Source organism: Rhinoderma darwinii, chromosome 10 (assembly GCF_050947455.1).
Source record: "Rhinoderma darwinii isolate aRhiDar2 chromosome 10, aRhiDar2.hap1, whole genome shotgun sequence".
Lineage (NCBI taxonomy): Eukaryota > Metazoa > Chordata > Amphibia > Anura > Rhinodermatidae > Rhinoderma > Rhinoderma darwinii.
In genome coordinates, this window is record NC_134696.1 from 23,335,762 (window position 1) to 23,624,119 (window position 288,358).

At 43.1% G+C, this 288,358-nt stretch overlaps 3 protein-coding genes across 3 annotated transcripts; 2 read left to right on the forward strand and 1 right to left on the reverse strand.

Moving 5' to 3' along the window:
- Positions 1–20,675: 20,675 nt before the first annotated feature.
- On the forward strand, positions 20,676–42,633 carry SLC45A1 (solute carrier family 45 member 1). Its single transcript, XM_075839502.1, has 9 exons — positions 20,676–20,987; positions 23,298–23,711; positions 24,922–25,014; positions 30,224–30,448; positions 33,401–34,134; positions 36,334–36,487; positions 37,970–38,146; positions 39,367–39,572; positions 42,216–42,633. The coding sequence occupies exons 2-9, from the start codon at positions 23,318–23,320 to the stop codon at positions 42,480–42,482; spliced, it is 2,250 nt and encodes a 749-aa protein (XP_075695617.1). The 5' UTR covers positions 20,676–20,987; positions 23,298–23,317; the 3' UTR covers positions 42,483–42,633.
- A 53,153-nt stretch (positions 42,634–95,786) lies between these two features.
- LOC142662543 (putative oxidoreductase YteT) lies at positions 95,787–198,517 on the forward strand. The gene is made up of 15 exons (XM_075840754.1): positions 95,787–95,944; positions 103,352–103,402; positions 106,444–106,554; positions 122,472–122,556; positions 124,475–124,548; positions 128,105–128,164; positions 130,411–130,518; positions 133,717–133,773; positions 135,862–135,992; positions 137,906–137,960; positions 140,044–140,136; positions 153,308–153,442; positions 154,917–155,018; positions 195,202–195,366; positions 197,475–198,517. Exons 1-15 carry the CDS (start codon positions 95,882–95,884, stop codon positions 197,598–197,600), a joined length of 1,416 nt encoding a protein of 471 aa, XP_075696869.1. The 5' UTR covers positions 95,787–95,881; the 3' UTR covers positions 197,601–198,517.
- Positions 198,518–220,433: 21,916 nt separating this feature from the next.
- On the reverse strand, positions 220,434–224,774 carry LOC142662570 (uncharacterized). The gene is made up of 5 exons (XM_075840783.1): positions 224,294–224,774; positions 223,604–223,728; positions 223,179–223,243; positions 221,670–221,860; positions 220,434–220,510 (listed from the first exon to the last, which is right to left on the reverse strand). Exons 1-5 carry the CDS (start codon positions 224,772–224,774, stop codon positions 220,434–220,436), a joined length of 939 nt encoding a protein of 312 aa, XP_075696898.1.
- Between the last annotated feature and the right edge of the window lie 63,584 nt (positions 224,775–288,358).

Sequence of the window (288,358 nt, forward strand, 5' to 3'; positions counted from 1 at the left end):
AAAATTGCTACTATTCCAAAGGGCCAGTATGGGGTAAAAAAAAAGATGCACGGCGCCAAATAGTGCAGGTAAATCCAAGGTAGTAGGACATATAGGTAGAGACAGTTGTATGCTCATCTATAGTGGTTGTGCTCAAAAACAGGCACAACTCTGATGTAAATCAAATTAATGGTAAGTCAAAGGTGTGCTGCTGCCAAGATCCAGACCGGTAGACAAGGAGGTCACCGCGACATATAGAGCAATAAACATGGAAAAATGGACCATACACGGCGCTGCTACAACAAAGATCAAAGGAGTATGGAGACTAAGCAAAGTGGAAATGAAGTACTTAATTAAATAAAAATAATAATAAAGGGCTACGCGTTTCTACGATGGACAAGCGTCTTCCTCAGGCCGTACTCAGTATGGGGCAAAGGGACCTAGCAGTACTGTGACCACACTATCTCTTATTGCAATATTACAGTAAAATTCCTTCATTTTGGCATTCATTGGACTTGACAGATTATTAAATATTCTGGCCAGATTGCCCTCCTCGTCCATTCAATTTTCTTTATATATAAGTAATTTTTTTAAAAATTTTTAAAAATTTTATAAATTTTCTCTGTTGCTAAGTGAATGAGGTTTATGTGATATTCCTAGAACATGAGTCCTTTGTTATGGAAAAACCTGTCAAAATATATTTTATGAGGTTGGATGTAAAAACTGGACACATGTTTACACAAGTGCAGACAGTAAAATCCATCTGGACACTTATGGACGGCTTTCTTATCACTTTCTGTTAATTTGTGTATCGGCAAATTGACTTGAAAAATAAACAAGTGAACATTTCTGCTTCTTTTTATACAGACAGTACAGGGATTATTCCCAGATGGGAATGTGTAGGAGCGGCCCAGTAACTCTATCACAGCTGCATTCTTATTAGCCTTTAAAGTTCCTTGAACTGTATTACAAAAAGTTTCAAAGAATTAGAAAAAATATATATTTTATTTTTACCAAAAATTAAATTTCACAATTTTAGGATTTCAGTGTACAGAGGGTGTATTTATTTATTTCCCATTTTTACGGAGCACCTGCATACTCCTCAGCAATGTACACCATCTGTGATCAGTCCCTGCCCTCAGTCGGGCTCACAAACCATAACTCCCAGCATGCTACGAGTTGTCGTTTTTCAACAGCTGGAGACCACTGCATTAGCCCAATAGTTGCTTCCCGACCCAATGTGTTTTTTTGAGAGTGGGGGAGAACCCCAGAGGACACCTATTCAAGCATTAAAAGAAGATATAAACCAATACGTGCCATAGACGCAATAAATAAGAGTAGATAGTTAGGTGGTATAGACAGCTTTGAGTAGGCTTGTCCCCCATGGAGGGAATGAAATATAATCCAACACATGAAAGGGACCGCATTGTAATTTTTGCTATAGGGCCCATTTTTTTCTTTGTTCATCACTGATCCAAACTTCATGGAGATGTTGCCACTTAGACACTTAGGCCACATTCACACGAACGTGTTTTTGTGGCCGCAATTCCCCCAAAAATCCACGGGAGAATTGCGGCCCCATTCATTTCTATGGGGCAATCACACGACCGTAGTTTTTGCGGTCTTTGCACGGCCCGGGAACCCGCACCGCAGAAAGAACGGGCATGTCCTATTACGGCCGTCTTCTGCGGTCCGGGCTCATTGAAAACAATGACGGCGGCCATGTGCATGTCCTACGATTTGCGGGCGGCCCGCGGCTGACAGTCCGCAGCCGGCCGACCCGAAAATCACGGCCGTGCACACGGCTACGGTCGTGTGCATGAGGCCTTAGACTTAAACTACGGACCCCAGTGCTGCGAGGCGTCAGTGCTAACCACTAATCCACCCTGTTCAATCAATGTGATGCCTTATATAACAGTTATAGGGTTTCTCCCATATGGACAATCCCTTTTTATATGCCCTAAAATGGCATAGGGTCTTCATACAGGTTCACCTGCTCAGAATCCCCAACTATTAGCTAGAGATGAGACTCGCTGACAAAACTCAAATGTGTGGGTACCCACGGCAGTAGGGGGGATGTTCTTTAAGAAAGGGATATCCTGATGGGACAACCCCTTTAAAATATGCCATCATTTCAGTCCATGAGTCCATGATTCCCGGTCTTGCACAGATTTTGGCGATTTCTGTATAAATACATTTGTTTCCATCACTGAAAATGATCCTTTTGCCACTACTGCTCTACTTAAATATTTGGAGCTCCAGCAGAAAAAGTAAAAGTCAATGGAGCAATAGCAAAAGGAATATTTTGTCATTTTACAACCTTCTTTAGGGGTAAAAGCTCATAGACCACCACTGTTGGCATCTTCTGACAGGTCAATCTTCTTTTTTTAGAAGCTACATTAAAAATGGAGTTCCCCTTTAATGACAAGAACTTATGCGTTTTAATGGTGGTGTCTTTAAGTGCAAAATGAATCAGAAATTCACCTTAATCTCATTGTTTGTAAATTGACAAGTTTCTTGGCTGTGACTAGTCTGTTAATTCCTGATCATGGCTGTCAATGTGGGATAAAAGAGATGAATAACCATCACAGCGTCCTGTCGTCCTGTCGTTCTGCACGTATAGCAGGAATCTTCTATTGCAACGTGTACCTTGCCTCGTATAAACACCTTTAACCTTGAAAATGAATTTCTTGTCATGTGGTTTCCTCTAGCCTGGAGACGTAAAGTGTTCAGTAATAATTAACCGTCTGACAGGGTTTAACACAATGCAAAATAATAAAATAGAAGCTATTTAACATAAAAATGTGTCCTCTTTTGATCTGAAATAGGCGGGTAGATTAGTTATGTCTATTGTCAAATTGCATTATTTAGTTTGTCTAGATGATATCTTACTATACGTCATAAACGCGAGGGCACCAGCACCGGCCTCACAAGTCATGTGATGTATACAAACAATGTTGGCACGTGGTATTGTCTGTGATAAAACGAGTGCAGTAAATAACATAGGCAAATCACAACATACAATACTGGTATGGGTGTAAATATTGTATTAAATATTAACTCATTATTATAGGAACTGTCTCATCAAGACAATCCCTTCTCTAAAAACATCCACTCCAGCGATCAGCTGATCGCTGTAGGTTCGGCTCCTGGAGCCCTCTTTGCCAGGGAAGTTTCATTCAGCCATACATTTCTCCTGCAGCGGCCACTGGTGGAGAAATGTAGTATTATATGCAGACATCCTCACTCTGTGATCTAGCTCATGGGGGAAGGTTCCAAGTGTCCCTAATTTATTAAATTTGTTATTTAGGCAACTGTATAGCTCTGTTATATGTAGACTGTATGATTTAAGTATTATTTGGGCACTATATGGTACACTAAATGGGTGTAACTATTATAAGAACCTATAAAAGATCACCACCCGCTACCCTACATAATGATTATATTTATGCATGCTTGCATTCATATACAATTTGAATTTGAGTGGACAGTTGTAGTCTAAAGTTGTAGGCCTCGTTCACAGGAGCGTATCAGATTCACGCGCGTGAAAAAAGCGTGTGAATCTGGACCGTGTGTGTTGCGTTATGCATCAGTGTGCTTTGTGAGTGGCATGCGTTAGTCACGCACTCGCAAAGCACATCTTTTTTTTTGTTTTTATATTTTCAATTAAATTGATGCGCAAATCAATTGACTTCAATGGGCGCGTAGGTAACGCACCAATATAGGACATGCAGTGAGTTTCACGGACTCTCGCTGCGTGAAAAATCACGCATGTGTGAATGGCCCCATTGAAATCAATGGGTCCGTGTGCTGTGCATTGTTTCAACGCACAGCACACTGACGTGATTCACACTCGTGTGAATGAGGCCTTAAGGTGGAAATCCATCACATGTAGGCATATCAGAAGACAACATTGTTATTTGTCCCTAATGGTCCATTTCCTATACCAACATTTATCTAAGGCTAAGTTCATATCTACGTTTGAGCCTCCATCACAGATTCGGTCAAATTTGACCAAAAAATTGTGCTGCATACACAAAACGACAAACACATCAGCAGAACCTGACGGGCGATATCGTAAGTCAGTAGGGTCCGTCATGCGCTGCTGGTATCCATATGATAGATTCGGCACTGCATTGTGACTTCCGTTGTAACCAGAGGTCACGACGCATATGTGAACAGAGCCTAATGTGTGTGACCTCCTATAGACTGCTGACCACCTATAGACTGCTGACCACCTATAGCATGCAGACCACCTATAGACTGCAGACCACCTATAGACTGCAGACCACCTATAGAATGCACATGCGCTCATCAGCGCCAGTCACATTCAAAAAATAAATTAAATCACAGCTTCCATGTGTAGGAAGTTATTATTTACTGTATATTAACGCAACATCTAGATTTGCCAAAGGTTTGTGAAAGGTAGTCCAAGTCCATGAGCCTTCTACAATGTTATCTGCTAACGTGTCCATATTAGATATTTCATAAAAGATCATAAAAGGCTGTAAAAGATTACAAACAGAAAATTATTTGCAGATGATAAACACCTTATTAGAATCTAAAAAAAATATTTCTCTAAAATGAATACCAATTTAGAAAAATTTGTCACAATCTTCACAACAATCTTTTTTAGGGACCAGTAGTTAGGGGACAGAGAAAAATAGGGATACCAATCCTCTGTAACGCTAGCAGCCGGCAATCGCTGCTGTCCGGCTTTTCCTGGCTGCCGCCAGCATCTATTATCTCTGTGCCGGCGTCCTCCTACCACGATGGGACGCCGGCATGTACTGCTTCAGCTGCTCACTTCCGTAAGGCGCGAGCGCGCCCTGGTACCTCTTAAAGGGCCAGCGCGTGCACTACTATAACCTTCCCTAGCCTATCCCTGTGCACCCTATCCTCCTTAAATCCGTCCTGCCCTCCTGCCTGTGCCTGAGCGTTGTTGGGTCTACCCATGTTCATTTAGCAAATGGTCCCTCAGTTGTATCCTGCACCCAGTGTTCCCGTATCCTGTTTCCTGTATCCCGTATCCAGTAATTGTGTTAGTTCCAATGCGAAGTCTAGTTACGGATTGGAGTTCACCGTCTCTGCACGTGCACGCCCGTGGGTCCCGGTCGTCCAAGTGTCATCTGCGCCAAGTGTCATCTGTGCCAAGTGTCATCTGTGCCAAGTGTCATCTGCGCCAAGTGTCATCTGTACCAAGTGTCATCTGTGCCAAGTGTCTGCCACGCCTCCTATCCAGGTTGTCTAGTCCTAAAGACTTTCATTGACTGTAGTTTGGCCAGCTGCTACTTCGCTATGGTGGAGAGGCCTAGTGGGCCCACATAACCCGCAGCCGTGACAACCTTAATGAAATAAATTAAACATATAAAGATTAAAATTAAAACAAATGACCTCCAAGAAATCAATCTTTTCTCAGTAAATAAAAGATTCTTTCATCCCCAAAACTGAATCTAGATAAATTTCTGTGGATTAGGGACATACATTTATTTGCTAGAACTGTGTAAACAAAAAAGCGCAAAAATATACCACCAAATATATCAAAATATATCATTTTAGGTGGAATCTTGCTTTAAAAACTAAATCAGATCCATTTCAATGAGGATTAGTGGAAGTTTCAAGTGGATGAAAGATATTGGAGTCTCCGTTTAACAAGAAAAAGCATCATTATTCTAGTCAGGCTCTAATATGAGGTTCTGCCGAGCCAAATTCTGTACCCAAAACGACACCGCAACTAGAGAAAAGGGACGTCAAAGGGATTTTTAGACAAAGATATTTAATTAATGCTGCCGACTGTGGAGCCCATAGAAAGTCTTTTAGTCTTTCTCTATTATCTGGAAGTCTAAAGGAGGTTTACAAACAGTGGACAAAATTGAAGAGGCAGCTAAATAAGGCTTAGTACTCTCTATGAGAGAGAGGATTCCAAGGAAAATAACTAAGAAACACTTAATCAGATGCTTAGAGTGAATATCCACCCTTGAAAACCAACAATATTCTCTTATGATTAATTGCTTCATTTATCTTTATAGTGGTTTAGGCTCAATTTAAATGATTACATTCAATCTGCCTACAGCCACCACTAGAGGGAGCTTGCTGCATACGGATTATACATTGAACCCAATATTAAAACAGTATGCAGTAAGCTCATAAGCTCCCCCTGGTGGCAGCTACAGGCAGCCCGGACTGTATCTTTGAACTGTTTGCAGAGGATTTGAAACTCTGTATTAGAAACTCCTCCCAAATCACTAGGTGTAGTGATAAAAAAAAAAGTGGCTACCTGCTTGCAGAAAGCCTCACTCACGATGCCCTCTCAGTACACAGATAGCACATTTTCTACTAAAGCTGTAGAACTTTTTTTATGTGCAATCTTCCCAGGCTTTGTGTTGCTTAAAGAGGCTCTGTCACCAGATTTTGCAACCCCTATCTCGTATTGCAGCAGATCGGCGCTGCAATGTAGATAAGAGTAACGCTTTTTTTTTTTTTTTTTTTTAAACGAGCATTTTTGGCCAAGTTATGACCATTTTTATATTTATGCAAATGAGGCTTTCTAAAGTACAACTGGGCGTGTTTAAAGTTATGTACAACTGGGCGTGTATTATGTGCGTACATCGGGGCGTTTTTACTACTTTTACTAGCTGGGCGTTGTGAATAGAAGTGTCATCCACTTCTCTTCGTTACCACCCAGCTTCTGGCAGTGCAGACGCACAGCGTGTTCTCCAGAGATCACGCTGTGACGTCACTCACTTCCTGCCCCAGGTCCTGCATCGTGTCGGACGAGCGAGGACACATCGGCACCAGAGGCTACATTTGATTCTGCAGCAGCATCGGCGTTTGCAGGTAAGTAGCTACATCGATTTACCTGCAAACGCCGATGCTGCTGCAGAATCAACTGTAGCCTCTGGTGCCGATGTGTCCTCGCTCGTCCGACACGATGCAGGACCTGTGAGTGACGTCACAGCGTGATCTCTTGAGAACACGCTGTGTGTCTGTGCACTGCCAGAAGCTGGGTGGTAACGAAGAGAAGTGGATGATGCTGATTCGTCAGCATCATACACTTCTATTCACAACGCCCAGCTAGTAAAAGAAGTAAAAACGCCCAGATGTACATACACAATACACGCCCAGTTGTACTTTAGAAAGCCTCATTTGCATAAATATAAAAATGGTCATAACTTGGCCAAAAATGCTCGTTTAAAAAAAAAAAAAAAAGTTACTCTTATCTACATTGCAGCGCCTATCTGCTGCAATACGAGATAGGGGTTGCAAAATCTGGTGACAGAGCCTCTTTAAGTGGGAGGAATCTCAAACAAGTCTGTGTAGAATAGAGAGGCAATCTATTATACAGCAGATGGCTACATTCTGTGACCACTTCAATAAAAGTAGCACCATGTACTCAAATGGTGGTCCACCGAACAGTAAATTTGCTCCTAGGCAATCTGAAGTACTAAAGTCCGCAGAAGGAGAAACTAAGGGGGCAACCAACTGTTCAAAGGTATCCACAGGAAACCATCTAGATGCAGTTACTGTATTGGTTTTCACATGAACTCTTTTATTAGATCATCTATGTTGCACCACCAAGATATCCTTGTATTTTATACTGATAAAGGTGAGTGTTTCATCATATTTTTATATGTGCCAGGGTGGCCTAAAGTTGCGCAACAAAGTCTACTCATGTCAATCATGCAGGGTGACTCCGTGTCACAATTATTGGTCTTTATGAGATAAGCAGCTGTATATGTTAATTATATAACAGGTAGGCAAAGTCCAGCAGGTATTTTAAGACTGTTTTTTGTTATACAGTTTTCCATAGCAACTGTTGTGATAATACAATCTTAGAAACACCTGAAGAACTCTTCATTATTATGCAACAACTGGTTCTCCTGCCAACGTATCACAGGTGCCAACTCCAGTTGCTGGCATGTATGTTTTGTTCATGTATAGTCCATGAAAAATAAAGTAATCTAAAGCCAGTCCTGGGGGTTGTCAGATCTTAAAAAAAATATAGGGGAGTAGTTTTAAGGGAAAAGCATCCTTTAATGTATCATTTAGCCACGCCCTTGATCTATAGGCCACACCCCCAATAGTAAATTGAGATCAAACACAAAAACACCCAAGCCCTCCTTATTCCTTTAAGAAAATGTATCCTGACTTTTTTTTATTACTATTAAGTTTTAGTATGCACCCAAAAATGAATACCACACAGTACCCAAATAGCACTGCCATATTGCCCATAAAACAGGACCTTAAACAAAGCCATACAATGATTTGGTAATGAAAAGTGTTGGTGATGTCCAGAGCAAGATTACTGCTTACGTATTTGAAATCGTAATACAGTGAACAAATAGAAGTACCATATATAAAGGCCATATATACTGTGATTATCGAGACCCATATGAACGCTTGTTCCCGGTCATTGCCCTGTGTACAGGGGCGTAGCTAAAGGCTCATGGGCCCGGGTGCAAGAATTCAGCGAGCGCCTATGCCCAGACGCCTTGCCCAACAGCCCCCATAGTATAATGCCCCCACACAGTATAATGCTCCCATAGCTGCCCCCACACAGTATAATGCCCCATAACGTATAATGCCCCCCCATAACAGCCCCATACCGTATAATGCTCCCCATATCAGCCCCCACAGTATAATGCCCCACATAGCTGCCCCCATACATTATAGTGCCCCCCCCCCATATCAGCCCCCATACAGTATAATGCCCCCATATGTGCATAATAGAAAAATAGCATAATTACTTACCTATCCCCGTTCCCACGTCGGGTGGAGGATCCTTCGCCTCCTCCAGTGTGTGCTATGAGTGACTCAGCGCAGACATCCCACCTGCCTGCGTCGAGCTGCTCAGGGCACAGTGAATGCTGGATCAAGGAGACGTCAGCTCCTTGCTCCAGCATTGAATGGAACCGGGACCTTGGTGAGTGACTCGCGAACCCCCGGAGGTCTTCACACTAATCCCCAGGGGGACGCGACCCACAGTGTGTAATGTATTGTGTTGTATTGTGCAGTTTGCTGTGGAGAGAGGAGGGGGGGATGTAATTTAACGGCCCCCCCTCTCCACCGCAAACAGCACAATTCAACACAATACATTACAAGGCAACACAATACATTAAAATACATTACAAGCCAACACAATACAACACAACACAATACATTACAATACTTTGCAAGCCAACACAATACATTACAAGGCAACACAATACAGCACAACACAATACATTACATTACAAGACAACACAACACAATACATTACAATACAGACTTGGCAGCTCACCTGGAGTCCTCCGCACCGACTCTTCCACTGCACTGGCTGGAAAACGTGTCACGTGACAACACGGTCACATGGTACACTAAGTGTAACCAGGAAGTGCCGGCTTCACGGCACAGAAAATAAATTTTTAACAAACATGCTGTATGGCAACGGGGGCCCGTGGGTCCACCAGCCTTAGGGGCCCGGTCACAACTGCGACCGCTGCGACCCCTATAGCTATGCCACTGCCTGTGTAACAGGTCAACGATAAGTCGATGAACGTGCAAACACTAGCTCATCGGCTGATTTTATCGTTTATGCTGCAATAAATATTATCGTTGTCGGCAGCGCATCTATCTGTGTAAACAGGGAGACGTGCTGCCGACATGATGGAAATGTATGGGGACGAATAATCATAGTAACGATCGCTCGTCCCCATACATTGCTGATCATTGCTCCTTGTAAAAGGAGCAAACATGCATCGATCAATGAGCTGTCATGTTGATTGGCGCTAGTTTTCACAGCCCATATTGGGCCGTGTAATAGGACTCGTAGTGTGCCATTACCAGTACCACACATGTCAACAGTGCCAGTGTAGAAATAGCAGTGTCATATAAAGTGCAAATAATAAAGGCACACACTACACAAATAACAGTGCCATACCGTACACAAATAACAGCATTAAACGTGCAAATAGTAGTGTCAAACATTGTCCAAGCAGGAGTGCCCTACAATGTACAAATGACAGTGCTCTCACACCTGGATGCCCGCACAGGGCCGCACATAGTTCACTCTTCAGGACATAAGCTCAGAAACACACAACACACACAACACATCGTACACACTCAAAGGGGTTGTGCCACAAAACACATGTAGCCCCTATCCACAGGATAGGGGCTACATGTGTGATCGCTGGGGGTCCGACCGCTGGGACCCCCAGTGATAAGGAGAATGCGGAATTTAAAGTCCCCCATGAGAAGCTTGTGACTTTGGTGTTCTGTGCTTGTGTGTCCGGCAGCGCCATAGAAATGAATAGAGCGCCGATCAAGAATGCGAACAAGCGCGACCGGTGCTCCATTTGTTTCTATGGAGCTGCCGGACACAGAGCCTGGAAGTCCCAAGCTTCTCATGGAGCACTTCGGGGGACTTTTGGTTCCCCCTTCTCCTTATCGCTGGGGGTCCCAGCGGTCGGACCCCCAGCGATCACACTTGTATCCCCTGTCCTGTGGATAGGGGATACATGTTTTCTGTGGCACAACCTCTTTGAGTGAATGCTTCTTCTTCTCTGCACTAACCTAATCTCCCAGCTGCGGACCTGTATTTTTGGTATAGTGTTGTCACTAAGGTCCTTTATCTCTTCTACAGGATGACTTTCCTCTAGAAGGGATCAACAGCTGGAACAGTCTGCATGACTATAAGTGGGGTGATGGGTTATATATACGGTTGATTCTTTATAGGATGTCTTTATTAGATGTGATGGCATGCATAGTCATTGATAGTTAGGTGGTAAGCCCCAGTATAGCTTTGCACCGTGGCCCAGGGCACCCGAGCTACATCTTTGGGCTCCTCTGTAATGTTCATGATGGAACCGATGGGTCTTCTGCCCTACCGGTGTCCTCTACCACATTGGTTTGCCATGGGCTGTCGATCATGATTTAGATACTCTGGTCAGACGCCTAGTAAATTGGACAGAAGGGCCCCTAATGCCCTGATTTCAGAATGTCCATGAAGGATCGGATGGGTCCAGCTTATTCTGCCACCTGTTTGATATGGACTGTCCATCATGGCATAGACATGGTGGCCAGACCCCTACTAAACTAACCAGACAGGCCCCTAATGACCTAATTTTAGACTGTCCGTGAAGGAATAGATGGGTTTTCGACAATGCCAGTGTGCTCCGCTCATCTCTGTTGGCCATGGTCTGTTGGGTGTTGTACTTCCTCAGCTCCTGATTGTTCCAGATCTTAAATCGATCCAATTAAAACCGAATCCGACTAATCTGAATGACTAAGTTCTTTTTCTTACAGTAAAGTTTGATGAGAACTGATGTCTTCCCAGTATGTTTAAGATATTAAATCTGAATTTCCAGGACTTCACAGGTCTCAGGTTGCATTAATGATAATGATCACATTTCCTTTCAGAAGTCCTTGGCTGACTTTCCAGTGATTGATTCTACACAGATATCCAGGTTTGGAAGTCCCGGCCGCAGTTTGCTCTACTTATTTATTTAACTTTTTTTTTTCTTGGCTTCATAATACCAAGCACATGAGCTAATATATTTGCTTTGCCAGCTTCTGTTTGTAGGACTTAATTCCCAATCCCAAGACAGTGTTTGCTGAGCAGGGCACATTCTTAGATGATTAGAAGGGGTAGGGGTGCTGAATGAATGAAATGTAGGCCGGGTCCTCTGTCTGATAAAAGCATTAATGTGTACATGTGCAATCGCAGACTTGGATTATATAACAATTATATGGATTTAAAGGGGAACTGCATAATTAGAATTAAAAGAGTCATGACGGGAATAAACATCTAAATTCTACTGGTCGATCCTTTTTGACATTCCGGTTAAACCCCATCACTGTGACTGAATTAGGATGACAAGTACAGTACATCCATATAGGTAGATTGCTTGGGGTCGGTGGTGGGAGGGGCTTGGCATTGAACTGCTTCTGCTTTCCAACATACAGTTCTAGCATTTTCCGCAGACACCACTAGAGGGAGCTCACTGTATAAAAATGTTTACAGCTTCCCCTGAGATCAATAGTAGATGTATAAATTCATATGCAGTTAGCTCCCCCTAATGGTGGGTGCCTGCATTTTTCAAAGTGTCTCAAAATGCTTTCCCTTTAAATATGTCATGTAAAATTCATAGTCTTGTAGCATTAATAATAAATAGGGATGGCCTTATATGGCAGTTGTTCCTATGTTTAATGGATTATTATACAACTTGCTATTAGTTGTAATGATTATAAAGATGAAAAGCAACAAAATGTAATACATTTAAATCCAATTGTCCAGAAATGATATCAGTCACTAGTCACTAGTTTGCAGCAGAGCTGTAAAATTACATGAAATGCACAAGACCAGAAAAGAATAGACTGGGCAGAAATTTAAGGGTTTTTTCCACTTTGGACAATGCCTTAGAAGGGTCCCCCGATAAGCTGGGACTGACAGCAATCAGCTGAAACCTATTGGCAGTAAGTGTTCAATTTCCCTACAGCGCCACCACAGGGAAAATAAAGCATTACACAGTTCTCATTGACATCTTGTGTAATATACCAATGTGCCGGGTCCTCCAGAGCAAGTGACACTCTTTTCAGCCGCTCTACAGTTAAAAGATGAGGGTCCTGAATGAGGTACCTACTCGATTAATTTAGAACACAGGTTTTGTAAACCAGACAACCCCTTTAATGCTGGATTATAGGAATTTTAACAGTATAAGCAGAAATATCTGACTGGCTTCGGAAAAGACCATCAGCCATCATTAGGCTGATTTGTTTAGGAACAACCACATCAACCATGGCTGCCGAGCGTGTCTAATATTCAGTATGGAGAGGTTACATGGAAGGAGAACATGGGGGTAAGAAGCCATGTGTTGAGATATTTAAGGAGGCCTCCTCAGGGATCGCTGTCATGGAGTCCATTAAGATGTTGCTGGTAGAATTCATGTTTTTCCATTTATACCAGACTGTAAGACAGATGTGTAATGGGTAAAACAGAAGGATTACTCAGGAGATATGAAGTGCAAGGAAAATATCAATACGGGGGACGGGGACAATTCAGGACCTTGTGTACGGACAGCTTGCCCTGGGATGGCCTAAGTAAAGGAGGTCAAATTAATACAATTGCAATACAGTTACAATTGTGATATAAATGACTTACGGCTTGACAATAGAAGTAGGTCCTGTGATAATATTGTGACAATTTTCTCAGTGTCGAGGAAGGAGCTTGGCTTACAAGTCGCAGGGAGAGCAGCTGATTTACTAAAGTTCTGCCCCGCTCTTCTCGTTAGGAAAGTGGCGGTAAACAATATCGGGTACAATGTGCGTCATGTTGGGAAAAAAATAGCGCTATTATCCCAGTATAAGGCTGTGTTCAAACAGGGCAGACACGCAGCGTATTTCACCCTGGTCGCCACAGGGAATTTCGTCTGAAAAACCGCACCAAATTGTGGTGCAGTTTTTCGCCCGGAATGCCCGCTGCGGAAAACTGAGAATAAGAATTGTTTTTTTTTTCTGAGATGCGCTTTTTGCAATGGTGTCGCTGTGATTTTGCCACAAAAAAACGCAACATCTGCTGTTTGTTGCGGGTTGTACCTCCCTGTTGAATTCAATGGGGAAAACCCGCAACAAATAAGCAGCGTTTACGCAAATGCAATTGACATGCTGAGGAATAAAATTCTGCACCGCAGGTCAATTTCCGATTGTTTTTTCTACTCATCATTTACGCAGCGTTTGGATGAGATTTGTTTAAATCTCATCCAATTTGCTGCGACCCTATTATGCTGATGATTTTCCGCAACAAAATCTGTTGCGGAAAATCTGCAGTATTTACGCAACGTGTGAACTGAGCCTAATTGTGGATTGAAACGGTATTTCCATCCCAGACATTTTACAGTATACGGATATAGGTAGGGGGAAAAGAACCACTGGGATAAGGTTGTTTGGCTGTGTGTATGCGAAACTTGTATAGACATGAAGAGTCACATCCGCTCTTCATTCAGTCTGTGGTCCCCTCACCAGGTGGAACAGAGGACAAGGGACCTCCATTATCCCAGTACGTGGGGGTCCCAGAGGTTAAACTTTCACATATCAGACATTTATGGCACCTTTGTGGTTAGCGCAGACCAAGTTGTTAACCCCTTATTCTCAGAAACCTGTCAGAATCACTGTAGGTTTCGGGTCCATCCAGTCATTAACAAAAAAAAAAAAACTAAAACAGTCTTTCATGATATTTTTCTAATGCAAAAATGTCAGTAATTCAGCAGAAAAACACTTAATGTGCAGTACACCTCATAGCCCCTGGGTGGCACTGTTGTCATTACTTTCTAAAATGTGTCTTAATCACCATCAACCAAAACAACTTTTTTATATACTATAAATTGCAACGCTATTTAATGAAATGCCTCACATCTGGCTCTCTATAACTATGGGGAGAATGCAGTAACACGTAACCGGAGCGAATACAAAATCAGGACACGCTATTGATGCAAACAATCTAAACATAACACATTTTTGAATTATTTTATCATTGGCGTGGACTATGCTACACATGTTTACAAGGAAGGATTGCTATAGATTCACATTTCTGGGGTCAAGTCCTTAGTCCTATCTCTGCTCTATTTATATACCTGACCTTGCTCTAGGAGAGCTTGTCTAGATTTGCTGTATAATACAAGTGACTCTGCTGCCATCTAGTGAGCAGAATGTAGATAGCATGGCTCCACTGTGCATCACAGTGCAAATCTAGAAACATCTTGCATAAATCGATATTCTGACAACACATATATAATGATCGCTCTAAGACACAACCAAAAAGAACTTCAGTTGCAATTTAGAGAAAAACGATTTAATTGTAAGGATCTCTGCGCCATCACATCTTACCATGACCTATAGCCTATGCATTCTGTTTTAGTGAAACCCCTAACAATGGCCAGCACTAATTAAGGACTGTGGGAACGCCTGGGCAAAACAGATGTGGAAAGGGGCACTTTCATTTATTAGATGGAGAGAAATAGAGAGTGACTTTACCATAATTTGACCTAAATAACAGTGCCATATAGTGCTAAATAATAGTGCCATATAGTGCTGAATAATGATGCGATACAGTGTTAAATAACAGTAACATACAACAATAAATAGTGCGATATAGTGCTGAATAATAGTGCCATACAGTGCTCAATAATGGTGTCATACAGTGCTCAATAATGGTGTCATGCAGTGTTAAACAGTGCAATATAGTGCTAAATAATAGTGCCATATAGTGCTGAATAATGGTGCGATACAGTGTTAAATAACAGTAACATACAACAATAAATAGTGCGATATAGTGCTGAATAATAGTGCCATAAAGTGCTCAATAATGGTGTCATGCAGTGCTCAATAATGGTGTCATGCAGTGCTCAATAATGGTGTCATGCAGTGTTAAACAGTGCAATATAGTGCTAAATAATAGTGCCATACAATATTACATAATAGTGCCATACAGTATTACATAATAGTGCCATACAGTATTACATAATAGTGCCATACAGTGCTGAATAATGGTGCCATACAGTGCTATATAACAGTGCTATACAATGCTAAAAAACAAATACTACCATACAGTTCTTACATAATAGTACTATAAAGTAAATGCATAACACTGCCATACCGCACTCATTTAAGGAGGCTCTGTCACCAGATTTTGCAACCCCTATCTGCTATTACAGCAGATCGGCGCTGCAATGTAGATTACAGTAACGTTTTTATTTTTTAAAAACGAGGATTTTTGGCCAAGTTATGACCATTTTTGTATTTATGCAAATGAGGCTTGCAAAAGTCCAAGTGGGCGTGTTTAAAGTAAAAGTCCAAGTGGGCGTGTATTATGTGTGTACATCGGGGCGTTTTTACTACTTTTACTAGCTGGGCGTTCTGACGAGAAGTATCATCCACTTCTCCTCAGAACGCCCAGCTTCTGGCAGTGCAGATCTGTGACGTCACTCACAGGTCCTGCATCGTGTCGGCACCAGAGGCTACAGTTGATTCTGCAGCAGCATCAGCGTTTGCAGGTAAGTAGCTACATCGACTTACCTGCAAACGCCGAAGCTGCTGCAGAATCATCTGTAGCCTCTGGTGCCGATGTGTCCTCGCTCGTCTGACACGATGCAGGACCTGTGAGTGACGTCACAGCGTGATCTCTCGAGAACACGGCTGTGTCTGCACTGCCAGAAGCTGGGCGTTCTGAAGAGAAGTGGATGATACTTCTCGTCAGAACGCCCAGCTAGTAAAAGAAGTAAAAACGCCCCGATGTACGCACATAATACACGCCCACTTGGACTTTTACTTTAAACACGCCCACTTGGACTTTTGCAAGCCTCATTTGCATAAATACAAAAATGGTCATAACTTGGCCAAAAATGCTCGTTTTTTAAAAATAAAAACGTTACTGTAATCTACATTGCAGCGCCGATCTGCTGCAATAGCAGATAGGGGTTGCAAAATCTGGTGACAGAGCCTCTTTAAGTAGGGTGTTTACAACTGGCCTTGTGTTTGGCCACCAGTAGTGGAGGTCTTGGTGGCAATAACAGCTTTTTCCCATACTATAAACTGCCTAGCAATGGCAAATTGTTTTACAACTGTAAGGGTCAGTTCACACGTTGAGTAAATACTTTTCCGGAACGGGATTTGTTGCCTAAAATCAGCAGCAAATACAGTAGCAGCAGAGTGGATGATATAAAACAAATCTCATCTACACGAGTGGAAAAAACGCTCAGAAATTGACCTGCAGTGCGGAATTTTATTCCGCAGCCTGTCAATTGTATTTGCGCAAATGCTGCTTATTTGTTGCAGGTTTTCCCCATAATTATTTAATTTGTCTTCAACAGGGAGGTAAAACCTGCAACAAATAGCAGTTGTTGTTGCGCTGTTTTTGCGGCAGGTTCGAAGCGATTCCACCACAAAACGCAACAAAACGCAACTCAAAAAAAATCTTATACTTACCCAGGAGTCTGTGTTCCTCCGTCCAGTGGGGCCACATGGTATGACGCTTCATCCAATATGACCACTGCAGCCAATCACAGGCTGTAGCGCCAGTCACACGGGATGAAACATCATTCCAGGAGGCCGGCCTGGATGACGTCATAGGGCCGACCTCCTGGTTTACACGTTTCATCCCATGTGACCACCGCTGCAGCCAATCACAGGCTACAGCAGTCTCCAGGGAGAAAACGTCATCCCAGGAGGACGGCCTTCTAGCAGGCTGGCTAAGTGCTGCAGTTTTTCGCAGCGGACCATCCGGGCGAAAAACTGCACCACGGAATTGTGGCCACCAGATACGCCCCATGTGAACTCAGCCTAAGGAATATGGAGTCTCCTCAAAAAGATAATTTTCTTTTTAGAAGATTTCTTTAGTTGTCAAAATCTACACCATGTCCAGTCTGCAGCCATAGCATAACCAGCAATCAGGTGGGAAACACAGCAGCCTGTGTTCTATTTCCCTGCAGCGCCACCACAGGGGAAATGGAGCATTGCACAGTTTTCATTGAAAGCAATAGGCTGTCCATGTAATGCATGGACGTGCCAGGTCCTCCAGAACTAAAGGCACTCCGCTCTGGATAATGGATGAGGACAGCACTCAGAATTAGTTAAAAGGAGAGCAATGGAGCGGGGATGGTAAAGTGCACGAAAATGGGCTGTGCATCTGATTGGTGTAAAATGCACCAGGTGGAATTCCTGTGGGGATGGAGTCCCCAGGAGCAGTTTACAAATTGTATACAGTGCCTTTGGGTCAGGTGTGGCATTACAGGTCGGCACAAGAGTAGGACGTCTTTGCACCCACCACTACATTGCTGGTCCGTTTGTTGGGACAACACAATCTTAAAGGTGTTATTCGGGATTCTTAGGATAGTCCATCAATATTAGATCCATGGGGTCCTACTCTTGGCACCCCCGCAAACCATCTGTTTGAAGGGGCCATACAAGCGCCACAGCCTCTTCATTGTTCACATCGTTTTGGTACCTGTTCATACTTGCACGAGTTGTTACTTTTGTAGCGGTTGTGCAAGGATTTACAGCGCTGTCCCATTCAAGCCCGATCCTTGGCGGTGTAAAGTAGTTATTACAGATGAATGCAATATCTGCCAAGTTCCACCCCGTTATCCGCTCAGTAGATGATGCACCCCTAACTACTGTAACTACATTCAAAATAATTATTTCATTTGTCCTCAAGTTACTGCCTGATTATCAATATGATCTGAATGTCGGAGATGTAATTCTACGGGGAAAGCTCTGACCAAAAATAGAGTCTCATCGGGGAATCTCTCGCTTCACGTGTAATTACCATATTACTGAGGCGTTTATGACGGAGCCAGACCGCTCTGCAGGAGATCAAATGAACATGGACATAGAAAAAGCAACGCACACATTAAATTAGTCAGACTTTACAACTTCATTTTCATATTAGATGTATGGAAATTCTTAACCCTTGCAGAATTGGTCTAATGGAAGGATCTACCAGTCTTTGGACACTTCAAATATATTTCCAACAAGGAAGCAACACGTAATCACAGGGCTCCATATTAACATTGAGAACAGGGTCCCCGCTGTGGCCACCAACAACCAATTGAGTTTAAACAGGCTTTCTGACTTTTAACATTAACGGCGTATCCATAGGAAATTCTCAATGTGTCATCAGTGCCACCGAGCATGAGAGGGTCACATTTTTTCCATGCACAAAATTATTCTCGTCCTCTAACTCGTAACCATTCAAGTGAATTATTTGAAAGCCACATCATTTGCTTAGCAGCGGTCTAACATGATTGGGCCATTGGTAGCAGCCAGGTGGCACCAGTATGGATCTTTGTGCATTAGAGAAGATTTGTGGCACAAACACTTCGGTTCCAAGTTGCCAGGTAGAGGAACATGGTGCCTGGGTTCCACCACTGGTTCATTGATTCCTCAACTCTCAATGAATATTTGTATCATGCTTTTTGCTTGGTAACTCTTGAATATATTTGGGCAGTTACATAGATTTAGGCGCTGAAGGAAGTTGGTGACATGGTTGGTGACATGGTTGGTGACTTCGACCTGTGGTACACTGGCATGGCCACCTACCAGTCTACAGAAGAACTAGTAGAACATCTTGATGAAGTTCCACCAGCACTTCCACACCTAAGATTTTAGAGCAGAAGACCACTGGTCAGTGTTGGAGTCAGAAATGTTATATTGGTGGTCAAGTGAAGTGGGCACGGGGGTGGAGAAGAAGACAGTATGTTTATTTGTTTCTTGTTTCTTTTTCTTTAAAAGCAAAATAAGAAAACGTGTGTGGTTGCAATTTATAACTGAAAGGAAAGGGAACTTTGAGAGAGAATGAGGAAGGTAAAGGGACAAGTCAGTGCAAGGTTCCTTTTTCTTCATGTGTCCCATATATAAATAGGAAGGAGAAAAGAGTTCATTAAAGTTTATGTAACCAGCCTAGAAATCCAAATTCATCAAATTACTATAAGACATGTTGGTGAATATGGTTGGAAGATGTAACGGAAACCATGGAGGCGGTGCCGGATCCGTCATACGATGAACACCAACAGTGCCTGACGGACTCCATTGACTATAACAGGGTCTGTTGGAGTTCCATTGTGGTGTTCGTCGTTTTGACGGGAGGAATAGAAATGCATGGTGCACTATTCTTATGATTCTTAGACTATAACTCAGGTTCAGTACAGGATAAGTAATGTAATGTATGTACACAGTGACTCCACCAGCAGAATAGTGAGTGCAGCTCTGGCGTATAATACAGGATGTAACTCAGGATCAGTACAGGATAAGTAATGCAGCAGAATAGTGAGTGCAGCTCTGGAGTATAATACAGGATGTAACTCAGGATCAGTACAGGATAAGTAATGTAATGTATGTACACAGTGACTCCACCAGCAGAATAGTGAGTGCTGCTCTGGAGTATAATACAGGATGTAACTCAGGATCAGTACAGGATAAGTAATGTAATGTATGTACACAGTGACTCCACCAGCAGAATAGTGAGTGCAGCTCTGGCGTATAATACAGGATGTAACTCAGGATCAGTACAGGATAAGTAATGCAGCAGAATAGTGAGTGCAGCTCTGGAGTATAATACAGGATGTAACTCAGGATCAGTACAGGATGAGTAATGTAATGTTCATACACAATGACTCCACCAGCAGAATAGTCAGTGCAGCTCTGGAGTATAATACAGGATGTAACTCAGGATCAGTACAGAATAAGTAATGTAATGTATGTACACAGTGACTCCACCAGCAGAATAGTGAGTGCAGCTCTGGAGTATAACACAGGATGTATCTCAGGATCAGTACAGGATAAGTAATGTAATGTATGTACACAGTGACTCCACCAGCAGAATAGTGAGTGCAGCTCTGAAGTATAATACAGAATGCAACTCAGGATCAGTACAGGATAAGTGATGTCATATATTTCCAATGACTAAACTATTTCGGAAGATTATGGCTATACACTATATAAACTTTAAAATGATGTGTACATGCCCTTTAATATATCTCAGTATTTATATCTCTTTCTTTAATATTTTCTTCCACATGAATTACCCTTTCGCAGATGTTCCTGTGGTAGCGCTCAGTCCAGTATCAGCGAATCATTATATTCAGTGCTTGTTGTCAGCATTATAATCACTGCAGCATTTTCCTTTACTTGCCTGCTTACAATGCAGACTGAGCGCATGTTTCTTCCCAATTCACCTGCCCTATTTTCATATTACCAGCTTCCCTGCCCATGATGTCCCCACTATAATGTGTGCACTGTTGTGGTTGACTATCTCCAGCATCGGTGCAGAACAATATAAGACACCAGGAGACAGGCATCAGACAGGAGAGAGGACCAGGGTAGTGATGTCAGAACGCACACACCTCCCCCCACCTCCACACAGCCAGAAGGAAGAATCCTTGGGTGTAGGGAGGGAGGATGCTGCAGACTCAGCCTGGGTAGCCCTGTGCATTATCCATGCTGCAATCGGGCCCCTGAGAAGAATGTCCTCAATATTACAGGTAACATTGCATGCGACTATCCCGAATTTCTGCAGACCTTGCAATATAGATATAGATAATGTATTGTTATTTATATTGTTTGTGGTTATCGGTATTTGCTGCATGCTTTTTGTCCCCATTTTAATAGTAAATTTCCTTTTGCTGCATCCCCATGTGAACCATATATATCTACGGACATGCGTCTAGCAGGAGATTCCGGCTAATCGTATGCATTGATAGACAGAGATACATGTGATCTGTAGCCGTAGAGTAGGATAGTCCAGTCGGACGCTGCTTCTACTACAATCTGTATTTTATTCATCACGTGACCCTTATCGGCCAATATATTGTGTATATTGCATTTTTCTGAATATTTCACTTACCCGTTACATTATTATTATGTTTATGTTGTCATTGTTGATCTTGTCTTCTTGCCTGCGGTGGTTTTAAGTTATTATATTCTCTTTGGTCCCTAAGCTCAATGTCCCGTGTGTCCGATGTTGTGTCTGCTTACGGTCTTTGCTGCTTTTTCTATTGTTTTAATTGGCTTTTTATGTTTATTATTACATGATCTTAGTATTACATTATTGTTACATTTATCTAGCTTGTTGCGATACATTAAAAATATTGGTAATAGGTTAAGTAGATACAGAATATTGTATATTGGAAAGGGGTAGATGTAACTTATACTGAAGCATCACATTTGATGTCAATAGTAAAAGGCCTTTTTATTGCCACCGATTCAATCATCTCTTGAAAAGTCAAATATTCCAATGACTAACAATGCTTCAGACAACTGGTATTGACATGGACTATTTGTATGATAACAGGCCGGTGGGATTTCCTAATACTTACGCCTCATAGACCAGCAAGGCCTATGTTCCTGTAATGCAGCTCAGAGCTTGGCCACCCCCTCCTGGCTCTGTGCTGACTCAGCTTGGGGCTAATTGTGATTCTATCTTCATGTTGTGCTCCCACATCAGAAATAACTATCGTATTCAGCTTCCGTTTGCAGTATTCATCACTTAGCCTTCTGCCAATGGGATGCCACCAGAGAAATAAAAATATACATATAATTCCGTATTAGATATAAAATAACATAGAAAGTGTCACCCAGATGTAGTCCGTGGTGGATTTGGACATGGATATATGGGCAGCTGTAATTCTTTGTAAAAAAATATTCTAAGGTATTAGTTGACTGGTTAGTCTGGCAACACAAAGATGGCAAGCACTGTGACCTAGAATACCCTGAGTTTCAAGCATCTGCTCCCTAGTGACCAACTGAGGGAGAATCCACTACATGGTAACCCTGTGGGATAGCGCCAACTTTCTAATTGAGTTGGAAAGCATCTGTCCCGTGGTGACCCCATGGATGAATGTGTAGCTTAATTCCTATGGAGCACCTTTCAAGAAGAAGTTCACTTGGCATCTCACACAGCCAACCAGAAGCCTACTGTCTACTGATGAGGAGCAACAACTCCGAAATAGTGCTGTCTAAAGAAGAGTTATGTTTCCAGGCTCTATAAAGGATTGGACATTGACTTACCAGGTGTTCGAGGCTCAGTTCACAATAAGTTTTTGGCGCTGATTTTGAAGCAGAAACCGCATCGGAATCAGCCCCTATTTATTTTAATAAAAGGAAAAGGCGAGTTGGTGTTTTTCGGGCAGCTTTTGGCCGCTCGTGGAAAAAAAAAATCGGCATGCCGTGGTTTACACCTCTGACCTCCCATTGAAATCAATGAGAGGCAGAAAAATCCTGCGGCCCTCGTTTCTGAGTATTTTTCGCAGCGTTTTATGACCGCGGTCAATGGCCACGTGTGACAAACGCGAAAAAAGGTGGAAAAATAAGTGCAGGTAGTTCAAAATCTGCTTCAAAATTCCTGAAGGAATTCTGAGGCAGATTTTTTCTGCCTGCCATAAACTCTGTGTGAACAAGGCCTAAAGGTGGCACTATAGAGACAGTTTTTTTTCCTGCTGTATAAGAACTACTTTGCATACTTTTTCCCAGGGAGCATTGCTCTCTACCAGCTAGATCTCCGCACGAAGATTCCGTACCTTCCGAGATAGAGAACAGATGGGGAATTGATGCTGGGTGCCTTCTGGGCCACCTCTCTGTGGGGCTTGGGACAAATGAATCGGGCAAAGAAATGAATCAGGCAAACATAGCTGATCAAGTTTCTCTCCCTAAATAGTGATGATATTAAACAATGTACAGTAAATGATATAATTGGCAAGCATTGATATAGGCCACACCACAATAATGTAAAGCCATCCTTTAAATCCTTCCAAATACAATGCAATGTTATCCATAACCACATTTTTCTTTTGCAGAAATAACAAACCAGTCCATAATGTCTACATCCGTAGCGTCGCCGCCAACTGACCCCACGCTTCCAAACATGGTTACCCAAGAATTCTGGAGGTCGCAGGTGTGTGGCTACACTTCATCCGTAACGGGTCATATCAGCCATCGAGCCAACAATTTCAAAAGACATCCAAAGAGAAGAAAACTAATCCGGCCTTCACCACCTCCTCCCCCCAACACCCCATGTCCTCTTGATTTGATTGATTTTGTGGACCTTCATCCTCGGAGATCTTTTATGGAACTTTTATTTAATGGGTGCATTTTGTTTGGAATCGAGTTCTGTTATGCAATGGAAACGGCGTATGTCACACCGGTTCTCCTTCAGATGGGTCTTCCAGATGAGTTCTATAGTATGGTGTGGTTTATCAGCCCCATCTTGGGTAATACAAATTTTTACATGGTGTTTCGGTAGAAATCTGGGCCTCATTTTTAGTGCGCACCTATCATGATTTTGATCATCTTGTGGCCTATACCAATTCATATGAAATGCAGCCTATCATTGCTTAATATATTTTGTATATGACCTTCAATTGTGGAGATATAACTGTATATGTTAGTGGTAGGGAAAAACGTATCTGTGGCCATGTAACGTGGACATAACACATATACATCTCTTTACCATGGCAATATGCTGAAACTTTTTCACTATAAGGCCTTATTCACACGAACTTTGAATACATCCGTGTGACGTCCGTTAAAACAACGGCTGTCTCACGGACGCATGTTTTTTAATGGGGCCGTTCACACGGCCGTGTGAAGGGTCTGTTGAAAAATATAACCTGTCCTATTTTGTTCATTTTTCATGGATCCCTCCATAGACTCAAGTCTATGGGGATCCGTGAAAACGGAACCTGCACGGGGGCACCTCGGACGTGAAAAACGTCACGTTTTTCACGTCCGAGTTTCACACGCTCGTGTGAATCTAGCCTAAGGTTTAATGCACATGGCTAATTATATCACCATACAACATTCGAGTTGTACGGAGCGCTAATAGGGCACCAATAGACTTCTAGGGGGGCCAACTGCATACCTTCCATGTCAGAATTGTCTCAAAACAGACCTGAAAAGGACGCGGCTCATGAAAATGTTCCTAAAGTGCCTTAAAATGTCTTAAAAGGGGCTTAAAATGTCCCGGGAGTGTGGATGTAAATGTTGTGGAAGTGGAGGCTACTGTACCCCCGTCTAAGGGCTTAGATGCTTTTTTTTCGGTTGGTTGCTCTGGAGCAATTAAAAAATAGTTGCAAAAGTTTTTCTGCCCTTTAAAGCGAAAACGTTTATAACGATTATTAATAGAGACATATTCATATACAAAAGCAAACTGAGGCTGGATTTACTAGTCGAGATCTTCATTATGATTTGACTGAGAATTCACAGAATGTAAATGGAACTTAAAATCTTTTTGTGTAAATTTGGCCTAGCAAATATAACATGAGCAACCGCAGGAAATGGATCGCCCTGTATAAAGGGTCAATAGATAATAAAACACACAGTGCTGGTTATAAATACCCACAGATCGCATACAATCTCCCTCATGTGGCAGCACGTTTACCTGCAATGTTTGTAACATGTTGAATGTTTTTTCCCCTTAAGGATTTCTGCTCCAACCATTGCTGGGAGCGTGGAGCGACACCTGCACCTCCAGATTTGGCAGGAGGCGACCATTTATACTTGTCCTTGCAATAGGTAGGTGTTCAGATCACCCGGTACACAAAGGTGTATACAACAGGGTATATAACATGATATACAACACGGAGCATAAAGAAATAAACTATAGGGAATAGTAAAGTGTTAGATGAAATACCACAGAAATGGAGAGATCTATCTATCTATCTATCTATCTATCTCATATCTATCTATCTATCTATCTATCTATCTATCTATCTATCTATCTATCTATCTATCTATCTATCTATCTATCTATCTATCTCATATCTATCTATCTCATATCTATCTATCTCATATCTATCTATCTATCTATCTCATATCTATCTATCTATCTATCTATCTATCTATCTATCTATCTATCTATCTATCTATCTATCTATCTATCTCATATCTATCTATCTCATATCTATCTATCTCATATCTATCTATCTATCTATCTATCTATCATCTATCTATCTATCTATCTATCTATCTATCTATCTATCTATCTATCTATCTATCTATCTATCTCATATCTATCTATCTATCTATCTATCTATCTATCTATCTATCTATCTATCTATCTATCTATCTATCTATCTATCTATCTATCTCATATCTATCTATCTATCTATCTATCTATCTATCTATCTATCTATCTATCTATCTATCTATCTATCTATCTATCTCATATCTATCTATCTCATATCTATCTATCTCATATCTATCTATCTATCTATCTCATATCTATCTATCTATCTATCTATCTATCTATCTATCTATCTATCTATCTATCTATCTATCTATCTATCTATCTATCTCATATCTATCTATCTCATATCTATCTATCTCATATCTATCTATCTATCTATCTATCTATCATCTATCTATCTATCTATCTATCTATCTATCTATCTATCTATCTATCTATCTATCTATCTATCTATCTATCTATCTATCTATCTATCTATCTATCTCATATCTATCTATCTATCTATCTCATATCTATCTATCTATCTATCTATCTATCTATCTATCTATCTATCTATCTATCTATCTATCTATCTATCTATCTATCTATCTATCTATCTATCTATCTATCATTATCTATCTATCTATCTATCTATCTATCTATCTATCTATCTATCTATCTATCTATCTATCTATCTATCTATCTATCTATCTATCTATCTATCTATCTATCTATCATTATCTATCTATCTATCTATCTATCTATCTATCTATCTATCTATCTATCTATCTATCTATCTATCTATCTATCTATCTATCTATCTATCTATCTATCTATCTATCTATCTATCTATCTATCATTATCTATCTATCTATCTATCTATCTATCTATCTATCTATCTATCTATCTATCTATCTATCTATCTATCTATCTATCTATCTATCTATCTATCATTATCTATCTATCTATCTATCTATCTATCTATCTATCTATCTATCTATCTATCTATCTATCTATCTATCTATCTATCTATCATTATCTATCTATCTATCTATCTATCTATCTATCTATCTATCTATCTATCTATCTATCTATCTATCTATCTATCTATCTATCTATCTATCTATCTATCTATCATTATCCATCTATCTATCTATCTATCTATCTAAATTATTTTAAATATATTACAAATTATATGACAGGTCCACTTTAAAGAACATCTGCACCCAAAAATCAAAATTAGGGTATGTTCACACAGAGATTTTCACGCTGTTTTTGACTCAGAACCGCATAAAAAAAATGCCCGAAAACGCATCCCATTGATTTCAATGGGAGGCACTCAATAGCCGTGGCCGAAAAACGGCGCAAGAAAAAAACAGGCAGGGCAAAATCTAATGCTGCCTGCAAAAAAACTCTGTGTGAACTAGGCTTTAAGCTGCACTGAGAAGTCTGTGTGTTGTGTTTTCCTCCTATGTCAGGCATTTGGGGTGCAGTCACACGCAACAGATTTTGTTGAAGAAATTTCTGCGACTGAAAACCAGTTCCATTTATCTGATTGTGGTTATTTCTGCATGGATTTCTGCAATTTCCATTCAGACGAATGGAACTTATTTTTAGTCACAACATTTTTTGCAAGAAAATCTGCTGCATGTGACTGCACCCTTAGGAATTACTGCAGGTTTTTCAGTACATCTACATGTAGAAACAAAAAAATGCTCCAGAGCGTGGAGCCGAATTCCAGAAGTGGCCGCTTACATCAGCCAGTTTTAGTAGATTTAGAACATCACTTATTCACAGAGTCACCCAGGCTTCACAAAAATGCTGGCCCCTTCCCCTCGTTTTCGCTACACGCACAGGCCATTCTTTTCGTCACAGTTTTATCAGTTTTTTCTAACGGATAGCACACGGACCCATTCATTTATATGGCCCCATGCACACTACCGTGTTTTTCACGGATCCATGTGGGGGCCGTGGGGTGGTTCCGCAAGACTCAGAGCAGGTCTTGTTCCTGTCTGTTTATTAAACAAGAGTCTCACAGGACAAATGCATATAGAGGTGGGAAAAACACTCAACCACCCATATGAAAAATTAGAGATAAGGACTCTAACAATATATGATAAACCGGAGAAACAGAGTCCATATATATCAATGTATGAAACAACTAAATATCTTTATTAAGAAACAAGAATAAAATACATAAAATAACATAGACAGAGAATCCAAAAATAATCCTTGAATGGATCACAAAAGTGTACATTGAGTCACTGTATATATTGGAAAACACAGATAGTATGCACAGTTACTATGACTCAATGTAACTCCAACATGGGGTGCATTGACATAGTATGATTTGTATAAAAAACAGGCAAAGTGCCTAACTCTGAAAGGGTCTATAATGACCGAGAAGTAGATATTTATTGCCTAAAAAATGGCAAAAAAGAAAATCCAGAGTGTGCACTTACCCATGTATGGGAGGTGGAGTGTGACCCAGCGGTATAGGATAGCGCCCCGACGCGCGTTTCGCCCGTAGCTTTCTCAAGGGGTGCAGATGTTATACTGGTGCCCTGTTTATATGTACATCGATAGAGTCATCTGATCTCCCCTCTGCCAATCAGGAGCCAATCTCAGCGGCGCCTGACTGTGACGGAACTTGGATATCGCCGCCGGACCTCAGTGACCCACTGCGCATGCGCGAATCCCGGGACGCGTCACCAGGGAAACAGCGCAGGCGCAGAGAGCCATATTGAAAGCCCGGCCGACGAACACCAAGTCCTACCTCTTTCTTATAGGTCCCATCCAAAAGGCCAAGAAATGTAAGTGTATATTAACAAAGTTTTAATTCTGTAGGATGCTCGACCTACTCTCTATGAGAGTAGTCATTTAATCTCCATGATGAAGTATAAAAATTATTAACAGGTTAAATCCCTGTATATTAGCACCATCTAGTGGTTATATTTTGAAATGGGCAGTTTATGTAAAGGGAAATTAATAACTAACATATAAGTGTGTGATGTATTGAGAACGTGATGTAAATGTGAACAAAAAGGTTCAAATAAAATAAAGTGCAAGTATGAGCAATGGTAAATCGTTAGAGATACAATTACATAACATTTATACATAACAGTGAGTATAAAGGGTTATAATCCTCAGATAAATTAATATATACATAAAACACTGTAATCAGAGGAATACACGTGAAATAATAAATAAATAAATAAATAAATAAAACAAAAGTGATTAGGGTTGAAAGTAAGAAACAAGCAACACCACAAAATAGACAAATATTGAATGTTAGAGTGCATATTATATCACAAAAAAGTATATATTTAATAAGTAATAAGGAGACAAATAATCCAATATATAAAATACAGATCACATGTATTCACAAAAGGACAAAACATCCCATATAAATGTAAAAGCAGTGATAGAGCATAAATAATAAAATCGAGCATTCTTTTTTCTTTTCCACGGCAAATCTTGGGATCCATATTAGTTGCAGAGATGAAAATGTCAGATTTAAATGGAAGTACAGATCTGAGTACTATCGAAGAAACAACAAAAAAGCACTTTAATATCATTATAAAACATCAAAAGATTATAAAATTAAAAACCTAGGTAGAGATATCACAGAAAGGCTGCAAAACTCAAACTTTCATTTAAACCTAAAGGGGTCATGGTGTCAAGAACTGCAATCCATCTGCATTCTTTTTGGGCCAACATGGTCTTCGCATCTCCACCTCTGACACCACAGTGTACCCGGTCAATCCCCCTAACCTTAAAGCTTTTAGGGTCTCCTCCATGACAGAGCTTAAAATGTTTAGGGATGGTTTTAAGTATGGTTAGATCCTCAATTTCTTTTGCCGCCACTATGTCCCTAACATGCTCTCTAACTCGAATTTTAAGTTGTCTAGTAGTGAGGCCCACATAGATTTTAGGACAACCACACGTGGCATAATAAACCACATGATTAGTGTTGCAGGATATGTACTCAAGAATTTTAAAAGTACGTTCACCACTTGTGGATGTGAATGTGGTTGATCGTACCACATTCGCACAGGCCACACAGTCACCACATGGGTAGCACCCCTGAATAGGGCCTCTGGTCGAGAAGGGCTGTAATTGTTTGGGCACATAGTGGCTTTTAATAAGGATATCCTTGAGGTTCTTAGACCTCCTTGCCGTCATCTGAGGATTTTTTGGTAAAGAAGACACCAAGGCCTGTTCAGTCTGCAGTACAGGCCAGTGTTTCTTTAAAATTGATCGCATCAGTTCCCATTGGTTGTTGAAGGTTGAGATAAACCTGACCACATAATCATCCTTCAACCTGGCCTTAGCAGGATGTAATAATGTCCGTCTGTCGGTATTTTTTTGTTCCTGTCTGTGTTTGCGGCTTGGTCTCGCCCATTCAAGTCAAACCTATGGAACATACGGAACGGATGTGGAGGACACACTGATGACACGGCCCGCAAATGACGGACAACGGATCCGTTGTTTGCAAGCCTCAAAATACAAATGGTAGTGTGCCTGTAGCCTTACTCTTAGGTGTTACGCTAAATTTAATACAGCGCCTCCTGTCTGGAAGTGAAAGACTGGCGTAAATTACAGCATAAATCTACTCCAGCTCATAGGTGGAGTACATACAAATTTCTGGTTAATGGACGGCCAGAGATGCGCCTGACTTAAGAGACTATTAATTAATTTCAAACGTGTCGAGTGGCCGCAGTGATTTTTCTTGTTATGGATTGGCACATCACATGATGTTTCCTTTGTTCCCAGGCGCCTTATTTGGCCTAACACTTCTACTTAATGGAAGAGACATAGGATTGTCTGTGGCCGATACGAGCATCGATCATAAGTGGGGCCTCATTCTAACAATCTGTGGAGTGGTCCTCATGGACTTTAGTGCCGATTCTGCAGATAATCCTAGCCATGCCTACATGATGGATGTGTGCAGCCCAGAAGATCAAGACCGGGGACTGAACATTCATGCTCTGCTGGGAGGTAATTGCTTATCTTATAATTAAAGGGGTTTACTGTATTTTTCTTTAGGATAGGTCATCAATATCTTATCAATGGGGGTTCGACTTTTGGCACCCCCGCCACTTAGCTGTTTGAAGGGGCCATGGATTCTCGATGGAGCGCCACGTCCCCTTCACAGTTTATCTAAGCACAGCGCCATACATTTGGTTGTGGCTGTGCCTGGTACTGCAAGCAGAAAGCTGCTCAGTCCTATGCAAGTGAATGGAACTGTGCTGCAAATCTACGGCACTGTGCCTGGGTAAACAATAAAGGGGACTGCTCGGAAACCCCCCTCTATGAGACAAATGGAGAACCTCTCACATAGAGTGTTTCTTGCAGACTAGGCCCGTCCATTTAAATGGCCGTCGTGTAATACTACATTTCCCTACAGTGGCCTGGGCTTCTTAAGCCGTACCCGCGTCGCTCAGATGATTGCTGGGCTCAATTATTTTTAAAAAGGGTTTGATGAAATGTGACACCCTGTTTAACCACATGGCAAAAAAATGGCCGTTTCGTTATAAAATGTATATCACAACTGCGTCATCCATACATGTGATCAACTCCAATCTCTCTTTTATTTTTGTTATAGAGAATGACAATTAGTCATCAGTCTTTGATAAATGTCACCTAAAAGTATTCATTGCTAGGAGAGATTTGGTGGGTAGATAGAAACAGAAACAACCCGGATGGTGGCTGCGGTTGCTGCTGGGGCCGCTGTGTAATGATCGCCGATTCCAGCAGTTATAGACGCAGCATTACTTACAGATGATCATCATTAATCATTTATTCTTCTTGCCATTGAAATTCTATTTTTATCAGTCCTCCCGCAATTCCATGTACTGCAGCACGGTATTAAACACTTTTGTGGGAAATTATTTCATGCGTCAGTCTTCATCTAAAACACATAAAGTGCGCACGCCTCTTAATAAATGAAGCACATATCTGGCTGTCACATTTGCGCCAGCTTAGATTTGCGCTGCCAGAGGAAAAAGCTCCTGCCAAACACCTACGGCGGCGGCGGCTGGGGTGTAACTAGGGAGTGCCGGGACCCTCCCTATGATTAGACCCCTCCCTAGCTTAGCCCCCTTCCAGGCCAGACATATATATTGTATTCTGCTTTGCGTACAATGCCCTACACAGCCCAGCATCAGGACCTTTGTGAGCAACACTGCTCAGATCGCCTGATATGGATCCGCCCCCCCAGCAACTGCGATCGCTATGGCAGTGGGCGGGGTATTATCTCCCAAAAGGACATAGAAAAGGGACACCCCTGTATGTATTAGGCCTCATTTACACGAGCGTGTGCGTTTTGCGCACGCAAAAAAACGCAGCGTTTTGCGTGCGCAAAAGGCACTTGACAGCTCCGTGTGTCATCAGTGTATGATGCGCGGCTGCGTGATTTTCGCGCAGCCGCCATCATAGAGATGAGGCTAGTCGACGTCAGTCACTGTCCAGGGTGCTGAAAGAGTTAACTGATCGGCAGTAACTCTTTCAGCACCCTCGACAGTGAATTCCGATCACAATATACATCAACCTGTGAATAAAAAAAGCCGTTCATACTCAAGAACTTTCTGCTTCCTCCAGTCCGGTCTCCCGGCCGTTGCCTTGGTGACGCGTCCCTCTCTTGACATCCGGCCCCACCTCCCTGGATGACGCGGCAGTCCATGTGACCGCTGCAGCCTGTGATTGGCTGCAGCCTGTGCTTGGCCTGTGATTGGCTGCAGCTGTCACTTGGACTGAATCGTCATCCCGGGAGGTCAGACTGGAGGAAGAAGCCGGGAGTTATCGGTAAGTCAGAACTTATTTTTTTTTTTACACGTTCACGTATATTGGGATCGGAAGTCACTGTCCAGGATGCTGAACCAGTTTAACTCTTTCAGCACCCTGGACAGTGACTGTCTCCTGACGTCGCGTACCGTAACATTTTTTGCCGGGTTCGGTCAAAACGAGTTCGGCCGAACCCGGTGAAGTTCGGTTCGGTTCGGACGGTTCGCTCATCTCTAAGACACTCCGTTTGGATGTTAGTAAACAGAAAAGCACGTGGTGCTTTTCTGTTTACATTCAGAGTTTGACAGCTCTGGCGCGAATCACACAGTTCGCACGGAAGTGCTTCTGTGCGACCTGTGTGGTTTTCACGCACCCATTGACTTCAATGGGTGCGTGATGCGCGAAAAACGCACGATTATAGAACATGTCGTGAGTTTTACGCAACGCACTCGCGCTGCGCAAAATTCACGCATTGTCTGCACTGCCCCATAGAGTAATATAGGTGCGTACGACACGCGTGAAAAGCACGCGCGTCGCACGCGCGTATATTACGCTCGTGTAAATGAGGCCTTAGATAGTCGACCGTCCTGCCAAAATTGGCGTTTTCGGCCGACGTTTATATAATGTGTTTGGGCACCTTTAATAGCCCTGTTCTCCAGGGTGACAACACCAGTGGGAGTAGTAATGTCTGCAGAACTAGTTGTCACTCAGCTTTCCCACAAACAGGAATATGTAGCTAAGAAACGTCTAAATGAAAAATAAAGCAACTTTCCAAATAGTCTTAGTTTAAAATCGCCTATCATTTTGTGTCTACAGCTCCTATGTAGACCTATGTATCTCCATGGTAACAGACTACAAAAAAACTCTTACTCTACAGTTACAATGTCATTCATCTGACCCCTACTTCTTGCTAGCCTAACAAATGGAAGGCAATAAGAATTAGGGGACAGATGGAAGAGTGTGTGGTTGAAAGGATCAGACTACACAGGGTTTGTCTGTAGTCTGTTACTATGGAGACACAGGTATGCATATAAGCTTTATTCACAAAATAAAGATTTTTAATTGAGACTATTTGCAAAGATGCTTAATTTTTCATTTTAGTTGACCAAAAAGAACAAATCATGTATTTATATTGACTGGTTACATAGTTGTGCTTTACTCTTGAAGGTCTTGGCGGCGGTTTTGGATATGTAGTTGGTGGCATTAACTGGAACAAGACTGAGTTTGGAAAAGCAATGGGAGGACAGTTACGAGTCATCTATACCTTCACATCCATAACTTTGGCCATCACCACCATCTTGACCTTGATCAGTATTCCTGAAAGACCTCTTCCGTCCTTCAACAAAAAAAAGAAAGTGATGAAAAGCCCCAGTCTGCCTCTCCCACCATCACCCCCTGTGTTTTTTGAAGAACAAGAGAATCAAACCATGCCCTCACAAAATTCCACCCATTTGTATGCCAGCTTTACCAGTCCGATCTCACCCCTCAGTCCTCTCACACCAAAGTATGGCAGTCTGATCAGCCGAGACAATTCCTTAACAGGGATTAATGAGTTTGCTTCTTCTTTCGGCACCACCAACATTGACAGTGTTCTTATTGATTGCTTTACTGGGGGACATGAGGGCTTCTCCTCAACCTCCGGAAGTTTGCCAAGACAATCCAGTAGTCTTCCCCGAGTACCTGAAAGTCTTTACTGCAGCGGAAACAGAAGCCTGGATTCTGCCGAGAACTTGACAAGTCCTGCCACAGACAGGAGTAGTCTGAGAGTCGGATCCCTTGATGCATCAAAGTCTAGATCATCAGGAATTCTGAAAAGGCCACAGTCATTAGCTATACCAGACATAGTAACCGGGATGTGTCCCGAGAGCAGCCGGAGGCGAAATGTAACGTTCAGTCAACAGGTAAAATGGACAAGATCAGAACTATGTTATTTATTTATCTGCTAAAACTTCTTAATAATTAGTTTTAAATTATCTTGTGTTTTAATTTATCCTTATTTTATGCCATTGACAGAGTTTTGTATAAAGGGAACTTAAGTGGTTGACAAGATACAGTATTGTTAAAGCGGATCTGTCATCATACTTTGGTCTAGTTTTTGGCATATAACAAAAAAATACAGCCAACTTGTAGTTATAAGTACGGTATATTCATGGGGGGAGCACTACCCCACCTCTTGCCCACCTCACTGGTGACTGATGGCTGCTGGGTATTTGCATGTATGCATGATGGCCGTTAGTCACTGGAGAGAGTCCGCTGGCCTAAATTAAGCCAACCAAGAGGTGCCATAATGAAGAGAAAAGTGCCTAACATGTCAAGCAAGATGCATCAAATTTATAATTTAAATTTGATGCAGCTTCTGCCTGCCTGGGTTAGTCTTAAGCTGTCTAAGTAATAATATATCTGCCCCAATATTTTTTGTGCCATTCGGGCTAATCTGCATGTAACATAAAATCGGCTTTTGTAAAATTCCAAACTTACTTAAAAACAGTCCAGTAGTACCTGCCATAGTAACTACTATAGTGTCTCTCTGGAGGAGCCAGTATGTCCCTGTATTATATGGACAGAACATTGATATCAATAGGCAACATGTAATTCTTCATTTCGCCTGTGGTGGAGCTGCAGGGGGGTGAACACTTAATGTATGATTGCCCTGCAGATTACAGTTGATCACTGGGGGTCTGAGAAGTTGGAAACCCTTTGATAAGCTTAATTTTGGGGACACTTCTAGCAATAAGAGATTGTCCGAAGGGATTCTTACTTTACGGGGACTTGATCTTTTAATATCAGCAAAGATCTTTGTAGAGAGTGTAATTATAAGTGATCAGATCTTAATATATGTAACGAGATTTATTATGGCAGGAAGTAGAACAAAAATGAAAGAGACTCAGAGAGTCAGCATGAAGGATCTAGACTCTAGTATTAGGATCGTTGTAGTATACTGTACATAAAAGCTGAATAAACATATAATGAATACCAATATTGAAGCTTCAAAGTGGCCATAAACATTCGACCATTTGTCCGACAGTTATAACCCCGGCTCCCCATTTATAGAAACATTTCGTTTGACAAAACATGTAAGTTACATCTAGAAGGGGGATCAGCAGCAGCCGGACAATTTGACATTACTTTTCTTGGGCAAACCAATAAGACCGGACAGGTAATAACCCGATCCTGGTTTCCATTCATTTCTATTTAGTTGAAATCGACAGGATCCACTGACAAAAATCTAATGGCTATGCTCAGCCTAAAACTGGCCATGCCCATAAGATAAAAGTCAGCCGACTCGCCACTGATGGCAGATATCAGGGAAAAGAGGGATCGACATGTTCAATTACAACATCCGCGATTCTTTGTTTCTTTCGGAAGATAAGACGCTGCCAGGTATCTGACAGCGGCTTCTTCCCCCCTTCCCACTGTAACAAACATGGACACTCGGCCATCTTTATGGTGAAGTTGGGAGAAATAGCTGTTCAGACAACAATTGGAGTTGAGAGAAAATCTGTTATGTCATGTGTGTGGTAGGCTTAAAGAGGACCTGTCACCTCTCAGGACGTGTCTGTTTAGTAAATACTTGTATATATATTGTAAATAATATATGACTGTATTGACAACTGGGTGTTACTAGTTGGGGGTGTGTCTCTACAGAGTCTGATACTACCCAATCAGTGCTGAGAGTCTCAAGACTGTGTAGGGACACGCCCCTTTTGACAAGTGGAATGGTAACGCCCGGTTGTCAACTTACATTTCTAGGAGGAATAATAGAGGAACAGCACAACACAGATTATAAACTAAAGATTCTCCAGAATTGTTATATCATGGGGAATACAAGTATTTACTAAAATACACATGTCAGGAGAGCGGACCGGGCACTTTAATTAACTTCAACCTTCTATAGCCCAGTCCTGGAGGAAATTTTGCCCATTTGGGACACAGGTATTTTGTTTTCGCACTAAGGAAAGGAAAGTTTCTTTCGATTTCTGTTGATTTTTGTTGACTTTGAGGTCCTATCAAGGCTCCTGTGCATGACTTAATGTTACGTGGTTTGATTTCTAGGTGTTTCTCACTGTATTGTATGCTGATATGGAGTTCTTATGGTGCAGGTGGCTAATATATTGCTGAACGGAGCCAAGTATGAAAGTGAACTCAATGGATCAACTGAGATTTCCCATCGACCACTTTCAATGAAACTCCTGTGTTCATCCATCTGCCACATGCCTAAAGCTCTGCGTAACCTGTGCATCAATCACTTCCTAGGTAAATTCTGTGACCTCAGATGCCTACAAGACTCTGGGATTTCTGGTCTTATATAATTAAAGATAAGTTATAGAATGAAAAGTTTTGCAATTTTCTGAATTACTTTGTGTTTCAACCCCTTAACATTTTCAAGATTTCCGCTTGCTGTCAGTGAATTGGAGCACTTTATAATAGTAATTTAAAAAAAAAGCTCTGACACCTATAAAGATATATTCTGAAACGAATCAGCGCCAAATGTTAGACCTAAAAATACCATATGGTGAAAATGTGGGCAATAACTTTAGGGTGTATTTACATGTATCGCTGTTATTGAAATTGTTTTAATTTTTGTATTTTTTTTTTTTTTAAAGGGTGCGTTTTTTCCGCAATTGCAAAAATCCCATCAAAAATTGAAATCGGGCCAAGCAAAAGGGGTAGAGGGGGAAACAAACACCAGAACCTTTTGTCCTGGGTAACAATACATGGCACCATTACAGGGGGGCCAGTTTCCCCTTTGTGACGGGGCCACCTAACTTTTGGGTTCGCCACTGATTCGCACTTGCTGTTTTTGCAGCGATGTTTTTATGCATCTTTTTTTATTTCATTTAAATATTTTATTGTCATTTTTACAAAAAAAACGGCAGAGAAGAAATTGTGGCAGAAACGGCAAGTGTGTATACTGCTCAATAACGGAGGGTAAATACAGTCCTAGAAATCGGTGATATTAGGGCTGAGTTGTCAAGGTGTTTGAGATGGAAGAACGCGTATCTGCTTTAGATATCGGTGCTGCTCTCAGGTAACAGTATGGAAGTCCGCTGGAACAAATGTCAATCTATTTATATAAAACTGAGGGGATTGTAATGACGGGGTTAGGGAAACGGACAAGTGAGCCCTAATCTACCCGCCACTCTGTCCCTGCCTACTTGCAACGACCCGCCCTAGGCGACGGGGTACAACTGGGCAGCGGTCCCTACGCTCAGTAAGTGCATGAGACAAACAGACAAGGGTACACAAAGCAAAGGGAAATTGGGCAGTGGCCCACGGCAACACCGTGAGCAACAAGAGTGGTGAACGAGCCGAGTCAAACCAGGAGGTAACGAGGTACCAAACGCAGAGCAGGAGAGTAGTCAGTAAGCCAGGGTCAGTATGGAGCAGGATCAAATAGTTAGAAGCTGTAGCTGGGCCAGGAAACCACACGAGAAGAATCACAAGCAAAGGAGGAACAGGAAAGGCAGGTATAAATAGACAGAGGGCGGGAGCTAGCTCCGTCTGGCCAGGCTGCGATAGGCTCTCCCGCTCCTCAGCCTCCCAGCCTTAGTGGTGGAAGCTGGAGTCAGTCTCACAGACATAGACTCAGGTGCAGACTGATTACCTATGGGCGTATACACAGAAGTTGTGTCTGGCAGATCCTTTACAGGGATTTTACAGAAAATTAAGTTTTCTTATAATGATATTTATCACATGAACAACAGGAGAAACTTTCTGACATCTTTTCCTCTGCAGGGTGGTTGTCCTTTGAAGGCATGCTGCTGTTTTATACTGACTTCATGGGAGAAGTGATTTTTCAAGGGGATCCGAAGGCTCCTCACAATTCTGAAGATTATCACAAATATAATGCAGGTGTTACAATGGGATGCTGGGGGATGTGCATATACGCATTCAGTGCTGCATTTTACTCAGGTATCTAAACCATCCTTACATATTAGTATTGTGCATGCTTTGTGGGGGAGGGGATTTATATTACAATATGTTAACGTGGTCTATATAGACATAGATAAAAGGTAGACAGACAGACAGACAGACAGACAGATAGATAGATATGAGATAGATAGATAGATAGATAGATAGATAGATAGATAGATAGATAGATAGATAGATAGATAGATAGATAGATAGATAGATAGATAGATAGATAGATATGAGATAGATAGATAGATAGATAGATAGATAGATAGATAGATAGATAGATAGATAGATAGATAGATAGATAGATAGATAGATAGATAGATAGATAGATAGATATGAGATAGATAGATAGATATGAGATAGATAGATAGATAGATAGATAGATAGATAGATAGATAGATAGATAGATAGATAGATAGATAGATAGATAGATAGAGATAGATAGATAGAGATAGATAGATAGATAGATAGATAGATAGATAGATAGATAGATAGATAGATAGATAGATAGATAGATAGATAGATAGATAGATAGATAGATAGATAGATAGATAGATATGAGATAGATAGATAGATATGAGATAGATAGATAGATAGATATGAGATAGATAGATATGAGATAGATAGATAGATAGATAGATATGAGATAGATAGATAGATAGATAGATAGATAGATAGATAGATAGATAGATAGATAGATAGATAGATAGATAGATAGATAGATAGATAGATAGATAGATAGATAGATAGATAGATATGAGATAGATATGAGATAGATAGATAGATAGATAGATAGATAGATAGATAGATAGATAGATAGATAGATAGATAGATAGATAGATAGATAGATAGATAGATAGATAGATAGATAGATAGATAGATATGAGATAGATAGATAGATATGAGATAGATAGATAGATAGATATGAGATAGATAGATAGATAGATAGATAGATAGATAGATAGATAGATAGATAGATAGATAGATAGATAGATAGATAGATAGATAGATAGATAGATAGATAGATAGATAGATAGATAGATATGAGATAGATAGATAGATAGATAGATAGATAGATAGATAGATAGATAGATAGATAGATAGATAGATAGATAGATAGATAGATATGAGATAGATAGATAGATGGATATGATGTGATCAGTTTAGAGATATAATTGCACATTTTAACTATTAATATTTGTATCATTTATCAGCTATACTGGAGAAGCTGGAGGAATATTTCAGTATCCGCACCCTGTACTTTATAGCATATCTCACATTTGGACTGGGAACTGGTCTGGCGACATTGTCTAGTAACCTGTACATAATCCTGTCTCTGTGTATTACACACGGCGTCCTGTTCTCCACGCTCTGCATCCTCCCATATTCTCTGCTGTGTGATTACTACCAGAATAAACAGGTCAGAGATTTATGTTTCATTACATCTTCTTTCTTTCTTTCCATGGCGGGGTGGGGGGGGGCATTTTTTTGTACTCCCCAATAACGCTCTCGATGCCAATTTCCGTCACAATTGATATTCACATTACAGTAATGGTAAAGAAATGTCAAAAAGAGGTTTTGCTTATCACTTCTGAATGTCCCTCCCTTCATGCCTCAGGGTAAGGCCAGATTCAGACGAACGTGGGGAAACACGGACCTGAAAAACGTGACGTGACTTGAGTCTATGGAGGGATCCGTGAAAATGGAACAAAATATGACATGCTCTATTTTTCGACGGACCCGTCACAAGGTCTGTTGAAACAACGGCCGTGTGAACGGCACCATTGAAAAACATGCGTCCGTGTCACGGCCGTCACACGGACTTAATCAACGCTCGTGTGAATCAGGCCTTAGACCCGGATTTCATATTCTCTATAGCTTGCGTGCATAGGAAAAGCGGAGCAGTTGCCCACAGCAACCAATCACTTTGCAAGTCAATTTTGAGAGTTTTTTGTTTTTTTTAATAAAAGCTGCAGCCTGATTGGTTGGTGCTGTACTCGTCTTTTGCACCAGTTTTGAGAACCCTTACCACCACTACCTACTATAATACGGCTACAGATTAGAATATGTGGGAGAATCTCACATGTGACTGGAATTGCTATTTAAAGGGATTGTCTAGTTTAGGGTAAGGCCTTACAGAGCAGCATTGATGCCGCCGACAGCCGCACCTGCACCCTGTCTGCACGGCTGTCAAGTTGCTAGTTAATGGCCCCATTCCGTGCAGCCATTAATGAATACCCCCTTTATGGGGTCACAATGTTGCAAGTAAACAGCCCTTTTCCCCACAACAACGCGTGGCTATTAACTACCAACTTGACAGCTGTGGCTAAAAGGGTGGCGGAGCGGTTGTCGGCCGCACCACGGTCACTTCAATGCCACTCTATGGGGCCTTAGGGTATGTGCACACACACTAATTACGTCCGTAATTTACGGACGTATTTCGGCCGCAAGTACCGGACCGAACACAGTGCAGGGAGCCGGGCTCCAAGCATCATACTTATGTACGATGCTAGGAGTCCCTGCCTTGCTGCAGGACAACTGTCCCGTACTGAAAACATGATTACAGTACGGGACAGTTGTCCGGCAGCGAGGCAGGGACTCCTAGCATCGTACATAAGTATGATGCTAGGAGCCCGGCTCCCTGCACTGTGTTCGGTCCGGGACTTGCGGCCGAAATATGTCCGTTAATTACGGACGTAATTAGTGTGTGTGCACATACCCTTACCCTTAAAAAGTACATTTTCAAATACCCTATAAGGGAGTTGCCCACTCAGGAGCCTTCACCAGAGTGGAGAGAAACTACAAAAAGTGTATTGGGCTCCGGAGGGCCCGGCATGCTCATGCTTTACACGGACAACCATTCATTTCAATGGACACCGTGTAATGCTTCATTTCCGATGGCGCTGCAGGAAAATTTAGCTCTCACTGTCAGGTTCTCTCACAGGTCACGGCTGATTGTGGGGGACGCTCTTTGATCAGCTGATGGCTGGGGGGACCCTTCTAACGAAAAGGGATTGTCCAAATCAGACAACTCTTTTAGGCCAGGATCACACACACGGTTTAGATGCAGTTTTTCGCTCCGTCTCTTTAGCCAAACACAGAAGGGGACACAAAAGAAATGAGATGCATCAGTCTTTCCTTCATACCATTCCTTCCTTTTGGATCCACTTCTGGTTTTGGCTGAAAAAATTGAGTCAAAAACTGCATCAAAACTGTGCGTGTGATCCTGGCCTTAGGCTGGATTCACACATGTCGTTTTTGATGCTGTTTTTTTTAGCCAAACACAGGAGTGGAAACAAAAAAAATTTAAGTCTTTCCTTTATACTTTTACTTCCTTTTGGATTTACTCCTGGTTTGGGCTTAAAAAAATTGCAAGAAAAACTAGATCAAAAACTAAATGTGTGAATCCAGCCTTAGCTTTAGTCAAAAAAGCGGACGTGTCACCTGAATATGCTGCTGTATTTAAGGGCGGCATATTACAGGGACATGTAGGCTCTCTTATTAGCCCATACGGCACTAGAAAAAATTGTACTATTTGGCTAACAGTGCCTAAAAAGGAATACAGCGGACTCCTAGTTATCAGTCCACTGTATTCACCCCCCTCACCAGTGACTCAGAGCGGCCAAATATCTGGATTCAAACAGTGCAGCAGTCAATCACTGGTGAGAGATGTGAGGGGGTCCAGGGAGAATGCTCCCTTCAAGAATACAGCGGACTCCTAGTTATCAGTCCACTGTATTCACCCCCCTCACCAGTGACTCAGAGCGGCCAAATATCTGGATGTAAACCGTGCCGCAGTCAATCACTGGTTAGAGATGTGAGGGGGGTCCGGGGTGAATGCTCCCTTCAAGAATACAGCGGTCTCATAACTTGCCTAAATATGACATGCTTTGTTGGCCCACTTGGTCTGATATGGTTCACGTATCTGTTGTGCCAGGGTTACCTGAGAGGAGTGGTAGAAAACCATATTGCCCATTCTTTCTAGGAATGCCAGTACATAGGGGTATGGCAGCAATGAAAAAGTATTACATAGCTGTTTATGACCCTTATTTTTTCCCTCTAGTTTGTAGGCTCCAGCTCAGATGGAAGCAAGCGTGGCATGGGTGTAGATATCTCCCTGCTCAGCTGCCAGTACTTCCTTGCACAGATGGTTGTGTCCATTGTGATGGGACCTCTGACGTCGATGGTTGGCAGTGCCAGTGGCGTAATGTACTTTTCCAGCCTCATGGCATTTGTTGGCTGTTTCTACTCTTCATTGTTTGTCATCTATGACATCCCGCCAAGCGCAGACCTGGATGATGAAGAACAACCGCTGCTGATTAACATCTAAAGGACATTTTACAACTGAGACTTTGTTTTAAAAGGAAACCCATACCGGATACTGAGCTCCCGTTTATGGGTATTTTTGCCCCATTGCCCTTCAAGACCAACAACTGCTGAACAAAACTGTACAAAATAAAATATTAACCATGTCACAAGAAGTATCTGTATCTAGCTTCTATGTGATATGCCTGCAGGACCGCATGGAGGAAGCGGGGGGGGGGGGGTAACCAATAATCATGGGGTCCCAGCGTTAGCATGGGACCACTTCTGCCATGGCCAAACATATACTGGCTTCTACACGTTTATAACCCTCAATCAATATGGCGTCCTACAGAGGTTGCCACTCAGATTTCCTGAACTCTTAAAGAGGTCCTGTCCAGCCGCCTGGTCTTTCTGTTTTAGTAAATAACGATTCCGGAGCATATTTTGTTAGAGTTATTCAATGTGTTATTCCTCTGTTATTCCTCCTGAAAATGTATACATTGACTAGGTGTTACCATTCCCCTTGTCAACCTACACAGTCTGACACGGTCTTGGACGTTACTTTTGCAATGGGAATGGTACCACCCACTTGTCAATGTATTTATCTATTTATCTATTTCCAGGAGGAATAACAGAGAAATTACACAAATAAGAGTTCTAAGAAAATATACCCAGAACTGTTATTATATAGGGAATATAAGTATTAACTAACACAAATAAGCCAGGAGAGCTCTTTAAATGGCACATCAAGTGATACGTTTTCTTGTATCATTGCCGTTCAAAACTCTAGGAATTCTTGGTGAAATTTTTTTAAGAAATCATTAATATTAGTGGCAGGGGGACTGTAATGCTCAATTATCTGCAGCACTTGTAAAGTTACAAACTAATTTTATTTTTTTTGTATGAAATTTAGACCTGGTTCACTTTGCGTTCCTACCATTGAAGGTGTAGGTGGGGAGGAGTCCCGTCAGCATTATTTCCCACTGTATTAGCTACTTGAAGAGCTGGACCCGGGAAAGTTCCTGACGTCACTGTCCATATATGGACAGTGACGTTAGGAGCTCTAAAATCCCAGAATGCTCGGCCAGTGCGTCGACAACGCTCTGGCCGGGGATTCCACTCCAGGAGAAGCCCCAGATGTCCCTGTCCATATATGGATAGTGATGTCAGGGGCTCCTCCAGTCCCTGGCCAGAGCGCTACAGGTGCTCTGGCCGTGGACTCCGAAAGTTGAGAGCCCCTGACATCACTATCCATACAAGGCATCCGTCACACATAGGCTCCCATGTTAAAAAAACATAAACGGCACTGTATACGTTTTTTTTGCGGGATCCCTGAGGATGGAATAGCGTAGTCTACTACAGTCTACCACCCTTAAAAAAAGGAAGGTAAGCCGGCGTATACCAGCCTGACAGGGGCCGAAAGGACGCTCTTTTGTCTTTCGTCGGGCTAATGGAGCTCTAGGGACAAGTTTAGCGTACCGTACACACTAAATGTAGAGCTAAAATGCAATGTGGATCAGGTCTTAGATGGATTGTTGACATTTTATCTGTGACTCCCATTACTTCCAGGTCTGTAGACAGGGGCACTGTTACTGTAAATCATTTGGAAAACAGACGCTCAGATTCCTCTGCAAACAAAAAGGAGTGAGGAAAGGAACAAAGAAACCACTCACATAGGTTACACACTTAGGATATGTTCACACAGGGCGGATACGCTGCATAAAAGCACAAAGCGTATCCCCCCTGTGTGCCGCAGGAAATTTCGGCCAGAAAGCGGCACCAAATTGTGTACCGTGGCGACGCGTCCCTCCTGACGTCATGACGCTCTGCAGCTCTGGGATGACGTTTCATGCCATGTGACCGCTGTTTCCTGAGATTGGCTGCAGCGGTCACATCGGAAACGTCATCCCAGGAGGTCGGCCTGGAGGAAGAAACACAGACTTCTGGGTAAGTATAAGATTTTTTTTCCTTTTCTGAGTTGCATTTTTCGCGGCGGAATCGCTGCTATTCACGTCTGCTATTTGTTGCGGATTTTACCTCCCCATTGAATTCAATGGGGAAAACCTGCGACAAATAAGAAGCGTTTATGCAAATACAATTGACATGCTGCGGATTAAAAAAAACGCACCGCATGTTACTGCAGCTCTACCAAGAAATGCCATTTTTTTTATAGAGAAGGGAGACTCCAATCTGTGTAGGAACTCCGCCACCAATCATGCTCAATAATTCTATCACACTGGATGAGATTAAAAAACAAAAGTGTTTTTCCCACTGCAGAAATGTATGACCTGCCAACAGGAAATGTCATACTCGTCTGATAGGAGGGAGACCCCCCCCCCCCTCTGGTCCCCTGGCCCTCGTTTGGCAAGATGATCCTGACACATATAGGAAAATATATTAGAAAATTGCCAAAAGTCAAGCAGACATTTATAGAGAAATATGTGCTCAATGGAAAAATACTTCTTGGGTAATGCTCATATTGTACCACCAGGGGGTGCAATTTATCCAATATTATACACAAAAGCTGGAAACTAATAAACATTCCAGGAAACAATTGGGAAGATGAGGAACATGAATGAAATCATGCAGCACCAGACTTTCCTTTGCAGACATTAACCTAAGTAAAAAATAAAAAAAAAACAGCAAAGAAAATATCTTCGCCTCCTTTTACTTGACATATAAAATAAACTTTAAAAAAAAATAATCATAAAATAATAATAATTATAATACAAGATAAGTTTATACATTTGCCAGTTGTGAAAAATGAAAAAGAGAAATCCTGGGTGTGGAAGGGACAGCAGCAGAAGTCAGTGCAGTAACCGGCTGACTGTAGTGCCTGTCGCTCGGTAATTGTGGCTTCACATGGAAAGTTTTTAGGAAAAATTCCAAGTTTCTTGCGAAGTTTTTAGTGGCAAAAAAACACTGCAGACAAATGTTAGCTGAAACTCAATGCAAATATAGAACTCACAACGAACATTGCTTTTTTTAGGTGGCGTTTTTCAAGCATTGTAGGGTTTTTCTCCATAGGTTTTTTTGGTCTCTTTTGCCCGATCATCGGCCTGTGTATTAGGGCCTTTACTATTAACATTTATCACCTATCCACAGAATAGGTGATGTCAGATTAGTGTTGGTATAAACTCTGGGATGCCACAAATTTCAAGAATTGGGGACAGAGGACCCTTATTCTTCCTCCTATGGATGGCCGCAGGGGGGAGTACTTGTATGGTTCGATGGTCGAGCATGCATGTGGGCTGCTCTATACAAGTCTACGGGATGCCTGGAATCAGCAGTGAATGGTCCTCATTAAATCTGTTTATCATTGGTCACAAAGTGAGGCCCCTGAACACGACCGTGCCCGTAATCACTGTCGATTATTATGGGCACGGCCGGCCACTGACTGCTGCGGACTGCCACCCGCATTGCGGGCCGTGCTCCTATATAAAGTATAGGAGCACGGTTCGTAAAAAGCAAGATATACAACATGTGCTATCTTTTGCGGAGCCTTTCTACAGCACGGACACCTTCCCGTAAATATACATAATATAGAAGTAAATGGGTCCATAATTACGGATCATAGCAACGGTCCATCTTTACAGACCAAATCTAGGGTTGTGTGAATCGGCCCTTAAGGAGACATCTTTTCCATAAGAACATACACATTATAGGGCCCATCTATGGATTAGGACTAACACTTTGGTGGGATTCTCCCCAGCGGTCATCTGTGGACTCTCATGTCATGTTGGGATTTATTTCACTGCAGCAGGAAAGTGAAAAACTGCAGAACTCCTCTCTATGGATTAAAGGGGTTTTCCAGGAGGACACTCTCAGGATAGGTCATCAATGTGTGATCGGTGGGGATCCGACCTCTGCGACCACCACTGATCAGCAGAATGAAAGGGCCATGGCACTTGCTGGATTTCTATGGCCCGGTCAATATTTTTCCAGACACAATGGCAGATCTGTAGATGTGACTGTGCCTGGTACTGCAGCTCAGGGCCATTCAAGAGGAAAACCCATTGACTCTGATGAGGAAAAACACCACAATATAAACCGCATATACAAGATTTATCATCACTTTTGATGCAGTAGTGTTGGGCTTCCAGCTGAATGTACCTTAACTATGAGGCCAGATTCACACGAACGTTGGGAAACTCGGACGTGAAAAACGTGACGTTTTTCGCGTTCAAGTTGCCCCCGTGAGGGTTCAGTTTTCACGGATCCCCATAGACTTGAGCCTATGGAGGGATCAGTGAAAATGGATCAAAATAGGACATGTTCTACTTTTCAACGGACCCTTCACAACGGCCCCATTAAAATGCAAGTTTCCGTGTGATGGCTGTTGTTTTAACGGCTGTCTCACAGACGTACTGTACGTTCGTCTGGATTCGGCCGTATACGAGCTGATTCATAGTTTTTACATTCATAGAAAAGTTACTCTCCATGGAAAGTGTTAATAAACTGTCCGCCAACCTACTCAGTAATGAAGCAGGAGCAACAATTTCTGCACCCACCGCATAACACAGTGGCCATTGTTGGAGCCGGGCAGAATATGAACTCCAGTAGGACGGCTTGTCTCATTACCATAATGAATACAACACGGAAAAGTCACTGGAAGGAGCGTAAATATCAAGTCCTCCATTTTTTTCCAGACCGCTGGGACCAGGACACCTTGGGCCAGGGCTAAAAAAAAAGTATAAAAAACATGAGCAGAAACTGTACACAAAGCTATAACATACATCATAAAACACGGCTATAAACAGTGATGTCAATTGACTTGTTACTATACGTACAACCCTGGACGTTATAGACTTGCAATTACCATAATGGTAGTTTCTGCGGATTACAAATGCCGTGTGCGGACCTGGACGGTGGGGCGCGGACCGTACTATGGGCACTATGGGCATGCAATACAGACACAAGGTGCTATTCTACCAAGCAATGCCAGGCTTGAGAAAGACCCTCCACTTGTCACGGGTCGAAACGTTGCCAATTTTTATTGGATGTTTGACCAATAAAAGAATATATTGATTGAAATTTTGGGGACGTGTTCTGCTGTTCAACCAGGCTTTTTCTGAGGATTACATTACGTCAGACTGGGTTTGTCTGATCTTACAGCGTGACACCGCTCCTGATATCGGGATTTGCGCTGCTTCGAATATTTTATTTTTTGTATCCTGTGGATATGTCATAAATGTCTCTGATGGGAAAACACCTTTAAGCTTTATGGGTGCCACGTAATAATACATCTCCCCTATATTGGGGTCAAAGAGGGTTTCCCCGGGCACAATCCGATGTTTTTCGGGGGTGCCAGGAGCCGAATCAGCAGATTGCCACACTTTCTGCAATATAAGAGTGGTTGACTTTGATGAAGGGATGGACGTCAGTGCGGGGTTTATAAACTGCTATTCTATAGAACTTGCATATGGCCACACATTTCTGCAGGGGTAGTATAAAAAAAAAACGCAGCAGCTTCCCAAAATCACAGCGCTTTTGTTGTCATTTTTTTTCGAAAAGGGCTCGAAAACTGCGATAAAACAGCTAAATGTGACCTCAACCAACTACAGGGAGCTTCTGAGCGGGGTTCCCCCTTATCACGTCTAAATGTCATATTAGGGACTATGAACAGGGGTTGTCCAGGTCCCGCACTGACCATCCTCAAATGCCAGGCTCCCAGCTCCAATAGACGGGGGTCCTCACTATACAACCTTTACATGCTCTAGAGAGCCCCTTTAAGCAAGTTTCTCGGCATCCAGTTAGTTGTGGAATTGGATGTAATAGATTACCCAGTACTGGCTCCATTAATACGTCCTGGACTTTAGACATTGGACTGTATGTAAAGTAACAGTGACGGAGAGCAACAAACAAATATTTCTTCTTCTCAGGTCCTTTTATTACCGTCTACTCCCATTTTATGGCGGCAGGTGGGAGTCAGTGGAGTAAAAAAAATAAAGCATAAAACAACAATCCCCAGTATAATAGCACCGGTATATACTTTCCTACAATATCCTCCACTGGATGCTAAAAAGTCCGGACTTTGGGATTCGTTTGCTGGATGCCGGACTTCATATAGAAAAATGGCGAGGTCCCCCCAACAATCTAATGTAGATATAACAATCATTTATATGGGAACAACCTGATGGGCCGTCAATGTCTCATTTTTGGGGGATTCCAACCCATTGGTCCTGGTATCGGTGGAGATAAGCAGTGCCAGGCATGCCACTTATCCCCTATTACGCGCATGCTCAGTTATGCCATCCAGATAAGTTCATGAGGAAGTCATGGATCGTCCGCCAGTTGTGCTATTTGTATGGCCGCTTATACGCTCGTCCTGGTGACAGACTTTACACTATTTCATCTTTTTAACTTCAGACATCAGCAAAGTAAAAGCTGCATTATAAAAGCCGCGCTTCATTTTCCCTGTTGCCGAGTAAATAAATCAGTTGTGGGGGATTTCCATGTGAGCGTTTCCTGTTGGAGTTACTCGTGTCACTTTATTTCCATTGAGAAGCGTTGGTTATACCTAGAACCGACTTCCACAGACTGTTATTTCTGGCATCCCTCTAGTCACAGTGTAAACGACTGGGATTGTGACTGGCAGCATGGATAACATGCACGGGGTTAATGCCGCTGATTACCTCCATTACTGTTTCCTGCCGACAACACAAACACGAAAGCTGCCCAGACACATCCGATGAAGGGAACGACCGTCAATCATCGAGGAAAACGCGGAAGGGGCACGCTGAATTTTAACATGCCTGATCCTTTGTTGTGGGAAAGTCGGGGGAGACTATCTAAGGCTGTGTTCACACCTGCGTCAGGTTTTTCCCTTGTTCTGCTCCATCAAAGAAGCAGAACAAGGAAAAACCTGGAAGAGACGATTCCGTGGCGCCACGGACATCAAATGGCGCAGGACAGGACCCAATGACTTTAATAGGTTTCATTGTGTTTCTCTCACGGTGTCTATGGTTTTACCGGAAATAACTGCGCTATTTTTTCAGGTAATTTTTCCAGCAAAATCAGCCGGATCTGCGACAGAGACTCCAATGCAGGTGTGAATGAGGCCTTATGGGTATGCTATGGGTTAAATAACAAAGATTTATAACTATCCCGTTCAGCGCACATTCATTTTTTTAAAGGGCATGTGTAGTTAAAGGGGTTGTCCAGTTCAGACAAGCCCTTAGCTCAATAAAGGTCCCCCCAACACTGAGCTGATCGTGGGAGTCCTACTGCTGGGAGTTCTTATTGATGAAGTCTTACGGGCTGAATGTACAGTAAATTCACACGTAGCGTAAGTACGACGGCATTTCCGTGCGTAAATTCCACAGCGTATTACAGTAGCAGCAAAGCGGATGAGATTTGAAAAATTCTCAATTACAAGCTGCGGAAAAGGTTTGCAGAAAAAACGTGCAGAAACTGAACTGTGGCGCGGATTCTCAATCTGGAGCGTGTTCATTTCTCTTGTGAAAATGCTGCGGAATTTCCACACGGAACTGCTGCAGCGCTTACGCTATGTGTGAACTTAGTCTTAGGCCAGATTCACACGACAGGGTCCGAGTGTCGGCCGGGAAAATAGGCCGTTTTTGGCCGATTTTCCCGGCCGGTTTGCATCCGTTTCGATTCCGTTTTGGGCCGTGTTGCCGTTTTTACGGGCCGATTTGGACCCGATTTGCATCCGGTTTTTTTCCCTGTCCGTTTTAAAATCGGATGAAATTCATTTAAATTTGTTGCCACACACAGCTCTCTGTAGATAATGCCACACAGCACCCTGCAGGTAATGCCACCCAGACCCCTGCAGGTAATGCGACCCTGCACCTTGTAGGTAATGCCACCCTGCCCCTTGTAGGTAATCCCACCCTGCCCCTTGTAGGTAATGCCACCCTGCCCCTTGTAGGTAATGCCACCCTGCCCCTTGTAGGTAATTCCTTGTAGGTGATGCCACCCAGCCCCCTGTAGGTGATGCCACCCAGCCCTCTGTAAGTGATGCCACCAAGTCCCCTGTTGGGGTTGCCACCAAGTCCCCTGTAGGTGATGCCACCCAGCCCCCTGTAGGTGATGCCACCCAGCCCTCTGTAAGTGATGCCACCAAGTCCCCTGTAGTTAATGCCACCAAGTGCCCTGTAGGTTGCACCCATCCCCCCCCCCCCCCCCACATTCCAGGAGAAGTCACTGACTTCAATGTCCATATATGGACAGTTTAGTCACTGACTTCTCCTGGAGAGGAATTCCCTGCCACAGGTCGGGGATTCCGCTTCAGAAGTGAGTGACGTCACTGTGTCCATATATGGACAGTGTAGTCACACACTTCTCCTGTAACGGAATCCCCAATCCCCGGCCGGGGATTGGGGATTCTGACTCCTACAGGGAGCAAAAAAAGACCCTCCTCCTCCTCACATGCACTCTGCGCTGTGAGGAGAGAGTGCACGAGCGACGGTAGACCCGGCCATCACTCGGGACACATTTCGGTGATGGCCGTGTATTACCCGGCCCCATAGACTTCTATGGGAGCCAGGCGGCCGAGTACCCGGCCGAAAATAGGGCATGTCCCATTTTTTGACGGCCGGTTTTCCCGGCCCGTCAAAAAATCGGTCATGTGAATAGCCCCATTAGGGGTCTATTGTTCCTAATGCAACGTCGGGGCTCCGTTCATGGGTTCAGTCGGAGCTTTCTGTCAGGGGAACCCATGAGCGGAATCCAAATCGAAACAAACGGAAACCATAGGTTTCGGTTTGCATCACCATTGATTTCAATGGTGACAGGTCCGATGCAAATGGTTTCCGTTTATCACCATTGTGTAAGGGTTTTCCGTCGTTTTGACAGAATCAATAGCGTAGCCGACTGCGCCATTCACTCCATCAAAACGATGGAACCCTTAAACAACGGAAACGTACGGAAACCACCGGATCCGTCCTATGGTCTCCATTTGTTTCAGTCAGGATTCTGTTTATGGGTTCCCGTGATGGAGAAGCTCAGACGGAACCCATGAACGGAGCCCTGATGTGAACGAAGCCTAAGATGGTTACACCTCTGGGCAAACGTGGGGAATTCTAATATTTCTTTGCAGGTTATTATTGGAAAGCTCGAGCAGTTAAAGTGAGATTTGTGATATTAATGTTATACTGGGTTATTGCAACTTTAGACATTTCCCGTAGTTGGAGCTTCATTAAAGAGATGTATATTTTCTGTCTTTGTTCCTGTCCATGCAATAATAGATGAAACATCTGCTTCTCTAGTGACCACAGTGATTTTCTAGGGGGGAGTGAGTTCGGAGATGGGCAGATGTGCTTAGGGCTGCCCCAAGCGAAGAAAACAAAAAGCTTTTAAGACGGCAAGTGAAATATTATAAAGCAGTTTAGCAGACCTTAAATGTTTGCCTGTGGGCTATGTGGGGGCAGGGTGTGCGTCTAAGCTCGGACTGACACACAGCAACAACATTTCTCCACCAAGAATACCTTCTAAGTGTATAATGTGCTTTGTTTGAAGGAGGGAAGGCGTCACTGCAGGATTTAAGATTAGGCCTGTGACTATCAGGGGTCTATAGGTGGGAGAAGCAGATTATATAGTCTCCTCGCACCAATCGTCTGTAAACATTAGTGCTAGGCCGCCACTCATGACATGCACGCAACTCGTCACTATGTGCAACTCGCAGTAATGAAGCCAGAACTGCAATGAAAGAGAATGAAGACCACTCCAGTCACATGACTTCTGTTATTAAATGATGACATCACGTGACTGTGGCTGAGTGACGTCACCATCCTACAATGATGGCTCCATATGACGAGGATCTAAATGTACAGGAGAACAAGGCACAGACTGAGTTAGTGAAGGGTGCCAATAGTTATTTATTATTGATGAGAATCGATCGTCCGAACATAAAATGTATCATTATAATTTATTATGTTGTAAAATGTAACTGATTGTCCCTTGACTTGTCCTACTGAAATTATAATGTATAATGAAGAAGTTCGCGCCACAACGGAAAGGTACAGAGGAGCGTCTCATTGCAAATGGCTACTTGTAACTAGAGCCTCGAGGTTATGAAGCCATAAGGAACACTCCCGGACTCCCTCTCATGTAACATTATAAAGATATAAACACCATAAAATCACAATCCAGCACTGGGACCCAGTCGCCCTCTCTCTTTACTTGGCAGCTGTAACAGATAGCGCTGCCAATGTAACGACTAAAGATCATGGCATTCTGGCAGTGTCAGCCTCCGTCTGTGTCCGCTGTGGCCAGATCATATTTGGGCCTTAGCTGCTTAGTCAGAGACTTACAACTACCCTGTTCTTCCAACTACATCCAGAAGGGGGCAGCAGATAACATAATCAATGTATACCCAAAAATATAATAAAGTTATCTAATATATATATTTTTTCCTTCTAGTCAGAACATGTGTCTAGTATCCTCCTTGTAGTTTCCCGACAGCAGCTGGGGAGCCACAGGTTTGGCGTCCAATGGTCTAAATTCTAATGTTGCTGAAGTGGTTGCTGCAGTAAAATACTAGTGTACAAACCACAGAGAAAATGCATCTTGTGAACGCTGTCCAAAGAGGAACTCATTGTAGTTATACTTGTGACCAGGTGGGGGAGACATAGAGCACATTATAACTTATTACAGACCGATTACAAGACTATATACTAGTGAGTTAGGCCCCATGCACACGACCGTAAAAAATCTCCATAATTGCGGATCGTAATATGGTCCGCAATTATGGACTCATTCTGTTCTTTTGGCCGCGGACACCTTTTTGTATCGATATGATTAGGTGTCCGTGCCGTAGAACTGTGCCGGGAATTATGGAGCATGTCCTATTTTTCGTATTTTACGGGCCGTGCTCCCATACTTTCTATGGGAAAACGGCCCAAAAATGCGGCCTGCGGCCGGCCATGCCCGCAATCGCGGACCGTGATTATGGGCACGACCGTGTGCATGAGGCCTTACTTGTGAGGCTACTGTATGTGTATGGGCAAACTGGACCAGGTCACCACATGTGAAGCTGCAATATAGAACATGTGTCCCATACACAGCTAATCATACCAAAACTATTTTGAGTCTTTTCAAAAAGGCCTATGATGGTGGGGGTGGGGAGGAAGTCTTAGGGCATGTTCACACGTGGCAGAATTCTTCCGCTGCAAATATTGGTGCAGATTCGGGGCAGTTATGCAACGAATCTGCACCAACATTTGCATATTTGATCGGGTAATTCAGACGTTGCAGAAATCACAGCGGACTTGAAACAGATTTCAGTTTTTGTATTGCAAAGGCTGAAATCCGCAGTGAAATTCCGCTGCTTCTCCGCAACATAATGTGCTGCTGCGGAGGGAAAATTCTGCACCGCAGCCTGATTTCCGCACAGTTATTTTCCGCAACGTCTGAACTAAGTTTCCTAAAAATGTATAGAAACAAATGTAAAAAACGGCTGCTGCAGAATTCCAGTGGATAGGTCATCAGTTGTCCGGTAGTGGACAACCCCTTTAATTCTGGTGATTATGTGAAGACATAGACACAAGTGACATGTATAAGTGCTCCACATCCTGAACCTTTACTTTTAGTAGGTTTTGTGCATCTCAGGCTCTGGTTGGGTCAGACTTTTAGCCACAAATATAAACTTTTATGCTTTCAATTTTACAAAACATTACGTTTTGACACAAAGTTGCATGAAGGAGTTCATGATTGCAAAGTGCTGGGTGGCATTTTCACAATGTGCCAGGGGGCTATATTAGAAAATATAGGAGTGTGGGGCGTAATATTATTTTTTTAAATATTATAATTCAGGTTTTATTCGTGTTTGCCAAAAGTATGAAAATTGTCCTGGCAGTGAAAGGGTTAAAGGCAATAAGTAGATTTATTAAAACTGGTGCAAACAAAAAGCAGAGAAGTTGTTCATAGCAACCAATCAGATTCCAGATTCTTCATTTTCAGAGCCAGTATTGGATATGAAAGAAACAATCTGATTGGTTGCTATGGGCAGAGGCTCTACTTTTCCTTTGCACCAGTTTTGCTAGATCTGTCCTGTTATTTTTAGCCGAGAGTAATAACTGTTCTGTCCCGTACATCACCTGTTCCAAATTCAAGATTTCAGGGCGAAACTAAACTTAATAAATGTAATTTAAAAAAAATGAATAAAATAAATAAGGGACAGGAAACCTTTAGGCCTCATGTGCAGGGCCGTGATTTTCGGGTCAGCCGACAGCAGAGTGTCACCCGCAAATCGCGGGCCGTTCACATGGCCGTGTCCATTATTTGCTATGAGCCTGGACCATAGAACACGGCCGTAATAAGACATGTCCGTTCTTTCTGCGGTCCGGGCTCCTGGGCCATGAACGGACCGTGGAAACCACTGTTGTGTGCATGGGACCATAGGAATGAATGGGGCCGCAATTCTCCTGTGGATTTTCGGACGAATTGCGGCCGCAAAAGCACGTTCGTGTGCATGGGGCCTTACTGTATTAGAATTAAGACCCTATTACACCCTGCCAATTTTGGCCGGAGCAACGAGTGCCGATGTACAAAACAGCTCGTTGATCGGTGCTAGTTTTCTCCTGTCACACGGAGCTATGGACGGGGACGAGTGGTCGTTTCTCCGATCGCTTGTTCCCATACATTATCATCATGTCGGCAGCGCGTCTCTGTTTACACACCAGGATGTGCTGTCGACAACCACAATATTTCACTTTTTTAAAATGATATGATCAGCAGATGATGGGGCGTTTGCTCGTTCATCTGCTGATCGCTGCCCTGTTTACACAGGGCAATTATCGGCAATGAGCGTTATATGAATGATCATCTGCCCGATAATTGCCCAGTGTAATAGGGCCAATATTGACAGAAGAAATTTGTACTATAAACACCAGTTTTGAAGTCTATTCCTCAGATAAGGAAGAAGCGTATTATACCCCATATAAAAGACGGGTTTTATTGGTGCAATAACATGGATGGTTATATGACTCTTACACCCTGGAGACGTTCCGTGTAATGATCACACTTCTGATTATTGCACTGGTCATGGATACTGGAGAGGAGACTGTGAGCCGGGATCCACACACAATATGCACAGCACTTTGGAGGCTTAAACAAGAGCTGAAGTCTTAGGCTGGATTGACACGAGCGTGTTCGATCCGTAATGGAGGGAACGTATTTCGGCCGCATGTCCCAGACCGAAAACATGATTACAGTACGGGACAGTTGTCCGGCAGCGAGGCAGGGACTCCTAGCGTCGTACATAACTATGATGCTAGGAGCCCGGCTCCCTGCACTGTGTTCGGTCCGGGACTTGCGGCCGAAATACGTTCCGTCCATTACGGACGTAATGACCTCGTGTGAACATACCCTAAATCTATGCAGAGGATTTGGATTGGTGTATCAGAAAAACTGGGCTCCATCCACAGTAAAGATATATTAAGAAATGAATCAGCGCAGAAATCCAGATCTAGATAAAAAGAAAACATTTACTTTAATGCCAAATCTACAAGAAATTTCTTAGCTGATTTTACCCCTCGTTACATCTCATCCGGGGTCTTTAGTCAGAGGATTTTGAGCCCTCATTTCATTCTGACTTGACTCTGCAAACATAAAAAAAGGGTTTAGTTTGCAGGTCTCCTATTTGTCAACCAAAGTGGGTCAGAATTCAGCAGCATCCAACACAAATTGTCACCTATTATGCAGCATAATGAAGCAGTAACCCGTCTAACAAGAAATCATTCTGGCCTATGAATATAAATTCTGGGGCCTTTACATAATTACAGGGCAGAACGGAGGCATGAGGAAATGTAAACGTAACGTAAGCAGAAAAAAAATGCAATTACTTCAAAGCTGCAACATTTTGGAGGCAGTTTCTTAGGCCTGGTTCACACTGGGTTTTTTGACAAGTTTTTTGGCGCGGAAACCACTTCGCAAAACTCGCCAAAAAACAATTGGCGAGGCGGTTTTCTCCCGAGCGGTAAAACCGGCTCGCAGGACAAAAAAGGGACATGCCTTATCTTCGCACGATTACGCCTCTGACCTCCCATTGACATCAATGGGTGGCAGAGAAAGCGCATTTCGCGGCGTTCACACAGAGTTTTTTGCAGGCGGAAATTCTGCCTCAAAATTCCGTTTGGAAGTTTGAGGCAGATTTTCCTCTCCCTGCACGCCGATTTTTGCGTTTTTTCACCCGCGGCCATTGAACGCTGCGGGTATAAAACTCTGCGAAATACGCTTTCTCTGCCTCCCATTGATGTCAATGGGAGTTCAAAGGCGTAAATGCCCAAAGATAGGGCATGTCCCTTCTTTCTCCCGCGAGACGGTTTTACCGCTCGCTGGAAAAAGACGCCTCCGCCTCCCATTGAAATCAATGGGAGGCATTTTCGGCTGTTTTTTTACGGGTTTTCGCGTCAAAGAACTCGTCAAAAAACTCTGTGTGAACATAGCCTTATACGACTTGTTGTTTTATGAAATTCTATATAATGTTTTGGCTTCCACTAATTTATCACTACAGAGGAGGTCACCAGATTTCACGATACAAACTGCAGACATTCTTAAATAGATCTCTTAGGGCCGTCGCACGCAACCGAGTACCACTCGGGCAGTTTATCACGGCATCCGAGTGGCACCGTAGCAGGTGAAGCGGGTCTGTGAAAACAGACCTGACTTTCTGATCCGTGGAAACACAGAACATGTCCTATCTTGCCACGGATCACAGACGTGACCCGGCCGGCGCGTGAGGCATTAGATGTATGTCAGCCAAATTTGTTGATTTCGGCAGGACCAGAAGACCATCTAACGTGCATGGCGGCGTTCTGACTCTTTCCCACGATGGCAGATGTAGGTGGAGAGAGGGATCGGGCTGTTGAATTTCAACATGCCCAATCCTTTTGTTGGTGAGTAGGTAAGCCTTTGCCGGAGGGGTCTGACAGCGGCTTTCTCACTTCTCCCTATTGAAAACACATGCAATGCTTGGCTGGGGGAGTCGGGCAGAAAAGCTGTCGAACGATCGCTCGGCCGACAACTATGTCAAGCGATGACCAGAAATACTTCAAAAATCCATGTCAGAATGCTGTATAATCCTTATTGACAGTTTTCAGGTTTGATATTAAAATCAGCATTTTTCTATCTATTTAGTAATATATGCAATCTATAGTGCGACATCCTCTATCATGTCTAAAAGAAAATTCATTACTGATTACATATATAATATTGGTGTCATGGTGACTCCTGACCTTGCTGCAGCCTATTCATTAAAGCAGGAAATGCCAGAAATGCTTATAAGGGTATGTTCACACGGCTTATTTTCAGCGTAAACGCCCTGAAAAACGGATAAGAAAAACGTAGGCTGAACGCCTCCAAACATCTGCCCATGGATTTCAATGCGAAAAACGGCATTCCTTTCCCACGGGGCATTTTTTTTTACGCGGTTTGTAAAAAAAAAAAGGCCCCGTAAAAAAGAAGTGCATGTCACTTCTTGAGACGTCGTTGGAGCCGTTTTTCATTGTCTCAAAAGAAAAACAGCTCGGAACACGGCCGTAAATAACGCACCAAAAAACGCTTGATGCTTAAAAAACGGCTGAAAATCAGAGGCTGTTTTCCCTTGAAAACAGTTCCGTATTTTAAAGTATTTTCCCGCTACGTGGGAACCCGGCCTAACTGCTCAGCTTTCCGAAAAAAGCCGACCAGAAATGAAGAGGCTCAGCCAAGAGCTTCTGCTGCTTCGTTTTAGCGAGTGGTGTTCTCAGTGCTCTGACCCCCACCGATCAAAACTTCTGACATGTCAGAAGTTTTCTGAAAGTTTATTTACCCTTTAAGAGGAGAAATGCCATAACATAATAAAAGAAGCATTACTAAGGCCCCATGCACACGAAAATGCTTTTGCGGCCGCAATTCCCCCGAAGATCCACGGGAGAATTGCGGCCCGATTCATTCATAAGGGCCCATGCACACGACCATTGTTTTCACGGTTCGTGCATGGCCCAGGAGCCCGGACCGCCGAAAGAACGGGCAAGTCTTATTACGGCCGTGGTCGATCAGGGCTCATAGAAAATAATGGCCGCGGCGGCCATGTGCACGGCCCGCGATTTGCGGGTGGCTCGCGGGTGACACTCCGCTGCCGGCCGACCCGAAAATCGCATGTGCATGAGGCCTTACCTGTTAAACCCCCGGCCGCTTAGATCACGGTGCAGCGGATGACATCACTTCCGGTGACTACTATGGGACAATAAAAAGATTTGGTTTTTTGAACTGCTGTCATCGCTTCTTCTTCCCGTCACTTCAACACACGTGATGTCATCACTGCAGCTCAGTAAACAATGGCTGGTGGGGAGCGGTGTTCTAATGAACCAAACAAATGTGCTCCGGGTATCTAAACCGTAACACGGATTATAAAATGCGCTCCATTGACGCCATCTGAAACCATCCTTAGGCCTCATGTACGCAAACTTCAACTTCTATGGTGCCGTGCTATACTTTCAAATGCCTCGGATTTCATCATATCCTGAAAACCGCACGTTTTTTTCTCTTATGTATGTGAATGGTATTTTTCTTATAAATCCCATTTACTACAAATGCACATCTGGTTGATTCTGTAAATTACCACAGCGTGAAAACACACTATAAATGGTGCATGTGACAGTAGCCTTAAAGGGGTTATCTCAAAATCATTATCACCTATCCTAAATATCTAATCGGCAGGGGTCCGACTGCTGGGACCTCCACTGTTCACAAGCTTACCATACCATTCCTGGGAGCCCCATAGGAATGGAGCGGTAGTGCGCATGCTCAGCCACCGCTCCATTCATATCCAAGGATAGCAGTCAGCAGCTACATAGAAATGAATAGAACGGTAGTCGAGCATGCGCACCACTGCTCTATTTCATGGGGCACGATAAGCCCATTCTCAATATCGGTGGGGGACCCAGCAGTCGGACCCCCACTGATCAGATATTTATCACCTATCCTGTGGCTTATGGGAAAACCCCTTTAGGATATGTGTAGCCTACAAGGTAGCAGTCCCCGTCCAGGGCCCATTTCTTATTAAAAGGTGTCCATCTCACACTTTTTTTTTTTAAGGTTGCATTTTAGTATCCAAGAGGTCTAATTACTTACTCCACCCCATACTATTAACGAGCGTATGAAAGTGAGACAGTATGCCCAAAGCCAGATTTTTATTTGATGGCATTAACCTAGTCAGGCAGGGAGCTTCTGAAAATGCAGAGAATCCCAGCCAGAAGCCGATGGTCCCGCGAGGACTGCGCATGCACGGTCAACTCGCTACAGTAAGTGCAATGCTCATAGCTGTATCTATAGGCAAAGGGGGCCCATTTATAACAGAAAAATGTCACGCGATAGGTTTCAGCTTTTTGATATAGAAATTGGTTTAATCGCAATCAGACTTTTCTCACGTTGTAGTCAAATGTCCAGTAATATTCTAGAAATACGGTTTTGTGTGATGTATAAAGAAAATGCAGAGCCAAAACTTTTTATTTTTTATAAAAGAAAGATTTATTTATAGTACTTAACCTGAATATACAAAGTAGTGGTCAAGCATCAACTAATGAGGTATACAGTTTTATTACCTAGTCATGAATGGTATGAAAGATACTACCTGTTCCTCAAAAATGTCTGCTATACACACTTTGAAAGCACATTAGGATACAGAAAAAAATTTACATATTGAACCTTGCCATTTTCCAAACTTTTGCTTTCACAACTATATACGGAACAGCAACAAAATCGAGTCCAAAGATCTATACAGAATGCCCCAGGGTTACCCTCCGGCTATATAAGACCCATATCTTTGGCCTTCATTGCATATGAACTTTCTATGCTAACACCATTATATTACAGGAAGGCAGCTTCACTCAAGAATACACATGGCTGTACTAGTATGAAGGACATGTGCTTCAAAGGGTATGTGCACACACACTAATTACGTCCGTAATTGACGGACGTATTTCGGCCGCAAGTCCCGGACCGAACACAGTGCAGGGAGCCGGGCTCCTAGCATCAGTTATGTACGATGCTAGGAGTCCCTGCCTCGCTGCAGGACAACTGTCCCATACTGTAATCATGTTTTCAGTACGGGACAGTTGTCCTGCAGCGAGGCAGGGACTCCTAGCATCATACATAACTATGATGCTAGGAGCCCGGCTTCCTGCAGTGTGTTCGGTCCGGGACTTGCGGCCGAAATACGTCCGTCAATTACGGACGTAATTAGTGTGTGTGCACATACCCAAAGATGTACAGAAAAAGCAAAGCTATACCACCACTTTAAACAAAAGATCTTTTTTTTTTTATTGTAGCAGTCAACCAGTACAAACAAGCACCAATAAATAACATTTTACAAAAAAAAAACCTCCGCTATCTGGGCTGTGTGATGTTACAGGTTTCTAGTGCATGTGGGTTTACAGTATATAAAAAAAGTCGTTCTGTAAAATGTACAGATATAAAGCACATTCTCTACTGTTTAAATTCAACCATGTCACTTAAGCTATAAAATGTCTGGGAACAAGGAAAGGGGAGAAGGATTTAAGCAGACTCTTTCACTTCTGTGGAATCTCCGTTTTCTGTCTTCTGTTTTTTAGTTTCAGTTTCCTCCTGAAAAGCAAAGGCCATTAATTGTACCGAACTCGCTGTGTGGAGCATCCAGGACAAGCACACATGGCGGGCCGACCACAATGAAACTATTGTGTGTACTGTAGGTGACAGCTGAACTCTAATCTACAGGTCAATGGTTGTCATAACCTGATAGGACTCGCCGAATTTGTGTCATGATGGAACATGGCCTGGCATTCCTCCCACCTATCTAGCGCGGTTTTTAATAGGTAAAGAATAAAGCTGGTTCCTACCTATCCTGGAAACATTTTGGAGGCCTATGCCCCCAAGAGAGGTAAGTCTCCTGTTGTACAGGTATAATGTTTAGGCTAGAGACCCATCTGAATAAGGTCACCTTGTCGTGGCAGGTGGGCTCCTACAATTTGATCAAACTATGAGCACTAAGAACCTCATTTATAAGTATAGTAAATATAGCAGTAAGGGAATTGAGAATAATAAAAACATTAAATGCATGTATATGTCTTGGCGCCCGCAGGTTGCATCTGTATCGTTGTGTTTGTTTGCATTACAGTCACAGCAGATTAGCCCATATATTTCACTTTGTTAGGAGGTGCTACTAACCTTGGCTTTTGGCTCATCCTCTGCCGGACGTTTTACAGGATGAGCATCTGCCTCGGTCTCTTCTCCTTCACCATCCTCCTCTTCTTCATCTCCTTCTCCCTCACCCTCTGCTAGAAAGGGGGGATTTTTTATACCATGAGAAAACGGCACTATGGAATTACAATTAACCTTTAAAATTGGGGAAATGTATCCTCACAGATCAACTGAAAAATTACCTTCATCCTCTTCCGGATCCTCGGTGTTATCCCCACTGTGATCTGCACCGTTCTCTTCCTGCAGAAAAACATTTCAATTAAATACTAGGAAAGATTTGGGAATAGCAGCATCAGCCACGCTCTGACGTCACAGAAAATAATTAATTCTTACTTCAATAATAAAACTTATACATTAAAAACCTTGTTAAAAGCTTCAATGACAGTTTGACCTATGCAGCTGCCAAACTACAAATCCCAGCATGCCCCTCCAGCCTCTCATAGTCTGAATAATAATAATTAACACTTACAGTGCCATTAGCTGGAGCATCACCGCTGCCATTTTTTTTTTCTGCCTTCTCAGGTTCCACTACAACTTCTTTCTTTTCTTTAAGATCCTACACAACAATACAATAGTAGTAACAATAAAGATAAAACAATAATATTCATAATGACTATTGTTTCTATTAGTACTAATAAACATAAGGCATTACATGTGATTGAATTAGAAGAATAATTTAAATAAATGAATAGTTTTTATTATTCATGGTGATTTATTTCTTGACTATAGAATATATCCTAAATATAATAAATCAATTAAAGCTTACAAGACACTAATAATATTGCACTTCTAAACGTGTAGTAAATTCTGCACCACGAAATACATAAACAGCAAGGAAATAATCGAATCGATATCCGCAGGGGGGGGGGAGGGCATAAAATCGCGTACTGGAAACATCTGCTGTAGGCGCGCCCCCGACGCAAGAACGAGCAGCAAGAAACAAAGACTCCGCCGCGCAAGCGCACAGAGAAAGGAGCGCGCACCATCCCGCCTCCAGTATATAGCCCCGCCCCTTACAATCAAGCCCGCCTCCTTTCCATGAGCCCGCCCCCGCTGCTGCTCTCCCGCATTTTCCAAGGGCTTCTCAGCGCGCCTCCTTCCCGCCGATTCCCCCCCCCCCCCACCCCATTCGTTTGAACTCGACATCTCCCTCACACGGCTGAGGAAAGGAAAAAAAAAGAGGGGGCTGGATCGGAGCCAGCGCAGGTGGCAAAGCTTCTCCGAGGGGAGAGATAGAGAAATAATACGCCATAAATAAGAATGAATCTGGGGAATAAGGACAAGTTTATCGACGACGGAATTCTAGTCAGAATTGTCCAACGCGTAGGCTGGCGCGATATAATAAGACAGTTCTCCAGCAAACGCGCTGCATATCGCGACAGAAGTCAGTCACTACTCACAACATTATCACCACCGGGGATGGGGGGGGGGGCACCAATAGTAAACGATATAGTAATAAAAGGTGAGGTGTAAAAAGCGCGGGAGGTTACGACAGGTGAGCGACATTATATAAAAACATGAGGAAAATCTGAGGTAAATATTGCCCGGGCTCATACGTAAACATTTCTTACCACAAATTCCAACGACTAATCAACATGTACAATATAAAAAAAATAGGAAGGATGCAAATAAATGTCGATATGTGCGGGTAATCTGAGGTAAGTATCCCCCGAGGGGACCGGGATGACACTTCAAGGTTCTTCGCACGACCTCCGAGTAACATCTCAGCCTCTGACAGACATTTTCGGTGAAAAAAAGTCAATAAATAAGAAAAACGTGAGGTAAAAATGGAGCGGATCTTCCCTTAGGACATCCCAGGATGACACTTCTCGGCATCCTCTCCGACCTCGAAGCGACATCTCAGCGTCTGACAGGAAATTTGTCGCCAAACACAAAGGGCGATAAATGAGACAAATCTCAGGTAAAACCCGAGACAGAAGCCGCCAGTCTTTAGCTCCGAGCTGCCAAGTGACATCTCAGATTTCCCGGGAAAAAAAAAAGCCCATAATACAAAGCGAAGGGGGTTACGTTCAATATCCATTTGGGACCCCACGTCGCTAAATAGACGATAAAAGTTGGCAGGATTTACATATGGACCCGCATTTGTCGCTTCTGTCTGGAAACCGCGTGTTGAGAAAAGACAACAAAGAACCCGCCACGAACAATGGAAGACACGATGTGACAGAAGCGAACCGGGAGGAGGTTATTATAATACAATACCTTGGTAACTGGCACCTCGGTGGTTTTGGTGGTGGTATCGACATCGGTATCTGCCATGTTCTTGGAAGTTCGGTGAGCGAATTCAATTTAAAAAAAAATAAAAGGAGGGGGGTAAAGAAGACTTGACTGGAGACAGAAGTGAAGGAGGAGGGAGAAGAGATGATGGAAGACACCAGTACCCACGACGGTGTGGAGAGAGGAATGAAACAAATGTACCACAAAGCGAGAATTAAATACGAACTACGGCTGGGCGGGATTATGGAGATTCGCGGTTTGGTGAATGGCTGGGAGAGTGTTCCAAATCGTTCCTGATTCGCGTTTCGGACTGTCTATTATGAGCCTTATCCCGCCCCGTACAGTTACCAATCTCCTCGCTTCGTGATTTGTTTAGACGGAGGAGTAGCTCCGCCTATTATGCAAATCGCTCTCTGAAGTTGCACGGATGCTCCGTTGCGTCTATTGGTTCCCGGAGAAGAGGCTTGTTGAATGGCGCAGAGTGCTGGCCCCCTCCTTTGTTATACGGATGAATGTTACTGGCTGGTACCACGCTCCGTCCTGCGCTCGTTCTCCAGTTGCCATTGGTTTGTTATAGAGTAGTGTTGTTGAACTAGTAGGAGGGGAGCTAGAAGTGTGCAGCAGGGGGATGGGATCTGTATATATGGGATTTTTTTTTTCTTTCTGGGGAGTACACAAGTTTTAAACTTAATATTTCCGGTGTTGCCATTTGTGGACTTCTAGCTGCTTGGAAAGTCTCCTTATTAGAAACATCTTGATAGGGGATCTGCACGTTGTAAATATAGCTTCCTGATTAGTAGATCTAGGTAAAGGGCGCTTTACTTCTTTGATGTACTAACATCTAGATTTTGCAACACTTTTCTGCTGCAAATTCGCAGCAATTACGCAGCACATCTGCTGCAAGATCCGCACGTTTGATGGCTCATCCAGACGTGGCAGGTTTCCATTTTTTTGCCTGGCAAAGGCTGAAATCCGCAGTGAAAATCCGCTGCTTCTCCGCATCAGACCGAGCGTGCTGCGGAATGTAAACTCTGCCCCGCAAGCTATTTTCTGCATCATTGTTTCCTGCAATGTCTGCACCAAGTAAAGTAAAAAGATACCAAAGAAAGAAAAGTTTGCTACGGATTTCCGCTGCAGCTCCGCCACGTCTGAACATGTCCTTAGGCTTTGTTCACACGGCGAAAGACTCACGTTGAGTCCAACGCAGTAAATCGCTTCCATCGCATGACTATGGACACCGTTTTATCCACTGGATGTAAATAATGAATGTTCCTACTCAATAGCAACAAGCAGAGAACTTAAAAACTATGAGGAATTAATACAGAAAGTATATTGCACAATTGTTTACCTTTTATTTATGCAAAAAGATGACAATAATTTGCTGAAAATTAACTAAATTGATATGTTATTTTAATAGTGCATTTGCCCGACTCATCTGACGTCGCTTATTTCCAGCCGAGCAGTAGGATCGCCTATTAAACCCCAGCCCGTCCAATCCGGGTTTCATAGCTAACAGTCCCATAGACTAAACTCTTGTACGTGGATATAGAAATTGCTTCCTGTTCTACCCATCAGTCAGCAAAATGATAAAACCTTCACAGTTTCCAGCAGCTTTATGTGTGATACATCCCATAGTCATAAGATAATGGCTCAATATCCTCATAGATCCATTCATGTTATTATTAAATCTACAAGTTGTGTTCAAATGCTCCTGCCCAAGTTCAGATTTGTTATTTATATAGTATAATTCAGGATTCCTGTTGGGAAATAGTCATTTTTGTAAATTTTTTTAAAAAAACCACTAGAGGTGTAGAGTAAGGAGAAGTCTGATGTACGGGGTTGTGCGTGATCTTCGTTACTATGTTCTTGTAGTTCTATTTATTTCATCTTGTCATTTGTTTTTAGTGTCTGATCCCTCTGGATACCAGTCTGTGTGTTTGGAGGCAGGAGGTGTTTTCCACGGGGATTCTCTATTGGAAAGCATCTCCAGTACCAGATTATAAAGGCATAGGAAGCTCCCAGGTGAATTTAGCCACGACATTGAGATTATTTAGACATCTTTATTACAGGCAATTAAAGAAATCCGCAGAAGAGAAGGACGCTTTATTCAACATCTGAGCTATGATACATTCATACATCTAAGGGTATGTTCACACCGCCTATTTTCAGACGTAATGGAGGAGTTTTACGCCTGAAAAGACGGCTCCAATACGTCGGCAAACATCTGCCCATTGCTTGCAATGGGTCTTACGATGTTCTGTGCAGACGAGCTGTCATTTTACACGTCGCTGTCAAAATAAGGCACGTAAAATGACGGCCCGTCAAAAGAATTGCAGGACACTTCTTGGGCCTTTTTTTGGAGCCGTTTTCTCATAGACTCTATTAAAAACAGCTCCAAAACGGCCGTGAAAAACACCAGTTGCTCAAAAAACATCTGAAAAGCAGGAGCTGTTTTCCCTTGAAAACAGCTCCCTATTTTCAGACGTATTTTGTTAATCGTGTTAACATACCCTAAGGGTATGTTCACACGGCCTCCAAACAGCCGAAAAATCGGAAGCAGAACGCCTCCAAACATCTGCCCATTGATTGCAATAGGGAAAAACTGCGTTCTGTTCCAACGGCCGTTTTTTTACGCGGCCATTTTGAAAAACGGCCGCGAAAAAGAAGTGCAGGTCACTTCTTGGGACTTTTTGGAGCCGTTTTTCATTGACTCTATAGAAAACAGCTCCAAAAAATGTCGTAGACAGCGCCACTAAAAACGCGAGTGGCTTAAAAAACGTCTGAAAATCGGGAGCTGTTTTCCCTTGATAACAGCTTCGTATTTTCAGTCGTTTTCGAGTTTGCGTGTGAACATACCCTTAAATTATTGAGCATTACGTGAAAGACATAATTCTGCAGTTCGCTGATAGTCTGTGCACTGCCTGCTCGGCTGTTTCCGTAACTCCCATAGACCTCATTTATGTGTGGCCACCTCTCCATTAAACTCTACTGAGTCTGCGGAAGTTGTGAAGAAGCAAACGGGGGTTACATGTCGTCTGCCGGAGCGGAAGTTGCTCTTTCTATCAGCTCTTTGCGCTGGCTGCCAGCGCGGGGGGGGGGGGGGGGTCCGGAGCTGGGAACCCTACTCTACGACGTCTACATGGCATATGAAAAGGAGTTTTACGGATTGGACAATTCCTTTGAAAGGGTCTTTTAGTGGAGGTACCAAGAATGAATGAAAACATGCAATCAGTATATAGCCATACCGTATGTGAAAAGTCATTCATGGTTCATGTATTTTTATCCGTTTTTCGGGGGCGTTTACGGCCCGAAAAACAACTGAAAATAGGTAATGTGAACATACCCTTAGACTGAAACCTAATCTGCCTGGAAACCTTGTTATTCTACCATTATATAACAGAAGTATATGTGTCCTATAGATGAGTGTGATTATTGATCAGAAAAGGTAAAAAACGGTATAAAAATGTGACACTAATGTAAGAAGATGACAATTATACAGAGATGAGTGGCACTGCATAGACAATAGATAGTATTTTGCAGGAAGTTCTTTCGCTGTGCCAACCACTGATTGTCTGATAAGTAACCTCATAATACACACCTGCGATGCTGCAGAACCTCATAATACACTTGAGATGCTGCAGAACTTTATATCACCTGAGATGCTGCAGAACTTCATAATACACACCTGAGATGCTGCAGAACCTTATAATACACCTGAGATGCTGCAGAACTTCATAATACACACCGGAGATACTGCAGAACCTTATAATACACACCTGAGATGCTGCAGAACCTTATAATACACACCTGAGATGCTGCAGAACCTTATAATACACACCTGAGATGCTGCAGAACTTTATATCACCTGAGATGCTGCAGAACTTCATAATACACCTGAGATGCTGCAGAACTTCATAATACACCAGAGATGCTGTAGAACTTTATATCACCTGAGATGCTGCAGAACTTCATAATACACCTGAGATGCTGTAGAACTTTATATCACCTGAGATGCTGCAGAACTTCATAATACACCTGAGATGCTGCAGAACTTCATAATACACCAGAGATGCTGTAGAACTTTATATCACCTGAGATGCTGCAGAACTTCATAATACACCTGAGATGCTGTAGAACTTTATATCACCTGAGATGCTGCAGAACCTTATAATACACCTGAGATGCTGCAGAACTTTATATCACCTGAGATGCTGCAGAACTTCATAATACACCTGAGATGCTACAGAACTTCATAATACACACCTGAGATGCTGCAGAACCTTATAATACACACCTGAGATACTGCAGAACCTTATAATACACACCTGAGATGCTGCAGAACCTTATAATACACCTGAGATGCTGCAGAACTTTATATCACCTGAAATGCTGCAGAACTTTATATCACCTGAGATGCTGCAGAACCTTATAATACACCTGAGATGCTGCAGAACCTTATAATACACCTGAGATGCTGCAGAACTTTATATCACCTGAGATGCTGCAGAACTTCATAATACACCTGAGATGCTGCAGAACTTCATAATACACCAGAGATGCTGTAGAACTTTATATCACCTGAGATGCTGCAGAACTTCATAATACACCTGAGATGCTGTAGAACTTTATATCACCTGAGATGCTGCAGAACTTCATAATACGCACCTGAGATGCTGCAGAACTTCATAATACACACCTGAGATGCTGCAGTACTTTATATCACCTGAGATGCTGCAGAACTTCATAATACACCTGAGATGCTACAGAACTTCATAATACACACCTGAGATGCTGCAGAACCTTATAATACACACCTGAGATACTGCAGAACCTTATAATACACACCTGAGATGCTGCAGAACCTTATAATACACCTGAGATGCTGCAGAACTTTATATCACCTGAAATGCTGCAGAACTTTATATCACCTGAGATGCTGCAGAACCTTATAATACACCTGAGATGCTGCAGAACCTTATAATACACCTGAGATGCTGCAGAACTTTATATCACCTGAGATGCTGCAGAACTTCATAATACACCTGAGATGCTGCAGAACTTCATAATACACCAGAGATGCTGTAGAACTTTATATCACCTGAGATGCTGCAGAACTTCATAATACACCTGAGATGCTGTAGAACTTTATATCACCTGAGATGCTGCAGAACTTCATAATACGCACCTGAGATGCTGCAGAACTTCATAATACACACCTGAGATGCTGCAGTACTTTATATCACCTGAGATGCTGCAGAACTTCATAATACACCTGAGATGCTACAGAACTTCATAATACACACCTGAGATGCTGCAGAACCTTATAATACACACCTGAGATACTGCAGAACCTTATAATACACACCTGAGATGCTGCAGAACCTTATAATACACCTGAGATGCTGCAGAACCTTATAATACACCTCAGATGCTGCAGAACCTCAAAATACACACCTCAGATGCAGCAGAACTTTATAATACACACCTCAGCTTCTGCAGAGCATTATAATACACAGCTGAGATGCTGCAGAACCTTATAATACACACCTGAGATGCTGCAGAACCTTATAATACACCTCAGATGCTGCAGAACCTTATAATACACCTCAGATGCTGCAGAACCTCAAAATACACACCTCAGATGCAGAACTTTATAATACACCTCAGCTTCTGCAGAGCATCATAATACACCTGAGATGCTGCAGAACCTTATAATACACACCTGAGATGCTGCAGAACCTCAAAATACGCCCCGACGCGGGAACGAGCAGCAAGAAACAAAGATGATGCAGAACTTTATAATACACACCTGTGATGCTACAGAACTTCATAATACACCTGAGATGCTGCAGAACTTCATAATACACACCTGAGATGCTGCAGAACCTTATAATACACCTCAGATGCTGCAGAACCTCAAAATACACACCTCAGATGCCGCAGAACTTTATAATACACACCTCAGCTGCTGCAGAACATCATAATACACACCTGAGATGCTGCAGAACCTTATAATACACACCTGAGATACTGCAGAACCTTATAATACACACCTGAGATGCTGCAGAACCTTATAATACACCTGAGATGCTGCAGAACTTTATATCACCTGAAATGCTGCAGAACTTTATATCACCTGAGATGCTGCAGAACCTTATAATACACCTGAGATGCTGCAGAACCTTATAATACACCTGAGATGCTGCAGAACTTTATATCACCTGAGATGCTGCAGAACTTCATAATACACCTGAGATGCTGCAGAACTTCATAATACACCAGAGATGCTGTAGAACTTTATATCACCTGAGATGCTGCAGAACTTCATAATACACCTGAGATGCTGTAGAACTTTATATCACCTGAGATGCTGCAGAACTTCATAATACGCACCTGAGATGCTGCAGAACTTCATAATACACACCTGAGATGCTGCAGTACTTTATATCACCTGAGATGCTGCAGAACTTCATAATACACCTGAGATGCTACAGAACTTCATAATACACACCTGAGATGCTGCAGAACCTTATAATACACACCTGAGATACTGCAGAACCTTATAATACACACCTGAGATGCTGCAGAACCTTATAATACACCTGAGATGCTGCAGAACCTTATAATACACCTCAGATGCTGCAGAACCTCAAAATACACACCTCAGATGCAGCAGAACTTTATAATACACACCTCAGCTTCTGCAGAGCATTATAATACACAGCTGAGATGCTGCAGAACCTTATAATACACACCTGAGATGCTGCAGAACCTTATAATACACACCTGAGATGCTGCAGAACCTTATAATACACCTCAGATGCTGCAGAACCTTATAATACACCTCAGATGCTGCAGAACCTCAAAATACACACCTCAGATGCAGAACTTTATAATACACCTCAGCTTCTGCAGAGCATCATAATACACCTGAGATGCTGCAGAACCTTATAATACACACCTGAGATGCTGCAGAACCTCAAAATACGCCCCGACGCGGGAACGAGCAGCAAGAAACAAAGATGATGCAGAACTTTATAATACACACCTGTGATGCTACAGAACTTCATAATACACCTGAGATGCTGCAGAACTTCATAATACACACCTGAGATGCTGCAGAACCTTATAATACACCTCAGATGCTGCAGAACCTCAAAATACACACCTCAGATGCCGCAGAACTTTATAATACACACCTCAGCTGCTGCAGAACATCATAATACACACCTGAGATGCTGCAGAACCTAATAAGACGTACTTCAGATGCTGCAGAACCTCATAATACACACCTCAGATATTGCAGAACCTCATAATACACCTCAGATGCTGCAGAACCTCATAATACACCTCAGATGCTGCAGAACCTCATAATACACACCTCAGATGCTGCAGAACCTAATACACACCTCAGATGCTGCAGAACCTCATAATACACACCTCAGCTGCTGCAAAACCTCATAATACACCTCAGATGCTGCAGAACCTCATAATACACCTCAGATGCTGCAGAACCTCATAATACACACCTCAGATGCTGCAGAACCTCATAATACACACCTCAGATGCTGCAGAACCTCATAATACACACCTTAGCTTCTGCAGAACATCGCAATACACACCTCTGCCACTGCGGACCTTATTTATGAAGGATTAGGGTGTTTCAAATGATAATAATATGAGAAGTCACCTCAGAGTTCCACAGCCTGTGGCCTTTTATATGGTCAGGAAACTCCTTGGTAACTTCAGATCTTATAATGTACATTAGGGTTGATATTATTCTATATATTAAAACATACACACAGGGAGATTGTCTATGATCAGGACTCTAGTGGTCCGAAGTGCGTCGGCATTTCACCATTTTCGTTTTGATGTATTAAACTTTATGGGAAACGCCGGGCCATGTACCTGTGAGATGCTGAGGATGGAGCTGGGAGTCTCTTTCTTCATTACTAACATAAGGTATGTACTATATTCGGTATAGCAAACTTTCTGTAAGTACCTAAACAGGGGCACATTATAACCACCATGTATCAAAACTGCCTCAGAGAATAAGGGGCCTTAATGCCCCTAACAACCAATCAGAGTCCATGGTTCATTCCTCCAGTGCCATCTAGTAGATGAAACAAGTGATCTGATTGGCTCTAGGGAACTTCTCATAGACAGTTTTCATACATGATTCTTTAGAAGATATTTAGATCTATACATTATTATTAGGCCCTGTTCACAAGGCGTGTAGTTGGCGCGTTTTTCAGCGCTTTAAATACGCATGATTTAAGCTTACGTGTAATAAAACGCCGCGAAAAAAGCTCAGTCGGAACAAAACGCCATTTTCCCATTGAAATCAATGGGCAGATGTTTGGAGGCGTTCTGCTTCCGATTCTTCGGGCCGTTTTTCGGGCGTTTACGGCCGAAAATAGGCCGTGTGAACATACCCTAACATTACACTACTAAAGTGCAACAGGATGTGACAATCCAGCCCAGATGGTATTATGAGCATAGGAGAATGATGACTCCACATATAGTTATACTGAGCAACATCTCACCATATACAACCAGGTAAACGATGAGATTTTCATTAAGTCTCTACATGACGCTGATTATGGATATTATTGATTGATTATTGATATTTGCCACAGTGTTACTCAACATAAACCTACGTTACAGCTCTTGCACACGACCGAGGTCGGTCCATGAAAAACGGTCCGTGTGTCGGCCGGATTTCCCGGGCCGATCGCGGTACCGGTGAACGGGACTCCTGGCATCATAGACATTTTATGTTTATATGATGATATAATATCTCAGATTTTTCTCATTGGATTGATTATCAGACATTTCGGTTTACTCCAAGGCCGGGTTCCCACGGGTCGGATATACTGTGCAAAAATCATGCATGTCAATTATGTCGCAGAATGGTAGCGGTTTTTTTTTCCTGCAGATTTCACTCCTTTAATGTATGGAGTTAAATTGACAGTCAATGTACAGCATAGTCTACTTGTGTTTTGTGATGAAATCCATGGCGGATTTATTCTGCTACGTGTGGACATACGGTATACTTAGGCTGGTTTCCCACGGGGCGGATACGCTGCCTAAAAATTGGCTGCAGCGGTCACATAGGATGAAACATCATCCCAGGGGGCCGGACTGCAGGAAGAAGGAGGGCCTTCTGGGTAAGTATGTTTTTTTCCAGAGTTGCGATTTTTGCAGCGTAATTGCTGCGATTACACCACAAAAGTCTCAACACTTGGCTTTCCGGTGCAGGTTTTCATCCCCATTGAATTCAACGCATCGAAAAACGCACTATTAGGTGCGGTTTTTTTCCTGCGAATTTACTGCGTTTTCCTGCTGGTTTGATGTGTATTTTCCGCAGCAAAATAAGCAACATGTGCATTCAGCCTAAAGCTGCCCATACAGATGAGATTTCTCCCCAGTCATTCTTGGCCCAGCCAAACATGCATGATTATTTCAATGGGGATATGGAATTAAGCTGCCAGACACCAGAATAAATGATCGGCCATATTGAAATCCAACAGGCCCATGAGATTTCACTTGTTGTGCATGGATACCAAGAGGTGCGTTGGCCAAAATATAAATTTACGTCGGTCGAACCTGTCGAATTTGGCAGGACCAAATCATCTAATGTATGGATTTCAACGTGCCGATCCTTGTTCTCACGGGAGATGAGCTGCCACCAGAGGTGTCTGGTAGGGGCTTATTCTCCATTGAGAACACATTCACGCTCGCCTGTATGGTGGGGTTGGAGGAATATCTATTGGCCAGTTATCTAAGGTGTAGGACCACCTTTAGAGGCCGGCGATGTCGCTGCTAAGGAGGAGTGAGAGAGGTTGTACCAAACCATTCTCCTGAGAGCAAATTTCTGATTTTGAAACTGCTTGGAGGAGTGGGTTTCGGTATTTGCCATGTTCTACCGCACCAGAAGCCCGAATTATTAAATTTTTCCATTGCCATCCCAGTCAGATGTCTCACTGCCCATTGGTGTTTGAGAAATCATCACAGATTTACCTTCTGATTATGGAAAGGACAAACTATCCAACGTAAAGATAAATGGCATCAATCTCAGGTCCGAGTCTTGCACCTTTAGTTATCTGTTCCATTTAGGGTTATTGTTACGTATTTCCGTTTATCCCATGATAGTGATGAATACACTTGAGATGTCCATGTTTCCTAAAGCTTGCACTGTATAATGATACATCGTTATAGCCTTTGTTTGCGTGTTAAACATTGGCATTGAAGTGTGATATTTGCATAATCTTATTCCTGCACTTAAGTAAGTAGGTGAATGCCTTGAGCACAGAGCTCACTCCTGAAGCACAGTAGTAAGAAGTCTAATGCCTCATGCACATGACAGTGTGCGCCGGCCGAGTCCCGTCAGTGATCCGTGGAAAGATATGACATGTCCTATCTTTCCTCGGATCAGAGAATCGGGTCAATTTTCACGGACACGATTCACGTGCTAAAGTAGAAGACTATCGGCTGCCACTCGGATGCCGTTAAAAACGTCCCGAGTGGCACATTGGTCGTGTGCAACTGGCATAAGGCTTCGTTCACATCTGCGTCAGGGCTCTGTTCATGAATTTCGTCTGAGCTTTCCGTCAGGGGAACCCACAAACAGAACCCTGACTGAAACCATAGGTTTCCGTTTGCTTCACCATTGATTTCAATGGTGACGGATCCGGTGCAAATGGTTTCCGTTTGTCACCGTTGTGCAAGGGTTCCATCGTTTTGATGGCATCAATAGCGCAGTCGACTACGGTATTGATTTCGAAACGACGAAAACCCTTAAACAACGGTGACAAACGGAAACCATTTGCCCCGGATCCGTCACCATTGATATCAATGGTGATGCAAACGGAAACCCAAGGTTTCCGTTTGTTTCAGTCAAGGTTCCGTTCATGAGTTCCCCTGATGGAAAGCTTAGACGGAACCCATGAACGGAGCCCTGATGCAGATGTGAACGAAGCCTAAGGCTACATGACAATGAGTCTCTAAAGGGTGTTAATAGGGGAGCAGAAATCTAGTGTATTATTTATAGGAGGCTGATTCCATGTTTCTGATGTCCGACCCTGGAAAATGTCTCCTTATGAATCTGCTCATTATCTATTATGGATCATATAGCTTACGTTCATACAACCTACATAAAGTAAGAGGCAGTAATCCACCAAATGTTAACTCTAAAAATAAAAACTTTATTGTCCCTTACCAAAATACCCTGTGTACGAACAGACAATATTTGTGTCGCATACTCCTGCAGCTGTCATGCAATATGAAAGGGGTTTACCCATAATCATTATTTATCACATATACACAGGACAGGTGATAAATATCTGATCAGTGGGGGGTCCCAGCAGTCGGACCCCCACCAGTCAGATATTTATTGCCTGTCCTGTTCTGATTTAGGAATATCCCTTTAAGAGCTGTGTGCAGGAGGCTGTTCGGCAGCACATGGAGTCCCCAACGACTCCGTACTGTGTCGCTGTATGATGCTCTGTAATATGCATACGATGGAGCGTGCCACAATACTTCACTCCGTTTGAATTCAACAGGAAAATCGTATATATGCAATTGGAGGCAGATGGAGGTACAGTAGGGGGGGGGGGATTTCGGATCTGTAAAAAACTGAGCAGTAACAAGGTTGTGTGCATGGAGCTACATGGAGCCTTAAAAGGGTTTTCCCATAATCATTATTTATCACGTATCCTCAGGATAGGTTATAAATATCCGGCTACTGGGACCTCCATGATCACGAGGACGGGCTTACCGTTCCGTTCCTGGGAGCTCTACAGGAATGGAGAAATAGTGCGCATGCTCGACCACCGCTCCATTTATTTCTATGGGGATGCCGAGCGTTACCTTCGACATAGTATTAGATGCCGGAGGTATGAATGGATGTAATACACGGCCGTGTGGAATCCGCCAGATTGGGAGCAGCTCTTTAGCAGCAGTTGTCCACCCTGGCCAATAAAGTGGAGTCCTGAACAGGTAAAGCCCCTCTCTAAAATCAATAAGCCCTAATAGGACATATGGACAGCGGTTGTCTGGAATACTAGAACACTAATGGGAAAATGACTTATTGGCAGCTGTTGCGTTGACACTTGAGAATATTACAGCAGTCACTATGGCTACAGCGTTTTTTTCCAATAAGTTATTAGAATTGTTATTTTCTAGTTAAACAGCACCAATCGACCATGACAGAAAAGTCGAGGACCATTCTTGTTAGAGCTCACAATCTATAGGAGGTTAGTACAGTGATACAATAGACGGGCGTTCAGTGGATCAGCCACATGTGAGTACAAAGGGGATTTTAAATGCTAACTAAACGTCCAATGATATATCAGAATTTTGATTGGTGGGGGTTCGAGCACTGAGACCCCCACAAATCCCTAAAACAAAGCGTCAGAAGTGCTCGGGTATGCGCTGAGCCGCTTCGTTTCTGTTCGGCTTTTACCGGAAATTGGTGTGACGGAGTACGGACTCACACGAGCGCTTCTTCTGCTTCGTTTTAGCAATCGGTGGGGTGTCTCAGTACTCGGACCCCCACCAATCAAAACTTTTGACATGTCACTATGACATGTCAGAAGTTTGTTGGACGTGTAGTTACCCTTTAAATAATGCTGCAAGAGCCTATCACCCAATCAGCATCTGTGCAAACGTAGAGTAAGGGCATGACCACACGTGGCGGATTTCTTCCGCAACTGTCCGCATCAATGCCGCACAGAATCTGCGTCGCAGATTCTGCTGCGGATCTGCACAAAATGTGCAGAAAATTGATGCGGACTAGCTGCTGCGGACTGCGGGAAAAGTGCTTCCCTTCTCCCTATCAGTGCAGGATAGAGAGAAGGGACAGCACTTTCCCTAGTGAAAGTAAAAGAATTTCATACTTACCGCCCGTTGTCTTGGTGACGCGTCCCTCTTTCGGCATCCAGCCCGACCTCCCTGGATGACGCGCCAGTCCATGTGACCGCTGCAGCCTGTGCTTGGCCTGTGATTGGCTGCAGCCGTCACTTACACTGAATCGTCATCCTGGGAGGCCGGACTGGAGACAGAAGCAGGGAGTTCTCGGTAAGTATGAACTTATATGTTTTTTTACAGATACATGTATATTGGGATCGGTAGTCACTGTCCCGGGTGCAGAAACAGTTACTGCCGATCGCTTAACTCTTTCAGCACCCTGGACAGTGACTATTTACTGACGTCTCCTAGCAACGCTCCCGTCATTACGGGAGCCCCATTGACTTCCTCAGTCTGGCTGTAGACCTAGAAATACATAGGTCCAGCCAGAATGAAGAAATGTCATGGTAGTAAAACCAATACGCTCCGCAGCACACATAAGATCTGCGGACTTCATTGCGGAATTTTGACTCTCCATTGAAGTCAATGGAGAAATTCCGCCATGAGTCCGCCACTGCTCCGCAACAGACAGAGCATGCTGCGGACACCAAATTCCGCTCCGCAGCCTATGCTCCGCAGCGGAATTTTACGCCTCGTCTAAACGAACACTGCTAAATTAAAGTGTAAGTCAATGGACAAACGGCACCGCTGCGGATTAACGCTGCGGAGTGTCCGCAGCGGAATTTAAGTGAAATTCCGCCACGTGTGAACCCGCCCTTAAACTGCCCTGAGCTGCTAAGACTGCGGAGGGGACAGGAGAATAGTAGGTAGTATGGCTTATTATTCCTGAACATGGCGTTAAGTCACAGGGTTAAGAGCAAGGGCGGCCATGCCAATGTATTAGAATTAGGAAAGTAGTAAAGCAAAACTAAGAAGATGCATTTTCAGGCATGGACAATAGTGTGAATGTTAGAACTGGAACAATGCGGCTCATCGGATGTGATACAATAAAGTCAGTCAAGTCACCTGTACCCTGATGGCGGCATAACTTCTACATGGAGTGTCATCAGGCAATGCTGTTGTAGCAGGACAGTCTTTCTGCCCACAGTTTGTGAGGACCTACCAGTTAAAGGGGTGTCTAAATTAGAAACCCATTTTCATATACCCTATTAGGGAATTTTAGGTTTTAGAGGGTGTTTCCTGTTCAGGATCCCCATCCTATGGCCGGAGAGGAGAGCAGTTACAAAGAGCGTCTCTGTCTCTGGAAAACCTGTCCTGTCCTGTATTACACAGATAACCCATTGATATGAATGGGCACATCTGTAATACTATATTTCCCCTGCGATGGCGCTGCAGGGAAGTTGAACACTTTCTGCCAAGTTTCCCCAACAGAATGCAGCTGAACGCTTGGGGGCCCAGCAGGGGGGACACTTTGTGATCAGATTATTGCCAAGGGACTCTTAAAAAGTAGGGATTGTCCAAAGTGGACAGCCCTTTAAAGAGAATTTCCATCAGTGGTCTATGAGGTGGGATGTTACTGAGAGATTACTCTCCCAGTGTGATAAGTGGACCACCGCCCCTTCAATCTAGCAGTCAGGGGGGGGGGGGGGGGTCCCAGATCATCAACGCCAATGATGTTATCTTCTGGCAGATCTCAATGGCAACTCAGAAGATGCTGAAGCAGCACATGCCCTGTGGTGTCTGTGACTCTGCACTCAGTGATACCACTGTGGTGGACATGTTGGGAAAGTCTGGTTGTGCTATTCCTTTTGCCCTGTTGTTGGGGTAGTAGTAACACTTGTGATGTATTGGTTCCTAATAGATTAATATAAAGCCTATATTTAGCCTCTATAAGTCAAACTACATTCTCATACTACGTAAGGCTCTGTTCACATTGAGTTTTTTGCAGGCGGAAAATTCTGCCTCGAAATTCCTTCATGAATTTTGTGGCAGATTTTGATCCGCTGGAAGAACATTTCCAACACGCCAAAAACAACCGCGAAAACCGCTTTCTCCACATCCCATTTATGTCAATGGGAGGTCAGAGATGGAAATGCTCGAAGAAAGGTCGCTTCTTTTTCCTGTTTTTTTTACCGCTCACTGGAAAAAATGCCTCCGCCTCCCATTGAAATCAATAGGAGGCGATTTCAGGCATTTTGTGACGCAGTTGCCAGGTAAAAAACGGTACCAAAATACTCTGTGTGAACTAGCCCTAAAGGTATTTCATACACATGGAGCAACGCCACACTTCTCAGATTTCTATTAATGGGACAGTCACAGGAATTTCTGCAACAAATCTGCATGTGAACATTCTCCAAGGGCATGGCCAGATGTGGCAAAATTGCTGTGGAATTCTCCTGCGGCCGTTTTTTATAGTTTTTTCAATACATTTTGAGGCAAGTTAGTTCAGACGTTGCGGAAAACTCCGCTGTGGACCATAGGCTGCGGTGCAGAATTTTCCCTCCGCAGCATGCACTGTCTGTTGCGGAGAAGAAGCTGAATTTCACTGCGTATTTCAGCCTTTGCAATGCAAAAACTGAAATCTGTGCCAAGTCCGCTGTGTTTACTGCAACGTCTGAATTACCTGTCAAATATGCAAATGCTGGTGCAGATTTGTTGCGTAATTGCCCCAAATCTGCACCAACATTTGCAGCGGATAAACCCCACTATGTCTGGCCGTGCCCTAAGGGCTCATGCACACAGCGTTATTACGGCTTTGTTTTGTATGGCGCTATAATAGGGCTGCCATATAGGTGCATGAGGCTACTACTGTACCTCTATATTTTTTCATTAAAGTCACAGTAAAAAAAAATGTTGGTGTGACATTGCAGTCACACAACATAAAAATTTTTGTTTCGGCTACTTGGCCATGTACGGACCCTGTACAGAGTCACGTGTGGTCCCTATGGGCAGGGGCGTAACTACGAAAGACTGGGCCCCATAGCAAACTTTTGACTGGGGCCCCCCCTCCCCTGGGTATCACACAACCCCCCCTTGTAGATAGTGCCTCCCTATAGATTCCACCACACAGCGCCCCCTATAGAGAGCGCCATACACAGCCCCCTGTAGATAGCGCCATACACAGCCCCTTGTAGATAACGCCTTACAGCCCCCCTGTAGATAACGCCATACAGCCCCCTGTAGATAATGCCATACAGCCCCCTGTAGATAACACCATACAGCCCCAAATCCCCCCTGTAGATAACGCCATACAGCCCCCTGTAGATAACACCATACAGCCCCCCTGTAGATAACGTCTTACAGACCCAAATCCCCCCTGTAGATAACGCCATACAGCCCCCTGTAGATAACGCCATACAGCCCCCTGTAGATAACACCATACAGCCCCAAATCCCCCCTGTAGATAACGCCATACAGCCCCCTGTAGATAACGCCATACAGCCCCCCTGTAGATAACGCCATACAGAGTCCCCCCTGTAGATAATGCCATACAGACCCCCCTGTAGATAACGCCATACAGAGTCCCCCCCTGTAGATAACGCCATACAGACCCCCCTGTAGATAACGCCATACAGACCCCCCTGGAAATATCGCCATACAGACCCCCCGTGTAGATAATGCCATACAGACCCCCCCCTGTAGATAACGCCATATAGCCCCCCCTCCAAAAAACGGCCTATAGTTTGTCCTACAAAAGAAATGTATCCCCTATCCACAGGACAGGGGATACATGTGTGATCGCTGGCAGCTCGGACTTCCGGCGTCTGAGCAGTTCAATAAAAATGAAAGGAGCCCTGGTCACGCATGCGCACAAGCACGACCGCTGCGCAAGTCATTTCTATGGAGCTGCAGACAGACCCCGGAGGTCTGAGGTTTGTCATGGAGAACTTCGGGGGACTTTCGGTACCCTGTTCTCCTTTTCGCTGGGCGTCCCAGCAATCACACATGTATCCCCTATCCTGTGGATAGGGGATGCATGTCTTTTGTAGGAACAACCCCTTCAGTGGCGTCGCGCTGTAGCAGCCATAGCAGCTGCTAGCGGAGCCTCCGGCCATTGGGGGGGGGGCTCGTGCCGGCGGGTGGCACGGGCCCCCTCATGCTGCGGGCCCCGTAGCAGCCGCTACGGCTGCTATAGCGGTAGTTACGCCACTGCCTATGGGTCTTTATTATGGATCTGTAGATAATGTGCCGCCTCCTGATGTCGTAGAACAGCACTATATTCTCCCCTACATGCAATGCTTCCAGGTAAGAATATCTCGGTAATATGACATACGATGGAGCATGGCGTGATTTTTTTGGGAGAGATGTGGAGACTATGATAAAAAAAAGCTCCATGTGCTTCTATATAAAATCAGAGGCCCCCTGAGATACATTATGGGCCCATGCGTGCCGTGTTACGGATCTGTAGTACAGCCATATGCGTGAGGCTTGTTGTACTATCAGTATACATGCTCGGGTCTGGAGTATGAGGATATCTGAGCACACAGGACCTATGTAAACGGTAACACAAACAATACAGCGCCACACAGGACCTATGTAAACGGTAACACAAACAATACAGCGCCACACAGGACCTATGTAAACGGTAACACAAAAAATACAGCGCTACACAGGACCTATGTAAACGGTAACACAAACAATACAGCGCCACACAGGACCTATGTAAACGGTAACACAAACAATACAGCGCCACACAGGACCTATGTAAACGGTAACACAAACAATACAGCGCCACACAGGACCTATGTAAACGGTAACACAAACAATACAGCGCTACACAGGACCTATGTAAACGGTAACACAAACAATACAGCGCCACACAGGACCTATGTAAACGGTAACACAAAAAATACAGCGTCACATTAATTTCACTGTTTTAGGCCAAGTACAATGGATCCACCCTGTGGAGTAAATCCGGCGCTCGTGCCTTTCGGCCTTGTTTTGCACACAAGACATTGGTCCATTTGACTTGCCCATGGCTGGTCCCCATTCTTTTTCCTTGGCATTTTCTTTGTTTGCCCCAGACTTTGATGGTATCTTGTATTCTCCGCTCAAATGTCTGTCAATTTCCTTTGCAAAGGTCTTATTGTATCTGCATCCTACCACCTCCTACTGTGGGCTCATCTGCCGTCCCTCCCCCACAAAAGACATGGGATTCTACCTCCCCCACCAAAGCATACCTTTCATGTCAGCCTCTTCATACAAATATCTTCCCCTATATTTATCTGCTCCTTCACCGTCATTATATGAAATTTACTTGTAAGGGTAGAGGGAACGGACAAAAATAAAACGATGATAGGAAATATTCCGCTATCACTTTTATTAGAACATTCTCGTGGTCTTGTGAGATTCAAGATTGTCATGTAGGTCTTTGCTTGGAGCAAGAAGCGGATTAACAGGATTTCTGGATTATCAGTTACAAATTAAAGGAAGATTTTACTACGTAATATTTTATTTGATTTATTTGCTTTCGATGTGCGGGAAAATGACAATTGCCATGTTATGTTAGTTTTCTTATGCTCAAAAAGTGTAGTTTTTTTTTTGTTGTTTTTTTTTTTTTTACAAGTCCAGCATCAGATCAAGAATAGAGAAAGATAAAACCTTCCTTCACACCTCTGCACTGTTGGGGATACAAATATTGGCTAATGCAACAGCAGCGGGACAGGAGCCCGGCCTTATACTATTAAAGGGGGTTATGTGGGGACCCATTAATATTGATTTTGCATTGTCTATAACTGTCATGTTAATATATTAAAAGAGTCTGGTTTAGAAAACGTATTTCCAAATTTTTAGTTACTACAGAGGAGAGCATTACAAAGACAGTCCTTTGATTTCCATTGGCAGCATGTAATACTTATTTTCCTCTGTGGTGGCGCTGTAGGGAATTTGAACACTTGCTCTGGGTTCTCCCACAGATTACAAGTGATCACTGAGAGATCTACTTATTTTCGGGGAGGGTGAGGGGACTCTTCTAACAAAAGGGACTGTCCGAAGCACACTACTTCTCCCTGTCACTAAGTGACTATTGGTCGGATCGCTCCGTGATCAACCAGTAATGGCATCTGCTCATTGTAGCTGCAGGGAGAAAGTAACATTGTACGGTGCCTATTGAAATCAGGCGGGCATCTATGCAGGGCCAGGTTATGGTTGATGGAGCCCCTGGGCAAAAAAATTGGTGGGGGCCTCTATCCCACCTCTGGAACTTGGACCCCACCTGACCCCCTTTTACAGACAGATACAGGAGAGGTGGCCACGCATGCATGCGGTCCCCTCTAATGAAGTCTCTGGGAGTTATGGATACAGATGAGCCAGTGGCTCCCTTACACTTCAAAAGTGACAGTCACACGCATACGTCTCCACCTCTTCTGGCAGCATAGGATTGCCGAACGGCCTTCAAGAGATCCCTGTTTTCTTGATAGGTGAGCTGCACTTACACTACTCGTATAAAAAAAATGACTTCCAGGGACCTCACTAGACAATGCTGGGCCTCATAGAAAACTTTTGAAAGGGTACCCCTCCCCCTTTAAATTTTGGGGCCCAAAACTAAACGTTCAACTAACTTCTGACATGTCCTAGTGACATGTCAGAAGTTTTGATTGGTGGGGGTCCGAGCACTGAGACCCTCACCAATCACAAAAACGAAGCTGCAGAAGAGCTTCATAGACTTTCTATTGAGCCCGTACACCGCTACATTGATTTCCAAAAAAAGCCGAACAGAAACGACAGGGCTCAGCGTTCATACGAGCACTTCTGCCGCTTCGTTTTAGCAATTGGTGGGGGTCTCAGTGTTCGGACCCCCACCAATCAAAACTTCTGGCATGTCAGAAGTTTGTTGAACGTTTAGTTACCCTTTAAATGGTCATTAAATTTGATAGATAAGAGACCCTGGGTGGGTGGAGACCCAGCAGCATGTGCCCCTTGTACCCTCCCTATAATCCTGCTGTTACTCACCTCGCCCGGTTCCAGCGCCGTGTCCCGGTGAGCAGCCACTCCTCCTGTTGTCGGCGGCGTCCTTTGCTGGGCACCCCGGTGCTTCTTCTGCTCTGTCGTCCTGACTCTGTTCTGTGCGGTGTATTGTTATTGACCACTTATCCTTATCCCGCCCTAGGCCTTGTTCCTGACTACGCTCCTGCCATGCCCAGGATACTACGCCTGGTACTTGTGGTTCTTCTCCTGGTCCTGACCTCCACCTATTTCCTGACTATGCTCCAGTCTCATCCATTGGCTTGCCGCATCCTACCTCCTCCTCCTGTCTGCGGGGGGTTAAGGGTGAAAACCAAGGTTTTCCTTAGACTCTGCACCCCTGCGTAGCCTCGCCACTCGAACTGCGACTTCGAGAATCTACTATCCGGTATGTGAGTCGTAACGCCGGCCCCACATCTATATTATACACAGTCACCAGTAGTCCCCCTCAGCAAGATCTGCTCCCCAAACCCCTAAATATACTCAGATATAAAGCAAAACATCAGCACAACCGTGTGCGGATTATTGTTAGGAAATTTAATGGCATCAATTATTACTACAGTATAAGGATAAATAATGTAACGCTATTATAATAGTCTTTGTGATACATTTTAAAATAATAATGTGATATTTATCCCTAATGTTTTTCCCATAATGAATGAGAAAGTTTCTGAGTCAGTTGTGAGAGGTGGATAAGGCTCGCACTGTTTTCAAAGTAAAATCAATGAGAATTGTTCCCTGTAATCACCACCAGATGGCGCTGCTGAATTCACTTCTCTGGTACCTATGCAGCTGTGATAAGAAGCGAATGCAATAAAATGTTATTCTGGCCTGAATTGGAAGAAGTTACACAGGTATGTGCCCGGGATAAGAGGTGAGCACGTAGTTAAGGGTCTATTGGGTGAATCGATTTGCCAGGTTTGAGATTCGCTTTTGGTGATGCGCAAAAAACGCACAAGTATAGGACATGCAGTGAGTCTCACGCAGCGTGAAAAACACTGAATGTCTGAATGGCTCCATTGAATTGCATAGGTCCGTGTGACGTCCGTTGTTTTATCGCGCGTCACACGGACGTGAAATACACTCGTGGGAATAAGGCCTAAACGAGCGCCGATTAACGTTGATCGGCGCTCTTTTGCTGCTGTCACAAGGAGACATGTATGGGGCGAGCGGTCGTTACTCTGATCGCTCGTCCCCATACGTTTCTATCATGTCGGCAGCGCGTCTCCCAGTTTACACAAGGAGAAGTGCTGCCGACAACATTTCATGCTGCATAAACGATATAATCAGCGGATGAACGGCTGATTGTTGCACAGAGCGATGATCGGGAACGAGCATTCATATGACGCCCGTTGCTCGATAATTGGCCCGTGTAAAAGGGCCCTTACCTTTCTGTGCTGCCGTTATCTTCATCTAGACATGACATGAACCTCCCCGAGTGCCGACTCTTTTTGGCAAATCCTTTTTAATCCACTAGTCCTGTGCTAGATATACAGAATAGGGAAAATGAAAACTAGCTGAGGTTGGAAGGGGTTAAAAATATACCAACAAATCCTCACGGATCCAATTGACAGTAGTGTAAATACTGCAGATTTTCTGCAACCTATTTTGCAGCGGATTATACAGTAGCAGCAGAGTGGATGACACTTGAACAAATCTCATCCACACGCTGCGTAAATGATGAGCGGAAAAAACGCTCAGAAATTGCCCCGCAGTGCGTTTGTATTTAATCCGCAGCATGTCAATTGTATTTGTGCTGCTTTTGTGTTGCAGGTTTTCCCCATTTAATTCAATTGGGAGGTAAAACCCGCAACAAATAGCAGATGTTGCGTTTTTTTGCGGCGGAAAAACTGTGATTAAATTAAAATAGCTTATACTTACCCAGAATTCTGTGCTTCTTCGTCCAGGCCGACCTCCTGGGATGATGTTTAATACCGTGTGACCGCTGCAGCCAATCACAAACTGGTATTAAACATCATCCCAGGTGGTCGGTCCGCAGGACATCAGAGGGCAATATGTAAGTAAGTGTTTTTTTTTTTAAACATGCAGTTTTCCGCAGTGAACATTCCGGCTGAAAAACAATTTGGTGCGTTTTTTTGGGGCAGATACGCTGTGTACGTTTACGCAGCACATCCTTGTATGAACGTAGCCTTATAATGTGGTCCATCAGGTTTTCAGCCAGGTTCCAGTATTTTTGATGGAAAGAATAGTGCCACAGATTACATGTGTCTTGCTGACAGACAAAACACTAGTGTGAACAGGGCTTTAACCGGGGTCAAATTCGAATACATAGGCAAATAATTGGATCCTCAGTTGCCCTTGTCTGCCAGACCAGAAGCAACTGATCAGCAAATCTGTAATCTGGCTAATAGAAGAGAATCTCAGGCAGGGGACACCCCTCTCTGATGTCACTGATGATGTCACTGGCGCCTTATACATGCCTTATCTGTGTGCAATTATAATATTGAGGCTGCGGTCACACGTTACAATCAAAATGTGTTTGTTTTTTTTTGCTGTATTTTGACTGCGAGGTGTAAATCCGGCCTGAGCAGCCCCTCCTATGGATGATGGGTGTGAGAGTGGATGCTCATTAGTATTTTGCACCTGTGTGACTTCCTCCCTATAAGGCCGGATTTACACGAGCGTGTGCGTTTTGCGCACGCAAAAAACGAGGCGTTTTGCGCACGCAAAAGGCACTTAACAGCTCCGTGTGTCACCCTCGTATGTTGCGTGGGTGCGTGATTTTCGCGCAGCCGCCATCATTATGACACTCTGTTTGTATGTTTGTAGCACGTGGTGCTTTTCTGTTTTCATTCATACTTTTTACTGCTGTTGCACGAATCGCGCACGTCCCACGGATGTGCTTCCGTGTGCTGCGCGGGATTTTCACGCACCCATTGACTTCAATGGGTGCGTAATGCGCGAAAAACGCACAAATATCGGACATGTCGTGAGTTTTACGCAGCGGACTCACGCTGCGTGAAACTCACGGACAGTCTGAACGTCCCATAGACTAACATAGGTCCGTGCGAGGCGCATGAAAAATCACGCACGTTGCACGGACGTATTACACGTTCGTCTGAATAAGCCCTAACATTGTGGCTTGTCTCCATCCTGATGGGATCTGGTGTGTAACCTGCCCCTGTGCCAGTGAGTATGACCTTGTTGCTGCGGTTTTAAGCACACGTTCTCCATGATTTATTATGTTTATATGCCCTAATGTCCAGGTTGGACACTTTTTTTTTAAAAGATTATATTCAGCCATTTCTTATGTTTATATCTGGAAAAGCTGGGTGAAAATCCATCCGCTTTCTGAAAAGTAGTCATACGCTGATGGCGGAGTGAGAGAGGTATTGCTATATCACCACTGACGAAGGCTTTGGGCTGAAACGCGCATCGGGGTGGGATACCCCTCTTAGGGTATGTTCACACGTAGTGACCAAAAACGTCTGAAAATACGGAGCTGTTTTCAAGGGAAAACAGCTCCTGATTTTCAGACGTTTTTTGAGCAACTCGCGTTTTTCACTGCGTTTTTCCGGCCGTTTGTCCTGCACTTCTTTTGATGAGCTGTAATTTTATGCGCCGTATTTTGACAGCGAAGCGTAAAATGACAGCTCGTCGGCACAGAACATCGTAAGACCCATTGCAGGCAACGGGCAGATGTTTGCCGACGTATTGGAGCCGTCTTTTCAGGTGTAATTCGAGGCGTAAAACGCCTCCATTACGTCTGAAAAGAGGTCGTGTGCACATACCCTAACAATGATGGGTAAGATGTTCTTAGGCATAAAATAAAATAATGTCTTGTTTTGCGTGTTTATTGCTCGATGACAGATAGATACTTACATTGTGACATTAACGTAGATCCCGTGATCATTCCTATCACAGAGGTGGATTTTTCCATTCACGATATTGGGATCCTGCCCTTCATGTTTAAACCATGTTCATGCGAAGTGCTGTATATATTGATACATGTGACGTAGTACCCCAGTCTATAGCTTATTTACTGCCTGGCATCCATTTTTCCATCCATTTTACATTGTATTCAATAAAATTGATATATTTTATATTTCTACTGGTGGATCGTAGACTCTTCTTTCTTGTAGGTTTTTGGTTCCATTTGGTGAGTTTCCTCGTTCACAGCATGTGTAGATTGGGCCATGTAGGCTCATCCCCCAACATACACCATATATTATTAATATGATTCTTTGCTGATGATGGGGTTGGGGATTTTGGTTGTCCTCCATATTGGTTTTATATGTTATGTATTATATTATAGGCACACTGTGGTTGGCACATTGAATGGGCACTGTTGTAGCAGTAACTACTCTGTGGACACTACTTTGTGATTGGAACTACTTTATTTTGCTTACCCCTTTCATGGGCATGTCAGTAAGGTGCAGCTGCAAGGTGGCAGTGGTACCGCTGTGTGGGTATTATGTGGCTCTAGTACGGGGAGAGAGTGTTTTGAGCAGTAATGTTTTGTGCAATTCAGGAGTGTCGCTTGTAGGGGTGGTCAGCATGTTGATGTGTAACGCTATAAAGACAACGCAGGGGCACAGGCAGCCCCGAGACTCGGGAGTTCGGCTCCTGAGTGAGTTGGCATTGGCATGACGACGGCGGGGAGACGACGGTTGTCATGGAGAAACCGTGCATGCTCAGGAGGAGAAGTTCTGGTCGGAGAGAGAAAGGGAGACCCGGATGTGAAGGAGGAGAGCGCGAAGGAGAGCGGAAGCGGGTGCGGGGAAGGAGGTGCGGTGAGCAGCGCGTGGCGGAGGGAAGGAGAGAGAGATCGGAGGAATCCTTGTGTGGAGGAGGCTAAAGAGCGGTAGAGACTGGTGGGGTCGAGAGTGGAGACACTGTGGGACCCAAGGAACACGTGGCACAAGAAGTACCCAGCAGCCGGACCTCAGAGGCAGGACAGACCCGACACCAGAAGCAGCAGGCGGCCAGATCCCAGAGGCAGCACAGGTCCACTAAGCAAGACAGCAGTACCAATAGTCCCAAGCAGCTGGACCCTGGACATCCACAGAGGAGGAATCCAGTCAGAGGAGCACAGGTACTGGACTGCCCCTTCCTTTCCCTCCCCATGGTCACCTCGTGTCAGGATAAGGAAACGGGATCATAGATCCGTTCTACAAGCCCTATTTCGCCAGAGCCTTCCACCATCCTTAGGAAAACAAATGGACTTTGAGCCGCATCCTTGGAACGCCCTAACCTGCCCGCTAGTTATTCCCTTATGCCCGTCTCCCTGCGCTTGTCCATGAAGATGTATGTTATCTGAAGTCAGATGCTTTGTGAAGATTGTTGGACTGTTAACTATATCAAGTATTGGAACCCGGAGCAGACAGTAGAACTAGCCGAGTGACAGAAACCAGTCTCGGACTAACTGGACATTGAACATAGTTCATCTGTCACCTGTGACGGTTCGGTTGCGCCATAGGCAAGCTAAGCAATTTAGCCGTCGACCTGAGGACGAGAGAGGGTTTGTCATGAAAGGTAGTGGACAGCTCCACGTGGACCTGTGACTGTGCCCGAAAGCCGGTTAGTTCACTGACCCCCATGACGCAAACCCGTGGCCGAGAGTATAGCTCTTACCTGGGGTTATGCTGGCAGTAGTGGGTAGCTTCCACAGTGACTGTCACAGGCGTGTAGGTACCAAAGCTTGGTTATGTGGGGGTTAGTCGTGACATCTTTCAGGGGGACTCCCAGTGGTTTCTACGTCCCCAACCTCAGAGTTACTGTCTGCTCTGCAGAAGAATAAAAGTTGCCCTGTTTTGTGGATTTCAGTAAATGGTTGTACTAAGCTGTGTCGTGTCTATATGATTCGCCGCAACGATCATACCCCACCTACACGCTTCTATCATTAGTTCTCGACCTGGGTAATAAGGGGTGGAAGGGTGGCGCTTACATCTAAATTTCTTGTGGCATGTGCCTCTACGCTTCCATGTTTGAGACTTCTGTATGGCATGTAGTTTCCTAAAGTTATTTAGCTGACTACCCATGATATGTAACGGTAAAAGCTGAATATAGTTTTTAAATTAAATTTCCCATTAGGACAACGGACAACCCCTGTACAAATGCCCCATTAGGGCATATGGAAGTCCTAGTTGGGGGGGGGGGGTTCCCTCATTTAGTTGAAGTGGAGAGCCATTTGCTCTGGAGGTGTCTGTACGACCATGTATTACCTAGTGTTCGTTTCTTTTTGGCTGTAGGCAAAATGTGCTGCCACTTTCAGCTTCCCCCGGCAGTGACAGCTGATCACCGGGACATTCAGATGAACTGATCGCCAGCAGGTCTTCATTCAGTGAAAGGTTTGTCCAGATAGTACAACCCCTTTATATCTACTTGAGTAAATACTTGTATTCCCCATGAAAAAACAATTCTGGAACATCTTTTCTCTACGTTGTGCTGTTCCTCTGTTATTCCTCCTAGAAATGTATAAAGTGACAACTGGGCGTTACCATTCCCTTTGTCAAAGGGGCGTGTCCATAGTCTCACCCTGTCAGCACGGACTGTCACTCTGTGTAGGGACACACCCCTAACTGGTAACACCCAGCTGTCAATTTATTCATACATTTCAAGGAAGAATAACAGAAGAACTGCAAAACGCAGAGTTCTAAGAAAACATGTTTCAGAATTGTTGTTTCATGGGGAATACAATTATTTACTAAAAACCAACCTGTCACGAGAGGTGACAGGGTCTACCAAAGACTTGATAGAACAGAATGATTGAAGGACTGGTGATTTAAAAAAAAAATAAATAAAATAAAACTTTTTTTTCTTTTTTCTTTTTTGTCTAAATATGAGAGGGATTCCTGCAGTTCTAGATCAGGGGCATTTTTGAATATAAATGCGTAATGTCTGAATCTGGCTTTAGTGCTGCTGGCCTGGCCTCGGTATAGAAATTACAATGTATGTTTTATGACATTCATGTTCTGGACTAAACAAGTTTGATAGTTACATCTGCTTTTACCAGAAATAATTGTAGTCGTCATCTCAATTACCGGCCATGAGGTTACTGCGAATATAAGTTTCTGTCAGTTATTAAGATCCACGTCTTCTGTTCTCTGCAGGCGGGGAAACGTATTTAGAGCATTCAGTTAATCACAGGATGGACTGGACTACATTGCACATCAGTCAGTCAGGCTGAGGGTCTGGGTTTGGGTATCCTGAGGGCTCGTCCACACGTAGCGGAATTGCTGCGCATTTTCCATCCGGAATAGCGGACGGAAAATACGCAGCAGAATACAGTAGCAGCAAAGTGGGAGAGTTGCAACAAATCTCCTCCACACGTTGCGTAAAATTTACGACCAGAAATTCACCTGCGGTGCGTGTTTTTGGTAGCGCATAATGTCAATCCCCGCTGAGGAAAGTGACTGAATTGCTGCATTTTTCGGAGATGTCACAATCTTCCAACATTGAAAAGAACGCAGCAAAATCTGCACCATTTTCTAAAGTCAAAAACGCAGGAAATGGTGTGGGTTTTTCCGCAGCGAAATGTCTGCTAGTTTTAACGAAAATGCTGCAGCGTTTCCATTTAGTGTGGGCAAGCCCTAAGGTCACGTGCATGGGGATTGCCGGGGTGATAGTGGGAAGAATCAGACAGGCCTCATTCAAATGAATAGAGATGAGCAGCTATACCATACAGAGCCCGTGGCCAAGCGTGGCGCTGTTTTTGGAAGAAATCTGCCTTTTTTTTCTCATCCCACACAACTGTTAATGGAAAAACTCTTTACTACTGGTGCCGTGTTTAGCGCTGCGTGGTATCTTCGAGGATCAGTCTGAAGCCGCCAGCTGTTTTTCTGCATAGAATAGTGCTATGAATATTTTGAGCTTTTACATATCGTGAGTATAGATAAAGGGGATCTCCAGGCATTTTATATTGATAGCCTATGTGTAGGATCGGTCATTAACATCAGATCGGTGGGGGTCCAACTCCTGGCACCCCCGCCGATCAACTGACGGCATTTGTTGCTGTGGGCTTTCTACACTTTCCAGGCGCAGCAACGTACACTTCCGCTGTGCCTGGGACCGCAGTTCTGGACCCATTCAAGGACTGCAATCCCAGGCACAGACGCTACGAATGCGTACAGCGATATGCCTGGTAAACACAGAGGTCGCGGCGACAAACACTGCACCGCTTCAGTCAGCTGTTCGGCAAGCTTGCTGCTGGGATCCGGAGTGATCGGCTATTATCTGTAAGGGAACCTGGTAGCAAGTGTTCAATGTTCCTGCAGCGCCACCGCAGGTGAAGGGTCGCATTGACGGGGGCATGAGAGGATTTTACATTTTGGGACCCAGAAACTTCTGATGGTGGCCTGGTATTAGGGTAAGATGAACCGTGGAGATGTGATGCATGAAAGGGAAGGGACGAATGGCTCTCGCCACATTTTACACTCCCTTCTATTTTAATTCTCTTTGTAGATGACAGAGTTTACATTTACATAGTCGATGTTAATCCTGTGCAGTCTTGAGAAAGATAAGAACTTCAAACAAAATCTTGTTGGCTGAGAAATGACGTCTTTTCATCTGTGAATGGGGAAAGGAGTTTGCCTCCGGCTTTTTAATGCACTGAAAACTTTTACAATGAATTTCAATGTACAAACTATCATATCTTTTTATGGCAAATTTTGGAAATCAAAGAGGAACAGCGGCGCCATCTAAGCAGCAGAATGTTTTGGGTAACTGATATAATTTTCAAAACCCTATCCGCCGGTAGCAGAGAAAAAATCAGCGCAGAATGGGTGAGGATTTCGTTGTGGAAAAATCAGCCACATGGCATAGGACCAAAATGCAGCAGATCTATAAATCTTTCCATCGAGAACCTGGCATTTACTGTTGGAATTGCTGAGCACCAGTACTTTCAAAGCATTAAGCTAAGCCCCTTCAACCTCAGTGTCAGTCTTTACTGAAATTCTGGCATTGTGTTGATGCAGCAGGAGGCCTCCGGATGAACAGAACCCCAACCCGACCCGTATGTGAAAAGAAGCAAAGATTAAAATAGAAAAAAATATGCGAGTGAGTATTTTTTGATTAAAGTAGACGATCTCATCAATAAGCAGACTGTATCCGTGGTAGTAATCTATGGAGGCTCAATGTAGTTATAAATTTACATCGCATAATATTCTGTGAAATTGCGATTTTACTGTAGTGGAAAATGGATTATATGCTGGGATTAAGATGTTTACATACAATAAAACAGGCCGAGTAATCCCACGGTTATACTTCGAAGACAAGCCGGATACTTTTTCTTGGATATCTCAGACTGAGGGATGTGGCGGGGACAACAATTGGCTCTTTCTTTTATAAAACCAGAATGAATAAATGCCTCTAGCGGAGAATACCTCCATAATATGGTATATGATGGAATCGGACAAAAAACAACAACTTTGTATGAGTTTATACACTAAGGCCCTACACACCTCTATGGCAACCCTATTAAAGAGAACCTGTCACTGGGTCATATACTGACCTAAATAGCGCTGTCTCCCTGATTCCAGCGCTGCTTTTGTTTTTTCTGGACCCCCCCCTTCCCTGTCCAGAGATATGGCCCACTGTTTTGTTGGCTCCCTCTATGCTAATTTTCTGCAGTTAGCCAACAGGGAGTGAACTACCCTCAAGCTGCCTCGTGCTGATTGGTCAGCATCAAAGGCAGGAAAGCTAGCTCCACCCTGTTGGCTAACTACAGCAAATTAGCATGGAGGGAGCCAACACAACAGTGGGGGGGGGGGGGAGAAAAGCGCACTGGATTTAGGCAGGCAGCGCTATTTAGGACCGTAAACTAAGTACAACTTTTGTGACCAAACCGAGCATTGTTTTTAACAATCCCACTTTATACCATGTAACATCTGACAAGGTAATTTCAATAAATGTATGTCCAGATTTGGTAGCTCAGGATCTCATTTAGGATTCTTTTAAGGTGCCCACATTGTAAACTGACCCTGCATCCTCAGGGGTCACAACGTTTTTGACCTCCCCCATCCCCCCCCCCCCACCTTGACGCCTGTCTCGAGTCTTCTCCAAGGTTTTTTGATAGACGCCTGTGTAAGACTTTGGTCACATCTGCGTCTTGTTTTCCATTTATAACCTTGCCTGATCAGTCGTGCCTGCAACGCTATTCTTTCTGTGAAATCTGACGGAATCTGCAACAAAGGTTTGCGAGAAAAGAATCTGTATTTGTGGTTTTTATTTGTGTATATATTGTATGTCATGATATTACATAGTATGGTTGAAAAAAGCATTTGTCAGCAATTTCAACTATGGGATTGAAGGAGATGTTAATAAAAGGAAAGGGGGGTGAGAGCTAGCTGTAGAACTTGTTGTCCCCCTATTAATCCAGTGGAATGCATAAAAAACAAAAAACATAAGGCATGAGCCAATCTACGCTAAAAGGAAAAAAATTCCTTTCTGACTCCATGTGGCGATCAGACTGGATCCATTTTCATACAAGAATTCTATACACTTACATAATTATTTATTCTATTTCGTTGTAAGAGATTATCTTACAGTGGCGTTCTGCAGCTTCTATGTAAAGTGGATGCATAGAAGCTGCGATGCTAAAAAGCTACAACATTTTTAAGAAAACTTAGAAAAATGTTTCTTATGCAAAAATACATACATTACATTAACGGCCGTTAAAGCCCCGAAAAACGGCTAAAAATACAGGGTCTGAACACCACTAAACATCTGGCCATTGATTTCAATGGGAGAAAACAGCGTTCCGATCCCACGGGGCTTTTTTACGCAGCCGTTTTTAAAAACGGACTCGTAGAAAAGTGCATGTCACTACTTGAGCCGTTTTTCATTCTCAAACATCAGGAGTGTGCCAAATAACCTGCGTGAATAGTGTTATCATGAATGCATTTAGACCTCATTCACGCAGACGTAGCCGTGTGAACGGTCTGTGATTACGGGCATGGACGGCCGTGGAGCGTCATCTGTGGGCTGTCCGCAATCACGGATCGTGCAAGGAGCCCGGACTGCAAATGCAGCCAGTAAAATGACTTGTCCTATTTCTTTGTGGTTCAGCCTCATTGCGGATAATATGCGGACCATCATACACGGTCGTGTGCATGAGGCCTTAGGGCACGTTCAGACGTGGCAGAATTGCTGTGGAATTCCGCTGCGGACAGTCCGCACTGGAAATCTGCAGCAGACATTCTGTCCATTGGTTTCCACACCTTTTTAGTTATCTTCATGCAGACATTGCGGACAACTCCGCTGAGGACCATAGGCTGCGGTGCAGAATTTGGTGTCCGCAGCATACACTAGCTGTTGCGGACTTGATGCGTACTTGTTGCAGAATTTCTCCATTGACTGCAATGGAGTTGCAAAATTACGCAATGAAATCCGCAGATGTTATGTGTGTTGCGTTGCGGATTGCTTTTGCGAACAGGATATTTCATTATTCTGGCTGGACCTATGTGTTTCGAGGTCTATAGCCAGACTGAGATGGAATGTTTTAAAAGAGAGCAGGGTGTGATCTTCACCTGAATACACAACGACTAATCCGCAGCATTTTACTGCACATTTTAGGCAAAGGCGCAACGGAATCTGCAACGTAGATTATGTGCGGCATTGATGCGGACAGTGTCGGCAGAATTCTGCCACGTCTGGCCATGCCCTAACTCTATCGCTCCCGGAAGCATCTGTCTGGTTTTTAACTGCATATTTATTCCAAACCTGTATGTTCTTTTACGATTTTATGAAACTTCGATTATAAAAATGTCTTTATTCCGATGAATTTTTGTGCTATTGTGAAAATGAAAAATCGATTGATGCGAAAAGATATGAATGAGAGGAAAAATTTTGTTTTACGCAGCGTCATCCATATTGCACTTTATTCACCGTGGATTTTGTTGCAAATTGGTGATAAATTCGGCATGGGTTACACGTGAATTTTGCAGCGGATTTGCTGTGAATTTTAATCTATTCATTGTGTAGGTTGAATCCGCACTGACCATCTGCAACGTGTGAATTCAAGAAAAAAGTTTTTGTCAACATTGGACTTTTCAGGGCAGAGGAGTGAATTTCCTGGATCTTGCAGTAATGGAGCTGAATCAGCGTCTGTAAGTGAATAGTTCAGGATGTGTCGGGGAGGAGGGCGCTGCGCTGTAACCTCCTGCTGTTCTCCACCAGCAGCCAATGTGAGCGATCATCTCTCCCCTCCAGTCTCATTGTGTGACAGTCCTGTCTCCTCCAGGTTACAATCTTCTCCTGCATTGGTGACAGAACAACATGGACTTCTTCAATAAGGTCTTCAAGTCAAGCAACAAAAACAAACCTGCCTCCTCCGATCAGGTAATGTACTGATCCCTGCAGAACATCTCACAACCTGCTATCAGATCCAGCATGACACGGTCCAAAAATAATGTAGAGTAACCAACTTTTGTAATATACTGTACATACTCTCTGTATACACTGTATCTCTCTATCCATCACATATCTATCGCCTTTCTATCTACATATCTTTTTTTTTTTTAATATTCAATTTATGATTACAAAAGTAAAAATAACACTATGCCTTTATATAAACCCACATCTATCTATCTATCTATCTATCTATCTATCTATCTATCTATCTATCTATCTATCTATCTATCTATCTATCTATCTATCTATCTATCTATCTATCTATCTATCTATCTATCTATCTATCTATCTATCTATCTATCTATCATCTATCTCATATCTCTATCTATCTATCTATCTATCTATCTATCTATCTATCTATCTATCTATCTATCTATCTATCTATCTATCTATCTATCTATCTATCTATCTATCTATCTATCTATCTATCTATCTCATATCTATCTATCTTTTTGTATTCAATTTACATGATTACAAAAGTAAAAATAAAATGACACATTTATATAACCCGTACACCCACCCACCACGGAAGGAGAGGAGTACTGAATAGGACGAGGAAGGGAAAAAAATTTGTCTGTCTACCTACATATCTCATATCTATCATCATCTATAGCATTTATCTATCTCCATCTCATATCTATTATTATTATTGCTTGTTTATCGTATTCTGTGGTGCGGTACAATGTAATATAAGGGGGAAGAATACATAAATGCCCAAATACAACATAAAAAACCATCTTCCCCATAGTAGTGACAGTAAGAGGGAGCGATCTCACGTCTCGGCATACCTCTCTATTCATAATCTTGGGTCCATTGTTTAAACGAGACTGAAGTTGGTCATAAACAAGAGATTTACGACGGACAAAAAGGGACGATTTACACAATTTTCTAGCAACAGGTGGCGCCTTTTTGTGACATGAACTTGTGTGACTGGTGATGACCAAAGCAGATCTCTGCCAGGTTGGAATTTTTCGGTCGTTGTTGGGTGCAGCCATTGGCAATACTTAGAAAGTCGTTTGTGCAAAATGGCAGATGTGCACCCCATCGATAGATCCCCAGGTCACAGAGCACGGCAGAGATAGATTGGCGATTTGATGTTTTAACTTCTGACATTGTCTAGAACAACAAGGGGTTCAGAAACGGTCCGTCTGACATCGTGTACGAGCAGCTTTAGTCTGGGATTACATTTTGGCCGAATTCAGAGCAACATTTTGTTAAGTCCTTATCCGGACACTTTGATTTGGGCATTTTGTGATATATTTTGTTGGCCTAGATCTAAATTAACTATAACCCATCATAACAAAATAAAGTCCAACTATTCCTGAGAATCGGGTTTTCCAGTCCGGTTACCGTTTTCACACTTCAGCCATCACTGGGAGAATAGAGATTGGAGCACAATCATCTTGCTAGTCAGAGGATTGTGGGATTTGAGGCACTCGATCACTTTGCCCGGTTATACACAGGTCTAGCAAAGTACATAAAGTGTGATGTTTCCTTCATCTTCATGTATTGTAGTCATCCAGCTCTCCTTCCTCCTCACTCTTTCAACGCCTCCAAACATCTATCCATTGATTTCAATGGTAAAAACTGCGTTCCTTTCCCACGGGGCAATTTTTACGCGGCTGTTTTTAAAAATGGACCCATTTATTTTTATTTTTTTTAAAAAGCGTCTCGTAAAAAGAAGTGCATGTCACTTCTTGAGCCGTTTTTGGAGCCATTTTTCATTGACTCAATAGAAAAACCGCTCCAAAAACGGCCGTAATAAACGCAAGTTGCTTACAATTAGGAGCTGTTTTCCCTTGAAGCCGTTTTTTGCGAAGTATGTGAACATACCCCAAGTTTAAAATCGTTTCGTATTACATAGGTCCTTAACAGTGAAAGGGTTAATATGTCACCGTACGGATCGCAGATGGAGATTATGATGTTTAAGCTGCGTTGCATGGAATGTTAAAATGGTTCTTTGGATTCAGAATAAAAGAGACACTCAAAAGGGACAGACTGTGTAATGTCTTGAGCAGGACCTGAAGGGGCGGAGCATGACACAGGGATCCAAAGAAAACCAGAGAGAATTTCTGTCATGCTCCGCCCACACAGGTCCTGAACTAGGCATAACACAGTGGATCAGTTTTTCCTGGAGTGTTCCCTTAGGCTACGCTCACATGTAGTGTAATTGCTGCAGATTTTTCATTCAGATTTGCAGGTTGAAAATCCGCAGCATATTACAGTCGCAGCAATATGAGACTTTAAAAATCTTGTCCACATACTGCAGAAAAAATCCTGCAGAAATTGAGCTAGTATGTCAATTTATGCTGTAGTGTGTTTGCAAACCAATACCTACTATTGTGATTTTTGTTGCAGATTCGCAGAACTCACGTATTTCGCAGCGTTTTTTACGGACGTTTTTTGGAGCTGTTTTTCTATAGTCAATGAAAAACCGCTCCAAAAAACAGCTCAATGAGTGACATGGGCGTCTTTTTACTTGCCGTTTTTTGAAAAATGAGGCCCCGTCGGAACAGAACACTGTTTTTTTTCCCATTGTAATCAATGGGCAGATGTTTGGAGGCGTTCTGCTTCCAATTTTTCAGCCGTTTTTCGGGTCGTTTATGGCCCGAGAAACGGCCAAAAATAGCCCGTGTGACCATACCCTTAAAGTTCAGCAAAATCCTTGACCTTCGCGTGCTCATGGTCATCCTACACACGTATTCTAGAATATATTGTACATCAACTCCCAAATGATGCCGGTTACCAGTCAAAGCCACCAGATCACAGCGCAGGGAAGCTGAATGGATATCGAATTCCCCACCGTTGCCTGCAAATCTAAGAGCTACTATGACCGGAAATACCATAGAAAGATTTATTTCTCTAAACATCCTTAATTCTTTATCCATTGTCGTATATAGTAGTTTGTATTGCAGGGAATATTGTGCATTTGCATTGCAACAAGTAAGTAAATGCTACGATTTTGAAGCATTTGTGTCCAAACTGATGGAGCATGCGCTCAGAACGTGAAAGTTAATGTCCTGTTTTTAAATAGCATTTTAATTTTTGGAGTTTTTTTTTTTTCCTTTCTGATACAGAGCTCCAAATCTCCTGCATAGAGTAAATGATACAATTCTAACTACCAGCAGCCACCACTAGGGTTAGCTATTTGTATACTGTTCTGAAATCCTATGCAGCGTGTTAGATTTCGGTTTTTGAATATGAGAGAACGCTACAGTTTCCAGGAAGTCTATTGATGTCTATGGGATGTTGTTCGGGAGCACGGGCCGAGAATACAGGTGGCCGTAATCATGGATAGTGATTATGGGCAGGTTCATGTGCAGGGGGCCTTATGCCTAGTTCAGGACCTGAGTGGGCGGAGCATGACACAGGGATTCTCTCTGGTTTTCTTTGGATCTCTGTTGTGCTTCGCCCCCTCAGGTGATTGCGGGCATGGGGCCTAAATAAAGGAAACTACCCAGATATTGTAACTTCAGCAGATCCAGATTCTTCGTTTTTACCCATCCTGTTTATCACACTCAGTTTTGTCTTTTTTTTTCTCTGACGTAATTGCTCTATCTGGATGCATTCATGGCTTCCTATTGAAACACACAATACATGGCGTCTGTGTAAAGTGTCCCTAACGGCTCTATCAGTAATCTTCCGTGATGGAGCAGAGCAACGGAAAGCATGAACGAGATGTAAACATAGCCTTGGCCCTACAGTACCTGTTACGGTTGCTACTAGCACATCGGAGTAATGACCGCTCGTCCCCATCCATAGCTCTGTGTAACAGGCGCAAACGAGCGCCGATCAACGATGTCTTGTTGATCAGCGCTCGCTGCACCGGCCCTTTAGTGTAGGCCATCAATGTGGGAGGCCTGGTCCCGGGACCTCCACGGTCAGAAAAATGCTGTGGCCCCTTCAATGTTTTTCTAGAACACATCAGCACAGCCGTACATGCAGCTTTGTCTGGTACTACAGCTCAGTCCTTTTCAGGTGGGCTAAGGATAGGCGATCAGTGGCTCAGGACCTACATGTGACTATCATACCTCCTGCATGTGGCGCTGCAGTGGTGGTCCTAGTGGCACCAGGGATGTCATAGCATTGCTGAAACTTGGCACTGCCATTGGCAGTTAATACCAGGGTAAAGGCGCTTTTACACGGGCAAACGCTCGTTCATCGGCTAATAGTTTATGCAGCAATAAATATTATTACTGCCAGCAGCACATCTGTGTAAACCGGGAGCTTTGCTGCCGGCATGATGGAAATGTATGGTGACGAGCAATTTAAGTAACGAGCGCTCGTCCTCATACATAACGATCATTGCTCCTTGTGAAACAAGCAATCAAGTGCCGATCAACGAGCTGGCTTGTTGATCGGCGCTCGTTTTTACGGCCTATATCGGGCTGTGTAATAGGACCTTAAGAGTCATGTGACTGTCATATCATTTAAAAACTTTTTCCCCTTGTCCATAAATAGGGACTGCTTTTGTTTTTTTTTCCAGAAACGGCAGAACACTTTTCCATTGGCGGTGTTTGATGTTGCACCTCAGCCCCATTGTCTTGAATACTGCAATATCAGGCACAGCCCATGATCAAGAGTGGTGCTGTTTCTGGAAAAAAAAAACAGAAATTTTTTCTAATCCTGGACAACCCCTTTAAATTTCAGTGTGGCTAACACCACATGAGAAAGAAACCGTTGAGGATCTCTAGATTACATGGATGACCCATTGACTTGAATTCACTTTGTTTAACGCTTCATGTGAGATGCTGTTGCTTTCAAATCATGATCTGGTAAGAAAGAATGATGTGGATCCAGAAGAAACAAACTCCTTTCATGTACTCCACACGTAAAATACAAGCTCTTAGGAGACGGCGGTGTGTTTTAAAGCGTAACATCCCTTTAAGACCATGACCCCCTGGCCGCCTTCGCGGGCTGTGTTTTCTAATTTCATTTCCCTTGTAGGTTTGTTTTTCTAAAAATCAAAAGAATATATTGAAGCGTGACCGTGTTTCTGGGTCACATCTTTCTTCAAATCTAGGGTAAAGGTAAATCCTTTTCTTATTCATAATGCGTTCTTTCATTTTTATTCATCATCATGCAGCTGTGGCTTCTAAAACTTACAGAATGATATCCAGCCTGAAAATAAAAGGGAATTAAAAAAATAGGACAATTCGCTGTCGTATTCTTGTAACACCCCCTTCATGTCACATACACAGCTGAGCGGGCAGGTCTATCCCTTTTTTTTGGGGAGGGGAGGGGGAAGAACAAAACCTCACTGCAATCCAGAATTCGGCACCAATTTCTGGCGGAATGGGAAGAGATTCACAGAAGTTCATATTGCAAACTATGCGTGTGTGCACGGCCCAAAAATATGTCCTCATCCCTGTCCTATGATGTTGTTGTCCTGGTGGAAGGCTGGGCACACAGGATACCTCTCAGTCGTTTCTCCAAACATCCAGACCCCCGGATTAGAGACTGGATAGTAGCTAGTGTGAGGCTGGTCCTAGAAGTAAGAGACCGCAATGTTGATGCCACACAGGTCTATGGTCCTGACAGAAAGTAGACGAGAGTTGCCAAGAAAGAATCCAGAAGTTGATACATAGAGCGGATAGAACAGAGCGACACCGTAACATAACACTGAGGCTGGATTCACACGAGCATGTTCGGTCCGTAAAGGACGGAACGTATTTCGGCCGCAAGTCCCGGACCGAACACAGTGCAGGGAGCCGGGCTCCTAGCATCATAGTTATGTACGACGCTAGGAGTCCCTGCCTCGCTGCGGGACAACTGTCCCATACTGTAATCATGTTTTCAGTACGGGACAGTAGTTCCACGGAGTAGCAGGGACTCCTAGCGTCGTATATAACTATGATGCTAGGAGCCCGGCTCCCTGCAGTGAGTTCGGTCCGGGACTTGCGACTGAAATACGTTCCGTCCTTTACGGACGTAACAAGCTCGTGTGAATCCAGCCTAACACCTGCCTAGACTGTATGCATATAGCAAAAACGTAACCCACTGGTAGTCCACTTAAATGAATAACCCCTTAAATAAATTAACCACCAACACTTAAATTCTTTGAATGTCGGCCACAGCTTTATTAATTTGAATAAATAATAAAATAACATTTGTTTTAACCTTATCAAAATATAAAACTCTAAATGACCTTAACAAAGGTCAATGAACAACCTGTATGCCGGCCTATTCCAAGGACATGTAGGTAAATACCCTTCTACTACCGCCAGCTGTGACTTAAAACAGCCATATACAGAATTACAACAAGCAAGACCCCACCGTGTCACAAAGAGAAGCATAACGAAAAACCTCGGTAAACAAGAAACACCGTTCACTTGTTAAGTAGAAAAATATATATATATATTTTTTTATTTCTTAGTCATTTTAAAAAATATATATATATTTTTTTTAAAGAAACCGCAAATATACAAGAAAACAAACTGTTACGCAATTAAAACAGAAAATTACCAATGAAAAAACTCCACCACCAGCGTGCTACAAGGGAGGGAAGGAAGGAAAAATCAGCCAAAAGAGGACCAACGGGGTGAGTGACCCTATATACCACTCTCCATTAGCATAAAACCCGCCCCCTTCCCTATCCAAACGCCCTCTTCTCCTAACTCCTGACACTACCCACCAACATTAACCCCTTACACCGCAACAGTCCCTGGCTCAGCGGTTATACACCTGTGAGCCTCCGTAGGCCATAGCTGTGTGCATGGTCCTTGATTATGGGCACGGACGGCCACGGACTGTCACCATTTGCAGGGCCGTGCTCCCATTATAAAGCCAGGTCCGCAAAATGAAAAAATAGGACATGTTCTATTTTCTGCAGGTGATTTCTATGGATCGGACACTTCACTAAATATACGGGAAGGTGTCCGTGGGCCATAGAAATAAATCCGTATTTTTATCCTAAAATAACAAAAAATTACAGTCGTGTGCATAGGGCCTAATATTGTGTAGCTTGCCCTTGTGTCACCAAAATAGCTTTGAACTGTTGAGGTATGGGGGACCACAAGATCTCTGAAGGTGTCCTGTGGTATCTGGCACCAAGACGTTAGCAGCAGATCAATGACACCTTTGGGGCAAAATAGTATTTTTATTTTTTTTTGGGCTTAAATATAATTTTTGTAGAAGTTTTTATTTTCGTTCTGCAGCCTGCAAGTATTCCAATACATATCAGGCTGCAGAATGCCATTCACTGTGAAATCCAACAGCGGCTCCTGTGATCTCAGCTGAAGTATGATCAAATCCATATACTGTGTACACTGTGCATATTTACTAGTATTCTGCATTGTAATATATCTGATGCTGAATTATGTCTCCCTGATCTAGGAACCCAACATGCAAGAGAAGGCGACAACTTACATGCTTGATTTTGATTTGGTGAGTATTGAAGTCCAGTCTGTGTTAATGCCATTTTTAAGACCCCTTTTCACCTGTAGCAGATTTTCAACTGCAGATTTGAGGGCAAAAAAATTGACACGGCACTCGCAGGACCACCAAATCCCCGTCATTGTTAGGGATCCTAGCGATCCCACCTAACGGTTGGCCATCAATGCTTAAGTGCCAGAGATCGGACCCCACCTAAGGAGAGGCTTTCATTGTTTAAGTCCCATAGAATCCCTGTAACCCTTTCACTGCCAAGGATATATGTAAAACGTCATGACTAGAGCTCAGATCTTGGTATTATGTTAAATCCCAGAATCTTTGCTTTTATTTAATATCCGGCTTCTTATTCTAGGTGAAATATTCGGTGTACAGCACTCATTTAAGGTCAGGGAGCAACATGAAAGTTTTACTTCCTGGTTCTCTCTCTGTGTCTCTATAAGGGAGGGGATGAGAGAGGGGAAGCTGCAAGTGAGAGCAGGAAGAAAGATCACAGCCTATTACGGTTATCTCGTCTCCAGTGACCCCAGGGGGGTGAACCAGAAACATTCTGTAATGTAGGGGTAGGGAGACAGGTGAGCCCTAATCTACCCGCCACTCAGTCCCTGCCTACTTGCAACGACCCGCCCTAGGCGACGGGGTACAACTGGGCGACGGTCCCTACACTCAATAGGTGCACGACAGACAAACAGACAAGGGTACAAAGAAGCCAGGGAAATGGGGAAGCTGCCCACGGGGACACCGTGAGCAACAAGCGAAGTGAACGAGCCGAGTCAAACCAGGAGATGAGCGAGGTACAAAAACGCAGAGCAGAAGAGTGGTCAGTAAAGCCAAGGTCAATCACAAGCAGAGGATCAGTAGTTCAAGAAGCTGCAGAAGGGCCAGGAAACCAGCAGAGAAGAATCACAAGCAAAGGAGGAACAGGAAAGGCAGATATAAATAGACAGAGGGCGGGAGCTAGATCCGTCTGGCCAGGCTGTGATAGGCTCTCCCACTCCTAAGCCTGCCATCCTGGGTGGTGGAAGATGGAGTCAGTCTCACAGACATAGAAGCAGGTGCAGACTGATTAACTATGGGCGTCGACACAGAAGTTGTGTCTGGCAGATCCTTTACACATTCGTTCATAATATCGCCTATTTTACCAATTAGAGAGATTATGTGCTCTCTAATTGTCACAATTTTTAATGCATATTTTACAAAGCGTTCTGCTTTGATGCAAAATTGCATGAAGGCGCCAATGATTGTAAAGTGTTGGGTGACATTTTCATAATGTGCCTGGTGTCTACTTTCAGAAAATATGTAGGTATAGGGGTGTAATATGTTTGAAAAAATTGTGAAAATTGTCCCAGCAGCAACAGGGTTAAAGGCAATTTCTCATATTCAATTTTTTGTTTCATTATTTAAATAAGTAGAAGAATGTAGAGAACTAATGTGTTTGTTATTTTTTTTTAAATGTTGTAACTAATTATTTTGAAAACTTCCCGGGGGGTTTGGAGCCACATATTTATTTTCTTGGTTGTATTTATAGACTATGCAGCACGCGTGTGGGCTTTATGGCAGCTGCAACTAATGGACCTTAGTGGTCAGAAAAGTGTCAATTGACTAATACAGTCTCCAGAAAGTGATGGAGTGCAGCCCCCTCCCCCAGAGACCAGGGAGTGGCAAGGAAGCTGTATATAGAGCCTTAAATGTGCGTGTAGCAGGGGTACTCCGCTAGTTTTAGTAAAGGTCCACTTACCGGGGTCTGTGCTCAGATGAAGGTCCGAGCTGAACACCAATTGTAAAGATGTCGTCTTGTTAAAATTTTGCAAACTTTGTAGAACGATTTACATCAAGTTTTATTGTTATATTTTAGTGGAAAACCAGACCAGGCCCCTAAAATTAATTGAGACCAGAGATCAGCCCCTAAAAATAAGGGCTATGCACACCTATTGTTTCTTAAATAAGAGTATCAGTGTGTTTTGCACAACTTTCGAAGTACTTTTTATTAAAAATAATTGTTACTATTTGAGATACAGCTGCTTTGTATCCTGTATACAGAGCAGCTGTATATCGCGCTGAAATCTGAATCCATCAGGTCAGCGGGATCAGTGTCAGCGGGTCCAGTGGGTCATCCACCTGTAATATATCAAATCTAAGTTAAGAACTTAGATGTGATCGACAGCCGCTCGATCCTGAGTGTCATATACGCACAGCACCCGCTGATCTGACGGATACATTTTTTACCGCTAGATACAGGATACAAAGCAGCTGTATCTGAAAAAGAAATTTTACAAAGTTGCACCAATCACACTGATAGACATTTTTATTATAAAAAATAAAATTGTTTTCAAAGGTGTACATAGCTTTTAATTTAGACACCATACCCCTAAAATTAATTGGACTCCAGATCCCCCTAAACTAATTCAGACCCCAAACCAGGCAAAATACACTTCTGGGCGACGCCGCGCTCCCATCGTCCGGCTGCTGGCCAGCGTCAGGACCTTGTGTGCCAGACCTGTTACACTTCTGACGACTGACCTTACATCATAGATGCATTGGAGGAGACCCTGCCCTCCTCCAATTCCTCTTTAATAGCCGGTACCACAGTCTGCCCATTGGGAACTTCTGCTGTATAGTATTGCTATCCTGTAGCCTGCTTTTAAAAGTAAAAATGAAAGAAGCGCACCTCTAAATATGAAGAATGTTTCAATAACAAAAGAAAACACACAAAGACCACATAAAAATATTAGAAATAGCGCGGATCGATTCCAATGTGACCTGTTCCTGGTATAACGTGGTGATCGAGGCCACTGTCTGACCAGTTTTATCCAGTTTCAGGGATATTAATATTTGTCAACCTGATCCGACTGAGATCAAAAATATATTTTTCTAATATACTTTTTTTTTAGCATGTTCATGATTTCTGCTTAGTCATTGAATGGAAACATTGTTGTTCACATTGTTTTATTATAATACAGTATATCAAAGATAATGTTGAGTGCATGAATTTGTTACTTGCGTCATCCAACAATGGAAATGTTTCTTTGTTTTGTCAGCCGAGACCAGATGAAGGAGATGTGAAATGCGTAACAGTCCTGATAGTTGGCGCTGGGAGTCGTGGAATGTGCTATACTTATTATGCTGTAAATTTCCCAAAAAGAATGAAGGTAAAACCTAACAGTGCGTGACCAGTTGTGGGCTGTAACTTGTTTATAACTTCCTACCCACCTGTCCTTACCTGCAATTTAGTTTTTTCAGTGCTAACTTTTTGGATTCTTTTTAGCTTGACTCCTTTAGGACACAGCTATGATTAGTCCCTGTTGTATCGTCTACTGAAGTTTCAGGGCCCGTTTACCCTAGGCAACTGTCAAAACTGGGCTACCTGCCTAGTGAAAATGCACAAAGACTAAAAAATATACTTAAAGAGGCTCTGTCACCAGATTTTGCAGACCCTATCTGCTATTGCAGCAGATAGGCGTTGCAATGTAGATTACAGTAACGTTTTTATTTTTAAAAAACGAGCATTTTTGGCCAAGTTATGACCATTTTTGTAGTTATGCAAATGAGGCTTGCAAAAGTCCAAGTGGGTGTGTTTAAAAGTAAAAGTCCAAGTGGGCGTGTATTATGTGCGTACATCGGGGCGTTTTTAATACTTTTACTAGCTGGGCGTTGTGTATAGAAGTATCATCCACTTCTCTTCAGAACGCCCAGCTTCTGGCAGTGCAGACACAGCCGTGTTCTCGAGAGATCACGCTGTGTCGTCACTCACAGGTGCTGCATCGTGTCAGACGAGCGGGGACACATCGGCACCAGAGGCTACAGATGATTCTGCAGCAGCATCGGCGTTTGCAGGTAAGTAGCTACATCGACTTACCTGCTAACGCCGATGCTGCTGCAGAATCAACTGAAGCCTCTGGTGCCAATGTGTCCGACACGATGCAGGACTTGTGAGTGACGTCACAGATCTGCACTGCCAGAAGCTGGGCGTTCTGAAGAGAAGTGGATGATACTTCTCATCAGAACGCCCAGCTAGTAAAAGTATTAAAAACGCCCCGATGTACGCACATAATACACGCCCACTTGGACTTTTACTTTTAAACACACCCACTTGGACTTTTGCAAGCCTCATTTGCATAACTACAAAAATGGTCATAACTTGGCCAAAAATGCTCGTTTTTTAAAAATAAAAACGTTACTGTAATCTACATTGCAGCGCCTATCTGCTGCAATAGCAGATAGGGGTTGCAAAATCTGGTGACAGAGCCTCTTTAATCTTAATCAATTCTATGTATTAATCACTGGCGGTGGGAGTATCGGTAAATGTAAAAGGTCTGATATTTTAAAATTTTTGAAAAATCGTTCTGTATAAACTGGAATTAAAGGGGTATTCCGATCACACAAAGTGATGGCATATTGCTAATCTATGCCATTACTTTACAATCAGTGAGGGTTCGACCTCTGGGAACCCCACTGTTCCTGAGAATGAAGGGGCCGCAACCCTACTACATTTTTTTTTCCTTGAACAGCGGCGTCCCATGAGATCGGGAGCACCACTGTGCAGGGAAAACTTAGATTGGAACGCAATGCTAAATTAGCACTGCGGCCACTTCATTCTCAGGATCAGTTTAGGATGGGACCGCACAAATCCTAGAGATAGGCCTTTACTTTGTGTGATGGGAATAACCCTTTATTCTGCCCATACACATTAGATCTGCAGACTCCATAATTTTAAATGGTAACCCAGCTTTGAAAAAACTTTTGACCTGTTGTAGTGACATGTCAGAAGTTTTGATCGCTGGGGGTCTGAGCACTGAGGCCCCACCTATTGCTAAAACGAAGATGCAGAAGCACTCGGGTGAGCACTGTGCCTCTTCGTTTCTTATTGGCTCACCGCTTGCTCGGCTATACGAGAAAAGTCAATCAAAAAAGAAGCAGCACAGCGCTCACCCGCGCATTTCTGATGCTTTGTTTTAGCGATCGGTGGGGATCTTAGTGCTTGGACCCCCACTGATCAAAACTTCTGATATATCACTATGACATGTCAAACGTGTTTTTCAAAATTTAATTAACCTTTAATGTGTAGAAAGGCCTCCAAACTGTGCCCCCATGGCTGACGTTTGGGTAAAAGACGATCAGGCATGGTAGATTTCAAAATGCCCAATACTTTTGTTATGCCAAGAGATAAGCTTGTCTCCCTCTCCCTATTGAAATACTCATGCACGCTCAGCCGAGCAGAGTATACATGTTTATGGGGAGGATGGAAAAATTGTTGGGGACAAGTGTTCAGCCAAAAGCTACCTTATGCAGACCTCCCAACCGTCCTGAATTCAGCGGCACAGCCCCGGATTCCGGGCGGTATCCTCTCCCGCTGTTAAGCTAATTCTAAATCAGGGAACCATCCGCTCCCTGCTTCAGAATTAGTTCATAGCAGAGGAGCAGAGGGAGCTCCTCCGCTCGCTCAGGACTCCCCGGGCACAGCGCTACTTTAAGCGCTGTGCTCGGGGAAGCACTTGACATTACTGTCTATACTGACAGTGACGTCAGTGGCTACTCCTGGAGCGGAATCCCCGGCCAGAGTCTGCAATGGGGATTCCGCTCAAGGGGTAGCCACTGACGTCACTGTCCATATATGGATAGTACTGTCAAGGGCTTCCCCGCGCACAGCGCTTAAAGTAGCAGCGCTGTGCCTGGGGAGTCCTCGGCGAGCGGAGGAGCTCCCTCTGCTCCTCCTACTGTGCACTAATTCTGAAGCAGGGATCTGATGGTTCCCTGCTTCAGAATTAGTGGCTACTCCTTGAGAGGAATCCCCATTTGCCGATTTCTGGCTGGGGAAATTGGAGCGGAATCCCTGGCCAGAGTCGGCAACGGGGATTCCGCTCAAGGAGTAGCCACTGACATCACTGTCCATATATGGACAGTGACATCAGGGCTTCCTTCTAGGAGCGGAATCCCCGGCCTATCCTCTGGCTGGGGATTCCGCTCCTAGAGGGAGTCCCAATGGCGCTATCTACAGGGGACACTGTGGCTATGTAAATGGACACTATTTACATGGGCACTGTCACTATCCTACAAGGGCACTGGCACTAGGGGCAGCTAAAAGGGCATTATACTGTATGGGGGCAGCTTTGGGGGCACTATGCTGTATGGAGGAATTTGTTTGGGCATTATACTGCATGGGAGCATCTGTATGGGCATTATACTGCATGGGACAATATGTGTGGGCATTATACTGTATGGGGGCATCTGTGTTGGATTTATACTGTATGGTGGCAGTTATGGGGGCATTATACTGTATGGTGGCAGCTAGAGGGTATTATACTGTATGGGAGCATGATACTGTGTGGACTGAATCGGGTGTGTATGGGTGGGATTAGAGGTGTAGTTTAAAAGAAAAAAAAATTGGCATGTTGTGTGCCGCATCGGTTGTGCCTCTTTGTGATACTTGAAAGTTGGGAGGTATGCCTTGTGTATTGCCAGCCTTAGCCAGAAATCCACCTCCTGTCTCAACGGCTGCTGTTTTGTCAATTCTCCATTGTCCATGCTTGTCACTGAAGCTCTGTTTGTGCTTATTGGCTCCTATGTATAAGCACAAGCCCACCACATGCTCACCAGGACATCCGTTCGGTTCAAACATGTAAAACCCCTTTAATACTTTATGCATTTACTTCATGTATCCATTCATATTTAGCCAACGTATGACTGTCTGGAAAGCAATATGCACTTGTGGACATTTAGCAGAAAGATTTAAGTGCACATTAATGACTATATGTGAGAATTTTGAGAAGCCTGCGAATACATTTCCTCCCATGTCTGTGTTTATATTAGTAGGGAAATCGTGCCCCTCCTAGTTCGGCTGTTCCTTGGAAGAGGGCACATGAGGACACAGCCTGCCATTTTACAAGGGTTAATGGTTATATATTGAAAGTCCCACAAGAATTGTTGGCAACGTTCCCAGTCGCTACTTCAAGGAGCACATTATACCTACAGTGAATGTTGCAGATTTTTTTTTTTTTCCCCTATAAATTTTTATTGGTAGATTTTCCGAAACAAATCTTCTGATCGGCGTGGCATCTTAATGATCGGGATTCCGCCTCTAATGAACAACGAATAAACAATGCGAGCAGTATAGGAACCTAATCAAAACTGGAAAGAGAAGAGTTAATAGAAAGCATTTCATGAAACCAGATTCTCAATGATATTTGTTCTTTAGTGCGTTGTACATCATGTACAAGGCAGAAATAATGGAGCCAGACTTCAAGCATGGTTATAATGAGTAATAAAAAGTAATCTAATTGAATATTAATGGTATTAAATATGGTGAGATGACCTCATGCTGCTTTGTATGGTAGTGGGTAGGACTAAAGGCCCTTTTACTCGGGCAAATGGAACGTTCCCAATCATTGTCCTGTGTAAACAGGGCAACGATCAGCCGATGAACGAGAAAACGCTCATTCATTGGATGATTGTATCGTTTATGCAGCCTAAAACATTATCGTTGTTGGCAGCACATTTCCCTGTGTAATCGGGGAGACGTGCTGCCGACATGACAGAAATGTATGGGGACGAGTGATCGTTGCTCGATCCCATGCATTGCTCCCTGTAAAAGGAGAAAACGAGCGCCGATCAACAAATGCCCTAAGTGTATAGAGGTGGCACATAGGCTAGGGCTACACGTGTAGAGTTGTTCTCGGCTCAGTCTACTATAGGTTTGTAATGACGGGGTAGGGAGACAGACAAGTGAGCCCTAATCTACCCGCCACTCAGTCCCTGCCTACTTGCAACGACCTGTCCTAAGCGACGGGGTATAACTGGGCAACAGTGCCTACACTCAGTAAGTGCAAGACAGACAAAACAGACAGGGGTACACAGAAGCTAGGGAAACGGGGCAGCTGCCCACGGAACACCGTGAGCAACAAGAGTGGTGAACGAGCCGAGTCAAACCAGGAGAGAACGAGGTACAAAACGCTGAGCAGGAGAGTGGTCAGAAAGCCTAGGTAAATAACAAGCAGAGGATCAGTAGTACAAGCAGCAGCAGCAGGCCAGGAAACAAGCATAGAAGAATCACAGGCAAAGGAGGAACAGGAAAGGCAGGTATAAATAGACAGAGGGCGGGAGCTAGCTCCGTCTGGCCAGGCTGTGATAGGCTCTCCCACTCCTAAGCCTGCCATCCTGAGTGGTGGAAGATGGAGTCAGTCTCACAGCTTCCTTGGCCTGACGAAGACACATGTCCTGTGTTGAAACGCGTTGCCTATATTTAATAAATCAAGGAATTTACCACTGTTACCCGTTTACTTATTAGTAGCGCTCCCCTGTATATCCATACATTTTTTCCTATTTTACTATCACAGACATAGGAGCAGGTGCAGACTGATTGCCCACGGGCGTCGACACAGAACCTGTGTCTAGCAAATCCTTTACAAGGATGGTCCTCATCATGGGACCCCCTACTCTATCACATACAAATGCCATGAAGAAGGATTATGCAAAAGACAGTCCCTTAAAAGGATAGTCCACTTTGGACAATCCCTTTTTGTAAGAAGGGTCTCTTGATGATAAGCATATTATAGGGGGTCTTGCTACGATCAGCTGTGATCTGAGGGAACTGCACAGCAAGTGTTCAATTCCATTGCAGCGCCACCACAGGGGAAATGAAGCGTTACACAACTTCCATTCAAATCAAGGGGCCGTCAGTTTAATGCATGGACATGCCGGTTTCTCCAGCTTGATATTGTCTATTACTCCAAAGGGCCTCTTGCATCCATGCATTTCACAGACGCTCATTGATTTTAATGGAAAACGACTAATTCTTCATTTCATTAGAGGGGAAATGATCAGAGATAATGTGAAGGAGGGGGTGACAGCAGCAACAGGACCTCCCATAACTGTAGACCAGCAATATATAGTTCGATATGTTTTTGGGAATGTTGGTTGTACACAATACTTTAGTAGGTTTCTCCGGATGAGCAGGCTGAGGTTCAGATTATTCCTTTGCTGGGTGCGGTGTGCAAGTTATCTAACTAAATGTATCATTGACCTGCTCGGTTTGGCTGTGTCCACACATCTTGGTTTTGTTGCATGATTTTGCCCCAAGTTTTGCAAATGCTCGTAAAAAAATGGCGATTTTTTTTTTTTTTTTTTTAATTCTTTTTTTATTTCTTTTTTTTGCCTCGTTTTTTTTCCCCCATAAAGCATGATAAAACGGACACAAAACAAATGTAGTGAATGCAGTATTCCATACAGGCAAGGAAGCAATGCAATATAGCTAAAATATCATTTTAACCCTTTCTGGAAATGTTTAGGGAGGTTAAAAGGGCTACTGGCCAAGCTAGAGAAACGCTCTTCTATCTTAAAAACTTCTTGCACTGTGGTCGAGGAAAAATGCACAACATGTTTCACGGATATAATGAATGTCCTGTCCTTAGGATTGACCATTAATGTGTAATCTGTGGGGGTCTGATCCCCCAGTAACTGCACCAATCAGCAGAAAGAAGGCCCGAGGCGTTTGCTGGAGTTCCATCTCCTTTAGCTTTATCCTTGTGGCAATATCTGGTACTGCACCTCAAGAATATTCAAGTAAATGGTGGTGGGTAGCAGTACCAGACACATTCGCATGGCCAAAAATGATTCAGTGTCAACTACTGCAGTAAAGGGGCACTCCAGCAAGCGCCTCAACCCCTCCGTTCTGCTGATTGGTTGGCATACTTGGGGTCAATCCCCCACAAAAGCATTATTATAACCCCAGAAAGCCAGTTTGGCCATACTTTATGTCCCACTCCCAGCACATTCTTATTTTGATTGTAAAAATTGTTTAATGAGTAAGACCGTTGCGAAAGAGAGTAAAAAGCTTAAAATGTATCTTTCTCTTTAAATGTAGAAAAGTAGAAGACTATAATAGTCATATCAATGACGAGCATTTCCCGTAAGTGAGGGATACTGGAAGAAGAAAGCTGAATTAGTGGTTGCTCTCCATTACTGTTCCACCAACGACCCCTTGTGGAAGGGAACCGGCTCTACTCGTTGTGCAATACAGTCATTCCCGGAGCCGTGTAGTCTAGCAACATGTTCAGCTCATCTAAGTCATTTCATTCCAGGCAATTCATGAGGATCAGACAGGTTTCTTTTCCCAATATAGTTGCACTTTTGGACATTTTACTTCGCATTCTGCCAATTTATTTACAGAGGTAAAACCATCTCCGCAGCTGCTGTGTTGTGAATATATGAAGTGCAGCTTAAAGGGACAGTGACCCAAAAGTTTATCGTATCGTCCTTTATTTTGTGTCTTTCAATGGACTAACTGACCACAAGTTTGCAAAACTTCCTGCCTCCATGATGACTGCCATATCTCACATATGACTAGATCGGAGAACCTTACACACACATATATATATATATATATATATATATATATATATATAGATACAAACCTATATACATACAGATGTAGCCATCTTTATCTTGACTTTTAGCGCATTAAATACACAGTGAGAAGAAACTTTAACTTGACTTTTCAATAAGTTCTCAGAGTCCAGATAAAGATGGCTGGTTTCATTTCTGATTCTTGTCTTTGCCACGTGGACAGATTTACGCAGATCTGAGAATTAAGACCTGACTCATGTTTTATAGAGCGGTCACATTTTCTGCAATAGGTTTTTTTTGTGGTTATTTTTATACAGTTCAGGATCAAAAACCACGTGGTTAAGTGGAGACAGACTTTGCATCTACTTTGCTCCACGTGTTTTGTAGAGGTGGAGAAAATGCAAGACTATATTAGGCCATATTTCTCTCTTAAGGCCTTGTTCACACAATGCTAATTTGCTGCAGATATTTCAGCCAAAACCAGGAAGGACTTTATAGGTCTCCTCTCCTGGATCCAATTCTGGTTTTGGCTTAAAAAATAAAAATCTGCAGCAAATCTGCACTGTGTGAACAAGGTTTAAAGGTGTATTCTGACCAGAGGGGAATTCTGTCACTCCCCCCCCCCCCTGCCGCACAACCAAGGAGGACTGTGAATGGAGCGTCAGTGAAGCGTGCTGGCTGCCGCGCCATTCAGACTATGGGACTGATGGAAAGAGCGAAGTGTGGAGGTATTGTCCCCTACAGGCATTGCTTATATGGGAGGATATCCTCAACATACGGCACCTGACAGAGCACCATACGGTAACACAAGGAGTCGTAAAGTGGCTTAGATCCTCCGCCACTCTCTGTATGGCATCGTGTATGATGATGTGTTTTCCATAGTGGCCTCTGTGGTCATGGGACATGCCACCACTATGGACCATATATATATATATATATATATATATATATATATATGTATATGTGTGTTGTTTTTTTTTCCATCTCCTTAAAAACTCCTCTAAACACATTGCTTGTCGTATATAGCTGATATCATCTGACATATGTAGCCAATCAGACCTTCTTTCAATTGTGACTTGTGTATCTGCTGCAGTCAGTAGTCAGTATTGTGGGTCACATTGGCTGGCTGTGTGTAGGAAAGAAAACTTGTTGGACCATTTATTCCATTGATGGGGTTCAGGTTTCATGCTCCTTATACCAGTTTTTCTGCATGACCCAGAGATGCCAGTGGCGTCCAAATGGTAGCCAAGCTGTATAGCCGACGCTGTTTCTGTTTTACTGTTTCTACACATTGCTGATAACAAGCAGCCAGTAATCTGCTGTATTCATGGTCTCAACCGGTTGTGCAAAGCAATCGGGTAATGTCTTCTTCATAGTACCCTCTATTGATGTGGTGATACCTTACACCTGAATATTCTCTACATCCAGCTTTCTAGAATTCAGTAGGACCCCATTTACCCCTAAGACAGACTAGGGGTAAAGAAGATGCTAGAAACATTTCTTAATCGAATCAGACATTTGCTGCACATCTGGAGGCTGCACGTTCATGATGCAAATTTCCCATTCCTCCACATCCCAAAGGTGACCTACTGGTGACTTGGGTCCGTGACGCCAAACAGCTTGTCATGTTTGTGGAGTTAGCTCTTTATCACATTTCAGGCAATGGGTAGACTGTAGTTCTACAGGGGTGGACATGGTCTGCAGCAATATTTAGATGGGCATGTAAATGATGCTTTAGTTTTAAAGGGTTAATCCCATCACATGAACATTGGTATTAAAGGGTTATTCCCATCACATGTGGATATATACCGCCACCTCTCCATTCATTCTCCACTTGGATGCGACGGTCAGCAGGACAAGGGTTGGGGGACACCTGTTCTGGAGATATGTACTGGTCCCACCTCTAGGACCTGCACCTATCAGACCTTTATGGCAAATCCTGCGGATATGCCATGAATGTCTAAAATGGGAAAACCCAGTGGTCTAATCTGTGCCAAGTGAAAACATTCCCCACACAATCCTACCAGCACAACACAGGATGGGTCCGTAAATTCATATGGTCTACACCAATTTATGATCCTACCATCTGAATGGTGCCAGAGATATTGAGCTACATCTGCCCAGGCAACGATTATCTGACCTTCAACTGTCCAGTTCTAGTGACTCTCTGCCCGCTGTAGCCTCTGCCCTCTGCAGTCTCTGTCCTACTTCGCCTCTGACCTCTGTAGCCTCTGTTTCTCGCTCTTAGTTGACTGTCTACCTACTGTTATGCTTTTACATATCTATACACCTAATAAATTCCTCAAAATTAAAACAAAATACATTATTATACTTTAAATACACATTTTTAGGATTTTATATATTTAATAAGGTAAATTTTAATGTTGAATTGAGTTATTTACTCTCATATTTAACGTATTCGTATCCATAAAATATTCACTATTAAAGGACAAAACCATATAGCCTTAAAATGGGTACCAAATCTATTTATTAACAACATCTTCATATATTTAAATGATATAAAATTTGCTATTTAAAGGGAAAAAAAAATGTAATGTACAAAAATATTAATATAAGTATCACCTTTGATAACACGGGGCTCAATATCGTTCAAGTCCTTGAAAGAGAAAGCATCAAAACTGTTTTCTTTTAGTCTTGGTAGAATAGTAATACTAAAAAAAAATGAATAATAATAAAAAAAATAAAAATAAAATTCTTCTCTGGTAAAGTAAATCCATAAAAAATAAAAATTCATAATATTCTTCTGTTAAAATTTCACCTTGTGTCCTCTTCGTCTTGTACTCTGAATACCCACAGACTCTTCTTGAATTTTCTACTGTGCTTTCTTGAATACGTGCCCCCTCGCCTGAGCTGTAATGGATCCTGCTCCAACTGTGTCTCCAGCAAGTGGGAGGGATATAGTTCTCTGTTACTTAAACATTTTCTATTTGGAAGAAGAAAAAAAAAATATGATGCAATATCCTTCGTTGTTTTCTGGGCATAAACCCAATAACCGGAAAGATTTATGAGTTACAAGGTTATTTTTGTTGTTGATTGAACGGCTTCTTCCTGGTTCCCTGTAGAAAAACAGGGCAAGGGTGATTAAATAGAAGATAAGCTAAAAAAAAAAAAAAAAAAAAAAATGTAGGGACTTATCTGGCTGGAACCGGTCTGAAACTGCAGCCAATCCCAATTCGCTAAACTTTTTTTTTTTTTTTTTATAGTATAAAAGAAACAATGGGTATTTCTAGACTGGAGAATACTGGGGCGTAGCTGCAGCGTCAATCACTAGGATTTTATTTTTAGATGGTAAAAATAACACTTTCGACAGCGACCTAAGCTGTTGTGGAAGATCCGCAAGAACTCTGGCTTTCATTTTAGGGAGCTTTTTTTAAAAAATTTTGTTTTGTTTTGGGTTTTGTCATGTCAGAGGCGTTGTACAAAACAATCATCCGACTCTGTAAAAGCCACGAGCTGCCTTTCAAAAAGATCTACAGCACAAGAGCTCCCTCGTCTGAGCTAGCGCGGAGCCACAGGGGTGTTCGCAGCAGCTTTGTTAACTCTTGGGTGGTATTTTATGTGGCGTTGCTCTTACAGCCCTCAAAATGTCTCCGACCCTGCTATAACATAGGAAAGGAAGCCATTTAGTGGGCTTCGAAAGTATTCATGACCAGCAGGAGAAAGCCTTCTGTGAGGTAGAAGAATATTGTATTAATATCAATATTTTTGAGTCTGCTGCTTTAGTGTGTAAAATTTCCTGCAACGTCCGTGGACACAGGCGGTTGTGACATTGCAGAGTCACTCTAAATCGCCAGTGATCGCCTTGTTCTGGCCACGGTACAATCAGGGTGAGCTAAAGCAATTTACCGTTTGTATTTTGCGGCCCATAAACAACGAATCCGTTGTCTATTTCTGCGTTCCGTGTGTTATCAGTGTGTCCTCCGCATCCGTTCCGTATTTTTCGCAAACACGTTCCGTACTGCATGCGCATGTCGTCTGTATTGATGGAGCCGCAAAACAACGCAAGACAGGAAATTACGTCAATAGCATGTCCCAACAGTCCCATGATCCTCGCCACCCAGCACCTTGTCCGCAAAACACGGACAGCACGCGGATGCCGTCCTTGGTTTTCACATCGCCATAGACTGGAATGGGCGAGGCTGAGCCGCAAACACGGACAGGAAAAGGACCTGCTCAGAGTTTTGCAGACCAGTCCATGAAAAGCACAGTAGTGTGAATGGGGCCATAGAAATGAATGGGTCGGTGTGCTGTCTGTTAAAAAAACGGATAACACACGGAAACAGCAGTTGTGTGCATGTAGCCTGAGGGAATGTTCTCACTGGCAGGAGACGCTGCAGAAAAAACGCAGGGCATTAGTCACAGAATCCGCAGCAAATAGTGCGTTATTGCTACGGAAACCCGCTGAGGTTTTACCTGCAGATTTAGTGTGAAGCATTGAATGTAGTTTACTGCGTTTCCGATGTACAGAACAACAACAAAAATTCAACTTGTGGATTTTAGTGCAGAATTTCTGCTCCTCATTGATGGCACAAAATACGCAGCATAAATTGACCTACTGCGGACTTGAAAGCCGCACCGCAGAACACTTTCCGCATGACTTTTTTTTTCCGTGTTTTTTTCCACACCGTGCAGCTGAGATTTTCAGAAATCTTATCCACGTTGCTGTTACTGTAAATGCTCCAGGATTTCCACAGTGTGTCCTGCCTGTGGGAACCCAACCGAACTACTCCATATATCGCAACATCCTGGATCCTTGTTGGGAAAAATAAAAACTTTAGACACAACAGTTTCCATCCCAATGTTCCAATTAAAGAAAACCCGCCGCCTTTCTTCTAAAATGTTTGCTGCCAACCTGGTGGTCTGTACACAAATGCATCCGTTTATAACAGAAACCACAATGCATTGCCGGATCCGTCATACAACAGATACAACCCGCGCCTGACGGACTCCATTGACTTATGAAAAGGGCCGTCCGCTTCTGCTCGGGTGTCTGTCGATTTGGCAGAAAATATAATGAAGTCTATACCAGAGATTTTTCCTCTTCTTCCTCCTCTTCCTCTGTCAAATGCTTTGGGTGTAAGTACTTGTGTTTGTAGTGTCTTAAAGTGCCCTCCAGCTCGCCGGCCAAATTCTAGGTGACCATTTCAGGCACATAGACCTAAGGCGATCACTCCAGCCTCCCTGCACCTGTCGCTACGTTATAATCTCAATTGATTAACAAATCCATAAAGGAAAAAATGTTAATAATGAAGTCTGAATGTTTTCTTGAAAGGGTTGTCCCTCGACAACCCTTCTCTTAGGCCCCATGCACACGTCCATAGTTCTTATCCGCAATTACTGATCCGTAATTGTGGCTAAAATACTGACACATTAATTTCTATTGGCCATGGACACCGTCCCCTTTACAGGTGTCAGCCCAGACCGAAGAAATGAGCCATAAAAAATAGGACGTCCTATTTTTGGCATTTACAGACCATGCCCCTATACTTCTTACTGTGAGCACGGTCCGCGAATGCGGGTAACACTCCGCGGCCTGTTCGTGCAGTATTTACAGACCGGAAATACCGCACGAACATGTGCACGGGGCTTTACTTTTATATCCTGTCACAGTGAATAGGGCTGTCGGAAACACCCGAAGGATTGCATTTCAGCTATCTCCTACATTCCCATCCAACTCTGTAAAGACCGACAGCACGTGCTCCTCCTGCTCTCCAGACTAAGGGCCCCTCCTTCTCGACTACAGTCCGGATCCCAGATGTCAGACCCCACACCAGTCATTCTGTTCATAACCTGATGGATTGACCTGGGCTTTGGGCATCAAAGCCAATTTTTCTGTTAGACCGCTTTTGATCATTTTGAGTATTTTAAGCAAACTGCTATTTATTTTAGTGGCTCTTTAAACATAAATGTTGAATGAAATAAATGAATATGAGAAGTCACCGTACACCTCACTATTATTACAGCGCTGTATATACTGCATGCTCAATGTGTTCCCTGTATCACATACCCTTGAACTGTTCACAATGTCAGTAAGCGGAAGACAAAAAGAGGAAGCGATAAGTTCCTTTGGTTTAACGGACATTGTTTATGAGAGTAATTTACAGTAGTAAGAGAAGTAGTATATACATTCTACATATATATGTGCAGTATATACAGTCTACATATACATTCTATACTGTAGAAACTGTCACTAGACACTGAATATATTTTTGCTTCTTAAAAATGGTCTTCGCCATTGTATGGATAGGCCATCCGTGCATGATCCCTCTGGATCCCAGAATGAAGTGGCAGCGGTGCTGCGGCCCTTAAACTGCAGTATCCAGCACAGCGACATCCATCAAGTGTGGCAGCATCTGGTACTGCAGTTCAGCTACGCTCATTTTGGAGGATGGACTGGCACAGCCATTGACAGTATTGACATTGCTATGCTGGGTACAGCATTGAAGGGGCTACGGTGAGCACTGCTGCCCATTTGTTTTGTTGATCGGTGGGGATCCCAGAGGGGTGGACCCCCAGTAATGAAATCTTGGATAAGCCATCGATGTAATTTCCCTGAAAATCTATTTTTTTCATCAAGTAGATTAAAACATGTTACTACACGCACCATCATGACAATATCTAATTGTATATACAGTAAAAAATATAGAACCCGGCATTGCGCAAAAGAAATATCATAGCTGCTCAAATATTCCTGATCATACGGATGTTCATAGAGAATCCTAAAAACTCACTAGTGAGGGTAAGTTCACACGGCTTATTTTCGGGCTGTAAACAGACGAAAAATCGGAAGCAGAACTCCTCCAAACATTTGCCCATTGATTTCAATGGGAGAAACGGCGTTCGGTTCAGACGGGGCATTTTTTTACGCGGCCGCGTAAAAGAAACCTCGTAAAAACAAGTGCATGTCACTTCTTGAGCCATTTTTCATTGACTCTATAGAAAAACAGCTCCAAAAACGGTCGTAGAAAACGCCGCGATAAACGTGAGTTGCTTAAAAAACTTTTGAAAATCAGGAGCTGTTTTTCCCTTGAAAACAGCTCCGTATTTTCAGAGGTTTTTTGCTAAGCGTGTGCACATACCCTAAGCCCTTATTCACATGACAGGGTTTCCCGGCCGGGTGACGGCCGTTCATAAAACGTCCGTCACCCGGCTACAGTAGGAACAATAGACCCCTAATGGTGCTATTCACACAACCGATTTTTTTGACGGCCCGGGAAACCTGGCCGTCCAAAAATGGGACATGTCCTATTTTCGGCCGTTTGCCCGGCCGCCCGGCTCCCATAGAAGTCTATGGGGCCGGCTAATACACCGAGTGATGGCCATGTATTCCGTCGCTCGCTCCCTCCTCATAGCGCAGAGTGCATGTGAGGAGGAGGAGTTTATGCCATTCGGACGAATGGCTGTACGCTGGAGGTAAGTTTATACACTGTGTGGCAGGGCCGGAGTGTACAGCAGGTGTAAGGGAGCACTGCGCTGGCTCCCTTCCCCTGCTTGTTTTAAAAGCGCCCTGGCCCGGCGACACCTTCCATGGCCGATAACGCCGCTAGCAGGTGCTGCTGCTGTGGCTGCTCCTACTGCAGCGACGCCACTATAGCAGAGCAGGGAGGTATCTCCCCGCTCTGCTATGTGCTAGCCGCACTTTAGCTCCCTGAAGGAGCGGAATCCCCGAGTGTTCGGGGATTCCGCACCTGGACAGAACGCTTGATGACTCTGTCCATATCTGGACAGTGACATCAGGGGAAACTCCTGAAGCGGAATCCCCAAACACTCTGTGACCGGGGATTCCATACCAGGCGAAGCCAGTAACGTTCAGTGTCCATAAATGGACACAGACGACAGGGGCTATTCCTGAAGTGGAATCACCGGCCACATGGGGATTCCCCTTCAGGAGTTGCCCCTGATGTCACTGTCCAGATATGCTCGGCCCGGAACGGATGCAAAACGAATGCAAACCGGCCGGGATATTATCGGCCGACACTCGGGCTCGGGCTGGACCCTGTCGTGTGAATAAGGCATAAGAGTAGATCGCCTTCTGAGACAGAACTAAATACAAAGTGAACTAAAATGTGATACTAGAACGTAGATTTTTAATCCGCGGGATTTCCTCATTGTCATTAGCTCTGCTTTAGGGCTGATTCAGACGACCGTGAATTGTGTCCGTGCGGCTCGCATGGACCAATAGAAGTCTATGGGGCAATAAAGACAGTCCGTGCTTTTTGCGCAGCGTTTGTCCGCTGCGTAAAAAGCGCAACACGTTCAATATCTCCGCGTATTTCGCACATCACGCACCCATTGAAGTCAATGGGTGCGTGAAAACCACGCAGGTCGCACGGAAGCACTTCCGTGCGAACTGCCTGTTTCGCGCAACAGCTGTCAAAAGGATGAATGTGCTTTTCTGTTTACAAACATCCAAATGGCGTGTCATAATGATGGCTTTTGCGCGAAAAGCACGCAGCCGCGCATCATATGATGCTGCCTCACGGAGCAGGTAAGCGGCTTTTGCGCAGGCAAAACGCCGCGTGTTTTGCGTGCGCAAAAAACGCCACGGTCGTCTGAATCAGCCCTTGGTCTCCTGGAAGTTTCACATAATACTCTGTGTGCTAGGAAAAAGTGTCGGATTATTAGAGGTTCTGGATTATCAAATGCAGAACCAGAGGAATTTCACTGTTCTTATATTTACACCTTAGATGTGTTTTTTTTTTCTCAGATTGTTGGAGTTGCAGATCCTCGATCATGTACTAAAGAAACCCTTAAGATGATGCATCGTATAGATGAAGATAAATTTTTTGATGGTATGTAAATGTAGATTTTGTTTTTTTGTGAAATAAAAAATGCAATGTTCACAGGCTACACTGCCTGAAAAGCCTTTCCTCTTGTTCTAAGGGTCTGTACACACGGCGCGGTCAAATCACGTTTTTTTGCTGCAATTTTGCAACCACGATTTGAACGCACCGTGTTTAAGGTGCGGGCCGAAAATTATTATCATCAGTGTAGTCCCTGCAGTATGTGAGTAAACTCGCTAATATACATTCCGGTCCCCCGTCGCGCTGATTCTGAGATTTTCATAGATTTTTATAACCCTGCCGGGGGATCGGAAGTCTAGTTGCACGGTTTTCTTTGATAACGATACGACTCTTGTCCGGGAATGTGACCGATCCCGCTGTACTCTATATACAAGCAGTAGTTCAGCGATTACATAAAGTACAGCGGGGTCGATCACATGACGAAGAGTCGTGTCATCATCAAAGAAGACGGTGCAACTTGACTTCCGGTCCCCTGGACGCGCTATAAAAATCTATAAATATCTCAGAATCGGAGCGACGGGGAAGCCAAGTTTAAGGACGCGGCAGTCGTCCGAAACGCGTAGGCCTAGAGGATACCACCTCCCCACTTCTTACACACCCGGGACATCTTACAACTGGACTTTCCTTTTAACTTATACCATTAAACTTGGAAAACCATTTTCCATTTTAACGCTACCCAACGCTGGATCCTACATTCCTCCTTTTCCATCCGCAAATATACTCACATACTACAGGGACTACACTGATAATAGTTTTTGGTCCTCACATGACTCCTTAAAGGCTCTGTTCACAACAGAGCCATGATCGCTATGACAGATCTGTTTTCGAATGGATCCCATTGACCCATGTCCAACATCATCCGGAAGCCCAGGGGATCCTGAGGACAACGTCCTCTTCAGATGTCAGTCGCTGCGCTGTCCAGGAGAACGTGTGTGTATTTAAATCACCAAATACATCACTGTCTCCACATATACGCACATGTTCACACACGAATTGGCCTGAAAAGTGGCAAGTATTGATGTATTTGGCGATTTGAATGCACACAAGGTCTTCAGGACAACACTGCCTGTACATAGGGCATAATGCAACTGCTGGGTTCCCTTTGGGCCTCCTTTACACATCAAATTTCTGGTGTTTTAAATTGCAGCAAAAAACGCTTCTAAAAACACGAGTATTATTAACATGTAACGTGCGGTTTTTTAATGGAGTTTTTAGTGGCGTTTTTTATATGCTGTCATTTAGGTCCGATTCACACGAGCGAAGGGAAACTCGGAGGTGAAAAACGTGACGGTGGTGCCCTCGTGCGGGTCCCGTTTTCACGAATCCCCATAGACTTGAGCCTGTGGAGGGATCCGTGAAAACGAAAGATAATGGGACATGTTCTATTTTTCAACTAACCCTTCACAGGGTCCGTTGAAACAATGGCTGTGTGAGCGGCCCCATTGAAAAACATGCGTCCGTGTGATGGCCGTTGTTTTAACCGCCGTCGCACGGATGTATTCATCGCTCTTGTGAATAAGGCCTTGCTGTCCGCAGCATGCACAGTCTGTTGCGGAGAAGCAGCGGATGTTCACTGCGGATTTCAGCTTTTGCAATGCAAGGGTTGAAATCTCCGGCAAGACCGCCGTGATATCCGCCACGTCTGAATAAACTGTTAAGCATGCAAAATTTTGCTGCAGTTTCGTTGCGTAAATGGCACCAATTTTCGGCTAAATCTGCAGCGGTAAAATTTCTGCCATGTCAGAACATACCCTGATTTTATATTTCAATCCTTCAGGTGGAAGACCTACTACATTTTATATGCATCTTGTAAATCCTACTAATTTTTGATGGTTGGACCATTATTTACAGGGATCTTTCGGGTTTAGTTGACTGTTACTGTTTAATGCAAAATATTTTTCTGCAGACTGGAGAGAAGCTGCAGAACTTGAAAAATTTGCAGAAGCCGTGATAATCGCAACTCCGGACAGTCTGCATAAGGTATATGCTCAGAACGTAGACTCGCATATTAGTCATGATGCTAAAGCAGGTGCAGGAGGAGACGGCGTAATGAGGTCCCTGCACTCCTTCCTGCATTTCTCACTGGGGGCACCATGAGCATCTGCTGTAGGCCAAATTCTCTTTCATATCTACCATCTCCCACGGTGACCTCAATACGTCTCTTGTTGTAAAATGCCAACCAGATGGTACACAAATATATCCGTCAACCCCCAACCCTGCACCTGCACAGCAGACCCTAGAACAACCATTGTGATTCTGAAGCTGCCTTTACATTCACCAGTTTTATGTGTTGGGATCTGATTGCATTCCACATCCATTCATACTTAAGTAATATCCCTTTAAATCTCAGAACTTTCTTCATCCGTCTTACAATGTAATTTTTTACATTTTTGTAAAAATTGTTCTAAAACATTAGATTAGCGAAGACACAGAACACTTTTCCCAAATGTAATTTCCCGTCTAGTCTAAATAATTTCCTGACTGTCATTTTTGTATTGTGGTGTAATCATGGGCTATAACCGGGCCAGCAGGGGGCGGTATGAACCCTCCTAGTCACCAAGGGATTTGACTTGGGGTTACTCCGGGGAGCAGAGTCTAAGGGAACCCCTGGTCTTTATCCTTTAATCACTGTACAGGGATGTGGACACCGCTGTGGGGGAGCCACAGGTCACTACCCCCATAGTAGTCTCCATCAGTGACGGCTGTTGTTAGTAGAAGCTGAGTGGTCAGGAGAGCTAAAGGCCTGGGCACGCTGAGGAGATTCGTTACGGTTAACGAAGCAATAAATCAGGGCAGGCGGCAGAGATTCATCAAGGAAAACGTAGCAATGGAAATGTATGGGGGCGAACGATCGTAGTAATGATCGCCCATCCCAAAACATAACCAATCATAGCTTGTGGTGACAGGAGAAAACGAGCGCCGATCAATGAGACGTCTCATTGATCGGAAATTGTTTTCACTACCCAAATTGGCCGGTTTAAAAGGACCTTTAGGGCTTATTCAGACGAACGTATAATACGTCCGTGCTGCGCGCGTGATTTTCACACGCGTCGCACGGACCTATGTTAGTCAATGGGGCTGTTCAGACTGTCAGTGATTTTCACGTAGCGTATGTCCGCTGCGTAAAACTCACGACATGTCCTATTATTGTCAGTTTTTCGCGCATCACGCACCCATTGAAGTCAATGGGTGCGTGAAAACCGCGCATGGCACACGGACGCACTTCCGTGTGCCACGCGTGATGCGCGCTACAGTAGTCAAAACTATGAATGAAAACAGAAAAACACCATGTCCATATGGTGATGACACACGGAGCTTTTGCGCGCGCAAAATGCCGCATTTTTTGCGCGTGCAAAGCGCACACGCTTGTGTGAATCCGGCCTTCGGTTGTGCCCATATTGCAGATGTATTAGACACATCTGAAGATGCCCATAGACTAATATCATGCAGTATCTTGGTAACGGCGCCAGGCTAGTAAGTACAAATGAGATAAATGAAATAAAATTGTTTCTTTATTCATGTGGACTACGCGTTTCAGGACCGCACCGGTCCCTTCGTATTTGACCTGACGAAGGGACCGGTGCAGTCCTGAAACGCGTAGTCCGCATGAAAAAAGAAACCCTTTTACTTTATTCACCATTTATTTGCCATTTATACTTTATTGTACTTACTAGCCTGGCGCCGTTACCAAGATACTGCATGAACTTTTTCTCTTGCTTACAATATAATCCCCGCGACAAGGATTCATCCTTCCAGGGAACGCGGTAGGGGGATTCCGGCGTACACCAATACTACAGAGACACATGGCCGCGAGATTCCCTAGTGGTGTGCCCACTACCGGAAAAAAGGCTTCCTGCTGAGTCTTTTGGCAAAGGACCACTTCCAAATGTACAAACCGCACATAAGATTACATCGCCTCAGAGGAGCGCCAGCTTTCCCCTTTTTTTCTTCACTTGCGCATCCATAGACTAATATAATTATCGGGGAACTGCTTGTACATCTGATAGCGATCCTTCCTTACACCTCTTTTAAAGAGAACCTTTCACCTGCCCATGCATATGCAGCATGTAATGGGCCGGGCTGCACAAACCCTGGGGCACTATAAATGTTCCTCCTATCTTTCTCCGTTATTTAGATATCGGTGCCGTTATATTTTGGCGCCCGATATTTAAATAACCCCTAAACTGTCAATGAGGCATGTAATTGGCAATTGGTAACATTGCTGTGACACTGTCCAATCAGCTACGGACCTTTTTCCAGCATAAGCTAGAGAGAGAAGAGCGAGAGCGCGCAGCTCCGCTGCCACAGAACAGAAGAGGAGAAGAAGAATGTGAATTCTACTTCTTCTGTTCTGTGGTGGCAGGACAGGAGTATCTTCAGCAGCGGCATTGGAGCTGTGCGGGCGCGCGCGCACGCTCTCACCCGTCAGCTCTCGGCAGACAAGGACAAGACTGTGTGATCTCTCACGAGAGATCACAGACTTGTTCAGCTTGTTTGCCGAGAGCTAAAGAGAGAGAGCGTGCGCACGCATGCTCGCACAGCTCTGAGCTGCGCGTGCGGGCCACGCACCCGCTCTCCTCTCTCCAGCTCTTGCTGTGACACAGTCCGTAGCTGATTGGACAATGCCACAGCGATGTTACATGCCCCCTTGCCAATTACATGCCCTATTGACCGTTCAGGGGGTTATTTAAATATATCGGCCGCCAAATATAATGGCACCGATATCTAAATAACGGAGGAGGGTAGGAAGAAAATGTAAAGTGCCCCAGGGTTTGTACAGCCCTGCCCATTACATGCTGCACGTGTATGGGCAGGTGAAAGGTTCTCTTTAACATGCTTTAGGCTTCGTTCACATCTGCGTCAGGGCTATATTCTGACATTGCGTCGGAGCTTCCCGTCAGAACGGAACCCTGACTGAGACAAACTGAAACCATAGGTTTCCATTTGCATCGCAGTTGCTTTCAAAGGTGCAAATGGTTTTCGTTTGTCTCAGTTGTGCAAAGGTTCTGTCGTTTTGACGGAATCCATACCTTAGTTGACTATGCTGTAGATTCCGTCAAAACGACGGAACCTTTACACAACTGAGACAAACTGAAACCATTTGCACCGGATTCGTCACCATTGAAATCAATGGTGACGCAAATGGAAACCTATGGTTTCCGTTTGTTTGTCAGGGTTCCGTTCTGACGGGATGCTCCGACGGAACATCAGAACGGAACCCTGACGCAGATGTGAGCGAAGCCTTACTCGGATCGGCTGAGCATGCATGTTTATTGCAATAGTGACAGCAGATACATGGCTGCCGGAAACCTCAGCTGCCGCTTGTCTCGAGGCGGAACAAGAGTTCTTACAATTTCTAAAATCCAACCATCTGGTACAGCTTAATTTGTATGGCAATAAAATAAAGGACAGCATGGAAAGTGTCGGCTGCGATGTGTGTGGACGGGTCTTACGTCCTACAGTTGCCATTATTCTTATCACATTGTTACACGTCTCTTTATAAACGGAAATAAATTGATAAATTGTCTCTTTTTAGGATCCAGCAATAGCGTTTGCAAAGAAAGGATATCATATTCTCCTGGAGAAACCAATGGCTGTAAGTCATTACACATCGAGAGCGCAACATTTATTGATTTGCTTTTTAGGGTATGTTCACATGCTTAATAAAAACGTCTGAAAATACGGAGCTGTTTGGTTTGACTGCCTCCCTAAGATCCTCTACTGTTATAGGGGCTCCCAACATTTTCCTCTGTTCTTCTGTCAGAGAGGGAAATTTTATTCTTTCTAGGAAGATATTCAATTCAGTGTCACTAACTCCTATCTCCTCTTTATACGAGTCTGAGTCGTGTGCATGGGCCCATAGAAATGAATAGGGCCGCAATTCTCCCGTGGATTTTCGGGGGAATTGCAGCCGCAAAAGCACGTTCGTGTGCATGGGACCTTACTGTTGTGTTGTGGCAGTTCAGCCTTGTCATAGGGACATTGTATTGATATGGGACATCCACATCAATGGTTACATGCTAGCTGACTTGAATAGTAGTTGACCTATGGATACTGATGTGGGTGGTTATTTAGATTACGCACTAGTGGGTCACAATCCTTTGATTTTAATTGCATACACAAGTTCAGTAATAATAATACATTTAGGGAAAAGCCACACGTGGCGGAATTGCTCTTGAATTCCGCTGCGGACACTCCGCAGCGTTAATCCGCAGCGGAGCCGTTTCTCCATTGCCTTCCACTTCTTTTTAGTAGGCTTCGTTTAGACGAGGCTGAAAATTCCGCTGCGGAGCATAGGCTGCGGTGCGGAATTTGGTGTCCGCAGCATGCTCTGTCTGTTGCGGAGCAGTGGCGGACTGGTTGCGGACTCATGGCGGAAGTTCTCCTTTGACTTCAATGGAGATTCTAAATTCCGCAATGAAGTCCGCAGCTGTCATGCACATGTTATGTGTGCTGCGGATGCGTCTTGCTTTTTTGCCATGACATTTCTTCATTCTGGCTGGACCTATGTATTTCTAGGTCTACAGCCAGACTGAGGAAGTCAATGGGGCTCCCGTAATTACGGGAGCGTTGCTAGGCGACATCAGTAAATAGTTACTGTCCAGGGTGCTGAAAGAGTTAAGCGATCGGCAGTAACTGTTCTGCACCCTGGACAGTGACTACCGATCCCAATATACAGCAACCTGTAAAAAAATAGAAGTTCATACTTACCGAGAACTCCCTGCTTCTTCCTCCAGTCCGGCTTCCCAGGATGACATTTCAGTCTAAGTGATGGCTGCAGCCAATCACAGGCTGCAGCGGTCACATGGACTGCCGCGTCATCCAGGGAGGTCGGGCTGGATGCCGAAAGAGGGACGCGTCACCAAGACAACGGCCGGTAAGTATGAAATTTGTTTACTTTCACTAGGGAAAGTTCTGTCCCATCTCTCTATCCTGCACTGATAGGGAGAAGGGAAGCACTTTTCCCGCAGTCCGCAGCAGCCAGTCCGCATCAATTTACTGCACATTTTGGGCAGATCCGCCGCAGAATCTGCAACGCAGATTCTGTGCGGCATTGATGCGGACAGTTGCGGAGGAAATCTGCCACGTGTGGGCATGCCCTTAGGGTATTTTCACACGTAGCATAAATACTGCAGATTTTCCACAACGGATTTCCTTGTGATGATGCAGCAGCAGCAGCAGAGTGTATGTGACGTGAACAAATCTCATCCACACGCTGCGTAAAAAAAGCAGCTGAAAAAAATGTTCCTAAATTAACCTGCAGTTTGTTTTTTTAATCCGCAGTATGTCCGTTTTTATACTTCGGAATCGCTGCTTTTCGTGTGCAGTTTTACCCCATTTAATTCAATGGGGAGGTAAAACCGGCAACAAATAGCAGATGTTGCGATTTTTGCAGTCGAACAACTGTGATTCGGCCGCAAAGATCGCAACTCAGAAAAAAATAAAATAAAGCTTCTACATACCTCCGGTCTCCATAGTCATGGTGACGTGTCCCTCTGTTCTCCGTCCAGACCAGTCTCCTTGGATAACCAATCACAGACTGCAGGGGGTCACATCAGATGAAACGTCAAATCAGGAGGCAGTGCTGCATGGAAAACAGAGGGCTGTGGCGCCATGATTACAGAGATTGGGGTAAGTATAATCTGTTTTGTTTTTTTTAAATTATTATTTTAACCACTTTTTTCCTGCAGCAGATATTCCGCCTGAAAACCTGCACCACAATTGGTTGCGGTTTTTCGGCCAAAATTCCCTGCAAGGGCGAATACAATGTGTACTTTTATGCAGCGTATCCGCCCTGTGTGAACATAGCCTAACTGTTTTCTTTCTTGTGTCCTTTCTTAGGTTACTCCTGAAGACTGTTGTGAAATAGTAAATGCTTGTAAAGAAAATGGCGTCATTCTTGCTGTGGGACATGTCCTGCGATATCATCCGGTTTCCAGGAAAACCAGGGTAATTTTCTTGAAAACGATCGTTTACGTTCTCTCTGCTGGTCGACATCGGCCCAGATTTCTGAAAGTGTTTACATGCAAATCTACGTGGCTTATAGCAGGCATTTAAAGAGACTGTGTGCCTGTCTGAGAGGTTGCGTTTTTTTCCACATTCATTAGGCCAGGTTCCCACGGGACGGATACACATTTTGGTGCCTTTTTTTCGGACGGAATTTCCGCTGCGGAAAGCAGCGGTAAAAACGCTCATACTTGCGTAACCCGTTGTTATGGCGACGCGTCCCTCCTGTGCAGTCTGGTCCAGCCTCCTTGGATGATGCTGCAACCCATGTGACCGCTGCAGCAGCGGTCACATGGGATGTAACGTCATCACAGGAGGCCTGACTGCAGGAGGGCGTTTTGGGTAAGTATGATTTTTTTTTCCGTAGTTGTGATTTTTGCGGCGTAATCGTTGCATATACGCCGCAACACCTGGCTTTCTGTTGCGGGTTTTGCATCCCCATTGAATTCAATGAGGAAATTCCGCAACTGAAAATCAACAGAAACGCAGCAAAAATTGACATGCTGCGGAATTAAATTTCGCACCGCAGGTCAAGTTATTAACTTTTACGCTGCATTTTTTTTTCGCAGCATGGGCTCGAGATTTTCTGTATCTCATCGACTTTGCTGCTACTGTAAATGCTGCGGAGTTTCTGCACACAATTCCGTTGTGGAAATTCCGCAGCGTTTACGCTACGTGGGAACCCGGCCTTAGGAGGTATTCACTTTTTAATAAATTTGATGCAAATCTTGTCAACTACCCGCCCCAATGACTGGTTTAAAATATGCCAGTCTTAGAAAATGTGGGCCAAGAAATGGGAACCTCTAGGGAAAACCTTCTACTTGGGATCTATTCACACAGTTCGGTCAAATAGCGCTAAATTGCCACAATTACTGCAAAGTCCATGCAAAATGCCCTGCTTTGACCGCAAGGTGTGAATAGTGCAGGTCCTGATAGTGCGGTGCATGACTTCTTTGAATCTGCACTAGGCGTTACACAGTGTATGGGTGTACTGTGTGAATACTCGCAAAGGATCTATTCACATGAAGGCATTGAATGGCGGTTTTGATGCATTTTTCCCAAATCATGGCAAAGCCACAGCATTTTGCACCGCAATAACTGCAATACAATCGCACACTGTGAATAGGGCCTAAGGTTGGGTTTCCATAGGGCGTTTTTTGTAACTTTTCTTTTTTCTCAGTTTTGAATTGCTTCATAATTGCTTTGAAAAACGCATATGTGGTTTACTGCGGCGTTACTGTTGGGTATTTTTACGCCACCCTTACAATAAATGGGTCCTGTGAAAGGCTCCGCCTTGACTGCACCGGTTATTACACAGTACTGCCATCTTTTCCCTTTGACTGTTGAGCTTTGCACCTCCATAATTACGTTCCCTGTTAATAAATACCAGACGTGTCAGCAGTTCGTGTTCTGTAGATAGTTGCTATGTAGTTAGTAAATATACAACCCCACATAACATAAAGACAAAGTCTGACTCTGTAGGTTGTCGGGATCGACATCCAGGTTTGACTAGGAGGGGTTTGGAAGGTGTGTCCAGTATATTCACATGGTGCGATTTTTGCCGTGCGGCTCAAAACCGCGCTGTAAAAATGCATGCGTTTTTACCACGATTTGTTTGTACTGTAAAACCGCAGTAAAAACTCATGCATTTTTGCAGCGCATTTTAAGCTGCTGTAACAAAAAAACGCGGCGAAACCACACTGTGTGAATACACCCTTAAACAGGTTGCCGTTAAAAAAAACCTGTTAAAAAAGAATTTGACATGTAAAAAGCACACAAACTGCATTGACAATTTGGAGTAAAAACACGTGCAGTTTTGCTAAGCAATAATTGGCCGCACGCCAAAAAGACGGTCCCATTCGGAATGTGTGAAATGGCATATCTACAGTAGTACCATAGATGTCTGATAGGTGACCCCCGTTCTGCGAGGCAGTAAAATGAATAAATTATACATAAACATTTGAGGAATTTCCCTTTGATGTATTATTTTTCTTAGGGTATGTTCAATTAAAAATATTTTATTGTTTAGCGTCTACAACTCCTATGCCGACTTATGTGTCTCGATGGAAACAGACTGCAAACATACCCTGTGTAGTCTAATCCTGCAGTCATATTGCAATCTATCTGTCCGCTACTTCTTACTAACCTACCAGATTGATGTTAATAAGAAGCAGGGAACAGACTGAACAGAGTATGACTGCAGGAAGTTTGTAGTCGGTTACCATGGATACATTTAGGACTGCATAGGAGCTGTTTACACAACACAGTAGGAGATTTTTAATCAAGACTATTTGCAAAGGTTCTTCATTGTAGATGCATTGGGACTATAATAATTGGTTGTAAAGGTGGACATAGCCTTTAAAGGCAATGTACACCTTTGAAAATTTGCTGTTTTTTTTACTGTGTGTGTGTGTGTGTGTGTGTGTGTGTGTGTGTGTGTGTGTGTGTGTGTCTCTGAGTGTTTGCTGCAACTTTCTAATTACTTTTTATTAAAAAATAGTTTTACTTTTTGAGATACAGCTGCTTTGTATTCTGTATATAGAGCAGCTGTATAGTGCGCCGAGACCTGAATCCATCATAGTTCAGTGTCAGCGGGTCTGGTGTGTCTCTGACAAGCAGGATGGAGCTGTTACCGATCACATCTAAGTTCATGTGATCGATTTACAGGTGGATCCGAGCCGCTGACACTGAACCCGTCAGTCCCGCTGGTCTCTGCTAAGTACAGCTGCTCTGTATACAGGATAGAAGCAGCTGTATCTCAAAAAGTAAAAATAATTTTTAATAAAAAGTAATTAGAAAGTCGCACGCACACACAAACACGCACACGCACGCACACACACATACAAATCTTTGTTTTGCTCATTTTCATGACACAATTATTGTTACAAATCCTCATGATCATTTGCATCTGAGCAATCATTATTTCAGGTCTTTTATAACCTATTAGTCTATGTACAGAGGGCTTGTGAGACGGCATATTCCAGATTTAGCGATTCAGAGGAATAATATTTAGATAAAGGATTTCACATCTTGATACGTCTCCAAGGTAAAACGTCCTAATTATAAAAGATAATCTAGAAGCGCGGATCTCGAGCAGCCTCTCCGGTGACCTCATTAATCCTTTTTTGACCCCGTTTTTAGGAGTTGTTAGATTCTGGCGCCATCGGAGACATTGTACACATTCAACACATGGAGCCGGTGAGTATTCCACTGTTGACAAGTAAGCGGCGTCTAATTAAAGCGTAATCATAAAGGAAAATGCATTGCTTATATATAAACATAGCAATAGGGGTCTCCTCTCCAATTCTTCTTACCCCACAGTCCCAGTTTGGGCATTTTGACCACCCCTGGGCTTTACGAAATGGGGCCTAAAATTTATTTTTTTTATAATCTCCTTCTTCAGGCATAACCCAGAGGATGACCTGGATACACTTCAGTGGAATTGTAAGTTCAGACATGGCACTTTTTTTCTGCCGCAGGGTGAAATCCATGGCACAACCGCAACATAATAGCCATGATCGAGACAAGAAAATCTGCAGCTTGCCATGCAGATTTTTTCTGCTGCATGTGAATTTGGTTTAGAAAACCACATTCGCTAGCATTGTACTGTCAATTCACACTGAAAAGCCGCAAAAATTTTGCCATGTCTGAACGTTGCGTAATGAAGGCATCAATTGGGCAATGTGGACTAATGAGGACGGAAGGTTATTGTCCAGGGACCGTATAACATCTCAAGAGATGAAGTAATATGGCTTGATTTGTCAAAACTGTTTAAGGGTGTATTTTCATGTTAGACAGTTTTAACTATTGAGGCCTTATTGGCCCGATTTATCAAAACTGACCTTGTTGCCCATTGATTGCAAGGCCAGTTTTTCTATTAGACATTATTGATAAATCCGGCCTAAAGTGTCAAGTGTTACATTAAAGGGGTTCTCTAGTTTAGAAAATTTTGCTATACCCAATTAGGGAATTCTAAGTTAATAGAGGGGGGGTCCAATGTTCAGGATCCTCATGTTATGGCCAAAGTGGAGACCGGTTACAAAGAGCGTCTGTCTCTCACTCTGTCCGGCATTATACAGACAACCTATTGAGATCAATGGGCACTGTGTAATGCTTAATTTCTCCTGTGGTGGCGCTGCAGGTAAATTGAACACTTACTGCCGGGTTTCCCCACATTATGGCAGACTGCCGGGGTTCTCAGAACTGGGACACTTAGGGACAATACACACGATGTGTATCACATGCAGTTTTGCCACGCGTAATACAATAGTAGCATTGTCAATGAGATTCCAGGTAATCTCATGTCCACGCTGCTGTATTTTTCGGGGCGTTTACTGACCCGCTGTGCGTATTTTCGAAACCACAGCAGGTCAATTTATATTGCGATTCCACTTGCCTATTCTATCCCTGTAGTTCTACAGAAATAAGCAGCAAAACCCACAGCAGGAAAACGCAGCGATTTATGCAGCAAAACGTAAAAACCGCACAGAAAAACGCATCTAATAACACAACTTCAGCATTTTTTTCCGTGAATTTATTGCGGTTTCCTGCGGTTTTTCCGCAGCAAAACACGCAATGTGTGCATATAGCTTTAGTGATCGGCTTATTGTCAAGGAACACTTCTAATAAGTAAGGATTGTACGAAGGTGGAGAACCCCTTTAAGTCAGAAAAGGGTTCATTAGTCATTATGGTCAATGACTTATGTAAAAATCACATTCACAGGTAACTAAAGTTGGTCGTAGACAAGAGATATTCTGACTATTTCCCAACCATCGGCTTTTTATTGGTCACGTACTTTCATCCAAGAGACTGCCAACAATCTGCTCCGCTGTGTTGGACTTTTTTCAGACTGTAATCTGATGTTTACAATTTATTATAAAATATATTTAGCTTTTTTAACACTGAGCACCGTCTAAGCACTGTATCTGGTATTGCATCTTAGCCTCAGCCCTAATGGGGCGGAGCTGCAATACCAGACACAACCCATGGACAAAAGTGGCGCTGTTTCTGAAAAGAACACTAAAGCTTTTTCTACTTTCATAAATCCCCTTTTAACTGCATTTGATGATCTTTGTGCGTAGTCAGGAGGTTTCCATCACAAGTCTATAGCCAGATTTCAAAGCAGTTTACTAAAAAGCCCAGGATGCAATTCTCGGCAACTATGTCAACTTTTGAAGTAAACATTGTGCCTCTGCTTTGTGAATTATACTTCGCTTGTAATGAGTGGATTATCTGTTTGTTTTTGTTTTTTTATATTTTGGTTCTCTCATGACTTATGTCTTAAGATCGGATACTGGCATTTTGCTCATTCGTATGTGCGAGGAAACTGGAGGAATGAAGAAGAGAGCACGTTTTCTCTGCTTGCAAAGTCCTGCCATGACATTGATCTGATATGTTACTGGATGGGAAATCGAAGGTAAAGCCGTGTCTTATATAAGCTATATGAGTTGTTTACATTTAAAGGACTTCTCCTGGACCTTAGCATTGATTACTTTAAAGGGATTCTCTGCTTTGGACAATCCCTATTTGTTAGAAGTGTCCTTTAACAATAAGCTGAGCTCAAAGTGACCCCCTTTTTCGATCCCCAGCGATCATCTGTAATCTGTGGGGAAACCTAGCATTAAGTGTTTAATTTCCCTGCAGCGCCACCACAGGGGAAATTAAGCATTACACAAATGGTTGTCTGTAATTCAGGACAGGACACCTCCTCCCGAGTGAGATATGATCTTTATAACCGCTCTCTACTCTGGCCAAGAGATGAGGATGCTGAACACCGGATCCCCCTCTATTCACTCGGAATTCTCTAATAGGGTGTATGAAAATGGATTTTCTAAACCAGACAGCCCTTTTAAGGTTAATCGGTGGGGGTCTGACCTCTAGGCACAGTGAACTTTCCCTTCATTGTTTGCACAGGCACAACAGCACATATGTATAAGCCGCTGTACCTACTACTGCAGCTTGTTTCATAATTCTGCGGCCCCTTCACTGTGCTTAACGGTGGTCAGACCCCCACCAATCAAACAATAGCCTATCGTAAGGATAGGCCATCAATGTTAAAGTGCTGGAGAACATCTTGGCGGAAGTCCAAGTGGACGGACCACCACAATCTATCTTTTAGGGACAAGAAAGGTGATCACGATAAAAAGACACATGGGGAGATAACAGCAGAACTCCACTTCTTTGAGGACAATCCTAAAAACTATGACCTCCGATGGTTGGTGGTAGAAGAAGTTGAGGGTTCAGATGAGGAACAAATAAGGATGTGTCCTGGATATATACTGTACGTTGGACTCATTCAGTCCTAATGCACTTAAAGGGGTTTTCCAGTGAGAAGAAATTGATGGCGTTTTCTCAGGATAGGCCATCAATATCTGATCGGTAGGGGTCCTACTCTCGGCACCCACGCCGATCAGCTGTTTGAAGGGGCCGCGAAGCTCATGCGAGTGCTGCTTCCCCTTCATTCGTGTCACTGCTGCATGCTGTGAATCACTGACACAATTGTAGCGGTGGTTCGCAGTATTATAGCCTTCTACTATACAAGTGAATGGGAGGCGGTGGTCATCAATTTCTTCTCGCTGGAAAACCCTGTTAACGAAATTGCAGTTTGGCGTGTTTATGCAGGTCCGTCCGATTCCATAGTTGAATGGGACTGTCGGCACAATTTGATCGTGGTGAACCTACCTTATACTTAGAATTTGGCACAGGCATATTATGGATGAATTGATAAATGACTATTTTGAATGCATCACATATTTTATAATGTATATAAGGCCGAATTCAGATGACCGTAGTACATGTCCGAGTAACGGCTGTTAAAACAACGGCCGCCACGCGGACGCATGTATTTTAATGGGGCCTTTGTTTCAACGGACCGTGAAGGGTCCGTTTAAAAATAAAACATGTCCTATTTTGTTGTGTTTTCACGGATCCCTCCATAGACTCAAGTCTATGGGGATATGTGAAAACAAGACCCGCACGGGGTCAACTTGGACATTTTTCATGTCCGAGTTTCCCCACGTTTGTCTGAATTCGGCCTTAGGCTGTGAACGTTTGATGTTTGTAAAATGGTGATTAACTTACATGTGTGAAGGCTAGATGATGTGTTCTGGAAGGAGTCCCCTATTTAAGGTGGTCTCCAGGTGTATTGCACATGCTTGAGAAAGGATATGTGATGTGCTAAAACTTTCAGAACTGCAATGAGAGGATCCAGGGACATTTGGGAGTAGATGCCCCCACTAAATTCTGTCTGTTAAAGGGTCCGGTGATCTTCTAACCTGGTGTAACTAAACAAAAAAAGAAAAAACTAAAACCATTTTTCCTCCTTTATAGATGTGTAAAGGTTTCATCTTTCGGAACTCTGTCCCACTTTACTAAAGAAAACAAGGTACGTTAAACACGATAAACCTAGTTCTGTAGAGTATATGGAGTTCTAGGATTATTAATACCGCAGCTAGCAGTGTGTGCAAAATAAGACCAATGCCAATATCTGGATGGGCTGAGCTCACCATTTTACACACAAATATATTGTCACTTGAAACTTGGTTCCAATTTTGTCCACTCTGTGGGTAGGTCCGAACACAACAGATTTCTGCGAATCCATCCCACACATCTGAATGGGGTTGTTTAAGCAACATGAGGATGAAATTCTGCAAACCCTAAAAAACTATCTGCCAACTGCTATTTCTCCTGAATCCACAATAATCGTGCTCTTTCGGCTGTGCATGCATGTTTATTTCAATGGGAAGAGGGGCATAAGTCGTTGTCACACACACCTGGCAGCATCCTATCTCCCCGACGGGAAGAAGGGATAGGGCATGTTGAAATCCAGCATGCCCGATCCTACTTTTCCCCTGCCATCTGCCATCAGGAGAGAGTCTGGTGGCCACCATACACATTAGATGGTGAGACAATTCTGCCAAAATCTGTGGTTTAGGCCAAGTTTTATCCAATGTGTATGGCCCACATCATTTACAGGGAGAGGCAGAGTGACAATACTAACTGTGCCTGCATCATTGCAGGGAGAGACCGATACAGTACTATCTGTGCCTGCATTATTACAGGGAGAGTGAGATACAGTACTATCTGTGCCTGCATTATTACAGGGAGAGTGAGATACAGGACTATCTGTGCCTGCATTATTATAGAGAGAGTGAGATACAGTACTATCTGTGCCTGCATCATTACAGGGAGAGACCGATACAGTACTATCTGTGCCTGCATTATTATAGGGAGAGTGAGATACAGTACTATCTGTGCCTGCAGTATTACAGGGAGAGTGAGATACAGTACTATCTGTGCCTACATTATTACAGGGAGAGTGAGATACAGTACTATCTGTGCCTACATTATTACAGGGAGAGTGAGATACAGTACTATCTGTGCCTGCATTATTACAGGGAGAGTGAGATACAGTACTATCTGTGCCTGCATTATTATAGGGAGAGTGAGATACAGTACTATCTGTGCCTGCATTATTACAGGGAGAGTGAGATACAGTACTATCTGTGCCTGCATTATTACAGGGAGAGACAGATACAGTACTATCTGTGCCTGCATTATTACAGGGAGAGTGAGATACAGTACTATCTGTGCCTGCATTATTATAGAGAGAGTGAGATACAGTACTATCTGTGCCTGCATTATTACAGGGAGAGACAGATACAGTACTATCTGTGCCGGCATTATTACAGGGAGAGTGAGATACAGTACTACCTGTGCCTGCATTATTACAGGGAGAGTGAGATACAGTACTATCTGTGCCTGCATTATTACAGGGAGAGTGAGATACAGTACTATCTGTGCCTACATTATTACAGGGAGAGTGAGATACAGTACTATCTGTGCCTGCATTATTACAGGGAGAGTGAGATACAGTACAATCTGTGCCTGCATTATTACAGGGAGCGTGAGATACAGTACTATCTGTGCCTGCATTATTACAGGGAGAGTGAGATATAGTACTATCTGTGCCTGCATTATTACAGGGAGAGTGAGATACAGTACTACCTGTGCCTGCATTATTACAGGGAGAGTGAGATACAGTACTATCTGTGCCTGCATTATTACAGGGAGAGTGAGATACAGTACTATCTGTGCCTGCATTATTACAGGGAGAGTGAGATACAGTACTATCTGTGCCTGCATTATTATAGAGAGAGTGAGATACAGTACTACCTGTGCCTGCATCATTACAGGGAGAGTGAGATACAGTACTATCTGTGCCTGCATTATTTTGTAGACAAGGCACTCAAACATAGAGATAGTTGTCCCATTGCTGTCACATGGACTGTATATCTTTTCTTGCTGATTGAAATGTCTATTTCTGGGATATGCTTCCTTTCTGGGATATGTCTTACTGTAATTACTTATCGCACATATTTTATATTTAATACTAAGTGAACATCAGTAACATAATTGTAGTTTATTATCTCATTAAGATTATTATCGCATAAACGTTTCTTACTTAGCCCAAAGGCGCCAGCAGCCGCTGTTTAGACTGTTCCGTGGAAGAAACGTGTCCATATTCAGCACAGAAAGTCTATCTGAATAAAGGTCGTGTGGTGAGTACTCCTGAGTAATCCATCCTTCTGTACAACGCCATCCGGCGTTATTGACTCAATAACATAACATAACATTGCTTCAATACCATCTTACGTATAGTTGGGATGAAGCTTGGTTGTGTTAACATTGAAAACTTTTCCATCAATGCGTAATCTGTCGCCAATATGCAGAACGCAGGCCCCTCCCTACTACACTGCAGTATCCTACAGCGCCACTCGCAGCTATGTGGCGGTGTCTGGTACTGCTGCTCGGCACAACTCCGCCTCATTCATGTCTGAACTATACTGCTAGACACAACCACGTGGAAAAAGACGGCTTTACGTCGGGTACCACAGTGTAGGGGTGCTTTGTTCTGCTGACTGGAGGTTACTGATCACACATTGATGGACTATCCTCCGGATCGACAATCAATGTTAAAATCTAGAAATCCCATTTAATTACCACATTGCGCTTTTCCTATACACTGAGCTAATGTGTTACTCAGCGGCATCCTAAGTAGGCAGATACAATTGGACACTAGCAGGGAAGCAGCCAATCCAAAGTGCTAGACTTTATGGCAAATGCAGGCAGCGAGGTCATGTGCACGGGCCCTATACAATCACGTTACCGGTGTGGCGCTTCTAGGGGGAATACCTCCGTAATATGGCATGCAATATAAGATGCCATTAATTTTTTTCCCCCCACATTCAGTTTTTTCAGGCCAGATTCAGACGAACAAGTGCAAACTCGGACATGAAAAACTTCAATTTTTCACGTCCGAGTTGCACCCGTGCGGGACCTGTTTTCATGGATCCCTCATTGACTTGAGTCTATTGAGGGATCCGTGAAAACGGACGAAACTATGACATGTCCTATGTTTTCACTGGCCCTACATACGGTCCGCTAAACCAATGGCCGTGTGAACGGCCCCATTGAAATACAATCGTCCATGTGACGGCCGTAAATAAAACGTGGCCGTATACTACATTCGTCTTAAGCCGTTAATCAGAAATCTTTTTAATTGATTTCTCTCCGCTTTGGTTTTCCAGTTGAACGGACACATTTTCAGAATTTCCAGCTTTTCAAATGCCGGATTAAAGGATTTTATACGGCAATCACTCCAATCCGCCATTTGATGATAATCCAGAAAGTTTGATAATCTGTTACTTGTTTCTAGGACACCGCTACAGTATAATGTGGAATTTTAACAAGTGCAGGGGCGGACTAGAAGCAGAGGGGATTACTTTAGAAAATTCCTACAAAGTGGTGGTGCACGGTTTTGAGTTAATATTTGTTGCTTTTTTCCTGAACGTTTTCTACCCCAAGTATGTCCACACGTAGCCGAATAAATCCGCCACGTATTTTGCTGCAAATCTGTGGCAAATTCGCAGCAAAATACAAGTAGATTGTGCCGTGGATTGACCATTGATTTAACCCCATACATTAAAGGGGTGAAATCTGCAGAGAAAATCTGCGACATATTTGACGTGTATGGATTTTATAAATCCGCAACATGACCTTAAATCCACGCTGATTTTTTCCGCTACATGTGGATGGAGTTTTGTAAACCCTCTCCACATGTATTATACCATACTTTGTTTCCGGATTCCGCAGCAAATCTGCTAGGTCTGAAATTTGCCTTACAGGTGAGTTTTCTATACTTCCATAATCCAGAATATATTCTAATCCGATAATTTCCTGGATTGTGACCGCCCCCTATGTACTAAAAATGCAGATAAACAAGAGCGTAGCTGAAAATAAAACCTCACGTACATCTGGCATTGTGGGGCCAAGAGGCGCAGAGTGTCTGTGCAGGGGACAATATATAAGTGCTGGCTATTAAGTAACCCATTGTTCATGGGCGGCTGCTTAGAAGATTGCCATCTGCTCATTACAGCCATGCCAAACTTCCAGCATACGTGTAGTAGAGAGAAACGAGCCTGACGAGCACAAATGAATGTGAAAGCTAAAAGGGGAGAGACTTGTAGGACCAGATACAAAAGGCCTGAGCCGTCTGCCAGGAGCCAACACAAGATACTTATAATACATCTGCTCCGCAGGCTGCGCCGCCCTTTATTTCCTGACATCTGTTCAGATTGTATGACGGGAAGAAACATAGGAGATAAATGTGCGCGCTGCTCGCCGGCTCCTGTTACCACTGATCACGGTTTTAATTATATCTGAATATTGTGCAGAGTCATATTCCTAGATGATTATTCACATTGTGACACCATGCGCGGACTATCCACGGGGGTCTACTCCTATGTGCTCGATCAGAGGCCCTTGGGTACTGATAGATGGTCTTAAAGAGACTTTATTGTTTTTTTAGGTTGGGGGTATGAAAGGTGTCATGTAGGGAAATGCCTGGAACAACTGCATGGTACAATTCTTACAAGAGGTTATATGGGATTAGAAAAAAAGATCTGTTCTCGTCAGTGGGCTGTGTCTGGTATCGATTCTTAGCCCCTTTCACTTCAGGATGAGCTGCAGTACCAGACCCAGCCTATAGACAAGAGTGGCACTGTTTCCGGAGAAAAAGTAGATTCTTTCTAATCCTGGACAACCCCTTTAAAATGTGTACAGGATGGTGAAGCCAGAGTTAGATGATATATACATGAATCTACATAAAAAGTTGAGTCACTTTGGAAAATACATGACCTTGCTTATCCTGTACTGATCCCGAGTTACATCCTGTGTTATACTCCAGAACTGCACTCACTATTCTGCTGGTGGAGTCACTGTGTACATACATTACATTACTTATCCTGTAATGATCCTGAGTTACATCCTGTATCTCTTTATTTTATATAAATTTACAAAACATAAACTGAAAAACAAATACATAACTAATTCCATATAACCAAAAAGTGACAACCAAATTCTTATAAACAAATTTTCTTATATACATCTCTGTATATGAGAAGAGAAAACTATACCAGACCCGGCCACATACACCCCACTCTTATATACTTACATCTACACTTCATCCGAAGCTAAACAATAACTAGAATATATACAAACATCATATAAACGTAATCCAAAGTACTAACAGAAAATCCCCCGACCCGCGTCAACCAAGGGCCTAAAGAAACAACATAATAATGATGATAATAATAATAATCAAACAACATAATAATAACAAATAAAATAATAATAATAATAATAATAACAAAAACAATCCAAAATATAATAATACTAATCCCAATTTTTATTTTTTTTTGTATCTTTTTTTTTTGTAATTTTTTTTTTTATTTTTTTTTTAATCACACTATACACATCCTGACTTTCCTTAACCTTACACTTCTTACCTAAACTCCACCACCCCAGCCAGCATCTCGCCTCATGTCCTCTCACGTCCGCATAGTCCAGATGCTGGCCCCCACCACCACACCCAACACCCCAGCCCAGCCCCCCGCCCCATGTCCTCCCATGTCCGCATAGTCCGGGGCTGGGTCAGGCAAACCCCCCCCCCCCCCGACCCCTCCCAACCTATCTATTAACCCCCTTAAGTCTATCCCTATTCTAACAACATTTTTACAATATAATACAATACACATCACCAACTTGTCCAAATACCAAACCATATACAAAATACACCGTACCCGAAAGCACCAAGTTCGGTCACTTGTAAACCTTTTTCCTGCCATTTCAATCCTAAACAAAACAAAAATCTTCCTGTGCTTACCTAGCCCATCACCAGATAGAGAGAAGGGAAAGCCCCCCCCAGCTCCCCCCCAGAGGCCAAGGTACCACGTCCACCGCTGCACCCTCCCTATCGCTTGCCCTATCTCCTTACCCTATTACTAGCCCTTTCTTGACCCTATTGAAAGCTGACCCTATGCTGACCCTCACCTTTCCCTTATTCCGAGCCCTATCGCTATATTTTTTTTGGTGCCTCAGCGGAAGGCAGACCCCCACCTCCAGTTGAGCACCGGTGACGACCCCCCCCTCCCTCATGAAGGCAGACACATTAAGGCACCCAAAAGGAAAAGCCCCTCCAAAGACGAGAGGCTTTGGATGCTCCCAATCTGCCAACCTCCAAAGAATGCACCTTCACCAGGTCACCCATTATATTGCTAACAACCTCATCCACTAGGAGGATTTTCTTCTGGGTAGAAACTAGACATCGTGCATTCCACATAAAGTGCCTGACCACTATACTGACTAGAAACAAGGTGCAATGGTCCCTACCACCGAGGTCTCCGAACACTCCATAGGCCCACCCAGCATAGGAGAGGCTGGTTAGGCCTGGCCAACCAATGGAGGCTCCCACCCTTTTGTATACCTCTGTATTGAAAGGGCAATGAAGCAGGAAATGCTCCATGCTTTCCAGCACTCCGCCGCACTCCTCCCGGGGGCAATCCCGATCATCAGAGCTTCTGCACTTTAGATTGCCCCTCACATACAGTCTCCCATGGAAGCAACGCCAAGCCAGATCCCAAAACTTCTGGGGAATCCTCGCTGAATTTAAAAGTTTTAATCCCACCCCGAGGTCACTACTTGGGCAGTCTTTGAGCGCCAGGGGCTTCTGGAAGTGGGTCATCAGGACCCTCCTGTCAAGAAATTTTCTCGACATGGTCCTGATCTCCCACACCTCCAGACCCCACTGGCGAACAATCTTCAGCGCCAGGGTGGCATAAGCCGGGAGATGTCCGTGAGGTGTACGCAGGTCTTTCACTTGCCCTCCTCTCTCCCATTCCTGGAAGAAAGGCCGAAACCACCCCCTGCAGGAGGATATCCACCAAGGAGCCCTCTCTTGCCAGAGGTTTGCCAGGTTGATCTTAACAAAGGTGTTCACTAGGAACACCACCGGGTTAACCATACCTAACCCGCCTAGTGTCCTTGGTAGGTAAGTAACCTCCCTCTTGATTAGGTTGAGCCTGTTCCCCCATAACAGCTGGAAGAACAGGCTATAGACCCGAGTCCAGAGAGGTTCTGGCAAGATGCACAAACTGCCCAGGTAAAGCAACATGGGCACCAGGTAGGCCTTGGCCAAGTGAACCCTTTCCCTCAGGGTTAAGGACCAACCCTTCCATTGGTCGACCTTCTGGGCAACTAGATTCAGCCTATCCTCCCAGTTCTTCTTGGGGTAATCACCCGGGCCAAATTCGACTCCTAAGATCTTAGCAGACCCCTGAGGCTCCGGAAGGGTGTCCGGGAGATCAAAACCAGGATCTCCTCCTCCCAGCCAGAGACTTTTGCACTTATCCCGGTTGATCTTGGACCCAGATGCCAATGAGTAACGCTCCACTTCCGACATCACCCACTCTGCCTCCCCTCTCGAGGAGACAAAAATGGAGACGTCGTCTGCGTACGCAACCACCCTCTGAGTGGCCTCCGGCCCCTCCAGGCCGGCCCCGACTCCCGCCAATGGCCCACGATCGATCCTTTTAAGAAAAGGATCAATTGCGAACGCATATAGCAAAGGGCTCAAGGGACAACCCTGGCGGACACCAGACCCAACCTCAAAGGGGGTTCCAACCCAACCGTTCACCAGCGCAAAAGTCTCAGCCCCAGTGTATAAGGTCTGTAGCCAATTGACAAACCCCCCCGGTAGGCCGTACCTCAGAAGGACCGACCAGAGGTACTCGTGGTCCACCCGGTCAAAAGCCTTGGCCTGGTCCAAGGACAGGATGTACCCCTCCCACCGACCAGAATTTCCCTACTCCACTGCCTCTCTGACACTGAGGACAGCACTAAATGTGCTGCGGCCTGGAACAGAGCAATGCTGGACCGGCGAAAGGAGCCGGGATGCAAACTTCACCAGCCGATTAAACAGCACCTTTGCGAGAACCTTTCTGTCCGTATTGAGCAGCGCTATGGGACGCCAATTCTCAATACGGGTCGAGTCTTTACCCTTCGATAAAACGATCAAGGCCGACCTCCTCATTGACATTGGCAAAGTACCCGAGGAAAGGCACTCATTAAACACCTCAGTCAAGAGGGGAACTAGGGTTCCTTTAAAAGTCTTATAAAACTCGGATGTTAAGCCATCCGGCCCTGGCGATTTTTTGAGGGCAAGCCCATCAATCGCCAATCCAACTTCTTCTTCCTTGATCGAGTCTATCAAAACACCGAGAGAGGGGTCTACCCCTGGCTCAGGGATGGTTTCAGCCAGGAAAGCCGACATCTCGTCTCGGTTTGGATCTTGCTTCCCCAAGAGGTGCGAGTAGAAGGATCTGACGACCTCCAAGATCCCTGATTTGGATCTCTTCAGAGATCCTGTACTATCAATCAGTCCTGTCACAACCTTACGACTCACTGACATCTTACAGTTCCTGTAGGGGTCGGGCGAGCGGTACTTCCCGAAATCCCTCTCAAGAACTAAAGATGTGTGCCTATCATACTGACACCTCCTGAGCAAAGCTTTCACCACGGAGATCTCCTCCCCACTACCCCCGGTTGAGACCAGATGTTCGAGTTTCCCCCTCAGTTCCTGATATAGGCGGTACCTACTCATGGACCTGAGGCTTGAGAGCCTGCGGAAAAATCCTGCCACCCGGACTTTAAACAACTCCCACCACTCAGACTTAGTACCACTGAGATCCAACAAAGGTACCTGGCTCTGAAGAAAATCCTCAAAGGCCTGTCTTATCTCCGCTTCTTCCAAGAGAGTAGAATTCAGCCTCCATATACCTCTTCCCATCTGGAGGGACTCTGCAATGTTCAAAGAGAAAATAATCATACAGTGATCGGAGAACTCCACCTCAACAACGGACACTGGTGAAGAGATGGCTTCCTCCTTCAAAAAAATCCTGTCTATCCTAGACCTACAACTACCTCTACGATAGGTGAAACCCGAGTGGCCTGGGGTATGCCTGATGTGGATATCCACCAGGCGAGCATCGCTAACTATATTTTTTAATGCTACACTATCATAGGTCAATTTTTTATCTCCGGAACCTCCTCTATCTCGGGGCCTCACGACAGTATTGAAGTCCCCTCCAAAGATAACTTGTCGACCTGAAAAAAGGAAAGGCTTAATCCTCATGAAGAGACTTTTACGGTCCCATTTGCTCTGGGGTCCGTATATATTGATTAGTCTTAATTCCTGTCCCCTCATGAGGACATCTAAGATCAAGCACCTCCCCATTTCTAACTCAATCATCCGTCGGCATGTTACCGGTGCGGTGAAAAGGACCGCCACTCCGCTATAGGGCTCAGCCGCAAGAGACCAGTAGGAGGGCCCGCGTCGCCACTCCCTCCTAGATTTAACGACGTCTGCCAAAAGTGACAGCCTGGTCTCCTGCAAAAACAAAATGTCGGCTTCAACTTGGCCAAGAAAATCAAAGGCTGCAAATCTCGCCCTATCTGACTTAATGCTGGCAACGTTAATTGATGCCAGCGTCAACGGAGTGGGTGCCGCCATCATGGATGTTTGAGTTAGACGGCTTTCTTCTTCCCACCCCCCCCTCTATCTGATGAGGACCCCCCTTCTTTGCCTCGCTTCTTGCAAACTGAGGAGTCCATACTCACCACCCTATTCCCATCTTCATCCCCAAGTTCCGGGTCAACCTCCCCCTCTGGGGGCAACGGCCCCTGCAGCAGGGGAGGCTCAACGACTCTAGGGTGCCCTACCATGCCCTCCCTCTTAGTATGAGAGGCTGGAATGTCCACGAGAGCATGGTATCAATCAGTAGAGCGCACCAGGGGGGTACAGGATTTACCTTCCTGGGCCAGGGCGGGGCCAGATGTATTTGGCCCTTGGGTTTTGCCCGGTGTCCCTTTTGCTGTAGGCTGAGTCCTCTCTTCCTCTCCCACACTTTCATAGTGGGAGGACTGAGAGTCCTCAGCCCTCTGCTCCCTTTGGATCCTCCTCATCTCCCCGTTCAATTCGGCCTCCCCAGGGGCATCAGCTTCAGGGGGGGCATCCAGATCCGAATCAGAGGTCGTCCCAGTTTCCTGGAGCGCCCTCCAAATCCTCTCCTTCCTTCGCTTCTCCGCCCTTCTCTGGCGAGAAGGGGGACCCTTCTTTGCATTCTTCCCTTGCCCCTGTGCCCCATCGTCCCTGCCCGCACTCTCACCCACGGAGGCCTCCCTCCTTTCATCCTCCGCAGGTTTGGAACAGGCATTGACAACAGAGCGAGGACACCGACTGAACGGGTGACCTAAGTCACCACACAGGTTGCAGCGAATACGGTCACACGATGAGGCTAGATGACCAATCCCCCCACAATGAGCACACTTCTGCACCTTGCAGCCTTCACTCAAATGTGAGGGGTCGCCACACCGGTGACACAACTTCGGCTGCCCCTGGTAGAAGACAAGGATCCGATCTCTTCCCAGGAAAGCAGACGATGGTATGTGGGACACCGTCTGTCCCAGACGCTTTAGTTTAACCATGAACGTCCAGGCCCCTGACCAGATGCCAAACTCATCCATGTTCTTCCGTGGCATCTCTACTACCTCTCCGTACCTTCCCAACCAGGTCATGATATCAATACAAGAGAGTGACTCGTTACGGGTAAGAACGGTCACTCTCTTGGGACCACTTTGGCGAGAGATTGCTTGTGCAGCAAAGTCTCGCCAGCCAGGCTCGTCCTTCATCAGCTCGTAGTTCCCCCAGAAGACCTCAAGGCCCCCTAGGTGAACAAAGCTGATGTCAAACTCGACCGAGCCATGAGGATGTATCAAGGCAAAGATGTCACTCGCCTTGAAGCCCATCCCCAGCAGCAGCTCCACCACCCTCTTTCTGGGAGGGCACGCATCATTGCCACGCCACCGGAGACGGACCACATTCCTCCTGGCTACAGCCTGCCCGGCTGTTGGGAGCGACCACTGATCTCCTCGTTGCTCTCGGAAGGCATTTAGACCATATCTGTCTATCCAGAAAGACAGGTCCTTCTGCACTCCCCCTATGGTTAGGGTTTGCTTTCCCTCTCTTAAAGCGTCCAAGAGACGTTGTTGCAAGTTACCGTCCCCGGACCTTGAGGATGAAGATGGGTGGGCCCGCGGTCCCCCCGCTGCCACACCAGCATAAGACCTGCCGGATGTCACAGCAAGAGGAGCGCCAGGCCCATTGCCCCTGGTTGATACCCCATCCCCACCACCCACAGACACAGCACTCAACACCCCATTACCAGCAGACACTCCAGCAACTTTATTTACAGACACCTGCATACCCCCAGCAGTTTCCACATCCACAGCTGCAACTTTTTCATTTAACCCACCAGGTCCCCCTGCAGTCATCCTTCTGGCCAGGCCTGGTTCTATGTTATGTATTTTTTCTGTACATTTTGTGTGGGTAGACACTGCTTCAGTCTCCGCATCATCAGGCACCTTTGCAGGGACGCCACCAGATGTTATAAGCGATGTCCCCGCTGTGCCCTCCGCCTCATTAACCTCCATCTGTTCTATGCGCGGAACATTTTTGGGAAAGGGGCCACCGTCGCCCCCGACGCCAGCAGCCCCCTTCTCGCCTACACCACTTTTCAGCGATGCGGACGAAGGAGCCACTGACGTCACTGGAGCCGCCTCCGGCGCCGGACCACTCCCCCCTCCCACAGAGGAGTGGCCAACAGAGCCGGAGCCCCCTCTGTGACCGCCCTTGTCCGGAACGTATGACGGCTTTACTGCGACACCGACAGACTTCCGGCTTTCAGACACCACATCCGGTTTCTGGTTTACCCGTTCTCCCGACCCCTGACTCGCATCAAAGACCAGTTTCCCGGGCTCGCCATTCACCGGACACGGGGACACACCCCCTGGCGTCACCAGGCCACCAGTACCGCCCCCTTTGCAGGGGTTGGCGTCCGGCGCCATTTTGACCACCACGTGTTCTAATGCCGGACCCGTAACACTCTCCCCGCATTCCCGCTCCAGCCCCACTGCAGAGGCTTGAGCTCGGGGTTTTGCGGGACCTGCGCCCTGATCCTGACTTTCATCTGGCTCAGAGCACAGGAAGGATCTTGCTGTATACACAAGTTTAAATGAACCTTTAGCAGATTTTTTTTCCTTTTCCTTTTTTTTCTTCTTAAATTTTTTCTTCTTTTCCTTTTCCTCCTCTGCGGGTAACTCCGCACCAAAACAAAATCCCTGGAAGGATACCGGCGACTCCACATTACGGATCTGAGTGAGTAATCCTGGAGGCCGCTCACTGTCAGTTTCACAACACTCCTGATTATTCCCAGCTGTGAGTCCACCCTCCTCCTCCTCACTGCTCCTGGGTGCCTCAGAATCTGTGCCTTCTCTGGACTTTACATTTTCATGCTCCATTGCCTCCACCACATTTTCCTTTGCTGTGTCTGGGGCTCTGCTGTCTTCCTCCATACTTTCTATTTTTATAGGTGCTGCCATCTCGGCAAACCTCTCTTCGTTTTTTAACTTTTCTCCAAACACCCCTCCGCCTGCTAAAATCTCCTCACGTCTCTCTTCCACTTCTTTTATTTCCTCCAACAAGGATTTCACATTTAAACGGTATCGGGACCTCTTACCTCCTGTGGCTTTTGCAGCCCTTCCTCTGGCGACCGCCAAGTCCGCACGGAGCCGTTGCAGCGACTTCCTGAGGTCCCGATACTCCTCCAACCGCATAGCCAGACGGGAGCTGAAGTTCTCCACCGTCTCTCCGGTCCTCAGCTGTCCCCATTCCTCCACACGACCGTCATCCAAATGTCCGGACAGTGCTGGTCCTTCTCCAGACGACAAAACCTCTATCACCATGCCGGACCGCGTCTCCATACCCTTATCCAGGGTTCCAGCCACGGGGGGAGCCAGGATAGCCTTGCCCCGAGATGATCTCCTCACCCCCGCGACCGTTTGCATATTCCCAGCCAGCTGGGATGACCCTCTACCCCCCGCTGGCATGCTCCGGGAGGTAGAGGTCTGAGGCTCCATCCTAGGATGGAACCCCCCTCAGGGTACTTTCCAAGCCCAGGCAGATGGTATGAGGCCTGGGCAGATAGGATAAGGAAAGTCCCTGGATCCAAGGCCTGCACGGAAGTCTCAGCAGCTCTCTCCACACGTCCTACTCCACCCACTCCAGAGCTGCACTGACTATTCTGCTGGTGGAGTCACTGTGTACATACATTACATTACTTATCCTGTACTGATCCTGAGTTACATCCTGTATTGTACTCCAGAGCTGCACTCACTATTCTGCTGGTGGAGTCACTGTGTACATACATTACATTACTTATCCTGTAATGATCCTGAGTTACATCCTGTATTGTACTCCAGAGCTGCACTCACTATTCTGCTGGTGGAGTCACTGTGTACATACATTACATTACTTATCCTGTACTGATCCTGAGTTATATCCTGTATTATACTCCAGAGCTGCATTCACTATTCTGCTGGTGGAGTCACTGTGTACATACATTACATCACTTATCCTGTAATGATCCTGAGTTACATCCTGTATTATACTCCAGAGCTGCACTCACTATTCTGCTGGTGGAGTCACTGTGTACATACATTACATTACTTATCCTGTACTGATCCTGAGTTACATCCTGTATTATACTCCAGAGCTGCACTCACTATTCTGCTGGTGGAGTCACTGTGTACATACATTACATTACTTATCCTGTACTGATCCTGTGTTATATCCTGTATTATACTCCAGAGCTGCATTCACTATTCTGCTGGTGGAGTCACTGTGTGCATACATTACATTACATATCTTGTACTGATCCTGAGTTACATCCTGTATTGTACTCCAGAGCTGCACTCACTATTCTGCTGGTGGAGTCACTGTGTGCATACATTACATTACTTATCCTGTACTGATCCTGAGCTACATCCTGTATTATATTCCAGAGCTGCACTCACTATTCTGCTGGTGGAGTCACTGTGTACATACATTACATTACTTATCCTGTACTGATCCTGAGTTATATCCTGTGTTATACTCCAGAGCTGCACTCACTATTCTGCTGGTGGAGTCACTGTGTACATACATTACATTACTTATCCTGTACTGATCCTGAGTTACATCCTGTATTATACTCCAGAGCTGCACTCACTATTCTGCTGGTGGAGTCACTGTGTACATACATTACATTACTTATCCTGTACTGTTCCTGAGTTACAGCCTGTATTATACTCCAGAGCTGCACTCACTATTCTGCTGGTGGAGTCACTGTGTACATACATTACATTACTTATCCTGTACTGATCCTGAGTTACATCCTGTATTGTACTCCAGAGCTGCATTCACTATTCTGCTGGTGGAGTCACTGTGTGCATACATTACATTACATATCTTGTACTGATCCTGAGTTACATCCTGTATTGTACTCCAGAGCTGCACTCACTATTCTGCTGGTGGAGTCACTGTGTGCATACATTACATTACTTATCCTGTACTGATCCTGAGCTACATCCTGTATTATATTCCAGAGCTGCACTCACTATTCTGCTGGTGGAGTCACTGTGTACATACATTACATTACTTATCCTGTACTGATCCTGAGTTACATCCTGTGTTATACTCCAGAGCTGCACTCACTATTCTGCTGGTGGAGTCACTGTGTACATACATTACATTACTTATCCTGTACTGTTCCTGAGTTACAGCCTGTATTACACTCAAGAGCTGCATTCGCAATTCTGCACCTTTTCATTGAAAACTGTCAGCAAGCATGTCATCCGACATACCCCCAACAGGAGAGCTCCTACAATGAAGTGAGAGAGTTATTTTTTCCTATGTTTACTGATGATTCTTTATTCTAAATGGAAATCCTCTGTAAATATATTGCCTTCCTTTCAGGAGGCCCCATAGATTGCACCCACTAATGAAGCATTGTTTACTGGTTTTAATCACATATTATATGTTTTACCATTCATTTTCTAACTTTGTTTGCTATACCGTAGTGTATTATAAGGCAGAGACCAGATACACTATCTGGAAAGACCAATAGCCGTGTTCATTCTAATCCTCCTGATTAAAGAACAGAATGCCAGAGCTGCAGTGAAGACTGACACATAGGCAATAGTAAAAAGGAGTCGAGGGGTGTTATGAAATTATTACTCATTTGTTGTTCTAATATGTACAGCAATATACCCAGTTATGTTTGTTTTGTATTTTACATAGGTCTGCATGTTATTTGCATCGTTTTGCACTTGCAGTAAACAGAAATTGTATGTACAATGTGCAGACTAGATTGATGGACCAATTTCACCTACGGGTTAACGGCTTTAAGATCTTATATTTACTTTCTTATAAATTTCTTACCATCTTGTGTTTCTCAGGGAAACTTTGGCTGGCCTGTGTCTGTTGTGTGTAACAATGGGGTCCATGATATTGAATCGCTGACTGATGCTTTGAAGACCGGTCCTTACGGAAGATGTGTCTATGAGTGTGACAATGACGTCGTCAGCAACCAGGTAAATAAAGGGGCAATGTGAAATGCAGATGACAAGAGTTAGGCCTCATGCACACAGCTGTATGTCAGCGCTATGTTGTACGGAGCCACAATAGGGCACCCATAGAGTTTTGTTTCTGTCTGTTCAGGTCACAAGAGCGACCAGCTTGGAGGCATAAGGGACATTATGCGTTTCCCTTTAGGGGGGGTATAGGTGGTATAAAGTTGCAACGGCCGCATGGTCAGCTGCAACGGCAAGTCTGAGGTGGGTTGAGGGGAGAAGCCCATCTGTAGTGTGAAGGGGCATCTCGGCAGGAGAAGCCCACAAAGTGACTAGGTAGCCAGGTAAAGGGTGCAAGGGGAGAAGAGTACATCAAGGCAGCCAGGTGAGGGGCTGGTTAGACTTAGGGTATGTGCACACACACTAATTACGTCCGTAATTGACGGACGTAATTCGGCCGGAAGACCCGGACCGAACACACTGCAGGGGGCCGGGCTCCTAGCATCATAGTTATGTACGATGTGTGTGTGCACATACCCTTACCACGAAGAAAACAGAGGTTTCCCACTCTCCCTCCTTGTAGGATTGGTTTGGTTGGCCACAGCGAGCAAGCCACGAGCCGTACAGCAGGTCGACCACGCTAGTGGGGGAACACGAGCCGAACGGCAGGTTCTCAAGTAAGGTCACAGTCCGGTTAGCTACAAAGGTCAGCCGGGATGGCTGACTGTTGCCCCGGGGGACCGACCGATAGCGGACTCGGTAGGTCTGGCGGTAAGAGTGTTGCGATTGGTCGCTCTTTTCACTGTACGTGTTTTTGATTAAAAAAGTTGGCCACGTTTTTGCAAAAGAAAGATGACTGTGATTTATTGCTGGGGAGGGGGTGGGGGGTCAAAGAAGCAAAGGGTATAGTAGCCAGCGCGCTCCTTATCCTAAACCTCATACACCATAACTTCTAGGTCGTAGATCCTTGAGATTTCAACAGGATCTACTGTCTAATGTCTATGCAGCCAGTCATACAGACCCCAATATCTACCATTAGGGGAAGCAAGGTTCCAAAAAGTTGGATTGCTGGACTTCTACCTGTCAGATACTTTGGTTTCCCGGAGATAAGCGGCGCTGTAGATTTCTATAATTGGGGAAGTTGAGGTTCATAGATGTCAGACAAAGATCAGTCTATGGGTTGCGTGCTTTATATAAACCATTTCCATAGACGCTATGAAAGCATATTGATGTAATAGAGAGGGGTCGTCTCCCTGGGGATCCCTCTCTAGTAGACCGAGCGGAGAGACGCTGCATTCTGGAGGACCTGGGATGGCCTATTGATTTCAACAATACTACAAGAGAAATGAACGCTCACTGGTCCCAGCCCCCCCCCCCACTTTCCTTTAAAGATAGTCCTGACTGTTAAAAGTGACTGATATAAATATAAAAACGTATAAATTCTGCTCCGTATTTACTCTGCTTCTTTCTAGCAATAATAATGGTAATGTTCTAGGTGGTGAACATGGAGTATGAAGGTGGCCAGACAGCTGCGTTTACCATGATGGCTTTCACGAAGGACCTTGGTTCAAGGAAGACCACGATCTATGGCACGAAGGTAGGACAATCAATCTTGTCATTTTTATGTTATTATTATTATTAACCAAACGCTGTGTGTGTGTATATAGCCTTAGGGGCCTTTTACAAGGGCTGATGCACGGCTGAATGAACGTTCATCCGAACGTTCGGTCCCGATCATTACGCAGTGTAAACGTGCTCCGCGATCGGCTGACAAACCAGCGCGCTTCTCGTTGATCGCATCTTTTATGCGATCCTAAATATCCTACTTTGTGCTGCAGACAATAATGCAAACTTTTGGGGACGAGCGACTGTCTGAACGATCGTTTGTACCCATACAGTTTGCATACTCACAATGATTACGGCAAGTGGAAGTTATTTAAAGAAGCACAAGTGGGCTTGTTATACCGTCATTCGGCGCTCGTCACGGGCAGGAAATGTCCTGCCCGTGTAAAAAGAGCTTTATACAGGTTGGATTTTTACCTTTTTCAATCCTGGAGATAAGCAGCAGCGGCACCTCTGTCTTGCCTTTTGAATTCAGGCCCTTTTACATGGGCCAATTATCGGGCAACGTTCAGAACGCCCGATTCCGATCATTGCCGAGTGTAAACGTGCAAAGATCAGCTGCCAGAAATATTATCGTTGTCGGCAGCACCTCTCCCTGTGTAAACAAGAAGTGCTGCCGACATGATAGAAATGTATGGGGTTACTACGATCGCTCGTCCCCATACATAGCTCCTTGAGAAAGGAGCAAACGAACGCCGTTCAAGGAGCTGATCCGTTGATCGGCGCTCGTTTACACAGCCATGTAAGAGGACCCTTAGGCTGTGTTCACACTGAGTTTTTTGCAGGAGGAAAATTCCCCCTCCAAAAACTGCTCCTGACGTTTTTTGCACAGTGGTTTGACAAAAACTCGTCAAAACACTCGTCAAGGTGTTTTTTTTTTTACCCTTTCTGACTGATTGAAATGGGGTTTTGGAGGTGGAAACTGCCTCAAGATGGGTCATGTCGCTTCTTTTTACCGCGACGCGTTTTTTTTACTCGCGGTAAAAAAACTCGTCCAACTCCCATTGAAATCAATGGGAGGCATTTTCAGGCGTTTTTCGACGAGTTTTCCGTAGCGGTTTCCGCGCCCAAAAACTCGTCAAAAAAACTCAGTGTGAACAGGGCCTTACATGCACACTTGACCAAAATCTGTGTGCGAACGCCTAAGACCTTGTTCACACATTGCAGATTTTGCGGTCTGTTCTCCTGAATCGAATTCTGGTTTTGGCTTAGTTTAAGTTCACACTAGCGTTAGTATACGTTTTACCTCTCTTCCGTCAGAGGAAGAGAGGATCGAAAGATTAAAAGGAAAGCAACGGTTCCATTAGAATTACCATTGATTTCTGTTTCAATGTGTCTTTATTAAACCGTTGAGACATCAGAAAGTATATATGAACAGTTCTACTCGCAGGTAGAAGTAAAGGGTTAAAGTCTCAAATAATAATGACATAGTCCATTGGAATTCTTTTTGTTTCAGTTGCATTCCGTTTGTCTCCGTTCGCTAGGTTTCCGTTTTTTTGTCACGGACACAAAGGTACAGTCTGCAGAAGTTTTGTTTCCGTGACAAAAAATGTAAACCTAGCGAACGGAGACAAACGGAATGCAACTGAAACAAAAGAATTACCATTGAAATCGATGGTAATTCTAATGGAACCATTGCGTTCTGTTTAATCTTTCGAGCCTCTCTTCCTTTGACGGAAATCTGCCTGTGTGAACAAGGCCTAATAAAGTCTGATTTGACGGTTGTTGTTGGCTGAACACATCCCCTGCTTCCTCCTCCAGGCATTGTTGGCAGGTCTGTCGATTTTTTTTTAAAGGTCACGACCTGTGGAAAGATTCCTATTGCAGTCTTCTTACCATCTTAATATCTATAAGGTTTGTGGAGGAGTTGCCATGTAATTACACGTCTAGAACTCGGACTGCAGTAGCTAAAGAAGGATTTATTTTTTTTCTTCGTTTTTAACAAATACCATTTTTGACTTAAAAAATATTCAAAGGACGGTAATATTGTCAGATCCCTGCCCTTATAACTAGCATCAGTAATATGCCGATTTTATCTTTCTGATCTTTAAAGGGGTTGTCCCCTACCGTACAACTGATAACCTATCGACCGGATAGGTCATAAGTATATCATCGGTGCGGGTCCGACACCCGGACCTCGCATTGATCAGATGCTCTTGTTGCCTGCGGCCACCGGATGTTATTGCCCATTATGCGATGTACGGAGCCGGAAGCAGTTGGCTCTGTACATTGCATAGTGGCCGTGCTGCAGAACTGCAGAACTGCAGCTCTGCTCCTATTCACTTGAACGGTACTGCAGCTCGCCCGTTATTTCGTGGCCGCAGCCAACTGCTTCTGACGTGTACGTCCGGTGCCCGGAGGCAGCCGGAGCAGCTTAATGGTGGGTGCGGGGTCTGGGTGTCGGACCCTCTCAGATCATGTACTGATTATCCATCTGGTGGATAGGTCATCAGTTGTCCGTTAGTGGACAACCACTTTAACGCTTCATCTACTGTATCATTTAAAAGATAATTCCACTCAAAACATTTCCCTAACCTTAACCCGATGTCTTAAAATAAGCTCCATCACAGGATCAGGGTTGAGGAGCTGCAATATTCTTTGTAGGTTTATTTTACTATGCCCATTTTTACCATTTCGTTTTTTCAGCGCGGCTTTCAAATAACCTGTTAATGGTCTCACGTTGTTGCAGGAATAACCGCTGTTAACCTGCAAACTCATGTGGCCATACAGGAAAATTGGAAAAGAGGCAACACTCCAAAAAAGTCTTCAAAATGGTTTGTTCACCCATATGGGCACAGGTCGTGTGTGGCACAGGTCGTGTGTGGCCATAAAGGTTGTGTTTTTTAATGGCAGGTAAAGGGCTGTTTTACCTGCAACAATGCGTGGCCATTAACAGGAAATTTGACAGCCGCAGTGAACATGGTGCGGCTTTTTCTTTCCACCATGAAGCGTGTTTCATAGCGTATTTCACAAGTGTTTTTGGAGTATTTTGTTGTTTTGTAACGTTTGTGATGTGCGTATTTTAAGTCCTTTTGAATAAGCCTATTGGAAGTTTTCCAGAAAAAATGCAATACCCAGAACATGCTGCATTTTGATAAAAATGCCACTGACACTTAAAACGCCACCAGAACGCCACAAAACGTAACGCATAGTGGATATGACCATTGAGAGCCCCACTCACCTAGAGCAATGAGGTGCCCCATCCATATTCCTGGCGGTGTAGTGCCGATCATACACGACCATCCTCTATTAAAGTCAATGAAACATACTGCCAAGTGAGGGACTGTGCATGCATAGCCACTTTCTCCCAGCTATGAGAATCGGGCACCCTAATTGTCAAGATCATTGAAGGTCCCAGTGATAGAACCTCCCCTGATCATTTTATAGCCTATGCACTCAATTTGCCATAAAAATCTATAGTGGGGAAACCCTTTAAAATATGTTTAGAGTAGACCGGTTTACCATAACACATTAGGGATTTGCAATTGGACAATAAAACAGGGGAACCATGTGAGGGCAAATGCCAGTCAGCCCATCAGCAGGCACAGAAAATTGCAGCCTGTATTCTGCTGGCAGATTCACTGAGCAATGGAGCAATTCCAAAAATATGATCAATTAAAGATCAAATTATGGTAGGTACAATTGTGACCTTTAGGTTGGTCCATCCAGAGATTGATGTGAAGTTGCAGGAGGCGCTCGCCTATGTTCTGCGTCAAACCCTATATAGATCATTATAAGTCCGGCACTGGCAGCACAAGGGCTAAATGTGACCCTTTTATCTCCGGGGGCATATTTTATCCCAGACGGCCTTGCAGCTTTCCTGCCGCATTTAATCTTGTTTATATTTTCTAAAAAGGTTCCAGTCATGACATGCCTGACCTCTCCTTATCTCATCATGGTGCCAGCCTGGCCCATTTGTTTAACAAAAGCACCATTGTCTCCTCGCAGCTGGACGGCTCGGTGATGTGGCCCTGCCAGTGTTCCCGTTGTCAGATTGCTTCACGAGATTGGCTTGATGTGAAACACTTCAGTCCCAGAGCCGGCTCTGCCCGTCCTGTCCATATTATAGTCTTATAATTTACAAGATGAAGTTATAAGATCCAGCTCATTCTGCACGACCGATCCACCCGCCCTGACACCAATATCGATAAATCTTCTGTACATTTCTAGAACTGTGTCTGTCCTCCTTGATGTGGATTTATTTTTAGTTTATTACTATAGTATCAGGCACATGGTAAATTTTAAGGTGTCATAGAGAACAGTTATAATATGGTGAGATTCAGGGAAAAGCAGAATACTGCGAGATGAATGAATTTCTCATTATATTCTCCCCTGAGGGGGGTATAACCAGTGACAATATAGTTGCGTGAACCCTTCTCCGACTCACAGGAGCAATTTTGAGAATGGATCGTATGACGCATTATTATTATTTATATCGCCTCATTATGCTTTACATACATTTCTTTTAATAAGTACAGAAAGACAATGCAGCATGCAACACATAAAATAAAAACACAATGTAGACTAGATACAATGGGTGAGAACTAGGGGCGTAACTAGGAAAGACTGGGTCCCATAGCAAACTTTGGACTGGGCCCCCCCAGGTGCCACACACAGCTCCCCTTATAGATTGCGCCATACAGCCCCCCTGTAGACAGTGTCACACCACACTTGTAGATAGCGCCCCCAGTAGTTACTGACATACAGCCCCCCTGTAGATATTGTCATAAATCCCCCCCTGTATTTAGTGACACGCAGCCCCCCTTAGTAGATCGCTCCACACACAGCCCCCCTTAGTAGATCGCTCGACACACAGACCCCTTAGTAGATCGCTCCACACACAGACCCCTGTAGATAGCTCCACACACAGACCCCTCATGTATATAGTCACACAGACCCCTCGTGTATATAGTGTCACACACAGCCCCCTCTTGTATATAGTGAAACACACAGCCCCCTCTTGTATATAGTTAAACACACAGCCCCCTCTTGTAGATTGTGCCACACACAGCCCCCTCTTGTAGATTGTGCCACACACAGCCCCCTCTTGTAGATTGTGCCACACACAGCCCCCTCTTGTAGATTGTGCCACACACAGCCCCCTCTTGTAGATTGTGCCACACACAGCCCCCTCTTGTAGATTGTGCCACACACAGCCCCCTCTTGTAGATTGTGCCACACACAGCCCCCTCTTGTAGATTGTGCCACACACAGCCCCCTCTTGTAGATTGTGCCACACACAGCCCCCTCTTGTAGATTGTGCCACACACAGCCCCCTCTTGTAGATTGTGCCACACACAGCCCCCTCTTGTAGATTGTGCCACACACAGCCCTCTCTTGTAGATTGTGCCACACACAGCCCCCTCTTGTAGATTGTGCCACACACAGCCCTCTCTTGTAGATTGTGCCACACACAGCCCCCTCTTGTATATAGTGAAACACACAGCCCTCTCTTGTAGATTGTGCCACACACAGCCCTCTCTTGTAGATAGCGTCACACACAGTCCCCTCTTGTAGATTGTGCCACCCACAGCCACCTCTTGTAGATGGTGCCACACAGCTCTCCTCCTTGTAGATAGTGCCACACAGCTCCCCCCTTGTAGATAGTGCCACACAACTCCCCCCTTGTAGATAGTGCTACAAACCCCCCCAAAAAATTTGTACTTACCTTGCCCCATTCCCGCGACAGACGGAGCGATGCACATCCTACGGGCGGGGCGCATGCGCAGACCAGCGTGATGCAGTGATGTCATCACGCCGGCTTGCACAGGGAGTCTTCCCAGCACCTGAGGATGCAGATACAAGTGAATGTGGCTGTCACTAGCATCGGGGCCCCCTCCGATTCTAGCAATGCCACAGGGCATGAGAGGGCCCGGGCTGCGCGGGCCCCGTAGTGGCATCACTACCGCTGTAGCAGCCATAATGAATTGAGGACGGAAAATACGCAGCAGAATACAGTAGCAGCAAAGTAGGTGAGATTTAACAGATCTCCTCCACACACTGCGCAAAAATTCCGACCAGAAATTGACCTGCGGTCCGTATTTTTCGAACTGCAGGATGTCAATTCCTGCTACTGAAAGTGGACTGAATTGCTGCGTTTTTCAGAGGAAATATCACCACCTCCCAGAAGTGAGAAAACCGCAGCAAAATACGCACCATTTTCTGCAGTAAAAAAACAAGTTTTTTTCCACAGCGGAATGTCTGCTACTTTCAACGGAATTGCTGCTTCTGTTACGCGTGGACAAGCCCTTAGGGTAAGTTCACACGTAAAGGATTTGTTGCGGATATACACCTCAGCTGCTGCATAACATCATCATACATATCTCAGCTGCTGCAGAACATCATGCACCTCAGCTGCTGCATAACATCATCATACATGTCTCAGCTGCTGCAGAACATCATAATACACCTCAGCTGCTGCAGAACATCATAATACACCTCAGCTGCTGCATAACATCATCATACATGTCTCAGCTGCTGCAGAACATCATGCACCTCAGCTGCTGCATAACATCATAATACACCTCAGCTGCCGCATTACATTATCATATATGTCTAAGCTGCTGCATAACATCATCATACATGTCTCAGCTGCTGGAGAACATCATAATGCACCTCAGCTGCTGCATAACAGGATAATGCACACCTACCTCAACTGCTGCAGAACATCATCATACACACCTCAGCTGCTGCAGAACATCATAATACGCACTTCAGCTGCTGAGTGCGTTTTAATATGAATCAGTTATTAATGGACAGGATCTGAGTCACCGCTTACTCTTCAAAAAAGATTCTGCAGCAGCTGAGGTGTTTAATATAAGGAATAATTTACACCCCTTCTATAATTTGATAGTAGACTGTACTCCGCCTGCGGCCTCCTACTATGATCATAGAACTCCTTGGTGACTAAAATTCTTATAATTTACAGGGGGGGGGGGGAGATATTATCCCATTTCTAGTATACACATAGTTATTTATAGAGTGCAAATATAGATGACCAGTAAGAAACATTGAGAGCAGCGTCTGACTGTAACACTGGAATATCAGGATATTGTAATGTCTGATCTATTCAGCCTAAGAAATCCTACTGAACTTTGTTTTCAGCATTTGTCATTTAGATTTCTAATAATCAGCGGGGATTTCATTAATTGGCTGAACATTATATTATATAGAGTGGACATTATATTACGTTGTGTGGCCATTATATTATATTATATAGAGTGGACATTATATTACGTTGTGTGGCCATTATATTATATTATATTATATAGAGTGGACATTATATTACGTTGGGTGGCCATTATATTATATTATATTATATAGAGTGGACATTATATTATGTTGGGTGGACATTATATTATATTATATAGAGTGGACATTATATTACGTTGGGTGGCCATTATATTATATTATATAGAGTTGACATTATATTACGTTGGGTGGACATTATATTATATTATATAGAGTGGCCATTATATTACGTTGGGTGGCCATTATATTATATTATATAGAGTGGACATTATATTACGTTGTGTGGCCATTATATTATATTATATAGAGTGGACATTATATTACGTTGTGTGGCCATTATATTATATTATATAGAGTGGACATTATATTACGTTGTGTGGCCATTATATTATATTATATAGAGTGGACATTATATTACGTTGGGTGGCCATTATATTATATTATATAGAGTGGCCATTATATTACGTTGGGTGGACATTATATTATATTATATAGAGTGGACATTATATTATGTTGGGTGGACATTATATTATATTATATAGAGTGGACATTATATTACTTTGGGTGGCCATTATATTATATTATATAGAGGGGACATTATATTACGTTGGGTGGCCATTATATTATATTATATAGAGTGGACATTATATTACGTTGGGTGGACATTATATTATATTATATAGAGTGGACATTATATTACTTTGGGTGGCCATTATATTATATTATATTATATAGAGGGGACATTATATTACGTTGGGTGGCTATTATATTATATTATATAGAGTGGCCATTATATTACGTTGGGTGGACATTATATTATATTATATAGAGTGGACATTATATTACTTTGGGTGGCCATTATATTATATTATATAGAGTGGACATTACATTACGTTGGGTGGACATTATATTATATTATATAGAGTGGACATTATATTACTTTGGGTGGCCATTATATTATATTATATAGAGTGGACATTATATTACATTGGGTGGCCATTATATTATATAGAGTGGACATTATATTACTTTGGGTGGCCATTATATTATATTATATAGAGGGGACATTATATTACGTTGGGTGGCCATTATATTATATTATATAGAGTGGCCATTATATTACGTTGGGTGGACATTATATTATATTATATTATATAGAGTGGCCATTATATTACTTTGGGTGGCCATTATATTATATTATATAGAGTGGACATTACATTACGTTGGGTGGCCATTATATTATATTATATAGAGTGGACATTATATTACGTTGGGTGGCCATTATATTATATTATATAGAGTGGACATTATATTACGTTGGGTGGCCATTATATTATATTATATATAGTGGCATCACTACCGCTGTAGCAGCCATAATGAATTGAGGACGGAAAATACGCAGCAGAATACAGTAGCAGCAAAGTAGGTGAGATTTAACAGATTTCCTCCACACACTGCGCAAAAATTCCGACCAGAAATTGACCTGCGGTCCGTATTTTTCGAACTGCAGGATGTCAATTCCTGCTACTGAAAGTGGACTGAATTGCTGCGTTTTTCAGAGGAAATATCACCACCTCCCAGAAGTGAGAAAACCGCAGCAAAATACGCACCATTTTCTGCAGTAAAAAAACAAGTTTTTTTCCACAGCGGAATGTCTGCTACTTTCAACGGAATTGCTGCTTCTGTTACGCGTGGACAAGCCCTTAGGGTAAGTTCACACGTAAAGGATTTGTTGCGGATATATTCCACAGGAAATATTCAGCAGAAGATCAGCAGCAGATTGTGTGGATTTAGTGTGGATTTTCATTTAATCACATGCATTACATTTCAATGAGGAAATTCCGCTATAAATGCGCAAATGGTTTTTGCAGCAGAAATTGACATGCTGCAGATGAAAATAAAAAACCGCACAAAAAATTTCTACAGCATGTGGATATAATTTGTGCAAATCTCATCCACTTTGCTAATACTGTAATACACTGCAGAATTTCCATCCGCAATTCCGGACATAAATTCTGCAGCTATTCCGCAACATGTAAACAAGGCCTTACAGTGAATCCTTTACCTTTTTAATAACCTGTTGCTTTTAGGTCTAAAATTCTGTGCTGTCATTTCTTAACGTATCTTTATAATGGTTGGAGCTCTGTTTTCTAAAGACAAAGATCCAAATCCTTCTTAGACATAGGGTTAGATCATGAAATTCTGTCTGTCTGCAGCCACCACTAGGGGGAGCTGAGGAGCTTACTCCATACTGTTATATTTAATGAATTCAATGCATACACAGTATGCAATAAGCTCCCTCTAGTGGTGACCCGATTGCACCAACCAGCATCTGTATACAGACCCCACAGGCCAGTGTGACGTAGGAGTATCAACAGGTAAGTTAAAGGGGCAGGCACTGCATGACGTTGATCCAAGTTAGTTGGATCTGCCAAAAGATCGTTACGGATAAGCCGCTCCTTGCTCATATTGCAGTTGCCACGTTTGTGCTACTTTGGTCCAGCAGGTAATATTCATCGTATTTCTAGAATTATGTTGATATATTGTATAATATTTTGGTCAGTCACTAGTAGTCAGATGATTGTGGAATGTATAAGTTATTTGAATATAAAATATTTTTTTTAGATTGTAAGCTCTTACGGACAAGAATCTCTCTTTTTTTTCGCCATCTGTTGTTTTTGCGTATGCGATGGACATTTCCATGATAACAATCCTCGTTCCTGACCAGTAGTAAGAGGAGCATCATTTTTCTCTTGCAGGTGCCGTGTGCTAGGCAGTCAAGCCTTATATAAATGGCGCTACGAGCAATGTTTACCAATCGTGCCACCGATAACCATAATTTTTCCGGTTCTGTGACCATTCGATCGTTTATCGCCGATCTTTTTGTACAGTATGGGTCAGGTCACACGTTGCGTAAATACTGCGGTTTTTCCGCAACAAACTTCGCAGCAAATACAGTAGCAGCAAAGTGGATGAGATGAAACAAATCTCATTCACACGCTGCGTAAATACGGAGCGGAAAAACTGCTCAGAAATTGACATGCGGTGCAGAGTTATATTCCGCAGCATGTCAATTGTATTTACGTAAACGCTGCTTATTTGTTGCGGGATTTCCCCATTGTATTCAATGGCGAGGTAATACCCGCAACAAATAGCAGTTGTTGCGTTTCTTTGCGGTGGGTTTGCAGCAATTCAGTCGCAAAGAACGCAACTAATAAACCTCATACTTACCCAGGAGGAGTCTGTTCCTCCCTCCAGCGCAGCCTCCTGAGAAGACTTTTCATTCCATGTGACCGCTGCAGCCTATCACAGGCTGTAGCGGCGGTTACATGGGATGAAACCTCATCGGCCGGCCTGGATGACGTCAGAGGGCCGGCCTCCCGGAATGACGCTTAATACCATGTGACCATGTCATCCCAGGAGGCCGGCCTGCTAGGAGTGCACAGTTTGGTGCGCTTTTTCGCCCGGAATTCCCTGCGGCGCACAGGGCAGATACGCTCGTGCTATTACGCAGCGTATCCGCCCCGTGTGAACACAGCCTTATACTGGACGATATTGTCTACGATTGCTTAGAAACTAGTGATTCGTAACAATACAAAGGGGCCTATAGTAATAGACGGTCGGCCTAGAAATGTGCTTTCTCCATTGTCTTTAGCAGAGACTCATAAACAAGTTACACATTTAGCTGCGGGGAACTTCTGTCTGAGGATTTCACTTCCCCTTACAGTATGTAAAACCATGTGTGACCTGGGACGCAGCTAAAGTTCATACTGTAGCAAAAAATATAAATTCCCATATATGTGACATGAATGTACGTGATGATTTATATACGTGCCGAGTTCTCATAATAATACAAATAGCAAAATGGCAAAAACACCTTCATTATATCTGAAATTATTACTTAATAATAATATCATAAACTATTCTATTTGTAACCACCTGTAAATAACATCTGTATAAACGGTTCATTCTGATGACATCACTTCCTGTCAGTCGCCTCCAACTGTAAATCATTATTGATGAGCGAAACCTTGTTAGATCACTGATCAAGTTACAATATAATACACTATAATATACTAATATACTATAATACACTGTAATACACTATAATACACTAATATACTATAATACACTAATATACTATAATAACCTATAATACACTATAATATACTATAATACACTAATATACTATAATACACTATAATAACCTATAATACACTATAATATACTATAATACACTAATATACTATAATACAGTATAATACAATATAATACACTATAATACAATATAATACTATAATACACTATAATACACTAATATACTATAATACACTATAATAACCTATAATATACTATAATACACTATAATAACCTATAATACACTAATATACTATAATACACTAATATACTATAATACACTTTAATAACCTATAATACACTATAATAACCTATAATACACTATAATATACTATAATACACTATAATATACTATAATACACTAATATACTATAATACACTATAATAACCTATAATACACTAATATACTATAATACAGTATAATACAATATAATACACTATAATACAATATAATACACTATAATAACCTATAATATACTATAATACAATATAATACTATAATACACTATAATATACTATAATACAATATAATACAAGTTAGTGGAAATTTTCTATTGATTGACAGTTAGTACTACCTTTCTCTATAAAAAAAAGAGGTTCTTCAGCAGCTGCAGTGTTCTATACAGTATTTTTTACCAGCTGTTGTAGAACATGATAATACACACCTCAGCTGCTGCATAACATTATCATACATGTCTAAGCTGCTGCAGAACATCATAATGCACCTCAGCTGCTGCAGAACATCATAATGCACCTCAACTGCTGCATAACATCATCATACATGTCTCAGCTGCTGCAGAACATCATCATACATGTCTCAGCTGCTGCAGAACATCATCATACATGTCTCAGCTGCTGCATAACATCATCATACACACCTCAGCTGCTGCAGAACATCATAATGCACCTCAGCTGCTGCATAACATCATCATACATGTCTGAGCTGCTGGAGAACATCATAATGCACCTCAGCTGCTGCATAACATCATCATACACACCTCAGCTGCTGCAGAACATCATAATGCACCTCAGCTGCTGCATAACATCATCATACATGTCTGAGCTGCTGGAGAACATCATAATGCACCTCAGCTGCTGCATAACATCATCATACACACCTCAGCTGCTGCAGAACATCATAATGCACCTCAGCTGCTGCATAACCTCATCATACATGTCTCAGCTGCTGGAGAACATCATAATACACCTCAGCTGCTGCATAACATCATCATACATGTCTCAACTGCTGCAGAACATCATGCACCTCAGCTGCTGCATAACATCATCATACATGTCTCAGCTGCTGCAGAACATCATAATACACCTCAGCTGCTGGATAACATCATCATACATGTCTCAGCTGCTGCAGAACATCATAATACACCTCAGCTGCCGCATTACATTATCATATATGTCTAAGCTGCTGCATAACATCATCATACATGTCTCAGCTGCTGGAGAACATCATAATGCACCTCAGCTGCCACATAACATGATAATACACACCTACCTCAACTGCTGCAGAACATCATAATACACACATCAGCTGCTGCAGAACATCATAATACACACCTCAGCTGCTGCAGAACATCATAATACGCACTTCAGCTGCTGAGTGCGTTTTAATATGAATCAGTTATTAATGGACAGGATCTGAGTCACCGCTTACTCTTCAAAAAAGATTCTGCAGCAGCTGAGGTGTTTAATATAAGGAATAATTTACACCCCTTCTATAATTTGATAGTAGACTGTACTCCGCCTGCGGCCTCCTACTATGATCATAGAACTCCTTGGTGACTAAAATTCTTATAATTTACAGGGGGGGGGGGGGAGATATTATCCCATTTCTAGTATACACATAGTTATTTATAGAGTGCAAATATAGATGACCAGTAAGAAACATTGAGAGCAGCGTCTGACTGTAACACTGGAATATCCGGATATTGTAATGTCTGATCTATTCAGCCTAAGAAATCCTACTGAACTTTGTTTTCAGAATTTGTCATCTAGATTTCTAATAATCAGCGGGGATTTCATTAATTGGCTGAACATTATATTATATAGAGTGGACATTATATTACGTTGGGTGGACATTATATTATATTATATAGAGTGGACATTATATTACGTTGGGTGGCCATTATATTATATTATATAGAGTGGCCATTATATTACGTTGGGTGGACATTATATTATATAGAGTGGACATTATATTACGTTGGGTGGCCATTATATTATATTATATAGAGTGGCCATTATATTACGTTGGGTGGACATTATATTATATTATATAGAGTGGACATTATATTACATTGGGTGGACATTATATTATATTATATAGAGTGGCCATTATATTACGTTGGGTGGACATTATATTATATTATATAGAGTGGACATTATATTACATTGGGTGGACATTATATTATATTATATAGAGTGGACATTATATTACGTTGGGTGGCCATTATATTATATTATATAGAGTGGCCATTATATTACGTTGGGTGGACATTATATTATATTATATAGAGTGGACATTATATTACATTGGGTGGACATTATATTATATTATATAGAGTGGCCATTATATTACGTTGGGTGGACATTATATTATATTATATAGAGTGGACATTATATTACATTGGGTGGACATTATATTATATTATATAGAGTGGTCATTATATTACGTTGGGTGGACATTATATTATATTATATAGAGTGGACATTATATGATATAATATAATGGCCACCCAACGTAATATAGAGTGGACATTATATTACGTTGGGTGGACATTATATTATATTATATAGAGTGGACATTATATTACGTTGGGTGGCCATTATATTATATTATATAGAGTGGACATTATATTACGTTGGGTGGCCATTATATTATATTATATAGAGTGGACATTATATTACGTTGGGTGGCCATTATATTATACTGAGTGACTTTTGTAGTGTCAGTGTAACAGCGACCTCTGCTGGAGGCTCAAGGAACAGTTTATAGACCAGCTCTTTGCTGGCATGAAGCTTGTGTTCACAGCACCTGGAAATATGGGGTTGTCCTGTTTTTGGTGTGGATTGGAGTTTCCTCCGCTTCCAGCAGAGGTGTATGTAGGGGGAGTCTCCGCACTTGTCAGTCCTTCTTACCCCTTGTAGGCGAGAATGGTAACGTGTCCTTCAGACTGGATTGTTTAAAAGTATTATGATGTATGTGAAGAAGAGGAGCTCTGCACATAAAGATGTTTACCGGGGCCAAATTAAACTGTGCCCCTCTCTGCCGCCCTATGTCACCCTCTCTGCCGCCCTATGTCACCCTCTCTGCCGCCCTATGTCACCCTCTCTGCCGCCCTATGTCACCCTCTCTGCCGCCCTATGTCACCCTCTCTGCCGCCCTATGTCACCCTCTCTGCCGCCTCTATGCCCTTGCAACGTTGACAAGACAAGATTTAGACCTTGGATTGGACCAAGTTTATCAAATCTGCTTTTTTTTTTCGTTTTCTGTCCGAAATTGGGAGTTCTTGACCAAACTCATGTCCACAAGAGAGGAACATACAACGTCTACGCACATGGAGATGAAAAACAAATCGGAAACCCGTGGCTCCAGTGATGCAGGACATTATATCCGGGCCGTCCATTATCTGCAGCCACAAGACCTCAGCCCACCCATTGTCTCAGGTTACCTGTCCGAAATTCTGGGCTTTGTTGTCCCATTACAATCACATCATGGCCTCGTTTTGCGGTAAAACCGTATGCGGTAAAATTGACTTGTATGCAGCTCGGTGTCACCGTGGAGCCCGAGCCGTATTTGTTGTATTGTTCTATACACATTTGATATCCTCTCCTTGTCCGTGGTGTATATAACGGATGTATAATTACTATATACCTTAATAATAATACACTGGGCTGATCTGGTTCTCCTTTTGTTGTTGTGTAGGCGGCTCCTTCCCATATGGTGCTATGGGCCGCAGATGTGTGTGTGTGTGTGTGTGTGTGTGTGGGGGGGGGGGGGGGTAATCTGAGACTAAGCCCTGTGCTCAATGCAAACAGTGAGGATTTTCCTCGGCTTGTGGAACTACTTTTCCGCCGGACGTGCTTGCTCTTTATTGTAAAACACTTGTAAATTATTGTTTGCGCTGCGTTTCTATTCACAATGCGCACAGAGAAGAGGCTTTGTTGGAATAATCTCCAATCGTCGCGTCCTAGATCATTACTCGGGAGACTCCGTATGTGTTGTGTCACACTTACCTGATAAGAACCCATCTCCGTTCCCAAAAAGGCGCTATAAGGGTCAGTGGTCTCCAACCTGTGGCTCTCCAGATGTTGCAAAATGACTACTCCCAGCATACAGGACATGCAGGGTGTTGTAGTTTGGCAGCAGCTGGACAGCCACAGATTGGAGACCATGAGTTAGGTCATGTTCCCTGTCTTAACAGGCTACACTCAGTTGTCCCAAATATAGCCCCCTCCCCAGGCCGTAATGACTCGAAGGAGCAGATAGTAATGGTTTAATCAATTCTTCCATCCATACATCAAATCTCAGAAACCTACTAGGTGGTTAAAGGGGACTTCTATAGGAAAATTAGCCACTGGTTCAGATCCACTTTCTTGTCTATAGAGGGCGCTATTCTGTGAGCCAGGAAAGTGCTGCAAGCAGTTGTCATTTCCCTTCCCCCACTGCTATCGGCAGCTCCTACAAAGTGCATTACGCTTATATCCTACAAAAATAAGGAGCTAGCAGGCGAATTTATAACCAGATAAATCCTTTATTAGTGCGTCACATGAAAAAATCATCATAAAAACTGAATAAAAGACAGAGCATCACATACAAAAGAGCAGAAAGGGGACTGGTACTGTGTGTGTGTGTGTGTGTGTGTGTGTGTGTGTGTGTGTGTGTGTGTGTGTGTGTGTGTATATATATATCTCTCAAAGTATGAGTACTAAAGTGGATTGTCCACTCACAGACAACTGATCCACAGGACAAGTCATCAGTATATGATCGGTGGGGGTCCGACACCCGGACACTGCGCCGATCAGCTTCTCTGGCTGCCTCCCGGCATCGGCTATTATGAAGTGTATGCAGCATTCGGAGCCGGAAGCAGATGGCTTTGACTACTACATAGCGGCTGCGCTGCAGTACTATTCTCTGACAGTACCCACCTGACGTACGTTTCTCTGTCTCTTTCTCAAGGGGTATAACGCAGCAGAATATGAAATCTCTGCTCCATTCTGAGGCATGATGAGGCAGAATAAAGAAAGAAATGTTGTAAAACTTTGGCCAGTCATTTGGGCACCAGATGCGACAATCCCTTTAGGCTCTATTCACACCACGTGACAGTCCTACGCTCGGCACATGCGCTGAATGTATCCAAAGACCCCCATCCACCCAGCGTATACCGAAAGTATGTCATCATGGCATACACCGAGCCAGAATGCTTCTCCATCCACTTACTGTCAATTATAGCTGATCGGGGTCTCCGCAGGGAGGCTATTTGTAATCAGCCTATTGTCAAGGGACTCTTCTTACAAGTAGGGATTTTCAAAATGGGAGAACCCCTCTAATTATAAATACTATATAGTTTAAGCTGTACAGGTTCACATATTGCGTGTTCGTTGTGTAATTTCAGAATTTGTACCAAAATACAATGTAAGTGAATGAATGGAGTTTTAACAAATCCCATTCACTTACAGTTGAAACAAATATGTAGCGGATTGTGGGCAAGCTGCGCATTTCATTCATTGAAATCCACGGCTATATTGCAGATTTATAGGCCGGTTCAACAGTGAAAAGTTAACGTAATGTGTGAACCTGGGCTTTCTGTCTGTTCAATATTTTTAAGGATTAGATTGTTGTAGATATTGTATGATTATATTTAAAGAGATTATTTTCAAATCCCTATAAATAGGGTGTTCTCTCCATCTGTAGCCTCCAGCAATTAGCCAAAGAGAGGAGTGTAACTACATAGAGTGTCTCTCTCTGGAAGACCCAAGACATCTCTTCGCCAGAGTGGAGAGTATTAACAAAGAGCATCTCTCGCTCCGGAGTATCTGTTCTGTCTTGTATTACACCGATACGAATGGGTACTATGTAATACTTCTTTTTCCCCTGTGGCGGCGCTGCAGAGAAATTAAACACTTACTGCCAGGTTTCTCCAGATTACAACCGATCGCCGGAGGTTCCAGCAGTGAGACACCTTAAGTTCTGCTCATTTTAGGGAACCCTTGTAACAAAAAAGTATTTGTTTAACTGGTTCCCGACCGCTGGTTGTGTTTTTACGGGCAGAGGTCAGGGTCCTTAAAACCCGCGCCATAGACTTTTTACGGCTCGGGTTTTAACTTGCTGCCCGAGCGATCGGGCAGCTGAATGTCGGGTCTCCGGCTGTCAGTGACTGCCGGGGACCCTGAGGAGAGGATAGAAGCAGCTTTCGCTGCTTCTGTCTTCTCTGATCACTTGTACACAGCGCTCAATGAACAAGATTTTTTTTTAATGCAAAATATTGATGTAAAACACCCCAACCGTGAGGTATTGAAGAAAGTTTGTAACATATATCTTACGAATTGCGCCAAATTTATCATTCCACTTTTTATCCTGTAACTTTAATAATCTGCCCTCCTATATTTTACCATATGTTGGTTATAGACAGATTTTCTGACTAGTTGAACTGAGTATTACAAGGAGCAGACGTTGCTCTCTGGTTCTCACTTTACTGCACCTTCCGGGCTGCTGGATACTCACTTGTATTTCGCCGCCACGCCTTCACTTATTTCTGCTTTTTCTTTTTCCTCCTGCAGTTAAATTGTTTGCCGATTGATTGATTTAAAAGTAAGCAGCTTTCTCGATTGGCTCACGGTAAAACACCTTGTAAGCCGATACCTGCTGCTGAGACATATCACTGAAGCAGGAATAGAATGCGAGCTGTCTGACCGCCTTGAGGCAACAGTAGCCTTGGCGGCCAGATAACAGTCACTACACTGTAACAAAACACAGCTTGTCACAGCTTCCGAAGTTATAGTCCACAGAGATCACAAAAATTCTTGTCATACACCTACATCGTTACACTTTCAAGGTATGACCATATACATTACCGCCTGTCAACACTAATATTCACATCAGTTTATGAAGTAATGGTAAAAAAAAAATGTAAAAACACATTTTGGGTTAATGCACACGACGTGTGTTACGTGCGTTTTTTCCCCCCCCTGTGGATTTGCGTGCGGCAAATCCGCAGCGTGCTACAGTACCAGCCTAGTCCAATGAGATTCCAGTAAATCTCATGTACACGCTGCAGTATTTTTCGGGACTGAAATTGACCTGTGGTGCGTTTTTTGGAATCCGCAGCATGTCAATTGATCTGCCTAGTGCAGAGGAAAATTGCATGAAAATGTGGCGAAAAACGTATCAAAATGGAAAAAACGCACTGTAAACGTATCAAAAAACGCACCGCCCTTGAGTGTGCGTTTTTTTTCCTGCGAATTTCATGCAGTTTTCCTGCATATTTTCCGCAGCAAAATACGCAACGTGTGCATGTAGCCTTAAAAAGACATTTTGCTAAATTAATTTTTATTATCAATTTCACTACCATTATGCCCTTGGGTGAAGCACCGCACTAACGACTTCACTAGCACTAACTACTATGGTACTGCCTGCAGCCACCACTAGAGGGAGCTTGCTGCTTATACATTTAACGCTATAATAACACAGTATTCAATAAGCTCCTGAGCTCCCTCTAGTGGTGGCAGCAGGCAGATAGAAGTTTGCTTTAACTCTTGGGCTAAGCATGGACTTGGAGATCCATATCAGTGAAACAGCGCAGTGGACCCTATAAAGATCGGTTTGGACCTACAAACCAACATGACGTTAAAGTAACATGTAGCTCCCCGGCTGTCCGATACGGCTACTCTTGAGCATCAATGGCACCAGGGATGTCAGAGCGTTACTGAAACTTGATTTCAGGGTCAGGACTATATTATTCTTGGTAGACACCTGGCTAAGAATCATATACAGTTGCAAGTAAAAGTAAGTGAACCCTTGGGATTACCTGGATTTTTGCATTGATTGCCAATAAAATGTGGTCTGAGTTATGTCACAATTCTAGACAAACTCAATGTAACTAAACCTATAACACACAGTTGTACTGGTCATGGCTTTTATTGAGCACACGGAGTAAACAGCCGCAGTGCAGGGAGATAAAGTAAGTGAACCCCTGAATTTAATAACCTGTAGATCTCCATTTAGCATTAATCACCTCCACCAAACGTTTCATGTAGTAATAAAATGTGGACAACGTTGAGGAGTAATTTTGGACCATTTCTTCCTGCAAATGTTTCAGCAAAATATAAATCCCAGGTGAGCACCCTGCCCTTGTCACACACTTGCTGTTAAATCTGCCTCTTAGGACCGATTCACATGAACGATTGCAAACTCGGACGTGAAAAACTGTAGTTTTTCACGTCTGTGTCGCACCCGTGCGGGACCCGTTTTCATGGATCCCCATGGAATTGAGTCTATGGAGGGATCCGTGAAAACGGACGAAAATAGGACGTCCTATTTTTTCACGGGCCCTTCCCACGGTCCGTTGAAACAACGGCCGTGCGAATGGCTCCATTGAAATACGTGCGTCCGTGTGAGGGCCGTAAAAAAACACAACTGCTTTCTGAATACGCTCTCTAATACAGAAGTTGGCTTCAGAAAATATGACCTTTCACGTGAACTATCAGATTAGGCAACCAGACTGGACAGTGACTATAGGCTTAATATTAGGGTATGTTCACACGCCCTATATACGGACGTAATTCAGGCGTTTTACGCCTCAAATTACGGCCGAAAAAACGGCTCCAAACCGTCTGCAAACATCTGCCCATTGAATTCAATGGGTCTTACGATGTTCTGTGCAGACAGGCTTTTTTTTTACGCGCCGCTGTCAAAAGACGGAGCGTAAAAAGACGCCCGCCTCAAAGAAGTGCCTGTCACTTGGGATGTAATTGGAGCCGTTTTTCATTGACTCCAATGAAAAACAGCTCCAATTATGTCCGTAAAAGACGCCGCGAAAAACGCGTGCACTTGTCAAAACGTCTGAAATTTCAGACGTAATTGGCGTTGTTGTGTGAACATACCCTAACATTATCATTGACCCATTAACCCTGTCATTGGCACAATAGCTACAAAATTCATCATTTTTGCTGCAATTCCTCAAAGACCCATAGCAAGAAGTGCCATAAATAATCTGAGGCAGACTAGGGGCAACATACCTGACTACTTCATATGAATAGCTGTAGTTAGGCAGTGTATCCCTAGCAACCAGTCCGTCTTTGGCTATGTTCACACAGCAAACGAAAAACGGCTGTAAAATACAGAGCTTTTTTACGGCCGTTTTTGGAGCTGTTTTTCTATTGAGACAATGAAAAACGGCCCCAAAAACTGCTCACGAAGTGACATGCACTTCTTTTTACGAGGCGTTTATTTTACACGTCCGTTTTTTCAAAACAATGGGCAGATGTTTGGAGGTGTTCAGCCCCCGCATTTTTAGCCTTTTTTGGGCCGTTTACGGCCCAAAAAACGGCTGAACATAGTTAGTGTGAAAATACCCTTAAGCCTTATTCAGACGAACGTGTTATACATCCGTGTGACGGCCGTCAAAACAACGGCCGTCACACGGACCTATATAATTCAATGAGGCCGTTCACACGGCCGTTGTTTCAACGGAGCGTGTGAAGGGTCCGTGAGAAAATAGGACATGTCCAATTTTTTCACGCTTCATGCATCCCTCCATAGACTCTAGTATATGGGGGATGCGTGATCTCGCGCCCCGCAGCGCAGACCACGGATGCACGTCCGAGATGTGCAACTCCCGTGTGAATCCGGCCAAAAGCTGGAAGTCACATGTCGTCATTCCCAAACTCAGCCTGCTTTAGTAATCAGATTTTTTTTTTTTTTTTTTTTTTTTTTTAGCATTGTACTGCAGATATAGGGGAATCTCTCACTGATACGTGTTCGATACAGAAGAACGCTCCATCCAGGGCATCCGGTTTTCTATTCGTGTTTGCAGCGTTTCAGTGGGGCTGTCTCCGGGCCAGGACGGAGTTAATATTTCTCAGTGTTTGGGTGCGGCACTGAGGTGATACTTTGTACAGATGTAGGATTGTCAGACTTGCTCTGTTGATTGTTAAGTTCCACCCAAAGATTAATACATTTCCACTAAACTTATCTCTGAAAACATTGTAGAACGTGAATATAAGGTACAGGGGCGGATTTATTATTCTTGCTGCATCTTGGTTCTGTCTATTTGTGCGCCAGTTGCTTGTGATTTATTAGTTACATGCACCAGAAAATTGGTGGAATTTTGGCTTTTTCTAGTTTGGGACATGTTTTGGTCATTTTTTAGACCTTTCCTGGCACAAATTTTGGTCACAAACTAGACCAATCCAAATGTATCATCCAGCATGAGCCACTGTGATCAATCCAGTCTAGATCTAAGGTGTCTAAATTGAAGTATTTGTAAATCTGCTCCATTGTCTCTTTGCATCCTGCAGGGAACACATTGGGGGGAGGGGGGGGGGTGTTTATTAAGACTGGCGCTTCAGACGTCAGTCTTAGGCCTAATTCACATGAGCGTGTTTGGTCCGTGAACTACAGTCCGCATGTCGGCAGTGTTTCCCGGACCGAACACAGTGCAGTCTTTGGTGTCTGTCGCGGTCCTTTGTCTCATGAAAAGGCGCCGACAGTCAGCAGAAAATGCTCTAAATCAACCTTTTTGGCAGTCCACGCCATTGCCTTGGTGCCTGGTACTTAGGGAGGATATTGGCCATTTCAGACCTTCCCTTCCCTAATATCTGATTCTGTTTCAGTGCCAGATCCCACCACTTCCCTCTCCCTCAGGATTTATAGCGCAGTGGGTATTGGTTAATTTGCCCTACTTTGGGCACATTTATCAATGCAATTACTCCAATGTTTAGGCATAATTGCATTGAAAAAAAATGGTGTTTAGCCTGAACACTAGCTATAATTATTATTTTTTTCCATATTTGTACGATAAAGGAGCCTGGTTTTCAAATTGCCCTTTTTGTGTGACTGATTTACCAAAATTTTGCACTATTAGTGTTTTGACTATGCCGTGCACCGTAGTTCAGTGACTGCAGCGTATTCGTCCATAGCCGTGCGCCATCTTGACAATAAGGTACACACTACACAGTTGTTACCAGTATTAGTAAATGTGTATTTTTGGAGTGTAGGAGAAAACCAAAGAACTATAGTTGGAGAACACTTTCCCGAAAATGGGAGACCCTATAAAGTCCAAATAGGTGTTGCCTGGTCTTGTCTTTTGCTTATTTTCTTTGCGCACACAAACTAGTACCAAATCAGATCATAAAATGCAAGGAAAGAATCCTTCAGCTATGACGACCTCAACGAAACCGGCATGAACAGGTCACGTCAGAGAACGGCCGGGGGAGAAGATGGTGCAGCGTTCAGATTATAGTGGGCGATACATGAAGGGACAGCTGGCTTTATGAGGAGCGGAGGTCATGTTCTCGCTTTACCTTCTTTTGGGTTGCACAGGAATTCCAGCAGACCCCATCCGTAGGCCTATTTTTGGAGTGTCTGGTTGCTTAATCCTATGTCCCTAAACTTGACTCGTGTCTGTATTGTCAGTAATGTAGAGCCGGTATTCAGCTTTTACATCTACAGGCCCGTACACGCAGCTGAAGTCCTGCTTCACATTTTTGTTGTAATGGTGTCAGAGAACCAGTTTTTGTGCCCGCCGGGTAGAACATACACCTATTCATAAATCTCTTATTGTTTTCTCTGAGATCATGTTGCAATATGTCACCGCACTTTTCATTATCCTTCCTGTAGACATAAGATGACTGTTGGCCAGCAATAGATATTAGACAATAAGATGTGAATAGGCTCAGATGGTCCCTTGACCTGTTCAATTATTTTTTTCCCAGAATTGAAGACGTTCGAGTTTAAAGGGGTTCTCCGCTTTGGACAATCTCCACTTTTTAGAAGGGTCCGCTGACTATAAGCTGATCACAAGTTGCCCTCCTGCAGGGACCCCCATCGATCAGCTGTAATCTGTGGGGGAACCTGGCAGTAAGTGTTCAGTTTCCCTGCAGTGCCACCACAGGAGAAACTAAGCATTACACAGTGCTATTTCAAATTAATGGGCTGTCTGTGTAATACAGGACAGGTCCTCCAGAGGCTGTCTGTGTAATACAGGACAGGTCATCCAGAGTGAGAGACGCTCTTTGTAACTGCTCTCCACTTTGGCCAAGAGATGAGGATCCTGAACAGAGGACCCCCCTCTATTAACTCCAAATTCCCAAATAGGGTATGGGTACACTGGTTTTCTAAACTGGACAACCCCTTTAATTCTTGTTATAGTTTCACTGGAGACAAGTGGTGCCAGAGGTGTATGGCAGACACTTGTCTCCCTCCATTCATAGTAATAACATGCTAAGTAATAACAAACCGGTTAATAAGGATAGTCAGAAAAGTTTGTCTGGGGCCAGTTTTTGAGCATTAATACATTAGAGATTTCAGGCTGCTGTTTTCTGAACTATTTGTCATTTACAATCGGTCTGTGAAGGTTGTTGTTCTGGATGAAGCCATAAGGTAAAATGATAAGTCATCGTTCAAGAATTATATATGACAATGACTAAAAACATCCAACACGGCAGATTAACTTTTCCATAGATATCTTTCTTCGGTTGGCAGAAAATGTTGCATAGATACATAGAAGTTAGATAGATAGATATGAAAGAGATAGATATGAGATAGATAGATATATAGTTATGAGATAGATGGATAGATAGATAGATAGATAGATAGATAGATAGATAGATAGATAGATAGATAGATAGATAGATAGATAGATAGATATGAGATAGATAGATATGAGATGGATATGAAAGAGATAGATAGATAGATAGATATGAGATAGATAGATAGATAGATATGAGATAGATAGATAGATAGATAGATAGATAGATAGATAGATAGATAGATAGATAGATAGATAGATAGATAGATAGATAGATAGATAGATAGATAGATAGATAGATAGATAGATAGATATGAGATAGATAGATATGAGATGGATATGAAAGAGATAGATAGATAGATAGATATGAGATAGATAGATAGATAGATAGATATGAGATAGATAGATAGATAGATAGATAGATAGATAGATAGATAGATAGATAGATAGATAGATAGATAGATAGATAGATAGATAGATAGATAGATAGATAGATAGATAGATCGATCGATATGAGATAGATAGATATGAGATGGATATGAAAGAGATAGATAGATAGATAGATATGAGATAGATAGATAGATAGATAGATATGAGATAGATAGATAGATAGATATGAGATAGATATGAGATAATAGATAGATAGATATGATATAGATAGATATGAGATGGATAGATATGAGATGGATATGAAAGAGATAGATAGATAGATAGATAGATAGATAGATAGATAGATATGAGATAGATAGATAGATAGATAGATAGATAGATAGATAGATAGATAGATAGATAGATAGATAGATAGATATGAGATAGATATGAGATAATAGATAGATAGATATGATATAGATAGATATGAGATGCATAGATAGATATGAGATGGATAGATGGGTAGATAGATATGAGATGGGCAGATATGAGATGGATAGATATGACACGGATAGATAATATTTATGTATATATTTAGGCCAGGATCACATGTAGTTTTGATGCAGTTTTTGGTGCAGTATTTGTCTTAGGCCTCATGCACACGACCGTAGCCGTGTGCACGGCCGTGATTTTCGGGTCGGCCGGCTGCAGACTGTCAGCGGACTGTCAGCCGCAGGCCGCCCGCACATGCACATGGCCGCGGCCATTGTTTTCAATGAGCCCGGACCGCAGCTCCGGACCGTAATAAGACATGGCCGTACTTTCTGCGGTCCGGGCTCCCGGGCCGTGCACGGACCGCAAAAACTACGGTCATGTGCACGGCCCAATAGAAAAGAATGGGGCCGCAATTCTCCCGTGGATTTTCGGGGGAATTGCGGACGCAAAAACACGGTCGTGTGCATGAGGCCTTAGTATTTTTAGCCAAGTCAGAAGTGGATCCAAAAGAAAGGAAAGGTATAAAGAAAAGACTGATGCATCTCTTTTCTTTTCTATCCACTCTTGTGTTTGGCTTAAAAAAAAAAAACACAGCCAAAAACCACATCAAAAGTGTGTGTGTGTTCCTGGCCTTATAGGCCATCCAGAAGGCACCCATCCCCCTTCAGTATTTCCCACTAATTATTGGTACAATATGCAAAAACAGCCCATATGCCCCAAAAAAACAGTTCTGCTTTCTTAGTGAGTGATTACAGGTTTCCGGCTGTTGACCGCAGTCATTAATGCATGAAGAAATAGTCAAACAACAATATAACGGACGGTCCTCACAACTGACGGCAGTTGTGAGCGGGATGACAGAGCATCATTTCCTCATAGTCTTCACAATGTCACGTCTGCCGGGGACTGATAAGAAGGACCCGTGTGTTTCCTTTATACAGAACCAGACCCTGGACGCCTCTCTCCCAACAGAGTGTCATAAATGTAGACTGCACGGAAATGAAAACATACTCCATCTTTTTTGCATGTCTCATTATTAATTCAAGAATATCGCTTCCAGTCAGTGATGAGCCATTCCCGCTGTAGAATGGAGATGTTCTTGGAATATTGTCAGTTCTTGATATCTTGCTTAGTGATTATATCCCTAGGCTCATATAAACCTCTACGGGATTGGGCCACTTTCAAGCAAAATTGTATTTTATGCCTTTTATGCATATTGTTCATTTTCTATAAAGCCACATAATATATAAAATCAGCAAGAATATGTATGAATCTGACAGAATCGTTTGTGTAACCTACTGCTACCATGGTGAGACGGACATTTCTTGGTTAAAACAGACATTTACTAGGCATAAAGGATTGTCGACCCTTTTCTCAATTAGACACTTTTTTTTAAATTTAAATAGGTCCAAACCTTTGTACTAATTAATTTCTTAATATATCTTTATAGCGATTGGAGCTCTGTTTTTCTGATATAGAGCTCAAAAATCTTCTACATAGACCTAAATTTAAAAGATAAAATCCTGGCTTCCTGCAGCCGCCACTAGAGGGAGCTCCAGAGCTTCCTGCATACTGTTTATAAATTCAATTCAATAATAAAACAGTATGCAGTAAGCTCCTGCGCTCCCTCTAGTGGTGGCTGCTGGCAACAAGGATTTTCTCTTTTAACTTGAAGTCTATGCAGGAGATTTGGAGCTCTGTATCCGAGAAACAGACTTCAACCGCTATAAAGCTACTGTATATTAAGAATAATCTCAGAAATGGTATTCATAGGCAGGCATTTACTTTAAGGATTTTCTTCTGTAAGTAGAAGTGTCTGAGTTGTCTATTCATTATTTACAGACCTCTGGAAGGGAAGACTATAAACCTATTTAGGGATATGGGAACTTTGCATAAATCGCTGAATTACTTGGTTGATGTGTCATTCAGGAGTCTGGGCACAAATGACCAACGTATGGCTTAAACGTAATGAGAACCGAGCCTTAGGGCACGGCCAGACGTAGCGGAATTGCTGTGGAATTCCGCTGTGGACAGTCCGCAGTGGAATTCGCCTACGGCCGTTTTTTACAGTCGTTTCAATACATTTTGAGGCAAGTTAGTTCAGACGTTGCGGAAAACTCCGCTGCGGACCATAGGCTGCGGTGTGGCATTTTCCCTCCGCAGCATGCACTGACTGTTGCGGAGAAGAAACTGAATTTCACTGCGAATTTCACGGAAACTGATCAAGTCTAATTGACACAGTCGACCACAGCTCCTTCTCTCCAGGCGGTTGTCAGTGTTTCCATTCACTGACAAAAAGCATAAGTCTTAATAATGGTGACTAATTAAAACACGTAGGAGGGATTTTATTAAAAGTTCTACGCTCGTTTTCTGGCGTGGAAAAGTTGCAAATGCATCAAAAGTTGCGCAAAAATTGTGACTTTAGATGCATTTACAACACTGACGGCACTTTAGAAGAATGTGGGTGGAGCTTCATGGAAGGGGCGGGCCACCTGCGGCCTGACACATTTACTATAACTTATGCCGGAACCTGGAGTGAATTATAGGTGTTACCTACGCCAGCTCGTAGCTGAGGTACATTTCTCTTTCCGCCGTATGGACATCTGAAGATGTGAAAAATGTAGAGCCTCTTAATAAATTAGCCATATCTTACTTCTGCGGTCTTCGTACGAAGACTGGCGTATGAAACGCCAGTGGCAGTAAATCTACCTCCTACTAGATTAGAAGGTTTCAGAACCTTTTTATTTTACAATGACTAGCGGATAGAACTATAAACCTGTCTTCTGATCTGGATGCTGGAGTAAAGGAAGTGCCGGACTATCAGAATTTCTGGACTGTCCGATGCTGAACCGTATTCCGATATAAGTGGATTGTTGAACATAATTAATGAAGGGCAGAGAAAGCGTGGCGAGGTAACATCTGGCCCGTAAGGCGGCAGACAGCCCTGAAATAGACTATGATGTCATTCAGGGAGCTGCGTGCAGCCGCCATGTTTCATTCCTGTCCAGCTGCCAAAATGAAATGAATACCGTTTCTGCGTTTCACAACGTCTCCTTTCATGAAGCGCCGGTTCGGGAGTGATTTACATTTTTTTTCAGGTGTTATCATGAAATCACACTTGTTAAATGAACAAGTTAAACATAGAAATTAATTTTCAGAAATCAGTGTGTGTTCTAGACAGATCCTTCTTCCAGTTCTTTGTTCACCAGGGACTGTATATGCAACTTGTGGCCTGACAAAGCAGAACTATAACCCCCAGCATCATTTGTAAGGATCTGGTACTCTAAAACCGTCTAATACGGACCAGTATGTAGAGTGTTATGTGAGATGAGACAAAACAAGTCTGCTTTTTTTTCCCCCCCAGAAATAGCGCCACTCTAGTCTATGGGCTGGATCTGGTATTACAGCTCAGCCGCATTCACTAAATCTGGAAGAAACTACATGCAAAATTATTGCACATTCTATGTCAAAGAGGAAAGTCCTATTACTTCATTATGGCTGGTATTTGACAATAAATTTGCGGCCGTAATACGGGTGCACAAATGCACCCGTGTGGGAAACCAGCTTTAGTCAGAATCGCATTCATAGGCACGGCTGGATTGAGCCCTGTGCAGTATTTTCTATTGACAGCGGGAGTGCAAGCTCGGGTGACCAGGCCATTGGTACCGCTTTCACAAGTTTTGCACTTTGTGTGACCATACGGGGCGCACACCCCTACGGCCCCGTTCACATTCAGGTGTGTTCAGCTGTAACACTACACAGCCGATTGTTTCATCTTTAAAAACCTCCTGTGTTCCAATTGAGCGACTATATCTGAAACTTTGCTTCCTGAGCGCTGCCTCGACACCGCTAGTTCTAATGATGGAGAGTGCAGGGGTTGTAACCTCTGGTGACCTAAATGAGCGGCACATGTTCAGCGGAAACAACAATGAAGCCTTTTTTCCAGACTTCCTAGGTTTTTAAATTGTGTCTGGTAAAGAGGAATCCTATTGTCCTCCCAGTACTCCTAAAAATGCCACAGTTATCCGCCATGTCTGACACAACTTCACCGAATTATCATACAATGTTCTAAACAGGGATCTGCATAGAGAAGAGAAGGCTCCATAACCGGGACGGGTTATACTCTCTTGGTGCCCAAGGCAGTGGTTTCAGAATGCGCCCCCCACCCTTCGTCCCTGAAGTTCAGCAGGATAGTTGTGGGCTGGAGCTTTCAGCCGTCAGCCATTGACCCTGATTCACTATGTAACACGTTTGGATCTGCATGCATGTTATGTCTGTGTGTTCATATATGTGCCCCCCTCTCTGGATACAACCCTAGACTCCATAGCAAAAATCAAAATGGGGCCACCTTCCTTGTGGTGGTTCACGCCCTCACACCCCATTTCCATGCCTCCCAACCATCCCGGATCCAGCGGGACAATGCCGGATTCCAAGCGGTGTCCTGCTATCCCGGGCAGCCGGTGGCATGTACCGGTTTCAACTGCATCTACTTCCTCAGGGAGAAGATACAGTTATATCTAATGATGGAGCAGGGAGCCCTGAGCTCCCTGCACCACCATTTACTATATAACGCCAGGCGTGAGCGGTTTGACTGCAGCAGTGATATCATTGTGGTAGTCTGCGCCGCGCCACATACAGCAGAGACCCGAGGATCTCCTCCACTCGTCATGTGAACGGGGCTAGGTGAGTTTTTTTTTTTATTAGGTGCTATGAGGGCACTATATTGTTGAGAGTAACTATTGTGGCTTTATACTGTGGGGAGGCACTATGTGGGCATACTATGCGGGCTGCACTAGGTGTGTGTGGGCCTAAATTGAATTACAATGGGGCTAAACCTCGTACAGTTCTGGCGGCCAATCTGCGGCAAAAGTCTAAGTCGGTCGCCCTTCTGGTTTACGACAGCATCATGACTTCTGATATAAACTGAAGCCACGACGCCAGTGTGAACAGAGCCTAAGGGCTCACGTGGTTTTATCCAGTGTCCTATCTGTTGTTTTTGCGGATCTGCGTGTCCGTTCTGCAAATTATAGAACAGATCCTATTCTTGTTTGTATTGGCAATCCATCTTGTCCATTCTCGAGACTGCAAAAAGAACAGACAACCATGGAAGTGACCAGGATCCATGTTTTGCGGTCCACAAGATGGAAACGTTCGCTTGCATGATGCCAAAGGCTACGTCCAGACCTCGTCCATCCCTACGTTTCCATATGCTACACAGTAGAAAATCATCTAATTTAAACCTATTTATCAGAGCCGTCATGTCATGACGTATAAATATAGCTGGCACGCGCCGGAGAGGAGCGCTGTACGCTGCACATGCATTGACATCCACATTGTGACAGATGACCGATTCCTGCAGAGGTTTCCATGGCATTTCAATGAAATAAAAATAAAAAGTCCTTTGTAAATTTAAATTGTGCGGTCGTCAAGGAAACGGCTGGTACCGGGTGCAGCGCTGCTGTGCACACAGTCTCGTGGAGCCGCCTCATTCTACAATGCCGGGTTTCACATTTCACCAACAACTCAATCTGTTCAATGTCACAGAACAAATAACAACCCGGCTAATCCTCAACCCACCAAATATGTGAATGCCCGGCCCCTCATATACTGCTATCTATCTATCATCTATCTATCTTATCTATCTCATATCTATCTATCTATCTATCTATCTATCTATCTATCTATCTATCTATCTATCTATCTATCTATCTATCTATCTATCTATCTATCTATCTATCTATCTCATATCTATCTATCTCATATCTATCTATCTATCTATCTATCTATCTATCTATCTATCTATCTATCTATCTATCTATCTATCTATCTATCTATCTATCTATCTATCTATCTATCTATCTATCTATCTATCTATCTATCTCATATCTATCTATCTCATATCTATCTATCTCATATCTATCTATCTCATATCTATCTATCTATCTATCTATCTATCTATCTATCTATCTATCTATCTATCTATCTATCTATCTATCTATCTATCTATCTATCTATCTATCTCATATCTATCTATCTATCTATCTATCTATCTATCTATCTCCTATCTATCTATCTCCTATCTATCTATCTATCTATCTATCTATCTATCTATCTATCTATCTATCTATCTATCTATCTATCTATCTATCTATCTATCTATCTAATATCTATCTTATCTATCTATCGTAGATATCTGTCAATAGATAAAAGTTACGTTCTGCAGAATTTGTAGACAAGACCTGACAGTGTCGGAGCAGCTAATGTGGAAGAGAAGACTTTCTACCCCAGATGCTACCTCTGCAACCTCTACTACAACTTCTCTGATATAGATGTAGCGGAGTTGAATTTGTCAGTGGATTCTTTGGAGCTGCATTATGATAAATCTCTGAAGTATAGCAGAATTCCCACTTTAAGGCTGGATTTACAGGAGCGTGTGCGTTTTGCGCAGCCGCCATCATTATGACACTTTGTATGTTTGTAAACAGAAAAGCACGTGGTGCTTTTCTGTTTTCATTCATACTTTTCACTGCTGTTGCGCGAATCATGCGCGTCCCACGGAAGTGCTTCCATGTGGTACGCGTGATTTTCACGCACCCATTGACTTCAATGGGTGAGTGATGCGCGAACAACGCACAAATATAGGACATGTCGTGCGTTTCATGCAGCGGACTCACGCTGAGTGAAAATCACGGACTGTCTGAACAGCCCCATAGACTAACATAGGTCCGTGCGAGGCGCGTGAAAATCACGGACTGTCTGAACAGCCCCATAGACTAACATAGGTCCGTGCGAGTCGCGTGAAAATCACGCGCGTAGCAGGGACGTATTACACGTTCGTGTAAATAAGCCCTAAATGTCAATGAATACGTTTTACTGAACGGACGTTTATATAAGTGGAGAGTAGCGGCCTGTATGGATTGTTGATGAGTGCTTTCTAAGTAATGTCCCTGGAGCCGCGTTTTTTGTGTATTTGATGTGTGTTGCTCATCTGCTGGAGGTTTTGATGGGTCTTCTAGTGCAGACGCCTCATTATAATCATTGCGGCTGCAAATAGCCTCGCCGTGTAAATCCGAGACCACGGGAAACGAATATAAAGAGGCAAAAAATACGGGAAAACACCATTAACCCATCTCTAATATGACCTGATACAGTAGGTGCTGGATTATCAGACAGTCTGGATTATTGGAGGGTTATAGAAGTGTATAAAAAGAACCCCATGAAGGTTTCCTGACACAAAACATGGCAGTACGATATGCTGAAATCATTCTTTTATAATCAGAGAAGCCTCGTAATTTATGTCTGCTCAGCCTCCTGGTTCTAGATTGTCTCCATCCCATTCTGGATCATTAGAATTCCCAGACTATCAGGTGCCAGATTAAAGAAATTTGAGTCTGTATTACATATATTGGGTTGGGTTTACATACAATTATATACATATTTCCAATTTTTCTTAGATATTGTGAGTACTTTACCTTCATGGCTCACGTCGAGTTTTTTTCTCTATAGGATTGATGTGGAATGCCGTATTACAGAGGTAATCTTTATGGCAGAATCTCTTCATAATACAATGCAATATGGGGGCACCACACAGCGGCTCGGAACCGTATGGACTACATGTGCCGCCCTACATGTGTTTTTAGGCCCCGTGCACATGACCGTAGAATTCCTCCGTAATTACGGACCCATTAATTTTTATTGCCCATGGACACCTTCCCGTATATTTACGGGAAGGTGTGCGTGCCGTAGAAAGGCTCCACATCGGATCGGACATGTCTTATTTTTGGCTTTTTACGGACAGTGCTCCCATACTTTATATGGTAGCACAGCCCACAAATGTGGGTGGCTGTCAGCGGCCGGCCGTGACCGTAATCACGGACCGTGATTACGGGCACGGTCATGTGCATGGGGCCTTACTGCGTGTGTACCTGGACTTATACAGAAGGTGTCCTCCTGAGATCCATACAGCTCAAGCATTGAAAACCGTTAACTAAATTCCTGGATGATCAGCTTTACCCTAACATTCACATTTTTTTTATAAAGCACCAATGAAGTCAAGCTATCCGTCCGATTCAATCCGTCCCTGTATTACATGGACGGGCATTCATCTGGATGGCACCTTGTAATCCTACATTTCGGCTGCAGCAGCCACTGAAGGTGAAATGTCTGCCTGGCCACAGCTTCCCCCTAAATATCAGCTATTTGAGGGGTGTTGGGAAATGGACCCAGGGCGATCAGTTGATCACTGTGGCGGCCCCAATATAAAAGGGGTGTCTTTGGTGAAACAACCTCTTTAAAGGGACTCTGAAGATAGAACCTCACTTCAGTTCTGTGGTCAGTGGCAGAGCTATAGGGGTCACAACTGCAACCAGGCCCCAAAGCCAGGAGGGCCCACTGCCCCTTCCACGTCTATCCGCTGTTACTGTAGCAACTGGGGCCTATGTAGTAAACTACACCCTGTTACTACAGTAACATTATACTTACTCTCCTTGCTCCTGAGTCGGGTCCGAACCCCATCCAGCGTCATGCCATGACACTGAATGGCGTCAGGACCCTCGCTGTGCCCAGAGCCGAAGGGTAAGTAGAAGATACTGCCTACCATGTGGTAGGCTTAGTTACAGGGTCCAGCAGACAGTATCACAGATATGTGATACTGTCTGCTGGACCCTGTATCTAAGCTTACCATGTGTGATACTTTCTGCTTGGCCCTGTATCTAAGCTTACCATGTGTGATACTGTCTGCTGGGTCCTGTATCTAAGCCTATCATATGTAATACTGTGTTCTGGACCCTGTATCTAATCCTATCATGTGCGATACAGTCTTGCTGAGCCCTGTACCTAATTCTATCCAGTGGTATGGCTATAGGGGTTGTAGTCCTATAGATATGCTGTCTCCGATAGATAATAGATAGATAGATCTACATTTGGGGGTGGGACGTATGTCTTGGGGCTATTTCCTCTGATGTCTTAAGATCTTAGTGATGCCCCCGGCTGCTAGTGCTGCATTCATGGGTCAACTTAGGAGACCCAGCGATGCAGCTGAACGCTGCGGGCCATCAGCCATGAAGAAAAGTTTGGGGGGGTGGGGACTTTTGCACCGGGGCCCATGAGCCACTAGCTACGCCCCTGTCTGTGGCAGGATTTTGTGTGCCTTGATAATGTTAGTAACATGATAGGGTGTAGTCTCATGAACATTTACACTACATGGTGTCTGCCTTCCCTGTGTGTAGGTGACGGGTATCTTTGAAAACAATTTGCTTAGTGACTCACACTGTTAGGATAGGAACTATTTTAGAGCAGGCAAGATAAGACTTGCTCTCTGCCACGCAAGGCCTCATACCTAATAGCATGGGGTAGAGGCGACGCTGCAGCTTAGACACTTTACTACAGTCAAGTTAGGAAATTGCATGGCGAGCAATTCCCCACTATAGCATTGCAGGGATTGCACACAACTGCTGCCTGATGGCCTTGTTCACACACTGCTGTTTAGAATCCACTTCTGGATTACTCCTGGATAACTAAAATGCAGCTTTTCCATAGCATCAATGGGGATATTGAAATTCCCCACAAATCTGCAGGTTATTATGAGATCGCTCTTACCTACATTAAATGAAAATGATGCAACATTGCAAATAATTTCTGAAATACCGTTGGTGTTTCCATGGTTACAGACTACAAACAACCCTGTTGGTAGTCGGATCCTGCAGTCATATGTTACTCCTTGCCCTCTTCTTTTTAACCTACAGACAGTAGAAGAGGGGACATATGGAAGGGAGTGACATAACTGCTAGGTCAGACTACACAGGGTTTGTTTGTAGTCTGTAACCGTGGAGACACATAGGAATGCATAGAAGCTAGACATAGGAGTACATTTTTATCCAAGACTATTTGAAAAGTTGCTTCATTTTTTATTTTAAATGTAGTGGAGCTAATAAAAAATGGTTGGACATCGCCATTTAATCTATGTGAATTGGACGGAGCTGAGAATCATCCCTTCAGGGTAAGGCTAGATTCCCATTGTGATTTTTGGCCTACGTTTGGGGTATATGCTAAACGTAGGCTGTGATGGATGCCTGACAGTGGCATCCGTCTCCCGTAGACTATTAAGGTATACTGACATATTTCAGCCTGACGGAGGCCAAAAGGGAACACTCTTTTGGTCTCCGTCGGGCTAATGGAGCCCTATGGACACGTGTAGCGTGCATGTTGGGTGCTTTCCTGGCAAACATTCTAAACGCATAGGGCAAAAAGGTGATGTGAAGTTATAAGGCTGGGTTAACACAATATGTGTTCCGATTATCTTGATGATTGAGAACGAATGTTTAAATGGTGTTCACACATAGCAATGTTTAGTTATAGTGCAAATAATTCATTTAAAGGGGTTCTACAGCATTTTATATTGATGGCTTATCCTTAGAATAGGTCATCAATATCTGATCGGTGGATTTCCGACTCCCAGCACCCCGGCCGATCAGATGGTTGAAGAGGCACAGCGCCGTACACATCCGTAGTGGCTGTGTCTGAGATTGCAGTTTCGGTCCTATTCAAGTGAATGGGACTGAGCTGCAATTCCAGGCACAGTCGCTACGGATGTGTACAGTGCTGTGCCCCTTCAGTCAGCTGATCGGCCGGGAGTTGGACACCCACCGATCTGGTATTGATGACTTATCCTAAGGATAGGCCATCAATATAAAATGTGAGAAGAGCCTCCTTAAGGCGTGCTCAGACAATGCAGATCTTCAGTGTGTATTCTGTCAATGGGGTTTTCAAAATCAGCGTAGAAATAAGCGCATGCTCCGTATATTTTTAACTCTACGCCATTCCTATTCTGTCGCAGAAACGCCGTCGATTTTTCACAGCTGATTTCACTCTCTGCAAGGCAAACCCCGGCATAGTTCTCTATTGTGTCCGTAAATTGCCTCAGGTTCACATTAACAACTCTTGTTCTAATGCTAATTCCCATTTCATTCATTCGTGACCCCAGACCAGGCGAGTACTGTAGGGGGGGATAATGGAAACGCGTTTCTTAGTCCGCTGGCTTTCTGCATTACAATGAGATGAGGGTAAATCAACACTTCTCTTTATCTTCGGAGTTCCCATTGAATCTCCTATAAACATTGTAATCCAGATAAATTCTAATTAAATGTCAGATGTCATTCGGACGTCTCTAGTGATCTTATGACAATTTTTTTTTTTTTTTGGTGAAGATGATATAGAAGTCGTGTCAGTATCATTTGTCCGGGTTCGTGAGCTGAGATCCCCACCAGTCACTAGAATAAAGGGGGCACAGTACAATAGGGCAAAGATTCAATTTGGTGTCCTAGCCCTGTATCTAAATATCCTGGTTAGGGCAGAGTAGCTTGTTGGCATCTAGTACCCCCCACCTATACCCTTGTATTTGGCATATCTCAGATGTTGCACCGCACCCAACAGCCAATACAAATTACAGTAAATCGCTAGTGAATGGGGTTAACAAAACCCTATTCACACACAGCAGAAAAAATCTGCACGGATTTTCAATACTACAGCATTTCCTAGGTGCCGCAGATTTCTTCCACGGATTCCTCCTTGTAATGCACAGGGTGAAATCCACTGCAAATTCCACATATAACACAAAATTCCATGAAAAATTCCATCACATCTGAACGTTCCGTATTCGTTATGCATTGAATAACTGACGTGAGTATCAGCTTTTTGTGTATATCGATGGAGAACGTGTTGGCACCATATGGATTATGGCAAATAAATAATAATGAAGTTTTTTCTTATTTTCCCTAAGTATATCCACCGGTATCCTGCTTTGACACTAGAGTTTTAGATAATGAGGTTTTAGCGACATCTAGTGGTAAGGTGGAAAACGAAGCAGAGTTACTCTCAGGGCTCATTCAGACGAGCGTGTTCCTCGTCCGTGTGCTGTGAAATAACTGACAGCACACGGACCCATTCATTTCAATGGGGCTATCCGGACTGCGTGAGTTTTCACGCAGCGAGTGTCCGTTGCGTTTTTGCGCACCTAGTCGTCCTTTGAAGTCTATGCGGGAAAATGACGACAACGCTATCTGCGTGCTGTCCGTGTTTCATGCATCAGTTACAAAGAAATGCGAAAAAAAAGAAATAAGTGCTTGCACGGATGTGAAAAATGCATGCCACCCGCAAAGCACACTGATGCCACACGCAATACACCCTGATGGCACACGGACATGATATGTAGGAAAAACGCTGCGTTTTTTACTCGCGCAAATCCTTCACGCTCATCTGAATGTAGCCTCACTCGGAGGTTCTTCAAGGGGTATAACACTTTCCGCAAGCAACTGTTTTTCATTGTGTTAATAAGAAATTATACAATTTTGCAATACACTTTCTGTATCCATTCCTGACTTTTCAAGATCTCTGCTTGCTGTCATTCCATAGGATCCTTAATTTATCTGTTCTGTTCATGTGATGATACAAGGCTTGTAGTAATGAGTTTAGACTGGGTGACATGTTTGTTTTGTATTGTACAGGGTTTTGTTGCGGATTTTCGGTGCACACCAAGAATATGTGACAATTTAACTTCCGTACATGTGAATAGGGTTTTCAAAACCCCATCTTTGTGTAGTGGACAAAATCTGCACAAACTGCTGAAGAAATATTCCTATTAAAGAGCTACAAATTCGTCACATTTGGGCATTGCATGGATAGGCCATTTATTTCAATGGGCACTGTGTAATGCTTCCTTTCCCCTGTGGTGGCGCTGTGCAGGCATCGAACACAGTTTATAGCTGATCTCAGTTGGGGGTTCCAGCAGTGTGACATCCTGTGGACAGTTTAGCTTTGAGGGATCCATGTAAAGTAAAGGGATCATCCAAAGAGAACAATCGTGTCAATCTACTGTATATCTATCTACTCTATAATCCAATTCTCACTCTGTCAGGCTACATTCATATGAGTGTGTCCGATTTACGTGCATAGAAAAATGCAGCTGATTTCCTGCATTTCATGTCCGTGTGCCATCAGCGTGCTTTGCGTGTGCCATCAGCGTGCTTTGCGTGTGCCATCAGCGTGCTTTGCGTGTGCCATCAGCGTGCTTTGCGTGTGCCATCAGCGTGCTTTGCGTGTGCCATCAGCGTGCTTTGCGTGTGCCATCAGCGTGCTTTGCGTGTGCCATCAGCGTGCTTTACGTGTCCCATCAGCGTGCTTTGCGTGTGCCATCAGCGTGCTTTGCGTGTGCCATCAGCGTGCTTTGCGTGTGCCATCAGCGTGCTTTGCGTGTGCCATCAGCGTGCTTTGCGCGTGCCATCAGCGTGCTTTGCGCGTGCCATCAGCGTGCTTTGCGCGTGCCATCAGCGTGCTTTGCGCGTGCCAGCAGCGTGCTTTGCGCGTGCCATCAGCGTGCTTTGCGTGTGCCATCAGCGTGCTTTGCGCGTGCCATCAGCGTGCTTTGCGCGTGCCATCAGCGTGCTTTGCGCGTGCCAGCAGCGTGCTTTGCGTGTGCCAGCAGCGTGCTTTGCGTGTGGCATGCGTTTTTCACGTCAGTGCAAGCACTTCTATTTTTTATTTTCATTCTTTGCATTTCTTTGTAACTGATGCGCGAAACACGGACAGCGCGCGGATGACGTGCAATGGCGGTTATTTACAAGCCATTAGCGGCAGTTGTGAAGTAACTTGGTAACACGTCTTTAGTTGCTAATTGTTGTGTGTGTTTTAGTTCAGCTCATTACAGGTTTGCAGTGATTCTTTAATTGAATACTTCACATCACAGGCCAAACACATTAACTAATGCACTGCTGGAATACACCAAACACCCTGCATAGAGATACAATTCATAGACATAACCTCAGTGTTCAAATCTCTTCTCTCTTCTTCTTTCTCTCTTCTTCTTTCTTCCTCTTCTCTTCTCTCCTCTTCTTTCTCTTCTCTCTCTTCTCTCTCTCCACAGGATATGTTATAAATGTCAGATAGATGCGGGTCCCACCTCTGGGACCAGCACCTATGTCTAGAACGAAGGCCCCTGAACCCTGTTCTACCGCTCTGTGATGTGGTAAAAGCGTGTGATTCCCGACCACGAATTGCGGGAAAAACAGCGTAGCTCGCTATGCTACACTGTTTTTGTAACTTTCATAGTAGTGAATGGCAGTTACGGAAGCCGCGCAGCATGCGAGCTACACTGTTTTCGCAACTACCATTCATTTCAATGGGAGTTACGGAAACAGCGTATTCATGGTTGCAAATCACACTATTCAGCGACAAAACGGAGCAGTAGAACGGGGTTTAGGGGGCGTCGTTCTAGAGATTTATCTGACATTTATGACATCCTGTGGATATGTCATTAATGTCTTTGATTTGAAAACACCTTTAATTCGTCAGCTTGTAATGGTAGATGGCAGGATGTCTGACCTGCTTGTCTGCTTCTTTCTCTTCTCTTTTGTCAGCATGGTGTCAATCAAATTTTAAACTTATCAGCTTAGTCATTTGGGACAGTCTGGTTACTAAGGACTTATTGCCTAACTACTCAAGTCTTTTCAGTGGTCATCTCGTCCCTAACAACCAGTCTGTCTCAGATTATATGATAAGTTAAAGTGTAACTAAACGTTCAACAAAGTTCTGACATGTCATAGTGACATGTCAGAAGTTTTGTTTGGTGGGGGATCGAGCACTGAGACCCCCACCGATCACTAAAACGAAGCAGCAGGAGTGCTCGCGAGAGCGCTCAGCCACTTCATTTCTGTTTTGCTTTTTTCGGAAAGCCGATGTATCGGAGTACGGGCTCATAGACTTTCTATTGAGTCCGTACACCGCTACATTGATTTCCGGAAAAGGTCGAACAGAAAATAAGTGACTCAGCGATCACACGAGCACATCTGCCGCTTCATTTTAGTGATAGGTGGGGGTCTCAGTGCTTGGACACCCACCAAACAAAACTTCTGACATGTCACTATGACATGTCAGAAGTTTGTTGAATGTTTGGTTATCGTTTAACACATAATGCTATAGAATTAGGCACACACAATTTACTTAATGGGGGAAATCTACTTCTCTGCAGCCGGTTTCCTAGGACTATTAGCTGAATTTTGTCAGAGCGACGATCGGAACATGGTGATAGCCCAATGATCATAGGTTCACATTTATCAATGACCACAGGTAAGAATATGTTGTTTGTTGTTGCAGGGAGAATTACGCTGCACTGGACGGGGTCCTATTGAAGTGTTTGATTTTGTGACTAATAAGGAGACGAAGTATCCAGCAAAAATTGCTTCATTTATGCCTATGCATCTGAGCTCACATGGAGGGGCGGACTACTACCTCATCGACAGTTTCATCTCCGCAGTCTCTGTAAGTACTCTACAATCTATATAAAGCGCAGGCAGTGACCGACCAAGCTGGATACAATTCATAGTTCTCTAGTTTTATGCACATGAAAAATTTGATAAATATTAGTATAAAATTATGGCAGCACATCTAAGCGTGTAAACAGGGAGACGCGCTGCCGACATGATAATAATGTATGGGGATGAGGGATCGGAGTAACAACCGCTCTTCCCCATACCTAATAGCTCTGTGTGACAGGAGCAACCGAGCGCCGATCAACGATGTCTCGTTGATCGGCGCTCGCTGCACCTGCCAATTATTGGACGGTGTAAAAGGGCCTTAAGGTACACTATATGGCAAAATGTATGTAAACACCTGACCGTCACACCTATATGTGCCTGTTGGACATCCCATTCCAAAACCATGGGTGTTAATATGGAGTTGGGCCCCTTCTGCGGCTATAACTGCCTTCACTATTCTGGGAAGGCTTTCCTCAAGATGCAGTGGGCATGTAGGAATTTGTGCCCATTCAGCTAAAAGAGCATTTGTTTGGTCAGGAGCTGATGGTTGATAAGAAGATTTGGCTCGGATCAGAGTACAAATTAATTCCAAAGGTGTTGGATGGGGTTGAGGTCAGGGCTCTGTGCAGCCATTCCAGTTCCTCCCCACCAAACTCCTCACCCCATGTCTTTATGGAGTTCACTGTGTGCGCAGGGGTGCAACCATTCGGGAACAGGAAAGGTCGAACCCCAAACTGTTCCAAAAAAGTTGCTGTTGCATAAACATTACCATTCACTGAAAATAAAGGGCCAAACCCTAAAAAACAGCCCCGCATCATTATCCCTCCTCCACCAAGTGTAAGGGTATGTGCACACGGTAGCAGGCTTTTACGTCTGAAATGACAGACTGTTTTCAGGAGAAAACAGCTGCCTCGTTTCAGCCGTAATTGCTCCTCCTCGCATTTTTCGAGGCTTCTCTGACAGCCGTAAATTTTGAGCTGTGCTTCATTGAGTTCAATGAAGAACGGCTCAAATTACGTCTGAAAGAAGTGTCCTGCATATAATGTATATAAGTGTCCTGCATATAATGTATATAAGTGTCCTGCATATAATGTATATAAGTGTCCTGCATATAATGTATAGAAGTGTCCTGCATATAATGTATATAAGTGTCCCGCATATAATGTATATAAGTGCCCTGCATATAATGTATATAAGTGTCCTGCATATAATGTATATAAGTGTCCTGCATATAATGTATATAAGTGTCCTGCATATAATGTATATAAGTGTCCCGCATATAATGTATATAAGTGTCCGGCATATAATGTATAGAAGTGTCCTGCATATAATGTATAGAAGTGTCCTGCATATAATGTATATAAGTGTCCTTCATATAATGTATATAAGTGTCCTGCATATAATGTATATAAGTGTCCTGCATATAATGTATATAAGTGTCCTGCATATAATGTATATAAGTGTCCTTCATATAATGTATATAAGTGTCCTGCATATAATGTATAGAAGTGTCCTGCATATAATGTATATAAGTGCCCTGCATATAATGTATATAAGTGTCCTGCATATAATGTATATAAGTGCCCTGCATATAATGTATATAAGTGTCCTGCATGTAATATATATAAGTGTCCTGCATATAATGTATAGAAGTGTCCTGCATATAATGTATATAAGTGCCCTGCATATAATGTATAGAAGTGTCCTGCACTTCTTTTGACGAGGCAGTCAATTTACGCGTCATCGTTTGACAGCTGTCAAGCGACGACGCGTAAATGATAGGTTGTCTGCACAGTACGTCGACAAACCCATTCAGATGAATTGGCAGATGTTTGCCGACGTATTGTAGCCCTATTTTCAGACGTAAAACGAGGCATAATACGCCTCGTTTACGTCTGAAAATAGGCAGTGTGAACCCAGCCTTACAGTAGGCACTATGTATTCTGGTAAATAGTCTGATGGAGGAATCTGGGTATGGCAGATGCCAGGAGAACACTGCCAGATAGAGAATACTTTGATGCCTAAAAACCAAAAAGAAAAGTAAGATATAATACATTACGCTTCCATTATTAATATTGTTATTAAAATCTGATCTGTCCTTACCCCCTGCAGAATAACGATCCCTCGCTGATTATGAGTGGGCCAGATGATACCCTTCGAAGTCACTTGTTGGTGTTTCAGGCTGAAAAATCGAGGAGAGAGAACTGCGTGGTGCATATAGACCATGATGGACAATAAGGAATGATTTTCAAATCCGGCCAAAAGTCCCTGAATATACTGCAAACTTGTATTCTGCAATCAGTAACAATAATGTATTTCAACGCCAATTCATAAGATGCCATAGATCTTTGATGATGATAAATTATTGCTGCATGCTGCCGGCCGGAGAGATATGAATTTTGATGTTCTGTCAAAGAATAAAGAGTGGGCCTCTGCGAAAGGAAACTATTCCAAAGAAGATTTAAACGGGTTGTCTAGAAATATTTCCGTAAACGGCGCCACGCTTGTTCATGGGCTATGTCTGGTATGGCAGCTCTGCCCCATTCACTTGAATGGGGATGAGATCCAATACCAGACCCAGCCTATGGACAAGAGTGGCGCTGTTTCTGTAAAAAAAAAAAAAAAAGGGAGACCCTTTGCCTAATCCCGGACACCCCTTTAACATTGGCTCGTTGCCGGCAGTTACAGAATTCATTTGCATGCAAGGCCACGCTGGGGCTGCACCACTTTTACAAATGTATGCGAGAAAGTAGGAAAGGCGACAGAGTGCGACTCATTTACTTAAGGCTCGACCTGATTATTTTTCCTCTATGACTGAATCTGTCGCACATTGCTCTAGAGGAGAGACTGGCACACCGATCCTACAGTGCGCCAGTAATTATACATCTCCAATTTTTTTTTTTACCTGCACCTTGATGTCAAGCATTCAGTTCTCTTCTGACTTTATGGGGACCTTTTATAACTTTCTGACCCAATAGAAATTCTGACAAGAGGTTTTTGTGGTCATCTTCTGACTCTATTTACTATGTCTCAAATTTACCTGACTGATATTGAATCATACAAATCATTAAATCAATCCAACTGACCAATGAAAGTCAAAATAAACACTCCGTGTGATTTATAGGGTCTAAGACCTAATTATTTTGAATTTTGAAGATTTTGTCTCTTTTATTTCTTGGCTTCACCTAACCAGCCCTGAGTGTGAACTATTGGGTTCTAGACATACTATGTGCCTACAGCACCACCTATTGGGAAGTTTAGACATATGTCTATAGCGCCACCTTGTTAACCATCAGAAAGGGATTTCGTTCAAATCTATACCCACCGTAATTTATTCTTCTCTCTAGTCCAAAGGGGTTCTGTCCCTACCCATTTCCACACCCAGGACAAGCCTACCTTGTTAAAAATGAAACACATAATTAACTTTTCCTCACATCCTCATAAATAGCAACTTCAGACACATCAACTCGGGTAATAAAATAATCCAAAAATTGAATGCAATTTTTTTAAATAAATTTCATCTTTCCTCTTATTCCTACTGCAGCACTTTTGGGGCATATAGAGCAAAAAACAGGGAGGGAACATTTTTGCATAAGTGCTGCACTTAAAGAGGCTCCGTCACCACATTATAAGTGCCATATCTTCTGCATAATGTGATCGGCGCTGTAATGTAGATTACAGCAGTGTTTTTTTATTTAGAAAAACTATACATTTTGACGGAGTTATGACCTATTTTAAATTTATGCTAAGGACTTTCTTATTAGACAACTGGGCGTGTTTTACTTTTTGAAGTGGGCGTTGTGGAGAGAAGTGTATGACGCTGACCAATCAGTGACCAATCCGCGTTATACACGTCTCTCCATTCATGTACTCAGCACATAGTGATCTTACTAGATCACTATATGCAGTCACATACACACACATTAATGTTACTGAAGTACCTTGAGAGTTAATAGACATCGCCTCCAGCCAGGACATGATGTCTATTCACAATCCCGACACTTCGGTAACGTTTGTGTGGGAGTTAATGACAGCAAGCGTAATCTCGCGAGATCACGCTGTAAATCACGCTTGCTGCCGTTAACTCCCACACAAACTTTCGCGAAGTGTCAGGATTGTGAATAGACATCGGGTCCTGGCTGGAGGCGATGTCTATTAACTCTCAAGGCACTTCGGTAACGTTAATGTGTGAGTATATGGCTGCACATAGTGAACAACGCAGGATCACTATGTGCTGAGTAAATGAATGGAGAGAAGTGTATGACGCTGATTGGTCAGCGTCATACACTTCTCTCCACAACGCACACTTCGTCAAAAAGTAAAACACGCCCAGTTGTCTATTAAGAAAGTCATTAGCATAAAGCTAAAATAGGTCATAACTTGGTCAAAATTAATCGTTTTTCTAAATAAAAAACACTGGTGTAATCTACATTACAGCGCCGATCACATTATGTAGGAGATAGGGCACTTATAATGTGGTGACAGAGCCTCTTTAAATGGGTTTTCCCCTTTTCCACAGGATAGGTCATAAATGTCAGATACATGCGGGTACCACCTCTGGAACGGGTCCCTTAAGCCCCGTTCTACCTCTTACTGTTCCGGCTGATTTCCAACCATGAAGGAGAAAACCGCATAACTCGCTGAGCTACGCTGTTTCCGTAAGTCCCATAGAACTGAGTGGTAGTTACGGAAACAGTGTAGCTCGCAAGCTAAGTTGTTTGCATAACTGCCATTCACTATTATGGGACCTACGGAAAAGCGTAGCTCAGAGAGTTACGCTGTTTCCGTAACTCCCGACCATGTAATCAGAAAGTGGCCAGGAATCAGCTCGAGCACAAAAAGCTAGAAGGTTTAGGGGGCTCTGTTCTAGAGATAGGTCCCCAAGGTGGGAGCCGCATCTATCGGACATCTATGACATATCCTGTGGATATGTCATAAATGTCTCTGATGGAAAAACCCATTTAAGGCCTTATTCACCCGAACGTTGAATATGTCCGTGTGACGGCCATTTAAAACAAAGGCCGTCACGCGGACCTATGCAATTCAATAGGGCCATTCAAGCATGAGTTGCTTTTCATGCAGCGTATATGGTGCATGAAACTCACTGCAGGTCCCATTTTGCTGCATTTTTGCACACCACGCAGCCCATTAAAGTCAATGGGTGCGTAAAAACAACGGAGAGCACACAGACGCACAGCCGTGTGCTGTCCGTGATTCACACACCAGTTCCTTGAAATGCAGAGAAAAAAATATATAAAAATAAAGAAATGTGCATCCACACAGACATCAACAGCTGATGCCACACGGAACAAACACTGATGGTACACGGAACTGCAACGCATGAAAAAACTTCAATTTTTTGCGGACGCAAAACTTTAACGCTAGTGTGAATCTAGCCAAAGACTCTGCCTCTTCTAGCTCAGCCTTCGGTGGAAGAGATGCTTCATAAAAGTATTAGATGATGCCAAGGAATCTGCATTGCTTTAAGTGTATGTTCACACGGGCTATTATCAGCTGTTTTTCGGGCCGTAAACGCCCCGGAAAATGACTAAAAATGCAGAGACTGAACGCCTCCAAACATCTGCCCATTGATTTCAATGGTAAAAACGACGTTCCGTTCCCACGGGGCATTTTTTACGCGGTCGTTTTAAAAACGGCCACGTAAAAAAAACGCCTCGTAAAAAGAACTGAATCACATCTTGAGCCGTTTTTGGAGCCGTTTTTCATTGACTCGATAGAAAAACAGCTCCAAAAACGGCTGTAAAAAATGCAGCAAAAAATACTAGTTGCTTAAAAAACGGCTGAAGATGAAGGACTGTTTTCCGTTGAAAACAGCTCGGTAATTACAGCCGTTTTTTGTTAAGTGTGCAACCAGTGCCAGACTGGCAGTTCTGGCAAATGCTAGATGGGCCGGTGAACAGTGGGCCACCTGCTGGCCACCCAAACTATCAGTGTCTCAGGCGGCATGGTACAGCATTTCTAAGGGGGTGGCACAGCAGCAAAGAACTGCTGTTCGACTGTAATAGCAGCTGTGGCCTGTGCTGCTATTACTAAAACTCCCTGTGCTACTTTAAAATCTCCCCCTCCAGCCCCCCTTCCCTACTCTTCACACAACCCCCCCTCCTGCTACTTTTACCAGTCGGGAAGTGAGGGAGGGGAGACTGTCGGCGTCACTGTGTCGGGCTGTGAGCAGGAGAACTGCTGGAGTGAAGAATCTCACTCCATCAACCTGCTAAACTCCCTTCACAAATATCCTACATAAAAAGTAAGTGCATGTGTGTTTACCATGTGTACTTTATATGTGTATAATCTGTGCATATTTGTGTGTTTATGATGTGTACATGTGCATATATACTGTGTGTTTGTGTATATAGTGTGTGTATGTGTGTGTATATATATATATATATATATATATATATATATATAGTGTGTGTGTATATATACATATATATATATAGTGTGTGTGTATATATATATTCGTGTGCATGTATATATATATATATATATATATATATTTGTGTGTGTGTGTGTGTGTGTGTGTGTGTATATATATATATATTTATATACATACACACACACACAAATATATATATATACACACATATATATATATATATATATATACACACACACCCACACTATATATTGTGGTGCTGTATATATGTAATGAGCCTGGTTATGGTGCTGTATATATGCACTGAGCTTTGTTCTGGTGATGTATGTAGGTACTAAGCTTGGTTCTGATACTGTATTTATGTACTGAGCTTGGTTCTGGTGTTGTATATATGTACTGAGCTTGGTTCCGGTGTTGTATATATGTACTGAACTTGGTTCTGGTGTTGTGTGTGTGTGTGTGTGTATACGTGTATGAGCTTGGTTCTGGTGTGGTGTGTGTGTGTATACATGTATGAGCGTTGTTCTAGTGCTGTATATACTGTATATATGTATTGAGCTTGGTTCTGGTCCTGTAATTATATAGGACATGTTTCTAATTGCAGAGCAGAACAAAATTGCAGAGAAGATGGCATTGTTGCAATTCATTGTATGTTTAATTGGAACCTGCCTGGTAGTTTTAACCCATTGAACCGCCACCATGGGGTAATACATGACCTGACAATATTTCCAAGCATTCCCCTGTATGTTTGTTTCAGATACAGTAAAATCCATAAAATCAACTTTTAAAATAGTGCACGCTATATGCTAATTACTCTATTAAGGGTCATGGGTCGGCGCCGCTATCCTTAAGAGTCACACAGTTCTAACTGCAAACCCACCTTTCCATGCTTGGTTGACATCCCCCTGACTGTTATACATCACTACCAGTCTCCTCCAACTTTCTAAGATGCGCCATTGCCTTGTACTCCATGAGCACGCACCATTCAGCAAGGTGTACTCTGCCCGGCTTCATCTCTGCACCGCGCATGCCAAGGGAGTACAAGGCAATGCAGAGGGCTGGTAGTAATGTAGAACAGTCAGGGGGATGCCAATTAAGATCTGGGGGGGGGGGGGGGCGCCATTTCAATTTTCGCCTCAGGCAGCAGAAAAGCTAGAATTGGCCCTGGGCGGAGTCGCCACTGAAACCAGCCGCCGCCACCCCCTCCTGCACTAATTGTACCTTCCTTACAATGACTTGCCCCGACAATCAGCGCCTTTCAACGATGCTAGTGGCTTGATGATGTCATTTGGGGCACTATCTACAGGGGAGCTATATGTGGGGCACTATCTTCAGGGGGCTCTATGGGGCACTATCTACATGGGGCTCTATGGGGGCACTATCTATGAGGAGCAGTCTGTGTGTGTGGGACACAGTGTATGGTGCTATTATAATCAGGGACACAGTGTATGGTGCGGTTATAATCAGGGACACAATGTATGGTTCTATTATAATCAGGGACATGGTGTATGGTGCTATTATAGTCGGGGACACCGTGTATGGTGTTATTATAATTAGAGGTGCAGTGTATGGAGCGATTATATTTAGGGATAGAGTGTGCGTCACCATGAGAATTTTATCTTCGTTTATAGGTGCAGAAATGTTTGAATAGTGAGTAGCTGAAGACATCTGAGCAGCAAACTCTGCAGAAATGGGTCGTGGCCGGGAGAAGTCATCATAGAGGTCTGGACTGGATGGAGAAGAAAAGAGAAAAAGAACAACTAGAATCTGAGATCGCCAATGGTGAGTCACTTAATAGAAATGTTTATTCTGCCTGTATGATCTGCAGCGAGATGATGGGTAGTATGTTTTTTGTTTTTTTTGGGTGAAACTGCAACTCCCAACATATTTTTACCATTGTTCGGTCCTCGCTGGGAGCTGTTGTTTTACGCCATACAAACCTATACGGCATGGGTTGCACTAAATTGAGCTGTATTTGTGCTGGTGCTGTATTTATGTGCTGAGCTTGGTTCTGATGCTGTATTTATGTACTGAGCATTGTTCTGATGCTGTATTTATGTACTGAGCTTGTTTCTGGTGCTGTATATATGTACTGAGCTTTGTTCTGGTGTATATATGTACTGCGCATGAGTCATAAGTGTGTGTGCGTGCGTATGTGTCCTAGGTGTAAGTGGTGTGCATGCGCGCGCATGTGTCCTAGGTGTGAGTGGCACGAATGCAGAGTGCGTGTGTGTGTCTGACTGAATATGAAATTGAAATCATACTATTTAGTTACAGTATGGTGACATTTTAGCATTGTATACTGGTATAATTTGCAATCTTTATACGTCAGTATTAGGCCATGATTACGCAATCAGGATTTGATAAGGAGTAAGTCCCTGATTCCACACCCAAATCCCTTTCAAATCCACTAACATTCTGCATCCATTAATAATGAATGGGTTATTTTATACCCCATTCACATGCAGCAGAAATAAGTCTGCTTGAATTTTTTCCGGTTCAGCAAAAAAAAAAAAATCCTCTAGAATAATGAGCATGTTCATTATTCTCGTGGGAACACAGTGGATTCAGTGGAGTTGGAGCTATCAGTTACTAGTCCTCTTTTCATTTACACCTGTTTTAATAAATCTCCCCGTGTCTTGTATAGCTGAAAGGTGGTCCCAGCCCAACACTGGTGGCTGCGTATGGCCTGCGGGGGAGGCTGTGTGCTTAAAAATTATTTTAAGTCCCAGTCCGGCCCTGTCTGGAACCCACGCCTATCTCTAGAACGGGGCACCCTAAACCCCGTTCTTCCGATCTGTGATGTGGCTAATGCGTGTGCATTTCGACCATGAAGAAGGAGACAGTGTAGCTCGCTGAGCTACGCTGTTTCCGTAACTCCCATAGTAGTGAATGGCAGTTACGTAAGCAGCGTAGCATGCGAGCTATGCTGTTTCCGTAACTACCATTGAGTTATATGGGACTTACAGAAACAGCGTAGCTCAGCGAGATACTCTGTTTTTGTAACTAGACCATATAACCTTTTTTATGGTCGTAATTCACGTCATTCAGCTGCAACACAGAACGGTAGAACGGAGTCTAGGGGGCCCCATTCTAGAGATAGGTGCGGGTCCTAGATGTGGGACCTGCATCGATCTGACATTTATGACATATAATGTGGAGATGTCATAAATGTCCCTGCTGGGAAAACTCCTTTAACCATTTATCGTATCATCGATAACTTCAAGAAGAGAGATCCGATTGCTGTGAAGAAAGCTTCAGGGCGGCCAAGAAAGTCCAGCAAGTGCCGTAAGCTTAATTTTCTGCTTCAAAAATGGCTGAAAATCAGAGGCTGAAAACAGCTTCATAATTTTCAGCTGTTTTTGACTCCGCGTGTGAACATACCCTTAGGGTATGTTCACACGATGAGAGGCATTTACGTGTGAAAAGACAGACTGTTTACAGCTGCCTCGTTTCACACGTAAATGCTCCTCCTCGTAATTTACGAGGCGTCTGAGACGCTCTGAGACGCTCGTAAATCTTGAGCTGTGCTTCATTGAGTTCAATGAAGAACAGCTCAAATTACGTGGCAAAGAAGTGCCCTGCACTTCTTTGCCGAGGCACTCCATTTACGCGTCGTCGTTTGACAGCTGTCAAACGACGACGCGTAAATTACAGGTCGTCTGCACAGTACGTCGGCAAACCCATTCAAATGAATGGGCAGATGTTAGCCGACGTATTGGAGCCGTATTTTCAGGCGTAAAACGAGGCATAATACGCCTCGTTTACGCCTGAAAATAGGTCGTGTGAACCCAGCCTTACATTTAAAAACAAAGGATTGGATCCATTTTAACAAGGAAACTGTTGAGGCTTTGTTTTCTTTGTTTTTGCCTGAGAATCGGATAAATACGTTTTCTTCTTTCCTGAACTCATTTGTTCTAGATAGATAAACAGACACAGCTCACAACCAAAGCATGACATTTTTCTTACATATCATATTAGGAAAATACTGGCAAACAAGCCTCTCTGTTAACATTTACTTAGGTCGATGGCTTGTGGAGAAATGAGTATTCAAAATGTGAAAGTCTGGAAGGATCTCAAATATCTCTTTGCATGACGAAAGCCTGAAATTCTCCCAGCCTCTTGACTGATGTTATTGCTACAAGAAAGAGAACTTTCAAGGGGTTATGTGGAGACCAAAAAACTTTTAGCAGTGTAGTCCCTGCAGTATAGGAGTACAATCGCTAATATACATTCCGGTCCCCCGTCGCGCTGATTCTGAGATTTTCATTTTGATTTTGAGATTTTTGGTCCCCACGTAACCCCTTTAAATAATTACCATCTGAACTCCACCTCAGAGGGAGCAGACATTAGTGCCTCTGGAACTGGAGTCGAGTCCCGTTTTGGAAAAGGGGTTCTAATTTTAGGTCTTAGTTTTTTTATCGTCTTGGTCTTGGACAATTTTCCAATAGTTCATTGATAAACAGATTTTTAATTACGGTAGTCCAAAAATTTATAGCAGAAAGATTAATGTTTTAACATTTTATTTAAGGCCTTCTTGAAACCTATTTTGAAGACAGTCCAAAATATCTGCCATCTGTGGATCCGCAACATTTTTCTCTTTGCACCAAATAGAAAATATTCTCTAAATATTGCCATAAACTCTGTTAGGCCTGATTTACACGAGCGTGTGCGTTTTCCGCGCGCAAAAAACGCTGCGTTTTGCGCGCGCAAAAGGCACTTGACAGCTCCGTGTGTCATCCGTGTATGATGCGCGGCTGCGTGATTTTCGCGCAGCCGCTATCATAGAGATGAGGCTAGTCGACGCCAGTCACTGTCCAAGGTGCTGAAAGAGCTAACTGATTGGCAGTAACTCTTTCAGCACCCTCGACAGTGAATGCCGATCACAATATACACCAACCAGTGAATAAAAAAAGACGTTCAAACTTACCATGAACTGCCTGCTTCCTCCAGTCCGGTCTCCCGGCCGTTGCCTTGGTGACGCGTCCCTCCCTTGTCATCCGGCCCCACCTCCCAGGATGACGCGGCAGTCCATGTGACCGCTGCAGCCTGTGATTGGCTGCAGCCTGTGCTTGGCCTGTGATTGGCTGCAGCTGTCACTTGGACTGAAATGTCATCCCGGGAGGTCGGACTGGAGGAAGGAGCCGGGACTTATCGGTAAGTCCGAACTTCTGTTTTTTTTTACACGTATATGTATATTGTGATCGAAAGTCACTGTCCATGGTGCTGAAACAGTTTAAGTCTTTCAGCACCGTGGACAGTGACTGTCTCCTGACGTCGCGTACCCGAACATTTTTTGCCGGGTTCGGTCAAAACGAGTTTGGCCGAACGCGGTGATTCTCGGTGCGCTCATCTCTAATTTGACACTCCGTTTGGATGTTTGTAAACAGAAAAGCACGTGGTGCTTTTCTGTTTACATTCATCCTTTTGACAGCTCTTGCGCGAATCACGCAGTTCGCACGGAAGTGCTTCCGTGCGGCATGCGTGGTTTTCACGCACCCATTGACTTCAATGGGTGCGTGGATGCGCGAAAAACGCACGATTATAGAACATGTCGTGAGTTTTACGCAACGCACTCACGCTGCGCAAAATTCACGCATTGTCTAAACTGCCCCATAGAGTAATATAGGTGCGTACGACACGCGTGAAAAGCACGCGCGTATATTACGCTCGTGTAAATGAGGCCTTAGTGTAAGATTTTCTTGATGCAAACATAGTCTTCATAGCGCCGGCGGCCGTGGGTCTCGCACACCACAGCGCCCACCAGCTTGAGTATGCCCATGGACCCCGGCGCTCTCTGCTCTCTCCTCCGCTCGCAACCTATGCCCGTAGGGCTCTTCCCATCATCTCAAAGGGCAAGCACGCGCACAAAGAATATTGTTCCCCAGAACATCCTGGACCATTTAAGGAACTCTGCCCCCTTCCTTGGTGCCTGAGCAATGTTGTTGCCAACCTTGTGTTAACTCTGGAAAGGTTCCGTAGCCTGTTCCTGATATTAGTATTCGTGTCTGGTGTCCATGACAACTTCAGTATCCATGTCAGTGTCAAGTCCAGTGTCCGTGACAAGCCCAATATCTGCGTCCAGTGTCCGAGACCAGTTCTGATCCCGATAATCCAGCACAAGTCAGCTTCCAGCTATCCAGCACCAGCCTGCCATATCCAGGAATTTACATTTTGCGACTGAGAAAGTCTGCCTGTATGTTCATCTCTCTTTTGATATAATTGTTTTGAAGTCTTGCAGATTTGCTGAAGGGCTGAACACATTTGATGGATACGCATGAGCAGCCAAGGATTATGACCTGTCAGGCTAAAGCATAGACCCTCGCCAACATAACCAGTGTACAGCGGCATGAGGTGGACTCACACGAGCAGCAGAGCCGATATCTGCAGCCAGATAATTGCAGAGCACCCAACATGCAGATAATCTGCTACAGTGACAATCCAGATTATAACAAAGAGCCATGACCTGATTACTAGGGACACCCTCTAACATTCATACATATTTATCAATTTGGGACACCCCCGGGAGACGTCATAATTAACTTTGGTGGGCTTTTAAGGAATGAAGAAGAAACCTACGTGGAAGGAGCAGGACAATAAAAAACAGGCAAGTTGATGTTTCTGGAGTAGCTATTTATGGGGCTGTGGTGAGGAGTTTATTCTGTGTTAATGAACCATTTTCTGTTAAATTCCTAGCTAGATGGGCTTATCCTGGGTGTGAAAAAGGAGACCAGATCCCAAAGGTGCTGCTGTAGGACAAAGAGGTAATAGCAGATTACTTCATGCTTGATATAATGCTTCCTTCCCAGGTTACACCAGTTGCACAATCATCAGATCCAGTTTCAATATGGAAGCCACATGAGAATCTGGAGAATAGGAAGCTGGGGCTGTGTGCAGGTTTGTCATTTCCATTTCACTGTATTTCAATCAATGGGCATAATGTAATGCTTTAATTTTCCAGTGGCGGCGCTGCAGGGGAGCTGAGCACTTGCTGCCCGGTTCTTCTACAGATTACAGTAGAGGGGTCCTAGCAGAGGGACATCCTGTGGTCTCCATATGATTAGCGAACCCTTCTAACAAAAAGGGAATGTCCAAAACGGACAACTGCTTGAAGCATTAAATTCTAACATCATTTTATTTTTCACATCTATGTATAATGGTGGTTACTTTATAAATACCTTGCTTTTGTTTTCTTGTAGTGCTTGTTACGTCATGTCATACTCCAGTAACATCCAGAGCTGTATTTATAATTCAGCTGATTTTTCTTACTGACCTCCCTGCAGCCCCTGCTGATTCAGTGTCTGTACGAGGCATACTCTTGTGAGACATTTGTTCTTAAAGGGGTTGTCCAGACACAGGGGGGTTTTTCAGACTGATGACCAATTCACCGATCAGCTGTTCCCACTGCCTCTGGGTACCGGAAGTTATGCAGCGGTCGGCACAGGAAGCAGAGGGCTCCGTACACCGTATAGCGGCTATGCTGGATTACGGCGCTTGAATAGGAGCAGAGCAGCAGTATTTTAGCACGGCCTCTATACGGCTATAGAGGCAGCTGGAAAAGAGCTGATCGGTGCAGGGTCCAGGTGTCGGACCTCCACCGATCATATACTGATGACCTATCCTGTGGATCACATCATGCAATGTAAACACCACATCACCCACAATGCAGTACAGAAGCTCTTCCCTTTCACTTGACTCTATGAAGTAATTAACAACAATAGCTGAAATATTTTTATTTTTTTTAATTCTCTTTCGACAATTATTAAGTATAACAATGTACTATATGTCAAGTTTAAATAGGCTTAAACAAATTCAGCATAGTAATAAATTACAACTATACATCATTATTGTCGTTCAATACAAAATATATATTTTAAGTGCAAAAGGCGTACAGGGCGTACAGGTGTGTATTTCATTACCTGCAATAAGCAGCACATTGAGTTCATGAAGAATAGGCTTTGTTCATTTATAGTTCATATATTACTCTAAATATATAAAAGTATCATATAAAAATCTAAAAACACAGTTTATAAAGAAAAACATCTATACCAATCCAATACAGTTATGTGCAAAGTGCTGCAACGTCATAAGATATCTGATTATTTTTAACATTACATTCACAGAAGTAAATTATATTATGTTGAACACAACATTAAGCAGTGTCGTTCAGTGATGTCAGATCACTTTTGTTCTTCATTGGCTGGCACAATTTCTGGCCTTCGAATTTTATACTGTAAAGAGAAATAATATGTTACTTTTTAGCATCATAAAGGGTATGTGTATCTAAAATTTTAAAAAAATTAAGCAACTTTACTAATAATCTTGATTTAAAAATCAACCATTTTGTGTATTCAGTACCTATGTAGACCTATGTGTGCCCATGGTTACAGACTACAAAAACACAAACCTATGTGTAGTCAGCTCTGGCAGTCATGTGTTACTGCACTACCTCTACCCTCTCTTTTAATATCCAACCATTTGGTGTACACAGCTCCTATGCAGATTTAGGTGCCTATATTGTTGCAGACGACAAACAAACCCTGAGCTTATTCTGATCCTGCAGTCATTAATTAAGGCCCTACTACACCGGCCATTTTTGGCCGGTGTTGCGAGCGTCGATCAACGAGTATGAATGCTCGTCTGCCCGATAATTGCCCAGTGTAAAACCCCTTTTACTCTCCTCCATCTGCCTCCATTTCTACTATTTGTCGATTATTAAGAGAAAAGGGTAGAGGGAGTATCTGATTACTGCAAGGTCTGATTACACACAACATTTGTTTGTAGTCTGTAACCAGGGAGACACATAAGTCTGCATAAGAGCTGTATACGCGAACGGGTAAGATATTTTAAACTAATACTATTTGTACTGTTGCTTATTTTTCATTTTAGATGCATTGAAGCAATTAAACAAATTGTTGCAGATGAAGCTAGTCTTGGGTTCAGCTGATCGCCTTTGGTCTGACTTCTGGCAAACAACTGACATTGTCTGGGGAAGTTGCGGTTGGTTGTGCAAATCTAATGAATGGCTGACTACGTAATACCTGGATGGGTCATGTCTGCCAGAGAGAGAGATAGACACTATTTAGCGGCTCTTTTCTCTGGCTAATAGAGGGGCATCCTGAGTGGGGGTCCCCCACTGTGACATCCATGTACCCTAATAGGACATATTGTGTTAATGTGGGATAGCCCCTTTAACTTTAGTTATTGGTGTAGACCAGGGGTCTCAAGCACGCGGCCCCTGGGGCTGTCATCTGCGGCCTGCGGGACACAGAGCCGCTAGTATCGGCTCTGCTCAGAGACTCTGGAATTCCCTGACATCGCTGTCCACATATGAACAGCGATGTCTGGGGCTTCCCCAGAGCCGGAGTCCCGGGCAGAGCGCTAGTACAGGCTCTGCTCCGGGACTCTGTGGAATTCCCTGACATCGCTGCCCATATATGGACAGTGTGTCAGGGTCTTGCCCAGAGCGGAGCAGAGTGCTGGTGTCGGCTCTGCTCCTGGACTCTGTGGAATTCCCTGACATCGCTGTCCACATATGAACAGCGATGTCTGGGGCTTCCCCAGAGCCGGAGTCCCGAGCAGAGCGCTGGTGTCGGCTCTGCTCCGGGACTCGGTGGAATTCCCTGACATCGCTGCCCATATATGGACAGTGTGTCAGGGTCTTGCCCAGAGCGGAGCAGAGCGCTGGTGTCGGCTCTGCTCCTGGACTCTGTGGAATTCCCTGACATCGCTGTCCACATATGAACAGCGATGTCTGGGGCTTCCCCAGAGCCGGAGTCCCGAGCAGAGCGCTGGTGTCGGCTCTGCTCCGGGACTCTGTGGAATTCCCTGACATCGCTGCCCATATATGGACAGTGTGTCAGGGTCTTCCCCAGAGCGGAGTCCCGGGCAGAGCGCTACTATAGGCTCTGCTCCGGGACTCTGGAGAAGCCTCTGACATCGCTGTCCATACATCGACAATGATGTCAGGGGCTTCCCCAGAGCAGGAGTCCCAGTGATGTCAGGAGCACAGCTGGAGTCCCAGGAAGAGCCTACTAGCGCTCTGCCTGGGACTCCAGCTCTGGGCAAGCCCCTGACATCACTGGGGCAGCCTCTACAGAGGGCACTGGGGCAGCCTCTACAGAGGGCACTGGGGCAGCCTCTACAGAGGGCACTGGGGCAGCCTCTACAGAGGGCACTGGGGCAGCCTCTACAGAGGGCACTTTGGCAGCCTCTACAGAGGGCACTTTGGCAGCCTCTACAGAGGGCACTGGGGCAGCCTCTACAGAGGCCACTTTGGCAGCCTCTACAGAGGGCACTTTGGCAGCCTCTACAGAGGGCACTGTGGCAGCCTCTACAGAGGGCACTGTGGTAGCCTCTACAGAGGGCACTGTGGCAGCCTCTACAGAGGGCACTGTGGCAGCCTCTACAGAGGGCACTGTGGCAGCCTCTACAGAGGGCACTGTGGCAGCCTCTACAGAGGGCACTGTGGCAGCCTCTACAGAGGGCACTGTGGCATTATCTACAAGTGGGTGTGTGACAGTATCTGAAGAGGACACTGGCATTATCTAGGGGTGTGTTGCATTATCTACAGAGGGCACTGTGGCCTTATCTACAGAGGGCACTGTGGCCTTATCTACAGAGGGCACTGTGGCCTTATCTACAGAGGGCACTGTGGCCTTATCTAGGGGTGTGTTGCATTATCCACAGAGGGCACTGCGGCAGCATCCACAGAGGGCACTGCGGCAGCATCCACAGAGGGCACTGCGGCACTATCTAAAAAGTGGCTGCCCAATCTTGACATGTGTGCTAACTGAGCCGCCGGACTGCATTTAGCGACACTTAAACTGGAAAGCTGGATTGTTGAAATAAGCACGTGGAGAAATATCTCAAATTTTAAACCTAGCGCTATTATTATAGTAATGTAGTGTTATAGTAGTTCAAATAACTAATTGATTAACAATAATTTTGTATTGTATCAAATTTGAAAGTAATGCGGCCCGTCAACTTCCCATTTTTTCTATAAGCGGCCCACTTACCCGGCCGAGTTTGAGACCCCTGGTGTAGACAGATAAGACTCTGTTCACACTTGTGTTATGGTTCCCAATACCACCAGCGCTCAAAGGAGACCATTGACTTACAATGGGGTCCCTCGGGTCGGGATTCGTTGTGGTTTCCGTTGCTGGAAAGAATAGAATGGCATGCAGCGCTATTCTTGACGGAGGCTCTGGACCGCATTATGTACAAATAATCAAATACATTTACTTTACCGTTTGTGAAGTATCAACTCTGTCCAGTCTGGGCCGGTACGTTCCTGCTGAGAGATCGCTGTCTGTAGAATTTAATGAATTTGCTTCTAATTCATATTTTCCAGATTTAGGTGATAAGTTTGCCAAATGCGCTCTGGCAACAGCGTCCATATCTGAAACCGCAGAAAGAAAATAATATATTAATAATGACCAGTCTGTGGTTCTCTACTCCTCCTATATAAAGGAAAGGTATGAACTTGGAGGATTTCCCAGTGTATGGCCAGGGATTAATCATTCTCATTGATCTCTATATATTCTGCCTGTTCACGGCTCATCCAGAGGTGTAACTGTAATCTCCTGCGCCCAAATGCAAAATCTGTACCAGGGCCCCCAGCTACCATGTGCTATTTATAATACTGGTGTCATCTTATGTGGCAAATGGGACTTTGGGCCCCCTCAGGCTTGAGGGCCCGGTTCCGACTGTTACCTCTGCATTCATTAAGTCAGCTGCACACAAAGATCAATGTACGTGGCTTGTCCATAAAGACAAAACACACACTGCCCATAAACTGTCTGAGATTAGAAAAAGGGTCTGATTTTTCATCCAAAAACAGCGCCACTCTTGTCCATTGACTAGTATTGCAGCTTAGACCTATTCACTTGAATCAGTCTGAGCTGCAATACCAGACACAGCCAATGGCAAAGAGTGGCACTGTTTCTGGAAAATAATTAGATTCTTTTGAAGTTAATGGAGTTGTCCAGCTAACGATCTCCAAGGGTCTGGAACTCCCAGCGATCAGCTGTTATTGCTGGGAGTAGGTGCAGGGCCGTCAAAGGATCTACTGATGGACCCCAAATGCAACAGAGTCCAAACGGAAACAAACCCACTTGAAGCTTACATTGAGGTGGATCCCTTGATGGGGACATTTATCACTAGGGCCTATTAGATATTGTCCTGTGTTCACATGTGTGATGATAACAGTAACATGAACCGTACTGTGTAGGGTGGGCCCTAAGAATAATTTCCTCCGGTGGACCCAAGGTACCTTAGTCTGACACTGGTACACAAGAAAAAGTGAATGATTTCTAGATTACCATTTTTAAAGTGACAATGCACCCAAAACTGATCTTATTGACATTTACTATGCTCAGGACTGCAGTCTGTTGTTCTCTGTTATCAACCTTTTCAGACAAGGCAGAGACTGACTGTAGTGTTCCTCCGTAGGATGATAGAAAATCAATTGACCCCCAAGCTCCCTACTTTATCTCACATAGTTCCGGTTGTGAATACTTCCTGAAGCATTGACATACTATATGTATGTATTAGGGCCTGTTCACACCTGCATCCTTGTTTCCGTTGCTTTTCTCTGCCAGAGAAGCAGAAAAACGAAGATACCGGAAGTGCCGGTTCCATTGTATGACTGACACCATCGGCACCAGACGGAACCATTGACATTAATGTTTAACGTCAGGTTCCCGTCATGGTGTCTGTAATTTTACTGGAACCACTACTGCAGCACGCTAGGCTATGGTTTTCGGTATTACCAGACAGATTTGGGACGGAGGCCCATAATGGAGCCTCCGACACAGATATGGACAGGCCTTCCGGCTTTGTTTGCATCTGTTGTGGTTTTTATTTATAATGGAAACGAAGATGTTGAGTTTTGAATCTTTAATATAGCGGGTATCACCGGTGCCTGACAGACCACATTGACTTATAATGGGGTCCATCAGGTTCCGTCATGGTGTCCATCCTATTATGGGAAAAACAGCGCTATTCTTCCCACCAAATCGGAGTGAATACGTGACAGGGGCTCCGAATGAAGCCACCGACGCAGATGTGAACAGAGCCTTATATAATATGATTATTATATTTGTATAAAAGTTGGATCTTTCAGATAAAAATATTCTTACAGGGCCTAAAATCATTATTTTCTACGTACCTGTATGCTGGAAGTTAGATCTCTCCTCATCATATGTAAACCACAGTTTTGACTCGCGTCTCTCGCTGAATAAACTAAAGTATGTGGAAAAATATTTTTAGGCCTCCTTCACACACACTTAAAATAAGTCACAAGTAAAAAAAACAAAAACCTTGCGTTTTGATAGCGTTTTTTACGTGCGTTTTTGGTGCCATTTTTTATTTAGTGTCATTTTGTAAAGGTGTTTTTCCTGGCATTTTTTAAGTCCTATAGAGAAGCCTATGGAAAAAAACACACCCATACATAAAGCATGATAAGATAAAAATACCACTGGCCTCAAAAACGCTACAAAAACACCACAAACCAAAACATATATACATGTATTCGTAGACATTTTAATATTTTACTATAGAACTGAATGTAACATCTGGCAAAAAGAACGTGGAAAAAGGCACAGCCATTAACCTGACGAAACACTGTGTGTGAATCCAGGGGTAACTAAACTTTTAAAAAACTTTTGACATTTCATAGGGACATGTCAGAAGTTTTGATCGGTGTGGGTACAAGCACTGAGATCCCCACTGATCGCTAAAACGAAGCAGCAGAACCCCTCACCACATTAAAAAAACAAACTTTATACTTTCCCCCTCCCTCTTCTCTGCGCATAGTCTGGGGATGAAGTTGCAGCTCATGTGACGGCTGCAGGCTGTGATTGGCTGCAGCGGTCACATGGGGTGAAACGTCACCCCGTGAGGCCGGACTGGAGAAGAAGCAGGGAACTCTGGGTAAGAATAACTTTTTTTTTTTCTTACTTGCGATTTTTGCGGTGGAATCGCTGTCATTCCGCTGCAAATCTCGCAGCACACACTACTTTGTTGTGGGTTTTAGCAGCCCATTGAATTAAATGGGGAAAACCCACAACTGTAGAGCTGCGATTACGCAGCATTAATTGATACGCTGCGGTTGAGGAAACTGCACCGCAGGTCAAATTATGTGTGTTTTTTCGGCTGCTTTTTTTCGCTCTGTGGGGATGAGATTTGTTGAAATCTCACCTACACTGCTGCTACTGTAATACGCTGCGGATTTTCCACAATTAATCCTTTGCTGAAAATCTGCAGTGTTTACTCTGTGTGTGTTCGTACCCTTCGGCTGGATTTACACGAGCGTGTTCGGTCCGTAAAGGACGGAACGTATTTTGGCTGCAAGTCCCGGAGTTATGTACGATGCTAGGAGTCCCTGCCTCGCTGCGGGACAACTGTCCCGTACTGTAATCATGTTTTCATGTTGCTGTACTACTGCTCCTGCTTGTACGTAGAGTACAGCGGGACCGGTCACATGACGAAGAGTCGTATCGTCATCAAAGAAGGCTACATCTTCCGCAGCGCTATAAAAATTTCAGAATCAGTGCGCCGGGGGACCGGAATGTATATTAGCAGTGTACTCACATACTGCAGGGACTACACTGCTAATACTTTTCGGTCCCCACATAACCCCTTTATTGCTAAATATTTATGTAAGGTATGCCAACTATGAGGAGGTGTAGGAGAGAGAAAAGTGTCTAGCAAGGTGCGCTAAATCTATCACGCAAGGTTGAGATAGATTTGGGGCAATTTCCTCCTGTCTAGTCTAGTTTTATACTAAATTTAGGACAGGAATAATATCTGCTCCAGTATCTCTTCTCACTGTTCCACAAGTAAAGTCCAGCACATACTGTTCTGCTAATTCATTTATTCAGCCGTTAACGCTGCTGTCCATATGTGCTTGTTTTTTTGTTTTTTTTTATGGGCAGGAATGGATGAGACCTTAAAATTTTGTCCTACAGGCTTGAACACGACATTAGCTCTTACTATTTTTCATGGCAGTTTTCCCACAGGAGGGCAGTGTTTCACTGAAATGTATGGATACATGTTGTAACTTTAGTGAAGTCATACAATGAATAAAATGCGTGTGTTTCCACCGGCTGCTCCGGTTTCCTTTCACACCTCAACATGTACCTCCGACAAAAGGCTCAAACGTAATGTGAACAGAGACTAATTTACGACTACAATGTCCTGCTGTTGTATTATTATAGTTATGTTCCTATTTGCCAAGGTCTCTCTTACCATGACTGTAGATAAATCTCTGAATGTGCAGTAAAAATAATTCCTCCGGAATATAATAAACCTACAATAAGCACCTGCAAAAACAGTATTTTGACCCCATAATATCATTTAACGTACCTGACCATCCTTTTCTTCTTTAGGATGAACACCCCAAAAATCAAAACGCTGATCAGCAGGAGAGCTCCAATAATCAGGCCAAATAATAACCCGTAAAATCCAGAAGTTCGCCCATAAAGCTCACACTGTTCTCCACTGAACTGGTAGAGATCATACTTGTAGCACCTAGAGCAAATAATAGGATAATTTCAGTACAATTTCCACAATGATCTGCTGACATTACTTATATTACGCATATTGTATGTCTTCATAATTAGGTACGTGCCTATCGGCGAGGGTGAGTTGAGCTAAAGTGACATCACTTGTGAAGATAAAGGTCTGATCCTAAAATCCCTTATAGAAGGACCAAAAAATTCAATGCAAAGGGCAAACAGTATGGTTTTGTAGGGCTTATCCTATTAATGGTTGTATCCTCATAGTATTGTGTGTTGAGTCATTCTGGATGTTACTACATATACCACCAATGCCCTGGGACCAACCAGACATGGAAAGTGCTACAACTGTGACCTAGACAATGAAAAAATGGGCAGGATATGCTGTAGTCTAAAGACCCTTTTACACGGGTCAATTATCAGGCAAATGAGGGCAACGATCAGCCAATGATCGGCTGATTGTATCGTTTATGCAGCAGAAAATATTATAGTTGTCGTCAACACACCTCCCTGTGTAAACAGGGAGACGTCCTGCCGACATGATAGAAATGTATGGGGACGAGCGATCGGAGTAAAGAGCGTTCGTCCCCATCCATAGCTCCTTGTGAAAGGAGCAAACGAGCGCTGATCAACGAGTTCTCTTGTTGATCGCCGCTCGTTTACACAGCCCATGTCGGAGGACCCTAAGTAAGGTATATTTTATTTCTGTTATTCCAATTAATTAGTACATAGGGCGGGATATTTATGAATTGTATTCCAGGCTAACTAAACAGAAAATAAATCATGTGGACCCTAAGAAATTAGCTTTGACTATGATCCATGGGAAAGGTGAGGGAGGCAGCTGCTCAGGTTATAGCGACATCTCCTCCATAGGAAGAGACACATTTGATTGAATGACAGGAATATTCTTACAGCCCCTTGAATATCATAGAGCAGAGGGATAACTTGAAGCTCCTGTGGTATCTGGCACCAAGATGTTAGCAGCAGATCCTTTAACCTGTAAGTTGCAAGGTGCGGCCTTCATGGATCAGATGCGCGATCAGATGCTCGATCAAATGGCTGCAGGTGTTATTTCTACAGCACATCCCACAGATACTCCATTGGATTGAGATCTGGGGTATTTGGAGGACAAGTCAACATCTTGAACTCTTTGTTATGTTCCTCAAACCATTCCTCAAGAATTTTTGCAGTGTGGCGGGGCGCATTGTCCTGCTAAAAGAGGGCACTGCAAAAATGAAGAGGTGTTTAGGTAGGTGTTACGTGTCAAAGTCACATCCACATGAATGCTAGGGACCAAGGTTACACAGCAGAGCATCACACTGCCTCCGCCGGCTTGTCTTCTTTCCATAGTGCATCCTGGTACCATCTCTTCCCCAGGTAAACAATGAACGTGCACCACACTGTTCACACGATGTAAAAAATATTAAAATAAATGTTATTCGTCAGACCAGACCACCGTCTTCCATTCCTCCATGGTTCAGTTCTGCCCATTGTAGGCACTTTCGGGGGTGGACAGTGGTCAGCATGGGCATTCTGACCGGTCTGCTGCTAAACAGCCCTATATGCTGCAAGCTGCGATGCTCTGCGTGTTCTTACACCTTTCTATCATAGCCAGCAGTAACTTTTCCATCAATTTGTGCTACAGTAGGTCTTCTGTGGGATCGGACCAGACGGGCTGGCCTTCGCTTTCCACAAGCATCAATGAACCTTGGGTGCCCATGACCCTGTCGCCGCTTCACCAGTTGTCCTTTCTTGGATCACTTTTGGTAGCTACTAACCACTGCATACCGGAACACCCCACAAGACCTGCCATTTTGGAGATGCTATGGCCCAGTCGTCTAGCCATCACAATTTGGCCTTTGTCACAGTCGCTCAGATCCTTACACTTCCCATTTTTCCTGCTTCCAACACCTCAACTTCAAGAAATGACTGTTCACTTGCTGCCTAATATATTGCACCCCTTGACAGGCGCCATTGTAACAAGATCATCAATGTTTTTTCTTTTGTTTGTCAGTAGTTTTAATGTTTTAGCTGGTTGGTGTACAATATGTTTGTATATTATTTAGTTTTATCATATACAGCTTTCATTACATATTGAAACAAGTTGTTTTGTTTGGACACCTAAATAGGTATTTCAATAAAAGACATAAAAGGCTCCAGTGTCCCCCATTCTCATCACAATCCGGGGTGAGAATATTTTTGCTTCTCCCATAAACTGTAATCAAAAGCGACATGTGTACGTTGACCCTCTTTTGTCGGGTTGCAAAGAACAACAGTTGATGTAGGACCCCTGGTGATCCTGGGAGAGCCGTCAGACCATCACAACCAGACATTTATGGCGTATCCTAGAGATGTCTATCATCGGAATACCCCTTAAAAGTTTACCATCGCTAATATTAAGTGGGGATTAATTACAAAAACTACTGCAAAGAAAGTTTAGTGGTGTTGCCCATTGCAACCAATCATATTCCAGCTGAAACGGTTTTAGTACAAGTTTAAAAAAAAAAATTAAAAAGTGATCTGATTGGTTTCCTCTGGCATTACCTGTGTTTTCATTGAATAAAATGGCTGCCCATATGATATACAAAAATGTAACGTAAACATATACTTACTGACAGATGGAGCCATTTATGGCATTGAAGCATTCTCCATTACGATGGCAGTAGTCTGGGTTATTGAAGCATGGCCCAGTGCAGTAACAGTGCATTTCATCACATGTTGGGATGTAGCCAGCGTAACTTAGAGAACAGGTCAGGAACTGTTTCATGTCTTCTACCTCTGTAAAATGTAAGAGATACAGATTAATGTACCCAATAATGAAAGCATATATGAGAAATACGAAAATGTCAACGTTTGGCCAGTGCCCACAAGCTCTAACTCCACCCAAAGCTTTAGAGTCTGTTCACATCTGCGTTAGAGGCTCGGTCTACGGTAAAAGTCACAGACACCCCGATGGAACCCGTTAAAGTCAATGGGTTCTGTTGGGCACTGCTGGTGTCCGTCGTACCACAGAACCGAAGCTTCTGGAATTTTCGTTACTCTGCTACTCTGATGGAGCAGAACAAGGAAAAGACCAACGCAAGTGTGAACTTGACCTTCATTTACTCAGAGATTACCTACTGTCTTCTACTAGGTCACAGGCGAAGCCTATGCTGGCTATGACAGCCGAGTCTGTCCAATTGTCATGGTCAGCATAGGCTTCAGCTGCGACCTAGTAGAGGACAGTGGGGGATCTGCAGAATGACAACAAGCAAGTACATTTTGGGACACTTACTAAATTTTTTGTTTCTGTAAGTCAGGATCATGATATAGTATAAACTATTACATGTTTAATATAAGAGCTCAATTTATTGTCCGACTATCATGACACTGCCCGTTTCTTTCTACTGTAATGGTGATTTTTACGTCTACTTAAATAAGGTCCATTTACACACAGCAAGAATCATTACTTAGCGATTATTGCCTAGTCTAAATGCACAAAAAGAGCAAAATTAACATACATAATAATCATTGCTATCATAAGTTGTAATTTAAATATCTCCCACCTGACATTTCTATTTAAAATAGATATGCCGTTATGATTGAACTTGCGTTCGAAAATGGAGGCATATCTACGATGAATGTACGGATGGAAATGTCTACCAGTATCGATTATCAAACCACCGATCGTTTGACTGTAGTCTGAAACATTGCTATGTGTAAACGAAGGGATTTTCTAGCCATCAATGTTTGATCATTGGGGGTCTGACCCCCGGGGACCCCTGTATTTCAGCAGAATGAAGGTTCTACTCAATATATCCTTTTCATCGTTTACACAAACACAACTGCTCGTCCATATGGGCGGCTGGGCCGGGTACTACAGCTTAGTCCCATTTAAGTGATTGTGTCGCTGCCCCTTCATTCCGCTGATCGGCCAGCTGCCAAGGGTCAGATCCCCTATGATCCACCTTTAAAGGCCAGTTCTAATGATGTCATCAATATTTACATCTCGGAAAAACCCCTTTAAACCAAATCCTGAATATTGAGGATTGATCTGATTCTCTCAATTCCATTTGTGTGGTACTCACAGGGGACTAGAAAGCTGAGATCTATGGTACTCTTTGGATGGTAATGGTATTAGTGATACGGATAATAGTAATAGTAAATTTTATTGTCACGCTGGAGGGATGATTTATGACCTCTATTAATATGACATATGGGGCATCCCTTATTAGACATTAGTATTCATCTGCTTTTGGACTTTTATACAGATCCGAGTGCATCTGCAGAACTAATAGAGAGACTAAGGGGCTTTTTCCCAATAATTGTAGTTACTTTGCGGTATAATTTTTACCGAAACACAGTAGCTACCGAGTAGCTACAGTGTTAATGATGTGCAGATATAAAACTTACTAGTTATGGTAGGAGATTCCGGCTGCACGCTTTTCCTGACAGTAACACCCATCTTTTGTTCGAGTTCTGGTAGTGACTGGTCCAGAGAATTGTTCAACTCCGACTCCAATTGCTCGTTTATGAAGTCAATGCCCGTCTGGTTGTTAGGATATGTATAGACAGCAGTGCTGTTTACAATAATACTCCCATTCCTATAAACAGAGATATTGTTTTAATAAAGTCGTGACGTCCTACCATGTCAGTGCTATAGACGTAAAGTGCTTGGTGTGAGATACCATTAGAATTAAATTTGTTTTCCGATCTGGTTCTACCTATTCTGTGTGAAAACTTTAAAAAACACAAAAAACAAATCAGAGGAAATGGGCTTAATAGCAAAAAATGAGCACCCTCTACATACTAGACCCAAACTTCTAACCTGGGGCCAGGATCTGGACTGCATTTCCACTTTATGAAGGTCAGTGTGATCCTTGGACCGGTTTCCCCATCCTTAACATTGTAGTGCCTGTAGAGAGGGGAGCCCTGCCCAAATTTTAGGTTTTGTGAACACCCCAATGAGAGGTGCTATGAGCCAATAGCATATGGGTGTTTTATTATGGCTTATATTGTACCTCCATGTTCCTCTGACTTTATCCGGGGCATACAGACATTTATTTTTCAAATGAATTTGTGAGAAGAAAAAAATTGTGGCATGCAGTATTGCATACCGTATTAAAAGGTTATTCTCCCAGGGGCACCATACGGCAGCACATAGAGGGGCAGATTTATTAATAAGGGCTTTTTAAGGACAGATAGTCAAAAGGCCCTTTTACACGGGCCAATTATCGGGCAAACACTGTTGCCAATAATTGCCCTGTGTAAACAGGGAGCCGCGCTGCCGACATGATAATAATGTATGGGGACGAGCGATCGGAGTAACGAGCGCGCATCCCCATACATAGCTCCATAACTCGTCCTGGACCAGTTTGCATGGTCCAGGACGAGCCCTGTAAGACCACCTTGAATCTAGATGTGCTAGGCTGAAGATGCGCCAAATCTTTCACTTGTTTGATAGATTTGGTGCATGTTAGACTCCGTTCTCTTCTTTACACTACCTATTGGTTGGTATAATTTATACTAGTATTTTGTGCTACAAAACTGGCGCATGCCAGTGATAAATACGGCGCATTTCACGACTTTAAAAATTCATGACCATATTTTAATTATGCGACTGAACGTAAATCAAGGATCTCTTTCTGGCGCATGCATTAATAAATTTGGCAAATGATATATGCGCCAAGAAATTAGGCGCATGAACGCCAGAACAGAGGCGCAAAAGGCAATAATAAATCTGCATGGAACCATAAAGACTCGATGTGCCGCCATTTCTAGGGGATAGAACATTCCAGATAAAAGTGCCTCGCTGACGGGTTTCCTGGCGTCTTTTTTTCCCCCGCAGTTATTTTGCCTTTGCTCAACTTGTACCTATGTGTCCCTTGATTTTACACCCCAACTTTGTAATTATGAAAGTACCTGAAGCCGTGGATGATAACTTTAAAAAAATATTCAGGCGCTGCTCTTTTGAAAGCAACTTCCAGCTGTAAAGAGAACACAAAAAAAGTCAGAATATGAAAATAATAGAACATTGTCGTAGATTCTGCCCTAACCAGTAATACATTCCCGATACTTCATTATATCACTTCAGTGTGACTGTAAGATACAACGCAATACTCAGTAAAGAGGATTTCCACCCAAGACTTAAAATTTGTCCCAATATATCTAAATCCTCCCTACGTATACTTCTAAAATACACCGCAAACCTAGTGTTACAATAGAGGGAATACTCCTTCAATAAGGACGAAAAAAGCCAAAACTTAATGTTATATTATTAATATAAATAATATACATAACTGGCCATATATCAGTACAATGCTGTATGTTGGCAGTTTTATACTTACGACATTTAGTACTTGCGTATACAGGTTTATGTACTCTGAGGACGATGGGTTGTTTAAAGACATTTCGAAAGTCTTATCTATGGTGATCTCAACAAAGAAGTTACGTTTTGGGCCTTTTTCTTTATCTGTAAAACAAAATGATTCGCTTCAATTTCACTTTTAAGTATTCTTAAAAACATAGAAATGTTTTCATTGAGGCTTTCAGAAATGATTTCCTTTTTTAGTAATGGAAGAAACTGGAACTAATGCTAGGAAATATACAGAAATATATTTATACAGTTGAAACATATTAAAATGTATGTAAACTTTTGCAGCCACTTTTTTGCTTTGCTCCAATGTATCTAAAATTAAAAAAAACTGAAGTAACTATACAAATGGTCTTCATTAAGAATACCCTTCTGTCTTGTGTATATAGCTCCTATGCAGATCTAGGTGTCACCATGGTTACAGACTATAAACAAATGTAGTGTAGTCTGATCCTGAAGTCATGTATAAAGGCCCTTTTACACTGGCAAGTTATCGGGCAAACGGGTTGTCAGTAAATGACCACCACAATGTCTGAAAGCTAAGAATATGCATTTCTATATAAAGATATTTGCCAAACAAATGTAAATAGGTTCCCCCGAATAAGATAAACCCCTAAAGTACATAATATAAATACATTTATATAAAAACTTAAATGTAACTTACTTAACACAGCAGCTGTCTCATTTTTTCCATATGCGCAATCCCTTCCGATGAGATCTTTATTGCAAACACAAGTGCAGCTACCATTTTTAGATGAGCACTGTTGGTTTTCAGTGCTCGTACACAGTTGTGTAGTAGTATTTAAAGATGTAATTGATGGAGTGGATATTGTTCCGCTGGAAGTCACAATGGTAGTGGTATTTAGGCTACTGTATAATGAAGAGGTGGATGTTTTTACCGTGGTAGAATTATTTAGTGGGGCTTTAGTTGTGATGTTGGAATAATCATTGGAAGAGGAGGTGGAATTACTACTTTGTGTTAGAGGTCTAGGTGGACTGCTCGAGCTTACTGAAGCTGGAGAAGTTGGCGTAGTAATATTTGGTTGTACTGGTAAAGATGTTACAATAGGAGTGCTAAGTACATTGTCAGACACATTAGTAACAGTTGATGTTACTGTGGCATGTGGTGTAGACGTCTCTGACATAAAAGTTGAAGTGTCATCTGTAACTGTGGTAGGGATGTTTTCTGAAGTTGGACCTGTTGTACTTGATGCAGAGGATGTTGATGCTGTTTCTAAAGGAATGCTGGTTTCCTCGCTTGGAAAAGATACGGTTGAAATTGTGGAAAATGTTGAGGTGGGAAAACTTTCAGTTGTAAGACTAGTCACAGTTGTGGAAATTGTCTCGATCGTTGGAGTCGATGACAAAGTGTTATTCACTACAGGTAAGATTGTTGGTCCCGACGTTGGTGTCTCTGTTACTGTTGTAGCTGTTAACTCAGAAGTTGTAGCAGGACGTGGACTAGTTTGTGTGGCTGTTAATATAATTTCTGAAGTTGTTGTTTTCTCTGGTAAGAAGGTGGATGAACCAGTTGACAAGAAGGTGGAAGGTTCTGTAGAAAATGTGCTAGTTTCCTCAGTTCTGGTAGAAGTAATTGCTTTGGTGGATAGTTCAGAAGTGAAGACAGAGCTAGATCCTGTTGATGCAGAAGACGATGTTTGTTCTACTGTAGATAGGTTAGTCTTTTCAGTGGTACTGGATTCTTGAGATGGTAAAGTCTCTGATCTTACTGTAGTTTTTTGTGTAGATGTCTGTGACATAAATGTTGAAGCGTGATCTGTGACTGTGTTTTCTGAAGTTGGACCTGTTGTACTTGAGGCAGATGATGTTGATGCTGTTTCTAAAGGAATGCTGGTTTCCTCGCTTGGAGAAGATACTGTTGAAATTGTGGAAAATGTTGAGGTGGGAAAACTTTCCGATGCAAGACTAGTTACAGTTGTGGAAATTGTCTCGATCGTTGGATTCGATGACAAAGTGTTATTCACTACAGGTAAGATTGTTGGTCCCGACGTTGGTATCTCTGTTACTGTTGTAGCTGTTAGCTCAGAAGTTGTAGCAGGACGTGGACTAGTTTGTGTGGCTGTTAATAAAATTTCTGAAGTTGTTGTTTTCTCTGGTAAGAAGGTGGATGAACCAGTTGACAAGAACGTGGAAGGTTTTGTAGAAAATGTGCTAGTTTCCTCAGTTCTGGTAGAAGTAATTGCTTTGGTGGACAGTTCAGAAGTGAAGACAGAGCTAGATCCTGTTGATGCAGAAGACGATGTTTGTTCTACTGTTGATAGGTTAGTTTTTTCAGTGGTACTGGAATCTTGAGATGGTAAAGTCTCTGATCTTACTGTAGTTTTTTGTGTAGATGTCTGTGACATAATTGTTGAAGCGTGATCTGTGACTGTGGTAGAGATGTTTTCTGAAGGCTGACCTGTTGTACTTAAAGCAGATGATGTTGATGCTGTTTCTAAAGTAATGCTGGTTTTCTCGCTTGGAGAAGATACAGTTGAAATTGTGGAAAATGTTGAGGTTGGAAAACTTTCAGTTGTAACACTAGTCACAGTTGTGGAAATTGTCTCGATCGCTGGAGTTGATGACAAAGTGTTATTCACTACAGGTGAGATTATTGGTTCCGACCTTTGTGTCTCTGTTACTGTTGTAGCTGTTAACTCAGAAGTTGTAGCAGGACGTGGACTAGTTTGTGTGGCTGTTAATATAATTTCTGAAGTTGTTGTTTTCTCTGGTAAGAAGGTGGATGAAAGTGTTGACAAGAAGGTGGAAGGTTTTGTAGAAAATGTGCTAGTTTCCTCAGTTCTGGTAGAAGTAATTGCTTTGGTGGACAGTTCAGAAGTGAAGCCCGTGCTAGATCCTGTTGATGCAGAAGACGATGTTTGTTCTACTGTTGATAGGTTAGTCTTTTCAGTGGTACTGGATTCTTGAGATGGTAAAGTCTCTGATCTTACTGTAGTTTGTTGTGTAGATGTCTGTGACATAAATGTTGAAGTGTGATCTGTGACTGTGTTTTCTGAAGTTGGACCTGTTGTACTTGAGGCAGATGATATTGATGCTGTTTCTAAAGGAATGCTGGTTTCCTCGCTTAAAGAAGATACGGTTGAAATTGTGGAAAATGTTGAGGTTGGAAAACTTTCAGTTGTAAGACTAGTCACAGTTGAGGAAATTGTCTCGATCATTGGAGTCGATGACAAAGTGTTATTTACTACAGGCAAGATTGTTGGTTCCGACCTTGCTGTCTCTGCTACTGTTGTAGCTGTTAACTCAGAAGTTGTAGCAGGACGTGGACTAGTTTGTGTGGCTGTCAATATAATTTCTGAAGTTGTTGTTTTCTCTGGTAAGAAGGTGGATGAAAGAGTTGACATGAAAGTGGAAGGTTCTGTAGAAAATGTGCTCGTTTCCTCAGTTCTAGTAGAAGTAATTGCTTTGGTGGACAGTTCAGAAGTGAAGACAGAACTGGATCCTGTTGATGCAGAAGACGATGTTGGTTCTACTGTTGATTGGTTAGTCTTTTCAGTGGTGCTGGATTCTTGAGATGGTAAAGTCTCTGATCTTACTGTAGTTTGTGGTGTAGATGTCTGTGACACAGAAGCTGAAGCGTTATCTGTGACTGTGGTAGAGATATTTTCTGAAGTTGGACCTGTTGTACTTGAGGCAGAGGATGTTGATGCTGTTTCTAAAGGAGTGCTGGTTTCCTCGCTTGGAGAAGATACGGTTGAAATTGTGGAAAATGTTGAGGTTGGAAAACTTTCAGTTGTAAAACTAGTCACAGTTGTGGAAATTGTCTCGATCGTTGGATTCGATGACAAAGTGTTATTTACTACAGATGAGATTGTTGGTTCCGACCTTGCTGTCTCTGCTACTGTTGTAGCTGTTAACTCAGAAGTTGTAGCAGGACGTGGACTAGTTTGTGTGGCTGTTAATAAAATTTCTGAAGTTGTTGTTTTCTCTGGTAAGAAGGTGGATGAACCAGTTGACAAGAAGGTGGAAGGTTTTGTAGAAAATGTGCTAGTTTCCTCAGTTCTGGTAGAAGTAATTGCTTTGGTGGATAGTTCAGAAGTGAAGACAGAGCTAGATCCTGTTGATGCAGAAGACGATAATTGTTCTACTGTTGATAGGTTTGTTTTTTCAGTGGTACTGGAATCTTGAGATGGTAAAGTCTCTGATCTTACTGTAGTTTTTTGTGTAGATGTCTGTGACATAATTGTTGAAGCGTGATCTGTGACTTTGGTAGAGATGTTTTCTGAAGGCTGACCTGTTGTACTTAAAGCAAATGATGTTGATGCTGTTTCTAAAGTAATGCTGGTTTTCTCGCTTGGAGAAGATACGGTTGAAATTGTGGAAAATGTTGAGGTTGGAAAACTTTCAGTTGTAACACTAGTCACAGTTGTGGAAATTGTCTCGATCGCTGGAGTTGATGACAAAGTGTTATTCACTACAGGTGAGATTGTTGGTTCCGACCTTGCTGTCTCTGCTACTGTTGTAGCTGTTAACTCAGAAGTTGTAGCAGGACGTGGACTAGTTTGTGTGGCTGTTAATATAATTTCTGAAGTTGTTGTTTTCTCTGGTAAGAAGGTGGATGAAACAGTTGACAAGAAAGTGGAAGGTTCTGTAGGAAATGTGCTAGTTTCCTCAGTTCTGGTAGAAGTAATTGCTTTGGTGGACAGTTCAGAAGTGAAGACAGAGCTAGATCCTGTTGATGCAGAAGACGATGTTTGTTCTACTGTTGATAGGTTAGTCTTTTCAGTGGTACTGGATTCTTGAGAAGGTAAAGTCTCTGATCTTACTGTAGTTTGTGGTGTAGATGTCCGTGACATAGAAGCTGAAGCGTTATCTGTGACTGTGGTAGAGATATTTTCTGAAGTTGGACCTGTTGTACTTGAGGCAGAGGATGTTGATGCTGTTTCTAAAGGAATGCTGGTTTCCTTGCTTGGAGAAGATACGGGTGAAACTGTGGAAAATGTTGAGGTGGGAAAACTTTTCGATGTAAGACTAGTCACAGTTGTGGAAAATGTCTCGATCGTTAAAGTTGTTGACAAAGTGTTATTCACTACTGGTAAGATTGTTGGTCCAGACTTTGGTGTCTCTGTTACTGTTGTAGCTGTTAACTCAGAAGTTGTAGCAGGACGTGGACTAGTTTGTGTGTCTGTTAATACAATTTCTGAAGTTGTTGTTTTCTCTGGTAAGAAGGTGGATGAAAGTGTTGACAAGAAGGTGGAAGGTTCTGTAGAAAATGTGCTAGTTTCCTCAGTTCTGGTAGAAGTAATTGCTTTGGTGGACGGTTCAGAAGTGAAATCAGAGCTAGATCCTGTTGATGCAGAAGACGATGTTTGTTCTACTGTTGATTGGTTAGTCTTTTCAGTGGTGCTGGATTCTTGAGATGGTAAAGTCTCTGATCTTACTGTAGTTTGTGGTGTAGATGTCTGTGACACAGAAGCTGAAGCGTTATCTGTGACTGTGGTAGAGATATTTTCTGAAGTTGAAGCTGTTGTACTTGAGGCAGAGGATGTTGATGCTGTTTCTAAAGGAGTGCTGGTTTCCTCGCTTGGAGAAGATACGGTTGAAATTGTGGAAAATGTTGAGGTTGGAAAACTTTCAGTTGTAAAACTAGTCACAGTTGTGGAAATTGTCTCGATCGTTGGATTCGATGACAAAGTGTTATTTACTACAGGTGAGATTGTTGGTTCCGACCTTGCTGTCTCTGCTACTGTTGTAGCTGTTAACTCAGAAGTTGTAGCAGGACGTGGACTAGTTTGTGTGGCTGTTAATATAATTTCAGAAGTTGTTGTTTTCTCTGGTAAGAAGGTGGATGAAACAGTTGACAAGAAAGTGGAAGGTTCTGTAGAAAATGTGCTAGTTTCCTCAGTTCTGGTAGAAGTAATTGCTTTGGTGGACAGTTCAGAAGTGAAGACAGAGCTAGATCCTGTTGATGCAGAAGACGATGTTTGTTCTACTGTTGATAGGTTAGTCTTTTCAGTGGTACTGGATTCTTGAGATGGTAAAGTCTCTGATCTTACTGTAGTTTGTTGTGTAGATGTCTGTGACATAAATGTTGAAGTGTGATCTGTGACTGTGTTTTCTGAAGTTGGACCTGTTGTACTTGAGGCAGAGGATGTTGATGCTGTTTCTAAAGGAATGCTGGTTTCCTCGCTTGGAGAAGATACGGTTGAAATTGTGGTAAATGTTGAGGTTGGAAAACTTTTAGTTGTAAAACTAGTCACAGTTGTGGAAATTGTCTCGATCGTTGGAGTCGATGACAAAGTGTTATTTACTACAGGTAAGATTGTTGGTTCAGACCTTGGTGTCTCTGTTACTGTTGTAGCTGTTAACTCAGAAGTTGTAGCAGGACGTGGACTAGTTTGTGTGGCTGTTAATATAATTTCTGAAGTTGTTGTTTTCTCTGGTAAGAAGGTGGATGAAACAGTTGACAAGAAAGTGGAAGGTACTGTAGAAAATGTGCTAGTTTCCTCAGTTCTGGTAGAAGTAATTGCTTTGGTGGACAGTTCAGAAGTGAAATCAGAGCTAGATCTTGTTGATGCAGAAGACGATGTTTGTTCTACTGTTGAAAGGTTAGTCTTTTCAGTGGTACTGGATTCTTGAGATGGTAAAGTCTCTGATCTTGCTGTAGTTTGTTGTGTAGATGTCTGTGACATAAATGTTGAAGTGTGATCTGTGACTGTATTTTCTGAAGTTGGACCTGTTGTACTTGAGGCAGATGATGTTGATGCTGTTTCTAAAGGAGTGCTGGTTTCCTCGCTTAAAGAAGATACGGTTGAAATTGTGGAAAATGTTGAGGTGGGAAAACTTTCAGATGTAAAACTAGTCACAGTTGTGGAAATTGTCTCGATCGTTGGAGTCGATGACAAAGTGTTATTTACTACAGGTAAGATTGTTGGTTCCGACCTTGGTGTCTCTGTTACTGTTGTAGCTGTTAACTCAGAAGTAGTAGCAGGACGTGGACTAGTTTGTGTGGCTGTTAATATAATTTCTGAAGTTGTTGTTTTCTCTGGTAAGAAGGTGGATGAAAGAGTTGACAAGAAAGTGGAAGGTTCTGTGGGAAATGTGCTCGTTTCCTCAGTTCTGGTAGAAGTAATTGCTTTGGTGGACAGTTCAGAAGTGAAGACAGAGCTAGATCCTGTTGATGCAGAAGACGATGTTGGTTCTACTGTTGATTGGTTAGTCTTTTCAGTGGTGCTGGATTCTTGAGATGGTAAAGTCTCTGATCTTACTGTAGTTTGGGGTGTAGATGTCTGTGACACAGAAGCTGAAGCGTTATCTGTGACTGTGGTAGAGATATTTTCTGAAGTTGGACCTGTTGTACGTGAGGCAGAGGATGTTGATGCTGTTTCTAAAGGAATGCTGGTTTCCTCGCTTGGAGAAGATACGGTTGAAATTGTGGAAAATGTTGAGGTTGGAAAACTTTCAGTTGTAAAACTAGTCACAGTTGTGGAAATTGTCTTGATCGTTGGATTCGATGACAAAGTGTTATTTACTACAGGTGAGATTGTTGGTTCCAACCTTGCTGTCTCTGCTACTGTTGTAGCTGTTAACTCAGAAGTTGTAGCAGGACGTGGACTAGTTTGTGTGGCTGTTAATATAATTTCAGAAGTTGTTGTTTTCTCTGGTAAGAAGGTGGATGAAACAGTTGACAAGAAAGTGGAAGGTACTGTAGAAAATGTGCTAGTTTCCTCAGTTCTGGTAGAAGTAATTGCTTTGGTGGACAGTTCAGAAGTGAAATCAGAGCTAGATCCTGTTGATGCAGAAGACGATGTTTGTTCTACTGTTGAAAGGTTAGTCTTTTCAGTGGTACTGGATTCTTGAGATGGTAAAGTCTCTGATCTTACTGTAGTTTGTTGTGTAGATGTCTGTGACATAAATGTTGAAGTGTGATCTGTGACTGTGTTTTCTGAATTTGGACCTGTTGTACTTGAGGCAGATGATGTTGATGCTGTTTCTAAAGGAGTGCTGGTTTCCTCGCTTAAAGAAGATACGGTTGAAATTGTGGTAAATGTTGAGGTTGGAAAACTTTCAGTTGTAAGACTAGTCACAGTTGTGGAAATTGTCTCGATCGTTGGAGTCGATGACAAAGTGTTATTTACTACAGGTAAGATTGTTGGTTCCGACCTTGCTGTCTCTGCTACTGTTGTAGCTGTTAACTCAGAAGTTGTAGCAGGACGTGGACTAGTTTGTGTGGCTGTTAATATGATTTCTGAAGTTGTTGTTTTCTCTGGTAAGAAGGTGGATGAAAGAGTTGACAAGAAAGTGGAAGGTTCTGTGGAAAATGTGCTAGTTTCCTCAGTTCTGGTAGAAGTAATTGCTTTGGTGGACATTTCAGAAGTGAAGACAGAGCTAGATCCTGTTGATGCAGAAGACGATGTTTGTTCTACTGTTGATAGGTTAGTCTTTTCAGTGGTACTGGATTCTTGAGATGGTAAAGTCTCTGATCTTACTGTAGTTTGTGGTGTAGATGTCTGTGACACAGAGGCTGAAGCGTGATCTGTGACTGTGGTAGAGATATTTTCTGAAGTTGGACCTGTTGTACTTGAGGCAGATGATGTTGATGCTGTTTCTAAAGGAATGCTGGTTTCCTCGCTTAAAGAAGATACGGTTAAAATTGTGGAAAATGTTGAGGTGGGAAAACTTTCAGATGTAAAACTAGTCACAGTTGTGGAAATTGTCTCGATCGTTGGAGTCGATGACAAAGTGTTATTTACTACAGGTAAGATTGTTGGTTCCGACCTTGGTGTCTCTGTTACTGTTGTAGCTGTTAACTCAGAAGTTGTAGCAGGACGTGGACTAGTTTGTTTGGCTGTTAATATAATTTCTGAAGTTGTTGTTTTCTCTGGTAAGAAGGTGGATGAAAGAGTTGACAAGAAAGTGGAAGGTTCTGTAGAAAATGTGCTCGTTTCCTCAGTTCTGGTAGAAGTAATTGCTTTGGTGGACAGTTCCGAAGTGAAGACAGAGCTAGATCCTGTTGATGCAGAAGACGATGTTTGTTCTACTGTTGATAGGTTTGTTTTTTCAGTGGTACTGGATTCTTGAGATGGTAAAGTCTCTGATCTTACTGTAGTTTGTTGTGTAGATGTCTGTGACATAAATGTTGAAGTGTGATCTGTGACTGTGTTTTCTGAAGTTGGACCTGTTGTACTTGAGGCAGATGATGTTGATGCTGTTTCTAAAGGAATGCTGGTTTCCTCGCTTGGAGAAGATACGGTTGAAATTGTGGAAAATGTTGAGGTGGGAAAACTTTCAGATGTAAAACTAGTCACAGTTGTGGAAATTGTCTCGATCGTTGGATTCGATGACAAAGTGTTATTTACTACAGGTGAGATTGTTGGTTCCGACCTTGCTGTCTCTGCTACTGTTGTAGCTGTTAACTCAGAAGTTGTAGCAGGATGTGGACTAGTTTGTGTGGCTGTTAATATAATTTCAGAAGTTGTTGTTTTCTCTGGTAAGATGGTGGATGAAACAGTTGACAAGAAAGTGGAAGGTACTGTAGAAAATGTGCTAGTTTCTTCAGTTCTGGTAGAAGTAATTGCTTTGGTGGACAGTTCAGAAGTGAAATCAGAGCTAGATCCTGTTGATGCAGAAGACGATGTTTGTTCTACTGTTGAAAGGTTAGTCTTTTCAGTGGTACTGGATTCTTGAGATGGTAAAGTCTCTGATCTTACTGTAGTTTGTTGTGTAGATGTCTGTGACATAAATGTTGAAGTATGATCTGTGACTGTGTTTTCTGAAGTTGGACCTGTTGTACTTGAGGCAGATGATGTTGATGCTGTTTCTAAAGGAGTGCTGGTTTCCTCGCTTAAAGAAGATACGGTTGAAATTGTGGTAAATGTTGAGGTTGGAAAACTTTCAGTTGTAAAACTAGTCACAGTTGTGGAAATTGTCTCGATCGTTGGAGTCGATGACAAAGTGTTATTTACTACAGGTAAGATAGTTGGTTCCGACCTTGGTGTCTCTGCTACTGTTGTAGCTGTTAACTCAGAAGTTGTAGCAGGACGTGGACTAGTTTGTGTGGCTGTTAATATAATTTCTGAAGTTGTTGTTTTCTCTGGTAAGAAGGTGGATGAAAGAGTTGACAAGAAAGTGGAAGGTTCTGTGGAAAATGTGCTCGTTTCCTCAGTTCTGGTAGAAGTAATTGCTTTGGTGGACAGTTCAGAAGTGAAGACAGAGCTAGATCCTGTTGATGCAGAAGACGATGTTGGTTCTACTGTTGATTGATTAGTCTTTTCAGTGGTGCTGGATTCTTGAGATGGTAAAGTCTCTGATCTTACTGTAGTTTGTGGTGTAGATGTCTGTGACACAGAAGCTGAAGCGTTATCTGTGACTGTGGTAGAGATATTTTCTGAAGTTGGACCTGTTGTACTTGAGGCAGAGGATGTTGATGCTGTTTCTAAAGGAATGCTGGTTTCCTCGCTTGGAGAAGATACGGTTGAAATTGTGGAAAATGTTGAGGTGGGAAAACTTTCAGATGTAAAACTAGTCACAGTTGTGGAAATTGTCTCGATCGTTGGATTCGATGACAAAGTGTTATTTACTACAGGTGAGATTGTTGGTTCCGACCTTGCTGTCTCTGCTACTGTTGTAGCTGTTATCTCAGAAGTTGTAGCAGGACGTGGACTAGTTTGTGTGGCTGTTAATATAATTTCATAAGTTGTTGTTTTCTCTGGTAAGATGGTGGATGAAACAGTTGACAAGAAAGTGGAAGGTACTGTAGAAAATGTGCTAGTTTCTTCAGTTCTGGTAGAAGTAATTGCTTTGGTGGACAGTTCAGAAGTGAAGACAGAGCTAGATCCTGTTGATGCAGAAGACGATGTTTGTTCTACTGTTGATAGGTTAGTCTTTTCAGTGGTACTGGATTCTTGAGATGGTAAAGTCTCTGATCTTACTGTAGTTTGTGGTGTAGATGTCTGTGACACAGAGGCTGAAGCGTGATCTGTGACTGTGGTAGAGATATTTTCTGAAGTTGGACCTGTTGTACTTGAGGCAGATGATGTTGATGCTGTTTCTAAAGGAATGCTGGTTTCATCGCTTAAAGAAGATACGGTTAAAATTGTGGAAAATGTTGAGGTGGGAAAACTTTCAGATGTAAAACTAGTCACAGTTGTGGAAATTGTCTCGATCGTTGGAGTCGATGACAAAGTGTTATTTACTACAGGTAAGATTGTTGGTTCCGACCTTGGTGTCTCTGTTACTGTTGTAGCTGTTAACTCAGAAGTTGTAGCAGGACGTGGACTAGTTTGTGTGGCTGTTAATATAATTTCTGAAGTTGTTGTTTTCTCTGGTAAGAAGGTGGATGAAAGAGTTGACAAGAAAGTGGAAGGTTCTGTAGAAAATGTGCTCGTTTCCTCAGTTCTGGTAGAAGTAATTGCTTTGGTGGACAGTTCCGAAGTGAAGACAGAGCTAGATCCTGTTGATGCAGAAGACGATGTTTGTTCTACTGTTGATAGGTTAGTCTTTTCAGTGGTACTGGATTCTTGAGATGGTAAAGTCTCTGATCTTACTGTAGTTTGTTGTGTAGATGTCTGTGACATAAATGTTGAAGTGTGATCTGTGACTGTGTTTTCTGAAGTTGGACCTGTTGTACTTGAGGCAGATGATGTTGATGCTGTTTCTAAAGGAATGCTGGTTTCCTCGCTTGGAGAAGATACGGTTGAAATTGTGGAAAATGTTGAGGTGGGAAAACTTTCAGATGTAAAACTAGTCACAGTTGTGGAAATTGTCTCGATCGTTGGATTCGATGACAAAGTGTTATTTACTACAGGTGAGATTGTTGGTTCCGACCTTGCTGTCTCTGCTACTGTTGTAGCTGTTAACTCAGAAGTTGTAGCAGGACGTGGACTAGTTTGTGTGGCTGTTAATATAATTTCAGAAGTTGTTGTTTTCTCTGGTAAGATGGTGGATGAAACAGTTGACAAGAAAGTGGAAGGTACTGTAGAAAATGTGCTAGTTTCTTCAGTTCTGGTAGAAGTAATTGCTTTGGTGGACAGTTCAGAAGTGAAATCAGAGCTAGATCCTGTTGATGCAGAAGACGATGTTTGTTCTACTGTTGAAAGGTTAGTCTTTTCAGTGGTACTGGATTCTTGAGATGGTAAAGTCTCTGATCTTACTGTAGTTTGTGGTGTAGAAGTCTGTGACACAGAAGCTGAAATGTTATCTGTGACTGTGGTAGAGATATTTTCTGAAGTTGGACCTGTTGTACTTGAGGCAGATGATGTTGATGCTGTTTCTAAAGGAGTGCTGGTTTCCTCGCTTAAAGAAGATACGGTTGAAATTGTGGTAAATGTTGAGGTTGGAAAACTTTCAGTTGTAAAACTAGTCACAGTTGTGGAAATTGTCTCGATCGTTGGAGTCGATGACAAAGTGTTATTTACTACAGGTAAGATAGTTGGTTCCGACCTTGGTGTCTCTGCTACTGTTGTAGCTGTTAATTCAGAAGTTGTAGCAGGACGTGGACTAGTTTGTGTGGCTGTTAATATAATTTCTGAAGTTGTTGTTTTCTCTGGTAAGAAGGTGGATGAAAGAGTTGACAAGAAAGTGGAAGGTTCTGTGGAAAATGTGCTCGTTTCCTCAGTTCTGGTAGAAGTAATTGCTTTGGTGGACAGTTCAGAAGTGAAGACAGAGCTAGATCCTGTTGATGCAGAAGACGATGTTTGTTCTACTGTTGAAAGGTTAGTCTTTTCAGTGGTACTGGATTCTTGAGATGGTAAAGTCTCTGATCTTACTGTAGTTTGTTGTGTAGATGTCTGTGACATAAATGTTGAAGTGTGATCTGTGACTGTATTTTCTGAAGTTGGACCTGTTGTACTTGAGGCAGAGGATGTTGATGCTGTTTCTAAGGGAATGCTGGTTTCCTCGCTTGGAGAAGATACGGTTGAAATTGTGGAAAATGTTGAGGTGGGAAAACTTTCAGATGTAAAACTAGTCACAGTTGTGGAAATTGTCTCGATCGTTGGATTCGATGACAAAGTGTTATTTACTACAGGTGAGATTGTTGGTTCCGACCTTGCTGTCTCTGCTACTGTTGTAGCTGTTATCTCAGAAGTTGTAGCAGGACGTGGACTAGTTTGTGTGGCTGTTAATATAATTTCATAAGTTGTTGTTTTCTCTGGTAAGATGGTGGATGAAACAGTTGACAAGAAAGTGGAAGGTACTGTAGAAAATGTGCTAGTTTCTTCAGTTCTGGTAGAAGTAATTGCTTTGGTGGACAGTTCAGAAGTGAAATCAGAGCTAGATCCTGTTGATGCAGAAGACGATGTTTGTTCTACTGTTGAAAGGTTAGTCTTTTCAGTGGTACTGGATTCTTGAGATGGTAAAGTCTCTGATCTTACTGTAGTTTGTGGTGTAGAAGTCTGTGACACAGAAGCTGAAATGTTATCTGTGACTGTGGTAGAGATATTTTCTGAAGTTGGACCTGTTGTACTTGAGGCAGAGGATGTTGATGCTGTTTCTAAAGGAATGCTGGTTTCCTCGCTTGGAGAAGATACGGTTGAAATTGTGGAAAATGTTGAGGTTGGAAAACTTTCAGTTGTAAAACTAGTCACAGTTGTGGAAATTGTCTCGATCGTTGGATTCGATGAAAAAGTGTTATTCACTACAGGTGAGATTGTTGGTTCCGACCTTGCTGTCTCTGCTACTGTTGTAGCTGTTAACTCAGAAGTTGTAGCAGGACGTGGACTAGTTTGTGTGGCTGTTAATATAATTTCAGAAGTTGTTGTTTTCTCTGGTAAGAAGGTGGATGAAACAGTTGACAAGAAAGTGGAAGGTTCTGTAGAAAATGTGCTAGTTTCCTCAGTTCTGGTAGAAGTAATTGCTTTGGTGGACGGTTCAGAAGTGAAATCAGAGCTAGATCCTGTTGATGCAGAAGACGATGTTTGTTCTACTGTTGATAGGTTAGTCTTTTCAGTGGTACTGGATTCTTGAGATGGTAAAGTCTCTGATCTTACTGTAGTTTGTTGTGTAGATGTCTGTGACATAAATGTTGAAGTGTGATCTGTGAGTGTGTTTTCTGAAGTTGGACCTGTTGTACTTGAGGCAGAGGATGTTGATGCTGTTTCTAAAGGAATGCTGGTTTCCTCGCTTGGAGAAGATACAGTTGAAATTGTGGTAAATGTTGAGGTTGGAAAACTTTCAGTTGTAAGACTAGTCACAGTTGAGGAAATTGTCTCGATCGTTGGAGTCGATGACAAAGTGTTATTTACTACAGGTGAGATTGTTGGTTCCGACCTTGGTGTCTCTGCTTCTGTTGTAGCTGATAACTCAGAAGTTGTAGCAGGACGTGGACTAGTTTGTGTGGCTGTTAATATGATTTCTGAAGTTGTTGTTTTCTCTGGTAAGAAGGTGGATGAAAGAGTTGACAAGAAAGTGGAAGGTTCTGTGGAAAATGTGCTCGTTTCCTCAGTTCTGGTAGAAGTAATTGCTTTGGTGGACATTTCAGAAGTGAAGACAGAGCTAGATCCTGTTGATGCAGAAGACGATGTTTGTTCTACTGTTGATAGGTTAGTCTTTTCAGAGGTACTGGATTCTTGAGATGGTAAAGTCTCTGATCTTACTGTAGTTTGTGGTGTAGATGTCTGTGACACAGAGGCTGAAACGTGATCTGTGACTGTGGTAGAGATATTTTCTGAAGTTGGACCTGTTGTACTTGAGGCAGATGATGTTGATGCTGTTTCTAAAGGAATGCTGGTTTCCTCGCTTAAAGAAGATACGGTTAAAATTGTGGAAAATGTTGAGGTGGGAAAACTTTCAGATGTAAAACTAGTCACAGTTGTGGAAATTGTCTCGATCGTTGGAGTCGATGACAAAGTGTTATTTACTACAGGTAAGATTGTTGGTTCCGACCTTGGTGTCTCTGTTACTGTTGTAGCTGTTAACTCAGAAGTTGTAGCAGGACGTGGACTAGTTTGTGTGGCTGTTAATATAATTTCTGAAGTTGTTGTTTTCTCTGGTAAGAAGGTGGATGAAAGAGTTGACAAGAAAGTGGAAGGTTCTGTAGAAAATGTGCTCGTTTCCTCAGTTCTGGTAGAAGTAATTGCTTTGGTGGACAGTTCCGAAGTGAAGACAGAGCTAGATCCTGTTGATGCAGAAGACGATGTTTGTTCTACTGTTGATAGGTTTGTTTTTTCAGTGGTACTGGATTCTTGAGATGGTAAAGTCTCTGATCTTACTGTAGTTTGTTGTGTAGATGTCTGTGACATAAATGTTGAAGTGTGATCTGTGACTGTGTTTTCTGAAGTTGGACCTGTTGTACTTGAGGCAGATGATGTTGATGCTGTTTCTAAAGGAATGCTGGTTTCCTCGCTTGGAGAAGATACGGTTGAAATTGTGGAAAATGTTGAGGTGGGAAAACTTTCAGATGTAAAACTAGTCACAGTTGTGGAAATTGTCTCGATCGTTGGATTCGATGACAAAGTGTTATTTACTACAGGTGAGATTGTTGGTTCCGACCTTGCTGTCTCTGCTACTGTTGTAGCTGTTAACTCAGAAGTTGTAGCAGGACGTGGACTAGTTTGTGTGGCTGTTAATATAATTTCAGAAGTTGTTGTTTTCTCTGGTAAGATGGTGGATGAAACAGTTGACAAGAAAGTGGAAGGTACTGTAGAAAATGTGCTAGTTTCTTCAGTTCTGGTAGAAGTAATTGCTTTGGTGGACAGTTCAGAAGTGAAATCAGAGCTAGATCCTGTTGATGCAGAAGACGATGTTTGTTCTACTGTTGAAAGGTTAGTCTTTTCAGTGGTACTGGATTCTTGAGATGGTAAAGTCTCTGATCTTACTGTAGTTTGTTGTGTAGATGTCTGTGACATAAATGTTGAAGTATGATCTGTGACTGTGTTTTCTGAAGTTGGACCTGTTGTACTTGAGGCAGATGATGTTGATGCTGTTTCTAAAGGAGTGCTGGTTTCCTCGCTTAAAGAAGATACGGTTGAAATTGTGGTAAATGTTGAGGTTGGAAAACTTTCAGTTGTAAAACTAGTCACAGTTGTGGAAATTGTCTCGATCGTTGGAGTCGATGACAAAGTGTTATTTACTACAGGTAAGATAGTTGGTTCCGACCTTGGTGTCTCTGCTACTGTTGTAGCTGTTAACTCAGAAGTTGTAGCAGGACGTGGACTAGTTTGTGTGGCTGTTAATATAATTTCTGAAGTTGTTGTTTTCTCTGGTAAGAAGGTGGATGAAAGAGTTGACAAGAAAGTGGAAGGTTCTGTGGAAAATGTGCTCGTTTCCTCAGTTCTGGTAGAAGTAATTGCTTTGGTGGACAGTTCAGAAGTGAAGACAGAGCTAGATCCTGTTGATGCAGAAGACGATGTTGGTTCTACTGTTGATTGATTAGTCTTTTCAGTGGTGCTGGATTCTTGAGATGGTAAAGTCTCTGATCTTACTGTAGTTTGTGGTGTAGATGTCTGTGACACAGAAGCTGAAGCGTTATCTGTGACTGTGGTAGAGATATTTTCTGAAGTTGGACCTGTTGTACTTGAGGCAGAGGATGTTGATGCTGTTTCTAAAGGAATGCTGGTTTCCTCGCTTGGAGAAGATACGGTTGAAATTGTGGAAAATGTTGAGGTGGGAAAACTTTCAGATGTAAAACTAGTCACAGTTGTGGAAATTGTCTCGATCGTTGGATTCGATGACAAAGTGTTATTTACTACAGGTGAGATTGTTGGTTCCGACCTTGCTGTCTCTGCTACTGTTGTAGCTGTTATCTCAGAAGTTGTAGCAGGACGTGGACTAGTTTGTGTGGCTGTTAATATAATTTCATAAGTTGTTGTTTTCTCTGGTAAGATGGTGGATGAAACAGTTGACAAGAAAGTGGAAGGTACTGTAGAAAATGTGCTAGTTTCTTCAGTTCTGGTAGAAGTAATTGCTTTGGTGGACAGTTCAGAAGTGAAGACAGAGCTAGATCCTGTTGATGCAGAAGACGATGTTTGTTCTACTGTTGATAGGTTAGTCTTTTCAGTGGTACTGGATTCTTGAGATGGTAAAGTCTCTGATCTTACTGTAGTTTGTGGTGTAGATGTCTGTGACACAGAGGCTGAAGCGTGATCTGTGACTGTGGTAGAGATATTTTCTGAAGTTGGACCTGTTGTACTTGAGGCAGATGATGTTGATGCTGTTTCTAAAGGAGTGCTGGTTTCATCGCTTAAAGAAGATACGGTTAAAATTGTGGAAAATGTTGAGGTGGGAAAACTTTCAGATGTAAAACTAGTCACAGTTGTGGAAATTGTCTCGATCGTTGGAGTCGATGACAAAGTGTTATTTACTACAGGTAAGATTGTTGGTTCCGACCTTGGTGTCTCTGTTACTGTTGTAGCTGTTAACTCAGAAGTTGTAGCAGGACGTGGACTAGTTTGTGTGGCTGTTAATATAATTTCTGAAGTTGTTGTTTTCTCTGGTAAGAAGGTGGATGAAAGAGTTGACAAGAAAGTGGAAGGTTCTGTAGAAAATGTGCTCGTTTCCTCAGTTCTGGTAGAAGTAATTGCTTTGGTGGACAGTTCCGAAGTGAAGACAGAGCTAGATCCTGTTGATGCAGAAGACGATGTTTGTTCTACTGTTGATAGGTTAGTCTTTTCAGTGGTACTGGATTCTTGAGATGGTAAAGTCTCTGATCTTACTGTAGTTTGTTGTGTAGATGTCTGTGACACAGAAGCTGAAATGTTATCTGTGACTGTGGTAGAGATATTTTCTGAAGTTGGACCTGTTGTACTTGAGGCAGATGATGTTGATGCTGTTTCTAAAGGAGTGCTGGTTTCCTCGCTTAAAGAAGATACGGTTGAAATTGTGGTAAATGTTGAGGTTGGAAAACTTTCAGTTGTAAAACTAGTCACAGTTGTGGAAATTGTCTCGATCGTTGGAGTCGATGACAAAGTGTTATTTACTACAGGTAAGATAGTTGGTTCCGACCTTGGTGTCTCTGCTACTGTTGTAGCTGTTAATTCAGAAGTTGTAGCAGGACGTGGACTAGTTTGTGTGGCTGTTAATATAATTTCTGAAGTTGTTGTTTTCTCTGGTAAGAAGGTGGATGAAAGAGTTGACAATAAAGTGGAAGGTTCTGTGGAAAATGTGCTCGTTTCCTCAGTTCTGGTAGAAGTAATTGCTTTGGTGGACAGTTCAGAAGTGAAGACAGAGCTAGATCCTGTTGATGCAGAAGACGATGTTGGTTCTACTGTTGATTGATTAGTCTTTTCAGTGGTGCTGGATTCTTGAGATGGTAAAGTCTCTGATCTTACTGTAGTTTGTGGTGTAGATGTCTGTGACACAGAAGCTGAAGCGTTATCTGTGACTGTGGTAGAGATATTTTCTGAAGTTGGACCTGTTGTACTTGAGGCAGATGATGTTGATGCTGTTTCTAAAGGAATGCTGGTTTCCTCGCTAAAAGAAGATACGGTTGAAATTGTGGTAAATGTTGAGGTTGGAAAACTTTCAGTTGTAAAACTAGTCACAGTTGTGGAAATTGCCTCGATCGTTGGATTCGATGACAAAGTGTTATTTACTACAGGTGAGATTGTTGGTTCCGACCTTGCTGTCTCTGCTACTGTTGTAGCTGTTAACTCAGAAGTTGTAGCAGGACGTGGACTAGTTTGTGTGGCTGTTAATATAATTTTAGAAGTTGTTGTTTTCTCTGGTAAGAAGGTGGATGAAAGAGTTGACAAGAAAGTGGAAGGTTCTGTAGAAAATGTGCTAGTTTCCTCAGTTCTGGTAGAAGTAATTGCTTTGGTGGACATTTCAGAAGTGAAGACAGAGCTAGATCTTGTTGATGCAGAAGACGATGTTTGTTCTACTGTTGATAGGTTAGTCTTTTCAGTGGCACTGGATTCTTGAGATGGTAAAGTCTCTGATCTTACTGTAGTTTGTGGTGTAGATGTCTGTGACACAGAAGCTGAAGCGTTATCTGTGACTGTGGTAGAGATATTTTCTGAAGTTGGACCTGTTGTACTTGAGGCAGAGGATGTTGATGCTGTTTCTAAAGGAATGCTGGTTTCCTCGCTTGGAGAAGATACGGTTGAAATTGTGGAAAATGTTGAGGTGGGAAAACTTTCAGATGTAAAACTAGTCACAGTTGTGGAAATTGTCTCGATCGTTGGATTCGATGACAAAGTGTTATTTACTACAGGTGAGATTGTTGGTTCCGACCTTGCTGTCTCTGCTACTGTTGTAGCTGTTATCTCAGAAGTTGTAGCAGGACGTGGACTAGTTTGTGTGGCTGTTAATATAATTTCATAAGTTGTTGTTTTCTCTGGTAAGATGGTGGATGAAACAGTTGACAAGAAAGTGGAAGGTACTGTAGAAAATGTGCTAGTTTCTTCAGTTCTGGTAGAAGTAATTGCTTTGGTGGACAGTTCAGAAGTGAAATCAGAGCTAGATCCTGTTGATGCAGAAGACGATGTTTGTTCTACTGTTGAAAGGTTAGTCTTTTCAGTGGTACTGGATTCTTGAGATGGTAAAGTCTCTGATCTTACTGTAGTTTGTTGTGTAGATGTCTGTGACATAAATGTTGAAGTGTGATCTGTGACTGTATTTTCTGAAGTTGGACCTGTTGTACTTGAGGCAGAGGATGTTGATGCTGTTTCTAAGGGAATGCTGGTTTCCTCGCTTGGAGAAGATACGGTTGAAATTGTGGAAAATCTTGAGGTTGGAAAACTTTCAGTTGTAAAACTAGTCACAGTTGTGGAAATTGTCTCGATCGTTGGATTCGATGACAAAGTGTTATTTACTACAGGTGAGATTGTTGGTTCCGACCTTGCTGTCTCTGCTACTGTTGTAGCTGTTAACTCAGAAGTTGTAGCAGGACGTGGACTAGTTTGTGTGGCTGTTAATATAATTTTAGAAGTTGTTGTTTTCTCTGGTAAGAAGGTGGATGAAAGAGTTGACAAGAAAGTGGAAGGTTCTGTGGAAAATGTGCTAGTTTCCTCAGTTCTGGTAGAAGTAATTGCTTTGGTGGACATTTCAGAAGTGAAGACAGAGCTAGATCTTGTTGATGCAGAAGACGATGTTTGTTCTACTGTTGATAGGTTAGTCTTTTCAGTGGCACTGGATTCTTGAGATGGTAAAGTCTCTGATCTTACTGTAGTTTGTGGTGTAGATGTCTGTGACACAGAAGCTGAAGCGTTATCTGTGACTGTGGTAGAGATATTTTCTGAAGTTGGACCTGTTGTACTTGAGGCAGAGGATGTTGATGCTGTTTCTAAAGGAATGCTGGTTTCCTCGCTTGGAGAAGATACGGTTGAAATTGTGGAAAATGTTGAGGTGGGAAAACTTTCAGATGTAAAACTAGTCACAGTTGTGGAAATTGTCTCGATCGTTGGATTCGATGACAAAGTGTTATTTACTACAGGTGAGATTGTTGGTTCCGACCTTGCTGTCTCTGCTACTGTTGTAGCTGTTATCTCAGAAGTTGTAGCAGGACGTGGACTAGTTTGTGTGGCTGTTAATATAATTTCATAAGTTGTTGTTTTCTCTGGTAAGATGGTGGATGAAACAGTTGACAAGAAAGTGGAAGGTACTGTAGAAAATGTGCTAGTTTCTTCAGTTCTGGTAGAAGTAATTGCTTTGGTGGACAGTTCAGAAGTGAAATCAGAGCTAGATCCTGTTGATGCAGAAGACGATGTTTGTTCTACTGTTGAAAGGTTAGTCTTTTCAGTGGTACTGGATTCTTGAGATGGTAAAGTCTCTGATCTTACTGTAGTTTGTTGTGTAGATGTCTGTGACATAAATGTTGAAGTGTGATCTGTGACTGTATTTTCTGAAGTTGGACCTGTTGTACTTGAGGCAGATGATGTTGATGCTGTTTCTAAAGGAATGCTGGTTTCCTCGCTAAAAGAAGATACGGTTGAAATTGTGGTAAATGTTGAGGTTGGAAAACTTTCAGTTGTAAAACTAGTCACAGTTGTGGAAATTTTCTCGATCGTTGGATTCGATGACAAAGTGTTATTTACTACAGGTGAGATTGTTGGTTCCGACCTTGCTGTCTCTGCTACTGTTGTAGCTGTTAATTCAGAAGTTGTAGCAGGACGTGGACTAGTTTGTGTGGCTGTTAATATAATTTCTGAAGTTGTTGTTTTCTCTGGTAAGAAGGTGGATGAAACAGTTGACAAGAAAGTGGAAGGTTCTGTGGAAAATGTGCTCGTTTCCTCAGTTCTGGTAGAAGTAATTGCTTTGGTGGACAGTTCAGAAGTGAAGACAGAGCTAGATCCTGTTGATGCAGAAGACGATGTTGGTTCTACTGTTGATTGATTAGTCTTTTCAGTGGTGCTGGATTCTTGAGATGGTAAAGTCTCTGATCTTACTGTAGTTTGGGGTGTAGATGTCTGTGACACAGAAGCTGAAGCGTTATCTGTGACTGTGGTAGAGATATTTTCTGAAGTTGGACCTGTTGTACTTGAGGCAGAGGATGTTGATGCTGTTTCTAAGGGAATGCTGGTTTCCTCGCTTGGAGAAGATACGGTTGAAATTGTGGAAAATCTTGAGGTTGGAAAACTTTCAGTTGTAAAACTAGTCACAGTTGTGGAAATTGTCTCGATCGTTGGATTCGATGACAAAGTGTTATTTACTACAGGTGAGATTGTTGGTTCCGAGCTTGCTGTCTCTGCTACTGTTGTAGCTGTTAATTCAGAAGTTGTAGCAGGACGTGGACTACTTTGTGTGGCTGTTAATATAATTTCAGAAGTTGTTGTTTTCTCTGGTAAGAAGGTGGATGAAACAGTTGACAAGAAAGTGGAAGGTTCTGTGGAAAATGTGCTCGTTTCCTCAGTTCTGGTAGAAGTAATTGCTTTGGTGGACATTTCAGAAGTGAAGACAGAGCTAGATCCTGTTGATGCAGAAGACGATGTTGGTTCTACTGTTGATTGGTTAGTCTTTTCAGTGGTACTGGATTCTTGAGATGGTAAAGTCTCTGATCTTACTGCAGTTTGTGGTGTAGATGTCTGTGACATAAATGTTGAAGTGTGATCTGTGACTGTGTTTTCTGAAGTTGGACCTGTTGTACTTGAGGCAGATGATGTTGATGCTGTTTCTAAAGGAATGCTGGTTTCCTCGCTAAAAGAAGATACGGTTGAAATTGTGGTAAATGTTGAGGTTGGAAAACTTTCAGTTGTAAAACTAGTCACAGTTGTGGAAATTGTCTCGATCGTTGGATTCGATGACAAAGTGTTATTTACTACAGGTGAGATTGTTGGTTCCGACCTTGCTGTCTCTGCTACTGTTGTAGCTGTTAACTCAGAAGTTGTAGCAGGACGTGGACTAGTTTGTGTGGCTGTTAATATAATTTTAGAAGTTGTTGTTTTCTCTGGTAAGAAGGTGGATGAAAGAGTTGACAAAAAAGTGGAAGGTTCTGTAGAAAATGTGCTAGTTTCCTCAGTTCTGGTAGAAGTAATTGCTTTGGTGGACATTTCAGAAGTGAAGACAGAGCTAGATCTTGTTGATGCAGAAGACGATGTTTGTTCTACTGTTGATAGGTTAGTCTTTTCAGTGGCACTGGATTCTTGAGATGGTAAAGTCTCTGATCTTACTGTAGTTTGTGGTGTAGATGTCTGTGACACAGAAGCTGAAGCGTTATCTGTGACTGTGGTAGAGATATTTTCTGAAGTTGGACCTGTTGTACTTGAGGCAGAGGATGTTGATGCTGTTTCTAAAGGAATGCTGGTTTCCTCGCTTGGAGAAGATACGGTTGAAATTGTGGAAAATGTTGAGGTGGGAAAACTTTCAGATGTAAAACTAGTCACAGTTGTGGAAATTGTCTCGATCGTTGGATTCGATGACAAAGTGTTATTTACTACAGGTGAGATTGTTGGTTCCGACCTTGCTGTCTCTGCTACTGTTGTAGCTGTTATCTCAGAAGTTGTAGCAGGACGTGGACTAGTTTGTGTGGCTGTTAATATAATTTCATAAGTTGTTGTTTTCTCTGGTAAGATGGTGGATGAAACAGTTGACAAGAAAGTGGAAGGTACTGTAGAAAATGTGCTAGCTTCTTCAGTTCTGGTAGAAGTAATTGCTTTGGTGGACAGTTCAGAAGTGAAATCAGAGCTAGATCCTGTTGATGCAGAAGACGATGTTTGTTCTACTGTTGAAAGGTTAGTCTTTTCAGTGGTACTGGATTCTTGAGATGGTAAAGTCTCTGATCTTACTGTAGTTTGTTGTGTAGATGTCTGTGACATAAATGTTGAAGTGTGATCTGTGACTGTATTTTCTGAAGTTGGACCTGTTGTACTTGAGGCAGATGATGTTGATGCTGTTTCTAAAGGAATGCTGGTTTCCTCGCTAAAAGAAGATACGGTTGAAATTGTGGTAAATGTTGAGGTTGGAAAACTTTCAGTTGTAAAACTAGTCACAGTTGTGGAAATTGTCTCGATTGTTGGATTCGATGACAAAGTGTTATTTACTACAGGTGAGATTGTTGGTTCCGACCTTGCTGTCTCTGCTACTGTTGTAGCTGTTAATTCAGAAGTTGTAGCAGGACGTGGACTAGTTTGTGTGGCTGTTAATATAATTTCTGAAGTTGTTGTTTTCTCTGGTAAGAAGGTGGATGAAACAGTTGACAAGAAAGTGGAAGGTTCTGTGGAAAATGTGCTCGTTTCCTCAGTTCTGGTAGAAGTAATTGCTTTGGTGGACAGTTCAGAAGTGAAGACAGAGCTAGATCCTGTTGATGCAGAAGACGATGTTGGTTCTACTGTTGATTGATTAGTCTTTTCAGTGGTGCTGGATTCTTGAGATGGTAAAGTCTCTGATCTTACTGTAGTTTGGGGTGTAGATGTCTGTGACACAGAAGCTGAAGCGTTATCTGTGACTGTGGTAGAGATATTTTCTGAAGTTGGACCTGTTGTACTTGAGGCAGAGGATGTTGATGCTGTTTCTAAGGGAATGCTGGTTTCCTCGCTTGGAGAAGATACGGTTGAAATTGTGGAAAATCTTGAGGTTGGAAAACTTTCAGTTGTAAAACTAGTCACAGTTGTGGAAATTGTCTCGATCGTTGGATTCGATGACAAAGTGTTATTTACTACAGGTGAGATTGTTGGTTCCGAGCTTGCTGTCTCTGCTACTGTTGTAGCTGTTAATTCAGAAGTTGTAGCAGGACGTGGACTAGTTTGTGTGGCTGTTAATATAATTTCTGAAGTTGTTGTTTTCTCTGGTAAGAAGGTGGATGAAACAGTTGACAAGAAAGTGGAAGGTTCTGTGGAAAATGTGCTCGTTTCCTCAGTTCTGGTAGAAGTAATTGCTTTGGTGGACATTTCAGAAGTGAAGACAGAGCTAGATCCTGTTGATGCAGAAGACGATGTTGGTTCTACTGTTGATTGGTTAGTCTTTTCAGTGGTGCTGGATTCTTGAGATGGTAAAGTCTCTGATCTTACTGTAGTTTGTTGTGTAGATGTCTGTGACATAAATGTTGAAGTGTGATCTGTGACTGTGTTTTCTGAAGTTGGACCTGTTGTAATTGAGGCAGATGATGTTGATGCTGTTTCTAAAGGAATGCTGGTTTCCTCGCTAAAAGAAGATACGGTTGAAATTGTGGTAAATGTTGAGGTTGGAAAACTTTCAGTTGTAAAACTAGTCACAGTTGTGGAAATTGTCTCGATCGTTGGAGTCGATGACAAAGTGTTATTTACTACAGGTAAGATTGTTGGTTCTGACCTTGGTGTCTCTGTTACTGTTGTAGCTGTTAACTCAGAAGTTGTAGCAGGACGTGGACTAGTTTGTGTGGCTGTTAATATAATTTCAGAAGTTGTTGTTTTCTCTGGTAAGAAGGTGGATGAAAGAGTTGACAAGAAAGTGGAAGGTACTGTAGAAAATGTGCTAGTTTCCTCAGTTCTGGTAGAAGTAATTGCTTCGGTGGACAGTTCAGAAGTGAAATCAGTGCTAGGTCCTGTTAATGTACCAGTTTCCTCTGTTCTGGTGGAAGTAATTGCTTCGGTGGACAGTTCAGAAGTGAGGACATTGCTAGATCCTGTTAATGTGCTAGTTTCCTCAGATCTGGTGGGAGTAATTCCTTTGGTGGAAAATTGCAAAGTAAAAATAGTCTTTGATTCTGGTGGTGCAGATGTTGTCATTGAAGTAATAGAAGATATTGTAGTAATTTCATTTTCACAAGTTGTTCCTGTATATGAATCGTTGCAGCTGTAGAAAAAAATTGACATTTTTATAAAAGTTTGTGTAATATATTACAGCATATTACTTTGACACCCACCTAGACTCTAAATACCAGCAGATCGAGATGTTTGACAGGTATTTATTAGATCTCTGATGCATTCATTTAATAATGTGGGCTTTTCAGTCTATAATTTTTGGAGTTACTTAGCAGTGATTGCTATTACAATAGTCCACAGAAATCCTGTGTTTTGGTTTTTACTATTCTGACTGACACATTCTTCCCTCCTCAACTGTGGCGATACCAAATGTTTATAATTTGTTTTATTTTGTTTTATTTTGTTTTATTTTTTACTACTTTTAAAACGAAAAAACTGATTGTTAAAAATAAAATTTGTTTTGTGTCACCGTATTCTGAAATCCATAACTTTTTAAAATTTCTGTTGATTAAGATGTATGGGGGCTTATTTTTTCGAGGCGCGCTGTCGTTTTTATTGGTATAATTTCTGGGTACAATAAGATGTTTCATCACTTTATATAAAAAAAAATTGTACTAGAGGAGGTGACCAAAAAAAGAGTTATTCTGGCATTTTTCTTCTATTTTTTTACTGCGTTCACCATTCGGGTTAAATAATGTTATATTGTAATAGTTTGGACTTTACGGATGCAGCGATACCAGTTATGTTAATTATTTTTTTCTTACCTTGCTTTTGGGGTAAAATAAGAAAAGGGGGTGGTTTGAACTTTTACATTATATATATATATAACCTTTATTTACTGTATTTAACTTTTTTTTATCAGTTACCCTAAAGGACTTGAACCAGTGGTCGTTGGATCGATATTATTTTATACTGCAATACTAATGTTAATAGCCCCCAATGATATTATCATTATGAGCGTCATACTATTGGGAATCTACCCCTTTTCCTAGCGCCAGACAACAAAGCAGTCCTACTCCAGTCCTACTCTATTTTTCCATGGCAAAAGCGTTTGAAAAAGGCCAATTTCAGGTCAAAACATTATATTATTATTTTGCCTAAACTCTGAATAAAGAAAACTCCAATTAACTACAACAGAGTGCTCTAGTTTATCCTTTGATTTTAATGGCCCCCAGGCTGTGGTTGTGTAAGATTAGAAAAATAGATCTGTATTATAAAAAGCACTGGCAATTTATGGCTGAGATGGTACATGTAGCATTGAGGGACCCTTGCGGTTTAGGGTAGTAAAGGGACTTACTATTACACCCCTGGTGGTTTAGAAGGACTTAAGGTGTTAATTTAATTTCTTTGCATAGAAAATATTAACGGGGTTTTACAAAAATCAATATTTATCACCTATCCACAAGATAAATATCTGATCCGTGGGGTCCAACCTTTTCAACCCCACCAATCATGAGAACGAGCTTAGGCCCCAAATGCACACGGCCATGCCCGTAATCACGGACAGTGATTGCGGGCACGGCCGGCCGCGGACAGTCAACCGCATTTTCGGCCCGTGCTCCCATACAAAGTATGGGAGCATGGTCAATAAAAAAGCAAAAAAAGTACATGTCCTATCCTTTGCAGCGGCTTTCTATGGCTCGAACACCTTCCCGTAAATATACGGGAAGGTGTCCGTGGTCAATAGAAATTAATGAGTCCGTAATTGCGGACTAATTTTACGATCGTGTGCATGGGTCCTTACCTTGCCCTACCTGTGAGCCCCATATGAGTGGAGCAGTACTGCCCATGCTCGGACCGTTCTTGTGATCGTTGGGTATCCCAACGGTCGGAGCTCCATTGATCACATATATATTACCTATCCTGTGGATAGGTGATAAATATTGATTATGGCAAAACCTCTTTAAGCTCCAAAGTGCGTGAATGAATGAAATAATAAACAGGGTCTAATATGCAGTTAGGTGCCAGACAGATGATTTCTAGAGCGATATAGTATATTTATTAATGCAAATTTATTTATCAGATGAAAAAGGGACAGTCAAGGAGAAAAGAGGGACTGAGCGATTCGGGTAAAAATCAGGAACTGTCCCTCCAAAAGAGTTGCACTTGGGAGGTATAGGCATCTGTATGAGGGAGCTCTGTTTTTTGACTTGATAAATGATAAAATTTCGGTTACATGCAGCCACCACTAGGGATTTATATAACTGGTATTGCTACTCAATGGAAGATGTATAGATTTGTATGCAGTGAGCATCCAATAGTTGATTTCTTGGCCAATCCCACCACCGACCGCCATGGACGTCATGTGGTAGGTGCGCCACTAGCGTTGGGGAGATGTGCCAAAAATGGCTGCCCTGATTGTTCTAGCGCTATACCGGTCAGTAAGGTAGTTGTGTTTGCCAAAACCGTGCAGGCTGGTACATCGCATTTCATCATAATGAAGAACTTACATGCACACTTTTCCAGCTTCTTGATTGTAGCAGGTACCATTATTTAAACAATAACCAGGATTCTGTTCACATGGTCCAATGCACTCACAGGACTCGTTGTTACAGGTCACATTGTAGCCGGTAAAGTTCAAGCTGCATGTTATATAAGGTTGTAGCTGTGATACACCTAAAATACGGAAAATAAAGAGTAAACTTATAGTCGCAAAGTAATGATAACACAATTTAAGAATAATTCAATTCCTTGGCCAATTTCTTCCATACTCCAATGTAAATGCTTGTAATTTAGTAGTGATATCGCTAAGGGTCCCTACACCCATAAAGAGAGATTTATCAAGACTGGCGTTCCATACGTTAATCTAAATACTCAGATTACTGGAGTAAGATGCGCCTAATTTAGGCCTCTTGTTGGCGTAGATTTGCAATATAATTTACGCCAGTTCCTGGCGTAAGTTATAGTTCGTTTTTCGGACCATGGGTGGCTGTGCCCCTTCTGCTAAGCTCCAACCACTTTTTAAGAAAAGTGTCATGAGCAGCTGTATTGGCAAAAAAAATAAAAAATTCTACGCCAATTACTCCATACTCTCTCCACAGCAGCAATAAAAAACTTAATTGTGGCAAGAAAACCGCAGCACAGTATTTATGGCCATATTACTACCAGTACGGGTGACTGTATCCTAAGGCTGTGTTCACACTGGTGTCATGGCTTTCACTTATACAGGATATGATGTATTCATTACGATCTACCGTTATTATTTTTTTAAATGGATCCTAACTTTGTGAAAATTGACTTCACCGATGTTTAGCAGATCGGAGAATTTCCTATTGCGGACCCCTGTAGATAATGGAAACTGAACTATTGATCTGTATTTCGCCATTTCAGCCTCCATTGTCTTATAGGCGTGAAATACGGCTCTGTAATAGAAAAATTGCCCAGTAGAAAAACTCATTTTTAACGTTTTGCTTATCTCTGTGTAATCCCTCGACTTGTAGTGAATACATTAGTCTTCCTTATTTTTACTGGATAGAATAGAGCCGCATGCTACACGTACAATGTGTAAAGGGGGGGGGGGTTCTAGCTATCATGGGGGTTACAGAGGTCGGATCCCTACTGATTGTACATTGATAGCATATCCTTGTACTATACCAATAATGCCTATGCTGGGTCAACTCAAGAATAGTTCAGAATTGATGGTAAATATTTTATACGTAAAAGCTTACTTGATATTGGAGACGACTCGGATGATACAACCAGATTTTTGGTTTCGTTATTGTTGGAGAATGCATCGCGGACTTCATTAGTTAAGTTATTATTCATAAAGTCGATGCCGGTCTGGTTATTTGGGTAACCATAGATTCCAGAAGTATTAACAACAACGCTTCCTTCACTGTGCGACAAAGTGGAGAAAAAAAGGAAAGGAATTAACCACATGGGATGTCACATTTCACTTGCTGTTGTATCCAGTACCTTATAGTAATATGATCTTTTTAAAGTGAACCAATTGTTTCATATTTGCTTTTTTTAAAATTTATTTATTCTAATTTTTTTAATGAAGCACTCCAGCAAAAAAAATAAATTGCCTATATAGTGCAGCATGGGCTGTTATTAAAGAATAATTTAGAGGCTCTTGTGTATGCCTCTGCATTATGTTATCGTTGATGTGCTATTTATGGGTTGTCTGACATCTTGGTTCCTTCTTACCCTCAGATATGGTTTCCCTAATGCAGACTACATTTCCCATGATACTTCTGGCTTTGCAGAGGGGGCGGAGTCTAATCACACTTGTTCTGCGTTCTATCTAAGTGCAGCAATTGATTGATGAGTAACAGAACTTCTGTCCTCACATTGCAGAGTCTCTGTGTATCCTATGTATCTTTACCCTGTCTCCTCTGCCTTCTGTTTGTGTTAGGTTTCTCCATGTCAGTCCTTACAAGCAGGAGGCAGTGAGAAGCTGCATCTCATAGAAATACACTGGACTCTGCACATAGCACACACAGATACTATACAGTGCAGGTCAAAGGAGATCTATTACTCTGCAGCTAATCATTGTATGGACTCACTATTAGCACTGCAACCCTGCTCCCTTAGATAGGGAAGAAATAATCTCTTCAGCGGTACTATGGGGGACATATAGAGGAACAAGGTGGGTGGAGCTGGGTGGGGAGGGGTGGGGTTTCAGAGCTGCCAGGAGGGATTTGATTGGTGATGATATAATCCTGTAGTTCACAGGAAGTTATCTACACTGGGGAGACTGACTTTCTGTCTACACATGAGAGCATGGTCTATACTGGTCGTCAGACTGAGATCACATGACACAGCTTCCCATAATGGTAGGATTCAAAATACATGGATGCAACTGAGCTGGGAAGAAATAAATGACATTGCTAGAATATTGCCGCGAGATTACGCTGTAAATGACAGGTTACAACGAGATTACGCTTCCTCTGCTATAACTACCACAGAAACAGTAACGAAGTTCAGGGATTGTGAATAGACATCCCGTGGAATGTCTATTCACTGTCTAAACACTTCAGTATTGTTAATGTGTTAGTATAAGACAGCACATAGTGATCTAAAAGGATCCCTATGCGCTGAGTAAATGAATGGAGATTAGAGCATGACGCTGATTGGTCAGAATCATACACTCATCTGTACAACGCCCACTTGGTCAATAGTAAAACACGCCCAGTTGTCCATTGAGCAACTCATTAGCATAAAGCTAAAATCGTTAATAAAGTGGTGAAAATCGTTTGTTTTTTTTACAATAAAAAGCACTGCTGTCACCTACATTATAGCGCCGATCTCCTTATGTAGGAGATAGGGCACTTATAATGTGGGGACAGAGCCTCTTTAAGCTCTCCCTAGCAGAGAATTTTATAAGGTAATTCTATGGCTGTATGAAGGAAAGTTTGGAATTTGAAGTTATATAACAAAAAAAAAAATTAAACTCTGACCCCTATAAAGATGTATTATAAAATTCATCTGCATATAACATTAAGTACACTTTAAAAAATTAATCCAGATTTAAAACTATTTTGCTAAAATATTAGGGAATTGCACAAATAGCCATGACTCAAGTTTTCTGTAATTTAAAGAAACTGTCCAGGATTATAAGAAACAGGGCTACCCCCCCCCCCCCCAAAAAAAAAAACAGCACCGCTCTTGTCCATGCATTTTGTCTGGTATTGCAGCTCAACCCCATTCAAGTGAAGAATCATCTCATCAGAAACAAAAATTTGGGGTTGAAAATGTGGCATTGTTGGTGTTTTTTAATTGTAAATACCCAGTTAATTTCTTTACATATATATATACACAGCGTATCTATATATATTTGTGTGTTCTTTTTTCCGTGAGCCTATATAAATTTAATATGTAAAGTCCTGACTGCTTGTGAATGCACTGTGCGTAATATACCTGAATCCATGAAGTATCATTTTCAGAAAGTATTTTGGCGCACACTTCTTGTATATTTCAGAAAAAGTCTAAAATAAAACATAAATAAAACATTTTAATGACAAGCATTATTATTCTGTACATACACATTCTAACAATAGATATAGTTTACAATAATACATTTCTTAATTTTCTTATATCGTCCAAATATTATGTGAACAGTATTCCTCTAAGATGGTGTCAAGCAGGATACCACGACCAATTATTACTTTCTTACTTTAACCCCTTCCCGCCGCAGCCATTTTTCGGATTTTCACTTTAGTTTTTCCCTCCCCATCTTCCAAAAGCCATAACTATGGAAACAGAGTAGCACGTCAAGCAATGCAGTTTCTGTAGCTCCCGAGTTCCAGAAACAGCGTAGCTCGCCCTGCTACGCTGTTTCAGTAACTCCCATTAACTTCTATAGGAGTTACGGAAACAGTGTAGCTCAACTGTTTCCATAACTCCCGAACACCTAACCTGGAAGTGGTCGGGAGGCCGTGGGAGCCGAGCAAGGTAGAACGGGGTTTAGGGGGCGCCGTTCTAGAAATTGGGGCGGGTCCCAGAAGTGGCACCCGCATCTATCTCACATATTCTGTGGATATGTCATGAATGTCCAAGATGGAAAAACCCCTTTAAACTTTATTTATGTAACACTGGAAAAAGTTTTTTAAGTTACTAAACTTTCATGGTCTTGTTCCACTTACTGTATATACATCTTATTACCTGTTCAATCTCATAAGCTAGGACCTTGTATTCTGATGTAGAACTATTCGCAAGTTGTACGGTATATGTTCTGTTCAATGAGGCACGGACGTCAATACTCTTAATTGTAGCCTTGCTTGTATCTTAGGGGAAAAAGATTGTCAGAGAAACATATTTTTTTTATTATTTTAATGAACTTTCCATAAACTAAAGTACAAAGCCAGTGGATACCTGAACATCACGTCCATATTCTTGCTAAACATCTCTTTTCAAAGCCATTATCATTGCTTTTTAGTTGGTTCCCCTTTACTGCTACAAAAGACTCTACTCTTGTGTTTACTTGATTTTACATCCAGCTAAAATTTTAGGTTTAGCTTCAAGTTCACGTTTCAGTTCACTCCATGAATATAGTTAAAGCGGTTTTCCAAGAGTATACAATGTTGGCCGATCACTCATATGGTTGTGAGATGCAGTACCAAGAGTGGACGAGCCGTTGTGTCTGGATAAACAATGTGGGGTTTCTGGGTTAGATCCTCACTGATCACACATTGATCTGACCTTATAGATGCGCCATCAATGTTTTTTTCTGGGAAAAAAACTTTAAAGGGGTTGTCTCATGAAGTTATCCCCTTTTCAAAAAGAAGCCAGCGCAGTGATAAGTTAATCAGTGCAGGTCCGGTTTTTCTCACTGAGTCCTGGCAATCATCCAAACATTTCCCCTGCAGCGCCCACTGCAGGGGAAACTTAGCATTACATGATGTTCAAATGACCTAAAAGGGTATGTGGACAGTGGTTGTTCTGATGGGACAACCCCACTAAGTTTAGAGAATAGTTCCTAGTCTCTGGAAGTAGAGTTTCAGACTACTTCTCCCCACTATGCCCCATGCAGATAAGTATCAGTTTAATAGCACCATGACTACTGCTATAATTTGCTGTTTGCCACTACGTCAACAAAATTCAGCATTAGGGCAATGAAGAAAGCTACCCCTGACATTTTATGAAAAGTGAACCTCCTACTGGATGGTCGCTTTAGGTTCTTCCACCTCATCATCCTATTATTTTCATAGATATATAAGTCATTGTCATGCTGAAAGAACAAATATTTTTCCCAAAACTGTTGGCACAAAATGCAACCCACTATGATGTCATTATATGAGGCATCAATAGACAGTACAGAGATCTGTCTAGGCCTGTAACCATGACAAGGGGGCATTCGCTATGTCTAAATGAAAAGAAGTTTTCGCCATTGTCACAGACGGGGATTCTTTACTGTAAGAGCAATGAGACTATGGAACTCTGTGCCATAGGACGTTGTGAAGTTTGATTGGTTGAAGTAATTAAGATGTGCCTAAATTCCTTTCTGAAAATATATAATATCGCTATTTACATTTATTAGATTCTAGAGATGGGTCGTTGATGGAGGGATTTACTCTGATTGCCATATTTGAAGTTGGGAAGAAATTTTCAACACCAATATGAGGTAATTGACAACTGTCTCATAAAGGTTTTTGCCTTACTCTGGATCAACACTGTAAGATTATAGGTTGGACTCGATTGACCTGGGTCTTTTTTCAATCTTACCAACTTTTTGGAATTTCCCTGCACTGGAATAGATTGGCCCAACCAGGAGAAATCCTGGAGAGACAATATTCCAAAGCACCAATTTATATAAATGTGTGATCATACAATATAAGGTCATGCTAAGTCTACCAGCACAAGAGATGTTCTTTGTAGTTCTCAGTGTGAAATAAATAAAGTTAACATTATATTATATATTATATTATACATTATATATCAATATATATTGCAATTTTTTAAAACATACATTTATAGAAAGTCATTCTAGCCATGTCTATTGTAGAGTTTCACAACGCTTATAGTATGAGTGTATAAACTTGGTCTCACCTATTATTATATCTATAGAACCATGTCCATTTTCGCAATTTTTCCCAAATTTGTTCTGAGGACATGGCTGTGTGGAAGGGTATTTTGAAGACGGTGTCACTTCTGTAAGGCTTATTTTAGTAGCTGTTTCTGCAGAAAGAGCAGCAGTTGATGTCACATGTGAAACCATAGATGTTGGTGACTCACGTACTACTGAAGAACTTAGTGCACCAACAACTGTTGTAGATTCTTTGGATTTAGTTGTGAGTAATGTTTGTGTTACAGTTGATGCTTCTGTAGTTTTCTGCGCACTAGATGAAGATGAAGATGTATCAAAAGAACTTGATGTTTCTGATAATGGAGACGATCCAAATGATATTGTAGAATGTGAAAATTCTGATGATGTCACTGTGCCGTCAGGAACATCGGTTGTTTTAGCAGTTGAGTCTTCTGCAGTTGGTGTTGCCTCTGATACTTGGGAAGTACCTGATGTTTCTGTAGGTGATGAGGTTAATAAAGGTGGAGAATTAGATGTTGCTTGTGTGCCTGTTGATGGTTCTTTGGTAGTACTAAAGTGTGACGACTCTGGTGCAGTTGATGCCTCAGTCGCTTTGGAAGCACTTGAGGTAGCATCCATGGCTGAAGTAGATGGTAAAGTTTTTGTTACAGTTGATGCTTCTGTAGTAATCTGCGTACTAGATGAAGAGGAAGATGTATCAAAAGAGCTTGATGTTTCTAAAAATGGAGAAGATCCAAATGATTCTGTAGAATGTGAAACTTCTGATGATGTCACTGTGCCTTCAGGAACATCGGTTGGTTTAGCAGTTGAGACTTCTGCAGTTGATGTCACATCTGATGTTTGGGAAGTACCTGATGTTTCTATAGGTGATGAGGTCAATAAAGGTGGAGAAGTAGAGGTTTCTTGTGTGCCTGTTGATGGTTCTTTCGTAGTACTAAAATGTGATGACTCTAGTGCAGTTGATGCCACAGTCGCTTTGGAAGCACTTGAGGTAGCTTCCACAGTTGAAGCAGATGGGGAAGTTTTTGTTACAGTTGATGCTTCTGTAGTAATCTGCGTACTAGATGAAGAGGAAGATGTATCAAAAGAACTTGATGTTTCTGATAATGGAGAAGATCCAAATGATTCTGTAGAATGTGAAACTTCTGATGATGTCACTGTGCCTTCAGGAACATCGGTTGGTTTAGCAGTTGAGACCTCTGCAGTTGATGTCGCATGTGATGTTTCGGAAGTACCTGATGTTTCTGTAGATGATGAGGTTAATAAAGAGGGAGTAGTAGATGTTTTTTGTGTGCCTGTTGATTGTTCTATGGTAGTACTAATATGTGACGACTCTAGTGCAGTTGATGCCTCAGTCGCTTTTGAAGCACTTGAGGTAGCTTCCATGGCTGAAGTAGATGTTAAAGTTTTTGTTACAGTTGATGCTTCTGTAGTAATCTGCGTACTAGATGAAGAGGAAGATGTATCAAAAGGACTTGATGTTTCTGATAATGGAGAAGGATCAAATGATTCTGTAGAATGTGAAACACCTGATGATGTCACTGTGCCTTCGGGAACATCGGTTGGTTTAGCAGTTGAGACTTCTGCAGTTGATGTCGCATGTAATGTTTCGGAAGTACCTGATGTTTCTGTAGATGATGAGGTTAATAAAGAGGGAGTAGTAGATGTTTTTTGTGTGCCTGTTGATTGTTCTATGGTAGTACTAAAATGTGACGACTCTAGTGCAGTTGATGCCTCAGTCGCTTTGGAAGCACTTGAGGTAGCTTCCATGGCTGAAGTAGATGGTAAAGTTTTTGTTGCAGTTGATGCTTCTGTAGTAATCTGCGCACTAGATGAGGAGGAAGATGTATCAAAAGAACTTGATGTTTCTAAAAATGGAGAAGATCCAAATGATTCTGTAGAATGTGAAACTTCTGATGATGTCACTGTGCCTTCAGGAACATCGGTTGGTTTAGCAGTTGAGACTTCTGCAGTTGATGTCACATCTGATGTTTGGGAAGTACCTGATGTTTCTATAGGTGATGAGGTCAATAAAGGTGGAGAAGTAGAGGTTTCTTGTGTGCCTGTTGATGGTTCTTTGGTAGTACTAAAATGTGATGACTCTAGTGCAGTTGATGCCTCAGTCGCTTTGGAAGCACTTGAGGTAGCTTCCATGGCTGAAGTAGATGGTAAAGTTTTTGTTACAGTTGATGCTTCTGTAGTAATCTGCGTACTAGATGAAGAGGAAGATGTGTCAAAAGAACTTGATGTTTCTGATAATGGAGAAGATCCAAATGATTCTGTAGAATGTGAAACTTCTGATGATGTCACTGTGCCTTCAGGAACATCGGTTGGTTTAGCAGTTGAGACTTCTGCAGTTGATGTCACATCCGATGTTTGGGAAGTACCTGATATTTCTATAGGTGATGAGGTCAATAAAGGTGGAGAAGTAGATGTTTCTTGTGTGCCTGTTGACGGTTCTTTGGTAGTACTAAATTTTGACGACTCTGGTGCAGTTGATGCCTCAGTCGCTTTGGAATCACTTGAGGTAGCTTCCATGGTTGAAGCAGATGGTGAAGTTTTTGTTACAGTTGATGCTTCTGTAGTAATCTGCGTACTAGATGAAGAGGAAGATGTATCAAAAGGACTTGATGTTTCTGATAATGGAGAAGATCCAAATGATTCTGTAGAATGTGAAACACCTGATGATGTCACTGTGCCTTCAGGAACATCGGTTGGTTTAGCAGTTGAGACTTCTGCAGTTGATGTCACATCTGATGTTTGGGAAGAACCTGATGTTTCTGTAGATGATGAGGTTAATAAAGGGGGAGAAGTAGATGTTTCTTGTTTGCCTGTTGATGGTTCTATGGTAGTACTAAAATGTGACGACTCTAGTGCAGTTGATGCCTCAGTCGCTTTGGAAGCACTTGAGGTAGCTTCCATGGCTGAAGTAGATGGTAAAGTTTTTGTTACAGTTGATGTTTCTGTAGTAATCTGCGCACTAGATGGAGAGGAAGATGTATCAAAAGGACTTGATGTTTCTGATAATGGAGAAGAACCAAATGATTCTGTAGAATGTGAAACACCTGATGATGTCACTGTGCTTTCAGGAACATCGGTTGGTTTAGCAGTTGAGACTTTTGCAGTTGATGTCGCATGTGATGTTTCGGAAGTACCTGATGTTTCTGTAGATGATGAGGTTAATAAAGAGGGAGTAGTAGATGTTTTTTGTGTGCCTGTTGATTGTTCTATGGTAGTACTAATATGTGACGACTCTAGTGCAGTTGATGCCTCAGTCGCTTTTGAAGCACTTGAGGTAGCTTCCATGGCTGAAGTAGATGTTAAAGTTTTTGTTACAGTTGATGCTTCTGTAGTAATCTGCGTACTAGATGAAGAGGAAGATGTATCAAAAGGACTTGATGTTTCTGATAATGGAGAAGAACCAAATGATTCTGTAGAATGTGAAACACCTGATGATGTCACTGTGCCTTCGGGAACATCGGTTGGTTTAGCAGTTGAGACTTCTGCAGTTGATGTCGCATGTAATGTTTCGGAAGTACCTGATGTTTCTGTAGATGATGAGGTTAATAAAGAGGGAGTAGTAGATGTTTTTTGTGTGCCTGTTGATTGTTCTATGGTAGTACTAAAATGTGACGACTCTAGTGCAGTTGATGCCTCAGTCGCTTTGGAAGCACTTGAGGTAGCTTCCATGGCTGAAGTAGATGGTAAAGTTTTTGTTGCAGTTGATGCTTCTGTAGTAATCTGCGCACTAGATGAAGAGGAAGATGTATCAAAAGAACTTGATGTTTCTAAAAATGGAGAAGATCCAAATGATTCTGTAGAATGTGAAACTTCTGATGATGTCACTGTGCCTTCAGGAACATCGGTTGGTTTAGCAGTTGAGACTTCTGCAGTTGATGTCACATCCGATGTTTGGGAAGTACCTGATATTTCTATAGGTGATGAGGTCAATAAAGGTGGAGAAGTAGATGTTTCTTGTGTGCCTGTTGATGGTTCTTTGGTAGTACTAAATTGTGACGACTCTGGTGCAGTTGATGCCTCAGTCGCTTTGGAATCACTTGAGGTAGCTTCCATGGTTGAAGCAGATGGTGAAGTTTTTGTTACAGTTGATGCTTCTGTAGTAATCTGCGTACTAGATGAAGAGGAAGATGTATCAAAAGGACTTGATGTTTCTGATAATGGAGAAGATCCAAATGATTCTGTAGAATGTGAAACACCTGATGATGTCACTGTGCCTTCAGGAACATCGGTTGGTTTAGCAGTTGAGACTTCTGCAGTTGATGTCACATCTGATGTTTGGGAAGTACCTGATGTTTCTGTAGATGATGAGGTTAATAAAGGGGGAGAAGTAGATGTTTCTTGTTTGCCTGTTGATGGTTCTAGGCCAGTACTAATATGTGACGACTCTAGTGCAGTTGATGCCTCAGTCGCTTTGGAAGCACTTGAGGTAGCTTCCATGGCTGAAGTAGATGGTGAAGTTTTTGTTACAGTTGATGCTTCTGTAGTAATCTGCGTACTAGATGAAGAGGAAGATGTATCAAAAGAACTTGATGTTTCTAAAAATGGAGAAGATCCAAATGATTCTGTAGAATGTGAAACTTCTGATGATGTCACTGTGCCTTCAGGAACATCGGTTGGTTTAGCAGTTGAGACTTCTGCAGTTGATGTCACATCTGATGTTTGGGAAGTACCTGATGTTTCTATAGGTGATGAGGTCAATAAAGGTGGAGAAGTAGAGGTTTCTTGTTTGCCTGTTGATGGTTCTTTGGTAGTACTAAAATGTGACGACTCTAGTGCAGTTGATGCCTCAGTCGCTTTGGAAGCACTTGAGGTAGCTTCCACAGTTGAAGCAGATGGGGAAGTTATTGTTACAGTTGATGCTTCTGTAGTTTTCTGAGCACTGGATGAAGAGGAAGATGTGTCAAAAGAACTTGATGTTTCTGATAATGGAGAAGATCCAAATGATTCTGTAGAATGTGAAACTTCTGATGATGTCACTGTGCTTTCAGGAACATCGGTTGGTTTAGCAGTTGAGCCCTCTGCAGTTGATGTCGCATGTGATGTTTCGAAAGTACCTGATGTTTCTGTAGATGATGAGGTTAATAAAGAGGGAGTAGTAGATGTTTTTTGTGTGCCTGTTGATTGTTCTATGGTAGTACTAAAATGTGACGACTCTAGTGCAGTTAATGCCTCAGTCGCTTTGGAAGCACTTGAGGTAGCTTCCATGGCTGAAGTAGATGGTAAAGTTTTTGTTACAGTTGATGCTTCTGTAGTAATCTGCGCACTAGATGAAGAGGAAGATGTATCAAAAGGACTTGATGTTTCTGATAATGGAGAAGATCCAAATGATTCTGTAGAATGTGAAACACCTGATGATGTCACTGTGCTTTCAGGAACATCGGTTGGTTTAGCAGTTGAGACTTCTGCAGTTGATGTCACATCTGATGTTTGGGAAGTACCTGATGTTTCTGTAGATGATGAGGTTAATAAAGGGGGAGAAGTAGATGTTTCTTGTTTGCCTGTTGATGGTTCTATGCCAGTACTAATATGTGACGACTCTAGTGCAGTTGATGCCTCAGTCGCTTTGGAAGCACTTGAGGTAGCTTCCATGGCTGAAGTAGATGGTGAAGTTTTTGTTACAGTTGATGCTTCTGTAGTAATCTGCGTACTAGATGAAGAGGAAGATGTATCAAAAGGACTTGATGTTTCTGATAATGGAGAAGATCCAAATGATTCTGTAGAATGTGAAACACCTGATGATGTCACTGTGCCTTCAGGAACATCGGTTGGTTTAGCAGTTGAGACTTCTGCAGTTGATGTCACATCTGATGTTTGGGAAGTACCTGATGTTTCTATAGGTGATGAGGTCAATAAAGGTGGAGAAGTAGAGGTTTCTTGTGTGCCTGTTGATGGTTCTTTGGTAGTACTAAAATGTGATGACTCTAGTGCAGTTGATGCCACAGTCGCTTTGGAAGCACTTGAGGTAGCTTCCACAGTTGAAGCAGATGGGGAAGTTTTTGTTACAGTTGATGCTTCTGTAGTAATCTGCGTACTAGATGAAGAGGAAGATGTATCAAAAGAACTTGATGTTTCTGATAATGGAGAAGATCCAAATGATTCTGTAGAATGTGAAACTTCTGATGATGTCACTGTGCCTTCGGGAACATCGGTTGGTTTAGCAGTTGAGACCTCTGCAGTTGATGTCGAATGTGATGTTTCGGAAGTACCTGATGTTTCTGTAGATGATGAGGTTAATAAAGAGGGAGTAGTAGATGTTTTTTGTGTGCCTGTTGATTGTTCTATGGTAGTACTAAAATGTGACGACTCTAGTGCAGTTGATGCCTCAGTCGCTTTGGAAGCACTTGAGGTAGCTTGCATGGCTGAAGTAGATGGTAAAGTTTTTGTTGCAGTTGATGCTTCTGTAGTAATCTGCGCACTAGATGAAGAGGAAGATGTATCAAAAGGACTTGATGTTTCTGATAATGGAGAAGATCCAAATGATTCTGTAGAATGTGAAACACCTGACGATGTCACTGTGCTTTCAGGAACATCGGTTGGTTTAGCAGTTGAGACTTCTGCAGTTGATGTCACATCTGATGTTTGGGAAGTACCTGATGTTTCTGTAGATGATGAGGTTAATAAAGGTGGAGAAGTAGATGTTTCTTGTTTGCCTGTTGATGGTTCTTTGGTAGTACTAAATTGTGACGACTCTGGTGCAGTTGATGCCTCAGTCGCTTTGGAATCACTTGAGGTAGCTTCCATGGTTGAAGCAGATGGTGAAGTTTTTGTTTCAGTTGATGCTTCTGTAGTAATCTGCGTACTAGATGAAGAGGAAGATGTATCAAAAGGACTTGATGTTTCTGATAATGGAGAAGATCCAAATGATTCTGTAGAATGTGAAACACCTGATGATGTCACTGTGCCTTCAGGAACATCGGTTGGTTTAGCAGTTGAGACTTCTGCAGTTGATGTCACATCTGATATTTGGGAAGTACCTGATGTTTCTGTAGATGATGAGGTTAATAAAGGGGGAGAAGTAGATGTTTCTTGTTTGCCTGTTGATGGTTCTATGCCAGTACTAATATGTGACGACTCTAGTGCAGTTGATGCCTCAGTCGCTTTGGAAGCACTTGAGGTAGCTTCCATGGCTGAAGTAGATGGTGAAGTTTTTGTTACAGTTGATGCTTCTGTAGTAATCTGCGTACTAGATGAAGAGGAAGATGTATCAAAAGAACTTGATGTTTCTAAAAATGGAGAAGATCCAAATGATTCTGTAGAATGTGAAACTTCTGATGATGTCACTGTGCCTTCAGGAACATCGGTTGGTTTAGCAGTTGAGACTTCTGCAGTTGATGTCACATCTGATGTTTGGGAAGTACCTGATGTTTCTGTAGATGATGAGGTTAATAAAGGTGGAGAAGTAGATGTTTCTTGTTTGCCTGTTGATGGTTCTATGGCAGTACTAATATGTGACGACTCTAGTGCAGTTGATGCCTCAGTCGCTTTGGAAGCACTTGAGGTAGCTTCCATGGCTGAAGTAGATGGTAAAGTTTTTGTTACAGTTGATGCTTCTGTAGTAATCTGCGTACTAGATGAAGAGGAAGATGTGTCAAAAGAACTTGATGTTTCTGATAATGGAGAAGATCCAAATGATTCTGTAGAATGTGAAACTTCTGATGATGTCACTGTGCCTTCAGGAACATCGGTTGGTTTAGCAGTTGAGACTTCTGCAGTTGATGTCACATCCGATGTTTGGGAAGTACCTGATATTTCTATAGGTGATGAGGTCAATAAAGGTGGAGAAGTAGATGTTTCTTGTGTGCCTGTTGACGGTTCTTTGGTAGTACTAATTTGTGACGACTCTAGAGCAGTTGATGCCTCAGTTGCTTTGGAAGCACTTGAGGTAGCTTCCATGGCTGAAGTAGATGGTAAAGTTTTTGTTACAGTTGATGTTTCTGTAGTAATCTGCGCACTAGATGGAGAGGAAGATGTATCAAAAGGACTTGATGTTTCTGATAATGGAGAAGAACCAAATGATTCTGTAAAATGTGAAACACCAGATGATGACAATGTGTTTTCAGGAACATCGGTTGGTTTAGCAGTTGAGACTTCTGCAGTTGATGTCACATCTGATGTTTGGGAAGTACCTGATGTTTCTGTAGATGATGAGGTTAATAAAGGGGGAGAAGTAGATGTTTCTTGTTTGCCTGTTGATGGTTCTATGCCAGTACTAATATGTGACGACTCTAGTGCAGTTGATGCCTCAGTCGCTTTGGAAGCACTTGAGGTAGCTTCCACAGTTGAAGCAGATGGGGAAGTTATTGTTACAGTTGATGCTTCTGTAGTTTTCTGAGCACTGGATGAAGAGGAAGATGTGTCAAAAGAACTTGATGTTTCTGATAATGGAGAAGATCCAAATGATTCTGTAGAATGTGAAACTTCTGATGATGTCACTGTGCCTTCAGGAACATCGGTTGGTTTAGCAGTTGAGACTTCTGCAGTTGATGACACATCCGATGTTTGGGAAGTACCTGATATTTCTATAGGTGATGAGGTCAATAAAGGTGGAGAAGTAGATGTTTCTTGTGTGCCTGTTGACGGTTCTTTGGTAGTACTAAATTTTGACGACTCTGGTGCAGTTGATGCCTCAGTCGCTTTGGAATCACTTGAGGTAGCTTCCATGGTTGAAGCAGATGGCGAAGTTTTTGTTACAGTTGATGCTTCTGTAGTAATCTGCGTACTAGATGAAGAGGAAGATGTATCAAAAGGACTTGATGTTTCTGATAATGGAGAAGATCCAAATGATTCTGTAGAATGTGAAACACCTGATGATGTCACTGTGCCTTCGGGAACATCGGTTGGTTTAGCAGTTGAGACCTCTGCAGTTGATGTCGCATGTGACGTTTCGGAAGTACCTGATGTTTCTGTAGATGATGAGGTTAATAAAGAGGGAGTAGTAGATGTTTTTTGTGTGCCTGTTGATTGTTCTATGGTAGTACTAAAATGTGACGACTCTAGTGCAGTTGATGCCTCAGTCGCTTTGGAAGCACTTGAGGTAGCTTCCACAGTTGAAGCAGATTGGGAAGTTATTGTTACAGTTGATGCTTCTGTAGTTTTCTGAGCACTAGATGAAGAGGAAGATGTATCAAAAGAACTTGATGTTTCTGATAATGGAGAAGATCCAAATGATTCTGTAGAATGTGAAACTTCTGATGATGTCACTGTGCCTTCGGGAACATCGGTTGGTTTAGCAGTTGAGACCTCTGCAGTTGATGTCGCATGTGATGTTTCGGAAGTACCTGATGTTTCTGTAGATGATGAGGTTAATAAAGAGGGAGTAGTAGATGTTTTTTGTGTGCCTGTTGATTGTTCTATGGTAGTACTAAAATGTGACGACTCTAGTGCAGTTGATGCCTCAGTCGCTTTGGAAGCACTTGAGGTAGCTTGCATGGCTGAAGTAGATGGTAAAGTTTTTGTTGCAGTTGATGCTTCTGTAGTAATCTGCGCACTAGATGAAGAGGAAGATGTATCAAAAGGACTTGATGTTTCTGATAATGGAGAAGATCCAAATGATTCTGTAGAATGTGAAACACCTGATGATGTCACTGTGCTTTCAGGAACATCGGTTGGTTTAGCAGTTGAGACTTCTGCAGTTGATGTCACATCTGATGTTTGGGAAGTACCTGATGTTTCTATAGGTGATGAGGTCAATAAAGGTGGAGAAGTAGAGGTTTCTTGTTTGCCTGTTGATGGTTCTTTGGTAGTACTAAAATGTGACGACTCTAGTGCAGTTGATGCCTCAGTCGCTTTGGAAGCACTTGAGGTAGCTTCCACAGTTGAAGCAGATGGGGAAGTTATTGTTACAGTTGATGCTTCTGTAGTTTTCTGAGCACTGGATGAAGAGGAAGATGTGTCAAAAGAACTTGATGTTTCTGATAATGGAGAAGATCCAAATGATTCTGTAGAATGTGAAACTTCTGATGATGTCACTGTGCTTTCAGGAACATCGGTTGGTTTAGCAGTTGAGCCCTCTGCAGTTGATGTCGCATGTGATGTTTCGAAAGTACCTGATGTTTCTGTAGATGATGAGGTTAATAAAGAGGGAGTAGTAGATGTTTTTTGTGTGCCTGTTGATTGTTCTATGGTAGTACTAAAATGTGACGACTCTAGTGCAGTTAATGCCTCAGTCGCTTTGGAAGCACTTGAGGTAGCTTCCATGGCTGAAGTAGATGGTAAAGTTTTTGTTACAGTTGATGCTTCTGTAGTAATCTGCGCACTAGATGAAGAGGAAGATGTATCAAAAGGACTTGATGTTTCTGATAATGGAGAAGATCCAAATGATTCTGTAGAATGTGAAACACCTGATGATGTCACTGTGCTTTCAGGAACATCGGTTGGTTTAGCAGTTGAGACTTCTGCAGTTGATGTCACATCTGATGTTTGGGAAGTACCTGATGTTTCTGTAGATGATGAGGTTAATAAAGGGGGAGAAGTAGATGTTTCTTGTTTGCCTGTTGATGGTTCTATGCCAGTACTAATATGTGACGACTCTAGTGCAGTTGATGCCTCAGTCGCTTTGGAAGCACTTGAGGTAGCTTCCATGGCTGAAGTAGATGGTGAAGTTTTTGTTACAGTTGATGCTTCTGTAGTAATCTGCGTACTAGATGAAGAGGAAGATGTATCAAAAGGACTTGATGTTTCTGATAATGGAGAAGATCCAAATGATTCTGTAGAATGTGAAACACCTGATGATGTCACTGTGCCTTCAGGAACATCGGTTGGTTTAGCAGTTGAGACTTCTGCAGTTGATGTCACATCTGATGTTTGGGAAGTACCTGATGTTTCTATAGGTGATGAGGTCAATAAAGGTGGAGAAGTAGAGGTTTCTTGTGTGCCTGTTGATGGTTCTTTGGTAGTACTAAAATGTGATGACTCTAGTGCAGTTGATGCCACAGTCGCTTTGGAAGCACTTGAGGTAGCTTCCACAGTTGAAGCAGATGGGGAAGTTTTTGTTACAGTTGATGCTTCTGTAGTAATCTGCGTACTAGATGAAGAGGAAGATGTATCAAAAGAACTTGATGTTTCTGATAATGGAGAAGATCCAAATGATTCTGTAGAATGTGAAACTTCTGATGATGTCACTGTGCCTTCGGGAACATCGGTTGGTTTAGCAGTTGAGACCTCTGCAGTTGATGTCGAATGTGATGTTTCGGAAGTACCTGATGTTTCTGTAGATGATGAGGTTAATAAAGAGGGAGTAGTAGATGTTTTTTGTGTGCCTGTTGATTGTTCTATGGTAGTACTAAAATGTGACGACTCTAGTGCAGTTGATGCCTCAGTCGCTTTGGAAGCACTTGAGGTAGCTTGCATGGCTGAAGTAGATGGTAAAGTTTTTGTTGCAGTTGATGCTTCTGTAGTAATCTGCGCACTAGATGAAGAGGAAGATGTATCAAAAGGACTTGATGTTTCTGATAATGGAGAAGATCCAAATGATTCTGTAGAATGTGAAACACCTGACGATGTCACTGTGCTTTCAGGAACATCGGTTGGTTTAGCAGTTGAGACTTCTGCAGTTGATGTCACATCTGATGTTTGGGAAGTACCTGATGTTTCTGTAGATGATGAGGTTAATAAAGGTGGAGAAGTAGATGTTTCTTGTTTGCCTGTTGATGGTTCTTTGGTAGTACTAAATTGTGACGACTCTGGTGCAGTTGATGCCTCAGTCGCTTTGGAATCACTTGAGGTAGCTTCCATGGTTGAAGCAGATGGTGAAGTTTTTGTTTCAGTTGATGCTTCTGTAGTAATCTGCGTACTAGATGAAGAGGAAGATGTATCAAAAGGACTTGATGTTTCTGATAATGGAGAAGATCCAAATGATTCTGTAGAATGTGAAACACCTGATGATGTCACTGTGCCTTCAGGAACATCGGTTGGTTTAGCAGTTGAGACTTCTGCAGTTGATGTCACATCTGATATTTGGGAAGTACCTGATGTTTCTGTAGATGATGAGGTTAATAAAGGGGGAGAAGTAGATGTTTCTTGTTTGCCTGTTGATGGTTCTATGCCAGTACTAATATGTGACGACTCTAGTGCAGTTGATGCCTCAGTCGCTTTGGAAGCACTTGAGGTAGCTTCCATGGCTGAAGTAGATGGTGAAGTTTTTGTTACAGTTGATGCTTCTGTAGTAATCTGCGTACTAGATGAAGAGGAAGATGTATCAAAAGAACTTGATGTTTCTAAAAATGGAGAAGATCCAAATGATTCTGTAGAATGTGAAAATTCTGATGATGTCACTGTGCCTTCAGGAACATCGGTTGGTTTAGCAGTTGAGACTTCTGCAGTTGATGTCACATCTGATGTTTGGGAAGTACCTGATGTTTCTGTAGATGATGAGGTTAATAAAGGTGGAGAAGTAGATGTTTCTTGTTTGCCTGTTGATGGTTCTATGGCAGTACTAATATGTGACGACTCTAGTGCAGTTGATGCCTCAGTCGCTTTGGAAGCACTTGAGGTAGCTTCCATGGCTGAAGTAGATGGTAAAGTTTTTGTTACAGTTGATGCTTCTGTAGTAATCTGCGTACTAGATGAAGAGGAAGATGTGTCAAAAGAACTTGATGTTTCTGATAATGGAGAAGATCCAAATGATTCTGTAGAATGTGAAACTTCTGATGATGTCACTGTGCCTTCAGGAACATCGGTTGGTTTAGCAGTTGAGACTTCTGCAGTTGATGTCACATCCGATGTTTGGGAAGTACCTGATATTTCTATAGGTGATGAGGTCAATAAAGGTGGAGAAGTAGATGTTTCTTGTGTGCCTGTTGACGGTTCTTTGGTAGTACTAATTTGTGACGACTCTAGAGCAGTTGATGCCTCAGTTGCTTTGGAAGCACTTGAGGTAGCTTCCATGGCTGAAGTAGATGGTAAAGTTTTTGTTACAGTTGATGTTTCTGTAGTAATCTGCGCACTAGATGGAGAGGAAGATGTATCAAAAGGACTTGATGTTTCTGATAATGGAGAAGAACCAAATGATTCTGTAAAATGTGAAACACCAGATGATGACAATGTGTTTTCAGGAACATCGGTTGGTTTAGCAGTTGAGACTTCTGCAGTTGATGTCACATCTGATGTTTGGGAAGTACCTGATGTTTCTGTAGATGATGAGGTTAATAAAGGGGGAGAAGTAGATGTTTCTTGTTTGCCTGTTGATGGTTCTATGCCAGTACTAATATGTGACGACTCTAGTGCAGTTGATGCCTCAGTCGCTTTGGAAGCACTTGAGGTAGCTTCCACAGTTGAAGCAGATGGGGAAGTTATTGTTACAGTTGATGCTTCTGTAGTTTTCTGAGCACTGGATGAAGAGGAAGATGTGTCAAAAGAACTTGATGTTTCTGATAATGGAGAAGATCCAAATGATTCTGTAGAATGTGAAACTTCTGATGATGTCACTGTGCCTTCAGGAACATCGGTTGGTTTAGCAGTTGAGACTTCTGCAGTTGATGACACATCCGATGTTTGGGAAGTACCTGATATTTCTATAGGTGATGAGGTCAATAAAGGTGGAGAAGTAGATGTTTCTTGTGTGCCTGTTGACGGTTCTTTGGTAGTACTAAATTTTGACGACTCTGGTGCAGTTGATGCCTCAGTCGCTTTGGAATCACTTGAGGTAGCTTCCATGGTTGAAGCAGATGGTGAAGTTTTTGTTACAGTTGATGCTTCTGTAGTAATCTGCGTACTAGATGAAGAGGAAGATGTATCAAAAGGACTTGATGTTTCTGATAATGGAGAAGAACCAAATGATTCTGTAGAATGTGAAACACCTGATGATGTCACTGTGCTTTCAGGAACATCGGTTGGTTTAGCAGTTGAGACTTCTGCAGTTGATGTCACATCTGATGTTTGGGAAGTACCTGATGTTTCTGTAGATGATGAGGTTAATAAAGGGGGAGAAGTAGATGTTTCTTGTTTGCCTGTTGATGTTTCTATGGTAGTACTAATATGTGACGACTCTAGTGCAGTTGATGCCTCAGTCGCTTTGGAAGCACTTGAGGTAGCTTCCATGGCTGAAGTAGATGGTGAAGTTTTTGTTACAGTTGATGCTTCTGTAGTAATCTGCGTACTAGATGAAGAGGAAGATGTATCAAAAGAACTTGATGTTTCTAAAAATGGAGAAGATCCAAATGATTCTGTAGAATGTGAAACTTCTGGTGATGTCACTGTGCCTTCAGGAACATCGGTTGGTTTAGCAGTTGAGACTTCTGCAGTTGATGTCACATCTGATGTTTGGGAAGTACCTGATGTTTCTATAGGTGATGAGGTCAATAAAGGTGGAGAAGTAGAGGTTTCTTGTGTGCCTGTTGATGGTTCTTTGGTAGTACTAAAATGTGACGACTCTAGTGCAGTTAATCCCTCAGTCGCTTTGGAAGCACTTGAGGTAGCTTCCACAGTTGAAGCAGATGGGGAAGTTATTGTTACAGTTGATGCTTCTGTAGTTTTCTGAGCACTGGATGAAGAGGAAGATGTGACAAAAGAACTTGATGTTTCTGATAATGGAGAAGATCCAAATGATTCTGTAGAATGTGAAACTTCTGATGATGTCACTGTGCCTTTGGGAACATCGGTTTGTTTAGCAGTTGAGACCTCTGCAGTTGATGTCGCATGTGATGTTTCGGAAGTACCTGATGTTTCTGTAGATGATGAGGTTAATAAAGAGGGAGAAGTAGATGTTTTTTGTGTGCCTGTTGATTGTTCTATGGTAGTACTAAAATGTGACGACTCTAGTGCAGTTGATGCCTCAGTTGCTTTGGAAGCACTTGAGGTAGCTTCCATGGCTGAAGTAAATGGTAAAGTTTTTGTTACAGTCGATGCTTCTGTAGTAATCTGCGCACTAGATGAAGAGGAAGATGTATCAAAAGGACTTGATGTTTCCGATAATGGAGAAGATCCAAAGGATTCTGTAGAATGTGAAACACCTGATGATGTCACTGTGCTTTCAGGAACATCGGTTGGTTTAGCAGTTGAGACTTCTGCAGTTGATGTCACATCTGATGTTTTGGAAGTACCTGATGTTTCTGTAGATGATGAGGTTAATAAAGGGGGAGAAGTAGATGTTTTTTGTGTGCCTGTTGATTGTTCTATGGTAGTACTAAAATGTGACGACTCTAGTGCAGTTGATGCCTCAGTCGATTTGGAAGCACTTGAGGTAGCTTCCGTGGCTGAAGTAGATGGTAAAGTTTTTGTTACAGTTGATGCTTCTGTAGTAATCTGCGTACTAGATGAAGAGGAAGATGTATCAAAAGGACTTGATGTTTCTGATAATGGAGAAGAACCAAATGATTCTGTAGAATGTGAAACACCTGATGATGTCACTGTGCTTTCAGGAACATCGGTTGGTTTAGCAGTTGAGACTTCTGCAGTTGATGTCACATCTGATGTTTGGGAAGTACCTGATGTTTCTGTAGATGATGAGGTTAATAAAGGGGGAGAAGTAGATGTTTCTTGTTTACCTGTTGATGGTTTTATGCCAGTACTAATATGTGACGACTCTAGTGCAGTTGATGTCTCAGTCGCTTTGGAAGCACTTGAGGTAGCTTCCATGGCTAAAGTAGATGGTGAAGTTTTTGCTACAGTTGATGCTTCTGTAGTAATCTGCGTACTAGATGAAGAGGGAGATGTATCAAAAGAACTTGATGTTTCTAAAAATGGAGAAGATCCAAATGATTCTGTAGAATGTGAAACTTCTGATGATGTCACTGTGCCTTCAGGAACATCGGTTGGTTTAGCAGTTGAGACTTCTGCAGTTGATGTCACATCTGATGTTTGGGAAGTACCTGATGTTTCTATAGGTGATGAGGTCAATAAAGGTGGAGAAGTAGAGGTTTCTTGTGTGCCTGTTGATGGTTCTTTGGTAGTACTAAAATGTGACGTCTCTAGTGCAGTTGATGCCTCAGTCGCTTTGGAAGCACTTGAGGTAGCTTCCACAGTTGAAGCAGATGGGGAAGTTATTGTTACAGTTGATGCTTCTGTAATTTTCTGAGCACTGGATGAAGAGGAAGATGTGTCAAAAGAACTTGATGTTTCTGATAATGGAGAAGATCCAAATGATTCTGTAGAATGTGAAACTTCTGATGATGTCACTGTGCCTTCAGGAACATCGGTTGGTTTAGCAGTTGAGACCTCTGCAGTTGATGTCACATCTGATGTTTGGGAAGTACCTGATGTTTCTGTAGATGATGAGGTTAATAAAGGGGGAGAAGTAGATGTTTCTTGTTTGCCTGTTGATGGTTCTATGGTAGTACTAAAATGTGACGACTCTAGTGCCGTTGATGCCTCAGTCGCTTTGGAAGCACTTGAGGTAGCTTCCATGGCTGAAGTAGATGGTAAAGTTTTTGTTACAGTTGATGCTTCTGTAGTAATCTGCGTACTAGATGAAGAGGAAGATGTATCAAAAGAACTTGATGTTTCTAAAAATGGAGAAGATCCAAATGATTCTGTAGAATGTGAAACTTCTGATGATGTCACTGTGCCTTCAGGAACATCGGTTGGTTTAGCAGTTGAGACTTCTGCAGTTGATGTCACATCCGATGTTTGGGAAATACCTGATATTTCTATAGGTGATGAGGTCAATAAAGGTGGAGAAGTAGAGGTTTCTTGTGTGCCTGTTGATGGTTCTTTGGTAGTACTAAATTTTGACGACTCTGGTGCAGTTGATGCCTCAGTCGCTTTGGAATCACTTGAGGTAGCTTCCATGGTTGAAGCAGATGGTGAAGTTTTTGTTACAGTTGATGCTTCTGTAATTTTCTGAGCACTGGATGAAGAGGAAGATGTGTCAAAAGAACTTGATGTTTCTGATAATGGAGAAGATCCAAATGATTCTGTAGAATGTGAATCTTCTGATGATGTCACTGTGCCTTCAGGAACATCGGTTGGTTTAGCAGTTGAGACCTCTGCAGTTGATGTCACATCTGATGTTTGGGAAGTACCTGATGTTTCTGTAGATGATGAGGTTAATAAAGGGGGAGAAGTAGATGTTTCTTGTTTGCCTGTTGATGGTTCTATGGTAGTACTAAAATGTGACGACTCTAGTGCCGTTGATGCCTCAGTCGCTTTGGAAGCACTTGAGGTAGCTTCCATGGCTGAAGTAGATGGTAAAGTTTTTGTTACAGTTGATGCTTCTGTAGTAATCTGCGTACTAGATGAAGAGGAAGCTGTATCAAAAGGACTTGATGTTTCTGATAATGGAGAAGATCCAAATGATTCTGTAGAATGTGAAACACCTGATGATGTCACTGTGCCTTCAGGAACATCGGTTGGTTTAGCAGTTGCGACTTCTGCAGTTGATGTCACATCTGATGTTTGGGAAGTACCTGATGTTTCTGTAGATGATGAGGTTAATAAAGGGGGAGAAGTAGATGTTTTTTGTGTGCCTGTTGATTGTTCTATGGTAGTACTAAAATGTGACGACTCTAGTGCAGTTGATGCCTCAGTCGCTTTGGAAGCACTTGAGGTAGCTTCCATGGCTGAAGTAGATGGTAAAGTTTTTGTTACAGTTGATGCTTCTGTAGTAATCTGCGTACTAGATGAAGAGGAAGATGTATCAAAAGAACTTGATGTTTCTAAAAATGGAGAAGATCCAAATGATTCTGTAGAATGTGAAACTTCTGATGATGTCACTGTGCTTTCAGGAACATCGGTTGGTTTAGCAGTTGAGACTTCTGCAGTTGATGTCACATCTGATGTTTGGGAAGTACCTGATGTTTCTGTAGATGATGAGGTTAATAAAGCGGGAGAAGTAGATGTTTCTTGTTTGCCTGTTGATGGTTCTATGGTAGTACTAAAATGTGACGACTCTAGTGCCGTTGATGCCTCAGTCGCTTTGGAAGCACTTGAGGTAGCTTCCATGGCTGAAGTAGATGGTAAAGTTTTTGTTACAGTTGATGCTTCTGTAGTAATCTGCGTACTAGATGAAGAGGAAGATGTATCAAAAGAACTTGATGTTTCTAAAAATGGAGAAGATCCAAATGATTCTGTAGAATGTGAAACTTCTGATGATGTCACTGTGCTTTCAGGAACATCGGTTGGTTTAGCAGTTGCGACTTCTGCAGTTGATGTCACATCTGATGTTTGGGAAGTACCTGATGTTTCTGTAGATGATGAGGTTAATAAAGGGGGAGAAGTAGATGTTTCTTGTGTGCCTGTTGATAGTTCTATGGTAGTACTAAAATGTGACGACTCTAGTGCAATTGATGCCTCAGTCGCTTTGGAAGCACTTGAGGTAGCTTCCATGGCTGAAGTAGATGGTGAAGTTTTTGTTACAGTTAATGCTTCTGTAGTTTTCTGAGCATTGGATGAAGAGGAAGATGTATCAAAAGAACTTGATGTTTCTGATAATGGAGAAGATCCAAATGATTCTGTAGAATGTGAAACTTCTGATGATGTCATTGTGCCTTCCGAAACAGTGGTTATTTTAGTAACTGATGAAGATTGTGACGGTCCAGAATCAGCTGATACTTCTACAGTTGTTGAGGGATTTGTAATTGTACTACGCTGGGATAACGGTAGTATAGTTGATGTTTCCTGTTTGTTGGTTGTAGTAGAAAGCATTTCTGTACTTGGTGATGGCTCTGACTGGAATATTGATGTTTCAGAGATATGTAATGAGGTAGTTTGAGTCTGATCGCTGTTTGTTATTATGGTTACTGCAGGTGTTATTAGCGACGATTTGCTGTCACTTGTGCGTGTTGTTGAAGATGATACATAAGTTGGGTCACTTTGTGCAGAATTCTCAGAACTGGCTGACAAAGGAAACACTGTTTCCGTTTTTGGACTATCACTTATTTTTGTCGTGAAAGATCCTTCTGTTGTTATTGTAATGGATGATGTGGTAAAGTTTGTGGTAACAGAAGGATTTTTGGAAATTGTGGAGGTAGTTACCGATGAATTTAAAGATGTTAAGCTCTTGTCAGTGGCTGATGTGTCATTGGATGTGCTTTCTTGTGCAGTCGTTGACATATTTTCTGTTGTAGGACCTGTTGTGTTCCCTGTAGGTAGAAATTAAAGTATTTGGTTATTACGTTATAAGTTTTGGGATAAAATTTAATTTCAATATATTTATTTATTTTTTGAAAGTTGAATAACTATCAGAAACTAATTGCATTGTGATTTATTGCACACAAAGCAGGTAAATAGAAAAAAAAAAGATTATGGATCTAAAGGTAGATCTAAGAGATCCCAATTCACTAGTACCTTATAATATGTAGTGTGTCATAGCAATATGCAGAGGTGTAACTAAGCGCCTGGGCCCTAGTGCAAAATCTATAAAAGGGCCCCCCACCTACCATGTGCCATTTATGATACTGGTGTCATCTTATGCGGCTGAGGGGCTTTTGGGCCGCCTCAGGCTTCAGGGCCCATGTGCGACTGCTACCTTCGCACCCCCTATAGCTACACCCTGGCAATATGTATCACAAGAGATTTAACTTGGATAGAGTCGGACTATGCTAAAGCTACAGCCCCCCACCCTCGCTACACAAGTCTACATTTTCTCTTTTTCTTGCTCTTGTTGTTCCTTTGGAATATGTAAAAAAAAGCCTCCTAAATAGAGAATTTACCACAAAAAAAAGACAAGGCACTGGGGAAACACAGGATACCAAAGGTCAGGTCACCCATAGGAAACCACCTTACATCCTCCCTCACACCCTCCCTGGAAAGCTTATGATTACATGTCCTACATGGGACCACCAAGACTTAGAACATGCATCACTAGTCACCAGGGATGGTACATTGCCCAATCTACCATCAAGGATAACAGTTTATGTCCACTGGACTACCAGGTATGATAAGCCACAAATCTAGTGAGCTAGGAAGCCATTGTTCTAAAAGGTCTTAGGGTAAAGACGACCAGGGACTATTTGCTGAAAATCTTCTAGAATGCCAACCATACCAAGCTAAGCATTATTACAGAATTTCAGACACCTTCAAGTGGACTACAGCAAATGATGTGTGGGTTTTCCCGAGCTCAGTAAATTGGGGTAACATATACCATCTTTTAATGATTGGAAGGGGTCCGAATGTTGGCACCCTGATCAATCCCTAGAACAAAAGTGTGATACCTATACTGTGTAGCTGTGAAGAGAAAAAATCTAAAGGGATTGTGATCTTCTGGCGATCATTCTAGTGATCAGTCCAAGGAATAGGTACTTCACAGACATACTGTAGTTGGGGCATCACAAGTATCACCAGACTTCAATCAGAGGACAATAAAATGTTTTGTAAGGAAAGAAGCCCCACTCAAAATTATGACAATAACCCACTCATAAACTGTGTACTATCATAATGAAAAAAGGAAACATTAACCATTTAATTTCCTCCGACTACTTTTCAGATACTTTTCTCTGTGAAAGTCAGGGGGCATCTGGGTATGTGGATTGAGTGGTATCGGTCATTTACACTAACAACAAGGAAAACATTTGCCACCCTACAGCTAAACAAGTAGTGCATGTCTAGTTATTATTATGTTATCATTGTACACATATATACCATCACTAAGAACTAATACAATATATGTAAAATCATACCTCCCAACCGTCCCGGATTCAGCGGGACAGTCCTGGATTCTGGGAGGTGTCCCGTTGTCAACTGTATCTGCGTCCTCAGATACAGTTAAACCCAATGCTGAAGCAGGGAACCGTCAGCCTCCTGCTTCAGCATTAGTTCAGAGCGGAGGAGCAGAGAGAGATCCTCCTCTCGCCAAGGACTCCCGGGCTTAGCTCTATGCCCAGGGAAGCCCTTGATGTCACTGTCCATATATGGACAGTGATGTCAGTGGCTTCTCCAGGAGCGGAAACCCCTGCCAGAGCATTGACAGGTGATTCCCTCTTCTCACCGAGGACTCCCTGGGCACAGCGCTACTTTAAGTGCTGTGCCCAGGGAAGCCCGTGACATCACTGTCCATATATGGACAGTCATGTTAGGGGCTCCTCCTGGAGCAGAAGGCTCGGCCCAGCCACAGTGTCGGCAACGATCTGGCAGGGGATTCTGCTCCAGGAGTAGCCCCTGGCGTCAATGTCCATATATACAGTGACGTCAGGGGTTCCCTCTTAAGGGGGTCCCAGTAGCGCTATCTGCAGGGGCGGCTGGGATAGCGCTATCTTCAAGGGGGGTGTGGCACTTAAAAGGAAAAATATCACAGCGCAGCAGCGGTTGTCCCTCTTTGTGATACTTGAAAGTTGGAAGGCATGGTAAAATAATCCAAAATAAATCCCAGTGGTAGGTGGTCTGCTGCCTTCAGATGGACCGTGCTGGACCCGATGTGCACTGTTTTTCCTGGGCCTTTATCAGACTAGAACTTGGGCCCACTAGAGGATCCTTTGCTACATGTGGCTGTCTGACCTTGATTATATTAGAAAAATTTCATATCGTAATGTCTGCCATATCTGGCTATTGCTTTATACTAGTTGTAGTACTGTCCGAAGGCCTTCAGATGTCGCTGTTGTTCCTTTTTTACAAGCCACACAAAAGTCTACATGCCATAAAAAAGGAACTGTATAAAATAAGTGTAAAGTTACCAAACACACTGTACAAATCTCTCAGGCATAAATGGTGTTCCGTCCTGTCATTGCTGGAGCCTGGGGAGGGGAATAATCCACTGGACACGAGGTAGAAACCCCTCCACAAGTTTAGACCACCAGGGAAGCCGGTATTAACCTTTTCACTATACTAGACCACCGGGGAAGCTAACATTAACCCCTCACTACCAGGGAAACTGTCAGTAACCCCTCCACTATGGTAATTACCCAAGAATAAAAAAAAATTAAGACCTAGTACACCACCAGGAAAGATGGCATTAAACCCCCCCCCCCTTTACCGTTCACCAACAAAAAAGCAGGCATTACCCCTCCTCTACCCTAGACCACCAGAGTATCCTGCATTAACCATTTCATTGAGCTACACTACGCTACATGCACAATTTGTATAATTTGGTGCAGAAAATCTGCATCAAAACCGCAGGTGATTCCGCAGGTGAAATCCGCACTTTTTGATGCGTTTTTACATTTTGATGTGGAAATATGTGCGGTTCTATTCTGCGGATTTTGGTGCGTCCTTTTATAAACCTGTCAGATACAATTCGCAGGCGGAAACGCAAGATAAATTGACATGCTGCGGATTTTAAAATACGCACCGTAGGTCAATTTATGTGCGGAAAAACTCTCCCACGTGTAGATGAGATTACTTTGCTGGTACTGTATCACGCTGCAGATTTACCGCAGGAAAATACGCGCAGGAAACACTCACAGAATACGCATCTTGTGCATTTGCCGTTAGGGAAACTGGCACTAACCCCCTCCACTACCCAACCAGGGAAGTGAACGGAGATTAACCCTTTCACTACACAACACTACCACCGGCAATTACTCTTTCACTACGCTACACTATTAGGGTATGTTCACACACAAAATCAAAAACGTCTGAAAATACGGAGCTGTTTTTTAAGCAACTTGCGTTTTTTGCGTCCGTTTTTTGGAACTGTTTTTATATTGAGTCAATGAAAAACTGCTCCAAAAACGGCTCAAGTAGGGACATGCACTTCTTTATCCGGGGCGTCTTTTTACGCGCCGTTATTTCTAAAATAACGCCCTGTCGGAACAGAATGCCATATTTCCCATTTAAATCAATGGGCAGATGTTTGTAGGCGTTCTGCTTCCGATTTTTCAGAAGTTTTTCGGCCCGTTTATGCCCCAAAAAACGTCTGAAAATAGGCCATGTGAACATAACCTTAGGTAAGGTCATTAACCCCTCCACTAGCTTAGACTACCTGGGAAGTTGACATTAACCCCTGCACTATCCTACACATCTGGCAAGCAAGCATTAACCCCTTCACTACAGCGCCAGGGAACCTGGAATTAATCCTTTCACTAGCCTAGACTACCAGAGATAAACGTTTTTCACTCCTTAATGCTGCCGTCTGCCCGCAGTTTCATTATTTTAGTTGTAACACAACAACCAGCAACATTAGAAGATTTTTTTTTAACGATTTTCTCTTTTATAGAAATTTGAGGAATTTTTTTTTCCTGGATTTGTACCAATAGAAAACCCTACATGCGGCGCGGCCCGTGTAAACGCTGCACATGGGGTTATTACACGTGTTTTCTTAATTTTGTTCCTAATGAAGCCAATGGAAAAAAAAGTCAAAAAAACCAGAAGTGGAAATTCTTTAATATGTGAATTTTATGACTTCCCCTCCACTAACATTGCACGCCTGAGGCCGCAGCCAAACTGCGGGCGCACTGTGTGAACCTGACCTTAGGATGGAGCTTATCTTCAGTAGTATCGGCTGCCGTCATACGGTTTTATTAATCACCTTTGCTCAATCCGTTGACACAATGTAATAGAGAACATTTATCATCTCTGTAGAGAAGGGGCTTGTGCGCCATTGTGATTATAAGGAAGTGTCGCTGCCTGTACGAAAACACGTTGGGACCTCGTTTCAATAATAATAATAGTCCGTGTGTAGAAGTGGCCGGTGACTCGCCAGATAGTCGATTATTAAACTATTTTTTATTACTTGTTCTGCAAGTACAAAGCTTCCACAATCAGGGAAATACTGACAGGTGAAGGTAACAATTCGGCTGTTGCTCGAAAATACCCGAATTGTATTACAGTATCTGCAGCTCTGAAACCACAATATGTTTTTTTTTTACTTTGTTCAGTAAAAACTGATTTATTAGGGTAGAAACACACAGTGTGTAAAGACTGCGGATTTTCCACAACGGTTTTCATTGCGGAAAATCCGCAGCGTAATACAGTAGCAGCAGTGTGGGTCTCATCCACACTCAGCGGAAAAAAAGAATCAGAAAAAAAACGTTAATATATTGACCGGCGGTGCGGTTTTTACAGCCGCAGCATGTCAATTTATGCTGCGGAATCGCTGCTTTTCTGTTACAGGTTTACCCCATTGAATTTAATAAGGAGGTAAAACATGCAACAAAGAGCTGTGTGTTGCAACTTTTGCGGCAGAAACTCTGCATTTCCGCCACTAGAATCGCAAGTGAGAGAGAAAAAAAAAGCTATTTATTTTATTTTAAATTAACAAAAAAAGTTTATACTTACCCCCGGCCATAGTGATGGCGACACATCCCTCTCTTCTGAGCGCAGCCCGGCCTCCTGGGATGACTTTTCATCCCCTGTGACTGCTGCAGCCAATGAAAGGCAGAGGCAGACACATGGACTACAGCGTCATCACAGGAGGCCGGGCTGCACTCAGAATAGAGGGATGTGTCGCCTGCAGGATTTCCGCAGCGGACATGCCGCCCGAAAATCTGCGGTTTTTCAGGCGGAATTCCCTGCGGCTTCTAGGACAGATATGCTGTGTCCTTTTACTGTATCCATCCTGTGTGATCATAACCTTAGGCTAGATTCACACGAGCGTTGCGCATCTCGGACGTGGAAAACAGCCGTTTTTCCAGTCCAAAAGTGCATCCGTGCTCTGTGCTGCGGGACGCGATATTACGCATCCCCCATAGACTAGAGTTTATAGAGGGATGCGTGAAGCATGTCCTATTTTTTCACGGACCCTTCACATAGGTCCGTGTGACGGCCGTTGTTTCAGACGTATTACACATTCGTCTGAATAAGGCCTTAGGGTGGAAACACTGAGGCGTAACAGCATAAAATGTGTCCCTCTCCTGCCGTACGTCCATGGCCAATAGCTGCCCCACATTACGGTTCTCTTCTCATGCCTTGCCATCAGACCCACCTGATCCAAAACCTTGTGCTCATTTGACATTTGGAATCATATAAAAAAAAATATATACAGTATATATAAAAAAAATGCTCCTGTGTGTAGATATTTCTGGCACATACATGTTATGTGCCCCCTTGTGTTCATTTTATTCCCTCTTAGAACGCCCACCTAATGTGTCCAGTGTCGGGGGTCACACATGCTCAGTAGATCAATCCCAATCCTCTTGTACGCAGGTGGCGGAATAATTCCTGCTATTCCTGCAGGCCATCCAATAAGAATTGTGCACTAGAAGTGGCATCTCCGCACGGCACTGAACACATTAGGAAGACGTTCTGAGTGGGAATCAAAAGAACACCAGGGGGCACCATAACAACCATGTACGGTCATGTTCACACTTGCATTAGTTCTTTTGTGTCAGGTTTCCGTTGCTTTTTGAAGGTCAGAATAGCATAGCACGCGGCGCTATTCTATCCAATTAAAAAATCGGATAGCTGATGGAAACCTGATGGAGAGACCAAATGTAAGTCAGGTGACCATAACTGATCATGATAGATCCTTTAAAAACAGATACCATCACGCCAGTGTGAAAAGAGTGAGTGGTACCAAGACCATCTCTCTATCTTCTCTCTCTGGAGGATCCAGCACGTTTGTGCATTACACGGACAGCTCATTGATGTCTATGTAATGCTCAATTTCGCCTGTGGTGGTGCTGCAGGAAAAAGGAACACTTGGTAACAAGTTTCCCCACAGATAACAGCTGATCGTGGGGCTGTCCCCTGTGATCAGATTATTACCGGGCAAACCTTCTAACGAAAAGGGATTTTCTAAACCATACAACCCCTTTCAAGCGTATAACATGGAGTAACCCCTCGGAATCAATATCCGTACATTAGCCTCCTATTGTTCTGCCTGACATTTTTATTTGAACAAAACAGAGCAACCTTTGGCCGTTCTTTCACCTATTACATTATCTAGGTGTTATGTCGGAAATATTTTTATTTGCTGATAAAACTTTGCAAAAATTTTTTATAGGGACACAATATCTAAAATAATGAGTGTGCGGTTAAATTGGGCAATTTTTTCATTACTAATCCATTCGCCTCTGTAAACTTGAAATGGTACACAGTAATTAGGAAGACTAAACCCATTATAGCAGGTGTGCGGACAATACTGTAATCCAATACTACGTCTTAAAGGGAAATGTGTCTACATGAGGTATTGAGTTTCAGAAGTATTCAGTATAATTGGCTTGCATAACTTTATATATTGAGATGTAAGAAAAGGCTTTTATTTAGGCCCAACATCATTGAGAATCAGTACTACAATAGACGTACCTATTTTTCTTATTTTACACTATGAATGGGAGTTAAGAATTTTTTCCTTTGTATTTGAGTGGGACAATATGTCCGTTTTACAGGAGGATTGAGATGTTATGATTATAGAAAAAGTTTAAAAGGTTAAAGTTGTTGTCCGACGCTGCAGGGAATCCAAAAATTACAGGGCACCCACTGAAGATAGTTTATTAATTTCTGTTAATGTTGACAGTCCTTAAAGAGTTACTAAACTTTTTTAAAACTTTTGACATGTCATAAGTTTTAATCAGTGGGTGGGGGGGCAAGAGCTAAGACCCCCACCGATCGCTAAAATGAAGCTGCAGAAGCTCTTGAGTGAGCGCTGTCCCACTTAGTTTCTGATCGGCTTTCCTTGGAGCGGTGGACGGACTCAATAAAAAGTCTAGGAGTCCGTACACTGCTCACTTGGCTTTCCGAGGAATGCCGATCAGAAACGAAGCGGCACAGCAATCACACGAGCGCTCCTGCCGTTTCGTTTTAGCGATCGGTGGGGATCTCAGTGCTCGGACCCCCCCCATTCAAAACTTCTGACACGTCACAAGTTTTTCAAAAGTTTAGTTAGCGTTTAAAGAGAACTTCAAGAGCGTATATACACTAGAGACAGACCATGCAGCTGCTACGGGGCCCCAGGAGAGAGAGGCCCAGTCCATGCTCGTCCCATGTTTATTGCTTTTAGATGGCGAAAAGCTGTGCAGGCGTCTCCTCCCCAGAGGAACTGCATTCTTAGCAAACACAGGGGTGGGGAATTGACCCAAGTACCATGGAATAAGGGTGAAGGATGAAACAAACATCAGGCCCTTCTGTCCTGGATAGCAAAAACTTGGCACCATAAAGGGACGTTTTATTTTTACAATGGGACTCCCTCTCTTCTATGTGCGCTATTGTAGAATTTACACCCAAAATGTCCAAATATTAGTGTTTCAGGATTTGTAGCAGCAGACAAAATTTATAAATTATGTTTGTTTTACTTACAGAGATATTAGCTGTTCTCTATTTAGTTGCGGCGGCCATTTTGGAAAAGTGACAACAGGAAGTGCAGCCATATTGGTTGTCACCATTGAATTCGCTTCTCAGGAACTGATGGTAAAACTGCAAATAGTTGATCTTCAGTTTCTGAGATGCGAACTCAAAGGGGATTTAATGTTATATATCCATTTTCACGTTTTGTAAGGAAAAGCTATTTAAAGGGGAAATCCAGTTAAAATAATGTTAGAGATACATGAGCAGGTGACACTGGTAAAGTCTGAGATCTCGAACCTCCACTGATTTCTAGAATAAAAGGGCGTTTGAGCAGTGCCAAAGGGGTTGACAATTCAGAGATTTGTTACTGAAAATTGTCATATATTTGATCGGCCCTTTGCGCAGAAAGTTCTGTCAGATTTACAGTAACAAATCTCTGAGTCTTTTTGACAGAATTTTTTTTTATAGGGATATTCCCCATCACAAAGATTTACAGCATATGCAGCTTATATTCCACAAATGTCTGATAGATGCGGGCCCCACCTATCTCCTGAATGGGTGTTGCCTGACCCCTGTCCCACCTGGCGGGGCTGCCAGCCGCTGCATCCAGGTAAAGAATGAATGGAGAGGTAGCAGCGCATTCATTCTCTGCCTGGATGCGATGGTTGGCGATTGCCTCACCAGGCGGGACCGGGTCAAGTGTCCCGTATACGGGAGATAGGTGGGAGTACCGGAGCTCGGATAAAATCTAGAATCCAACCTGTAGAAATGGGGTCAACTCTGGACTAGTGCTGCAATCTATTCTGCTGCATAAGACAACTCTGGAGAAACTTTAGTGACCATTCTACTATGCCTGGAAAACCACATAAAATGTCTGCAATATGGAAGAGATCCTACGACTTCTGTAGGGCGACGTTCTGTCACATAAAACCAATGTCAACACAGGCACTGGGTGAGGTTTATCAAAAAGTATCGCCGTGGCAGTGCTGCGTCACCTCTCCTTCATGGTATGGGTTTACAGAACAGAGAACATAAGGAATAATTGCAAATAGAAAACACCCAACAATGTTCTGCCCGCTGCTCAAACAGTAGAAGGGCTCCAGTTGATGAGAGATGAAACATTTAAGAGCGTTGGCTTTAAACACATGTATCTGCCAAATAATACATTTAAAGGAACACTCCAGGCACAACTGGTACACTGTGTTATGTCTAGTGCAGTGCCTGAGGGGGCGGAGCATGACACAGGAATTTTCTTTTCTGTGTTTTTTGAGTCTCTATTTAACCCCCTCCGACCTGTACTAAGCATTACACAGTCTATAGGTTTTGCCCGGTGTATTCCTTTAAATAAATACAATACGGCAGCAATACAGTGATGTGTGGTTTACGCTTCTCTGCCTATGGAGATACATGCATAGAATTTAATGTATATGGAAGAGGCTTGAAAGAGTATCCACACGGATTGGAATAAGATCAGCTCTTGGGATCGGCCTTTTAATCTCACATATTACAGTAATAAATCATTATATGTGTTCTGTTCATTAAATAGTCGTTCATGAAAAGTTTACAGAAGATAATGTCAGCTCCCATTTATTGTCATGTCATCCAGTGCGGAGTACTATAGCCCACACTGACTTGGGGGAATAAAATATAGAGGTATAACTTGAAGCTCCTGCGCCCCAATTTAGAATTTGTAATATGGCCCCTCACCTACCATATGTCATTTATAATACTGGTGGGTCTATGGGTCCGCTCAGGCATCAGGGCCGGGATGAGACTGCTACCATTGCCCCTATAGCTATTCCCTGACTGTGCGCTGTTATGCATTTCATCCCCTATAGGGACTACTTTATAAATTCAGGAATAGATTCACATATATCAGTTGCATCCTGATCAGTTTTTTGCTTGAACTGCTCACCAATGTCGTCATGACATTTAGCAGCCGGTCTGGACTAACGCCACAGGAAAGAGTAGGTACAAGTGCCTGGTACTTTAAAGAGGGCATTGGGGCTGGCACTAATATAAGCTGCATTATGATTGTTATTGGGGCACTGTGGCTGGCACCGATACTAGTAATATTGCGGTACAACTCTGCTCCCCTCTGCCCCACATTTTCTTGGCCGGATAGGAAAGATGGGTACCAGAACTTGGGGAATGCTGCATCCTTCACCCCTTCGACTGCATCAGATGTTACCCGAGCCAAATCGAGAAACTGTGTATGGATAGAAGAGGCTGGACGCAGCTGCAGGCTTGAGGGAAGCCGACATGACCGTCCTGGTAGGGAAAGGGTTAATGTTAAGAGGTGAGGGAAAGGTGAAGAAGCTGAAGGAGGGACGGGGAGGAGCTAGGGGGGACGGGGGGGCCGTTACTGCGCTTCCCGCTGTTTCTCGGCATTGAGCCGGAAGCAGCGGGAGGAGTAGTACACAAGAAGCAAAGCTCCCCGTTGCCCGGCTTTTTAGTATGGCAGAGGCCCTGATTTTAGAGCGGCTGCGTGCCGCTGCTGTGCACCACGGTCCCGGATGGCTGGAGGAGACCGTGGCTGCATTAACGCGGATCCCGGACGCCGTTTCGCCACGTCGGGCACGGCGTTCGGGGTCTGTTGTAAGGGACAGGCTCCCCTCCCCCGGCCCCCCTACGAGCATGGCTATGGCGGCGGGGGGGGAGTCGGGAACAACCGCTCCTGCGCTGGGCAGGCAGAGAGCGGTAGCAGGGGTGACGGCGATGCAGGCTGTGTCGACCCGTCCCTCTCGGCGGTCCCGACCTCCAGAGCGCCTGAGTCCGGAGGTAGTCCCGCGGACACGGCGTCGCAGAGGGAGCCCGATCCCGGACGCTGCAGGCCAGGCAGCTGGGAGGACCGCCCCTTCCCAGGCCCTGCGTCCTGGCAGGAATCCCAGGCCGCGACGGGGTCCGGCGGTAGGCAGGGAGTCGCAGGCCGGGCTCCCTGTCACCCCTCCCCCATCAGATGGAAGATGTCAAGAGCAAGGTACGGCCGCCCCGCATGGTGATGTTCCGGCCAGGGGGCAGGCTTCGTCAGGATCGTCTAGACGGACGACTAGATCTGCAGCGACGTCGAGGCAACAGGTCCGGTCGGAAGTCTGGGTCCCGGCGGTCAGGCGGCAGGTTGCCGGCCCATCGGTCAGCGCGTCCTCATCCCCTTTCCGAAGAGGTCGTTGGGAGGGACAGTCGTCGGCGAGAGAAGAACTGGAGGAAGGTGAACTGGACGTCTATCGTCGAGGTCAGGATGGTCCGGCTGACGGGAACACAGCGCCTGTGCAGCCCGGTGAGTGTATAACTCCTTTATTGTCTTATCCAGCGATTTTTATGTCGGGTGTCGGCGGGGGGGCTGCTAGCATAGCATCGGGGGCCGGTAGTGGCGCGGGCGGACGCGACGGAGCGGGTTTGGCAGATTTAGTGGGTTGCTTACGGGAGCTGGTGGGGCGCCTGGATAGGGCCGCGGCGCCGGTAGTAACGGAAGTGTCCCCTGCGGTAGTTTGGGAAGGCCCCAGGGAAGTGGGATCGTTGCAGGCGCGTCCTGTGGTGGCGGTTAGAGAGGCGGTCGCGGTGTCGGTGCAGACTGAGGCACAGAAGGACGGCGATCGAGTGCGCATGGACGATCGTGCTCGGGGGGAGGTGTATGTTTGTTTTGAGGGTCCGTTGGGGGCGCATTTAAAGCAGGAGGTGCGTGATCGGATCTGGAAAGATGAATATGTTGAAATTTTTTCTCTCTTGCCGCTGGCTAAATTCAATTTGGATAAGAGCAAGCGGGATGAGAGTAAAAAGGACGAGGAGGAACGGCGGCGGTATAGGCTTATCCCGCAGACGTTCGTTAATTGGTCGCAGGCGTTCGCCATATTGGCTAGTGTGATAGGGGAAAAGGCGCCGGAAAATTGTTCGGCGTTATTTTGTTATTTTGATGCTATTGGGGAGGCTCATAGGGCTTATGGGGGTCAGGCGTGGCTGCGATATGATGAGCAATTCCGTCAGCGGAAGGCGGTTCGGCCGGCGATTCGGTGGGACCAGAAGGATATTGCTCTCTGGTTACGGGTTACGGTTCCGGTTAGGCAGCCCTTTCCCGGGAGCGGTGGCCAGGGAGGCCAGACTAGTCAGAGTGGACCAAGCGGCGGGGGAAAGGCGGGGTTTTGCTGGCAATTCAATGAAGGCCAGTGTAAGTTCGGGGCCA

What these genes read in the sequence shown, in the direction of transcription:
- SLC45A1 (XM_075839502.1), top strand. Translation starts at nt 23,318, where the DNA reads ATGTCTACATCCGTAGCGTCGCCGCCAACTGACCCCACGCTTCCAAAC. An exon ending in GTTTATCAGCCCCATCTTGG is followed by an intron (nt 23,712 to 24,921) that starts GTAATACAAATT and finishes TTTCCCCTTAAG; the next exon opens with GATTTCTGCTCCAACCATTG. An exon ending in TATACTTGTCCTTGCAATAG is followed by an intron (nt 25,015 to 30,223) that starts GTAGGTGTTCAG and finishes CTTTGTTCCCAG; the next exon opens with GCGCCTTATTTGGCCTAACA.
- LOC142662543 (XM_075840754.1), top strand. Translation starts at nt 95,882, where the DNA reads ATGGACTTCTTCAATAAGGTCTTCAAGTCAAGCAACAAAAACAAACCT. An exon ending in CCACGATCTATGGCACGAAG is followed by an intron (nt 155,019 to 195,201) that starts GTAGGACAATCA and finishes TTGTTGTTGCAG; the next exon opens with GGAGAATTACGCTGCACTGG. An exon ending in GTTTCATCTCCGCAGTCTCT is followed by an intron (nt 195,367 to 197,474) that starts GTAAGTACTCTA and finishes TACCCCCTGCAG; the next exon opens with AATAACGATCCCTCGCTGAT.
- LOC142662570 (XM_075840783.1), bottom strand. Translation starts at nt 224,774, where the DNA reads ATGTCAGAGACGTCTACACCACATGCCACAGTAACATCAACTGTTACT. An exon ending in GTTATCATCCACGGCTTCAG is followed by an intron (nt 221,861 to 223,178) that starts GTACTTTCATAA and finishes CTCTGTTTATAG; the next exon opens with GAATGGGAGTATTATTGTAA. An exon ending in GGAATCTCCTACCATAACTA is followed by an intron (nt 220,511 to 221,669) that starts GTAAGTTTTATA and finishes GTCATTCTGCAG; the next exon opens with ATCCCCCACTGTCCTCTACT.